The 222,432-nt window shown below is 40.0% G+C and overlaps 8 protein-coding genes and 1 long non-coding RNA gene across 20 annotated transcripts; 6 read left to right on the plus strand and 3 right to left on the minus strand.

Annotated features, from left to right (window-relative positions):
- The first annotated feature begins 9,913 nt into the window (after positions 1 to 9,913).
- On the plus strand, positions 9,914 to 17,734 carry y (L-dopachrome tautomerase yellow). Its single transcript, XM_018107614.3, has 2 exons — positions 9,914 to 10,478; positions 16,161 to 17,734. Exons 1-2 carry the CDS (start codon positions 10,226 to 10,228, stop codon positions 17,537 to 17,539), a joined length of 1,632 nt encoding a protein of 543 aa, XP_017963103.1. The 5' UTR covers positions 9,914 to 10,225; the 3' UTR covers positions 17,540 to 17,734.
- On the minus strand, positions 11,567 to 12,191 carry LOC108655824 (uncharacterized). Its single transcript, XR_001925822.3, has 3 exons — positions 12,131 to 12,191; positions 11,882 to 12,071; positions 11,567 to 11,749 (listed from the first exon to the last, which is right to left on the minus strand). It is a non-coding gene; the product is annotated as an uncharacterized LOC108655824 (long non-coding RNA).
- A 549-nt stretch (positions 17,735 to 18,283) lies between the features above and the next one.
- Positions 18,284 to 24,972, plus strand: Usp16-45 (ubiquitin specific protease 16/45). Of its 2 annotated transcripts, none has more exons than XM_018107573.3 (5): positions 18,284 to 18,440; positions 19,900 to 20,306; positions 20,387 to 20,934; positions 20,995 to 22,127; positions 22,219 to 24,972. In XM_018107573.3, exons 2-5 carry the CDS (start codon positions 19,971 to 19,973, stop codon positions 23,385 to 23,387), a joined length of 3,186 nt encoding a protein of 1,061 aa, XP_017963062.1. In that variant the 5' UTR covers positions 18,284 to 18,440; positions 19,900 to 19,970; the 3' UTR covers positions 23,388 to 24,972. The 2 variants fall into 2 exon arrangements, with proteins under 2 accessions (XP_017963062.1, XP_089119679.1); XM_089263553.1 differs by lacking the exon at positions 18,284 to 18,440 and adding an exon at positions 18,857 to 19,151.
- An 800-nt stretch (positions 24,973 to 25,772) lies between these two features.
- LOC108655807 (mitochondrial 2-oxodicarboxylate carrier) lies at positions 25,773 to 29,017 on the minus strand. 2 transcript variants are annotated; one of them, XM_018107630.3, is made up of 3 exons: positions 28,783 to 29,017; positions 28,326 to 28,561; positions 25,773 to 26,674 (listed from the first exon to the last, which is right to left on the minus strand). In XM_018107630.3, exons 2-3 carry the CDS (start codon positions 28,506 to 28,508, stop codon positions 25,925 to 25,927), a joined length of 933 nt encoding a protein of 310 aa, XP_017963119.1. In that variant the 5' UTR covers positions 28,509 to 28,561; positions 28,783 to 29,017; the 3' UTR covers positions 25,773 to 25,924. The 2 variants fall into 2 exon arrangements, with proteins under 2 accessions (XP_017963119.1, XP_089120270.1); XM_089264144.1 differs by lacking the exon at positions 28,783 to 29,017 and having other exon boundaries at positions 28,326 to 28,653.
- Positions 29,018 to 32,492: 3,475 nt separating this feature from the next.
- Positions 32,493 to 34,556, plus strand: LOC108655699 (uncharacterized). 2 transcript variants are annotated; one of them, XM_089264387.1, is made up of 2 exons: positions 32,493 to 34,337; positions 34,401 to 34,556. In XM_089264387.1, the coding sequence occupies exons 1-2, from the start codon at positions 32,743 to 32,745 to the stop codon at positions 34,483 to 34,485; spliced, it is 1,680 nt and encodes a 559-aa protein (XP_089120513.1). In that variant the 5' UTR covers positions 32,493 to 32,742; the 3' UTR covers positions 34,486 to 34,556. The 2 variants fall into 2 exon arrangements, with proteins under 2 accessions (XP_089120513.1, XP_089120514.1); XM_089264388.1 differs by lacking the exon at positions 34,401 to 34,556 and having other exon boundaries at positions 32,493 to 34,341.
- A 1,745-nt stretch (positions 34,557 to 36,301) lies between these two features.
- On the plus strand, positions 36,302 to 39,084 carry LOC108655700 (uncharacterized). Its single transcript, XM_018107479.3, has 3 exons — positions 36,302 to 36,514; positions 37,795 to 37,859; positions 37,931 to 39,084. Exons 1-3 carry the CDS (start codon positions 36,497 to 36,499, stop codon positions 38,916 to 38,918), a joined length of 1,071 nt encoding a protein of 356 aa, XP_017962968.1. The 5' UTR covers positions 36,302 to 36,496; the 3' UTR covers positions 38,919 to 39,084.
- Positions 39,085 to 40,229: 1,145 nt separating this feature from the next.
- Positions 40,230 to 161,571, minus strand: sdk (sidekick cell adhesion molecule). Of its 9 annotated transcripts, none has more exons than XM_089265078.1 (18): positions 161,408 to 161,571; positions 159,980 to 160,534; positions 88,263 to 88,427; positions 74,727 to 74,903; positions 70,871 to 71,624; positions 69,900 to 70,027; positions 69,335 to 69,571; positions 55,485 to 55,604; positions 55,046 to 55,201; positions 51,564 to 51,992; positions 49,664 to 49,861; positions 49,107 to 49,124; positions 45,728 to 48,961; positions 45,386 to 45,664; positions 45,192 to 45,215; positions 44,720 to 45,040; positions 44,313 to 44,647; positions 40,230 to 44,242 (listed from the first exon to the last, which is right to left on the minus strand). In XM_089265078.1, exons 2-18 carry the CDS (start codon positions 160,263 to 160,265, stop codon positions 44,000 to 44,002), a joined length of 7,104 nt encoding a protein of 2,367 aa, XP_089121204.1. In that variant the 5' UTR covers positions 160,266 to 160,534; positions 161,408 to 161,571; the 3' UTR covers positions 40,230 to 43,999. The 9 variants fall into 9 exon arrangements, with proteins under 9 accessions (XP_089121204.1, XP_089121202.1, XP_089121211.1 ...); XM_089265076.1 differs by having other exon boundaries at positions 44,720 to 45,055; positions 69,335 to 69,574; XM_089265085.1 differs by lacking the exon at positions 49,107 to 49,124 and having other exon boundaries at positions 69,335 to 69,574.
- Positions 161,572 to 184,395: 22,824 nt separating this feature from the next.
- Or92a (Odorant receptor 92a) lies at positions 184,396 to 186,743 on the plus strand. Its single transcript, XM_030389928.2, has 3 exons — positions 184,396 to 185,262; positions 186,111 to 186,309; positions 186,377 to 186,743. Exons 1-3 carry the CDS (start codon positions 184,457 to 184,459, stop codon positions 186,587 to 186,589), a joined length of 1,218 nt encoding a protein of 405 aa, XP_030245788.1. The 5' UTR covers positions 184,396 to 184,456; the 3' UTR covers positions 186,590 to 186,743.
- Positions 186,744 to 219,116: 32,373 nt separating this feature from the next.
- On the plus strand, positions 219,117 to 220,799 carry LOC149090591 (uncharacterized). Its single transcript, XM_089264995.1, has 3 exons — positions 219,117 to 219,774; positions 219,890 to 220,252; positions 220,376 to 220,799. Exons 1-2 carry the CDS (start codon positions 219,204 to 219,206, stop codon positions 220,219 to 220,221), a joined length of 903 nt encoding a protein of 300 aa, XP_089121121.1. The 5' UTR covers positions 219,117 to 219,203; the 3' UTR covers positions 220,222 to 220,252; positions 220,376 to 220,799.
- The last annotated feature ends 1,633 nt before the right edge of the window (positions 220,800 to 222,432 follow it).

Raw genomic sequence — 222,432 nt, forward strand, 5'->3', positions numbered from 1 at the left:
CTCGCCCTCTCTTGCTCACATACTCCCCCTGCCTCAATCTCCCACTGCCTTACTCCTCACTACCCCAGCCCCCTGCCGCTCTGTTTCCTGATTATCAAATTAAATTCACTTATCTATAATTTATTAATTTATTCAATATGCTACTACAACATGGCAAACGTAATTTCAGGCAGCATTGGCCGGTTCCGCCACCTGTTGAGTTTGTTCAATTTATTGAGTGTACACTGTGAGTATATGTTTACCACATGGTAGCCGTGTTTATTGTTATAAATCGTTTCCTTGTTTAATCCGTGGCGGGTGGCAGTCACACGACGAGAGGGGGAGTGATGGGGGGGACGAGGGCCGACAGGAGATGGCTTTACATGTGGGCAGGAAGCATGGCATCATTGGATAAACGAATAAATTGGGAGACGTTTAGTGGCACACAACTCGTTAGCAGCTGCTGATTTAAATAGTTTTTAATTGCCAGCAAATTGAGCTGAATAAGTGCCAAAACTGGACAAGTGCGTGGCAGCTGGCCGACACGTCTTGTCGTCTCTCACACAAGAGACTACAACTTTTCACCAGGAAATCGAGAAAACATTCAAAAACAAAAACATTACCACAAATGTCTGTAACACACAAAATGTAGAAAATTTCACACGCACTGTTTCATTGTGGACGGCCCAATTGAGCAAAGTGTCCAATTATTTTATTTCATTTTATTTCAATTTCCATTTCAATCTCAATCTCGTTTTCAGTTCGCCATTTAACATGAGATTTCCCAACATGCAGCCTCTGTCCGTCCATCCGTTTATCCGTCAATCCGTCCATCAAATCGACAGTGTTGTTGTTCTTGTTGTCAACGCAAACCTCATTTCATCTCATATTTTTTCCCACATGCAACTCGGGCAACTAAACTGGCCTAGAGTGCGATGTATAAGTACCCCATATATGATATTTGGGAATATTTCAAATGATATTCAGTTGTCTCATCATAAACTTGAGTTTGCTCTCCCTCAAGCTAAACAAATATTTTGGAACAAGTGGATGGGAGAGAGAGAGAGATAGAGAGATAAATAGAGATAATTTGCATTATCTAAGCAGGCGCTAGAAGTTTCTTACAACACGTATCATGAGCTTTATCATTTGGTATGGTTAGTTAGATAAGAGCTCAATATCTAGAAAGAACTGATTCAGACAAGTTTGCAGGGTCGTGATTTAGTCAAGTTCATAAAGTCAAAGTCCAAAGGTACGAACTCTCTTCTATGAGAGTGCTTGACTAGCAGATAAGATGGTCCAGCTCATAAACGATAGCCCAACGAGGAGAGAGAGAGGAGAGAGCAATAGAAACCGGGCAGATCTCTAGTTGTCATCTAATAATAGACACGTACGACTCAGTTTGGCGACTCTAACTGACGAGAACATCTGTAAGGCTATTGATTGGTTCAGCTTTTATGGCTAAAGCCAATTGAAAGTCTTTATATTGTCATCTCTAAAGCGGAGATTGTCGTGCGAAACAAGAGTGTGCCACGGCAGCCAGACATTATATCATTGCTCTCATTATACGGCAGGCCAGAGACTGAGGAGTGATGACTGATGACAGCTGACAGATAAGAGATGAATTGTAACAGAACTGGATCCATGTAAAGCTCAGCGTGAGGAGCCAGCAGATAATGGCAGTCGATTCCTATGCCTATTAGCTAACCAGATATAAGACAAATTATGCTCACTGGCTTGTCACTCGGAATCATCAAATGGTTGATCAAGCCAATTACCAGATCGCAGCAGCTTAATAGCCCCATTCTAGTAACCCAATTTCGAGAGAGTTTCATTCTCTCCCTCCCTCTTTTTACTGTAGCTTCAATTCTATCTGTATATCTAGTGTTTGCATGATAAGCGCAAACTAAGTAAACAGTTTGCAAAAAAGACAAAAAACAATACTAGAATAAATATAAATAAAAGTATGGGAATATATATATATATATATATATATATATATATATATATATGTATATGTATGTTATCCATATTAAATTACCTGCGTTTCGGTGCTCATATAAAAGCAGCTACTGTCATAGAAAGTCGAGCAGATAAGCGCTGAGAATCTCTGGCGGGCAGACAAGCAATCATGAAGTGTCACATTGTATTAGGCTTTGCTCTGGCTCTGGCACTAATCGCACCACTGGGTGGTGCCGCGCCCGTGGATCGCGCAGAAGTTGAGGATCTGGTCCAGGCTGTGGATGATGCCGATTCTGCAGAACCGGTTGTTGAGGCCGTCGAAGAGGCGGAGGCAGAGGACGCATCCGATGTGTCGGACGAGTCCGTTGATCCCAAGCCCGAAATCTCCAATGACTACTTTATCGATGTCAAGGATAAAACACGCCCACCCCCTCCATGGTGGTGGTAAAAATTGCCCATAATAAATTCCCTTTTTTTTCGAGTTATTTATTGAAACATTCAAGTGCTTTGCAATATATATAAATACATAATGTATGTAATCTAAATGGATAAGAAGCTAATTGAAAACGAATTGAAATATATTTGCTGATACACAAATCGAAGTTAGAGAATTGTGAGTGCAATGTGAATACCCTGTGGCAGGGCGACAAAAGACAACCGGAAAGCTGTAATGGAATACACAGGCAGATACATTATGCATATATAGATATACATATATAGATACGAAAAATGGTAAGGCGTGCATGCGAATCGAAAGGGTATTTACGGCAAAGCCTAACATGAGGGCTAAACAACTTTAATTTATACTTTTTGTAATAAATAAATACTTTATAGTAGAATAATTCTATAGATTGAATCAAAAATCTTTTTTTTTTTTTAAGAGTGCTTAGAATAGGGGGAAAAGCGACAAATTTTCTATCAAATTTATCGATAAATTGAAGTAGAAATCTCTTTTTATTAAAGAGTGATTCGAATAGAGTCAAGAGTTGGAAAATTCATCAATGCGAACCATCTTATTTTGTACTCTACTCCAATTACACCTCGCCTCTGCTTCAAGATGCATCACTGCTCAAAATAAGGGCTGTCTTTTAATGAATTAATTCCTATTGCATTACGATATTATACAGTCGAGTCCCGATAGTTCGAAATGGCAAGGCATCAATTATGTTTCGACCTTTTGAGAGTTATCGAGAACGACTTTTTGTCAAGGGTATGGCATTTTTTCGATTTATCGCGATTTTCGATTTGGTGGGTTAAAAATTACCGAGACTCGACTGTATCATGTTAATATATCATATCATGATAATATCCAAGGAAGCATTCAAGAGAACAAATCGAAGATGCACAGTTTGCAAGGTTTGCTCAAATCGATATTTATTGATCAGTTATCGATCAAGTAATCTATGATGAAGATACATGAAGAATTAAGAAAAACAGAAGAAACACGATGCGCACATCTAGCATACCCTGAATGAAGCAGATGAATTCCATGAGTATAGGGCCAGCTAGATAGCCAGCCAGCCAGACAACAACAACGACAACAACAATAACAGCAGCAGCAACAACAACAACAGCGAAATGTCTTTGGAATGACTTTGGCTCGTGGCACGAACAGTTGCAATGGTCTCTGCTAGCCTTATCGGGCCAGCTGCTAGATAGTCAAGAGTGTTATAATTTACCATGCGATTTAGCTAATTGAGTTGTCGGCTCTTGCAGTGTTGTGTCTGCCATATATACATATATGTATGTGTATATGTATGTGTGTGTGCATGTTATTGCATGCATATCTAGAGACAATGCGACGGTGGCTAATGCAATCAATTTCCACCAATTTGGCGACAAGTTTGTCACGACGACGATTGCCACAAGTGCTGATGTGGCCTATGAGTGAGTGAGTGTGTATGCGTGTGTGTGTGTGTGTGTGTGTGCATGTGATATATGGTGTATGGTACATGGTGCATATTGTATGGTTTATGGTGTATGTCGTTGGGTAATTCAACAGTTGGCCAAATCTCTGCTGATTTTTTTTGTTTTTATTTGGTTTTGACTCCTCATTGGCCTGGCCAACAGGCCGTCGTTCATTAGCATGCGGATCGGAGCAGGAAATCTCGGAACAAGACGTAACAATGTAGCCGTTGCATTGCTCAAAACAAAACAAAACAAAATAAAACAAATCACAACAGAAAAACTAACAAAGTAGCAACAACAACAACAACAACAGCATCGAGGAATGGGCAAACAAATAAATCAGAGACAAAGTGAAACAAGTCGAAATACACATAAGACACACTCAAGCACACCCATGCACAACTCATGTCACGGCCATTGACATTGAACTTGGCGTAACGGGCGATGGGAACCGTTGGCATCTGTGGAACTGGTTCCAGTTCCAGTTGTCCACGCCACCTCGACGCGGAAAATGTGCACGCATTGCCATTTACAGTCCAAGATAATGAGAGACGCCCCAAAAAGTCAACAGCAGCAACAACAACAACAACGGCGACCGCAAACAATCCATAGAAAAAACGTATGCGAAAAACCCGATTGCCTAACTGAAAGACATTCAGCTGCCATTAGCTGCGATTTGAGCCAGCTTGACGGCTCCCCACATTCAAATGAAGCCATTGGTAAATAAAATGAATAGCTCAAATGAGAGAAAAATAAAAACAAAATCGCCTAATGATCCCAGGACCAGCTCGAGCCGCGCAAATTAAATCAAAAATCGAGACGACATTGAACTCCTATTAGTTATGATCTTATTAAATTGTTTCACATCCAATTAAATTGACGTTTCCGTTTCGAATGCAGATGGGAGTTATGAGACCACAATTTTGTCACACATTATGTAATCCAGGATATAGACAGATGTGCATATATAGATATGTAAACACTATTGGCATTGCAAAAAGACTGTGATCTATCTACCTCTGAGGCTGTCCTCAAGTACTTTTGAGCGACCCAATGGGACTGAAGCCCTTATCGATAACCGTACTCCAGAAGCTGAATTAGTTATCGATATCGATCAAGCTGTTGAAGTAGTTCACAGAGTTAATCTATCTATGCCTGAAGCTACTCTCAAGTACTTTTGAGTGACCCAATAGGACTGACCCAATAGCCCTAATCGATAAATGCACTTCAGATGCTGCTTATGTTATCGATATCGATCAAGCTGTTGCATTAGTCCATGAGGTCGAAAGTCAGGCACAAAGAGTTGTTAGAATTTTCATCCCTGTGGTTCTCAGCGTGAGATCAGAGATCATTCGGCTTGAGCATTTCCTCACACAGCAAAGCGTTTTAGCTCGAGTCGACTCTTTTGGTGTTGGGTCTTAAGCCAGCATCCGGCTGATGATTGGCATAAAGTGATAAGCAGCCGTAGCAAGCACTCGTGATGGGGAGCCAGAGATGTGGACTTGCTCGAGGCACGTTGCACGTTGCAACCTGAACTGAGCTCCAATTGAATGACGCGCTCTTTCATACCTAATGGCATGGATCGTGCCTCAAACTGTAATCAATTGGAACGGAAGTCGTCTCGAATCGTTTTTATTTGAATGCAATTTTTATTGCCAATGCTCTTATTGGGTCGTCCTATTTGATATAGAAACCAGAATTAGATTAAGAGAAATCTTCAGCATTTAGCTCTGACTAAAGACTTGCGCTGATTAAATCTCCAACAAACTTGATTCTTATATGAACCAAACTTGGGCTGGTTTAATGTTGATGAAGTTTTGCTCTTAGGTAAACCAAAACGTTTACGCTTTATGAGTACTTGAGGTGAGTCTTTGCATCTTATCAAGCAATCTGCTTCTAAACATCAGCGATCTCTTCAAAGAGCCTCAATGCTTAGCCATGCCTAAGCCCAGCTTGCATTTCCATTTATATCTATATCAACATCTATGCAATTCCATCTTTAAATCTCATTAGAGGCTTTTGATTCGGATACATAATATTTCCTCATACCGCACTCATATCACTTAATCTGTCGCTACATCTATATATGTATATGCATATGTATGTATATAATGCATATTCGTGCGAAATTTCATCAATATCTCTATACACATAGTTTCGCTATTTCTATTTATAAATATATATGTATCTAGAGGCGTCGACAAAGTGTATTCAAGTGCCAGCAGCCTCTACTTAGTCTGTATATCAAATTTCAAAGACAGTCTTAATCCGACTTGACATTTTTCGGATGCAAATGAGACAATTTAAGGCCTACGAACTGCACAATTCAATATCTCAGCGGATATTTGGGCAATCGCTTTGATCAAAAGTTGTTTTAATTTCTGTCTCGGTATATTTATTTATATTTTTTGCGTATATTGAATTTCGTGCGGTCTTAGTTTTCCCAATAAATCTCGCCGTCACGGGCTGTCGCAATTATTATTAGCGGCGGGACGGTGCGTAGCAGGTGTAACAGGCCAACAGAGGTGCCGACAGCAGGAAAGCGGCCTACAACCATCGGAGCACAAATCATAAATTAAAACTAAATGAACACAAATAATAATATAAATAAATTTAATGCTATCGCTGGCGGGCATCGTCTGGCCGGTATATCCCAGACGCCAGCACCCCGTCCGCCCCACGGGGCACTTGTCGCACCACTCTTCAGTAATCCACAACAAGCCACATTCAACGGCAACATTCAACTTCGAGCTGACCCAACATCCATCGATGCTCCTTAGTTGTTGGCAGTTATTTCTCTAATATTACATTTCGTTGATATTCGTTGTTGTTGCTGCCTGACTGCCTGTCAATACATTTGTAATTAATTATGTTTACTGTTGTGTGCATTACGCGATGGGGGGAAAACAAACAAACACACACACAACCAGCCGAACAACAAGAAAATTGAAGCGAATTTTGCAATAAATCGCATTAAATTAATTAATGAGACGCAACACAAAAATGCGCAGCATGTTCTAAATTAACTAGCTCGTTAAATAAGGTGATGCCATTGAGATATATCTACCTTTCTATATATATATTTATATATACATATATAACTTTAATCGGCTCTAAGCCGCAGCTTATGCTTCACATGCATTCCTGAGGAATTCCTCTTTCAATCGAAAGACGTGCTCAGCATGAGAAGAGTAGCTCAATAATTCAAAACAACCTTTCAAGTTGGCGGCGCCATAATTAATTTCTTAGAGGATCTCATAGGCAGAGCTAGCTCAATATGTAATGATGAAGCTAATGCTGAAGATACTGTGAGAAATAATGGCGATAATAATTGTGTTGATGATAATGCTGATGATAGTACTGATGATAGTAATGATATTGATAATAACAGTAACAATTATAGAATCAATATAATAATGACAATGACAATGACAATGACAATGACAATGACAATGACAATGACAATGACAATGACAATGACAATGACAATGACAATGACAATGACAATGACAATGACAATGACAATGACAATGACAATGACAATGACAATGACAATGACAATGACAATGACAATGACAATGACAATGACAATGACAATGACAATGACAATGACAATGACAATGACAATGACAATGACAATGACAATGACAATGACAACGACAATGACAATGACAATGACAATGACAATGACAATGACAATGACAATGACAATGACAATGACAATGACAATGACAATGACAATGACATCATTATTTTATCCTCATAATGATATAGATGTAGAAACAAATTCATTTTAAATCATAGATCACTCAGAACACATATTTATGCACATTATGTATGTTGTGTTGTATTTGTCATTCCAATCCAGATTGACAAGAGTCTAGATTATGCTGGCTATGCAGACATTCATGTATGCAAAAACATGTTGCTTTCAATGTATTGGGCTGTATTCCAGTTTTTTCTAGATCTGCAGTATAAAGAGTCAAATGGCATTCTTGGGCATGTAAAGGCCCAAGAAATGAGCTCGTTATTTATGTGGCAATTTGCATGCACAATCGCACCACACTTGCCGCCGCCGCCGTTGCGGTGGTTGGCTAGCCAAGTAGTCACTCAGTTAGTTAGTCAGTCAACCAACCAACCAACCATCCAGCCAGCCAGCCAGCCACCTAACGAGCCACACGCACCACGCACCACGCACCATGCACCACGCATAGTGCACCACGCAATGCGGTGGCTGCTGCGGCTTAATTCATGTTGCTGCCGTTTTGGGGCATGCCACGCAAATGCGTATTGCGTATTGCGTATCGCCTTGTGGCTATTATTGCATTCGCCAATTGCATTTTGGCAGCTGCAAAAATATCAAAATAAAGAAATACAAAAATGCGATCGACAGTCGGCGACGTCCTTCGACAAACAGCTTGAAACAGATTCCGGTTAAGCTATGCCCGGACTTCGGATACAATGTATCCATTGCCAGACATCATGCAGCGGAAAAGCTGTCAAAATGGATGCCAATCGAATTGGTTTTTAACGTAGCTTTGTACGTAATACAACCAGCTAAATATAGTTTGTTCACTCACAACACGCATAAAGTGCTGACTAATGCCCCGAGACATTCGAACTTTAGCGGAGGCACCTGCATGCGACCATAGAAAACAATGGAATAGCACAGACCTGCCCTAAAAGCTGCCCAAAAGCAATTATAGACCATAGTAGTTGTGCCAAAAGTATTATGAAAATTGTGGATCGTAGAACACTGCATTTTAAATGCTCTTAAATAGAGATATCTAGAGTTGCAGATATCTATATTATAGAATAGAATATTGAATAGAATTTAAGGTCAATTATTTCAATCATTTATATGTAATATAATAATATATACTGCAAAGTGAACCAGACTAGAATCGCTACGTAAAACCGAGAACCGTTTGAACTTAGCCCCAATTACATTAAGCAATGATATAAATAAATTGAGTTGAAATGGGAAACATATCTCTCATTGCAGGTTAATATATTTGAACAGATTTTGATCGATAGTCTGTATTTTTGATGTGAGATTTCGAGGGATTTCAGAGCTTCAGATCATAGATCTGCAATTGGTATGTGGTCTGCTATTATAACCACTCTTTCACCATTTCGATAATTTTAACTTGTATTACTGAAGCATATATCTTTTATACCAAATATGTCAAATACCTTAAGCAATAAATGAATTTATGATATGATACAGGAAGGTAAGTCAGAAAGAGAGATAGGGAGAGAAAGATGGAGATAGAAGAAAATGAAGAGAATGGTATTAAAAGAGACAGAAGGAGTCAGAGATAACGAGAAATATAAGGAAAGAGACAGAGAGAGAGAAAGAGAGATGGAGAAAATCTACATAGAGAGTAGACACCGTAAAAGCGATAGAGCGAAAGAGATAGAAATAGAGAGGCAGAGTGCTTTATTATGTAATCTACGACTGTTGCAGGTAAGCGAAAAGTTTTGCTCTAGCTAATATACTTGCTTTCTAGGGTATTTGCATATTACGCACGCTTTAGGCGGAAACTCTGCGCATTTGACCCTCGGCGCTGAATCATCGAAATGAAAAACAAAATCCAAAAAATTGCGAGCAACTTTTTTTGAGGCCAATTAAATTACAAAAAAAATAATAATAATAAATATTAAAATACGCAGCGAAAGGCGTCGGCGAAGGCGAATTCGAATTCGAGTTTGAAGTCGAAATCGAATCTGAATTCGAAATCCGATTCGTCGCTGCTGCTCAGTTGGGTCACGGGTGGCTTTTTATATTCGTTGAGCCGATTTGATTAAAAGCAAATTAAACGGAACTACAGCAGTCTGCATGGGTAGGGGCAGGGGCAGGGGGGCAGGGGACAGGGGGTAAAGGAGGCGCGGCCTCTGAAAGGGTGGATGAACGGGTAGGGGGGGCTTTTATCTAAACATGCGTGAAAATCAATCATGGTAGCAAAAGACAATGGCACAGCGATAGCCAAGCCGCTCGAGCCGGCCGATTGCTGCCGAAGAGGAAGCCACGCGCTTGTGCCTTCGGCAACTGTTGCTGCCGCAGCGGCAACAGCAGCAACAGTTGCTGCTGCCATTGCGGCGGCTGCTGCTAGTGCTGCGACTGCAAAAATAAGTTTATATAAAACGTGAACGAAAAGTTATGGCCAACAGTCGTGAACGCGCCAGCCGCTCGAGCTGAGATTTGAGTCAAGCGAATACAATCATAATCCAAGCCACGCCCCCAACAAAGGACAAAGGACACCAGCGCCTTTAGCCTAGCCATATACAGTTGCATATATCACTATTTTTTTTTTTTGGTTCAGTGTACTTGTGTGTATTCCCAAGCGTCCATCAGCTGCATTGCGCATACGCCATGTACGCCCTTCGACTGCCCATCCGCCTGCTGGGCCTGCTCGGCCTGCTGCTCCTGCTGGCTGGCCACGCCCGCGCCGCCTACAAGCTGCAGGAGCGCTACAGCTGGAACCAACTGGACTTTGCCTTCCCCAGCGAAAGGCTCAAGGAGCAGGCCATCGCCAGCGGCGACTACATCCCTCAGAACGCCCTGCCCGTCGGCGTCGAGCACTTCGGCAATCGCCTGTTCGTCACAGTGCCGCGCTGGCGCGACGGTGAGTAGAGCTACCTACATACATGTGCATCGATTAATCAATCCGTCGATCAACCAATCAATCAGGCATTTTGGGCCTCATTAGCTTTGCCAAATAGGCAGAGATCTCCTTCGGCCCGCTTTGGTCGTGTTTCGCACTTGTTTTGCACTCAATTAACATGTTCGATTGATCAATAAATTGATTGCCCGATTGACGCAACGCGACTCTGCGCATGCCATTAAGGCAGCCAGCTCAGCTAATTGACACCTGTGCACCCAGCACTTGCCTCCTTCGCCACTCGCGATGCTATTGCCGTGTAATTAGCGATCTATCAGGCCATCTGCAATCTGTGATTGAACATGTGACTGAATCGCATTCAACATGAAATTGCCAGAGAAGTGAATCGGGTTGTGTTGAAATTACTTTCGAGTAGAATTTCGGAATGTGCTGCAGGAATTAGCTTAACAATTACGTTTCATATTATAACTAAATATCTAGTGAATTTTCTATTTTAAATACGCGACAAAGTGAAACATACTATAAGAAAAATATTACAAAAAAGTATTTATACATTACTATTCAAGTTTTGTAAATTGAAACGGAAGAGTTGAAACTTGAAGCGGCATAGTTGAAATTCGGGCTACAAATATGAGTGGTTTTTTAATATTCTATAAAAACTTTAAGTCTTTTGACAAGAATTTTAAAATATTCATAAATGTAAATAAATTGTAATACAATTTAAAATTCCCCTAAAACGGAATAGTAAAAGCTTGAAGTGGACTAGTTGAAATTCGAGCTTCAAATATTTATACTTTTGTTTTTGCCATTTAAAGTTTTTTTTAATTTTTAAAGAGAATTGAATTTCGAAATGTTTTTAATTGGATATCAAAATTGTATTCATGTTTATAAATATTTTAAAAGTCCTATTAATACATAAACATTTGCTTTGTTAATTTTTTTAAATATTATAATTTTAAAAGAGAATTTTATAATATTTTAAAATATAAATTTAAAAAAATAGAGAATTTTTTAATATTTTAAAATAGAAATCTAATTTCAAAACTTCAGCTAAATTTCAACAATTTTCAATATCTTAAGAATCGTATCTAAAATTTTTGTGGCTCCGCCAAGTTGAGTTCAGTGTTCAACGGAAAATCCAAGTCATTCGTACTTCAATTAAGCCAAACATAATTTAATTAGCAGCCAATTCTAACGGTTGTTGTATAACAATAAAGCGGCATTGCGCGGCTCACGAGAATTTACCACACGCAATTTATGAAAAGCCAATTTAACTAAAAAAACAAACAAATAAAACAATAATAATGAAAAACAAGAAAATTGTGAAGGCTTCATCACAGCCTTGAGGCCCGCTGCAAATGAAAAGAAAAACAAGAAAAACCAATAAAAACAAAAACTGAATATACCTAAATGGCAATAGTAAACAATTAGCTGCGTTTCGATTCCGAGTGAGAGTTGGAGCTGCATTCGAGTGCAACAAGTTTGAATAGTTGACTGCAATCATGTGCTGTGTGGAGTTGTTTGTGTGGCTCGTTTTTCCTTCTGGTTGGTTCTGCACGATATGACAATTGGCTTACCAAATGGTCAAGGAAATGTCTGCAAAACGAACTTGAATTATACAACCAAATATTCGACAGTTAAGTTAAGCAATTCACCAAGTGCTCGATTGCTTCCTGTACGCAAGAATATTGGAATAATGTAAACAAATTTCATTGAAGAACGAGATTTCACTTTGAAGTGAGGTATTTTTACGACATTTTAGGAAATTCCGTTGACCCCATTAGGTAAAGAGATCGCATTTTAGAAGAGAGTATATTTTTCGTGCTTTATCTTTCTCTCTTTTCATCTATCATCTAACGTAATCCGAATCTTCCGTCTTCTACCTTGGTATCTTCTATCATCCATTCCGTCTTCATTATTCCATATGGCATAATCCATAATTCATAATTCATAATACAACTTCCACCATCATTCATTATTCTTCATATTCCATATCTTCGTATTACATCTTCCATTTTCTATGGAATATAGATATATATTCCATATAGCATAATTCATAATCCATCTCTCATCATCCATTTTCCGTCTTGAATACTTTATCGTATTCCATACCCAGTCCATCATCTTCCATCTATATTATAATAATCCACCGATAAACTAATTCATCTTCCATCACTCAGTTTCCGAGTTCCTTTCTCAAATTCTGAATCAGACTTAGTCGAGTCTAATATATTCACAAACGCAACACATGAAAGAAACTTTACAAAGATATTGACGACTTTGTCTCTGGTCCTAATCATTATCGATTAGCAGATTTCTAGGTTTCACAAGTCTAGCGCAGCCTTGGGCCGCATTCGAGGAATGGCATTTGAATATGAATATTGGAATGGCACCGCTAGCAACGCCCCAAGAAGGTCGTCCGAATCAAAAGCCAAAAGCCAAGTGCCAAGTGCCAAGTGCCAAGTGGCAAGTGGCAAGTGGGCGCATAGGCTTCAGTCGAATTCAGTGCGGCAAAGTAATCGAAAGCGAAAGTAATCCGTTAAATGTGGCTTAAATCCAAATCAATTAGCTAGTCTTAAGTGGAGTTCACAACTTACAATGGCCACAACCGCAGCCAGTTGACAGTCAAAAGGTATTACCAGGTAGCCAAGTGCCCGGCCGCTTTATGACTATTCAATCCAAGTAATTTCAATTCAATTGCCATTCCCATTGAAAGGTTCATTGAAATATTAACAAATCAATCAACTTCAGGCCCTTTGAAAAGAAGAATGAAAGAATGAATCACAATGCAGAACAGCAGGTTCCCATTTAAAACCAGATATTACTTCTCTATTTTTACAACTAACTGCCTATTGATATATGCGAGTGTTGGTCAACAAATACAACTTTTACACAATACAACTTTTACGCGACAAACTTAATTATGTTGAATGGAAATATTTTCGGCTTGACAGGTTGAATGCAAATACTTTAAGCCTAATTCACATTCCATTCGAGTTTGACAGGCAAACAGTGCTGGAATACGAAAGCGGTTAGTCAGAGATGGAATTTGTCGCTAGTCTCTTTTCATATCTAGTTTTTGTAGGATTGTTAAGGATTTCGCTGGCTCAAGCAAGCGATTTCAAATTTTCAATTTTGCCATTGTCAGTGCCGGATAATGAAATATGTTTGACATTCACTGACATTAGTTGACTTTAGTATTCGATTTGATATCAATTTATTAGACTGCCTCAAATGAATATTGTAATGGGCCAGTGTTTGAAAACGTTGACAAATCTTTTGCTTAATTAGCATAAACAGAGCTAGAAAACGAAAATTCATATGAAGCCATATCAAATTGCTGTCATCGTTAAGTTTTAAATAAATTCATTAAATTATCTCCAGCTACTCTGGTAAAGCAAACCTGATCAGTGCTGATAAATGCATTTCGAATGTGCAATTATTCAGAACCGAATGCAAATTAAATTGGCGAATTGAAATTCGTTTACAAATCGCGCGTTTCCCACATAATTTAAAGCCTAATGAAAACGGATTTGGAAGTCGATTCGCAAGAGAAAAAACAAATTATAATTATTTTGTGGCATGTCGATTCAATTCGCTTTGCTTCGATTCGATTCGATTCGATTACCTTTTTTCATCTTTTTATTTTTGTTTGCGATTTCAATGAGCTTGGAGCCATTGAATTACAAATTGATATCAACAGCTACCGAATGTCTCAATGCGCCTCCTTTTGGCGCGCCAATGATCGCTCATTGCAATTGACATACTGGAAATGTAAGCACACACATGGTGGTAAGGAGAGAGAAAGAGAGAGGGGGGGAGGGAGAGAGGCAGGGAGATGGATCGGGATAGACAGAGAGAGAGAGAGGGAGAGAGGGAGACGGCGTTATCTGGCTAATGGTAAATTCATTGGTTTTTAACCACTTGCAAACGCGCTAAGCGACCAAAATTAATGTTTATTAAAATGCGCTCATTGCGCTACTGTTTATAATGCATGGGAACAGGTCCGCTGAGCGGAGAAATACATATAACCAGATCAGCGTTACAAACCGAAACACCGAAAGACAGACGGATGGACACAATTATGCATCGAGTCTGACAGGCAGCTGACACATGCATGCAGTGGCTACAAAATAAAGTTGTTTATGCTGTTAAGTGAACAGGGTATTCATTTGTCATCACACGAAGCAGATTACACAAACATCGGGCGAGACATTCCAGATTGAGCTTTGAGCTGGAGTCGGCCGTCGGCCGTCGGCCGTCGCACGTCGGAGTTGGAATTTTGAAGTGGCAAAGATTTGCTGAAAGCCAAACTAAACTCAGATTCCATGACAGGCCTAATGCATTTAAATAGATGATTAGATCGATAGCAAATACAAGTTTTTCATTCCAGAGTAAATGCTGCAATAGAACTAATTAAGCAATTGCCTTTGCCTGAAAGCCTTGCCAGACTTCAATTGCACTTCAACTGCATCTAAGCTCTACAGTCTAGGCAGAGCTACGGCTTATGGAGACCCCAACTAGGCATCGATAATTATCGATTTCTTTTCCCATATTCGTTACATTGCAAAAGTCATATATGTACATATACAAATCTTGCATTTCCTGTCTGCCCAAAATCGATATTTATCGATTTATGCAACCAATGCACAGATATGGACGAGGTCAATGCTTCTGCCGAGTATCAACAATATCATTTCCTCATTCTAAGAGTATCTATCTATTGCACACGCTAAACTAGCCCAACTAGCATATACCCTGCCCCTGTGAGCAAATGAAAAGCAACTTCAATCGGAAACGAAGACTTAAATCGAATTAGCTAACTGCATTTGGATTTGTGAAATGCTGCTTATTCAAGCTCGCGTTTTGTAAATGCATTTTGCTGATTGCCCGTGGGCAGAGAGAGGGGGGGGCTGCTTGTTAGCTGTTTGCTGTTAGCTGGTGCCTGCTGGCTGTGGCAATGCTTGTGGGGACAGCTGTAGGTCGATGCCACTCATAGAATTAGCCAAGACAAGTGCGAGCGATGTCGCGCACGCCCGCTACCAGCAGCAACTGGTTAAAGTTGCGCTTGTCAACTGGAGCGGAAACGCAGACGATATGAACGACGCTGACGCTGACGCTGACGATGACGATGACGATGAGGCTGATGATGGCGATGATGATGATATGATGCAGTGGCTAATGACAACGGAAATTGCTGGCATTTAATTTGAGCCAAGGAGTCGAAGAGTCAGCGCATTAGCCAAGAAAAAGTTGCCTCGACTCACTTGACAACGTCTCATATCAGACACAACAGTTGACTGACTCTCTCTCTCTCTCTCTCTCTCGCTCTCTGGCTGAGTGTCTGATTAACTGACTGACTAACTGATTGATGTCCAGCTCATAACACATCAATCGCCAGCCGACTAGAAAGTTGCATTTTCGACAGCCAAGATTGCAGCTTGTGGCACAGCTAAAAGAAATTGAAATCGTTGCAAATTGTTGCGTTTTTATCTTTGAGCTTCACTGATTATCTGTGTTCGCATTAATTGCCCAATGGCTTACCCCCAATGATCCTAGACTGCAGATATATATTTAGTGAAAGGACTGCTTTCAGTTCATCCATAGCTCCGACCATCAGCTCATTCTACTAAAGGCCTTCCTTTCAATTTCGGGCTAATGCTTGACTCTGCTCATATATTCTAGGTATTCCGGCCACATTAACCTACATCAATATGGATCGCAGTCTGTCGGGCTCGCCGGAACTCATACCGTATCCGGACTGGCGTAGCAATACGGCTGGAGATTGCGCAAACAGCATTACGACAGCGTATCGCATCAAGGTTGACGAATGCGCACGTCTCTGGGTGCTGGACACGGGCACCGTGGGCATTGGCAATACCACCACCAATCCCTGCCCGTACGCCGTGAACGTGTTCGATCTGACCACGAATACGAGAATCCGACGCTACGAACTGCGCCCCGAGGACACGAACCCGAACACGTTCATTGCCAACATAGCTGTGGACGTTGGCAAGACCTGCGATGATGCAATGGCGTATTTCTCCGATGAGCTGGGCTACGGCCTGATCACGTACTCCTGGGAGCAGAACAAGTCCTGGCGGTTCTCGGCCCACTCCTACTTCTTCCCAGATCCACTGCGAGGCGACTACAACATCGCCGGCCTGAACTTCCAGTGGGGCGAGGAGGGCATCTTTGGCATGGCACTCTCGCCCATTCGCTCCGATGGCTATCGCACGCTCTACTTCAGTCCCCTGGCCAGCCATCGTCAGTTTGCGGTATCCACGCGCATCTTGAGAGACGAGTCGCGCACCGAGGACAGCTATCACGATTTCATTGCCTTGGACGAGCGCGGGCCCAATTCCCACACCACAGCTCGCGTGATGAGCGACGATGGCATCGAGCTGTTCAATCTGATCGATCAGAATGCAGTCGGCTGCTGGCACTCCTCGATGCCCTACACGCCGCAGTTCCACGGCATTGTGGATCGCGACGACGTGGGCCTAGTCTTTCCCGCAGACGTCAAGATCGATGAGAACAAGAATGTCTGGGTGCTGTCCGATCGCATGCCCGTCTTTCTGCTCTCCGATCTCGACTATAACGATGTCAATTTCCGCATCTATACCGCTCCGCTGGGCGTTCTCATTGAGAACACCGTCTGCGACTTGAGGAATAATGTCTATGGTCCCTCAAATTCGGTCAATTCCCCCAATCAGCAGCAGCCGTCGCTGCCCATTGCCCCACCCAATATCTATAAGCCATATCGTCCCGCTGGACCGCCCAAGAAGCCCCAACTCTCAACCAGCTGGGCGCCAGCGCCACCCAGTCGCACCTATCTGCCCGCAGTGTCTCCATCCGTTGACCCGGGACAGAGCCTCTCCAGCGTTAGCGTTTCGACCGGAGTGGAGGTGCCCAAGGCATATGTCTTCAATCAGCACAACGGACTCAACTATGAGACGAGCGGACCCCATCTCTTCCCATCCCATCAGTCCATAGCGCAGCGCGAGGGTCTGAAGAGCTATGTGAACGCCCGCCAGGCCGGCTGGTGGCATCATCATCATTGAGGCGCCAATCACACTATCACACACCTCGGCTGTCTCAAACGCCAATATTTGTTCGCCTTTATGAAGTGTTTTCTAAGTATTTTGCGTTCATTATTTTGTACTCTTCTTGAATCACAATTTTTAGCATTTTAAGAGAAATTGTAAGCAAAATAAATATAAATATATATATATTTTTTTTTTTACTATTTAAAACTATAATTCCTGAAAAAGTTGTTTTCTTCGTTTAAAACGAGTTTCTGAACAAGTGCTGGCATTTGGCAACAGATGGCGCCAATTGACCGAACATACGGTAAAAGCTTAGTTTTCGATTGATTAAAGCTCAACTTTTTATGCAGGGTGCACATGGTTAGTGGATGGCCTAAACCTGGAACCAAGCGATTTGGCTTTCTCGCAATCCTCTAGGCGCCACAACTGGCCAGGCTTGGCAAGTGAATGCTGCATGCATAATCTATTACCACTATTAATGCTATTACGCAATTTCAATAGGCAAAGAGCAATAGCCACACAACCATAAACCGGAAAGCAAACAGAAAATAAAGTATTTAGATAGCCAACAATAAAATAAACAAACGCTGTCGTTACCATTGCACTGTGTTGATCAATTTTGAATTTGAATTTGAATTCGCGCTGCCATAGCTATCGATAGTATCTATTCGACCGACCGCCACATCGAATGACCTTATCGATGGCTCCGCCAACCACTTTGAAGTGCATGGTTGCACTTCAGCGAATTATCGATTTATTTCTTCGATGTTCTTTTTATACAAATTAGATGCGAATGCGAACGCAATTCAAGCTCACGTTTTTTTGTTTGCTTGGTGTTTACGCAGTGGTTAGGCGCAAATCTAAAGAATCGCTAGAACACTTCATGTGTATCGCATATCGCAGTAACTAAGTCAAGGTAAGCCAACAACGACGCAACGCACACTAGATGAATTTGCGAAAAAAGCAACAACTTTGCAATTAGACTAACAAGGGCCTAACCAAAGTTGCAATCATTCTAACTAGGACCCCCGTGTCAATGTACGTGTGTACATGTGTACGTGTGTGTGTGTGTATGCGCGCAACTTTGTGTGTGCTTTTGTATATATTGCCAAAAAAAAACAACAACAAATGAAAGAAAAATGGGTTTACTGTCCCCGAGATTCCAATGCGTGCTGCTTATGGCAGTTGCGTCGCGTCGAGTTGCGTGGCTCGCGCGACAGACAACACAAACACAAAAAACAAAAGAAGACACGAAGCACAACATTGCGAATGCGACTGCTGCGACTGCGACTGCGACTGCTGCGACCCAATATGGCAGCACCTGAACTTAAACTTAACCTCAAACAGCAGCGCTGCGGCTGTCGGAGAATCGCGACGCGTGCCAATGAACGTGCGCCAAAGATCCGACACCAAAACTAATTAAACAAAACCAAAGTAAACAAATAATGCCAATCACTGCGCCTCCCTACAAAGTGGCCAGAACTGGAGCAGCAACCGAACACCGCGACACGGGCCTAACAATAACAACAAGCGAAACTTTTGCCAGCTTGCCGAAGTTTCTACACTCTTTCAACTTGAATTTCTGAGCGAGCAAAGCTTGAATTGCAGTGCATTTCGATTGCCTAAGGTGACCCAAACAAACACTATATATACTAACGATAGTACTACTCAGCAGATAAGACCCAGTATATGCTTTAGTATGACCTCTGCGAACCCAGGCCGAACTGGTCCACACTATATATTCTATATATAAACGTATGCAGATAATTAGCCATTGATTGGCTCAGATTTAAAACCTGTTTCCGCAGTACTCTTGCCGTACTATTCCCATTCAATGCACCCAATACGCCGTATCAATCTGGCGTTACGAACTGAGTGATGTAGCTGATGCATACGACACGATTGCTACTGTGAATGTGTAGCAAAACAAAGAGGGCCAACGGCCAGGCACTGTCAAATCAGTTTAAAATCTCTATCAGAGCCCGTAATCAGTCATCAAAAACGAATAACGTAGACAAAGCAGTAACAGAATTTTCGAAAATTAGAATTTAGTGTGATTTAATAGTGCCCAATGGAGAACCGCGTATGCTATGTTCTCTGTTCACAAACAAACAAGAGCGACATTATAAACAATAACAAACACAAGAAGGAAAACAAGAGCAATAACAGCAACGGCGATAATATTTCTAATAACAACAACAACAACAACAACAATCAATACAAGCGGGACAACGAAAGTGATGCATTTGGCACGGCGATGAATAAGAGTACTAGAATTTCATATTCTATATACCAATTTCTAGAGCGGGCAATACGCGCCGCCGTTCTTCTAATTGGCCGGATCCTAGTTACAGTCTACTCTTATTCCTTTTCAGTGAGCGCGAGGGAGGCCAGACAGCCGCTGGGTCAGTTGAAGAACGTCAACGGGAACAGCTGCAGCGGCAGCATGGTTAAGAAGCGTCAGACAGACGCACAGCAGGACGGCAGCAGCTGGACCGACTCGGGCGAGGAGGAGATGGTGAATGGTCATGCCGCTGCCGGAAGCAATGCCACGAGTTGTCAGCACATCAAGAAGGCGGTAGATCCGACGCGCTTGCGGCGTCATCTCAAATCGACTGGATTGCTCTACGACTGCCAGATGTGTCTGAAACTGAAGCCGCCCAATGAGAGTGGCAATGAATCAGCTGCTTGTGAATACGACAACACACTCTGGCTGTGCCTCAAGTGCGGCTCGCAGCTGTGCAGCCGCGAGCGCAACAAGCACGCATTGCTGCACTATCAGGTAAAAGCAACTACACACGTTTCTGATCTGCATATACATATGTATATACTGTGGTTACTTCTTGTTGCATTCACTTGCAGACTCCGCATTCGGACTCGCATGCTTTGGCGTTGAACACGCGTTCCTTCAAGATCTGGTGCTACGATTGCGGCAGTGAGGTGTCCGCCAACTCTCGCAAGAACTTGCTCGACTGTGTGGAGCTGGTGAAGCGCCTGGCCCAGAAGCCGCTCGCCACCGTCGCCGACGTGTACAAAATATTGTCAACCCTCGACCAAGTCAATCCCATTGTGCCGATGACTGGTGGCAAAGAGATCAGCGCGACCGCTGGGGGCAATCCGGCCATACCGATGCCGCCTCCAACGCCGCCATCGCCGCCGCCGTCAGCGAGCTTGACCGGCTCAGTGCCCGGCATGGCCAAACGTGTGCTGGACAAGCGTGCCGTCTACCAGACGGCGACTGGCGTGCCGCCCACTCTATCTGTGGGCAACCCGGAACTGGATCGATTACCACGCGTGCGTGGTCTGACCAATTTGGGCAATACGTGCTTCTTCAATGCCGTTATGCAGTGTCTGGCTCAAACACCATTCTTACTGGACGTACTCAAGGAACTGGCTGAGCCCGGGGAGCAGTAAGTTCCAAATGACGAAACGGCAATGCTCTAGCTAATTTGTGCTTAATTTGTTCGCAGATTTGTGCTGCCTGGCGGCACATTTAACTTTAAGGACAAGGGCGATGTTGAGCTGCCCATGATAAAAGGCACGCTCTCCTCGTGGGGCAATCTCACCTCCGCCCTGGCCAATGCACTGGAGGAACTGCAGTCCGGAGGCAGCGTCTTTACGCCCAGCAAACTCTTTGACAAACTGTGCGCCAAATGTCCACAGTTCACTGGCGGAGATCAGCACGATGCGCACGAGCTGCTGCGCCAGTTGCTGGAGAGCGTACGCTCTGAGGACTTGAAGCGCTATCAGCGAGTCATATTGCAGAACTTGGGATACAAGGATCAGGATATTAGCAGTGTGTCGGAGGAGCTGCGCCAGAAGTGCAAGATCTATGGCAATCAGGCAGCCGATCGCATACTGCGGCCGGAGCAGGTGTTTCGCGGCTTTCTCGTCTCGACGCTGACGTGTCAGGACTGCTTTAACATCTCCTCGCGACACGAGTACTTCTTGGATATATCACTGCCCGTGGCAGTGGAGAAGCCGCAGCCGCCTCAGCGCCGCAGAACTAGTCCCGAGAACTCGCCCTCGTCCGCTAACCAGAGCAACAGCGTCAACCCGAAGCTCAGCAACGGCGAGTCGGAAGTGGGCGTGTCATCGCCTCCGTTTTACCTGCACACTGATGGGCCGGAAACGCTGGGGCCATCCAAAGCACAGGTGAAGAAAGAGAAGGAGCGCGAGCGCAAGGCCAAGCGCGCAGCCAAGCACCAGCGCACCAAACAGGCCCAAAGGCTCTCGCTTAAGCTGAACATCAGCAATGAGGCGAACGGCGGTGGCGGCGGCGGAGATGACGTCGATGGCGAGCAGCAGCCCGGCAGTGTTAATAGCCAGGGGCAGGGGCAGCCAACTTCTGCCGACACGGATAGTGAGAAGACACGCTCGGCTCCCTGGGGCGAGGGTTCTCGTGCCAAATCAACTTCCCAGAGCGCAACTTCATCGGAGCACTCTGACGCCGACGTTGAGGACAATCTGGTCGATGACGCGGCCGGCGGCAGCAACGCCAAGTTCTACACAGACAGCAACGGCAACTCGCAGCCGGCGGGCGAGAAGCGCGACGATACGCCCGAGCACATGGACAAGGATTCGCTGGAGGAGGACGAGAATGGTGAGCAAGCAATCTGAATGTGTTGACAATGTGAATGCATACGAAAGGGACGGCAAATGTTAATGCTATCTCGCTCTATTTATGTTTACAGACTCAGGCATAGCCACCAGCCCGGCACCCACTACATCAACCAACAGCGCGGCCAGCACCACCAGCACCGCCAGCAATGGCAACAACAATAACAATGAAGCCAACAGTGGGAACGATGCGAGCGCCCCAGCTGACGGCGTGGCTGCCTGCTTGGTGAACGCCAGCTTGAGCGAGAAGGGCGCCTCTCAAATACGTCAATTGTCATCGGGGCAGCTGCAGCTGAAGATGGAGCAGCTGAAGCTGCAGGAGCAGGCCAAGAATGCGGCGACCCTAAGGCGTGTGCGCACCCAGAGCTATTCGGACTGGAGCACTACGATTGCGCCGCGCTATCAGTGCGAGGTGGGTGAGTGCTCGGTGGCGTCGTGTCTCAACAATTTCACCGCCGTGGAGCTGATGACGGGCCAGAACAAAGTCGGCTGCGAGAGCTGCACCCGCCGCATCAACGGATCCGATCCCCAAGCCAAAACCGTAAATACAAATGCGACCAAGCAGCTGCTGGTGTCCAGTCCGCCGGCTGTGCTCATCCTACATCTGAAGAGATTCCAGTTGGGGCCGCGCTGCATTTTCCGAAAGCTGACGCGCCCGGTCAGCTACACTGTCATGCTGGACATAGCCGCCTTCTGCGGCTCCAAAGTGAAGAACTTGCCCAACATCGATCGCAAGCAGAAGAAGCTGCTCTATGCGCTTTACGGCGTCGTGGAGCACTCTGGCGGCCTATACGGCGGCCACTACACCGCCTATGTGAAGGTGCGACCGAAGGTGACTCCCGATGATAAGCGCTGGAAATTCTTGCCGCACGGCAGCAAAGCGGAGCTGGATCAGGGCGACGAGCTCAAGGAGCTGTTGGCCAAGGAGAAGGCCCGTGAGATGCGTATGAATGCCTTGGATGATAGCGACGATTTCACCAGCTCAAGCAGCAATGCATCCACCACAGATGATTCCACCTCTGAATCTGTTGATGATGCTGCTGCCGCTCCTGCTCCGGCTGCGGCCGCTGACGGCTCATCCGACCAGCCGGCGGGCATGGCCAACGGCGAGGAGGAAGCGGCCAATGTGAAGGCACCGCCCGGCAAATGGTATTACGTATCGGACTCGCGCGTCCAGGAAGTCAGCGAGGAGGCAGCCCTCAACGCGCAGGCGTATCTGCTGTTCTACGAGCGTATCTATTAGAAACTGGAGATCAGCTCCAGCGGTGCAAAATGGCCGCCCGCATCGTTCCACTAGCTTAGCATAGATATTTGGAAGTTATTTAATTCTTTTAATACTGTTCCTGAATTGTTTTCGTTACTATCCTTAAATAATTGCATTTGGAGCGCGCACCACATTTGGAGCGCGACCTACAACGACTGAAAAGACGAGCAGAAAAGGAAACGGGCTCATATCTAAAAGAAAAAGAAAAACAGAAAACACACGGCAGAGTAATGCATTTTAGATTGTTTTTGTTTTTGTTTTTTTTTTTTTTTGTTTTCATTAATTTTTTTTTTAATTTGTTGTCAAAAAGCTATGGATAGATCAGCAGGCGAGGTATATGCCATAGGCATGTATATTAGTTAAACCCAGAGACAGACGCGTGCGTGCACACAAAAGATTGACTGAAAAGACAGACACACAGAGAGAGGACTCTGGAACCGGGACTTGAATGCATTTTACAAACAATTTCATGGATAGGACGGCAGGCAGTCTATATATATATATATATATATATATATATAGACACACACTCATATAGACCAAAATTGATTAGTTCACGAATTGACTGAACAGATGTGTTTGATTATTCTCTTTCCGGATTTTGGCATACAAATAGGAAATGTCTGCAGCATTATTTTTTTGACTTGATGATATACCTTGAATACACACACAAGAAAAACAAATTCAGATAATTAAAATAAATCATATTTATTTTATTATTATGATAGTTATTACGTTAGCAATTGAATGTGTGTAATTTTTTTTTTTTCCTTTCTTTTCTTTTCTCTTTAATAAACATGTGCAAAAGCATAGCAAAAGAGGAGTTGAGCGAGAGAATTTGGAATAACCTAACATCTATATATAAATATAGAGATTTTTTTTACAATTTTATTAAATAGTCTTAAGTTAGCTGCATATATATATGTATGTATATCTATATATATATATTTAGTCTGTGGTCCAAACGAGATTAACATTGCCTCAAAAGACGATAGCAAAAGAGGGGAAAAACGAACACGAACCACTGAGTGACTGCAACAAAACAAGAACAAGAAATATGTAAAGAGAAGGAAACAGTTAATTAATGACACATGTTTGTAACGAATTACAATGAGAATGTTGATGGATCGTATCATAGGAAATGAATCAAATACAACCAATTGCTCGCTTCTGCCAACCTTATACTAATTGTAATCCAATTCAATTGTCTATATATAAGTAAAAAATTAAACAGAACAAAAATAGTAAACGAATTCTATATATATACACACACACACACACATATTACTATATATGTATGTAATTATATATACATGTATATTACCTTGATCTCTGTTGCAGCTACACAATGTTAAATGTTCCGACTAATTATATGGAAATCGCAACAAGATACATATATCCGACAAGCATCCAAATGTATACACACACCTATATACCAGAATCGAAAGAAAGTACATCCAAGTATGTGTTATATATGTACCCACATTTATCTTGAGACCTAGGCTATGCGAATCGATTTACTTATACATAAATACTACAAAAGATGTTCATAGACTAAATGTAATATTGATGGTTTTACTTGCCATGGATCTGTTTTGGTTGTAGGTATACCAAATGCATATTCAATATTTGCATTGTTGGAGAGTATACGGCTATAGGAATTACTAATTGATGGCCTTTTGTATGTATGTGCGTACGACTTATCAATTAATGGACCTACGAAGCACTTTTTAACATGGCTTTACTTACCTTTGATCTGTGCATGCTTATGGGTATACTGAGTACTTCCTCTGTATTTGTATGGTCGGAGAGTATATGTTATAGGCATACGATTTGGCAATGAGCTTATTGACACTGAGTAACTCATCTACATATATATCCGTAAGGTTTTAGGTAAAGATTTCACTAAGCACTTAAACTGTGTTTTAACTCTCGGAAAGTAGACTATTTCTGGAGTATTCTTTCAAATGCTGTAGCATATTTTTCGGTGTTGCTTGATCGAGTGGGAGCCTTCACGCGTGTCTGAATTTGATGTTAAGTTACCGAGAATCAGACTTTGTTGGATTGCTTACATTGACTCAAAAACTGATTCAATTGGAGAGCTAGGAGCTACGAAGATTTTTTAGGACATTTAGGAGTTTCGGTATGTAGAAGTATTCCAACCGTCATTAACTTTATTTGTTGTTAAGATATCGTATCTCAATTAGTCACGCACGCACTCTTCTCTTTCTTTCCTCTTATTCCATTGTTAGTCTTTCTCGCTCTAACTATTCCGCTTTTGTATATGGGAAATTTCTGCTCCTTATCTGAAAATCCCTCTAGGCTTTGGACTGAATTAAGAACTCAAGAATATAATGGAAACGCTTTCAAATATATATAATTATGTATTTACATCTGTTTGCCAAGCTGTGTCATTTGCGTACGTGTGTTAAATTATGAACTAGATTTTTAGGGGTTTTTCGGCATATCTAAAAAAATTCCAACAGTTTCTTAGTGCTAGGTGTAGAAGTGATGGACTATGAGTGATTCAACAACAGGTATTCGTATGTGTAGTCAAAGACGAGGAGCATTATGGCTCCGCCGGGACCCAGGCGCATGATCTTGGGCACCAGGCCCTTGTAGAGAGCGCGGAAGCCCTCCTCCCTGTAGACGGTGATAATGGAGCGAAGAGTGCCGCGGTATTTGATCTCCGTGGGCACCGGCTGGGGCCCTTGGATGCGCGACTTGGCCACGTCGAACGGTATGTTGACGAAGCAGGCCAGAGTGCCGGCCAGAAAGCCGATGGTCACCTTGCGCATGAACTCCCAGGTGTTGTCCTTGCTCTCCGGCACCAGGTTCTTGACGCTGTGATAGAAGCCGAAGTAGACCATGTTGAAGACGCCATTGCGGCCCATTGTGGCGGTCAGGCCCTTGTTGAGCCCTCGCAGTCCGATGCCCTCGTTCCGGACAATGTCCCGCGCCACATCGAAGGTGCCGATCAGCTTCTTCTGGCGGTTCGCCTGCTGCGACACCTTCACCACCTCGAACGGATTGACGGCAATCGCCTCCAAGGTGCCGGCCGTCAGACCCGCCAGGGCGAAGGTCAGCGGAGTCGGTGTTGGCGAGCCAAACTGGAAGAACGTCTTCGTCTGCTCGAATACCAGGAACTTAATGGCCCTCTTTGGCGTCTCGGCCAGTATCGGAGGCATCAGACCCTTCCAATACGACGCGATGCCCTCCTGGCGATACATCTTGGCGAAGCAGTCAAACACGCCAGAGTAGTGCACCTGCTTAGAGTAATTCATTCATTTATCGTCAGGCTCTCAATATTAATAGGTAGGGCTCAGCCCCTAGACAATTGTGGTTGAGTATTTATTGTTAAGCCTTAAGTAGTTCCCTCTTCTTTCTGTTAGTAAAGCTTACATTATACAGACTGGAGTAAGGACAATATCTGTCTCTATATATCCCCATCTCTCCCTTCTTTTCCATTGTGAAATTTATTTAACTTCATCAAAAATACATTTAAATTTAGCGCCATTTGGCTTCAAAACAGCCAAAATCTTGTTCCATTTTCCAGTGCTCACGGCACGCAAATATCATAATGAAACGGAAGAAAACAAACAAAAACACTCTAAGCTTTCGGAATTAGTTTATTAGCTGACTTAACTTTGCGTGCGTGTGTGTGTGTGTAGAAGAGAGGTGTGAGTGTGTATGTGCATGTCATTTGAATTACTTTTTTGCATCTATTTTAATAATGTGCTAACAAATTGTTTAAACACAGAAAATGTTCAAAAACTAGACATATGAATATAATACATAAATATATGTATATGTATGTATATTGATATGTGCGTATAACTGTGCATACTGTGGAGAAAAATAAAATATGTAGCGCCACGCACGAATTGCATAGTGATGCTATTAATTATTTCTCAGCTATGTATACATACATATATACAGTAATATTTATATACATATGTACTATGTGTATAAAGAAAAGAGTTTCCGTGTGCTAATTATACATACATATATACTTCTCTATATGCATATCTTGACATACATATGCACACATATATCTATAGATATAACTAGATCTCTCTTTGTTCTCATTTATTCTCCGCATTATTCAGTATATAGCCGGCAGTAGTATAGGCATTATAGCAGCAGAAGAGCGGACTATATACATATATGTATTAATATATGGCCAGTTATCCCTAGAGCAACGTCAAGTGCATTCTCAAAAGCTAAGACCAGTAATAAGATCTCAAGCATAGGCCGATAAGATATTGTTAACTGTATAGGTCAATTCGGGTTGTCTCATTTCAGTTGGAAACAAAGTGCGGCACGCGTTGCGATAGCGGAGAGAGAGAGAGCGCGAGTGAGAGAGAGAGAGAGGGATAAGTCGAAAATATTTGAAAACAGCGCCCAATCGATAAGCACTACATAAGCACATGTACATATGTATGTATGTATGTATGTGGGTGTGTGTGAGTGTGTTTGTGTGTGTGTATTTGTTAATATCGAAGCACTCGTCAGCTGTGCAAGCCCATTGCCCATTGGATAGCTACATATGTATGTATGTATATCTATGTATATTTGCTCGATTGTCACTTCTGATGACCTTGACACGACCTATCACACACATACGCACACACGCATACATACTTGCACATGTACCCTATCAGTTGGCCAGCGAGATTGGTGCGTGCTAAGTTCGCTTTTTTGGGCATGGTCATAAAAGCTGTCTGGTTCTTATCGGCGTTTTGCTTAAGCTACACATACAAACACTCACACTCACACACACACGCACACACACACTCACAGGCAAATACACACGCTGTCAACATAAGCCCCTTGAACTGTATTCACTTCGATTACCTTTGGCAAAAACACCTTTGTTTACATTGGAATGGCCAGCTGATGATTGCTTGAACTCACCTCGGCCGTGTGTGAGCCGGCGATGGCGGCGGGCCGTGCCTGAATCTGCATGCGAGTCTTGACCACGTCCAGAGGCTGCATGATGCACACTTCCAGAAAACCGGCCGAACCACCTGACAGCACTTGGAAGACGGCTTTGCGGCCCGGCGATATGGTGGGTATATGATCATTTTGACTGCTCATCTCGTTGCTTTCTTCCGGCGCTGTGCTGAGCTGCTTGGTTCTTGGAATGCGGACTGAGACCAGAGGTTTATTTGTTAGATACCCATATATAAATTAGCTCCGCACTTATATAGTTATGTTGTCTATGCTTATGCGCCAATTTTCAGCCTGATTTTTTATTTTTTAGCTATATTTTGTTCCTTCTTATTCTAAAAAAAAAGCAATTATGAGCAGAAAATTTGTAGAGTCTAAACAAAAACAATTTTGAAGTCGAAATATCTGAAGCTGTGCTCACTTTGTTGCTAGATGCCCGCTCCGATAGTCACAACAAGTTGGGCAATGAAAACAAAATAGTAAAAAAAACACACAGCAACAACAAGAATCGCAATACAAATACAGCAAGAGCGTCAGCGATTGACTGAGTAAGAGTGAGAGAGAGAGAGAGAGAGAGAGAGAGAGCAAGCAATGGACTCAACGTTTAGCCGCCGCGCGCCTCGACAACAGAATTCGCACTGAGCTCAGGCAGGCGAATGGAATGCTGAATGCTGCCAGGGCTGGAGTCGGACAATCGACGACGCAGCGTCGCGTCGGGCAACGAGGCGAGACGAGCCACCAGTGGCCGAGCTTTCAGTGACGCAGTCGTCGCCAGTCGCCACGACGCGTGCTGGAAGAGCTTCTCTTGTCGCTGCTCGCTTGTCGCTGCCCAATAACAATTAACGGATCGCACGAAGAGCTTTCGGTGATCAGCGACGACGCGACGTCATCTCGAGTGTCAACTCTTTGTGCTGTTATTGGTTTGTTTCTTCTGCCGTTTCCCTCTTCCACTGAGAGTGCACTTCCAGCTGATGGCCCGAGTTGTATAATGGATTGACTTGTAATTAATATACTGATTGATATGGCCACAGCCAGGCAGATAAGATTACACGTCGATGGTCGCTGGCCACAAGCTGAAGAGCCCAATAAATATAACAGATTGTATGCGGGACTAGGGTAATTATTTAGATGTGAGCAAAGCGATTACATGTTGACTGATAAGATACGCATCGTATGGATATATCTAGAAACAAGTGTATGTATGTACATACACATGTAGCAATATCTCTTTGTCTTTCCCCCATCCATATATACTCTTTCTTCTCCCTCTTTGTCTCTAGACTGTCTTTTACATTCTTGCATTTCTATTTCTCTCACTATATTACTCTATCTTTCACCCAATCTCTGTGTCTCTCTCTCTCTCTCTCTTCCTGTCTCTCTCTATGTCTCTGCTTCTTTCTCAATATATATCTCTCTAATCCTTAAACTCTCTGCGTTTCTTTCGTGTAAATGTGGATGTACTTCAGTATCTCTCTCTCTCATCATTCCGTCTTGTTCTCTCTTTCACTCTCTTGTCTTATTCGTTTGCTTCTCTCTTTCTCTTCTCTCTCTCTCTGCCTCTCTCTCTCTCTCTCTCTCTCTCTCTGTCTCTCTCTCTCCCTCTCTTTTTGTAACCAATATATGAAAACATTAGTTAAAGCCTTCGGAACACAAGATTCACGATTTTAAGTTCAAGGCTAAAACTCTCTAATATTAATAAGAGTATTCTTAATAATATCAGAATATCAAATTCCATTCAGATATGTATTTAACTCCTTACATACGATCCACAAAAGGAATTTTACTTCTTGTTAGCTTTCTAGAGATCAGCAACATCTAGAGATTTCACACCTGACCATTAGATAGCTTAGTTCTCTGGCAAATGTCATTAGGCGGCATTCCCAGTCATCCCACCGCCTACCCACGTCAAATGAGTGTTTATTCATGTATTTAACTCTTTACATACATTTGTGTCCACACTTACGATATAAGACTTAAGACAAACGAATCATTTGACATTTTGTCTCCGCGTATCTTTAGCTTAAGCTGTCGCTGCATCGGCATTTGTATCTGTATCTGTATCTGTATCTGTATCTGTATCTGTATCTGTATCTGTCAGGTCGCAAGTGTATCTGACAGATGCATCTGGTGATCTTCGCTTTGGCTCTTGATTAGTTTATTGTTTATTATTCATAGTGCGCTCTATGCGGCGCATCAATCAGTTGATGCCACGCAGCCCGGCCAGAAGGAGAAGAAGAAGAATGCCACAAAATATGATGCACAGGTAAACCCACACACACACACACACACACACACACAGACATGTCTCAGGTCGCTAAGTGAAGTTTCTGTGAGATAGATTGAGGACAGATTTCATTTGCATAAAATGCATTCTATAACAAATTGACGGAACAAATTGTTGGTGTCAAAAATGCGATGCGCTTGACTGGGCCCCCGCTACCCAAGATACCCCATGATTTACATGCCAGTCCAACATTCCTCAACCATTGTGTGCGTGTGTGTGTGTGTTGGCGTTTGTCTTAAGTCTGTCCAAATATTTCTAGCTGTTAATTATGGGCACGAGTTAGCGTGTGCGATAGCTCGAGAAGTTAGTGTGGAATTTCAGATAAGAAGAAGCTCCCCTGGATAATGGTATCAATGCGCTTAAGCGAATTTAAAATGCATTAGAGACCATTAAAAGCTCATAAAGCCCTGGCAAATGCCCTCCAATTCAATCTAATTATGCTGTAAAGTCACGCAATTGGATCAGACAGCCAGTCAGAGAGGGAGTGATAGACTGAGAGACAGATAGAGAGGGAGGGAGAGAGAGATCTCAAACGAAATGATATAATATCGCAGCCATAAATTACCACCTAAACATAGCACTTAATAATCGATATGAATGAATGGATATACTTGGAAATCCGTTCTCAATCCGTTCGTTTGTTCGTTCGTTCGTTCACACAGCCCTGGCTGGAGTCGGTCTTCAGAGCTGATCGTCGCTGTAGCCGAAGATCTCAGGCAATCGGGGAAAATGATTTTATTTTTGTAATTAGCTGACGGAACAGGCCTATAATGGAACGGAGAACAAGAGCAGGCACCAGCAGATAGCGCCGATTGATCGATCAAAGCCACAGATACAGGCTAATAAATCATTTTTCCATACTCATTTTCCATTTTCTTTGCCCCTGCCAAAAGTGAGAACTCACGATTGCCGCGCCGCATCGCTCTACACCGCACCGCACCGCCCGCGGTCCATCCGATTGTCTGTCAAAGGCTATTAACCCCATTTTGGCGGGGCCGTTCCACTTGTTCCACTCGGCTGTGGTCATGTTCAGTTTGTCAGTTTTCTCGGCCACCCTCTCTCGCTCTCGCTCTCGTTCATGCTCGCGTTCTCGTTCTAGCTTGGGAAATACTTGTAGGTCGCCCAAATTGTTTTTCCAAACACCGTGCACTAGAAACACATGTAGAGCCATAGAGCCACATGTGAAACAAAAGACCCAGAACTAAGCACACACACACAAACACACACACAGCCATACACACACAGACTTTGTTGGCCCTAAACATAGCTGGATTCCCATCAGAATCGGCTGCCATGTTTTGATCGACGAACGTCAAGCGATGCATCCAAAATATTGTTGCATGTCGAAGCATTCCGTAACGCAAGAAACCAAATCAGTTAGAGTGTTTTGATTAATGTCCGTTTTGACAGCTGTCCATATGCGAAGGAAGGCTTTCCCCAACCCCGTTCCAAACCCCCTGCCTGCCGCCTCCTGCTTGCCGCCTCCTGCCCGCTAACCCCCACGCCCTACGTTTGCTGCCCCCTATTTTGGTTCGACTGGACAACAGCTGCAGTCTGCGGCCAGTAGAGCCATCCATTAGCAGCCATCGGAATAGAACCTGGAAGATTAGCCAAGAAATTCGTATCCAATCCAATCTATTCGAAGCCGACCTTTAGTGGGCCGTGAAACGCGTTTAGGCCCAATTTCACGCACAATAGTGGAAAATGGGTGAAATTTTTGATTTAAGACTCGATTGCCATTAGACTTTCGGCTCTGGACTCATTATCCACTTAAGGCTGCACAGGGACGGGGGCAGGGGAATCGAAGGCCTAGCTCCCATGGCAGATTTGCAGTGAAACAAGTTCAACACTGCCATGCGACAATGTTGAGTGAGGCGTAAATATGGCCTAGAACCACTTGAGCCACTTGAGCCACTCGAGCGGACTTGATGTGGCACAACCCACTGAACTGCCCTGACCCGCCGAAAACAAGTCGGACGATTATTTGCAAGCCCTCGAGCGAAAGCACTCGGCGAGCTGTTGGCGAGCTGTTGGCGCTTATAAAGAGTGCAGCTGGGGCTGCCCTCTTGGCCATTTAATTGGAAGACGCACACCCAAATGGAGGCGCTGAGCAGTTGGACCTTGGCGCTGCTGCGCCTGCTGAGCGCCCTGCCCGGCAGCTGGGCGTGGACGCCGGCGCGCACGCCCTACTCGCTGGCCCACAGCTACTTGGACGCGGCGCAGCGGCCGCTCTGGATACTCGAGGACGAGCTGATGAGGCGCCAGGCCAGGCAGGACTCGGACTATGCCACCAGCACGCGCGCCACAATAATGCGACGCGCCCAGCGTGGCCAGCGTGTCCAGCGTCGGCAGCAGCGCCAGCATCTGCCCACAGCGATCACAATACGCGTCCGGCCCGACTCAGCCGAGGAGGTGGAGCGTCTGGTGGCGCCGCCGCTGGCCAGACCCTCGTTAGCCCAGCGCCACTATGTGCTGCCGCATCGCGTCCAGCTGCCGAGCCACTACGTCCAGCAGCTGGGACAGACCACCTCCCGGCCGCAGCCGCAGTCGAAGCCGAAGCCGGCGCAGCGACGCCGCCAGCCGCAGTCGCTGCCCATTTTCGACAGCGCGCCCGGCGACAATGCTCTGCCCACCGCCAGCTACCCGATCTTCGTCTACAATGGCACCCGCGGGGAGCTGCTGCTCAACACGATGCTGAGCGCTCAGCGCTACCCCATGCAGGAGCCGGTGCCCGGGCAGGTGCTCTACCCGCCCTCGACGCCCATGTTCCGGCCCAAGCCGATTGTGGAGCGGCTGCGCCTGCCTGGCCAGCGGGAGCTGCTCAATCTGACGCTGATTCCCTTCTATGCGCACGAGGCCATCACCATGCCACCGCAGACAATGGCCACAGCCGCAGTCACAGCCGCAGCCGCAGCCACCAGCACCACCTCCACCACTGCAGTCGCAGCAGGCACGGGAGCCGCAGTCAGCACCAGAGAAACGTACCCAACTGATCCGACGCCAGCATCCGCGCCAGCCACTGGCCCGGGCACTGCAACTGCCTCGGAGCCGCTCGCACCGACCACGCCCATGACGATGCCCTACGAGACGCAGCTGCCGCGCAGCAAGCACAAGCGGAAGGCCAAGAAGGCGAAGCAGTACAGCGCCTATCACTCGCCCCAGGAGGTGGTGCAGTGGCAGCCAAAGCTGCGCAGCTCGCGCCCACTGGAGCCACCAGACAATCATCGGCACTACATGGTGGCAACCACCGACAGCACGCTCACCGCGCCACCGGAGCAACAGCATCTCGAGCAGCTCGAGCAGCTGGAGGCTGAGATTGAAGATCCCGTCAGTCAGGAGCTGGAACTGGCAGCGCCCTCGGAGGCGGCACTGCTCGAGGAGACACACACGAGCACCGTCAGCGGCGCCGGGAGTTCTGCTTCTTCCTTCCAGATCGTCTACGTGGATGAGAGCATGGAGGCACCGTACGACTCGCTGGCCAGCACCACCGAGGCGCCGCCGCTGCAGCGGCAGAGCTCGCGCTACGCCCTGAAGCGGGAGTACTTTGCCTTTCCCGTCTACACGCTGGGCAAGCTGCTGCGCAGTCCCAAGCCCCAGAGATCGTCGAGTATTCAGCTCGACTGCTCCGGCTCCGGTTCCGGTTCCGACTGCCTGGACCACGAGGATAACACCTGGTTCATTCTGAACTCCCGGTGAGCGAGCCACCGGAACTACTCCAGCCTATTCATATGACTGTCCTTCGTATTTATTTGCAGATACAAAGGGCGCCATCGCAATGACCAGGGCAAGGATCAGGTCAAGTATTACACATCCAAGTACGTGCAGAATCCGCCCCGCTAGCTGGATGCCACCCACTTCTGCCAGTAATCTCTGATGTGATCTTCATTATTATTGTATAATACAGAAACTATTTTTTTGTCATCTTTAATATTTATTTTTAGCAATAAGTTTTTTTTTTTTTTTGTAATAGAAATAAATGATCGTAATTTGATCTTAAGTCCTGTTTCATTATTTATCCGGACTTTAGTTGATTCTTGACTGATTCTTAGCTGCATTTTTATGTTCACCTAATCTCTCCCTCTCTGTCTCTCTGCGATTTCGATATATCAACATTAGATCACACAGTATTTCGAGATGAAGTCATGGTCTTTTTAACTGATCTTGTCTTAATTTGCTTTCGTCTTTGGGTTTTGTTCGACATGACTTGATTCAGTTTTTGATATAGTTCTTGCAATACTTTCGACAGTCCTCAAGCTATTCTTGATCTTGAATGACAAAATAGGATGGACTATTTATTTTAATATTTAAATTGTTTATGTGGTAAATGATCGTTGCTTGATCTACTGATCATTATTTATTGCTTTGTAATCCTTGATCATTCGTTCTTTAAACATCTTGACAATTGGACCTCTCCTTCTCTCTCTCTCTCCCTCTCCCTCTCTCTTTTAGGCTTCATCGTTCATCTCCAGAAAAAGCTAATTACACGGCACTTTAACGTTCTTTCAAGCTCTTCTCAATCGATCGATCGGCTCATGATCACCTGATGGACTGACCTGGACATTTGACCCTAGAATTTCGCGTCTTAACGGCTCATGAGCTGCTCAGCGATGTCATTAAAACTGGGCTCCATTAACACCTCAATAACCTCCTGGACTCATCATCTACCTCTTCTGATTCATCTCTGTCTGTTCTTTTGGGCGGGTCGTATAAGACTCTGAAAGGGTCGAGCACCCATAAAAAATGGCAATAAATTCCAAGAGACACAAAGACGAGGCATTTGTGGGCAAAGTTTCGGCTAGAAAGTTGTCATAAAATGCAGATTTAATGATCGAGCCACTCAATTCCAATGCCTTGGGGCCAATTGTTCTGCTCGACCATTGCATAAGAAGAGCCCAATGGGGGACGAGAATTGGAGGAGCTGGAGGAGCTGAGACCTCTGGCGGAGCAGCGTGCAAAAACAATCACGAGTCTGCCAGCGGCAGATGGAAATGTTGTGTGACCCAAATTCCAGCATCAAAAGAAAATCAAATTTCGATGTGTGAAAAGCTGAAAAATAAAGAAATAAAAAGAAAGAAACAACAACAAAATGAACAGAAAATCGATATACAAATAAAACCGAGAAAATAGTCATCTACAAATATTTATGGCTAATCCAATGGCCTATGGCGGGGCAACAGTCCCGTCCCCACCTCCCGCCCCCTGCCACAGGGCCGACGTCATTCATTCAATCATTTTGTCAATGATGGGGCTTTCTATTCTTATGGCACGGCACGTTCATTATTATTATTGATTTCCCGACTTATTTTTCGCTCTCCTATACGACTTTTCAGTTCTCTCCAAGCCTGCAATTAATTTTCTCGCGCTCTGCAGCGCCGCAGCCGCCGCCACAGTGCAACGTGCAACGTGCCACAAAAACAAAAGGCAAACGGCAACAAGACGCGCGCCGTGTGACCGCCTCCTCCCCCCCGCCCGTCCAGCCAACCCATGTCTGACGCATGCAGCTCGAGGGCAGCTGGAAATGTGGGGAAATGTGGAAATGGAAATGAAAATGGAAATGGAAATGGATGCAGCCGCCAGTAACCCAAGCCGCAGCCTCGACTCTCGGCGTCCACGATATAAAAGCTCGGCCTCCAACTGTCTTTGGGTTTAGAGCAAACGCAGCTGCGCACGCGTACGAACCCTCTCGCGCTTCGCTTCGCTTCGATTCGATTCTATTCGTTCACTCTACCTCTGCCTTTTTTTTACGGTGTTTTGTGATATCGCTAGCCTGTGCAGGATTATCAGACAGGAGGCAAACAAAAAATATTCAACACAAATATTATCGCGCCTATTGAGTATAAATCTAACGAAAATGTGGCAATATCTTGTGGTATGTGAAGGAAAATTATTGAAAAGAAAAATCCATAAGAAATTCTAATTTTAAATGATAACAATAAAAATAATATTTGAAAAATAATAATTATAAACATTAAAAAGCCCTACACAAAATTTAAATGCAATTAAAATAATAACAAAAGTTTTGAAACTTAAAAAATGAATATATTAAATAAATAATTGAATTCGAATATTAAACAAAAAATGTATAAAGAAAACAATAAGAAAACTATAATCAAAATCAAAAAAATTATAATCAAAATCAAAAAAATTATTATCAAAATTCAAATTTAAAAAAAAAAAATAAATAAAACGAAAAAGAAACCAAAATGCAAATAATAAAAAATTTTACATAGCTAAAACATTCATAGAAAATTAAATAATTAACATTAATATATATAAATTAATAAATACAAATAAATAAACTTGAATACAAAATATTTATAACAATTAAAGCATTGCCTCAAAATAAGAATAATTATGCTAGCAAAAATTAGTTTTCCTTTTAATAATAATACAATAAAAATTTTAAAAAGGAATTTAAAACCCCTTTTGTGTATTAAATATTTAATTCAATAATTATCATAAAAAAGCTGTAATATAAAATTCAGTAAAAAGGAAATATTTTAAAAATAATAATTATTATAACAATTAAACTACACAAATTTATTATTAAAGAATTTATTTTATATTGGACAATTTTTTAACAATATACTATAAATATTAATAACATTATAGAATACAACTTGAATGACAAAATATAAAAAAATTTAAAACATGATAAATAATATAAAAAATATTTTTAGATATAAAGAAAAATATTTGTGTGGTCACATTTTCTTTTATATTTTTTTTTTCAACAATTTTTTTTATTGAAAAACAAAATTAACACCGGATTCAATTTTACAAATATAATTCGGTTAAAAATAAACCAAAAAAAAACGAAATATGAAGTTTTTTTAAATATTTTTTTTTATATATGAAATCTAAATACTAATCCCATCCTTAATTAAATATCGAATGTACAATCGAAACTCCTTCCTAGATACATAAACATAGTCCAACATCCTGACCAAAGAGCTTTGCAGTCAAAGCCCTTCAGAGCATGTAAATGCAGTCAATACATAATGATGAAGACAATTTCGATATGGTAGACTTGCCAACGATACGATAATAATAATTAACAGACAGCATTGCCATGACTCGTCATATTTACTAATGATGCCCAATAATTCATGAGACACTTAATAGCTATTCATTGCCATGTGATTGCAGCTCATCGTTGGCCTCTGTGCGCTGCCCTTACCCACGAGCGGCTTCTGGTGGCCCAAGCCGACAACGTAAGTCAGCCGGACGCTGGGGGGTGTGCAGCTGGCAGTTGATAATGATTGGCTTGCTTCTTTGTTCGCAGGGAGACGCCGCGGAGTCAGGTGCTGCAGCAGATACCACTCACCTACTTTCGCACCTACACCTACCAGCCGCTGACGGGCGGTGCGTTCGGGGTGCCGCTGTTCGGGTTTGGCGCGGCACAGACGCCGCTGCTCTCGGGGCGACACTATGACCCCTATGCCCAGGTGACCAGCTACGCGGCTGCTCGACGTCATGATGTTGCTGCTGGTGGCGCGGGTGGTGCTGGTGGTGCGGGTGCCTTCAAGACGGACATAACGCCGCCGGCTCTGGCCAGTGCTAGCAGCGCGGTGCCCAGCACAACGCCCGCGCCCACCACCACGACGACAACGACAACGACGCCGGCACCGACGACAACGACAACAACAACCACCACGACGACCAGCAGCACCACGAGCGCACCACCGCCCAGCAGCAGCACCGAGGGCTCCGCCTCATCGCTGCGCTACGCTGCCTACAATGCGGAGTATCCGACCTACAGCCGTCGCGTGAACAATTTGTATAATGCGCGTCCGCAATATCCGTATCCGGATTACTTCAACTACCAGCCGCCGAACGCGTTCCCGGAGAAGGGCGGCAACCGCATCCAGTTCGTGCCTTGCATGTGTCCAGTCAGCATGCCAAGCATGTCCAGCATGTCCAGCATGTCCGGTCTGTCGGGCCTGGGTCTGAATGGCGCCACCAGCTCCGATCGGGATCGGCCAACGGGCGTGTCCATTAGCAGCGGTCCTGTAGCGGCGGCGCCGCTTGGAGCCGCAGATGTAATGTCCGCGGAGCGCAATATTGTTGCCCTACAGGCGCGCCACATTGACAACGACGAGGCTGGCCTGGAGGACGACACGGAGGAGGAGGAGGAGGAGGACGAGGAGTCTGATGCGTCCGCCGAGGCGGAAGAGGCTGACGTCGCCGTTGGCGTAGCGCTTACCACAAAAGCGGCACTCGAGCCGCAGCACACCACGCCCAGCACCGTTGAGTCCAACAGTGTGGTCTAGCCCTGCCCCGTCCCGCCCACGTCCAGCATAGTATTAGCAACGCCTAGACTGATTTGTACAACGCTCTCGGTTGGCCAGTTCCAGCGACAGTTTGGCATTCTCTACCACTGAACTAAATCCTTTGCCTTGGTCCCATTTTTTTTTTGTCTCTAATAAAATATGACTAAATGAATTGCAGCTGGCATTGAATACTTACTTGAACTTGTGAGAATCGCAGAGAAGGGCGCAATGCTTGGGAACAGTTTGAAAGCATTTCTATATGCTAACACTAGGCCTAATAAAATACGAATGCATCCTTGTGTTACTCTCCCTCTCTCTCTCTCTCTCTGGCATCTACCAGCTCTATGCATATACTGGGTATCTGCCAGTCAGGCAGAATGCATTTTTCATTTAATTGTGTTCTCATTTGCTTGTTAGTTTTGCATAATTTAAAATGATAGCCAAGCAGCAGCAGCAGGAGCAGGAGCAGGAGCAGCAGCCGCAAATCTGATGACGTCAATGCCGCAGGAGTCGGGTGCGTTGACCTAGAGCACTAGACGACGAAATGAAAGCCTTAAGTGATTCGGAAAATTACGCATTAAATTCGTTATGCTTAAGGTGTGAAGCAGGCTAATTGTGTGGGAGCTTCCGACGTCTTTATTAGCCAAGGGCAACCAAATGGCACAAAGAGTTGCCGAAACGCGCTCGAATCGCTTTTACATATTACAAAGGCCAATACATATTCTATTTATATATTTATAAAGAAAGCTTAAAAAATATATATATTTATAGCAGACAAGACTGAGTCGGAGTGTGGCTGAAAAAAAAAGAAATGAAAAAACTTGAAGCGAATTTAAGGAATTCATTCAGGACAACTTTGCTTCATCTGAAATTTAGCAAAAGTATAAATGAAATAGAACTCATTTATATTGAATTGAGATAAATTAAAGATCAAAATTGATTTGACCAAGTTATTCAATCTGAAATTTCTATATGATAAATAAAAGTCATTGTATTTTGATTTTTATTTTTTTGTACACTTATGTTTTGCTTTTATTTGATCAAATGATTCGTCAATTACATTTACACATAAATATGGGCTAATACTTAGCGCTTGCTGCGCGATTTCAACTAACTTCCTCAGCTACTCGCCGCAGACTTCTTGCCACGTGCCACGTGCCACGCTTAACGCTTTCGCACTGCATGGACTCCGACTGCGACTGCGAGATGCGATCTCATTCCGATCGTTTTTTATGCCTTAGTTCATACACATCAATATATATGTGGTACATGAAGTACTCTTAGTTAATTGAATATTTGTTCATTTCATAATTTGTTTTTTGTTTTTGTTGATTTCGATTTTGTGTTTGTTTTGCTTCGCTTTGCTTTGCTGGCCAATTAACAATTAGAGTTACATACATATCTAGATGAAATTGTGCATCGAGTCTTAGGAGTACATATAAGTAAAGTTCTTAAAAACAAAATCGCATTACATAATCAATAAACATATTCGTAAGAAATTATGTCCACACACGGATCTAAAGTATACACATTATAAAAGTCCAAAATAATAATAATAATAATAGTAATAATAACTATAATAATATTACAATAATCATATTAATAATAGAATCGTTTTTGTTTTACATATATTAAATGTATATACATGCATGTATATATGCATATATGTGTAAGTAGTAGAATACAATCAAGAGAAAAATATATAATCAGTCATTTAAGTTGTAGATATATACACATACATATAGAGCATGCCTATGCATATGTGTGTATATGTTTTTTTTTTCTTTTTATATATATATATAAATTGTTGTTGCTTACGACATATACAAATTGAATTCTGCTTTCTCTGTTTATTTTAACAATTAAAATGTTACATTCTAGATTTCATTATCTATGCTTAGTTTTGCGCGCGCACATACTGGATATAATATGTATATACTGTCCCAGATTAGCCCCTCTCCCTAACTACCTCACTTCCCCCCCTCCCCCTTGTATACGAGCGTATACGATATATGCCAAACAGATACACAGATACATTCATATTATATGTATATGTATTTAAGCATATACTGTTGATCTCGTGCCTAGATCCAGACATTGACGTCGTTCGTGAATTGAGAAAATGTGTGTGTGTGTGTGTGTGTATGAATGTGTGTTGTTCCTTTTTTTTTGGGAAGTGTGTAAAGTTTAATGGGCTACTTCTCCCCTTTCTGCTTCTTCTTATTATACTTTCTTTGCTTCCTCCACTCCTCATTCTGATTTTCCTAAGTTCTCCTTTCTTCTTTTTTTTTTTATACCCTGAACCCATTGAAAATGGGAAATCAGGGTATAATGTTTTTGTGTAAAAGTATGTAACAGGCAGAAGGAATCATCGCAGACCCCACAAAGTATATATATTCTTGATCAGCACGATGAGCTGAGTCGATATAGCCCTGTCCGTCTGTCCGTCCGTCCGTCCGTCCGTCCGTCCGTCCGTATGAACGCCGAGATCTCAGAAGATATAAAAGCTAGAGAGCTGAAATTTTGTGTGCATACTCGTGTATACCATACGCAGTACGAGTTTGCTTTATTTTTTCGATAACTCATCCGATAACTTTTTTATCGAGAATAATCGAAAAATTGATTTTGTTTTTTGAGCCTCATCGGAGTACTATTAGATGTAGAGACTTCAGATTTACTGTGTATATATAGATGATGAATACAAACATTTTGTAATCAACAGATTTTGGATACCACGCCCCCTTCGCCCCCAATTTGTAAAAAACGTATTTCAAGTACTAGAGACTTGCGCTTTGGAATGTACACACATTTTGACCATATAATTACGCCCTGAAAGTTTCATTAAGATCGTATGTTTACAAGAGAAGTTATTCACCAAGTAAATTCTCATACTATTGCCCACATTGCAGCGCAGCCCAAGCGCAGTCGCTGCTTATTGCGCAGTTAGCAGAGCGCGGGCGCGTGAGGGTGGATGCATGTAAATGTATGTGTGCGTGCATAAAAGAAGTGCAGAATGATAAGAATATCAGCTTGGAGGGTTCAGGGTATCTCCTAGTCGAGCAGTCTCGACTAGAGTCTTCTTACTTGTTTTTTTTTTTATACCCTGAACCCATTGAAAATGGGAAATCAGGGTATAATGTTTTTGTGTAAAAGTATGTAACAGGCAGAAGGAATCATCGCAGACCCCACAAAGTATATATATTCTTGATCAGCACGATGAGCTGAGTCGATATAGCCCTGTCCGTCTGTCCGTCCGTCCGTCCGTCCGTCCGTCCGTCCGTCCGTCCGTCCGTCCGTCCGTCCGTCCGTCCGTCCGTCCGTATGAACGCCGAGATCTCAGAAGATATAAAAGCTAGAGAGCTGAAATTTTGTGTGCATACTCGTGTATACCATACGCAGTACGAGTTTGCTTTATTTTTTCGATAACTCATCCGATAACTTTTTTATCGAGAATAATCGAAAAATTGATTTTGTTTTTTGAGCCTCATCGGAGTACTATTAGATGTAGAGACTTCAGATTTACTGTGTATATATAGATGATGAATACAAACATTTTGTAATCAACAGATTTTGGATACCACGCCCCCTTCGCCCCCAATTTGTAAAAAACGTATTTCAAGTACTAGAGACTTGCGCTTTGGAATGTACACACATTTTGACCATATAATTACGCCCTGAAAGTTTCATTAAGATCGTATGTTTACAAGAGAAGTTATTCACCAAGTAAATTCTCATACTATTGCCCACATTGCAGCGCAGCCCAAGCGCAGTCGCTGCTTATTGCGCAGTTAGCAGAGCGCGGGCGCGTGAGGGTGGATGCATGTAAATGTATGTGTGCGTGCATAAAAGAAGTGCAGAATGATAAGAATATCAGCTTGGAGGGTTCAGGGTATCTCCTAGTCGAGCAGTCTCGACTAGAGTCTTCTTACTTGTTTTTGTTGCTTTTGCAACTTACGTGCTACAAACTGCATTAATATGGCCTATAAGTATTTCATAATTGTTGTCTCTGAACACACACACACACATATATACACATATTGATATTTCAAGTACTTCAAAAGCGTCTACACACTCACTAAAAAAAAAAAAAAAAAAACCGTAGACATTTTTATCATCTTGGATATGCTATAATTTTTCTTCCTCTTCTTTCCTTGTTATTCAATTTCTTTGCGTTTATTCTTGTTTTCCTTTTTTTTCTCAATTGTATTTCGTTTCTTCACCTCTAACTGATTGCATCAGTCGCAATTACCTTTGCGGAATACCCTCACTTTTCCACTTCCTGGCAAAGGCAATACCAAGAAAAAAAAAAATTGTGCCAATAAATATATATGTTTTTTTGTTCTCTCGATTTCGATTCTCGAGCTTGTCGGATTTTCTTTTTTTTTGTTTTGTTTTGTTTTTTTTTTTCGTAATTTGTAAAGTAGTTAAATATTAAAAATTAATGAGATTACGCAAGACTTACGGGACTCTTATCATTCACAATCATTCACACACCTCATGCATTGAACACATTGAAAATGTCGCCAGACAAACAAAAAAAAAAAAAAAAAAAGAACAGAAACCGAGCAAAAACATACGTATCACAAAAAGTTGTTGCTTTTCGTTCTGTAGGCGTGGCAGACAACGGACGCACAGCAAACAAATAAGTTAACTAACACATTAAAAACAAAAAAATAATCTATGTATACAAAAAAAAAGAGTTAATATTAAAATTAATTGGGTCTGGGTCAGTGGAACATTGTTGTAAAACTAAATGCTTGTATAAATCTCAGATCTCTCGTACTAGAAACTATAAATTATACGTATATAGTATATAGATGAAATATAACTACAACGAATTGTCCATGTGGCAGAAGCAACAGCTAAACACACGTCACACGCGTCACACGCCACACGCACACACTGACAGACACCACGCCCAAGCAGAATCCCTTGCGGTCTCCTTGCAGATAGATGGCTGCAGTCGGGGATTTACGATTTCCGATGTCCGATGTGCGCGTCCGGGGGCATGCTTACACAAAGGTCTCCCTGATGACGGTGTTGCTGCTGCTGTTGCTTAGATCTTAGAACTCAGTTGATTGTCAAACGAATGACGAGAAGCCGGGCAATGGAGCCCGCGATCGGGCCATGTTATTGACGATGATCTGGCCGCCATTGAGGCTCATTACGGCGCTGCCCTCGGGCTCGGAGTCAGTGTAGCTGGAATAGTTGCGCACCGGCTTGGTCTTCTTCCACGACTGTCGCAGCGAGTCATTCACATTGGCATAATGATTGACGAACGAATGCGGATCGCTGCGCACGCTCTCATTCTCGCTCTCCGAGTGCTGCAATGGAAAAGCTCGGATTAGTACGTCGTGCTCGAGGCCCGCTTGCCTGCACTCAATCAGCACTTACCTGCGAGGCCTCAGAGCTGCTCACTTCGGATGGCTTCTCGGTTACGCTGCTGTCATCGGGATTCTCGTCGTAGCACTTCAGGCTCTCCTCGTCACTATGATAGGCCACCGAGGCAGGCGAGGGCCTTGGTGGACTTTTGCCCAATTGAGCGCTAGTGGGTGGCCGATTGGTCGACTTGCGGCCGAGAGTGCCCAGGGTGCCGCTGCGGAGTGTGCCCACGCTGTTCAGGGTGCCAGTGCCGACGCCGTGACGCGAACGATACAGCTCCAGTGCCAGCTCCTGACGCTCATCAATCGACATGGCCATGGACTCTTCCAGTGTCTTCTGTGCCTCCTCTGCGCCGCATCAAACACAACCAGAATTAATTGAAATTGGACGAGATTCGAGATATAGTCCACTTCACTTACGCTTGTACTTGTAGCTCTTGCTCTTCACGCAGAGCACGGCAATGACCATCACGATGATGACTATCGATGTGGCCGCCAGCGAGACCATGAACCAAGTCTGCCTGTAGAAGGGCTTGTGCTGCAAGTAACCGTACTCCAGATGCAGCTTCGATGGGGTCAGTATCGAGTCCTTGCAGTACGCCGGAAACGAGATGCCGTAACGGTTGTAGGCGATCACACGGAATGTGTATGCGGTCGATGGCATTAGTATGTGGTAGCTAACGGTATAGTCTTGCATGGGCCCCTTCTTTGTCTGATCGATCTTTGTCCAGCGCGAGTCGTCTGTGAGTTGAGAAACTAATATTTAGACAAGTCCATCAATAGGTTGTTCTATCTAAGGCTCTTAATATTTGTAATTTTAGTAATTTTAGTAGGAATTCATGCAGTGGAGTAGAAGAGTGTAGGGGGGTTAGTAGTAACTAGAAATACTTACATATGAACGACGGCTCTCCTTTTTCTACGCAAGCATATTGGAAATTGGATTTAAAGATAGTTGTTTGTTTTTGTTTTTGGAAACAGTTCACCAAAGATGATTGCAAAATAGAAATCAAGAGAGTTAAAGTAAAGAGCGAGAGGGAACCAGAACCGTATGAATATTAGGCATTTTGGGTGGACACTACGACTTACCACGTTTCTTGGCCTCGATGAGGTAACCAAGTATGGGTCCACGACCGGACGGACCATTGATCCAGTGCATTTCGACGCTGGACAGCGTCTTGCTGAGTATGAGATCGCGTGGTGCTACGGGTGAGCCGTCCTGTGGACCGGTGGTCACATTCTCACTAACCGCCGGGCCGTAGTCAATCGTCTGGGCGCGCACAGTGAACGTATAGGTGACCTCCTCCTCCAGATTCTGAACTCGTAGCGTCGTGTTCGATACCTTCTGCTTCACCTGCTTGCTGAACTCTGTGAACGAGACGATGGATGAGGTGAGTGGATTGACCTAGTTTCACTTGACTTGTAGCTTACTCTCATTCTCCTCGGTGGTTTCGTAGGTGACCAGATAGCCAAGGATTTCGCCATTGAGGAACTTGGGCGGATCCCAGCTAACCTCCAGGCTCTGCATGGTGATGTCCGAGAAGCGTAAGTTCAGCGGGGCACTGGGAACACCCTGCAACGTTTTGACCGTAACGGGAGCGGAGCGTGGTCCGTCGCCAGCGGGATTGAAGGCCAGCAGCTGGATGCGGTACTCGGTGTATTTGTCGAGAAAGACGAGACTGTGCGATGTGGCCGTGGCCGAGACAACTTCGATCTCCTCCTCCCACTTGCGGCCGGGCTCGAGTGCCTGCGGTGAATATGTGACCAGGTAGAAGATCTTGTAGCCCAAAATGTCGCCATTCTGCATGCTCTGCTTCGGTGGCTTCCAGCGCAGGCGCACCTCAGTGCTGGATATGGCGGCTGCGTCCACGGCACGCGGCTCACCCGTGGGCACCGCCTCGCCAACGTAGACAGCAGCTGGCGGGGTAGCCGGACCCGGTCCCTGGGAGTTGAACGGCAAGACGACGATCTCATAATTGCGATCCTGGGTCAAGTCGGAGAGCACCACGCTGTTCACATTGATGCCCATGACATCCGTTTTCGGGGTCGACTGCAGGGCGGTGGGGAAGTCGGAGAGCTGTTGATACAATATGCGATAGCCGCCAGTGGCTGCATCTCCGTTCCACATGCCCGTCTCCAGTGCGCTCCAGTGCACGCGCACCGAGGTCGTCGTAATGGGCACCACCTTCAAGCCACCGACACCAACGGCGGGGGCGGCGGGCAGCGTGCGCACCACAATACTTTCGCGACTGAACGCCGAGGGGCCCAGATCGTTGGTGGCCTGAATCCGGAACTGGTAGGTGGTATAGGGCTTCAGTCCAACAGCCGTGTACGAGCTGACCAAGGGATCGACGCGCTCCGGCAGCGGCTGCCACGGACCCTCATTCTCGCGCATTTGCACCGTATAGTAGCGCAACGGCGCGAAGCCATCTCTGCCCGGCGTCCAGCTGAAGGTGATCTGATGAGCCTGAATCTGGCTGCGCGAAACCTGCGGCACTGACGGTGCCTGCGGACGGTCCCTGTTGTTGGTGGTGTACACCAGCACGGAGGCCGTCTTGCCCCAGCCGAGGCGCGTCTGGGCGGTCACACTGAAGGTGTAGTAGCGCTCGGGCAGCAACTGGGTGGCACGGAAAGTGCGATCCGAGGGCGGAAACTCGCGACTATAGTTCAGATTGGCGCTGCCGTTCAGAGTGTAGGTGACCTGGTAGGCGAGTATCTCGCCATTCGGATCATCGGGCACGTCCCAAATGATGCGCGCCATCGAGAATGTCACATCCGGGAAGCTGACATTCGACGGTGCTCCGGGCGTATCCTCAAACGTCTGGACACGTATCGGTGGCGTACTCAACGCACCGTCACCCAATCTGGTGTAGGCCAGCACTTGCACATGATAGACCACGTATTTCTTCAGCTCCGTCAGGGTGGTGGTGAACGAACTGTTGTTCGGTATGGTCTTGTGCAGCACCGGCACGACTCGATCTGTGGCCGCGTAGAACACTTTGTAGCCCTCGATTTGTCCGTTGCGATGTTGGCGCGGCACCTCACCCCAGCGCACCACCACGGTGGTTGAGGACGTCGCATTCGCCTCGACCTCTAGCGGACCGTAGCTGGGCGTCGCCTCGCGAGTACGCTCCTCCGCCGCGTTGCTGGCGCGCGAGCAGCCGACATCGTTGCAGGCATTGATTAGCACCTCGTAGAGAGTCCATTCCTCCAGGCCATCGAGCACATGCGAATTGGCCGTATGATCTTCGATGAGCGTGCTGCGCGGTGGGTGCTTGATCGTGCCCGCTTTGTGGTCCACTTGACGGTAGCTGATGTTGTAGCCGCGCGGATTGCCGAACCACTCGGTCTGCTGCAGCGGTATCCAGCGCACGCGCAGCTGCTGGGCGCTCATGGCCCGCACGGTGACGTTGTACGGTGCGTGCATGGGACGTGCCTGTATGGTCTGGAAGTCCTTGGTGGGCTCGGAGGGACGCGAGCTGCCCACCACATTGGTGGCGCTCAGACGCAAACGGTACTGGGTGAAGGGCATCAAGCCGGTGACCGTGAGAGTTTCCGCATCGGGATCACTGATCTCGCATATGGTGAACCAGGTCATGTTGCGTGCCGTCTGGGCTTCCACTTTCCATTTGGTGATGCTCGAGTTGCCATCGAAGCCGGGCGTAAACTGCAGCACCACAGAGAACGCCTCAATGTTGGACAGTGCCAGGTTGGTCGGTGCATGCGGCAGAACTGGCTCCACGCCCGACTGTATGGTCGCCGTCTTGGGCGTGCCCCGGCCAATTCGCGTCCAGGCACAGATCTCGAACCAGTAGTGCGTGGTCGCCTGCAGCTGATTGACCGTCAGCTGCGTATCCTCGGCAGTTAGATTGATCGACTTCATCGTCTCCGGACGATCGCGCATCTGGTAGCGCACCGTATAGCCCGTGAGCACACCATTGGCATGACGGGGCGGTGCCCAAAGGACGGTTACGGAACGATCGGAGATGTCGTCGAAGTGCAGGGCAGTTATCTCGTCGGGCACATCCTCTTTGGTCATGACGGACACCTTCTGGCTGATGACACCGTCGCCGGGATCGGTGAAGCAGAGCACGGTGATGTTGTACTTGGCGTACTTATCCAGGCCATTCAGCGTGGCCGTCTGCTCGGCCAGCGGATCAATCAAGCTGGGCGGCACGGTGATCATGCGCTTCTCCAAGTCCTGATACTCGCCCTCAATCAGATGCTGTTGCCACGCCTGGATCTTATAGCCCTGATTGATGCCGTTGATCTGCTGGGGATTCGGTGGGGTCCAGCTAATCTGCACAGCCGTTGAGTTCAGGGCGAGCACACGCAGATTGGTGGGCGGTGCCTCGGGTACGCCCTCCTTGGTCTTGATCTTGGCGCCCTCGGTGTAGACGCCCACGCCCATATTATTGTACGCAGCGATCTGAACTATATAATCCTTCCAGGTGATCAGCTCCTGTATGAGAAAATTGCGTTGCGCCTCGTTCGTTATGTTCTGATACGACCAAGGCACATTGTTGTAGCCATAGAGACGGTAGCGCAATATATAGCCCAGTATCTGGCCATTGCGATGCTCCTCGAGCGGCGGCTGCCATTGCGTTATGATTTCCGACATTGATCTGGCCGAGCCGACAAAGCCAACGGGCGGGCCCGATGGAGCTGAGAGAACATTTTGGGGAAATATACAAATATTAGTCAATGATCTATATGAGTGGATCCAATCAGGAGGTGGTGTTGTGCAGTCTGAGACATGTTTACGTGTTCAAGTGTTTGAGAGAGTTCTCTTTCTCTTTGATTTATATACCTCGATAAAGTGGAAACACTATTCGCGCATTTAATCATCAAAAGCGGGCGATCACGACGATGCAGTTTGACGACAACGACAGCAGTTAGAAGTACAATACATACATTGGGTTATACAGCATTAGTTCTAGCCACAATACAATACTGATACAAATAAATATATATATATAAAGGAGTGCTCTCGGGAGACTCATCAATAAACGAAACACAACTAAGTAAAGTCAAAGCAATAATGGAAACAAACCAAATAATCGGCTAAATGTGGAGTTTAGAGCTAAATAAATAAATCTTCATCTATTTGAAAAGTTTTTTAAGCTCAAAATACTTTGAAGTACGAGTAAGTAAAAACTCTAATTGAATAAAAATGAAATTGTTACTAAAGAAAGAGGAGATTTGAAGACCTTTGGAGTCGATGTCCAAGGATCAGGGATATATTACAACATAAGAATTGTCGAAAGCACAAAAAGTCAAAGCAATAAGAAACAAAATGAGACAAAGTTCAATACAAATAAAGCTAAAATGGGCATCCTGAATGGGGTCTTTTAGTGGCGTACTTACCTTCTTGGGGCAGCTCGACGATGTTGCTTGGCTCCGACGGTGAGCCCTCGCCGACACGATTGACGGCGCTCACCCGAAACTGATAGACGGTGGCGGCTTTCAGATTATCCAGCACGATCCAACGTTGATCGGCAGAAACGTTGGTCAGTTCGGTGATCCAATTGAGGAGCGGATCAGGTACTGGACCTACGAATTTTTCTGTGATGTTAATGTGTTGAAAAACGTCATTGTGAAAGGATAGAGGAAAAGAGAACAAAAGAAGTGAAGGAAACAGAGAGAGAGAGAGAGAGAGAGAGAGAGAGAGAAGGAAGAGGCCGAACGTGCGATCGTTAGTGTGTGAGATGTGAAAGAGGATAAGGGTGTAAGATGAGTGATGAGTGATGAATGATGAGTGATGAGTTATGAGTGATGAGTTATGGATGATAAGTAATAAATAGTGAATAATGTGTAAGTAAGTGTAGGTTCAAGTCATGGATTATCACCGAAGAGCAATGAGTGATGAGTAATGAGCGATGAGTGATGAGTGATGAGTGTGTGTTGGTGTTGATTAACGTATATTTAGTTTGGTGTTCGAGTGCGATTAGGTATTCGTGTGTGTGTGTTGTAATGTGCGAATTAATGTGCGAGATAAGTGAATAAAAATAAAAAATTAAAATTAGAAAAAAATGAACAAAAAAATATACAATAAATAGATCACATTTATAGTACAATATATTAATTACATATAGATATTTACAATATATTAGTCAGGTAGTTAAATATGTTGATCCGTCACACGCAGCATGTTTTTTTTTTTTTTTTTTTTTTCAAGTGGAAGAAAAGAGAGAACACAATAAGTATAAATTTAGTAATGTACCAAAAAGTCTAAAATCCAACTATCTATCTATCTATTTTAGCTAAGCTGACTTTGTTGTGAATAATGGGACGTATAACGTTCATAATCTAATATATACTAAAAACTTCATATTAATATTTAAGCTAGACCTTAAGGAATTTACGGAACCGAACCTGCGAGGTGGCTAAAACTAATCTCAACAGACTATATGCTGCAGCTTAAGGATCTAGATCTTAGCAACAACTCAGATACCATCATCCTCAGCTTCTACCCGACCGACGCTTAACTTCAAATCTATCAAATATCTTTGATGGTTCCACTTTACTAAACTTGTTTTCTAACCCAAATCTTTGTATTTTGTCGGCTCTAAAAATTTTATAACAATTTCATAACATTTAGTTTAATTCGCCCCAAGCAAGTTGGGACACTAAGCTGTAAATTGTTTAATCAAATAGCAATCGTATAAAATTGTTGCTGTACGATATTTTTCCTTTTGACTGCAATTCGATTTGGTTTTGCATTTAAAAATCTGTTGCATACATTGCGTATCAATTAAATCTGATAGACGAGCTTAAATTTGAAGACTTAACAACTACAGCAAATGGAAATTAAGAATAACATAAATAACATGAAATAATAAAGGAAACATCTCGCTAGTTGAGATAAACATATTTTGTATGGCAGTCGTAAATAGAATCGAAAAGTTAATTGAATTCAAGGTATTTTCTTTCGTGTTTTCTCTTATTGTTGTTATTAGTGTTCCATTTCTTGCTGTTGCTGTTGCTGTTGTTGTTGTTGTTGTTGATTTGCTGATGAGATTTACATGTTCTCTCTCTAATTACATACACGACCCCAGGGCCCAAATCAGCTGCTCAAACAGCATCCGTTGAGTCGGCGTGTGTGTGTGTGTTCGTCTGTCTCTGTATGCGTGTGTGTGTGTGTGTGCGTGTGTCTGATAAATCAAATACCAATACCACCAAAGATCCATAACCTTGGCAACAACTACGTACGTAACGCTAACCCAGACAGAAAAAGTATAGACTTAACGCTTAGGATTGGACTTACCCAGTTCGGAGACCTCGCGACGCTGTATAATAAATTTGTCTATTGGACTGTTGCCATCGAAGCCCGGCGTCCAGGACACATTGATGCTGCGCTGATGGGGCTCGGGCAGGCGCTCCACCCGCACATTGCTGGGCGGGAACGGCAGCTCGATGACACTGAGCATTGCCGAGCGCGTCTCGTTGCCGCCGGGCGATGTCACCACACACGCGTAGGTCCCCACATCGCTCGCTCGCACCGCCTGTATCTCCAGCTGGCCGTCCGCCTGGACGCCAACGCGCTGTGAATTGACAATGGGCGTCGATTGGCCCTCGCGATACCAGTCGATGTTGTACGGCACGCTCGGATCGCTCGACACCTTGCACTGCAGCGTTGCGGTTAGGCCGAGCAGCACGGTTGTGTTCACCGGCGGTTGGATGATTTGTGTGCGCACTAAAGTGTAAGAGAAACACACAGAGAGAGAGAGAGAGAGGATGAGAGGGAGTCCGTAAAATGTCATTTAACTGCGAAACAGATAATCATTCGACGTTGCCTACGGCTGAGCTACATACTAGAGACCAATGGCTGGCGCATAGGAATTAAAGCTTTAAGGCTTTGCATGTATATGTGTACAAATACATATACATACATACATATATAGCCATTCATGCGCATATCTATATATATGTATGTACGTTTTTTGTCTGCCTTTTCACTCACTTGGCCGCATCATGCATCAAAAGTTCAACGCGCTCGACCAGACTTTAGAGCCGAGTCCGTCGTTCTGGGCCGTCTTTTTTTTTCTAGCATATATATTTTTTATTTTTTGCTGCGCTTTCTTTCTGGCCCTGACGACCTTTTTGTTGTTGTAGTTGTTAGTGAATGCCGCTGCCTCGTTTGCATAGCCTACACTGCATTCGCACACATACACATGCATAAGCACATACTCTTTTTGGTTTTGATTACCGTCCTCATACATACGCCATGCGTTTCATGCAAAACTAAATGCCAAAACTAACAAGAGGCTAGCACTGAACGGCTATGCACGACTGTCGTCATACTCTATGGAGTCAAAGAGAGTATTTGATTATCTATTCATACGTATATCTATCGACGTATTTGTGTGTACTCATTTCTATGTCATATTTCATATTTTTACATTATATTATAATTATAATATATTTTAAATTTTATATTTTATATTTTAAATTTTATATTTTATACTTTATTTTTTATATTTTAAATGTTATATTTTATACTTTATTTTTTATATTTTATATTTAATATTTTAAATTTTATATTTCGTATTTTATATTTTATTTTTTATATTTTATATTTTAAATTATATAATTTATACTTTATTTTTTATATTTTATATTTTATGTTTAATATTTTATATGTTATATATCGTATATTATATTTTATATTTTAAACTTTATGATTTATACTTTATTTTTTTTATATTTTATGTTTAATTTTTTATATTTTGTATTTTATATTTTATAATTTATATTTTATATTTTATATTTTATATTTTATATTTTATATTTTATATTTTATATTTTATATTTTATATTTTATATTTTATATTTTATATTTTATATTTTATATTTTATATTTTATATTTTATATTTTATAGTTTATAGTTTATATTTTATATTTTATATTTTATATTTTATATTTTATATTTTATATTTTATATTTTATATTTTGTATTTTATATCTTATATTTTATAGTTTATATTTTATATTTTATATTTTATATTTTATATTTTATATTTTATATTTTATATTTTATAATTTATATTTTATATTTTATAATTCATAATTTATAATTTGTATTTTATATTTTATATCTTATATTTTATGTTTTATATTTGCTATTTCATATTGCACATATTATATATATTTTTTTAAGTTATCCCACACTCCACATTCACACATTCCATTTTCCTTATTTCACATTTCAAATCGTTTTAGGCTCACGCACGCATATACTCTGTTTGGCTTGATGTACGATGCAACTTAGCTGCACCGCTTTGCCAATTAGCCGACATTGATGTGGCCTTTTAGTGAGTCGTTCTAGCTGCAGCTAAAAGCCAGGCTTGCGGACTGCTTGCTTTATTGCATTCAAAATACAACAGTGCGCTAAAAAACTCAATTATTATTGTTGTCATAGCTGCCTGATATTGTCATCGCTATTGCTAATGCTATTGCCACTGTCATTGTCATTTTCATTGTCATTGTTGTTGTTGCTGCTGCTGTTACTATGGCTGTGGCTGTGGCTGTGGCTGCGGCTGCGGCTGCGGCTGCGGCTTTGATGGCAATATAATGCATTATGTTGGTGCCAATAGAGTTTTAGCTGATTTGACCCGCGACCCGCGACCTCCGCAGCTGCTTGTGCCGCAGTCTTGGTTGGTTTTTATGGTGCTGCCGTTGCTGCCACACTTTGCCGCATGCTGCTTCGCTGACAATTTGCAATTGCGGCAGCTCCTAGGCACTAATATTATTAACTCTTTCCATTGCTGTGGTCGCTGTGTGTCTGTGCGTGTGTGTAAGTGTGCGTGTGCGTGTACGTGTGCGTGTATGTGTGTGTTAAAAGCATCAAGCAAACTTGCATAAACAAGCTTAAATGCATTTCTACATACATTTAGTAGCAGCGTAATCTCAACTAATCAATTCTCTGATTAACAAATGAATTTATATATCGATATATCTTTAAGTATATAGAGATATGTACCAAATATATGATACATTTAGATCTTGTTCTATGTTTTCTTCTTCTATTCTATTAAGTTAAATATTGTATATGCTCTCTCACGATCATTAAGTTTTTCACGATCATTCGATCAATCCAACTGAAATTTCAAGATCTTTCCGTTTTACACATTTCCTAGTCTTTCATTTTGTAGTAATATCAGGCTTATCCTCATTTGTTTGTCATTTCTGTCTATCTCCTTTGGGAATATCCTCCTCAAAGTCTTCCTAATTTATTCTGCTTGTTATATTACTTTATGTAAGAATTTCTATACTTTTAACATGCTCATATAGTTCATGCTCTCTCCTACCTATTTCCCTATGATAGATAACTCTCTCTCGTGTCTGTGAAACTCATGCATTCCACATCAGTTGCACATTTTAATGCAATATACGATAGCTGCTGAAAATATCTCTGAAATATCCCTAGTCGGGAATAAAATACCCGATTCAACAGCTTTGCTCGCTCTCTAGCTTTAGTCAACTAAACTTGGTTCGATTAATGGGTGCAACAGAATATTTTTTTTAGGCTGTTAGCGCAGTTTAAGGTGGTTAGCTATGCAGTCGAATATATCTAAATGGGCATATCTAAATAATATTAGTTAACATTCCATTGGCCCAGCATTCGGTTGAGCAGGCACAAAAGATATTGATGTATACATATATGCAATTAGTTTTGATTGGGGGTTATACATATTGGGGAGAGTTAGCTCTGCAGCTCTATAGCCGACCGATATTCGATTACTTACCCAGTACGCTCAGGTATGCCTCGCCCTTGACGCTGCCTGCCTCGTTGGCCCGCACACAGATGTAGAGGCCCGCATCGGCGGCGCGTATGCTTGAGATGAGTAAATCGCCAGATTCGAGTATTTGGAAACGGCTCGATAGCTCGACCAATTGAGTTTCTAATGTTGTTAAAATTAACGAGCAGGGAAGGAGTCCGACGGTAAAGCAAGCGGGTTGCAGTTGCAGTTGCAGTTGTGGCACAGTTGCAGCAGTTTACAGTTAGCAGTTTAGTCAGTTGGGTTAGCATACAAAAATAATAAAATATGTAGAGAAAAAAAAAAAAACAACGAAATACACGAATAAACATCGAGATTAGATTAGCATTTCGACTACAATTCAAACGTGCATTCACATGGATTCATGGATTGATAGTCAAATATTCATGTGCTGCTCCTCACTCACCATTGTAGATCCAGGTGATGTTGGGATTTGGGGCGCCGACGGCCCGACAGGATATGGTTGCGTCCTTGCCATCCAGTGCGGTTACGTTCTGCGGCGGCTGCTCCATTATTGGGGCGGTGGCTGTGAATGGATGATGTGGATCGAATGTTTAGTATTCTGGCAAACTAAGACGCAAATCATGCATCAAGGTGTGGATAATTTCGTGGTGGCTGTGCGTGTGTGAGTGTGGCAATGGCAAATACGTGGCTAAGCATGCATGCATACTCAAGTCTGTGTGTGTGTGCGTAGGTGTTGGTGTGTCCGAGTGTGTGTGTGTGTGCGTGTGTGTGCCAATATTTGTTTATTGTGCGCTATACGCGCCCACAAACAATACTTCAATATTGACATACACAAAGTAGCCAAGGATAATATCAATATTAATGCAACCATCTGGCAACGCCATAATCTCATTGCCTACTTAGGTAAATACACAAAATTTCACAATTCACAATAATAATAAGTCACTTATGGGTATGTGCCTTCCGGAATTGTGGAATGACACACTTAATAGCTGTTTCAATTCCCATACGTTACATTTGGTTGTTAGCTTAGGTTTTCCGACTCGAATTTATAATGTCTATATATACATACATACATGTCTGGCTGTACAAATAGATATTATGGTAATTACTTTCGATTCATGTCTACAATTTAGCTATAATTTCGGGCGCACTATTTGATTGGAACAAATACTGAACATTATTTACGTGCAATTATAATTAATTACTTTTCTACATGCAATCTTGAAATGGAACACAATATTTATTAAATAATATATACATATGTTTATTGAACAATATAAGAGATATACAAATTACTAAAATTCTTAGTGGAATGTCGGATTGGTTCATGTTATTCTATATTAAATACCCATAACAAATCTAAACATATTCTGCAACTATTATTTGTTCTATTTTGTAGCGGAATGTTGGAATGGAACATGTTATTTCCATGGCTGCATAAAAATCTAAAAAAATTTCTGCGCCACTTAACTAGAATTATTCATACGTTGTAGTGGAATGTTGGAATGGAACATTAACTACACAAAACATTTGGAATGAAACATAATGCTTCTTTTTCACACGCCTGCAATTACAATTAGTGGAATGTTGGAATGAAACACAACAAGCTTGACATGCAACAGCACACGTGCAAAATGAATTAAGTTTACAAAAATGGAATTTTTGGAATGAAACAGAATATGCACACAAACATGCCGCAAATATGATTGCAATTACAAATTGTTGTACCCAAATACATCTTTCACTTCACGCAAGGTCAATTTATTTTATTTGTTGCTACTGCCACGCCTACTACGCTCACGTCCACGCCCACGCCCACGCCAATGCCAACGCCCTTGTCCACAATAACATTAAAAACTCCAGCAGTGGCAGCGGCAGCAGCTCTCAATTATTTATTGAGTCGCATACTTGGCAAATGTTTTCTCTCCATTTTATTTTTGTTTCGTTTTCATTTTCATTTTAATTTTCATGTTCATTTTTCATTGTTGCCATTTACTTTTTTTGTTTTCTTTTTGCATATATATATTTTGTAAAAATGGCGATTGTCAGGCTGCGAGCAACTGTTGCTGTTGTTGCTGTTGTTGCTGTTGTCGTCACTTACGCAATTCGAATCGCAGCAGAAGTAATAATGTAATTATTTCATATGATGCATTCATTTTAACTCCGCTTATGTAAATAAGTGCATAAAATTACAATAAAACCTTTTTTGCATGCTTTTTCCTTTTTCAATTTTACATTAAGATATTAAGTGCTCCACGACTGTGTGAGTATGTGTGTAGGTGTGTGTGTGTGTGTGTGTGTGTGCAAGGTATATTGTATGGCTTGCAGCGCAACTGTAGACAACTGCACAGGGCAACAAAAAAGACAATAAAGTGTGCTCTAGTCGGCAGTATCCGACTAGCAGATACCCTGAATTTTAGGAATAGCCATTCTGGTCATCTATTCTAAATGCATACACAGGCATATGTATATACATGTGCTGGGACATAGACGTAGTTGGATTTTACTATGGGAACTGAATTGATGAATAGGTTTTCATCTGGTTTACAATCATGTGGTTAAAGCATGACAATATTTAATACTCCAGGTCCAGGTGTAAGCAACACCGAAATCTACAAACTCAATTCAAAACCTCTAGCATTAGTGGTGAAGAGAGCTAAACGAATTATCGATATATATCGATAGTACAAAAAAACGCATAGATCTATTCACATCAAATGATAAAATTAAGGTAATGATTCTACGTATCGAATGCCCAAAAAATCAACTGAATATCTTCAGCTTTTGTAGTTTGACCAACTGATAATACAATCGATAAATATCGATTGCAAAATTTTCAATAAACAAAAATAAACAATTTATATATGTACAGATATATAAATAGTTGGTTAGGTCGACTCAGCACATCATCCTAATTAATCATTCTAGTCCGCCACGCCTTCTTGCGTTCTGTTACATACCTATGCAGAAAGCCAATAAACCTCGATTTTCTCAATGCTCAATGGGTTCCGGGCTTGAAAAGAAATCGTTAAATAATAAAGACGAGGAGAGGGGAGGGAGCTGCAGCGCACTGATAATGGTAGCAAATATTTATGATAAATATTTTAAGCACAAAAATGAAATTCATTCGCTTCAAAATATACACACATACATAGGTAAACATCGAACAACGTCATCGATAAATGCAGAATCCGATTTTATGCAAAACTGAAATCAGGAGCAAAAACTGCAACTCTATCCAGGTGAGCAAAAACAATAAAAAGAGTGAAAAAGAAGCAGCAAAGCCAACGCAAATTGAGTGGGTTTCAAAAGTTAAGCGTGAAGCTCGCTCTTTAAGTGGCCATTGAATAGCCGACAAGTTAATTAGCTTTAAGTGCTGCTTCTTCTTGCCGCCCACCCGCCCCAAGACTTTGACCAATTTAATAATTAAGACCAACGAAGACATTACGCACTCTGTGTGAACGAGCGCGTCGCGTGAGTCGAGTGGGCCTATGCATCGCGCTGGCCACATTCCTCGATTTTTATTGAGTAATTACAACAATTATGCCAGAGCATGAATAAATAAAAGAAGCAGCATAAGCCATTGAAGCAGTGGAATAAGTATAATTAACCGAACGACAGCTGAGGGAATTTACAATATCCCATTGAAATTTTTCACTTTATGCATAATTTAGTTGCCTCAACTCGCGTTTCATTGAGATTTGTTCGCAGTCAAGCGAACTTTGATTATTTTCACATTTAATTGTAGGGCGAGGACTGTTTGAAAAGTATTCCGAAATTATAATACTTAAAAAATTTTTTATTTTATTTTTTTATTTATTTCCTTATTTTTTTCTATTCATTGTTGGATCTATAAGCATCAAATTTGAAATATCATCTGAATTGAACCCTTTCATAAAAATCATCATTCGATTTTATAGAACACGTTGTCTATATAAATATCTAAATACCAATATATTTATATATTTTTCTGTGATCTTGATCTTGCTTTGATTCCAACTTTATATTCTCTATCCTTATCTTATCTTTTCATAGACCTTTTCCGTTGTAGGCACAAGTTTCCCAGGTTTGGGCCTCATTTATGTCTTCTTTTCGGCCCAAAATTTTATATCAATTATTTGTTTCATATATGTTTGATTGAAAAAAAAAAAAAATTAAAAATATCAGCTGATCAATTTCGGCACATTTTCAGCCTAGATATAACCCTAAACGAAAATATCAAATTGAATATGATAAGCCCAAAGAGATTAAATATTTGACATACTTTCTAAACAGACCTCGTGTGCATTTATACGTAAGTAGCCTGATTTTTGACCAATCTCAAGATTTGCCCAATCTCAAATGATTGTACAGAGCTCGACTGATGGGCGAAGCCCTCATTTGCCAACAGGTTTTCGTAATTTATTGAGCGCCATTCTGACGAATGGCCCAAGAACACGGTAATGTTGGCCAGACATGTTAATAATGTATATATATTATAATATATATATTTACATTATATTTTTTTTATTCAGTTCAAGTAAGTCTCAGCTGAAAATCGTTAGAGCTAATCGTGGGAACGAGCCCCACACATTTATTGATCCAAGCAATTCGTAGCGATTGCCTTAAAGTGTAATACGGGCTGTACGGTTATTCATTACGGCGGATGGAGGTCACGTTAACGTGTTAAAAGTGCTTAAGCGGCTGCATGTCAAAGGGCATTGCCCCAAACCCAAGGAAAACCACTTGCCCGCCTGCCCATCTGCCTGCCGCCTCACGCCTCCCGCCTTCCGCCTCCTGCCAGCTCCCCTTTAGCGCCCCTAGCTTGTTGCGGCTGTGCACGCAAAGGGCATATTAAAGAAACGTGTCCAATAAAACGAAAGAGGCAACATTTTCGTTTTTATTTCTTTTCCTTTTGAATATTTATACTCGTTGACTAAGCAAACAAGAGTATATTAGCTTCCGTTTATTTGCATTGCAATGTCTCGTCTGGCCCTGTGTTTGCTGTTGTGGCTAGCCGACTTGCAATCCCGAATAGATTTTTGCATGCTTTATCTAATTGGCTGAGTTACTGAATAGAGTGAATAGAGAATCTCAGCCGTAATCTCTCTTGACCTACCGTCTCAGCTGGCCGCAGGGAATGCAATCGAGTTAGAACGAGTATTGAGCAGTCGTTGACACCTGGACAGCAATTAGGCGAGAGCGAAAGGAGCATCCGATGCTAGTTTTAATCCAGTTGTTGCATTTGTTGCATCAACGACATATTGATCTGCATAGCGAACAATGGCGTGGCACGATTTATGCCACGTGCAGCGTGCCGCAACTTAAGCCGTGCTTGCCATTGTTGTTGTTGTTGTTGTTGTTGTTGCATGGCATTCGTAATTAATATCAAGTTGACCCACTAAAGCGACCGCCTCAAGTTAAAGCCGTTATAATAAAGCCCTCGCCAGGAATGACGTGCACCGGCGATAAGTGCCAGCGCCCGCCCGTAAAGTGCTTGCCCCAAGCGCTCCGGGCCACTGCTGGCTGGGTGGTGGCTGGGTGGTGCTAGCTGATGCCTGTTGGCTGTTGGCTCTTGGCTGATGGTTTGTTTGGCAGCGATGGTGGTGGCGATGGTCGCGTTGCTGGTTATGCATAATATTTGCATAGGAATTGCGGCGTATTTTGCATTAAGCTCTTTGTATAAACTGTGGGCAAATCTTTAGCCGCAGCTAAGCACACTTTTCACCTGCTTTAAGACGCATCGCAATGCCGAGCACTCTTAATTGACACACATACTCATTTTGATATCAGTCCCAGATCCAAGCAATCCAATTCATCGACTCGGATCACAGCAGGCGAATAGTTATGCTGGCTATTGGGAAACCCTACACTTCTCAGTCCTACTCTAGCATCAGTTGAATTCAGTTGTGATTTACAAATCTCGAAAGTTCACAAAAATATATAAAACCGTAAATTCATTTTTTTTTTCTTCTTTCTGGTACTGCATATTGTGATTCTATTGTGAGATCAGCATCAAAATGAGTCGCATTTTACGCGCATTTAGTAGAATATTTTCAAGACTCGTGACGCGCCTAATGAGTTCTTCATCAGCGTCGTCTAATACCAATAATGCTAATGCGAATGCAGCGGCTAATAGTATCACAGGCAGAGGCCGCGCGAATGTCACACCGATAAGTATAGCACCGGTCAGAAATGCGACTGTGGGCAATGCCGTGGGAACGAATTATATCCGGACGAACACTGTAACTAGAAGGCAGAATTACCGGGATAGTGATTCAGATGATTCCATGAGTGATATACCGGTCTGGCACAATGTGATGGAACCTGTGAACATGGCCCTTCATATGACCGTACGAAGTCGCAGGATTCGAGTTCTGGGTAACCGCGTCATGGCGGAGTCCGATGATTATGCTTATGATTATGTAGTGCAGTCGCGTTTTCTATTTTGTACGGGATATAACCGTGGACATATATCCCATCTAGTCATTGAAGATGACAATCCCTCAAGACCGAATGATACTGCCGATCTGACGGATATTTCCATGGAAGATACCACTGATAGTTCTTCGGATGCTTCCAACTCGGATAGTTCCGCTGTTCCCAACTCTGATAGTTCCACTGTTGCCAACTCTGATAGTTCCATTGTTGTTGACAGCTCTGATAGTTCCATTGCTGACAGGTCTGATGCTCCCCGTATTTCCAGGTCTAATATGACAACTGCTTCCAGTACTTCCAGTGTTTCTCTGGACATCATTGAGACAACCTCATTTGGCACACCCACCAACACTACGGGAACACCCACAGCCACTGCCTCAAATAACACTTCTAACACGTCTTGTATCGATCTAAATTCCGTGAAATTACAATTATTGCTTTCTAGGTTTCCATTTCAAAATTTTTTGGTAGAACTACGTACACATGCCCTAAAACAGACTGTTAAACAACGCCTTACACTACGTGAGTTTACCGATTTGCGCAGGATCGCCAGACGCCAATGGTTCCAGCTGCCAAATCATATCAAGATGAGGTATTATCAGACGGCATCTGTGGGGGAGCAGAAAGCCATAACTTATGGAACGTATCAAAGGGAAAAGTTGATGCAAGATGGGCAGGAGACTACAGAGAAGGCGGTGAATTCAGTTGAAGTTCAAACTGAAGAAGTCAACGAGGAACCTATGGCAGTTGATGATGAAACAAAACAAGAGGACGCATCCGCAGAAGGAGGATCTGAAAATCCAGATGACGAGCCTAAAGCCGAACGCAACCAGGAGGAAGATCAAGAAGAGAAAAAGACGAACAACGTGAATCATGAAACTGAAACTGAGACTGAAAACAACATTGACTTGCAAAAGGAAGATGAGCAGCAGGAAATGGAGGCTCCTGACGCCGAGAATAACGTCACCCCGATGAATGTCGATGAGCGCTTAGAGCCAGAACTTCCATCGACTAGCTCAAGCTGTGCGAATAGAAAACGTAAAGGATCACCGAATCGCGGGGGCGAGCCCGATGCAAAGAGACGCCGCATCGAAACTGTTCCCAATGAGACGAACGTGCCTCCTGTACCATCGCTGGACTCTGTGAATAGCTCAAGCACCGTTTCACCTTCGCCGAATCCAAATGAGTATCTGCCAGAAGATGCGGGCTATTACGCAGCTTGGCTAAGGTCGCCGCCAGAGAACTAATAGAATGTTTCGGATTTGCAATTTGAATTCAAGAATATTTTGTGTTAGAAGGATGTTTATATTTTGTACAACGAAAATATATATATATTTTATATATATGAAATAAAGGTCTAGATATTGACTATTGTCGATAGAAGCCATTGGAGGACCGAAATTATCTCGTCTTTATGAATTGATCGGCTCGCATAGGACTCTCTTCTACTTCTTTTTTTTTATTATTTTTTCAGCTTGATTGGGGAGTTAGCATGTAGTTAAAGTGTTTAACTGCCAATCAAACTTGATGTAACCTCAAAATCAACTGCAATTACGTGCTACGAACGCCAGGTGGCGCCACCTGTTGTTTGCCCCGGGCACAAGAAGAGGCTACCAAAGCACAAAGTAAGCAAACAACTTTCAAGTGTTGCGTGTATTGTGTTATTTCAGCTGTGCGCACGGATGTGTGCGGGTGTGTGAGAGAGAGAGAGGGAGAGGGAGGAGGAGAGGGAGAGGGAGAGAGGTAGACAAAGACAGAGAGAGAGAGAGAGTTGAATTTAAACTGATTGCATGACTGCATCTAAATTTCACAGTGTGTGTGTGTGTGGCGCCTTGGCCTGCCAAGTGCCGGAAAATGTTGCCACGCCCAATAGCGCCCAGTGCCCGCCTCTTCATTAATACGTTGTTGTTTGTGGAAACTTTGGTAGCTGCATAGACAAACAGTGAAGCGTCTGCAAACTGCCAGGAAGCAGCGATTAAAATCACTTTGCGTTTCGGGAAATTACAAAATTATGTTACTCGAGCAGCTCAAGCAGCCGGAAAATGCGCAACAACAGCAACAGCAACGTCAGAGGGCCAAAGGTAATGTGCTAAATTGTGCCAGGTGCAATCCAAAAGCCAAACTTATGCCAGCCAAGTTAACAACAGCAGAAGCAGCAGCAGCACCACCAGAAAAAAAGGAAAAGAAATATGCAAAACTTTTGCCAAGAGGCGGGCGCAATTAAAATGCAAACAACTTATGAACCCGACCGTTACCGCTCGGTACGCGCTATCCTGGAAAATAATTTCAAGCCAACTGCTCGCCCTCCCACGAACCAAACGTACCACTCCCCCCACTCCCTCCCGTCTTCGGCGCCACGTGACGCCACGACCATCAAATGTTTTGGAGCGTGCGGCAGCTTAGCTGGCCACTTGTTGCCCCTTGCTGTCAGTTGGCGGTGCCACAGCTAGAAGCATAACTCATTGCTAAATACGTAAATAGAAGCGGATAAAAATAAACATTGGATTGCACCTGTTGAACGACTATCAAATACCTTTTAAACGGCAGCTGGACAAACTCAAGCTTATTACGATATTTATCGAGTATACTCTGTCGATAATTATGATATTGAAAAAGAGAATCTTTAGTTGTATGATCTAATACATATTTGGTGCTAAAGATTTACATACTTATTTGTCGATATTTATCGATATGTCAAAAATAGCTACAATTAAGTCATTATCTAAGAGAATATTTGTGTGTTTTACAGCACAAGATCATCTTAAAATTGTTAGCTGTCTATTAAAGTTTCGATAAAACAATGCTGTAGCTTTACTGTTTATTTTCAATATCGATTTTTATCGATTTAAGATGACAAAGCTATCGAATGTTAAGATATGGTAAATGAAAATCTTTGCTTCTTCACTTCTTTAATTTGTGCAGTAATTTCATCTTTAGTTTACTTTTAACTTTTTCTAAATTGATCTTGAAGTTCTCAAGTTAAATTACGATATTGATCGACTTTTAATAGCTCCCTATTAAGATAAATAAGTGTGATATATTATTAGAGAATCCTTGGTCATTCAGTTCGAGAAGTTATTATCATTAATTTTCTAGACTTTTTCAGATACTCTTTCGGATATCAATCAACTCGTCTCGTACTGGAATGATACAAATCAAAGACATATTTATGCCATAAGATCAAAAATCCGGTGACCGATCTCTGCCCAAGTCCTATATACACCGCCTCAAACGACATTTCCACGATATACTCTAAGTACCAGCGTCATTTGCGTAGGTGACAAATTCTGAGAATGCCAGCCACAAAAACTGAAAAAAAAAAAAAACTGAAGCTCAGATGCTGAGACGTTGTTCGCTTCTGTCTGTCTGCTCTGCAGCGGATTTTCGTTTTACATTTATTTTGCTACACTTCAAGCTAAATTGCACAAATCATTTATTTCAGTTTTCGTTTCTTTGTTTCTTTTGTCCATAAACCGTAATATTATTTATTGCTTTAATAAGTCAAATGGCCTAATTTAGTTAAGCAAATAACATGAATAACTTTCCGCCTGCATTAATTGTATGAACTCAAATCAAATTTCGGGTTTTGGAAAACCTTTCAAGGCGACACGCCTAATTGTAATTTATACCCAAATGGATTACGAATGTGTGAATTCGAATACGAATAGAAAATTAGGCAAGACAAAGGCGAGCCGCAGTCGGTCCATTAGGAGTAGAAAAAGTAATGTGAATTTATGTGGAAAATGTTTTACGATTCAGCAATGACAGCTGAGAGCTGAATGATGAATGAAACTAATCCTTGCCTGGGACTAAAGGACTCAGGTACATTCGAATTACCTTCAGTTCGGGCATGGTCAATGCGCCATGCAGCAGCTGCAGCCATCTAAACAAATTAACTCGAATTGTGAGCCGCGCATTAAGCGAAATGAGAGCTTATTAGCCAGAGCGCCCGAGTTGGGGTAAAGTAACTGAGCCATAAAATAAAATCACTCAACTTAAGTTGACAAAAGTTTTTCAATAAAGCGCGACGCCGACGCCAACGCCAAAGCCAAAGTCGAAGTCGAAGTCGACATGGCTTGGCCCTGGCCGCAGCCAGGAATACAAAATCTTTTAACTAGTTGTAACTCAATGAAGTGCAGCGGGCAAGCGGTTCGCCAGCAAGGACAAATCAGTGGCATTGACTCAAGGCAGACGGTGAGAGAGACAGAAAGAGAGAGAGAGAGAGAGAGGGAGGTGAGTGAGAGCGAGCGAGATTTAATGCGAAAGCAAAGCTCGACACGAAATATGCATCGAAATTTTCAATTTACATGGCCAGCGGACGACGAGAGCTCGACGGGCATGTAAACGTTGCCGAGCTCCATTAAAATGTAACCAAAAATATATATTAGACAGACAGAGAGAGAGAGAGAGAGAGAGAGAGAGAGGGAGACGGGGAGAGGGGAAGAGAGCGAAAGCTGCTCGGATAAAGAAAATAACAGTTGTTCAAGTTCTTAAAGAGCCATCAAATTGAAACAACTTAAACAAGAACTCTGGCCATCTCGCTCTACGCCTGCTCTCCCTTTCACACTCAGACGCCCAGCTTGCCAGCCCAGGGATCTGCATATTTTTGCGCAAAAATGTTTTGGAGACAAGTTGAGCACAGACGTCTGACGCCGTCGCCGCAGTGTCTCTGTGACTTGAGAGCAGGCAAACAAGTTCGCTGCCGACTGCTGACGTCAGCGTCGACGTCGACAGCGACAACAGTTTGTCAAATATTTAAATGGCAGCAGAGAGCTGCTGCACTTTCTAATACATAATTGTTTAGTTGCTGTCAAACGGCCAAAACTTGAGCTGCATCAGCAGCCCAATTAAATAATGTAGCATGCTTTTTGGGGCAGCGAACCGGCTGCACCATGCGGGCTGAAAGGCTGAAAGAATAAGCGTGACATGCGGCAGGCATATATATATATACATACGTATAAATAAATATATATAAATATTTATATTGACTAGCTTCATGCTGCCTTTAGCCTTGGCATTTGGCTGCTGCTGGCCGTTTAAATATATATATATATAAAAAAAAAAAGCTTTAAATTAATTACTATGTTTGAATCTGGATAAATGCGCTATAGAGTTTACGACAAAAGCTGCAATAAAACTATATTAAAAAAAAATTGATTCAAAATAATAAAAAATATGTTTGAATCATTTCAAATTGAAATCCTCATATACTTGTTATGGGGTTTAGCTGCTTTAATAATTTTCTAGCCTTGTGTTGTTAGAGTACTTAATCTGACAGGCTCTGCACTTAATAATAATAATAAAAAAAATAAATAAAAAAATTGATTTTTTAGCTTTTTTTGATATTTTACATAAAAAGCTAAAAATAAGTCTTTTTTTATATTAATAAATTTTTCTTTTTATAATTTGATATAGAAACCTATCCATCTACATATTTATATTTAACATATTTTTTTATATATATTTTACACATAATTTATTAACATTTTTTTTATATATCAGTAAATCTTTTTTACTTTAAGCCACAACAATTTTTTTTTTTTTTTTTTTTTTTTCAAAAATTATTTGATCACTTTATTTTTTATTTTGTTCAAAAAACAAAACCAAATATGTTGCAAAATTCTTTTCAAGTTAAGCTTCGGTTTTAGTTGCGCAGCAAAATTCGTCGAATTAGTCGCATTTCTTATTTATGTATATGAAAAATGTTTGGAAAATTTAAAAATTCTGACCATTCAACAACAGAGTACTGTTAATCCTGCTTTAATTATTTAAAAGTAAATTTGAATTTGTCTGCTCTAAAATGATCAAAGTTCAGAAAGGAATTTGCCAAATAATAAAAGCTCGAAATCAATTCAAATATGCTGCTGGGCTTTTGTTGAGCTGCACAAGACCAAGAGTATATGGATATATATATATATGCATATATGCATACATATACGCATGCGTATGCGTGTGTGTGTGTGTGTGTGCCTGTTTATATGTATTTGCTGAGCATATGTCCTTTCGTCTGTCTTTATTTTGCGCTATATTAAATTCATAAATATGCAAAATTCTCCCATGGCAAATACAAACAATGTGCATGTGTGTGTGTGTGCGTGTATGTGTGTAGGTGTATGCATGTATTATTTAATACAAGCTACAAGCCTGTTGCAGACTAGGCCAGGCACTTAATGACACTTGGTTGCCGCAGCAGCAAGTTTCTCAAGAAAATCCATGAATATTATGAACAAGAACAACCTCGATGATAATAATAAGGCGCACACAATGAGAGCGCGTACAATATTAATGATAATCATAATGATAATTATTAATGTTATTGCTAGTAAACGATACGGCCATAACAATAGCAAAAAGTCATGCATATTCATGAAATGCCTTCAGCTTTTCCTCTTGAGCTTGAGCAAACAAACTAGAGTTTTGTCTCTATTCAGATTTCAATTGCAACCCATGCACAGTTAACAGTTAACAGGTAAATAAGTGATTATCATGTGGAATATGTGTAGCATATGGAAATGTATATGACCTCTCTATTGTTTGCTTGCACAGTCAGAATAACTGAGTTGAGTCCCTCTGTGCACATATTACGTGGATGGACAATGACTGAACTAAAGTCCATCAATGCCAATGAAGGATCCATGTACTAACAACTATAGATATACAGACATACGTAGTGCAGATATATACATACATAGATTAGTTACTGCTAAACAATATGGTTCAGTCTATGCGAAATTTCATATAATATAATATTTTATACGAGGTTGACTTCAGAAGTACAAGGCGATCTGGCATCTCTGTCAGAAGCTACAAGGCTGCCAGATGGATCAGTCGAATAAGGACAACCCTGTATATATATTTATATACACCTTTACCAGCTTAAGACTAAAGAAATGTTAGGCAAAAAATATATATACATATATATATATATATATATATATATATATAAATATATATACATATATATATATATGTATATATATTTTTTGCCTAACATTTCTTTAGTCTTAAGCTGGTAAAGGTGTTCTAGTCGGATGGACGGACAGTACTAAATCGCCTCAGTTTGTAGGCCTTATAGGATCTTACATACACGGCTCTTACATACATTTTTGATAAAACCAATTTATCCAGATTTTCCATTTTCAAGAATTTCTGAACTTATATGAATAACAACAAAAATTAAAAAAAAAAATATATAGTATATATTTAAAATATTTAAAATTTATATGGTTAATCCTTAAATCTATATACCAAATGTAGTATAATTTATTAGTTTGCTAAAAGAAGGAAATTGTGCAAAATCTATTTAAAGAGTTAATTCAGTAGAGCTCAAGTCAGTTCAGGCTCTACTGAGCCGACTTCAGCTCAATAAAAGTTTAGTTATTCAATTATTTAATTTTTGGTTAATAATTATGGTATTATTAATAATGACGAGAGTGTCACAGTTAACGCCAACTACAAACAATGGGAACGGCAACAGTTTGCGGCACGTTGATGATTTAATGCGGCATTTAAAATATGAGCATAAAAAGCTAACAAATTGCCACAATTATGTTGCACTTGAGCCAACCCCCAAGTGGGGCCACATGGGGCAACATTGTGTATGCCCGTGTGTGTGTGTGTGTGTGTGTGTGTGGGTGTTTCTGTGTGGCACTCGTGCTACGTCTGTTTGAGTGAGTGCAAACATGAATGAGTAAACTGAAAATGAGTGCGTTTTGAATGCCTTTCATGCAAGTGCAGAGTCTTATATATAGTACAGTTAATGTAAGAGCGATAATGATCTAAATGTGAGTGAGTTTGGTTCTCAATTCGAGGTGCAGTGGGTTGAGTAGTGAATGTGAGCTGTGAGCGGTTTTGCATTCTTGATGCCCATACCAAAGCGAAACTCCTTGCGTTTATTACCCTTGCCAGGGTGTTTAGCGTTCATGCCCATGCCCGATCCCGATCCCGTGCCCGAGCCCGAGCCCGAGCCAGAACCCAAGCTCGATCCCGATCCCGATCCCGATCTCGGACCCGATCCCATGCCAGCATGCGAAGCTCGCACCCGCAAGATGCGCGGCTGTGCCAGACGCTTCACGCGCGGCTGCGGCACAGCAGCTGCTTCGGTTGTGGCTGCTTAATGTGGTTGATTGACATGAATGGGTTTATATATAGAGTTATATATATATATATATTTGCATATGTTAGTGTTTTTTTTGTTTGATCATAACAGAGACAACAATGGGGAAGAAAAAGAGACAGAGACAGCACCGTTTTAGTAGATTGTTTTCATTAGGCGCAGCTCAAACTGTTTCTAGGAAGCGAATTTGGTTAGTAGAAATGCAGATATGATAAATATATATATATATATATATATATATATATGTATAAATGAAATGGTCTTTAAGTGGGGAATGCAATCAGTCGATTCGCATCAATCGATTAGCAGCACTTGACTCACTTTTCACACGCAGCCAGGTGTACGCGGACTTCTCGCCAGCCTCGTTGGTCGCCAGACATTGGAACATGCCCTCATCCTCCAGCGTCAGTTTTTTAATTATCAGCGTATTATCGGCTTTCACTGAGTACCTGCAATACGTTTAACATTCATGAGCTGTAATTATTCACAAACATATCGAGGCTCGCCCACCATACACCGCCCACTTTGGCATACCGACCACGCTACTAATTGAGCTTTACGCCTATTAATCGAAATCGCTATGCTGGCATATTTCTGAGCTCAGCTCGGTTGAGCCTCTCGATTGCCCCGAATACCGATTTAACATATTTAATGCGTATAGATGGCCGTTCTGCTGTAATCTACATATTTTGTAATTGTGCTCTATTGATTTTGTGGTAATTTTCAACACTGGCCGCAAAGTAGCCACAGTCCATGGCTAAAAGAATTCGTAATTCCAATCGCAATATATGAGTGTTGCAATATTTAACCTTTTGGTGTGTTGCAAAATGCAGTCAGAGTTGTACAACACTAAACTGCACATTTTACAGCACTGCACAGCTATTTCGATACAAAAGTGTTAAAAATACAGTCTAATAGGGTTTCATAAACATTAAATTTCTTTCAGCTCATTACTTCAGTCTTTACCCAACACTGTACTGCTCACTTAACAACACTGCTTAGCTATTCTAATATAAAAGTGTTGTAAAACACTGTCTGCCTAACAGTTAAGTGCCTTAAGTTCAGACTTTGCAGCACCGCTAAACTATTTTGATGTACAAGTGTTGGAAAACGCTGTCTGACCTAGACTATCAAACACTAAATATAATTCATTTGATATTCGAGCATCTAGCCAATATAAAACCAACTCTTTTACAAGAACACTCAACTATTCTAAGTATTTAGCCAACACTAAAACCTAAATTGTACAACACTACTTGGCTATTTTAATATAAAACTTTCTTCACACTTACCCGCCACTTAGTAGCTGCGCTTCGATGCGTTCCGCATTGCGGAACCATTGCACCTGGGGCGTCGGATCGCCCACCACATCGCAGGGCAACATCACCTGACCACCAAAGTCGCCAAAGGTCTCGGCGCGCATGGGCGTAAAGAACATGGGCGGCTCCAGGATGTAGACGTGGGCGTTGGCCGTGACCGTCTGAAAGCCGCCGCTGCGCAAACGCACCTGGCAGGTGTACTCGCCGGCATGGGAGCTGTTCGCCTGGAGCAGGGCCAAGGTGCGATTCCAGGGATTGTTGAGCGTATGCAGAATGCCGGCGTTTTCCACGGGCAGTCCGTCCTTCAGCCAAATGGTCTCCAGCTCGTGTAGGGGCCGTGCATTGGCGATGCACTGCAGTTCGGCCACGCCCTCGCCGCGCTTCAGTTTCAGATCCTGCGGCGGTACGATTATCTCGGGCGCCACCTCCACAAACGGATCGCCTGTGACATTCAGATAGATAAGGGCGCTCGCCTCCTCCCTGCCCAGTTGGGTGTTCATGGCGTGTGCCCGATACGCCTGAACGTCCTGCTTATCGGCGCTGAGCACGATCAGCTGATTGGCTTGGGTCAGGGCGTACTTGATGTCATAGTTGAGCGTTCGATTCTCCGCCTGCCAAGAGACCGAAGGCTTCGGCACCGAATCAATCGCTGGCATATCGAATATGGCCGGATGACCGCTGACCACGGTCAAGTGTCCCTCGTTCTGGTTCTCGAAGGTGCCCATATCTGTGTGTGGGAAATGAAAAGCAAACAAATAAAAACAAATGAAGTACACTGTAGTGAAAAATGTGTGCCAGCAGCACAGCCCTCTCCCCCCTTCCCCACTTCCCCACTTCCCTTCTCCATCCAGCAGAGAAGCTGACTGTGTCACGCGAGCTAATTGAATCAGGCAGCAATGGCCTCTGACCTGCGGGCTGGCAATTTTTGTTTAACCTCTTATCAAGTGGCACAGCGCACAGGCACAGCGCACAGACCCAGCATGCCCCACTTCACTTCAATTCAGTGTGCTGAAAAGGCAACCCTCTCCAGGGCCCAAACTATGAGCTCTAAAGGTTATTAGTTCAGTTTAAGCGCTCTCCTACAATTAATTAAGTGCTCAAGACGCTTCAGTTCAGCGCTGTCTTGGGTCACTCCTATGCAGCACGAGTCGTCATCGTCGTCGTCGTCATCATCATCGTCGTCGTCATCGTCATCGTCATCATCAACGTTATCAAGCAGCTCGTCAGCTTCATGGCTGGTGTGCCCGAAAAGAAGGTCACCAGCTTGTCAAGAGCTCGATTTATTAGGTTCAAGCAGTTGGGTAATGTGTGGTGCACACACACACGCACACACACACTCGCATACCCATAGCCCAAGTGTCGGCTCAGAGTCTTACACATTCGCACGGGCGCTCTCTCTCTCTCTCTTTCGCACTCTCTCGGCATGTGCATTACACTTACAGCTCTCTAATTGTATGTTACTCTGCTCGGCTGTGACCCTATTGCCACAAAACTGCTTGCTCTTCCTCTTGCTCTTGCTGTTGTTGTTGTTGTAATTAAGTTCGCATTTAAGAAAAATTAACAGCTATACCTATAGCTAGGCGAGCTGTGTGACAAGCGTTTGATTGGCAACCAGCCCTTAATTGCCAGCTTGATGGCCTTCCCAACTCTCTGCTCTCATGACACACACACACACACACACACACACACACCCCTCTCTCCCTCAAGCATCCTTGTCACTTATCAAGTTGTCAGTTGACACATAGCGTTGCACGTGACTCCCAGCTGAAGTCAGCTGCTGCTGCAACAACTCAGCAGGAGCCGCAACAGCTGACAACAAGAGTTGCCATTGTCTATGCTGGCAATCGGAGCGCCATCTCCTTGTGCTCCCTCTCAAGTGCTTCATCAATTATCTACTTACTGCTTATAGCTAATAATAACTAATTGAACTAACAGTAATAATATGTGTGCTCGGCATTATCAGAGTGCCCCTTGTTCTTTATATACAAAATAATAATCCCCAAGCACACTTCCAGGCGCGTCAAAGTTTTCATTTTCCTTCTCGATCTTTGGTCAAGTTTCTGAGAACTTAGATTGCCCTGGACTTTCTTTCGAGAAGGGGGTTAAGATAAGCCTCCTACAGAGTTATTTCATTTCAGACAATATTATTGAAACGGAAGACGAACGAAAAACTTTCAAATTCATTTCATAATCATTGCGGACTTGCTCTTTCTTTAACTAGATGAAGCGATCGCTGGTAAGTTGAAACATCTCTTAACTCTTATCATATGTACACCCATTAAATATGTAATATTTGGGGTATAGTACAAGTCTTTAAGCAAAAGTATATAAACTTTTGCTGAGCTGCAAAGTCCATTAGCCATTTCCCATTGATCGTCTCTCTAGACTCGTTCATCTCTAACTCTTTTTATGAAGACTTAACGCCTTGAAATCTTGTATTTTTCAACAGCTTCCTACTTTAATGAAGAATTGTAGCTCTAAATGATATCGCGGCTATCGAGCACCTCTACCTTTTCGATAAATATGACTTCTATCAGTTCTACCGTTTCGATAAATATTACCTCTTCCAAATCTACCGTTTTGATAAATATTAGCTCTTCCACATCTACCGTTTTGATGAATATTACCTCTACTAGCACTACCGTTTCGATGAATATTACCTCTACCAGCACTACCGTTTCCATAAATATTACCTCTTCCAAATCTACCGTTTTGATAAATATTACCTCTTCCACATCTACCGTTTCGATGAATATTACCTCTGCCAGCACTACCCTTTCGATAAATATTACCCCTTCCAGATCTACCGTTTCGATAAATATTATCTACCAGCTCTACCTTTTCGATAAATATTACCTCTACCAGCTCTACCGACTTTACCAAGAAACATTTCAAATTGATATTCAGCACTTGCCTAAGACCGAAATTGTCTAGCATTCAAGACTGGAGTCTCTCGTGTTTTACTATATTCACTCCTAGCTTATATTCATAATTCAGAATACATGATTCCTAATTCATAATACGAATATTCATAACATTCATTTTGTTAGTTTCTGAGCATAACCAAGTTTTCTTTACAACATTATTGATTTCTGTTCTGTTGTCTAAGCTCAACCTAATTCACATGTCAAATATTGTTAAATAATTGCTGTTCATAACGTCTAATTATAAATAATGAGCAGCTGTGCTACACTTGCCTAAGACTGTAAATCAAATGCAGCTGTTACCGTAACAAGAGCTGATTAGTCGCATATTTTTAGTTAGCTTTATATAGAGTTATACCTATATATGTATTTACTGTATATTTATACATATATCATTAAAATCAGCAGAGGGAATGCATCTGTTTCTGAGTCCTTTGAGCTATATTTTTCAATAAGGCATTTCATATGTTTGGTAGACCATAGCTCTTCAGACAGTCAAGCAATCAATCAGTCAGTCAGTCAGTCAACCATTTCAGCTAGTTCTATTTATTTATAAATATTTTTCCATATGTTTTATATATATTTTATTTATGCTATTTGTGATACAAACCACATTCGAGCCACTTCAGCTGAGACTGAGCCTTGTTGGACCAAGTGCTTAATGGTTATGGGTGTGTGTGCGTGTGTGTGTGCATCTGAGTTCAATACAAAACATGTCACATTGACATGCAGACAGGTAGTTAGAAATGTGTTCACACGTCATAAGCAGCAGGCTAATTACAATGGCTTGATGGAACACTTGAAGCTGAATTTGTCACAAAGGGACAGCCAGCAGCCGATACAACTATATATACATATACATATATATACGATATATATATATATGTGTGTGTGCTTGTACTTACAGGCAACAACAACTTCACTCTTCTCGCTGAAAATGGAGCCAGCCTCGTTTCTGGCTATGCACTGATAGCTGCCAGCATCCTCGCGCTTCGTGTTGTGAATGCGATAAAATTGACTGGATGAATAATCGGCAACGGGTATGCCATCCTTGAGCCAACGATATGTGGGCTGTGGTGAACCTGTGAATAAAGTGCAAGCATAATGCATAAGTAAAGGTTCAATTGGGTGTACGTAGATATGTATGCATGTGTACGTATGTATGTATGTGTGTGTGTGTGTGTGTGAGCGTAGATTTCTGGTAGGGGCACGCATTGTGGCAGCAGCAGGGGGAGTAGCAGCAGGAGGAGTAGCAGCAGGGGGAGTAGCAGCAGGGGGAGTAGCAGCAGGGGGAGTAGCAGCGGCAATTCGTATTTCGCATTTCGTATTGTTGCATAATGAACATGTTGTTAAAAACCATATCTCCTTTCTTATGCAGCATCTATTCTATATGTATATATATATCGCTCTCTCTTTCTCTTTCTATCTGTCTGTCTCACTCTCAGCTGATTGCGATTAAATCTTGTGCTAGCCACGCCCAATGCAAAAAAATAGAGGATATTACTTATAGTTCTTGCTGCGAGTGTGTGTGTGTGTGTTTGAGTTTCCGTTGCCTATCGAGGGACCCTCGGCAGCTACAGCAGCAGGAGCGGGAGCAGCAGCAGGAGCAATAATGGCAACACAATGATAGCAGCAGGATGCTGGGCTCTCTCTCCCTCTCCCTCTCTCTCTCTCTCGCCCAACGAGATCTGGCACACAATTTAGCCAAATGCTATCGCAACGGGCAGCTAAATAAACGACTTTGCCATTATTGTTACAGAGACATTTTTGATACCGATTTGCCGTCGAGCATTTAATTTAAAGTTGATTTATGTGCGGCCAAAAGTGTTGAGAGTTCCTGTTGCTGCTGCTGCTGCTGGAATTGCAATTGCAGTTGCAATTTCGAAACTAAAATTGGATATGGCCTTTGGCCAGTTCGACAGTTCGCCGGGCTAAATGAAGCATTGAATAAAATATGCGCTTTGGCCAACTATGTTCGAGAGTCTCTACTCCCTCTCTTTCTCTCTGTCTCTCTCTCTCACTTTCTCACTCCATCTCCCTCTATATACAATATATATTTATATATAAACTCATCGGCCTACCGTGAATGGCAATCTAATCGCATATTGTCGCTCGCCCACGGCATGCAACAGGATGCGTCCGACTCTGCAGCAAGTGCTGCCCCTTTTAGATAGCCAAAAAACAGAAGAACCGTTAGCCAAGGCAACTCGACAGCTGCATGTAGTTGGCAACACTTTAACAACCAATCAATAAACCATGCTCAACGACTAACTAATGCTCTGCCCTCTCCACTCTACTCCAAGGAAAAGCCCAATTCGCATATGCATATGCATATGTATTATCAAATTCCATAGCAGTGTATACCCCTCACTCCATGCTCCATACCAGGGTATTTATATGGCGCTGTAATGCCAAATTACATGCAAGTGCGATGGAGCCAGATAGAATGATAGTCAGCTGGTTGGATTGTTAGATGGATAGATAGATAGATAGATAGGCAGACGGGGGGGAAGATGTGGCCAATGGCAATGCAATTGCATTCAGTTGGCAGCACTTTGGCAGCAGATGAAATCGAATTGGGACAGACAGCCAAAGCCCAAGCCAAAGCCAAAGCTGAAGCTAAAGCTGAAATGCTAGAGGGGAGTCGAAACGAAATAAAAAGAACCAAAGCAACAGAATAGCCCGTAAGAGAGCCAGTGCCAACAAGAAAAAGAAGAAGAAGCAGCAAGAAGCAAGAAAGAAAACGTGAAGCAAAAGTAAATGCCAAAGGCAACAAAAAACGGCAAAAGATGCAGGCGAAGAAGAAGCAGAAAAGTTCCTTCAAGTGTTGGCCGGCATAAAAAGTTGGCCTGCAAGCGGGGCGCTGGGCTAAAGTCTATTTGAGCATTTGGGCAATGACGCAGCTATAAAATTACAATTTGGGGAATTCTAAGGCAAACACACACAAAGACACACACACACACACACAATTGCAGAGCCAAAAGCTCTCTTTAGTCAACAGCAGCAGCAATGCAAGGCAAATATAGCCAAAGCAAATGCACTGAAAGAAAGAGAGAAAAAAAAATAAAACAAGAAGCAGAGTTCTCTCCAGCGATATGTGTCAGCGTTAAATCGAAGCAAAGGCCCCAATAAGCAGAGGGCAACCAAGCCAGCCGACCAAGCACACACACACACACACGCACACACAACTGAATGGCCTCAGTGCTCGACTGGCCAGCGACCAGCGTCCAGTTCAAGCTGCTGCCTATAACATGCTCCCTCTCTTACTCACACACACTCTCTCCCTCTCTCTCTCTCTTTCTCTCTGATGTTTGCACAAGTGAGTTTTTAATAACTAAACTGACAAAATCCTTTAAGCCCAAGCCACAAAATCGAGCCAGCCAAGCGTCTGGCAGAGCCAACGATTGAAACGAATCGTAATTCGATTCATTTGCTAGCGCCATCTGGCTGTGAAGACTGGCAGACTGGAAGACTGGTGCATTAGCAGTATCTATACTACTCTTGGTACAATTCCAATGAATATAGCTTTGAATGTATATCTCTCGGTATAGGCCAGATCTATGTAAGCCTCTCCAATTCGTTGCTATCAGATTTTTATAAGATATATCTGTAGATAATTTACAATAGTTCCTTCTTCTAGCTGTGATAGCATATAGCTGGTGAGCTGATACTATTTTGATTGTATTAGATTTTTATAAGATAGCTCTTAAGCTCTGTATATTTTGATAAACATATTATAGGCAATCCTTCGTTCTGGACATGAATATCTTCACTACGATGTCAATGAACATCTTTTTCAAATCTCTCTATATCCTTTTATCTATAGTTAATAAGATCTATCCTCAGTTTATGAGATATTTTCATTCATATATCACCTGAGTTCTCTACCTATAGTTTATAATAATGAACATACTATTTAAGATCTCTCTATATCTCTCGATCGATAGTTAATAAAGTCTATCCTTAGTTTATGAGATCTTTCCGTTCATGTATCATCATAGTTCTCTATGTTCTCAATGAACATAACTTTTAAGATCTCTCCAGATCCGCCTCTCTATAGTTTATAAGGTCTATCCTCAGTTTATGAGATCTTTCCTTTCATATTTCACCTTAGTTTATCTATAGTTTATACTAATAAGAACTGAATAAACATAATACTTAAGATCTCTCCATATCTCTCGATTAACAGTTAATAAGTTCCATCTTTGGTTTCTCTCCTTTCTTTCATATTTCCACATATTGCTCTATTTATAATTTAATATAATATTAAAGTAGATTGTGCTTCATTTGCTGACTTCTTTTGCTACTATTTCAATTCAAATTTACCTTAAGCTTGCCTGGACTCGAACTTTGTTCAATATTTAATTATAATATTACAATATAACTTACTGCATATACCGACTAAATATATCTATTTGCCTGCTTCATTCACATTGTTGGAGCTTGGCTAGACAAACGTATCGATTGCCAGTTCAAGTCCCTCGAGCTAACTTAATGCATATTTCAACTCTTTTGGCTAGCAGAGGTCACACACACGGCTAGTAGTCCTCTCTCACTCTCTCTCTCTCTCTCTCTCTCTGTGTGTGTGTGTATGCGTGAGTGCTTTAAATGAAATTCGTTTTTGCACTCAGTGACTCAATCGCTCAATCAATCAATCGTTCAATCAGTCAATGTCTAAGCAAGCGACTGCATATAAATAAATTCAATAAACTGACGACTCCACGCAACAAATTGCATTTTCACGCTTCCATTCGCTGCATGTGTGCGTAGCTAATATATATATGTGTGTGTGTGCACATATGGGTGTATGCGTGTGTGCACCTCATCCTCTTCCGTTCGCTGGCTGGCTGTACGGCTTGGTGGTGCATGCCTCGCATAAACAGCGGAAATTGTTTGATTTGTGGCTGTCTCTTTGAAGCGCTCCACAGCTTGCCAACTTGTCGTCTTATGTCACATAACTCGAATCTCTCTCGACATCGTCTATCTCTCTCGCTCTCTCTCGCTCTCTCTCGCTCTCTCTTTCTCTCTCTCTCTCTCTCTCGCTTGCTGGATTCATAACCTCGGTAAATTGTCAAACGGCTGCCAGGGATTACGATATCTAACCAGAACCTGGACCTTTCTCAACTGCGTTCACATTTGCCGATTCCGATTCATTTGTGGTCATCGGCGGTTCTGTTCAAGAGAATACCCTGTACTTTTGCAGCTCTAATAACTCTGATTGCCATACAAAACTCAACTGAGAATCATAATTATGCTTATTACAGGGCATTGTCTAGTCGTGCAGGGCTTGTGGCTAGAATTTTTATTTATTCTTTTGTGGTATTAGGTCTTAGTCCTTCGTGTTGCACCTATTTATTTGCCCTCAGTGACGCAGAGGTCTCGTCGCTTAGTCACCTATGTGTGTGTGAGTGTGTGCCTGTCTGTATGTGAGTGTGTGTGTGTGTGCAACTCTGTGGCAAATGTTTGCTAAATTATGCACAGTGCAATGCGCCGACGCCGCCCTTTGAGTGCCGCAGCAGCAAAAGGCAAAACACTCGCCAAGAGGACATCTGCCAAGTGTTGCCACAGCAACTAAACACATAGGTATGTGTGTGTGAGTATGTGTGTGTGTGTGTGTGTAGTTGTCGCCGTTGCACTCAAATTTAAGTAAACTTAAAAAAACAGCAACAACAAGACAAACAACAACAAGTCGAATACCCAGCTTTAAATGCCTGACTAGCAAATACCCTACACGATTTGAGCTTTAGCTCATGTTATATTATATTATAGATAGGCTTGTCCTCAATTGATGTACTATATTATGGATACAGCTGTGAGCAGGCGCAAGTTTTATATTCCGACAATTTTTATGATTTCTCCTTTAATTTCCTTTTTAATTTCTTCTTAAATCTTTTTCAGTTTCTTAATGCATTATTATCATTATTATTATCATTATTTTCTCTTTCTTACTCTCTCTACCTCTCTCTCTCTCTCGCTCTTTATTACTTATTTAGTTTTTCCCTTTTCTTCTTATTATTTTACTTTTAATTCAATTCAAGATTTTTCATAAATATTTTTCTGGGTTCTTTTAATACTTTCTAACCTATCAGAATTCAATAATAATAATAACAATGATAAAATAAGAGTAATAATGACAGCTATGCAAGGAATTCATAGCTAAACATTGTTATAAAATAAAAATATATCGGATTGGTGATATTATTAAACTTATTTTTTGTTATTATTCAGGCTTATACTTATACTTATTTAAATCATCTTGAGGTGAGACAAGTTGAGACTCTATCAATCTCCTCTGAAATAAATAAATATCCAACTGATCGAGTTTTCCAAATATGCCGCAATGAACTATCGATAATTATCGATTTCTGCGATGCAATGGGCAGCGAGAGTCACATGCAACCCGTGCATACCCACTTCGCGCGCTGTACTGGGTATTTAAAGCGTCTAAAAGGCTTTTCGCAGCACGTTCGTCTATTCGTCTGGTGCAGCTTGCAACGCTTCGCTTCGCTTTACTTCACTCTCCACTGCTCTACTCTGCTCTACTCTACTTTACTTTACTTTGTTTTACTCATCATGCTGCAGTTGTTTTCTCACACTTTTGGCAACACTTTTCACTTTCCACTCTTTTGCATTTCCATTGTTTTTCCATTCGCGCATCTTCGCTTCAAGCTCTTTTTCTCTTATCTAGCTATCTGCCTGCGCTTTTTAACCACAACTGATGGTCAGCAGGCAGACAGAGAAAGAGACAGAGAGAGAGAGAGAGAGAGAGAGAGAGAGAGACAGATCTCTAGATGCACCCAAAGAACTGCAAGTGTGTCAGCTCCCTATGCGGTTGGCACCGCCTGCGGCGGGAGGTCTAAATTGTGGTTAGCCAAAATTGCCTTTTTGAATCAATCAAGAGTCTAGTTAAAGGCCTATGTGAGTTCTCTTAGGAATGCTTACTCAATTGGCCTAAATGAAAAATGCTATGAGAATTATTAAATATTGTTTTAGATCTTACAAAATTTTTGATTGACTGTAGGCATAGAATTCTCAACTGCTTACGGCTTGAAGAGTTGGCCTAAGGCATCTCTATTGATCTTCTAAAATAGCGATTCACTACAAGGAAACCCTCTCCTATATGTAGTCTCAAGTAAACTAATTAAAAAAACATTTTGCTCAGGCAAAACTCTTGCCACTACCTTGCAGTGATAATCAGTAGCCTAGGGCAAAAAATATCTAGAAATTTCTTCAACTAGCTAAACAGTCAACAGTCACCTGACCCAACAGTTTTTGTGCTGGCTAAAGCCTTCTTAATTGACTGCTTTGTAATGCTCCAAAAATACATGACCTCAAGCCGCTTTGTACAAAATTCAAATGAAGAAAGGTCGCCAAGCCCATTAGAAGTTTACCTATTTATGTAGGCAAATATAATTGTATTTTTCGACATGTACTCACATAATCAGATACACTCATATACTCACTGACTTGTTTTCTACACTTTTCACATTTAATATGCTGATGTCGCTTATCTAAAACTTGCAATCGAACAATCCATTAGGCAAAAAATACAAAAAAACTAAGACATAAATTCACATTAACCACATAAATAGTTTGCGGCCTTTTTCTAGTTTCATTTTCAACTGCGCGACTCTCGTCTTCCACCACTAAGCATTCCCATGAAAATACTTTACGTATTACTTTACATATTTTCGGCAGTGGAGCATATTGGTTTTTATATGAAATACGACGAGTCTGATTAAAAATCAGAAGCTTGTTAAATGGATTGATCTTCACACATAGCTTTATGTGGAGTGTGACTTAAATGAGCAAATAGAATTTTGCATGAGAAGCGAGCGAGGTTCCCTGCTTAGAGAGTGAGAGAAGAGAGAGAGGGAGAGTGAGAATGAGAGAGACAGTGAGAGTCAGAGAAGAGAGAGAGAGGGAGAGTGAGAGAAGAGAGAGAGAGGGAGAGTGAGAGAAGAGAGAGAGAGGGAGAGACAGAAAGAGAGAGAGAGAGAGAGTGAGAGAGGGAGAGAGGGAGAGAGAGAGAGAGAGAGAGTGAGAGAGAGGGAGAGTGAGAGTGAGAGAGACAGTGAGAGTCAGAGAAGAGAGAGAGAGGGAGAGTGAGAGAAGAGAGAGAGAGGGAGAGTGAGAGAAGAGAGAGAGAGGGAGAGACAGAAAGAGAGAGAAAGGGAGAGTGAGAGTGAGAAAGACAACAGATGATCATTATAGACAATCAAGCTCAAATCGACTTTTTGCTACTCTAAATTATATTCGACACTCAGCATTTTCGCCTTAAACCCAAGCGAAGATCATCCATCATTGATGATCAGGCCCAGTCCAGCCGAAAGCTCCTCCCCCAACTCGTGTGCTAGGGTATGCTGTAGTCGCTCGCAGCTTAAAGCTCTTTACAGTTTTGATTCTCTCTCACTCTCTTGCTGTCTCTCTCACACATGTCCTGTCGCCTGACAGTAACAATACAGGCCTTAAATAACAGCACGAAAACAACGGGAATAACGGCAAAAACAACAGGCAGCTGAAAAAAACGTGAAGCCGCATTGTTATAGCCAAAAAAAAAGAAAAAATGGGGGAGGGGGCAGAAAAAAAGAAGCAAATAAAGGAAGACTTAAAAACAATAACAAATAGCAGCAAAACACAAACACTAAAAAAAACAAAAACAACAACAATGCAATACAAATTTCTCGCTTTTTTCTCGTTTTGTTAATGCTCTGCGTTGTGTTCTCCTTTCTTCTTCTTCTGCTTCTTCTTTGCTTGTTGATGCTCAAGATGAGAAGCAGTAAGAGTGGAAGAAGTAGATGTAGAGGTACGAGTAGACGAGGTAGGTGCACTGCCACCCAGGCAAAAGGTGGGCGTATGCCACGCACGTTCTCAACACGTTCGCCTTTGGATGCAGCAACTGCCTCAACGTGGCATGCAACGCCCCACGTTGTGCCCATTTGCTGCTATATATGTATGTAGCTGCTGCTCGGCTCGGCTAAGGTACATACGTACATATATATAGTGGCACTCGGCAACGGCTTTGTAGCCATAAAAGTGTCTTTGTTGCAAGTGAGTGCGCCGCATTTAAGACGTGGCAAGGCAGCCACCCGGCCAACAGGCAACAGCGTGTTGCACATCGCGCTCAGTTCACACGCGCATTCACGTCTTCCAGCTTCATTTTGTTGGCTCGAAAACAATTCAACACACATTTCGCCAGCTTTATGCTTATGACACCCTAAAGTACGAGCACTGCCAACGGGAAGTACTTGCAGCACTTGCCACACATATTAGTTGCATTTGTACTATGGCTGCAGCAAGCCCCCAACCCCCTCCCTCCTCTCTGCAGCCATATTCCTCTACCGAAAAACTTGTCATTTATAATCGTGATTAACAGTTTCTTTCTTTCATTCTTACCTGTTTACGAAATCTGCTAAGCCACAGTTTATCGCCACATTTCGCCAGATGGCGCCACAAGGCAACAACAACAAACACAATAAGAAACACCCATTGTCTTCATGCCCCAGAAATCTCAGCACATTCATTTGGATAAAGTTTCACGCGCGACTCCTCAAAGTATGCAACGAAATTTTTACTCTTTGGATTATCTGTGCAGGCAGACAACCTCGGAGTGTCAAGCTCTAAAGCCTTTCAAATTTTGGATCAGTTTTACCTCGACTTGACTTGAGTCGGGCTGCAGATGGACAGTTAAATCCAGGCTGATCTTAAGAGGCCTTCGATTTCATTTGCTGCTTACATGAGAAATACTTTTCTATTTCCTTTGCTGCTCTTTAGCATTTTCATAGATCTCTTGATTTTCCACATTATTCGAAGCTCTTTGAGCATTGCTCTTGTTGCTTGAATCATATGAAATATGATTATCTACTTATTCTACTGAGTCTGCAATCAATTTGGATTGAGTTTGTATTATTGAAAGCAAGAATTTCGAAAAGTTCAGTAGAAGACCCAATCATATGCATCCGTATCCATATCGACATCCATATCGATATCCATATCATTATCGTCATCCTTATCCTTATAAATATTCTTATCCTAATCCAAAACGGGCCACAGAGCATAGCTTAATCTATTCGGAAAAGCGTTAAGCACTCAAGTGGGGACTAATCGACTAACTAATACCCTGTACTGACTGACTGGAGAATATGCTTAACATTTCGTAACCAGATCGACGCAGCTAGTCATCTCTATCAACATTATATATATAGATATATTGGTGCTGCCACACCCTATTTTGCCTTTCACATACAAAAAACAATATTTCCCTAATTTAAATTGTTGAAGAACTTAGGCTGTGTAAATTTTGTATTACTATTTCTATCTCTCGCTCTCTCTCTCTCTACAGTGAAGTCCCGATATGGGAAACGGCAAATGGATCATTTATTTCGATTTACACAGAAATCCAGGTTATTGAGAAGGAATTTTTTCAAAGGGATAGAATTTTTTGGCAATAAATCGAATAGCGATTTTCGATTTTGCAGTGTAAAAATGATCGAGACTCGCCTATGTACGGCACTCAGCAAAGCGCAAAGTACAGTAAAAAAAAAAATTTTATGCCTAATGGGTATTTCATAGTCTGGCATACCTAAACTCTGCCCTATATGCCCACTTGCGATGGCTTTAGGCATCAGCATTCAGTGTAATTCATTATACAAATGAAAATCGTGCTTTATAGCCAATGGGTATGTTATAGTCTAGCATACTCTACTCTCTACACTATAGATTTTAACTGCATTTTGATATTTTCCATTTGGCAAGCAACAAAACACGAACTTCCAGCAAATCAAAACGAATCGACATTGGTTTCGCACATCGCCTGAAGATGCTGGACACACACACACACACAAACACACACACACACACACTGATGGGCATGTCATCTGTGTGCGTTGACAATGGAAAGCGGCAAAGTGACTGCAGAGTGCGTGAAGCGCCACACAGAGCCTTTGGCAGTGCTTGTTGCAACATGCAGCGCCGACACTTGCCACACCAAGGACAACAGCGCAAAGAGCAGCTAAAAAGATTTGCATGTTTTGTTTATCTCTTTTTTTTTTTGTTCCGCCCATCTTCTGTTTTTTGTTTTTTTTTTTTGCCATTGTTTTTCTTTTATATTTTTTGTCTTTCCATTTTTGCATGTTTTTTGCCTCGTTCGCGTTAGCCACATTTCTGCTCTTGGCCATTTTGCAGCTTACGCAAAGTGCAGGCGCCTGCCTCACGGCATATAGCCGACATATATGTATATATATTTGTCCTGGCAAGTCTCTCGATGAGTTTACTATACTATAGTATGGACAACAACTGATTGAAATGGCCAAAAAGATGTAGAATTAACAGAGAGAAAACATCTCCTCCTCTTCTTCTTTCATTATATATATACTATATCTCCTCCTGTCGAATCTTCAACAACTTTGCAGCATTTGCTTTTGGCTTTCAAATGCTGCAACTGCGTCTGAGATACGCAAATATCTTACTCCCGACTCGTGTGGTTGCAGCAGCAGATACACACTCCACAGCCATAAGATACATCACATCAATGTTTTTGCTTTGTGCTGCAAGAAATTACTTAAATTACTCTTGAGTTACAAACGAATTGCTCAAATTTAATTGCACAAAAGCTGAAGGAAATTGTGAAATTAATTTCCAAGTCTGAGATACAAAAGTATCTGAAGGATGCATTGATTAATGTAGCCAAAAATGTCTTGATTAAAGATTCGGCAAATTGAAGTATTAAATGACTCATGCAAGGAGCACACACACCACACAAACACACACACACACACACACACACACAACACACAAAACACAACACACACACACAAACACAACACAACAACACACACACACACACACACACACACACACAACACACACACACACACACACACACACACACACACACACACACACACACACACACACACACACACACACACACACACACACACACACACACACACACACACACACACACACACACACACACACACACACACACACACACACACACACACACACACACACACACACACACACACACACACACACACACACACACACACACACACACACACACACACACACACACACACACACACACACACACACACACACACACACACACACACACACACACACACACACACACACACACACACACACACACACACACACACACACACACACACACACACACACACACACACACACACACACACACACACACACACACACACACACACACACACACACACACACACACACACACACACACACACACACACACACACACACACACACACACACACACACACACACACACACACACACACACACACACACACACACACACACACACACACACACACACACACACACACACACACACACACACACACACACACACACACACACACACACACACACACACACACACACACACACACACACACACACACACACACACACACACACACACACACACACACACACACACACACACACACACACACACACACACACACACACACACACACACACACACACACACACACACACACACACACACACACACACACACACACACACACACACACACACACACACACACACACACACACACACACACACACACACACACACACACACACACACACACACACACACACACACACACACACACACACACACACACACACACACACACACACACACACACACACACACACACACACACACACACACACACACACACACACACACACACACACACACACACACACACACACACACACACACACACACACACACACACACACACACACACACACACACACACACAACCACACAACACAACACCACACACACACACACACACACACACACACACACACACACACACACACACACACACACACACACACACACACACACACACACACACACACACACACACACACACACACACACACACACACACACACACACACACACACACACACACACACACACACACACACACACACACACACTGGCACACACACACACACACTGGCACACACACACACACACACTGGCACACACACACACACACACACACACACACACACACACCCACCTGGCACACACACACACACCTGGCACCACACACACACACATGGCAACACACACACACACCCTGGCCACACAACACACACACACCTGGCACCACACACACACACACCACCTGGCACAACACACACACACCTGGCACACACACACCACACCTGGACACACACACACACACACCTGGCACACACACACACACCTGGCACACACACACACACCTGGCACACACACACACACCTGGCACACACACACACACCTGTGCACACACACACACACCTGGCACACACACACACACCTGGCACACACACACACACCTGGCACACACACACACACCTGGCACACACACACACACCTGGCACACACACACACACCTGGCACACACACACACACCTGGCACACACACACACACCTGGCACACACACACACACCTGGCACACACACACACACCTGGCACACACATGACTAGATTCAATATGCGCAGAGCTTATATACAATATCCCTTTGACTTATCAATGAACCAATACGTATAAACTTTTAAATATTTCACGGCTAATTGTGCGTATCCTTAGGCTATAAGGAGCCAACTTGATGTGTCCCACACACACACACGCACACACACACACGCACACAGAGACAGGTCTGAACTTGTCTTGAGGACCCTTGCGCCTGGCATAAACGAACAAACAGCAACGGCTGCTGACAAGGACAAGAGGCTCGGCCCGTTTCGGCCAGTCCGGGCCGCAAGGAGTTGTCCCATACATAGTCCGAGAGACCATAACATTTTTGCCACCTAACAATACGTAACCGATACTTGGAAATGTCAGAAGCAGCAGGCTTAGCCCACAACACCTGTCTGTGCCTGGGCACACGCCCTAAACTGACCCAGCGTCCGTTATGGGGCTGGGCTAGTCCCACCGCCAGCAAAACGGCTCAAAGGATTAGGGCGCGCTCTCGCTCTCATTCTCGTTCTCGTGGGCTTCCCAAAACGCTGGAAACCTCATAAAAGTTATTGTTTTTCTACTTCATTATCTTTGAAAAGCAAAAGGCGAATAAGTGCTGGAAAAAAACAAAAAACAACAACAACAACGATGTATGCTTTCGTTTTCGTGTTCGTTTTCATTTTCAGCTTGTGCTTGCCGCTTAGGGTTTTATTTTACATGCCACTTGGCCACAATGCCCAGCGGGCCGAACGCTTTCAACTTCCTGCAGGTCCTTAAGCTGCGCTGCCCCAGACGCTTTGAAGGACAGGAGTGTAATGTTTAGACGCTCGCTTCGCACAAGTCAGCTTAAGTTGCGAACTAAACTAAACTAAACTAAACTTATTGTTGGCTTCGACTTACCCAGCGCATGACATTGTAGAATCTTGGTCCGTCCCTCGCTAACAATGGATCCCGATGACGATGGATGCGTTGTGAAACGCGGCGCCTGTTGCTGTTGCTGTTGTTGCGATTGCGATTGTCCTGTCGGTGGTCCTGCTTGTTGTTGTTGTTGTTGCGGGATGGCATCTGCAATAGAAGAGGAAAGAAAAATAAAATAGTTGTTGATGATGAGCATTTTGTTGGGAGCTGTCAATGCAAACAAATGCCCCCGGAGCGTGCTCGTTAAAAAGCAACGCTCGACCTTGACTATGCCACTGGTCATGTTCAAGGACTCGCCGGGCGTATTTCCGTTAGTCATTCGACTTATTTGTTGTCGCATTTCTCAGCGCGCTTACCATGGCACACTGGAAGAGCAAATAGCACGAAAGCAAACCGAAACAATGAGCCCAACCGAATAGCACGAAGTCACCAAGTGTTATTCCTGTCCAGCATTTCAGCTTCTTTTCAATTTGCTTTGGCATTTGTGGGGAGATTAAACAATCATTTAACTACGATTCAATCGAATCGAATGAGGAAAATCAACAAGTTTTAAGTGCTGTGAGGGCATCTATACTAAAATTTGAACTTCGGCCTATTATCGATAACAATCGATCTTTCTATTTCCTCAAAAATATATAAAACGACATGTTTTTCGTAAAATTGATATATTTTATATAAGTAAAATATTTTGTCTTGAAATAGATTGATAAACTTCTACTTATCATCGATAAAAATCGATATATTCACTTACTCAAAAATATATAAATCGACATACTTTTAGTAAAATTTATTTATTTGATTATGCAGTCGAGTCCGGATTATTTGTTTCCGAAATTCGTAAATCAAAATTCGCAATAAATCGAAAAAAAAAATTTATCCCCATGAAAAAAAGTTCGCTTTCGGTAACTGTCGATAATTTGAATTTCTGTGTAATTCTGATTCCCTTGCCATTTAGAATTATCGGGACTCGACTGTTTATGAATAAGATCGATAAATTATCGAAAAATAAATTATTCAAATGTTTGCTTAGTATCGTTAATATATGCATTTATAACATTTCATGTCTGCCCATCCAACTAACTGAGCTCAGTTTATCATTCAAATGCAGCATATGCTTGAAGGAATCTACCGCTCCTCCTGCCACAAGGGCTGAATTTAACTCTGCTGCTTTAATTTCCAATAAAAAAAAAAAAAAAACAAAGTTTAATTATTAATAGATTCATAAGGGCTCACAGTTCCAATATAGCTTAAACCTAAATCATTAAATTCCATTTAATGGCATTCGAACAACAAAAAAAAACTGCAATATATTGATTTAGCATAGCATTTCAAATTAAAAACATTTTTTTCGATGTCATCAATAGCAATTTTTATTCATAGCACTCAGAAGGAAAACAAAAAAAAACAATGTAAAAGGTTTTATAGAAAAAAAAATGTATTTACTAATTTAATATTGAATGACATAAATGCTTTACTTAACTGAATTTGTAATTATTTCACGAACAAAAAATGAACAGCACAGCGCAACAAAATAAAGTAGAAATATATAAATTTTTGCCACATTTTATTTACTTTATATTGTTTGTTGCTTTTGTTGAGGTATGAATTTTATGACAACTAAAACAGCCAAGAGCTACGATTTCAAACACGAATTTCTATTTGGTTTTGAGACCATCGAATATGTGAGCATAGAGTGTATATTGTTTTGGTGCCTTTGTGGAGGGCAGAAGGCTAGATCATGAGCCGAGAGTCTGTGTGTGAGACGCTTTATTGGAATTATATCTGAAATCTTCACACGACCCTACGGCTAATATTTACGATTTGTCTGTTGAATTGACCTTATACTCTTCCTCTGCTGCTAATGATACTCTAATTGAGTCTCTATGATACTATAGCCAAGTATCGATAACCTCGTGCTTAGATATCGATAGTTAACTATAGTGCTTTCGCCTATAATTCCTATTGCGTACTACATATGTTTTAGCATTTGAGATACAGTCGAGTCTCAATAAATTGTATCCCGCTACATAAAAAATCGCGATAAATCGAAAAATATCGATATATATGATAATTCTAGCTATTTTGAATTTCTGTGTAAATCGAAGAGAGCACGGATTCCCTTGCCATTTCGAATTATCGGGTCTTGACTCGATCATATACATTTATTTCTAGCTTAGTTTAGAACAAGTTCATTAATATATATCATATATATTCAATATATCTACCCTACCTTCCTCCATACCCATTAGGTAAATACGTCTTACCCACACTATGAAAACGCATACAAATCTAAAACAAGGCATCTCGCAGTCGTGCACACCCCACCCAACTTTTATGGAAAAGGCACAAGAAAACTTGTTCAAAATGCAATATGTCTATTGAAATACAAAATTGCTTTTCAATAAATGGAAAAAAAAAATGTAGCTCTCAAATTATTTTATTATTTCAACATGCAAAACGTATAAATATTTTAATTTTATTTATTCGCTGCAGAGAGGAATAGTTCTACGGTAATTCCTTATCAACAAACCGATAAAAGACAACCAAGAAAAACAATTTTTTTTTTAAAATGAGGAAAACACACACATACACACAAAACACAAATTGGGGGCTATAACTTGCGCCGTAGCGTAATAAATCCAATAAATCCAAGTGACAACGGGCAGCAGCAACAATAAACAGGAAAGTCTAACCGAAACGAAGAGCTCTGGTGCTCTGGCGCTCTGGTGCTCTTGCTGCGGCGGCTCTGGTTCTGCGTTCTGCTTTTGCAAATATTTTTGCTGGTTGGCCTGACCCATTTTTCAAGGGATTATAAATTCATTTTGAACGCAAAACATTCATACATACATATCTATACGTATATTTATACATATATACTGATATATTTTGGTTACGGCACCGTCACAAAGTAACAACGAGCGCCCTTTGCGACACGTTTATTGGAAACCACGTAAATAATTTGTTTATTTTTACCTCTGACAAATGCATGAATGGGTATCCTTTGAGCAGCTCAAAGCCAGAAGAGTTCAAAATTAAAATATCGAAAATGTTGTCAAACAAAATGCCAAAATACTCTGCCGAAAATTTGCTTAATTATTCAATATTGACAGCTCTTTCGCTGCTCATATTGATTCAAATCAACAATATTCATATTTAAGTAGATTAATATATATGTATATATGTATGTCGATATGTATCCTTTTACAAAATATATATATGTATAACTTTTCCTGATCTTATTATTTGTATAGAGCTTAAATTTGTTATTGTCATTTGCAACAGCTGCAAACCGAAGCAAAGTAGCTAAGTAACGGCACAATACAAAAGTATCTTCAAGTTGCAAGCGTATCTGAAAGATGCAAAAGTAGCAGTAAGAAACAAAAGTATATGTACAACAGTTGCTGCAGGCTGCACAAAGTATCTGCAAGATACAATACAGTTGCACGGGCATAAACAAGATACAAAAAGTATCTTTGCATCTGAAAATATATCTGAAAGATGCAAAAGTAACAGTAAGAAACAAAAGTATATGTACAACAGTTGCTGAGGGCTGCACAAAGTATCTGCAAGATACAATACAGTTGCACAGGCATAAACAAGATACAAAAAGTATCTTTGCATCTGAAAATATATCTGAAAGATGCAAAAGTAACAGTAAGAAACAAAAGTATATGTACAACACTTGCACAAAGTATCTGCAAGATACAATACAGTTGCACAGGCATAAACAAGATACAAAAAGTATCTGTACAACTGAAAAAAAGTATCTGTAAATGCATCTTTTACACATGCTGCAACTATTACTATATGTTCTTACACTGTATTCAATCGAGCAACAACATGGCATCATAGGCTCTGCACTTTGGCCAAATTTCACTTGAAACGCCTATAAAATTCCCTTCACGCACTTTTTGCCGTCTGCATAAATCGTGTCGATATTTTCATGCTATATAAATAGTTTAGCGCTTTGAAACGATTTCCGCCACATGAACATAGTTCAGCTGAAAGGAGAGCACTTGGCTATGCTCGACTAGCAGATACCTATGCTCGACTAGCAGATACCCGAGCAAGAATTGAAGTGATATGCAAATGTTTACAGTTGGCTATGATCGACTGGCAGATACCCAAGATTTGGTTGTGGCAAGGGAAATATCTTTTATGTGCATTATGAAATTTACTATCAGAGGTTCTATGGCTTCTCCTCTCTTTATCTGATATATATTTGAGAAATGGAATATTTCAGAAATATATAAATAATATATTGACTTCGATAAATGTAGTTGAAGCATCTTTATATATAAATCTGAGCTAGATAAACACATATATACATCTACTCATAGTCAACACCCATTCTCTAGTACATAGCGCCATCTGTTGAGCAATTTGTGCTACACAGAGCACAGGGCATAGCCATTTACATATTTTTATAGCCATGTTGCAAGCAATGGAAAACAACAACAACAACAAAACTAAATGCATTTGCTGGCAACACTGTGGCAATTAACAATTAGCAGCGCTGCAAATCGCATTTGGCCAAAACCGAATGTTGTAAAAGCGAAAAACATATGGCGAGCATATGTTTCTATTTTGGCCGATTGGGAAAGTTGACTGAGTGAGTGTGTGTGTGTTTGTGTGTGTGTGTGTGTAAGCAGCTTTACGCCTCGCTGATTAGCCGAGGCCTCGCTGTAACAGTTAACGTTTAGCTGTTCTCTGTTTGCGATTGTGATTGAGTATATAATTCTAGCCTGTGGTTTGGTTACGCCTGACAAGAGAGCAGCTGAAAGCCAGTCAATGTTGTTGCTGTTGTTGTGGAAGATGCCCTGCCACTCCACAGTTGGCCACCTGCCCACACATACGCAAAGACAAAAGGAGGAGGAGCAGGCGAATGGCGACTGACGGCTCTGTCAGCTCTAAGCCAAGCAGGCGTTAAATTGCCAATGTGTCCGGCACGCTCTTGACAAACGCTGACTGCGCTGCCGCTGCTGCTGCTGCTGCTGCTGCCTTGTGGTTCACAATTGTTGCAGTTGCAGCAGCCGCCCCAGCATGCCACAGTCCTTAACATAACCGTCTACTGCTATCTGCAAGGCCCCCTCCCTCCTCCACCCCTCCATCATTGGCATTCCCTTTGCCCTCTGCCTCTGCCAGCATATTCTATTCTAAGCTGCAGCGCTTCAGGTTTGCGGTTTGCGCATGCGCAGCGGCCACACACACGCTCAATGGCTTCCCGCTCGTCGTCGTCGTCTCTGTCAGACATTTGATATGCGCCTGCTGCAGGCACACATATATTCCTTGCTGTTGTTGTTGTTGTTGGCATGCCTCTTTATATGCAAAATATGTTGCTATTTTTGGTGATGCGCTCAATTTACAGCACTTTAGCAGGCAGGCAGGCAGACACACACACAAGGACTTGTTCACAGGAAACTATGTCGGGCATTTTGAAAACACCCGCACACACACACACGCACACACACACATGCACGATTGTCCCGTCCCGTTGAGCTTTTGTTGAAATTTGTTTGTTTAATGTAAACGACGCCTGTTTTATCTGCATTGCCACTTACAAGTGGCACAAAATTTCAAGCCGCAGGCTCAAGTGGGGCAAGACTGCAACTTCCTTGCGGCAGTTGTCGGCATTTGATGTTAATGATAAAATACATACACACACACACACACACACACACACATACCTACACATGTGTGGCAGCTGCACTGTAATGCGAGACGTATTTAATTTCTGATATCCTTCCACAGAATACCCAGAGTTTGTCAAGCAGCCTGCAACGCTTAGACCTGGAATACGCTAGAAAGTAAAACAGAACTCAGCTCTAAAGCAGACATATGTATACACACATACATATACATAGCTGATATTATAGAAACTATTTGCTCTTGAATCACATTCCATTTGCCAGCTCACTAGTCTTGAACAGTTCCGTCAGCTCTCAAAGTGTATTTAGTCTTCGTCATTTGGTTCACTTCTTTTTTTTTTCCTTTTTCCTCTCCTCTGTTTTTTTGGGTTACTTTAAAGTGGTTTTGGGCCATAGAAAAATGGGCAATGGGAACGTTTTGGGCATTAAATACACACACATTGTTGCAGTTGGTTGCAGTTTGTCACAGTTGGCCTAACTTCAAAGTCATCTCACACATGTGTTGAACATGAACAGAAAAGATGCAATATGAAATCTAAATGAAATGCTATTCTTACCATTACTCATACACATATGCTGAAGCTACATAGATATATAAATAAACTAGATATACATATATATGAGCATATGCTGTGTTAATATGATGTGACATAATATTGTCCGAGTAAGAGATTCTTTTTGTGGAGCAGAGGAGGAGAGCTTCTTGTTGGGTATATCGTTTGAGTCAGTTTAATCGGTCGACTCTGGTTTGTTTCCCCAAATATCTGACTCCTCCATGTGAGAGAGAGAAAGGTAGCTGTTATTAAAGGCATTTCCGATTGTCTCTAAGTGTGAGTGAGACGAATGTGGAGGATATTATATGGCTATAAGGCTGAGAGCTTGTACAGAGTTATTGTTGGGGATATTATCCAAGTCAGTCAACTCTGTCTTGTATATTCTCGAACTCAATCAGAGAGAGAGAGAGAGAGAGAGAGAGAGAGAGAGAGAGAGAGAGAGAGACAGAGAGAGAGAGAGAGAGAGAGAGACCGCGAAAGGAAGCTGTTATTAAAGGCTGACCCTGAGTGTAAATGAGAAGACTTTCGCACAGGGCTGCTGAGCTTGCACAGAGTTGTTCTTGTATACTAAACCTAGCCAATCTGGATCAGTCAACTCTATCTTGCATATCCTCAAAATTCGCGAGCGAAATGGCTGTTGGGGGCCCTGCGAACAGGCTCGTTATCGATGTCAGTGGTGGTGACAGGAAACTCGTTATTGGGCGTGAAGATATATAATCATTTAAGATCATATCATATAGAATTCGAATGGGAGTTGATCAAACCGGGCTCAAAACTCTATATACGTATTGTAATATAGATTTATTATTTCAATTGCATATCGATTGCGACTGTAATGTACATTTAGAAAATATCGACTCTATCTGTATATTTATCGAATAAAATAATCTTTCGATATTGAATATATGTATAATTTTATACTATGTATAATTTATTATAATTTATAGATTTTTAGAAGCCATTCGCAGTTTCTCGTTCTTCTTAGACTTTCTTCACTTTCTTAGGTAATTCTTCCCTTATCTTATTATCTAGCAAGGAAGTCTGTTTATATTAATTATTTTTATTATTTTATTATATGTATAATTTATTATATATGTATATAGATTTCTATAAACCATTCGGTTACTCACACCTCTTATGTAGTTCTTCCCAATTTTTCAGAAAATATCGATTATATCTGTAAGTTTCTTTTTATCAAGTAAAGAATTCTTCCAACATGGCATATATATATATATATAATTTAATATTATGTACAACTTATTATAGTATATAAATTTTCATATACCATTCGCTTAACATATAGCTGTTTTTCTAGCTACTTCTAGCTACTTCTCATACTTTCTTCAATCTCTTAGGTAAGTCTTTCCATAGCACTAAACTCCAGCTCAAGCTGCTTCTCCTGCTGGAGTAGTAGTTGCGTGAAGTAAAAAGTAATCCACTTATATATTCATTTAATAATCATCTTGTAGATTGGATTGGCTTGGTATGGGCCATGTTGGCCACGACTGTCAATCATTTTGACTCCTGGTGTCAGGGCAAAAGCAAACCGCAGCCGCCGCAACAACAACAGCAACAACACACCGCCAACAGCCGCACCATCCGCACCACCCGCACCACCCGCACCACTCTAGGCAGACTGTGGCCAACTAATTTTCAGTGTGTCTGCCAGCAGCTTTGCAGCGAACGCATCAATCAAATTTAACACTTTAACACACAGACAAATACAGCCAGAGCTATGCATATATACATATATATATATATGTGTATGTGTGTGTGTGTGTGTGTGTGGTCATTTGATTTGGTTTGCTTGCATTTTGATGCTTGCCCCAGCAGACACTGAAACCTTTAAGACTTTACTTTTTCCTCTTTCCGGGGCAACTTACAATGCGCATTTGATTAGCTTTTGTGTCTGAGAGTGTGCGTGTGCCTAAGTGTGTGTGTGTGTGTGTGTGTGATTGATTGTTTGAATTGCTGCTGCAGCTTTGCAGACACACACACACACACACACACTTATAAGAGAGGCACAGCCAGAGAGTGAGAGCGGAATGATTAGCGTGCTGCTCTGGCAGGAGATGGGGTCACGCCCCTATGCAGCCGGCATTTGCATATTAATGAGCTCATTAAACTCGCTTAAAAATAACATTGGAGCTAAGCAACCCCATTGGCAATCATATATAGTAGCTGGGCATGCTTGACTTTTTACTATTTTCCTGCTTTTCTCTCCTCCTAGTTTTTTTTTCGGGTAATTACAGTCCTGACTCGATAAGCGCATTATTTATACGTGCGACCCAACGACAGTAACCGCATGTGACGCCTTAAAATAACACAATTTGTGGTGCAACAATGCAGTGAAATACACTGACAGCAATATAGTCCACGACGAGAGAGAGAGAGAGAGAGGGAGAGGGAGGGAGAGAGTGTGTGCGGAGGGGACTAGGTAGGGAAAGAGAATGTAAAGCAGCGTCGACGTCAGCCTGTTGGCAACTTCCACTCAAGTAGCAATTGCATCCATCCATCCCCTTGGCCCGCTGCTCGCTCGCCCCGTATACCCAGAGCGCATACAACGATCCCATTTCCATTTCGAACGGCATTTTCCGAAAAACTGACTGAACGAACGTACGTCCGTCCGTCCGTCCGTCCATCCGCTCGTCCCGGCACAGCTGACGCTGTCACCATTGCCGTTTGTCACGGCGAACTGCACACGAACCACGTTTCATATGCACCGCTTTCCCTCTCTCTCGCTCTCTCTCTCGCTCTCTCCCTGCCAACCCAACCCCAAAAACTCATTTTCAATTCCGTTCTTTAGCTTCTGCTGCTGCTGCTGCTGCTCACGTCTCATAAATTTCTGGGCTGTCGCTCGTCCGTCGCTTAATCCTTGCGCTCTTTGGTGCCACGTGAGAAATTGCACTTATCACATCTCAAACCGTTCTCCCTGCCACGTTTATCTCCCCCTTCCCCTCTCTCTCTGTCTCCGCCATGCCGCACTCTTTCATAGCTTTTGTTTCGTCCCCCCCCCCTCAATCTGCCCGCCCGCCATCTCCGAAGGCTCTTAATATGGTTCGGCTTAGTCGCAGATTTTCACGTTTTCACATTTTCCAGATTTTCAGTTTCAGGCTGCACTTTACGCAGCTCTGTGGCTGCATCAATATATATAATTCAAGCTAATGACAATGCGATCTAAAAACATGAAAGACTTTTGCCAGCGGGCATTCCCGACTGCATAATACCCTCTCAGTCGTTCAATGTGAATGAAGAGCAGGAAATTATGTGCATTAATCTCACTTTTCTAGTTCTAAATTTGATAAGGATATATATATATATATATATAGTTTTACTTCTAATTTGCCACGCCCACAGTAAGCGTCGACAGAAGTCTAGAGTAAAGCAGGTGTCACATTTGGCGGACTGTGCAAGAATGACAGGGCATGCATATGTGATTATGCCACGCCCCCAAGAAGGTGTAAAGTTAATTTCTTGATCAGCAATAGAGAAAGTTAAGAGTAATTCAATTTCTGGATTCTCCAACTTCTTGCTGATAGCTCTAGACTCTATGCCACGCCCCACATGGGCATGATCTTGAGTGAAAATTCCAAGTCTCCCGCACCTTTTAATAATACAGTTCCTGATATACTGGAAATAACATTAGAATTGCCACGCCCTAGTGGACGCATCGAGAATATTCTATTAGAGTAACCAGAAATATCTATTCCAAGTCCAGTCTCTAGTCCAAATAGAAAATGCTTTGCTTATATACGAGCAATAGACAAACGGACGAAAGGACATTCATCTACATACATATATTCCTTTCGCTCTGTATTTACATATATCATACTGAGAACCCCATTGAAAAGTTGTTGACACAAATAGCCTCAAGTCATTATTCAATTATCATCAATTAGCCCGCACTTCAGTCATACCGAAACACACGGCAATTATATGAGTGCCTATATGGTTAACAAAAAAAAAGTCTATTTCCAGCTAGTTTCATTTCGTTGCAATCAAGCTTCTATAAACACGACGGCGAATCAACTTGAATGCGGCAAGCGAATGGCGTTTATCAAAGGAAAATGCTAATGGGAAAACTGCGAAAAGCAAAACAAATCGAAAAATCAAATCAAGCACAAATTGATGACTTTACAATATCCCAATAGATTTGCATTATAGCCGCAGAATTCCAATTTGTGCAGTTGATGATGAAGAAGAGGATGAGGATGAGGAAGAAGCAGAAGCAGAAGAAGCAGAGCAATATACATATATGTATATATATATATATATAAAGCAATGGCAGTCGGCAACTAGCTCAGTCAATGGGAAATCCCTGAGCAAGGCTATAAGACGGTTACTTAAATGGCAGCCAACACACACACACACACGCACGCACACATATAACTCCTCTGTATATATGTAAATATTTTGTGACAAATGAAGTGAAGTGGAACGGCAAGGACATGGCTAGAACCAACTGTGCCTGCACAGCTCACACAACTAGGCCGAAGTCCACAAGCACAGTTGGATATACAAAGCAACAACAACAACAACAACAACAACAACAACAATAGCTAACAACAACAACAACAACTGTTGGCGTAAGCGAAACTATTAAAATGCCATTTGAAATTTTTGCCACTTGGCCAAAAAGGACACACTCGCACACATACACACACTTACACACACACAGTCACACATCCGCAGGACGCAATGCAAGCTAAACGGCGTGCCACCCACGTCCGCCTTTGACAGAAGGCCCCAACGACTTTAACTCTCGCTTTGCTGCCAACTTTGGACGCAACGACAACAATTACTTGAGTTATGGCTGCAAATGCGCTTAAAAGTATAAAAGTTAAATGCAAATATATATATGGCAAAAAAAAAAAGTAAGCCAGTCTCAGTGTGGAGCTCAGTGAGAAGCGCATAGAAGAGCGCAGCAGGGCGCAACGGAAATTTAGCTGAATCAGGCATTTGAGCTAGGAGTATATCTTTCTATACTTATAGGGTATCTCGTATGGCATTCCATTGCATTCCCCAGTACCAATGTGTGCGTGTGTGTGAGTGACTCTCAATATATATTTCTATCTCTCTATCTCAATATCAATCTCAATCGTAATCGTAATCGTAATCGTAATCTCAATCTCAATCTCAATCTCAATCTCAATCTCAATCTCAATCTCAATCTCAATCTCAATCTCAATCTCAATCTCAATCTCAATCTCTATCTCTATCTCTATCTCTATCTCTATCTCTATCTCTATCTCTATCTCTATCTCTATCTCTATCTCTATCTCTATCTCTATCTCTATCTCTATCTCTATCTCTATCTCTATCTCTATCTCTATCTCTATCTCTATCTCTATCTCTATCTCTATCTCTATCTCTATCTCTATCTCTATCTCTATCTCTATCTCTATCTCTATCTCTATCTCTATCTATACATATTTATAGAGTATCTGCCAGTCGTATAGCACTATAAAGCTTCATAAGCAGTCCAAGTATTTCATTTGCATTCCACAGTATCAATGGGTGCGTGATTGACTATCTCTCTCTCTTTCTCTTTCTCTCTGTCTGTCTGCTTATATCTCCCTCTCTCTCTCTCTCTCCTTGTGTAGCTTAACTAAGACTAAATGAACGATTTGTGCTACTTCCACCGACGCGTCGTCGTCAGCTACTTCGCCCTGCTGGCCATTTCGCTGGCTTGACTCATGTTTTTATTGAATTAATAAAAAACAATTTAAAATCAAGACAGCGCCATGGAGGACATTCAGCTATGGCAACCAGTCATGGCCAGCAGGTAAATGTTTTCGCTTCTCTCATTCCATCTCATCTCATCTCTCCCATCTCATCTCTGCTTTGTCTTTTATTTACTTTTGATTTAAGCTGTTTTTGCTGGCCCTTCAAATGCAGCTGCAGCTGCAACCAAATCTGAATCATGTCAGCCTGAGCTTTCCTTTTGGCCAACAGCACCGTCATCCTCATCCTCATCGTCATCGTCATCATCTTCACCTTCATTTGCCTCTCCTTCTGCCTGCCTGTTCGTTCGTGTGTGTTTGTTTCTTTTGCACCTCAAATTCCGCATTTAGTCATAATATGCATATCGAGCCAGAGCTAATAACTGGTTTTCTTTTTAGCCAGCTTATGATGGGGTTCTCAGCTAACACAGCTGTTGCACTTGCTACTGCTGTTGTTGTTGTTGCTGTTGTTGTTGCTCCTGCTGCAGCCCCATGACACGCAATTGCATGCAATTCTCCTTTGATACTCTTTGGCCATGGCCAACAACGTCTTCATTATCATGCTCATCATCTGGCCCCGTAATGAGCATTTATTAGTCGGCTCTCACGCTTACCTTGATTACGAGCCGAGCTACAACAGCAATAACAACAACAAAAACACCAGCAGTAGCAACAACAACAACAACAACAAATAACATGCACCTGCATATGAGAACGCAAAGCTCTTAAATAAATCGCCAAGATTTATGAACCACCTACCGAACGCAACTCGATCCCGTGGTAATTCCACTATAAAATCTTTATGCACTCGCTTTAATGTTGGCCGAATGCCCGAATTAGCCGCGTCTTGCCTCCTGCCAGCCGGACAAATTGATAGCCCGGATTATGGCCAAAAATCCAGTTGAATCAGCTAATTTTTAAGACTTCCTCTCTTCCACTCTCTCACTCTCTCTCTCTCTCTCTAGCTCTTTATTTCTCCCCCTCTATCTCAAGCGTTGACAGCGCTGCTTAAACTTAGCTCGAATAGCTGAACGATGATGCTAATCGCGTCTTAAAAGTTTTCATCTCTCAGCTGCATGTCAAAATAGCGGCGCATCTTAGCGGGCTAATACAAATCTCTTAGCCTGAGAGATATATAGTGCCAGGAAATGCAGAGAATATTACTCGATTTTTTAGTTTTACAAAGATAAAGTAATGAAATTATAATATTGTATAATTTCTCTCATTATTCTTCCCATTGCTATTTCCTTATGTTGCGTCAATTCACACTCCGGCTGTTAAAAAGAAACCGGTCAATTATTGTACTATGCTCTATATTGCTCACTCTCCTCTCACTTTTCTATACTGCCTCTCTCTCTCTCTTTTCTCTGTAATGCCATACTCTCCCGTGCTCTCTGCATTCTCTCCTTCCCAGCTCTATATTTTTCATTCTCCCCATATTCGCTGTCTCAATCATTCTCTAACTATTCTCGCCCTCTCTTTTTGTGCACATTTCTTTCCCTTTAACTTTCTCTGCATCCTATTATTTCCTTCTGTATTTTTACTCTTTATATGATTACTCTCTATCTTTGCTTAATATTTTTCTTTTTCTCCATATATTCTCTGATTCTCTTTCCTTTCATAATCTGCCTCATTGGTTCATACTCTCTCTATCTTTCTGTAACTTCTCTAATTAAACTTTCTCTTGAGAGACTCACAACATATATTCTCTCTCTCTCTCTCTATCTCTATCTCTATCTCTATCTCTATCTCTATCTCTATCTCTATCTCTATCTCTATCTCTATCTCTATCTCTATCTCTATCTCTATCTCTATCTCTATCTCTATCTCTATCTCTATCTCTATCTCTATCTCTATCTCTATCTCTATCTCTATCTCTATCTCTATCTCTATCTCTATCTCTATCTCTATCTCTATCTCTATCTCTATCTCTATCTCTATCTCTATCTCTATCTCTATCTCTATCTCTCTATCTACCAATCTCTATCTCCATCTACCAATCTCTATCTCTATCTCTATCTCTATCTCTATCTCTATCTCTATCTCTATATATACATATTTATGGACTATCTGCCAGTCGTATAGCACTAAAAATCTTCATAAGCAGTCCAAGTATTTCATTTGCATTCCACAGTATCAATGGGTGCGTGATTGACTATCTCTCTCTCTTTCTCTTTCTCTCTGTCTGTCTGCTTATATCTCCCTCTCTCTCTCTCTCTCTCCTTGTGTAGCTTAACTAAGACTAAATGAACGATTTGTGCTACTTCCACCGACGCGTCGTCGTCAGCTACTTCGCCCTGCTGGCCATTTCGCTGCCCCTGACTCATGTTTTTATTGAATTAATAAAAAACAATTTAAAACAAGTAAGAAAGCTCTAGTCGAGACTGCTCGACTACGAGATCCCCTGAACCCTACAAGCAACTGATATTTCAAAAATAATTAGGAAACACACACGCACACACACACGCATACATACAAATACACGCACACACACACGCATACAAACAAACACACGCATACACACACTCGCATATACAGGAGATTGCGCTTGGGTTGCGCTGCAGTGTTGGCAATATAATGAAAACTTATTTGTTGAATAATTTAATTTCTAGACGTACGATCGTAATGAAACTTTCAGAACGTAATCATAATGTTAAAATGTATGTGTATACCGAAGCACAAGTCTCTAGTATTTGATATACGACTTTTACAAAGATGATCGGGTGGGGGGGTGGAGGTTGGTTTAGGGGGGGTGGGTGGGAAATTGAACAAAAAACCGAAATTGTATAAAATATTCTTTAGATACATTTTAAATTGGAGAGATGGTCATGAGGCATGTGAGCGGGAGAGGGAGGAAAGAGAATTAGGGTAAGTGTAGCGAGCCGAGATCGGGAGAAGAGATCTTATAGAGAGAGGAGCGAGAGAGAGCGAGAGAGAGAGAGAGAGGAGAGCGCGAGATCTAGCTATCTCGAGATAGAGAGTAGCTAGATCGCTCGCTGCCGAGAGGCTGAGGCTCTATCTTATCGCGATATAGAACTCTCTCGTCTCTCTCTCTCTAGCTCTATCTCTCTCTCTCTCGCTCTCTCTACTCTCTCTCTCTCTATCTATCTCTCTCTCTCTCTCTCTCTCTCTCTCTCTCTCTCTACTCACACTATCTGGTCTACCTCTAATAAATATCTCTTTAAATCTCCTTCTGCTATTCTTCTTTCTATGCAATCTTTAATAAAGTTTCTTTCTCTTAATCATTTCCCTCTTCTTAATGTATTTCACTCAAATTTTTAGCGAACTAATAAAGCTGAGAATCGCATAGAAAGGCGCTGTTATGTTCCTAACAGAAACAGTGTGTGTATGTATATCCACATGTATACAAATGCGTTTAACAGTTGATTTAGTGCTAGCTGCTGGGCATTCACTCAGATAGATCTCTGCTCTCTATTCTCTCTCAATATTTCCATTTTACGACAGGTTGGATGGACTTGAGAGGCAAACGATTTTGATGGTTTTTATTGTGTGTGCTCTGATTTTACAACGTTTTTCAACAATCGAGCGCAGCCTTCCCAAGCTGAGTGACTTGGATTGTGAATGGAACTGAGATTGGGGCTGGGATTGGGATTGGTTGGCTGCCTGGCTGCTTGCCCGTTGGCGATTCGATGCGTTTCGCTTTATATTTTCTCATGTTGTTTTTTTTTTTTGTTCTTTTTTTCTGCTTTGCCTGTAACATTTGCTTTATTTATGTAGTTCCTTCTCAGAAGTCTCTCAAAGTTGTTCTATGCGACACACCATATATGAACGACATGCAGTTACTCGAGTCGGGTGCGAGAGAACGAGCTACCCATTCGTCTGATTCTGTTGTCTCAACTCTTCTGTTGCTGCTGCTGCTTCTTCTTCTTCTTCTTCGTTTTCTGCTTTCGCATTTGTAGTTGAAGTTGTTTAGTTAAAGCCAAGTTCTTGTGTTAAATCTTCTCAGAATTTATATGCTACATATACATACGTATTATTACGCTTCTCTATTTCGCTTTACCCCCATCTTTAATGACCTTTTGTTGTTGTTGCAACCTCTGCCCCTGCCCCAGCCCCCCGCTCCCACCCATTGCCATTGTTTAGAAATCCAGCTTATAGGGCTTGACTTTTTATCGTTCATTTGATGTTAAGTCATTGTTGTTGTTGTAAGTAGTTGTAGTTGCTATTGTTGTAGTTGCTATTGTTGTTGTTGTTGTTGCTTTCCTTAGAACACACTAATTTCTGTTTGTTTTTTTTCTATTTTTCTTTTTCAAATTAATTTGTTTTGGGCTCAGTTCAGAGACTCAAATGAATTTGTAATTGAAAAGAATCTTTGGATTCTTTCGTCCCACTTCTTATTATGTTGCAGTTACTTTGGCCAGTTGGAATCTAGTTTATGGCACGCCTCCTTCTGCTACAAATTGTGACTTTTATCATTTGTTATCCTCGTGCTGTGCTGAAAAGCAGCTACTTATGAGTGTAGTTCTTCCTGTTTCATGCACTTCAGATTCAACAAATTGCTGCTGCTGCTGTTGTTGTTGTTGTTGTTGCTGCTGTTGTGACACACAAAACAAGGTCGCAACAATGAAAGCAGCAACAGCAGCAGCAGCAGCAACAGCAGCAGCAGTTGCCAGCAGCTGGCAACATAATTAGCGCATTTTCCCAGAGACAGCAGCATTCGTCGCCATCGTCGTCATCATCAACTTCATCGTCCGTGTCTGAGTAGCGTTGTGGAGCCATCGAGCGGCGAGAGACACCCACACACACCAAAGTGCCGGCACTTGAGAGCTCAAACTTGCAACATGCAACTTGCAACACAGCAACTGCATTTCCGGCTGCTGCTGTTGCTGCTGCTGCTGATGGCGGGTGATGCGACGTGACATTGAAACAATGCACAGCCAGGCAGACAGGCAGACAGACAGCCAGCCAGTCAGTCGGTCGGTCGGTCGGTCGGTCGGACAGACACAGACTTGCTCCCAGCTGTTGTTGCTATCAACTCTGCTGCTTGGCCCAATGTATCTACCTCTGCTGCTGCTCCTGCTCCTCCTCTCTCTCTCTCTCTCTCTCTCTCTCTCTAGCCCCTCCCCAGCGCCCGTTAGCTGCTGTTAAACTTATACGCTGTCATATTCTGCTTATGTTTTATAATTAAGTTCTGTTGCCGCCGCTGAAGCGGAACCACGCGCACTGTTGCAACAGCTGCACCTTTACCCAGACCCACAACCAGACCCAGACCCAGGCCATGTCATGGCAAGCAATCTGCTCAGCCACCTCTCTCCCCCTCCCCCTCTCTACATGCAATTTACAGCTCGATTAACTGTCACAATTGACGCGCTGCTCAGATTACCAAACATCAGCGGCATTAATTGCCACATGCCATATGCAAAATCGCGTGTGGCCAAGAGGCACGAGGATAACTTACTTGCGACAGCCGTGCAGTGCAGCAGCAGCATGCAACACATTCATCTTAGCCAGTCTAAGCCCAGGCCAAGACCGACCCGACCCGAGCCACCCACACGCTAGGCCAACTGAGAATTGGCTGTGGCCATGGCTAAAAGTGGCCGCTGGCAAAGTGAAATGCTGCATTGGCAAAACCGCTAATTGAGCAAAGCAATTTATTTTACTTGGCTAGGCTCTGCCATTGCCTTCATCCAAGCACCAACTGGCTGACCCAACCAAAAGCACCAGCAGCCCCAGCAGCACCAGCAGCCCCATTAAGCCAAAGCTGTTGGCTGAGTTGGTTGGCTAGAGCCCCAAACGCTGGCCAATATTGATTTACAAAATTCTTCCAAGAAATATATAAAATATATATATATATATATTTATATAAATGTTGAGCAAATAGATGAGTTTCAGGGCAAATTGTAATTGCAGCACAAAGAGACGCAAGTTAGGCGAGCTAATTTCCAGCTCAAGCAGCGAGCAAGGGAGCGAATCTAGGGGCCATTATAAGACTTCATTAGGTGTATATATTCTCGTGCCTGCTTCTAAGAAATATAAATATATATAATGTACATATGCATATGGCTTAAGAGAAAGACTTTCCAGAGATTTCGAATTTGTAAAACTCCAAAACCAATATGATATAGTAGATATATCTACCACCTACTAAGAGCATAAAGATTCCATGACGATTCCAGAGATTCCTTAAAACTAGAGCTTCAAGTAAAAGTATAGTAAAGTTACTTCAAAGCTTTCTCTTAGGGGGTTTACCTATGCTTCAAGTGCTTTCGGTTTACAAGTTCTAGGCGAGTATTATGCAGTCAGTTGCGCCCGACTGAAATATGCTTAATTCTTTTGCTGTTGTCCAACTTTAAGGCAGACCAAACAAATTTTAAAGCGAAAAGTTTTCGTCTAAAAAGTTGGTCGAGATTTCTTCAATGTTTTCCTTCTGGGTAAACAAACCCAAAACAGAAATAGCATCTGTTTAGAGTTGATGCTGTTAGTGTTGTTGTTGCTCTTGTTGTTGTTGTTGTTGCTCTTGTTGGTTCAAATGAATCAATTGAAAGAGCTACAAATGCCTTATGTACTAGACAGCCAGAGCTCTAAGCGTCTAGTTGTTGTCTGGCGTCTGTAGAAACTTGAAATTTTTGATTGGATTCGAGCTCACGTTTGGAAAGAAGTGCTGTGGGATGCAACACACTGCCAACACATTTGTGAGGGGTGCCTTCACATGGAATTATTCAAAAGAGAGAATATCGAGTACGGGCTCATCATAGACAGATCTGAGATATCATTTATCTCTCTTACCTACAATTCGTGTAATCTCTTAACTATCTTTATAAAATCTTGCCATTTCTACTCTCTCTCATCTAGTTTTATCATTTAAATATTGAAGGAAACTCCTCAACTGTATCCCACTTACCCTCATTCTTACCCATCCCCCTCCCCCTTTCCCCTTTTTCTATCTGTTCATTTCCCACATTTTGCCATCGGCCATAAACCAAAAATATTCCAAATGCAATTTATAAACAATTTGCGCAAAATTAATAATTAAAAGCCACTGATTGAAGGGCGGTGTAGAGAATACAGCAAAAACGAAAAGAAAAGAAACGAGTGGAGAGACAGTGCAGCATATGCACGACTATGAGATATCCTCTAACGGATATATGATTCCATTCAAGTGCTCAAATAAAACACTTCTATAAGCGCACTTATATGCCCTACTTGTGCACTTTTACAGGGTATGCTTATACAGAACAGAAAAAAAAACGAACCAGACACTGGCAAATGCCTAGAAAATCTTCTCCATGTTACAAGCCTGGCCAATGCAACGAGAGAGAGAGATTGCGAGCTGGTTTGTGTGTGCGAAAGAGACAGCGCATCAGATTGGGGCCGCATGTGCTTGGCTGGCTGGCTGGTTGGCTGGCTACTGTTTGTTCTTAGTGTTAATTATAACGAAATCGGCTAAAAATATTGATTGTTTATTCTGAGAGGAAGCTGGCAAAGTTTCTCTGAAGTCAATTGCATCGAACAGCGCGTTGAGTGCGCACCCACACACACACACACACGCATGTACACTTGACTTGTGCATGTGCGCAACATGTGGACAGCATAAAGGAGAAGACGACGGCAGGCAGCATAGAGAGCAGCAGCCAGCCAGTCAGGCTTAAATAAATGCTGAAATTTATGTTGCAGGTCAGGCAGGCAGCGAGGCAAGCTTAAACAAAGGCAATCAGAGCCGCCTGGGCAGAGCTAAAGGAGAGTGAGCGAGCGAGAGAGCGGGAGGGAGAGAGAGAGCGAGAGGGAGAGGGGGAGAATATGAGCCCAGCAGAACAAGTAAATCAGGTTTTGGCCAACGTCAACGTATTAACCTTTGTGTGAGCTAACTTCGTTGCTGCTGCTGCTGTTGTTGCTGTTGTTGTTGCTGCTGCTGCTGCTGCTGCTGCTGCTGCTGTTGCTGCTGCTGCTGCTGTTGTTGCTGCTGCTGCTGTTGTTGCTGTTGTTGTTGCTGCTGCTGCTGCTGTTGCTGCTGCTGCTGTTGCTGCTGCTGCTGCTGTTGTTGCTGCTGCTGCTGCTGTTGTTGCTGCTGCTCCTGCCGTTGCTGCTGCTGCTACTGTTGCTGCTCCTGTTGCTGCTGCTGCTGCTGTTGTTGCTGCTGCTGCTGCTGCTGCTGTTGTTGCTGCTGCTGCTGTTGCTGTTGCTGTTGCTGCTGCTGCTGCTGCTGCTGCTGTTGCTGCTGCTCCTGCTATTGCTGTTGCTGCTGCTGCTGCTGCTGCTGAATTATTTCAAACATTTCATTTTATATAATAAAAGTGCAGGCAAGTAGAATCAGGCGTTTGCTTGTACCTGAGCTGAGAGAGCGAACACACACACACGCACACACACGCACACTGACCGCAGTGGCAGCTGTAAGTTACAGCTAGCTTTTGCCTGCTAAAGTCGCCGACTTTTGTGGCCGCTTGTGGCAAGTGGCGCGCACGATTACTCACACACACACACATACACGCACACACATAGTGCCCGCCCCTTTTTTTTTGAGGTCGCCTCAAGTGGCTTATTTCCGCTTTATGCATGCAAAAACGCAGCTTGCCTCGGCTGTCTCCTCGCAGCCCCCTCCCCCCCTCAGTCATCGACCACCACTGGCCAGGGTCAGTTTCCCCACATATGCAGCAAAGCTGAAAAGTGGCACAAAATCAAAGCCACAATGAACGATCACTGGACGCTTACCATGGCCCGCGCCAGCGCCACCGCCAGCGCCGGCTGCTGCCACAAAGCGCCAAGTGTCGATAGCGAAAAGCACAAAAAGGCAAACACACAAAATGAAAAGACTAACAATAAAATATAAAGTGAGCCATGTTGCAGGCAGCAAGGCACAACAACTGCATTTTGTTGAGTTCCTCTTTTTGTTTTGCTCTTGTTCTTTTGTTGCCACACACAGCTCCCCCTCCCCTCTAACTCTCACTCCATTGAGTTTTCTTTTGTGGTGCTGTTGGTGCTGCTTGCCTCCAGTGGCTGCCACGCTGCTGTCGCTTTCTGTTCCACAATCATTTTAACCCAAATTGTTATTGTTGCTACATTTTGCATTGCAATTTTCAGTTAGCTAACGAAATATGTGTCGCTTGGCAGCTGCGACGTTGCGGCGCTGCTGCGACGGGTGCAACAGCTCAGTTAGACAAGCGAAGCTGTTGCTGGCAACGCTTGACATTTCGCTTCTAGCTGCTACCAGAAAATCTCGAGACAGTTTCAGTCTCTTTCTCTCCCTCTCTCTATCATTTACTTCGTTGTTTCTCTCCTTTTTTTTAATTTCTAAAAGCTAAAAATTCCGGCCAAAAAATGCAAGTTTGGTGCAGCTTAAATTGAAAGCCATCTTATCCTCTGGCAGGCTACAGCAGAAGAAGAAGAAGAAGCATAATAAAAGTCTGGCAAAGGATAGCAACAGTTCGTTATACCGGAAGTGCATCAGCGATGCATAGATGTCAGATATAAAAGGGAGCAGCTCGCAAGCCTCTGACTGCGTCTGCCTTGTGGCATGGAAAAAGCTATCGATAATATATCGATGACATAAGGATGTGTGTACATATACGCATATATTTCTGTTTATATCGACAATACTTTTACATATGCATTTCGATTGCATACTGAAAACATTTCGATAATAATTTAAATTCCATTATAGCTCGAATTATTGAATATCGATATATATATAGACAATAAAAAATATATTTTAATAATACAACAAGATAGAACGATAAATACACCGTAGAAATAAGCCCATAACAACATCATAATATCATATCGATAACACATCGCTAATTCTAAAACATATATATCAATAGATATAATCTCTCAACACATACAAACATCGATGACATAATGTATACCACATGTATCGATAATCAATCGCCTACTCATACAATAAATAATATACAAGAAAGAGAAAAAAGATCAAAGTAATTCCGTTCAACACCTGCTGACAAGTGCAACCCAATGATATCGAGCAACAACGATTTATGACAAAATGCAGACATTTTATCGAGTTGCTATCGAAAAAATTCTAAAAGCACTCTGCATACGTTTTATTTTATATGTATATATAGATAGATAAATACATATGCACGTGCTGTGAAAATTCCATTTATCGTTGGCAATGCGGCGCTGATAAGACCCGGGAAACTGGGGCAACTAACGCAACCAGAACAACAACAACAACAACAACAGCAACGTTTAATATTGAAAGTGTGTAATCAAGTACAACAAAGTGCTGAACATGTTGCCCCTGCGGCACGTAATGGCCTTATCTACATTAGCATCAAGTGTAAATACATTTATAGAGACAATAAACTATTCCGCGCAATGGGAGACTCAAGGGTTTACAGACATATGGGGATATACATACATATGTAGGAGATTATCTTCTAGTAAAAATACATATTTCTATCGATCAGTTTTATGTATGAAAACCTTTATTGCACAGCAGTTAACATAAAGCAAGCTGAAACGATTTGTGCTGCTATGATATTATCGGCTATCGATAAAGCGACAATCGATAATTTTACTGATGCAATATCAATATCTGGTCTAATTGGAAGTTCGACAACTATTGGTGACTATACAATTCGTATAAGAAATTATCGATATATCAATCGATATTTTATTATTATTATTACTTTATTATTTATCGATATATTAATCGTTGTATATAGATGGTTATTCCACTCCAAATTTCTGTCAGTCAATCCGTACTCAATTCACACTAACATTAATGTTAACTGGTGTTTGTCGATATATTCATCGATATATATATATCGATATATATATATATATATATATATATATATATCGATAACCAGTCAACGCCTTCTCTACGGTCAATAAATGCCCATGACTGTCTTATAAGTCAATCCATATGCGAAAATATTTATCGATATAATAATCGATATATATCGATAGTGATTCTACTCAACTTTGCGGTCAATCAATTAGTACTCAATTCACACTAGTTAATTAATGTTCACTGGCATTTATATACACATTAATCGATATATATATCGATACCAATAAATGGCCATCTCTACTATCAATCAATTTCCATTCAAGTCACACCAAGAAACATGATATAAATTCCAATGTGAACAACACTTAATGCCATAAGCAACCACTTACAGCCGTTAATCGATAAAATATCGAAAGCATATGTACACACAAATATATGTATGTACATCATGTAATTGAAGGACTCATCGCAGCCATTTGGCATGGAAGCCCCAGCGAGCGAGCGAGCGCTACCTGCATAGGCATGCGGGCGGGCGGCCAATTTGAAGTGTCTTAATTTAATTTCAACGATGATGTTGATGATGAGGCAGATAGACGCGGACGTCTGGCGGCGGCAATCAGAGCAATCAGGCAATTCAATCAACCAACCAACAACGGAGACGACGACTGGAGAGCAGCTACTACCCTCTCAGCTCTCAGCTCTCAACCCCTAGCCGTTGCCTCCAGACATTCGGCCTTTGGTTCGAATGCCGCCCGCCGGCGTCTGTTTGGCGCTGTCGGTGGCATAATGTAGACGCATCTGCAAGTGGGGATTGCATGCACACACACACAGACAGAAATCCACACACATACATACATATATATATTTATATATACATATAAATATCTCGTTTATCTTGAATAGCAGACATCGCACATATCTTCGCATGCACATGTGTGTCTCTCTCTCTCTCTCTCTCTCTCGCTCTCACTCTCACTGTGTCACTGTGTGTGTGCGTAGAAGGATTTACTTGTCGTTGGACGACGTGCAGCGCAGGCTGCTCCAAAACTTTGCCAAAGCTACAGGAACAAGTTGTTGACAACAACGACAAAAATTTGCAGACAGACTCTCGCACGAGTTGCACACACGCACACACATTGCACGATGATGATGATGATGATTGTTGTTGTAGAAAAGTTCTGTCGTCCTGGCGCATAATTCCGAAATAAGTTGCCCCAATCCTCCCCTCTCCAGCCTCCACCATCCTTCGCACGTCTCGACACAAAGCGAAAAGCGAGTGCAGTCAACTTTTGTTGTTATCGCTGCCAGCCAAAAAGTTATGCACTTTCTTCCCACTCCCCTCCCGCTCACTGTCCCCCTCTCTCACACACACACACACACACTCGCTCACTGGCAAGATTTGCCCTCTCTCTCTCACTTCAACAACTCGAACTGGCTGACGTCGGCTGACTCAACTCCTCTAGGTCTAGGCGATAAGCAGCTGTGTTTTTATTTTAATTAACGCATCCAACTGCAGCAGCATCCAGCAGAGCCATCTAGCTCACCACAGGCCGGAGGAGATAGCGTTGTCAGTGCTGGGGCAGGGGAGAGTGGGGTCACATTTATGGAGCATGTTATCTAATTATAAAAACAAAGCCAGACAAAGTCACAGGGAAACATGCATCACGTGTTTCATTTTGCCCCAACAACAACAACGACAACAACTACAGCAACTACATCAAATCGTCTAGCTATTTTCTCACATGAGTTCACAATTATTTCTTCGCTTCTCATCTTTTTTTTATGTTTTTTTGGGTCTTAGGCACAGCTGCAGCAAATATTTGACTAGCAGCAATGGCTGTGGTCCGCAGCTGATAAAAAGGTTAAGTAATTCTATCAATATCAACAACAACAACAACAATGATAATCTTGAAGTGCCCAACTGGCAGATACTCTGTCTCAATTGCTTTGCTTTATTCTCTCAGAGCAAGCCCATGAGAACATGTGAAAAAATATTAATCAACGCTAATTGACAAATACTTTCGCATAAATATCGATATTTATCGATATGCAACAAGTTATTGACTCTACTTGAGTGAAATTAAATTCACATTCGCTTGCTCTGTTGGCCTCTACTCAATTTAGCTATTGATTTGTTTTATTCGCCTGTTGCACAAAGCCCTTTTAGCCCATTAATAATGTGCACACTGTACAGGACAACAACAACAGAACAAAGCATTACTACAAAAAAACATAAGAGTGCTTTTTGAACACAACCACAACAAATACAACAAACATTTTTATTCATGAATGATTCATTATGGCACACCGAAAAGCAAACAAAACGAAATAGGAATAAAAAGGTTACAATAGATTTACTGTTATTTGAATGCGCGTCAAGTTCACGTTGAGAAAGAGAGCATATTGGCTTTGCTTGATGTTTCGATATATAAATCTATCAAAATTATTTAAACATTCACTGATAATACAACATTTTTAATCAAAATCTAAAAATGAATATTCATCATCATATTGATGCAAATTATGAAAAAATTTGTAATTTTTTTTTTAAATATTTTATTTTTATTATATTTTTTTAATATTTTTTTTATTATTATTTTTTCGTTTATTTTTTATTTTATTTTTTATATTTATTTTTATATTATTTTATACTATTTTATTTTTTGTGTATTATTTTTTTATATTATTTTATTTTTTATATTATATTATTTTTTATATTATTTTATTTTTTATATTTTTTTATTTTTTATATTTTTTTATTTTTTATATTTTTTTATTTTTTATATTTTTTTATTTTTTATATTTTTTTATTTTTTATATTATTTTATTTTTTATATTATTTTATTTTTTGTTTTATTAATTTTTTTATTTTCTTCTCATTTATTAATTTTTTTATTTATATATTTTTTATATTTATTTTGTTTTTGTTTATTAATTATTTTTAATATTTTGATAAATTATTTATAACATTTTATTATTTAAATTATTTTTTCATTTTTATACATATTTTTGTTTTATATTTATATATTAAACAAAGTGATGATTGAATTGTAATTTAATGCTTTACTAATTTTTATTTAATAATTTTTTTTGAAGATTTTGAATTTTAAAAGCTTTTAATTTAATTTTTATTGATTTTATAGATTTCATCATTTTATAATATTTAATATTTTAATTTTTGTATTTATTCTTTTTATTAAAAGTTTTAAAATTATTATTTTGTAACTTCTTTTATTTTAAATAATTTTTTGGTTGCCTTTGACAATTGTTATAAAATTTTCCATATTATGATATTCAATATTCTGTTTTCCTTAGAGATGCGAAACTCAATTTACATATGAATATTTGAGTGCATATATAAGCTTTTCCGACAAACTTCAAGGTCACAAGGTCGCACAACTTTGTGCTAACTCTTCTAAGCGCCCAAAAAGAAACTTTTAGCGCAGTTTGCAGCGAGCTCGTAATAGTTGCCTTCGCATAAATGGCATATTCCATAATATTTAAATCTATTTATGGCTCAATATCTACGCTGAGCGAGCATTATGCAGTCAGTTGAGCTCGAATGTGCTTCATATTTTATATTGTTGCAATGATTAAAGCAAGAAAAAACCTAAACAAAACACACAAAGCCGATTCAGCTGTTGTTTTCCGACACGCCAAACGTGAACTTTTAATTGTTAATGAATAGTGCTGGAAATTTATATATATATACATAGATATCTATAAATACATATACATATGTATATATCTGTATACATTTACTAAATATCTTTGCCTCTCACAAGAAATTCATTGAAGAGATTCGGGTGATTCTGTCAATGCTGGCAAGTAAATTAGCTGGCCACGCCCATCGATGAATCGATGTTACGTTGAGCGTGTAACGAACTTGTAATGCTCTGGAGCAGAAGCATGGGGGTGCTCTGCTCTTATAGCCAGTCAAAGCACATTCGCAGCGCTCAGGCATGTGCCCCTATATTGAGAGCTATTACCTTTTCACAGTTATCACAAGTATGCACATTGTTGTTGTAGTAGTTGTTGTTGTTGTTGTTGCTAGCATTGTCAGAGTCCGTTAAGATTGTGGAGCAACACAGTTGGGCAAATAAAAAAAATCTCCTTAAATTGCATTTCAGCATTCAATTTAAATACAACAACTTTAAGCTCAGGGGCACTACGGCCACGCCCACGCCCGCTGAGTTTTAGCTCTTAGCTATTGAAATGATTCACCACTTATACAATTACTAAAATAAAAAAATTGCATTTAAAAATATTTTTCATTAAGGCTGCAGGCATTTTAGAATGTATTTAATTTGTAGCTAAAAGTTGACTACACGAAATGCTGAACGACTGCTAGATACCGTGTAAGGTAGTTCTCTAAGAGTCTTTAAAATAATATATATACATATGTGTATATGGGAAATATAAATAATATTTATATTTGCAAAAAAAAAATCTAAAATAAATTAAATTAAATTAAATTAAATTAAAAATAAATTCACCTTCTATTGCATTTCATTTCTTATTTAATGCCAACTGTAGGGTATATAATGGGAGTTTAACACAAAATAAAATTGAAATAATAAAAATAAAATAATTAACGCAAGCCAAGCTGAAGAGGGCTTTCAAAAGTGGATTCTGTATAAGCCCGGCTAATTCATTTACATTCAAATGGACTGATGAATAGTTGGCCAAAATGGATTGATGGATAAATAAAATAAGAGCCGCGTGAGGCTGGCGGTGTGGCCAGGAGAGAGAGAGACAGAGAGAGAGAGAGAGAGAGAGAGAGAGAGAGAGAGAGAGAGAGAGGGAAGAGGGTCGGTAGTTTGCACAGTTTTGTATTAATGATTGCAATGTGCAAACTTTTTAATGACCATTGCTGCAAATTAAATGCAATGACAACAACAACAACAACAACAACTACCACAGCAACAACAACTGAAAAGAGCAATGGCAATAATGGCAAGCCGCTTGTCAATATCAAATAAGATGAATGCATATCAATTATACACACAGAGACAGACAGCCAGACACACACACACACACTCAGACACACACACACGCATGCATATTAAGAACTTAGCAATGGAAATTTCATTCATCAATTTTTTTTTTTGCATTTTTTGCCCAGCATTGGGAAATGAAAATGATTTTCATACTAGAAAAAACAAACAGAGTAAAAAACACACACACACACACACACACACTCACACTTAAACAAACATACACACAGTCAAATCAACACGTTTGGTGTATGTATGTGTGTGTGTAGCCACATGCCAGCTTAGTCAATATGTATATGAGTGTGTGCATGTGTGTGTGTGTGTCGATGTGTTGCAGATTGTTGTTGTTGTTGTTGTTGCTGATTGAATTGTGCACACGGAAAAGTCGAAAAGTTTTCCAACGAGCTTCTAACACCAAATTCCCAACACACACTTTCACTCTCTCTTTCATTCACTTGCTCGCTCTATCTCCCCTCTCCATCTCCCTCTCTCTCTCTCTGTGTGTGTGGGCATGTAAATCGGGTTTTATGCTTAGATGTGTGCCTGTGCTTTGCCCTGAATATATAATGAAAACTTTACACACTCAACAACAACAACAACAGCAGCCACAACAGCAACAACTACAACAACAACAACAACAACAAATTTTCAAACACTTCCCGCGACGCCTGCTAAATGCCAGCATTCGCGACATTGACTTTGAAAATTAGTTTTTCCGCTGTCTCAAGCAGCGACGCGCCGCACCACACCGTGCCACACCCACCGCGCAACGCCCATCGCCCATCGACCGCCTGAAAGCCAACTCGACGCATAACCACCTAGGTCGCGGCACACAAATTGGTTTTGCTAATTAGACAACGAGCGCATGCCTAATCCGAAATCCTGTGATTAACATTCCAGCCGGCGAGCCGCAAGTGATTGATCAGCCAGTAGAGAGAGAGAGAGGGAGAGAGAGAGAGAGAGAGAGAGAGAGAGACAGATAGAGAGAGAGCTTATAGAAGGCTTAAGGACCATCTTTTCCACACATATTTATTAAGCAAGTTCAGAATCATTCTTACTCTATACTATATCATATTTGAGACGAAGTCGAAGCGAATTCAATGGGGCTCAATTCGAGCTATTAGAAAGTGAGAGAGCTCATAGAAAGCTAAAGGATCAATCCAACAAGTTCTAGATATATCATATCTCTCAGTATTATATCTGACAGGAATTCCATTATTCGACTTTAGATTTCGCATCAGCCTGAAGCGAATTCAATTTGTATAAGCTGGAGTCATTTGAGAGCGAGCTTATAGAGAACTAAAGGATCAGGCGTTATCAAGCAAGCTCTAGATAATCATGCTTAAACTCTCTCAGTATCATATTTGATAAAAATTCCAGCATTCGACTTTCGATTTGTCATCGTTCTATTGACTGGCTAAAATCATTTGATTTAATTCGAGCCATTTGGGGGAGAGCTAATAGAGAACTAAGGGATCAGGTACTATTATATATAGTCAAGCAAGTTCTAGATAATCATGCTTAAACTCTCTCAGTATCATATTTGATAAGAATTCCAGAGTTCGACTTCGACAGGCGATATCAATCGACTGCTTAAAATCTTCTGGAAGAAAACTTATAAGGAACTAAGAGATCAGGTACAATCAGGCATACTCAAGCATGGTCTAGCTTATTATGCTAGCACTCTCTCAGTATGATATTTGATAAGAAGCGAATTCAATTTGTGTAAGTTGGAGCCATTTGGGAGATAGCTCATAGAGAACTTAAAGATCAGGTACAATCATGCATAATCAAACAAGTTCTAGCCTGAAGATCTCTGTCAGTATCATATTTGCCTGAGTTCGACTCTCGAATTGTATTATCTGGCTTTCAATTATCTGGCTAAAAACCTTTTGGGAACCTTTTAGAGCCGTGCCTATGCAGTGAACATAATTCAAAATAATATTTGGGGAATTATTCTATATAAATCTCTAGGCTGTTGCTGCCACGCCACGTTTTCATGGCAGGACGTGATTTCTTTTGGCCATGTGATTTATCGTGCTGCCCTGTTGCCAATTAGCGTGCCTTAAATTTAACTGTGCATTGACATTGAAAAACGGTTGCCAGCAACGCTGGCTACACACACACACACGTACAGGGAGTTTGTGTATGTATGTGAGTATGCGTGCGTCTGTTAGATGTTTGATTATTAAACGGCGCACAAAGACAGTGAAGGAAAAGGGCCAGCGAGGTCCTCGTGGGAAGTTCTTAGGCCCCAAGACCCAAGGCTGACATTTTGACATTGACTTGGGGCTTAGCTCGCTCAGACATATACATATATAGTATATATACACACACACATATATATATATACATATATACATATACATTATACATACACAATATCATATTCGTTTTTGTGGCGCTTGTCGAAGGTGTAACAAGGGACTTGGCACAGTTTATGCTGCTCGTTTCTAAATACATAAAATTTGATGGGTTCTTCGAGCCGTTCGAAAACTCTAACTCAAATTAATTAACTCTCATCGATTGGCTGTATTCTGCCTCACTTTGTTCTCTTCTACGCATTTAAAGCACAATCAATTACCTAATTGAAAAAAAAAAGAAGAGAGACAGAAACCTACGATAGGTCCTTGACATAAGGTTCGAGGTGGACGAGTTTGTCATAAGAAAAATGATGTTTCGCTTAGTGTTAAATGACAAATATTAAAAAGAACTTACACTGATTTGTGGTCATATGCATATGGGGAATATATGTATAGAGCAAGGGGACAAAAATACTGCCAAATGGGAAGCGTGATTGACGAGAAGATACCCTAACCTTTATTGCTTTGTTTTTTTAGACAATTCGGAAAATTATTTATATAGATTATATAATACTAATAATAATAATAAGTCAAAAGGCATTTTCAAATAATAAAAAAAAAATGTCTAGGCAGTGACTGACTAGAATATACCCTAAGTTTTAATGGAGCTTTCTACAGTTTTTCGCAAAAAAGACTCCAGGCAATTATAATTAGAAAACCCTTCGAGAGTGAACGTTTAGGAAATACCCTATGCTCTAAAAGATGTTCTTTAGGAGTTGGAAAAGTTTTCTGTACATATATTTGAAAACTTTGAAGAGCACCTTAAGACAAGTCAGAATACCTTATACAGTTTGACCGACTAGCACATACCCTAACTTACAAAAGATTCTGGGAGCCTTAGATATACATACATGGAATAGTTCGTAAGTAAATTTCACTTAATGTAAGCCAGAGATTTTGTAAATCTTTCTCCAAAGAGTGATCAACTAGCAGATGCCCTTAAATGCATATATACATAAACACATAAACATATATTATATAGATGATAATGAGCTCAATGTGAATCAAAACATAAATACTTCTCACTCATAGAAGCAATTGGGAAATCCATGCGGCTAGAGACATTAACTAACGTTAGACGAGAGGCTGTACATGGCTCAATCAACTCAGCTGCTGCTGCTGCCCGATAATCTATATGCTTTATGGCAATATATTTCGTTTGCTTTTTAACTTTCATTTTTAATTAACTGACTCAATAAAAACTCTTTGCGCTGCTCTGCATTTCAAACGCTTTGTCAACGATTCAGCCAAAGGACCAGAGTCTCCCTCCCTCCCTCTCTCTCTCTCTCTCTCTCTCTCTCCCTCTCTTTCTCAGTCTTCCTCTCTGTTATCGAACTGCATTTATTTGTTGAAATAAGAGTTGTTCGCACTTTTAATTAAATACAATTTCTCAGTTAATACAAACGCATGTAATATATATAAAATGCTCGTATTTATTTATGAAAACGACGTTGCCCGGGAGCGAAACAGATAAATAAATGCGCTTATTATATGAGCAGCAATCGAATTTAATAAACTAAAGCCAATATTTGTGGAATTCGCTTCTGCTGACAAAGGTATTTGGCTTTGTCCCGCGAGCTAATAATAAAGCAATTTGTACACTTTGCAGCGATGAAATGAGCAGCAGAAGCGCCATAGAATCCAGAAAACAGAATCCAAAAAAAAAAAAAAAAAAAAAAACGGAAATAATAATTCATATAGACATTGCTTTAAAATACATTTAACTTTTGATAAATAGCACAACAGAGTCATGGGATATGTTCTATAGTTTAACTCCCTTTATCATTAGCTGAAACTGAGGCACCAAAATTCCCGAAATCGCCCACTAACCCCATCAGAGATATTGATTATCACAAATAAAATATTTCCCCATTGCCTAATATTCCCTGAATTCCCTAATTTTTAATGGATTCAGAATTTTATTATAATAATTATATTATATATTATAATAATCATTATTATATTGATTATCACAAATAATATATTTCCCTATTGCCTAATATTCCCTGAATTCCCTAATCTTGAATGGATTCAGGGATTATATTGAAATAATTATATTATATACAAGAATAATAAACATTATATGTTGATTATCAAAAATAATATATTTCCCTATTGCCTAATATTCCCTAATTCTTATGGATTCAGGATTATATTGTAATAATTATATTATGTATAAAAATAATAATAATTAATTATTTAATTTCTATCTATCTAAAATCATTTTAATTTTTGTACAATTTTTTCAATACATTTTTATATACTTTAAAAATATAATCTTTAAAAATGCAGCACGAAAATGCAATATTTTTCGTTTCTCATATAAGTTGAATAAATTGAAAATGTTACCAATAAAATCAGCATTAAGCATTCCATTAGATAGACTGTAGAACTTACCTAAAAATAGAGAAAAAGAAATACAAAATATGATTTAATAAAATTTAAAATAGCAGCAAATAATATATTATTGATATATAAATGTAAATAGATGTAAGCTTAATAGATTAAGTTTATTAAAGTGGTTTATCCATTGGGAAACGAAGTTAAAGACTTTTCACATGCATTTTATTTATAGCTACAATTCATATTTCTAATTTCTTGTTGTTTCCTTTCTTTGTTTTCCGTTTTTCTGTTTTCCTTTTTTTTCTGTTTTTTTTTTTTTTTTGTCATGTCATCATAAACAATAACAATTCCCTTGTTGTTTATGTTGATGATGAACTGCCGCAAACGATATTGTTGTTGTCGCGTGCTATCTGGCTAATTAAATGCGACAAAATGTGCGTCTACAAGCGGCGGCAGCAATAAAACACGCATGCTGATGTGTGCCTGTGTGTGTGTGTGTGTGTGTCTATGGGGGCGTATGAGTATGTGTGGGTGTGTGTCTAATGTCTTTGAAGGGAAGCTGTCAAACATTTAGCGCCTGGAATTGGCCATCAACTGCCTCAGTGGAAAAAAAAAAAAAAAGAAAAAAAAGAGGAGACTTTTTGGCTGACAAATAAACAATGAAATGTTGCGCATTTGAGAGGAGAGAGGGCGGGAGAGAGAGAGAAAGGAAGAGCGAAAAAAGGCAGCTGACAGCCAGGGCGTGTGTTGGGCAGTGGGCGGTGGGCGGTGTTTGGCTCCTATAGGAGCATGTGCTTGAGAAATCTTTGAGCAGTAAATTGTTTAGTTGTTTGCCATGTTGCTTGTCTCCTGTTGTTATTGTTTATTCAGCACGAGTGTCAAAAGCCAACACACACACACGCACACACACGCACACACAGAGAAAGAAGCGATGCTGCGTGAATTATGTAGCAGCGCATTGTATCTGAATCAGAGGGAATCGCCCCTGTTGTGAGAGTCGAGGCACCGTTGCCCGAGATAAAAATACAAAATCAAATAAAATGTGACAGGCGCGCGGCACACGCGACTGCGCCAATGTCTAGCGAAGTGGATTGCGATTTGATGGCGGGACAAAGCTGGGGCGGGGAGCTGTCTGTCTGACATGCCATGTAGAAGGGGTTATCATCAGAGAGAGACTGTGTGTGTGTGTGTGTGTTTGTGTACATGACATATCGCATAAAACTTTTAGCTGTTTGTCGATCAATGTTCAAAGTAAATAAAGCATTTTTGTTCTGCTTCAGTTTCTTCTTCTGCTTGTTCTCTCTCTCTCTCTCACACACTCTCTCCACATTGACACACAAGTCAGCAGCGCCCTTCTGTTGAAAACTCTGAAGATAAAAAAAAAACAGCTAAAGCTATGCGAAATGTAATCAAAATCCATTTGCAACGCGACATATTCAAAACGAACCAAATGCGAAATTTAATGAAATTCTTTACCTTTTCGCTGATATCAAAAGCAAAAAAAAATAATAAGAATAATAAGAATAATAATGATAAAAAATCAAATGGATAACAATTTCCATGAAAATGCTATTCAGTAGAAATAGAAACTTGGAATATTTCTCAACATTAAACACACAAGATTTTAATGAAAATAAATTTGTATTAAGATTCACATATTTTGTTCCTAATTTAGATGTTCTTATAAACAAGTGCACTTTAGGGCCTGAGATTATATTCCCGACTGAAGGCGGAAATTTGTGTGTTTATTATTGTTTTTATAGCGCAGCTCAACTATTTTTATGAGCACAACTGAATTTATATGAATATTCTCCCAGCTTCCATGCCCAAAAGTGTTCTATACATAGATATTAAGCCCTATGGAATCCAACCCTTTTATGGTAGAACTATGAAACAAAATTGAAAGATTAAATTATTCAATGCTTGAGAGGCTTTTTAAAGAGCAAGATATCTATCGAAGAATTGAGAAATCCAAATTCCATGAAATTGAACTTATTGATAAAACAATTTTAGTTAGGAGGTATTCACAGTTGGACCTTAATGAATTATAAGATCTGTGTTTACATTCATCTATGCAGGACTATTCATATTCGACAAACCTATGAGGCAACCCCATATCTTTTGACAGAGGCTATAGATCGCTTAATGACATAACGAGTTGGAAGCGTCAATCCAAGCTGATTATACTCTGAACCCATTGAAAATGGGAAATCAGGGCATAATGATTTTGTTGAAATGTATGTAATAGGCAGAAGAAGGCGTGGCAGACCCCACAAAGTATATATATTCTTGATCAGGGCGACGAGCTGATTCGATATAGCACTCTTCGTCTGTCTGTCTGTCCGTCCGTTCGCCTGTCTGTCTGTATGTTTGAGCGCGTCGATCTCAGAAGATATAAGAGCTACAGACTTGACTTTTACCATGGAAGAGTATATATATGTACATATATATCAATATCAATATCAATATCTATATATATGCATATATCCAAGTATTTATATATATCTATATATGTTATCATTATATCTTATAACTAAATATCTTTATATCCATGTATCCAAATATCCATTTATCGTTATATCCACATATCTATAGATCTGTATATCTTTACATACATATGTCTATATTCTTTTATATCGTCATATCCAGATATCTATATATCTGTATATCTTCATGTTCATATATCTATCCCTATCAAAATCCCTATATCTCTTTGCCTATATATCTATGTGTCTAAATCACAAAGTCTCTAATTCTCTGTCTCTCTGTCCCAAGTCTCTGTATTTCAATTTACTCCATTGCCTCTCACCTAATCCTAATGCAGCCCACAATTTCGAATCTAAGCTCCATCTACTTTCAAACACTTGCAAGCCAATATTTATAATTTAAGAAATTCAAGTGTTAAGGGACGTCTTCGCTGCTTTCAAGTGGCTCAGCGTCCTCAGCCCAGTGAATCCAGCACCCTTTGCTTTCAGCCAGCTGCTGTTGGGCATTTTGATTGAAGTCCGAAGGCCGATGCTGCTCTGCCTCTGCCTCTGCCTCTGCCTCTGCCTCTGTGGCTGTGGCTGGGGGTATTGCGTGTTAAGTGCTCTAGCGACACGCCCACCCACCTATTGACAGAGGGGCGGCATGGCGGCCGGGGCAGGGGGCATTGGGCTTTCATTGCCCAGACGCACGACTCGGCTATATAAATAGGCCGCAGCCAGGGTAAAATATGCAAAAATTTGCAAACTGTTTATGGCAAATGAAATTATGTGCATATGTTTGCTTGATTTCTCATCCGTTGCTCGTCGACGACGTCGTCCATAAGGAATGTTGTGCGCTGTTTATGTTCATTTCAACAATATATTTTGTTGCCTTTATTGATTGCTTACATGTACCGCTGTGTGTGTGTAGGTGTGTGTGTGTGTATGTGTGTGTGTATGTGTGTGTGTATGTGTGTGTGTAGATTGCGTGCAGCTAACCTATTTATTTGTGAAGTTGTGCCAAAGACGTGTTAAGACAATTCAAGCAAATAGCCAACAACTGCCGAGCAGCGGCTCCGAGCTACGCTAATGGATATAATTATGCACAAGGAGCAGCTGAAGCGATGCACAACAAAAGCAATGCAAGAAGAAGAAGAAGAATGAAAAATACAACAACAACAATAACAATCAGCAATTGCAAGTGGTCGTAACCGACTGTTTAATACCCGTTCAAAGTGTCAAAGGCAAAGAAGAAGAAGAAGGCTTAAGTACATATTTGTATAGCTCTAACTATAGATCATATGAAACCAAGTCTATGCAGAGTGAGCGATGTCTTAGCAGAAAAAAGCATATCAAGTATATATGTACATACATATATATCGAATATATATATACATACATATATATGTATACTCTTCTTGTTCATATTCTGAACGAGCAGAAGAACAATAAACAAAAGGCTCTCACGTTCATATATAATATATAGTATATAGTATGTATGTATATGTGTGTCTGTGTGTCTGTGTGTGTCTCTGTGTGTGTACTCGAACTGAACGACAATTAACGACAGTCCATGCCGGTCCAATGGGCGTGTTTGATCGCAAGAAGCTGCAGCGGCTACACCCAAAGGCCTGCGTCTAATGACTTTTAAATGCATTTAAGCAACAACAACAACAATAACAAGAACAAGAACAACAACGACAGCAAGCAGTAGCAATAGCAGCAGTTGGCAATGGGAAAAAGAATATATTGAGAAAAAGAAATAAGACAACAAAAGATGTAGAGCAAAGAATATAGACAAAGAACCAAAGAATGCATAGAGGAAAAGTACAGGGTATAGATGGCAATCGATTTCTCAAGATGCCGCCTAGCTAAAATTCTTTTGAAAATATTCTCTAAAGGAAACCAAAGCGAGATATGCGCTAGTACAGGGTATATAAACAAGCTATTCCAAAAGCCACAAAATGTTACACTAGAACTCTGTCTTTAGTTGCCTGCTAAAAAAGCCAGCACAAGATCTGCAAAAGTACAGGGTATATGACACAAATGCAAGTCATACGAAAAATATAATAATAAATCTTAAAAATCTATGTCTAAAAACATTCCAAAGTTAAGATCATAGCAAAACCGAGTAAAGTACAGGGTATACAAAATCAATCAACAACAAAGCCAAAGCCAATGAACCCACACGCTTCACTCAATTTATACAGGGTATGCGATGCAATGCTTGGGCAATAAAGCATAGAAATGCGCAATAAAAAGAGAAGAGAGAGAAAAAAAAAAAAACAACAATCAATTACCAGACAGTAGCTGGCCGCCCCTCTTTGCCATGGGCGTGGCAGCGGGGCCACTGATGAGTAGCTGAGGCCGACGACGTCATCGTCAATGCTGTCGGCCGAAAGTCAAAGGGCTTTATGCTAATTGGTTGTAAACTCTGTCGCACACGTCGCCCCCTCACTCTCTACCTCTATCTCTCTCTCTCTCTCTCTCTCTCTATGTCTCTGTGTGTGTGTGTGGGCTTCGCATTTTGGTGTGTGCGTGCCTCAGTTTGTTCTTATTTTAAATATGAACTTCCTGTTTGCCTTTCAACTGAAGTTGCCCAGCAAACAGAAGAAATCGTTTGTTTATTTCTTTCTCTTTTACTCTACACTGTTCTCGCGTTTTTTTTTTGTTTTGTACATATTTTGTTGCTCTTTGTGCTGTATTTAATTGAGGTTCTCTGCAGGGGCAACGCTTATTTTCCAGCGAATTTTTAATCAGACTCCATCATATCAATTAAAATGGCCCACAGTTCAGGAACTTTCGTTTGCCCACAACAGAGGAAATATTGCTCAAAACGTGCAGGCAGCTACACTGCACGAAAAACTATTGCAAACGCATGCAATCAATCAAAACTCATATCCATCAGCCTGAGCAAAGGTGAAACTATCGATTGATTTTGAATATATCAATTGCAACTAAGCTCGAGTTGGAAGCGTCGATAAATACCATGAATTGTTAGCTAGTTATGAATTTCTCTACTGATTTTTGTATTAAAAATAATATCAGAAAAATTACAAATTCAATAAATTAAAAGAAATAATTCACATTTTTTAAATTTTTATTTTTTTTTTTTAATTTGATATGGTTTATTGTTTTTCTTTTTAACTATTTATTTATTTTGTTTCAAACTATTATTTTTGTTGCTCTTTAGAGCATTTATTTGTTTAAATACAAATTTTTTTTTAAATTTTATTGAGCACATACTTCTTAAAATATGTTGTTTTTTATACCCTGAACCCATTGAAAATGGGAAATCAGGGTATAATGGTTTTGTTAAAATGTATGTAACAGGCAGAAGGAGGCGTGGCAGACCCCACAAAGTATATATATTCTTGATCAGGGCGACGAGCTGAGTCGATTTAGCCCTGTCCGTCTGTCTGTCCGTCCGTCCGTCCGTCCGTCCGTCCGTCCGTCCGTCCGTCCGTCCGTCTGTCCGTATGTTTGAACGCGTCGATTTCAGAAGATATAAGAGCTAGAGACTTCAACTTTTTTTTAAAATCCGTATATATCACGCGGATATCGAGTTTATCACTAAAAAACGATAACTCATTCCGATACTTTTTTATCGATAAAAAACCTTATCGAAGATCAGTTTAAAAATTATATCTCCTACATCTTTCAAGCTACAGTCTCCAAATTTAAAATGTATATTAAGACGCATGTCATACAATTTCGGTTTTTGTTAAAATTTACCCCCCACCCCTAAATCCACCCCTTCACCCTCATCTTTGTAAAAGTCGTATATCAAATACTAGAGACTTGTGATTCGGTATACACATACATTTTAACATTATGATTACGTTTTGAAAGTTTCATTACGATCGTACGTCTAGAAATTAAATTATTCAACAAATAAGTTCTCCTAATATTGCCAACACTGCAGCGCAACCCAAGCGAAATCGCCTGTATATGTGAGTGTGTGTGTGCGTGTATTTGTTTGCATGAGTGCGTGTGTGGGTGCTAATTATTATTGAAATATCAGTTGCTTGTAGGGTTCAGGGGATCTCGTAGTCGAGCAGTCTCGACTAGAGCTTTCTTACTTGTTTTTATTTATTTTTTATGTTTTCTTATTATTTATTTCTTTAATTGTTTTTATATATTTTGTTTTTAATGTTTTTTTTTTAACTATTTTTATATATATTAATTTACATATTGTTTTAATTTTAATTTATTTTATTTTTATTTTTAATTTATTTTATTTTTATTTTTAATTTATTTTATTTTTATTTTTAACTTATTTTGTTTTTAGTTTTAATTTTTTAATTTTTTAATTTTCTTTAATGTTTTTAAATTTTTTTAAGAGATTTTTTTTTTTATGAATTTATCTTAAAAAAGAGGATTTTTTATTTATTAATTTAATTTTTTTAATTTTTAATTTCTTTAATGTTTTTAAATTTTTTTTTAGAGATTTTTTAATGATTTCATCCTAAAAAAAAGGATTTTTTATTTATTAATTCAATTTTTTTTTATTTATTTATTCGTCTATTTTTTATTATTCATTATTCTTTTTTTTTTTAAGATCTCGCTTAAAACATATTTCTACAACCATATATACGTATATGCTTATAATCGATTGCATTAAATTGGAAAAATTTATTGATTGGCTTAGATGCATTTGACCTGCTTGTGCTATATATAGAGAATGGATCTGGAGCTGAGATGATCTACCTCTGTGTCCGTGTCAATAAATATGAGCCCATCGTTCTCAGAGTCTGTAAGAGCTCCTCTTCTCATATCTTCACTCATCGCATTTCAGTTCGACGCTTCAGATTCTAATTCAGATTGACTCAACCCATCAGCCTAATCAAGATGACGTATGCTCCATGTTGTTTTGTCTGTCGCTTGCACAGACTTTCTCAAGGCTGTCTCTCTCTCTCTCTCTCGCTCACTCTCCCTTCTTACTCCACTCTTTCGTTCAGTGTATGTCACGCACTCTTGTACCGCCTGTTCATATTAATTACAACTGCTTGGACACAATTCATATATGTATTTAATATGTCTACAGCTGCAGCTTCGGCCTGTTCGGTTCTGCTTCGACTAAGAGCAACATTTGCTGCAATCAAAGTGCGGCTCATGCGTGGTCAGACAACACGGTTGTTGTTGTTGCTGCTGTTGCTGTTGTCCAACTCAGCTCAGTTCAGTTCAGTTCAGTTCAGTTCGGTTGGCAAGTTCTGGATGCCATCTATGGGCCAGCTGCAGCTTTGTTTATTTGTTGTCAGCTATGGTCATGTGGCATTATTCGCGCAACGACGCGCTACGTAACTGCTTGCCACAAATGGTGCAAACACGTTTCGATGCGCGTTGCCAATATAATTTCGACAAGCAGCGCAAAAATGTAGCAAATAGTTGTGCGTTCCACGGCAACATGCAGTGGAGTCGACGAGGAGCAGCAGTGGGAGGAGCTGTGGGAGGGGGAGTGGCAGCAGCAGCTCGTCTACTCGTCTGCTCGACCCGTCATCAAGCAACCATCTAAGCAAACAAACAGTTTCAATGTTGACGCTGGGAACGAACGATGGTCGCTGCTTCCGTGTTCTGTGCTGCGTTTTATTATTATTATTATTATTTTTTTTTTTGCCAACTTCTACTACTTCTTAACCAAGCAGCCCCCCACCTCACACACACACACACACTCACACACTCCTTCTGCCTTTCTGTTTTCATAAATGTACATGTATTACATACACATACACATGCACATATACATATGTGCTGGTATATGTATATGCCTCTGTAAATATGTATATTTCTCCTTTTCGCTTCTCTTTTTTTTTGTTTTTTCATTAACAAACAGGAGCACGTCACTGACTTCCCCGTGCCATACAACCAGGAAGTACGCTACAATGCACACGCTCACACACACACACACTCACGCACACACTCTAAGCAAAGTTAAGGGCGCAGCGCCAAAGAAGTCAGGCAGCCTCGAGTCAAACAGCGGCCAACCATTTGAGGTTAGCTGCGCTTTCACAGATGATATAAAATATAACAGCAACACACATACATATATGTATACACACACACACACACACAAGCATATTATAGCTGAAGGCGTGCCCTAAGCTAAATTTGGTTGACCTACGCTTCTCTCTTCATTCTCTCTTTCTTTTTTTTTTTGCCTTTTCGATGCCCTGCCCAAAGGTTTTATTATTTTATAAGCAAGTAAATTGCAGAAAGAAGCATTTCAGATAAGTTGTCATACATCAGCTATCAACTAGATCGAATAATATGAAGATATAAGTGATATACAGTCAATAATATTAGCGAGAAACATAAATCGAATTTTTCGATAAGCTCACACAGAGCGCTTATCATTAATTTGCCTCATATATCATACAGAATTTATATAGATAGAGTGTAACTCCTTTAATATTTATCAATTTCATTAAAAACTTTAAGCGAAAAGTTAAAGAATTGCAGAAGGAACCATAAATGCTTGGAATTTGTAGATAAATTGAAATATTATTGAACTGATATGTGGAAGATAGCATACAGATTAACTATTATTTATATAGTCATACGTCATGCTATATATTTTTAGAAGCAACTCTTAAGTATGGTAAGAATTTCAGAATTCCTGACAAGTTCAAATATATATATCCATATATACTATCTACAAAAACATATTAACAATTCCAGAACTCTTGATAAGAGATCGAATATATATCCCATATATACTAAATACTCCTCACTATATAACTATTCCATCTGCTTCTTCTTCTTATCTGCTTAGAGAAGTCTTAAACGCTGCTCTTTCCAGTTCCCTCAACTTAAGAGCATTCGAAATTTTAATTTGATATCTTAAATGCTTCTGCTTCTTCTTGCTCGTTCACAATTTTCCCTTTTTGCTGCGTAGAGCTCATGCAGTTGTATACCTCGTTTGGCAGTTGCTTCACTTCAGTTCAGTTTGCTCACTTCATTATTTAGCTCAAAACGCCATAAATAAATGTGAGGTTTTTTTTTCGCTGTGTTTATGCGCCTTTTGGCTGAATATCTTTTGGCCAACTACAAGTGCACGATTTCCTTTTGATGTTAGAACCAAACTGAGCCAGAGAGAAAGACATAAAGAGTGAGGGAGATGGCGAGTGTGACACATGTTTGGTTTTTACAGCAAAATTTCTTAATTCTTGCGGCCAGACCTTTTGATATATACACATATACATATACATATACATATATAATACTTATACATACATATATATATATATATATATATATCTGTATTTCATAATGTTTTATGCTCTTCAGCTCACATTTTATGTGTCAAACACATGTGCGAACGCCGACGAATTCAACTAATGCTCAGGCCAGTGCAGGGCAGGAGCAGGAGGAGGAGGAGGAGGAGGCGGATGTAGAATAGAAAAAGTTCGTCCCATTGCCCTTTCAACTCAACTATCTGTTCTATATGCACTCTTAATTATGACCCAAGCTTGACTTTATATTTAAAAAAATGTTTTCAAGTGGGCGCAGGGGGCGTGGAGCATTGCATCGTAATCTGATTTATGTGCGCCGCTTGGCATTTACATATATTATGTCTCTTGTAATTACTCGTATTTTCATTTGGACTTGGGCCTCGCACACACACACATGCACACATGCACACATGCACAGGCATGCACTTATACATGTGCATAGCCCTGCATTCCTTATGTCTGGCGACGCATTATGCATGTAAGTGGGTTGGGTTAAAGATCAGCCCACTGCGATCGATGTGGTGTCCACTGTGCAAACAAAAGTGAAATTGATTAAGCACAAGACGCAGAGAGATAGAGAGAGGGAGAGAGACAGAGGGAGATGCCAAAGTTGGTTGCTGTCAGAATTTAACCAGCACTTTAACATGGTGTCAAAGCCAATCGAGTTGTGTGTGCCCCTAATTAGAGTCAATTACGGAATTTCTGCTATGCAGCCCATCAAATATAGTCTGCTAGCCAAACTAAATACATATGTATATATGTATGTATGTGCATGCATATATGAATATATATCTCTCTCTGTCTCTCTCTCTCTCTCTCTCCCTGTAGATCGCATTTGCTGCATTCATTATTCACATTTTATTTGCAGTCTTGTTAATGTAGGGTTTACCCTTGATATTCGGTTGCTTGGCAGCAGCAACCATCAATCACGCATACATCAAGCAACCGCCCAACCACCCAACCACCCAATCACACGCCGTACAAATGACTCATCACAGTGGCTCAATTAAAGAACAACAATATGGTATCTTTGGATTGGCAAACTGGTAAACTGATACCGTGGATGGGTCTTATGCGTCAAGCCATGGAAATGCAAAAAAAAAAAAAAAAAAAAAGTAGTAGAAGAAGAAGAACAACAATAAATACAGCTATAGATGGGTGTACGCCAGCGGGGCAAAGGCTGAAGGCGCGACCCACAAATGCGCATATGGGCAAGCAGCAGTGCAATAAAATGAAAACAAAAGAGAGGGAGAGCGAAAGAGAGAGGGAGAAGAAGAGAAGGAGATAAATTGAAAGAACTTTTGCTTCACTGACTGACTGATTGTGATTTTGATTGGCTCTCAATAAGTAATTGACTAACTGACTCGCTGATGGCTGTTTGGCTCTGATTGACTGATGTACTGACTGATTGCTGGCCTTACTGACTACTGACTCTATGACTGATTGATATACTGACAGAGTGATTGATTGACATACTAACTGCTGGAGTTTGAATGACATTTGATGACTGATTGAACGACTAGTTGACTGATTGACCAATAACGTGATTTACGAACTGATTGACTGATACTCTGACTGACTCACTTGATTGATTGATTGATTTAGTGGAAGACTCATTGACTTCCTCATTGAATTTGATTGAAGTTGAGAGCTGATTAACTGAGTGACAAGTTGACTGACTGACAGAATGATGTGTGGTCTGGGACTGACTGATAGAATGATGTATGGACTCTGATTGACTGACTGATTGAAATAAATAAAGACTGACTGACTTACAGACTCCACTGATTGAGTGACTTATTCGACTGTTTGATAGACTTAAACTGACTATGATATACTCTCAATCTGATTGATGAATGAGCTCACTAATTGATTAACTGACTGACTTACAGACTCGACTGATTGATCAATTGATAGCTTGCTTGATGAGCTGATTGACAGACTCAAACTGAGTTATTGATTTGAATAAAGCCTCAATCTGATTGATGAATGAGCTCACTGATCAACTGACTGACTCAACTGATTGATTGACTGCTTGCCTGATGTGCTGATTGACAGCCTCAAACTGAGTTATTGGCTTATTGAGGCATTGATATGATATACTGTCAATCTGATTGATGAATGAAATGATTGATGGACTGAATTTGAAACCAATTGACTTTGGCTAATTGATTGACCATTTGATGGATGTATGGATTGACTGACTGATAGATGGAAGCACTGATTGACCGAGCTTGGCATATTTACTCCCTGATTGACTCACTAACTGTTTGACTGACTAACCTCAACACTGATTGATCGCCTCTCGAATTGACTGATTGCCTCACCAATTGACCAACTTTTTGGCTAACTCATTGACTGACTTAATTGGTGACAGAGACTCCGATTCTTTGATGGACAGCTTGACCGACTGACTCCCTGACTCCCTCTCCGAAGCCCTGACTCACTGACTGACTGACTGACTGCCAGTGTAAGCAACTGATGAATATGTGCATCAGTTCAGTTTTCATAACGAGCAAACATATTGCTGTTTCTCTTGCTGTTGCTGCTGCTGCTGCTGCTGCTCTTTCAGTTTCTGTTCAGTTTTTCCTTCTTTCTTTTAAGCGCACATTAAATGAGGCGAGACATTTTTAATTGATGCTCAATTAAGCAGCACACAGCAGCAGCAGCAGCAGCAGCGGCAGCCAAAGAGCAAGCGACGGCAACGTCAACTTTGCTGCTGGGCTGTTCATATTTTTATCAATCAAAATAAAAATATTTCACGTCAATGCCCAGGCAGACGGACATGGGAGGCGTTGGGCCATTTAAGAAAATGCCAGGCGAAAACTGTCTATGCATACAGTGTTGCAAAATGCCAACAAGATGAAAATAAACGAGGCTGAAATAATATTTTTTTCTTTTTAGAAAATAATAGAAATAATTTAAACTTGGTTCAATTTAATTTTAGATTTTAATGTAAATTTCATGCTTAGAAAATCTTCGTGTCTTTTATGCAACTTTTATAGCTGATATAACTCTAAGCTCGACTCGACTTGACTCGTCTTGCCTCACTTCACTCATTTTATTTACATTTAATTTCACTTTTTACTTTTCATTTTCTATTTACGGTTTTTTTCTTTAACTACCCAATGATCTATGCTCTGCGCAAGGCAAACGAAAGTTCAATGCAAACTATCGAGTGACTAAATGGAAAATATATAGCAAGTAAATGTTCGTCTCTTATGCAGAGGAAACAAGGTCAAAGCACTGGGAATTAGCAGTAAGCCTTCGACTTTTAAGCTGGATTTAAGCATGTAAATTATTTATATATTTTTTTTACATAGATATATATCACTTAGATAGATGTATATTTAACTCTGATATGCAGTGCTACAACAAGCAGCAGGAAATAAAATTAAATTTATTTAGCCTTAATTGAAAAGGTCATTGAGATGCTCCGCAGGGGCAGCAGGGGATGGAGAGAGGTGAGGCGGCTGCGGCGCGAAGTAGAAGAGAACTTTTGAGCACGCAAACGAAAACAAGTCGCAGTCTATGTATGTGTGTGTGTGTGTGTGTGTGTGTGTGTGAGTGCGCTGTAAAAGGCAACCGTTATGCGAAGTAAATATTTGCGCAATGGCGCAAAAACACAAATGCACATAAAATGCGTTGAGCAAGAGGAAAGCCAAGAAAATAAAAGTTTCTGTGGAATGGGAAAAATGGCAAAAATAACAAACAAAAATTATAATAATAATATAAAAAAAATATTAAAAAAATATATAAAATATATATTAAAAATTATAATTAAACGCAATCAAAATTTGAATAAATACTAAAAAGATACAACAACAAAAATGAAGCAGAAATGCTCTAGTTAGGCGCCTGCCTGACTAGAAGATATCCAGCATCAATTGCTGATAGTTTTTAACACAAATTTAAAGTTCTTAAATTATTCAAGATTTTTGTTGAATGGAAATTAGTTGTATGTTAGCCTGACTAGAAGATACTCTACTAAAGAAGCTCTTCAACTATTCCAATTTTTTTTAGATGTAACTAACTACAATATTTAATAGGCTTGCTCCCTCAGGCTTATATGGCATATTCTTGTTAAGGACCAAGAGCTGAGTCCTTTTAGTATTCTGCGTCTACAACACTAATCCCTCGCCCAAACTCGTATACAAGGGCATATGACACTCGACACGCTGGCGTACGTGCAGGGTATCTGAACTAAAAGTAGCATAAATTGAAATTAAATATATAAAGTAAGTTGATGAGCAAATTGCAAAACACCGTGGGCAAACAAAGCAGCAACAACAAGAACAACAACAACAGCAACAGCAACAGAGAAAAAAAGAAGTGAAAACACAAACACACACAATTAGAATTGACACCCCGAGGCGCCCATTTAGTTAACACACATTTCTGCCCCAATGGGCGTGGCAGCTGGCAACTGCAAAACTACCCAAGTGTATTTCAGCTACAGGTGCTCAGGCGTCCAGGTGCCCAGGTGCCCAGCTGTTCAGATGCCCATGGGCCATCTATGCAAACCAACTTGAAACAGCCCGAAGTAGTTTGGAACAAATCGTAAGCTAAACTTGGCCAAAACCACGACTTGTAATGAAATTAATGTAGCTCGCGAAATGCCCAACACAAACAGTTGTCAAGCATATGGAAAATAAACATTTAAAAAAATTGGGAATAGGAAAAAGGAAAAGAAAAAAAAAGAAAAAGGGAAAAAAGAGAAAAAAAAAAAAAAGGAAAAAAGAGAGGGAAAAAACAGAGAGAGAAAAGAAAAGATAAAAAAAAGAGAGAGAAAAAAATAGAGAAAAAAGAAAAAGAAAAAGAGAAGAAAAAAAGAATATAGAAAAAAAAGAAAATAAAAACAATAAAAAAATAAAAAATCTAAAAACAGAAAAAGAAAAAAAAAATAAAAAAAAAAAAAAAAAATCAAAAAAAACAGGGGAAAAATAAAAAAACATTTTTAAAAATCTAAGAACATTTTAAAAATCTAAAAACATTTTTAAAAATCTAAAAACATTTTTAAAAATCTAAAAACATTTTTTAAAATCTAAAAACATTTTTAAAAATCTAAAAACATTTTTTAAAATCTAAAAACATTTTTAAAAATCTAAAAACATTTTTAAAAATCTAAAAACATTTTTTGTAAATCTAAAAACATTTTTAAAAATCTAAAAATATTTTTAAAAATAAAATAAAATAAATAAAATGTAGTTTTAAATTTTAGTTAGAGTTTTTGCTTGATTGAATTGGAAATGTAGCTAGAGGCAAAAGAAATTTCTGTAACATTTCCAACTTGCCGCAGTACATTGGCATGTGCCTCGCTCCCTCCATCTCCCCCCCTCTCCCTCTCCCAGCTGAAACGGTGGAATGAAACACGCACTATAATTAAACGCAGCGGCATTAAAACTTAAATAGGCTTTCGCATAAAAAGAAAACGCCTTTTTTAATTGCCCGCTAAATGCTTATATAACATTGTAATTTTCATCCAACCCCCGCTGCCCCTCGCCCAACGTCCACCACCCACCACCAACCGATCTCCCCCAGGTTTTATTAGGCCCTTGTTATGCACGCACCTATTGTAAGTCGTTAGTTACATTTCATTAACTGCCGTTGCGCTGCATGCCACACGTGGGACGGGGGCGGGGGGCGAACATACTTATATACGAGGCAATATAAAGCAATTTTCAATTGAGTTTAATGGGCAAATGTTTACAATTGCGCTTATCAGCGATGATGTTGTAGCGCCTCGCTGCCGTTCAATAAACGGTGAAAAGCGAGAGCGAGACACACAGAGAGAGAGCGAGATGAAATGAAAACAGAAATTAAGTAATATTTAGCAAAGAAACGGGCTTACCGTTGCGTTGCGCCTATTAGAAAGCAAACCAAACAACAACAAAAAAAAGCCAAAAATTTTGCAAAAAGAAACTAACAAAGAAAATTAAGAGAGAAAGAAGAAAGACACGATGAAACGCAGCCAGTTGATGAGAGAGCTTTCACACAAAATACAACAATGACTATGATAATGATGATGTTGATGATGACGACGAGTTGGCACGCCCACACGCAAAAGGGCTGCCGCTTCAGTGCACTAAACAATGACAGTCCAAAGTTCAGACCAACTTTTGACCAAAAGGCCAAAAATTAAGAAGATCCGAATGGAGTTAACAAAAACAAAGCAAAAGAAAGTCGAAGCCGAAATGCACTAACAATGCTGTGAGGGCCGAGGAAGATAGAGAAGTCGAATATGATTAAGTTGGGATCTTGGAAGAGAACTTCATGACAGACAGATACTTAAGTACATCTATATCATATCAAATTCATAGTCACATCGAAATATCTGATATATTGATATTGAAATATTTAGATGAAGTATAAGAGAAAATATAGAAGTCGGATCTATCTCAATCTCAATCTCAATCTCAATCTCAATCTCAATCTCTTTCTCTATCTCTATCTCTATCTCTATCTCTATCTCTATCTCTATCTCTATCTCTATCTCTATCTCTATCTCTATCTCTATCTCTATCTCTCTATCTACCAATCTCTATCTCTATCTCTCGCTCTCTCTCCATATCATGCTCTCTCCCTTTCTCCCCCTCTCTCTCTCTCTCTCTCTCGCTGCTCATCTCATTATCTTAACCAACCCAAAGGGCACTCGAATTGATGACACTGCCAAGCTGAGAGTGAAATAGACAAATGTCCGCACACCCAATTGCAGACGGGTCACATAATTAATAAACCAGCAGCAGTGGCAGCAACAACAGCAGAGAGTGTCGACTGTGCGGTGGCCAAAAAAAACACTGGCCAAAGGTAACGAACGCAAATTGTCCAACGTTTCGGTTCGGTTCGGTTCGGTTTGGTTCGGATTCGGTTCGTTTGATTCACGGCAGCTGCCACAAATTCCCACAGTGGGGCCGAGCCCTAACGCAGAATAAGCCCTCTCCATTCTAGGCAGATGATAATTATTGGCCCACAACTCCCACTCCAACACTGACACACTTGGATATATTACAAATTCTTTATTGTTGGACATTCTCGACTTTCTGAAAGAAACTTTGCTTAAATCGAAATGAAATGCATTTCTTATTGGAAAAGAAAAACCTAAGCAACTCCAATAAGAATCATACACTGATTGAAACTTGTATTTATTTGGAGTACCCTTCAAAAATTATTGCAAAAATAAGAACAAAGAAAAACATTAAGGATTTGCCAAGCGCTTAATTGGCTAATTGGACGTTAGATGGCGCCACAGTTGCCTCATATCCTTTTAGACATTGTGCTGCTATCGTTGCAATTGAAAGTTGAAGCAATTGCCTGGCAGCTAACTTGAAAGTTTACTATGCACACACACGCACACGCACACGCACACATGCAGAGAGAATGCAGCAAATGTGAGAATGCAAACTTTTCGCATAGACTGTGTCAGCATGCCAGACAGCAATTGGCAAAAGTCTTTGGCCGAAGCAGACAAAAGTCAAAAGAATGCCAATGTTTGTGTGCGTGTGTGTGTGTGTGTGCGTGTGTGTGTGTGCACAGTAGTTGGTTGGGTGTACGTGTGTGTGTGCAATTTATGTCAAATTAATTAAAAAGATGTGCAGACAGACAAAACGACAAAAGTTGAACACAATGCACAGCGGAATAGAACTTTTTTTCGTATATGTATGTATATAGTTTGTAGTGAATGATGGCGGGACAGTAGAGGGGGGGGGGGGGGGAATGGGGGGTGGGGGGTCACAAGTTGAGTTGGCAAAACAATGGTAACGCGGGCACTTAAACTTCGATTTACCAGTTGACTGTCTGCGGAACAAAGCATGAAAGCCAATTGTCATATGGAGCTGTGCTCCACTTGTTCTTATTGTTGTTGTTGTTGTTGTTATTGTTGTTGTTGTTGTTGTTGTTGTTGTTTTAACGGTGAGTAAACAAAATGGCACAAACAATTTGAACAGCATAATAATTATGTCACACACACACCAAGTTAACAACATAATTATGTAAGAGAAAGGGAGAGAGATGGGGACAGAGAGCGAGAGCGAGCGAGAGGGGGGACAGCCGCTTAGCAGAAAACAAAAGATAAAAGCCGCAGCATGAAACGAAAGTTTATAATAAACGTGGACAAGTGCGCTGAGGGCTTTTGGGGCGCCACAAAGTTGCGTCTACCGAAATTCAACCATAATCTCAGCCAGACAATGAACAACAATAACAACAGCAACAATTGACATAAGACGCATACATACGTGTGCAGCAGTCCAACGAGGCATGCAACGAAACAGAGACTGAAATAAAGCCAAAGAAGCCAAACGCAAGAATTGAATGGAATTACACGAAATTTTGAATACACTCTATGAGTGTAACTCTATGTTACCTTAGCATACACTCTATGAGTGTAACTCTATGTTAACCTAGCATAGGCCATGTACGTACATACAACGAGGCAAGGCTAAATGAATAGCTGAATTACCTATATACCAACCCGATGTCAATCAACATCAATAATGAGAATTAAAATATGGAATATATTATAGTTTGACTTGAGAATTATCATATCTATAACCAGATATCTGTATTATTAGCATAATCTTATTGATAAACATCTTTATATAGAGATTCATATTTACATTCACATTCACATTCACATTTTCATTCATAATCATAATCGTATTCATATCTCTAATGATAATCACATTGATATTCATATTCAATTCGACATTTCACATTCACATTCATGCTTGTGATCTTGCAGGTTCTTACACCTCTTTATCATCATCTTTGTCTTCTACTCATCATCTTCTTTCTCTTGCGCATCGTCTTCGCTTCGTTACATATTAGATAATCAATTTGTAATGCCCTCTGGCAACAAATGTGGCAGATTACAGAGAGAGAGAGAGAGAGAGAGAGCGAGAAAAAAAAGCAGAGAAAAATATGTGGAACATGCCGGAGCGTTGATGCGGCGTAAGCGTAACCCACGTGCATTCCACAACAAATGCCAAACGTTCCGGCGGCGCACGCAAACTACAAATAACTCAAATAGTTGAACAATAAATGGGGTCGCAGAACAGCATAGCTTGAAGAGAGAGAGAGAGAGAGAGGGAGACAGATGGAGGCAAGCTTGAAGGAGTGTGCGACAGGATCTGAGAGATAGCGAACCACTGTGGATGTGTTTCAATCTGTGCAACATACAGATGTTAGATAAGGTCAATTAAACGAAGACAGGAGTTAAAGAGAGAGAGAGAGAGAGCGCGAGAGAGAGGGAGGATAGAAAAGTGCAACTAGAGCAGAGCAACACTGTAAGGCAGAACGGCAGCTGAAATTAGGCAGAGTTCCAATATATATATAGGGAATATCATATAGACAATATATAGAGCGAGCGAGAAAGGGAGCGATATAGAAGAATAGAAAGAGTCAAATATATCTGCAACAAGGCGCAATGTCAACCAAATGTCAGTGAATGGAATTTTCTCGCAGGTTTTCAAGTGTCTCGTCGTTTCATAGCTGTCAGCTTTGGTCTGTCAAGCAAGGGCTGAGTGGGTGCGACAGAGAGAGAGCGCCAGAGAGAGAGACAAATTGAGTACTAAGTGCTGTAAGCTGTCGAAAGCAAACCAATGCCACAAAAGCCACATCATAGAAGGCAGACACACACACACAGACACACACACACACACACACACACATACGCATGCAGCACTGCAGCTGCAACAATTTGCATGCCACATTAAATATCAAAAATGAGTAAAATTGCAAATTTTCTGAGGCAGCGCCGTAATGAGTGCGACAAATGTAATTGTTTTTTAATGTTGCCAGCGGGCAAAGAACAATATGAACTAAACACACACACACACACACAATTACATAGCGGCATATCGAATATGAATTATATTAGAATTTACAATTTGACATTATGCATAATGATTTAGAACAGATGCGCACAGAGTGCAGGGGGGGAACGGGTGGAGCGGGGGGTACTAGTGCATTAATTGTGCGCATTCAGTAAATAAAATCACAGCTGCAATTATTTTTATGCCACAAGCCATAAATGCAGCCGAAATTAGAATAATTGCATTAGCAAAAATAAAAAATAAAATAAAATTTAAAAAAAATCCATTGCATTTCCACTTTATTTAATTAATGTCCAATCTAATGCAATGCAATTTAATTATATGATTTGCCCACAGCGTTCCAAGTATTTCCGTTTCGCGTTCGATCACAAACAACGCGTTTGCCTTTCATTCAAGCCCCTGGCATATAAAAAGCTGCTTAACAATCTACGCAAATAATATGCAAAATTCTGTAGAAATTCGCTGAAAGCTGTGCTAAAAGTTTACTAGGAAAAGAAACCAGTTTAATATAATGGGAACCGCATATGTTTAGAAATCAATCAGGCTCGAGATAAAAAAATAAATAATCGAGAACAAAATATTTTAGCATATGGAAAAAATATTAGTATATATTGTAATAAATATTAGTATATATTGTAAATAATAAATAAGAAAAAACAAATAATGAAACGAAATAAATTAAAACGAATCAATCAAGAAAATCATTCGAATATGTAATAACATTTTAAAATATAAAAAAAAAAAATTATTTATTTAAAAATTGTTATTACAAATGTCTCAAAAATATCTTTAAAAAAAATTCATAATAAATAGATAAATAAAAATAAAAATGTAATATTAACATATTGTATTTTCTCATTATCCAAATACGGTAAAATATTTTGTTTAATCAATAAATAAATAAAAATTAATTATTTGGTATTATGTCATTATTAATAATAATTAATTATAATATATTGTAATTATAATAATTATAATAAAAAAAAATTTTTTTTTAATATTTATTTTACTTTATTATAAACAGAAAAAATTCAAAAAAAAAATTTGTTTTAAGTCAATAAATAAATTAAAATTAATTATCATATTTTATATTTTATATATTATTTTATTAATATCAGAACAAAATTAAAACAAAAAAATTATATAAATTAAAATATATAAAAATTAATTATTTTAGTTTATTTTATACCATTATCAGGAAAAGTCTACGACTGCAAATATTTCAGAAAACACACTGAATTAAATAATTTAATGTGAATCAATAAACAAGTACACGACATAAATAAACAAATAATGATGATTTAATGAAATGCTCACACAAATCTAGTCTTAATTGATTGCTCTTGCGCTACGGCAGACAGCACAGTTGGCCAGAGCAAAGTTTGGCTGCCATAATAATTGCCCTGCCCAGACCTGCGCCACACCAGGTAACTAATTAAGGTATCTAGCACGCAACGTGTCAATCGCAGCAAATGCCTTGACAGAGGTTTAGTACAGGAGATTCGTTATTTGAATAAGCAAATGCATATGAAATAGCTGTGATTAATATGCCAACTATGGACAATAGGTGTCGCTTTGCATAATAAAATGGAATAGAGAATAGAGAGAGAGAGAGAGAGAGAGAACTCTTTGACAACGAACTCTTAAAACAAATCATTAATAATTCCAAGCCAATCGAATGGGCTTTTTGTCTTCTTCTCATTAATTTTGTTGCCTTTTTTTATTTTTTAATTTTTATTTTATATTTTTCTTCTGCTGTTCGTTTACATTTCCGTTTCTTGTTTACGGCCAACGAAGCGCAAAGCGCAAAGCACAAAGCTGGCTTAAAGCAACGACGCTTGCACTTGGCAACAGACTCGACCGTCGACAGAGACCAACTGCGTGACTCAGATGGAGGCCAGAGATCAATATGCATGATTCATGCCAATGGCATGGCCCAACCAGCCAGAGACCACAAAAAAAGCAAGACACACACAAGCGCAGAGAGAGAGACACGAAAGCAAAGCGACAAACGTTCACAATTTTGGTCTACAAAAGCGCAATAGCAACAATTTCATTAACTAATCAACAGCCAACATCCATCATCGATACCACACATTGGACACCTGACCGCGTGTCGTTCGATACAACTGTTAATGGGGCCGAACAGGCGCAACAATGCGCGCCCATTGATTGCCGATGAACGATAAGTAAGCAGCAGGCAAAAGCAGAGCGCTGCACATGACGCTCATTAGATTGGTCAAAACAGAATTGATTTAAAAAAATAAATATACGAATAAACACAAAAAAAAAATTGTTGCAAAATGAACCAATGAAATATGAACAAGAGTGCTCCAGTCGAGACTGCTCGACTAGGAGATCCTCTGAGCCTAGCAAATAGCAATCATTCTATATATAATCTATATATAACAGACATTTCATATTTAACAAACATTCTCTACATATAGTCCTTATATTCATACAAGTCTTCAGCTCCAAAAGTATGCAAATTACACTACACTCTAAATCAAATTATCGATTATTATCGATAAAAAGGCAGTTCGATGAGTTATAAAAATAGCTCACTCTTTTGATGGCTTACGCGAGTATCGATAGCAAATTTCAAGTCTATAGCTTTTGTGGTTTACGAGATCTGAGCATTCAAACCGACAGACTCAACTCGTCGTCCTGATGGACTCCTTCTGAGACTGTCACTTACGTTCTCACAAAAGCATTATACTCTGATTTCGCATTTTCAATGGGTGCAGAGTATACACATTATATTCTTGGTAAGCTTTTCGTAATGAGCATTTTTATAGAATGCATTCCTCATTCTCGATTCATTGAAAAACAAATTTAATAAGTATTGTGTTTACTTAAGAATGTTGCAATGCGCTTGAGCGATAAAAAATATATATATAAATGTATTTGTTTTGATAAATTTATATATACAGATATGCCACAGGCGTGCCTTGAATATAAATAAAAGGTTTTCTATAGAGAGTTTTTTTTCTTATGATTTTATTTTAGAAAATTTGTAACTTGAAAATTCCCATAATAGAATAATTTCAGAAAGAACAACGAACTTTATATGCAACTGATCTCTCTGTAGTATCTTAATTTTGAATGGGCCTAGGGTATACAGTCCTCCCCCCACTCACACACACACACATCAACACACGCACAACATTGTCATGCCAAGTCGCTGGTCGCAGCGATAAGCTGCAATTGTTTTTGTTATTCTTTTCGGTTTTGGGCCATTATGATTATGCATGTGCCTGTGCTATTATTATTGTGTGTGTGCGTGTGTGTGCATGTGTGTGTGTTGGCTGGCTAAACAGGTTGCTGGCCCACTGATAAAACGCACCACTCGCCGACTACAAATCGTAATAATAATAATGCCAGAGACAACAAACCCCAAGCACCAAGGCAACAAATGACATACCACACACACACACACACACACAATCCACACACACAACAATTGCTCGTAATCACAAGATTTCATATATCTATATATATACATATATGTACATATATACCCCAACCAGTGCTTATAGCGTGTTAACATAGCCTCACATACCAAAGCGCTGACATTATACAAGAAGAAGACTCTCAGCTATAAGAGAAGAACTTCAATTCTCGAGTGGAATCTCTGCTAAAGTCTGCTAATATACCTATATAGAAATATTTTTTATGCATTTCTCTATAACATATTCCATCAATGAGTCACATTTTGTATTTCGAAAAATTTTTCAAGTTATATATATAAAATTATATATATTATATCATATCAAATGTATATAAAACTATATATAAAGAGCACATAAACCAATTCATCATAATGCAGATCCCCCACTTAAGCCATTTGGCCTTTAAGGGCATTCAATCTTCGGTGTTTCGATGATAACGAATTCTTCGCTATTTACTTTGAGCTTTCAAAAAGTGGAACGCAGCGCACCGGAATGGGGGCTTAACATGAATGCATTTCACACTCATTTATTATAAAGTTTTCAAAGACTTTTCAGCACATGTAACAACTTCTAGGTATACGTATGTACATATATATTCCATGTGGACACAATATCATGTTGAGGGCAATGAGTTGACTCTGCCCGAGGTGAGAATGCAAAACAAACTCTATACAGATAGAAAAACAAATAAAAATGGTCTAATCGGGAGACGTGGACTTGGGAATACTTGAACCAGAGTGGAGAGCTCTTGTAGGGACTATAAGAAATCTAAACTATGTGAGCGATTTATATCGATTGTTAGTTATCGGAAAAACGATAAACTCTTACTGCAGACAGAGAGATAGCTGGATATTTCGAGTCAGCCTGACTGTATATAAATGTATATACATTTATTTTTACTTAAATGGGATTTTTGTAACCTGAACCTAGGTCTTAGTTAACCAATTTCAACTCTATTCGTGTAGCTTTATTCAGAACAATTCCTAGCAATATAAACCCTTTGTTCTCTTTTGTGTACGAATTCCTGCACATATTATTTCCATTCATGCAAAGCTGAAAACTTTAGTTAGACCTTTTAAGCCAATCTATTGGGAATGCCAGGCAAAGGTAAAACGCAATTAGATTCTAGCAAAATATTTCTGAATGGGCCAACTCGAAATGTCTATCAAATTGCTTTAGAAAATAGGGAATTTGAGTACAACTAACTGTTGGCCATGGCCAAGTGCGGCTGAAAAGCGTTAGCAGGTTTTCTCTCTAACGGCTATTTGCGGGGCTAGAGAACTTCGCACACCCATTTTTCCATTGGCACGCTCAATAATTTGTTAGTTGTTTGGCTGCCGTTGCGCCCCCCCCCCCCCCCCCCCCCCTGCTAACGCCTCTGGCTCTGCCTCTCCTCTGGTTGTGTTTCGAATTGTTTTTGTTTTTCCACTTGGGCCGCATTTCAATTAGCATTGTGCCACTTGCAACAAAATAAAAGAAAATACCGAAATAAAAACAAACAACAATATTTGGATGCGGAGGGGGAGGAAAAAAACGAAAAACAATTAAATAAAAACTCACGAATGAAAATGCAATCAACTCAATTTTTATAGACAACAGCCAAAGATTTTGCTATAAGCCATAAATTCGTATATTTGTAGATATTTATTTATTTTTCTCTCTCTCTCTCTCTCTATATATATACATATATATTTCTCCATAGATTGGCTAGACTCAAGTATTGCTCGTGTTGCAAGTCTTTACCACTTATTAAGCAGCTAATGAGCTTACAGTGCACGCCAATGGGGCACGTACAGCGGCAACAACTTGGCCACTTTGCTTTGGCCTTTCAATTTAAGGCCAAAGAAAACATTGTCGAAATCTGTGCACAGTCGATGGAAGGCGGAGTTGAGGAGCTCAATAATTTAAACAGAGCGAAATCAGGCGTATACTCTACATTGTAGACGCTACACTGGCTTTTATAGCTTATACCCTGCAATGATCTTTAATGGACATTATGACTATACCGGGCAAAGGGTAATTATCACTGGAGTATACTCTCCATTCCACACTCTTATGAACTCTACACTGTCTACTCCTGCTACATCTGCACTCTAGACTTGGTAATCTCTACTCTGTACTCTCCACTTCTCACTCTCCACTCTACAATCTCCACTCTCAACTCTCCACTCTCTAATCTCCATTCGCGACTCTCCACTTTTTTCCCTCCAGTTCTCACTCTCCACTCTACAATCTCCACTCTCTAATCTCCATTCGCTACTCTCCACTTTTTTCATCCACTTCTCACTCTCCACTCTACAATCTCCACTCTACAATCTCCACTCTCAACTCTCCACTCTCTTTTCATCCACTTCTCACTCTCCACTCTACAATCTCCACTCTCAACTCTCCACTCTCAACTCTCCACTCTCTTCTCTCCATTCACTACTCTCCACTTCTCACTCTCCACTCTCTACTCCCCATTCTCACTCTCTACTCCTCACCCGCTGCTTCAATTTTTCTCTCCACTTCTACTCTACAAATTTACTCTCCGCTTCCCACTTTCTGTTTTCCTCTCTCCACTTCTCACTCTACACTCTACACCTCTAGTTCTCTACTTTCTCCACACTCTTTTCAGTTCACCTTCTCTACTCTCCTAAGCTCTACTTCTCCATTCTCGATTCGATAATCTCTACTCTCTGTTTATCATTGTTTAGTCTCCAATCTTTATGCACTCTCAACTCCCCACCCCATACAATCTACGCCATGCTCTATACAACAATTTCTTGTTAATACTTTATCATAAACCAAGCGAATTTATGTGCCACGCCTCGCCTTTGTCTTTGCTTTCGGGGTTGGGGCTGTGTGGCAAGAGTTCTGGCTCTGCTGGAATTAATATGCCAGGCCAGGCAGCTCACTCAGCCAGCGAACGCGACACCAAAAGCAAACAGATAAAACTGCGTGATTGACTGATTGACTAGCTGACGGAGTGACTGGCTGCGATCAAGGCCAAATGAGAATGCAACAAAGGCCGGGCTGGGCCGGGGCATGCCACTCACTTCATCTGGCCATACAGCGCGCACCTGAGCTTTTGCGTTTACCCTTGCCTTTATTATTTTCGTTCATTTCTTGCTTTTTTTTTATTATTATTTATAGTTATTGTGTGCTCTCATGACATTTGCATAAACTGCATAAGAACTTCATTGAAATGCGCAGACAACGATGGGCCGAAGCATTAAAAAGAAAACAGCCAAACACGTAGAGTCAAATGGAGTGACATAGAGAGAAAGACGGGGGCAGAGGGAAAGAAAGACAGAGAGAGAGAGAGAGAGGGAGAAACAAGGAGAAAGAGTGGGAGAGGAAGAGCAAGAAGGAGAAAAAGAAGAAGAAGATACATGAAGATGAGCAAGAACCTGAGAGAAAGGCTGAAGGAGACAGGGAAAGAGAGAGAGACAGAGTCAGATATACTGAGAGAGAGATACACTGAGAGAAAGAGAGAGAGAGAGAGATAGGCACAGACTGTGATGGCCCAGGAACTGGGAGAAAGAGATACAGAGAAAGAGGTGGACAGAAAGCGATAGAGATGGTGACCGAGAGAGAAAGGCCGGGAGAGACGGAGATCAAGAAAGAGGAGCTGTTATCGAGAGAAAGAGAGAGAGAGAGAGAGAGAAAGTGAGAGACAGACAGCCACATAGAGAGAGGAAGAGAAACTTGGAGACAGATAGCCACAGAGAGAGAGAGAGAAAATGAGAAATAGGTAGCCACAGAGAGTGAGAAAGTGAGAGACAGGCAGCCACAGAAAGAGAGGGAGAGAAAGTGAGAAATAGGCAGCCACAGAGAGACAGAGAAAGTGAGAGACAGACAGCCATAGAAAGAGAGGGAGAGAAAGAGGGAGACAGACAGCCGCAGAGAGAGAGAGAGAGCGAGAGAGACTGAGATACTGAGACAGGGTGGTACAGACAGAACCAGAGAGATTGAAAACAGAGATCGACAGAGACACCTAGACATAGAGAGAGTGGGAAGAGTGGGTGAGAGAGAGAAGGAGAGAGAGAGATGGCGAAATAGTTTAATTGATTGATTAATCTGAAAAATGTGCAGGGTACACAAATTAATACATATCTATATGTAAATAGCTATAGCTATACACATACATATAGATGTATTTGTATATATTTGCATGCTCTTTCGTTTGTGTGTGTGTGTGTGTGTTGCTTACTCCAGGTGCAAATTGACGCAGTCACAGTCAAAGCCAAACTCCAATGCGTGTGTGTGTGTGCTGATATATGTACTCATATACATATGTATGTATGTGTGTGTGTGTGCATTTTCATCTGTGCATTTGTGCATTGGCTGTTTCGCAATGGCGACATTTCCACGGCCTCTGCTACAACAAAACGCCGCGACGCGTCGCCTCTATCATTAGACATTTCCGGCCAATGGGCTGCCCAGTGGCAACAAGTCAACAGACAAGCCCACATCGAATAGAATAGAATAGAATAGAATGGAATAGAATGCAATAGACGTACGTTTTTTGCCCAAAAATCACGTTTCAACTTTGCATAATCATTAAATGCTAAAGGAAAACGCATATCAATTACTTAACTGTTTGAACGGAAATGCAAATGGTTATCAAATATTTCAATGCGAGCTCAATTTCAGTTTCAGTTTGTGAAGTTGGCTTGAATGGCTCTGGCTAGCTCTAGCTAGTTATAGCCTTTTTTTGTTATGGCATATATACATACATATGTGAAAAAGGGCATGCCGCGGGCAGTGCAGCTGGCATGCACTGTGCTGTGAGTGGGCTACACACACACACACACACACGAACACACACACACACACACCAGTGCATGCCGCAGGGCCAGAGCAGCCCCTGTCGGCATTTACCTTGCTAACTGAAGGAGGCCTCCAGCTGCTGCTGCTGCTACCTGACTCCCTCTCTCTCTATCTCGCTCTGTCTCTCTCAGTCTATCTCTATCTCTATCTGTGCATCTGTTGGCCAGTTTGGTTTACAAACTCTGCTGTTAGCAGGTAGCTGCGTATCTGCTATCTATGCCCGGCCTCGTTACCTCTGACCGCTGACAACTGACCGCCGTTCGTTCGGTCACTCACATTGCAGTTGTCTCTCTCTCTCCCCCCTCTCTCTCTCTCTCTCTCTCTCGCTGTTTGCTGCTGCGTTATGGCCATATTCGTTAGATAAACGAGCATGCAATGCGCCAAGTTTGCTAACTGTTTGGCACTCGCATTCGCGCAATTAGGTTTAAGGCAACGAATGCTTTATGTTGTTTCCGCTGTTGAATTGTTGTTGTTATTGTTGTTGTTGCTGTTTTAGTTACTTTTTTTTTAACTGCCTGTCAAAGTGCTTGTCAAGCCTACCATGAATTCAATTCAAAAATTGTACACGGTATAAACAAATATTTTGAATTGAAACTTCTCAAAATGAAGCTACCGCATTTTAGCTATATATATATATCACCCTCTCTATCTCTCTCTCTCTCCCTCTTTCACTCTCTTTATCACCCTCTCCCACAGTTCCCTTGCATTTAGCAAACAGCTTAGCTAGCTGGTTGGCTCATTTGGCATGCATACTGCACTTTATTATGGCCAGGACTCGGATTTTATTTATGGACTATATGACACGCCCTCGGGCCCCGAGCAGGCTTTTGGTGGACAATTCGTAGCGCCTTCAAGGCGGTGTCCAATGTAGCCACCGCCATAGGCTGTCGTAGGGGGCGTGCCGGCAAAGACTCTCCACAATCATTTGCAGCGCTCAGCTAATTTTATTATGCGCATATTTTATGCTCTTTTACACACGCCTTATCAACTTTACATGGACTGAAATCTGAGCACACCTTCCATTACCTGAAGGTACACACACACATTCACACACGCACACGCTTCTGCTTCTTCTTCTTCTGCTTGTTATTGCTGCACATTTTGTTGCATTTCACCCGCAGCTACTTGGCCAGCGTCTTGCATATTTTAGTTGATGCTTTTAAATATTAAATAAATCCCGACAAGAAAACAACAACAACAGCAACAACAATGACAAAAGCAGCGCCATTTTCACTGCTTGTGCACGTTGCCAACTCACACACACACACACACACACACATGCATATCTGCAGCTTGGGGCAGCCAGTTAGCATTTGAAGTTGCTCACTTTGTCGTTTTGTGTGACCCTTGTCTAGCCATAGCACTCTCTCTCTCTCTCACACACACACACTCTCTCTCTCTCTCTCTCTCTGTTTGCACTCTTTTTTCACGTTGCTTGTAGCTTAGCATTTGCCACACCTGAAGTCCGCCGCATTTGCCAGACGTCGCAAGTCTTGCGGCTTTCTGACAACGTGCCATCGCCGCCTTCTGCTCAGCGCCCATCACTAGAGGCTTCAGCTGCAACAACAACAACAACAACAGACATCGGCGCAATGTTGACGGCATTGTCTCATCTCGTCTTTTGCTGCTCTGACGCTGCACTAGCCCCATGCGGCATGCGGCATGCAGCAGCATTGTGGCCAGTCGCTTTTTTGTTTTTTTTTTTTTTTGTCCAGGCAAACATTTTAACTGCCGCCTCGTGCAGCCCGCCACGCCCCCCTGGTTGCATTTCTTTGTCGCATTCCCCTGCTTGGGTTTGTTATTGTGCTTTATGACGCCTGGACACATGCTACAATTTATTTTCATTCAGTTTCCATTGCCATTGTTGAAATACCCTTTCTATTCTAGTTAGCGCGGGGCTTTCGCGCAAATTAGCTATCCACGCACACACTCACGCACACACATACACACACACACATACGCACACCCGCACACAGGCGGAGCTGGCTTTTAATGTTAGACCTGTCTCGCGCTGGCTAAATGGAAAGATTTGTGGAAGGTTTTAACCAGAGCTTAATTTAATTGTGCGGAACGACTGGCATGAAACAACAACAACAACAATAATGCAATGGAACACGCTGTGCGTCGCTGTTCAAATATGGCACAGGAATTTCAGCCCTAAACACAGAGAAATTGCAATGAAATGGAATGAAACACACGTTGACAGGATGGGAAACAAATGGAATTATGCAAATTATGTTAACAGAGTCTAAAAGCAAACGGCATGAATGGGATTTTAACAGCTATATATGTGAAACAAAGAACAGGGAACGAATGGAATGAAACATTGTGCAAGAGCCAATGATATGCAGCATGCTTTGCGCGTGCAAATGACTTAGCGATTTCGCGATCGAAATGCAATAGAACACCTATTTGGAACGAATGGAATGAAACATATTCTAGAAGCGAATACTATGCAACATGCTTTGAGCGTGCAAAGCGCCTAACGATCTCGCGATAGAAATGCAAGAGGACCCCTATTTGGAACGAATGGAATGAAACACATTTGTCAGGCAGCATGTAAAGTAGACGTCAAACAAATAGGCTTAAAAATATTCGGCACGCAACTTAATTGCAAATAGCTGACAATGTGCGACAAATGGAATGGAACGCAGTTTATGCACACATCAATTAAATGCCAACCGCAATTGCAATATGCGAGACAAATGGAATTAAAATCAAAATTGCATTGAGTGTTGACCACTTACTACGCTTGAGTAACGTGAAACTAATGGAATGAAACACATGTGCAAACATATATTCTAAATCAAATTAATTTTGATTTATGATTCAATTAAAATGCATTTTAATTAAATGTGTTTTTTAATTAAATTACGTTCGTTCATTTTTCACAATTCACTGAGCCAGCAAAATAAAATGCCATAATTGAATTGAAATATGTATATTTATATATATTGTATATATATATATATGTATAAATAATAAACTTCCGACTAATATGATTATCTAGTCAATTGAATGTTTTATTTTCAAAACGCACAAAAAAAAAAAAAAAAAAAAAAAAATGGGTTTGCATTTGAATGTTGTAATTTTTTTATTTTTCTATTTTTTTTTTTTTTCTCTTTTTTCTATTTTTTTTTTAATTAGCTGAGTGAAGCTGCTGCACAGCTCATTAACTTGCAACATGCAGTCGCTGGCCATCGATGTGGAAAATTTGCGAGACATTTGGCAATGAAACGGAAAAACTTTTGCCAAAAAATATATAAAAAAAATTAAATTTAAAAAAAAAAAAAAAAAAAAAACAATATATGGAAACAATAAGAAAAATAAACAGAGTTTGTTGCGGGCATCTATCAATGGGCTGGCCCTTTGGATGAGCAATGGCTAGCCAAGCAAATTGCATGCCACACACCACATGCTGCTTGCCACATGCCACATGCCACATGCTGCATGCTGCATGCTGCATGGGCCGCTCTGTAATTCACATTGTTGAATGAGCTCCTCGGCTGCCTGATTTTTAGGCTATTGCCGCATTGGCCCATTGTTGTGCGAAAGCACTTTGCATATTTCGAGCCCAGCCACACTGCCCAACTGGGTATCAAATCGAATAATTGTTAGTGTTATTGTTATAGTTGTTATTTATGCTGCCGCTGCTGCTGCTGCTGCTGCTGCTGCTGCTGCTGCCGCTGCTGCTGCTGCTGCTGATGATGATGCTGATGATGATGATGCTGTTGCTGTTGCTGCTGATGAGGCTACTGATGCTGCATGAAATGTGCACCGCGATTATATTGTCAATAGAAACGCATTAGAATAATGCAACGGAATTTTTATGGCCTCGCACAGTGGGACGCACAGCCAGTTAAATGGGGCAGAAAATCATATGTAGTATGTATTTATAGCACATTAGAAAGATTTATTGATAAACTGCATATGAGCATAGCTGAATCGTAAATAAAAATAAGCCAAGAGAATAATCGATAACAATGACGGAGTTATATTACATCAGTGTAGACAATCGATAAATTGCAATGTACACGCTCATAAATTGCTCAAGTTGACTGAAAGTTTAATCGATTACAATCTGAATCATAAATTAATTCAGTCAATTAAAAGCATATCGATAACATTAATATATATCGATATGCTGTGAACAGCAATCGCTGGAAATTTAAATGAAATAATCAATCAGTTCCTATGCAAATCTAGTGAATATATAAGACTATTTAAATTGCTAAATGGATTGAATAAAGCATTTATCGATAACTATATAAGTGGGCTCACTTGAAATTGAATATGAGCAGCAGTAGAATTCATGTTAGCAAATAATCGATAAGTTGTTGTCGCCAAGCTTTAACTAAACAACAATAGAAATCAAGGCATCTAAGGCGATAACTTATCGATAACAGACAACTGACTCTATGAGAAATAATCATGAGCAGCAATCGCTGGGAACTACTTAGATTTCATAAAATTTATCGATTTTCCACCTCATGTTTGCTTGAGTTTGATGCATTTATTTTTTATTTTATTTTATTTATTTTGTTTTTTTTTTACATATTGTGCCCACTGTGCCTTTGTTACGTTTGCATTTTAGTGGGTCAATCAATTTGGTGCGCAATAAAACAATGCTCCCAAACAATGGATAAAACCGAAATTTGATTTATCTAATGAGCCAAATAAGCAAACAACAAGACGAGCGTTAAAAACGCACAAAAACGCGGCTGGCCAACATTTTGGTCGCAGCGTTAAATATGCATTTCAAATATGCCCAAAGCGCTGGCTATATAGAAAGTGGGGGGGCAGTGAGTTAGAGAGAGAGAGAGAGGGAGAGCAAACAAATAGAATATTTGCACAATACGTTGAGCTTTTGGAATCCACAACAAATGCGATTATGGGCTTAAAAACCAATGCATTTCCAACTAGCAAATGCTGCACAGTTTGAATGCAACTGGAATACAGATATTGTTGTGGCACGCACCAGATGGAGCAGGATAGGCTCTCGACATTTATGGGTGTCGGTGTGTGTGTGTGTGTGTGTGTGTGTGTGTGAGGCAGAATCTTCATTTTGTGGTTTTCCGTCAGTCGAAAATGGCAAAAGACCAGGAAAACTTTGGCAAAAGTTTTGCTCTTGACACAGTTAACCCCATAAGCCCCCGCACACACATACACACACACATACACACAAAGGGTAATGCAAAAATCTGTTCAAAAATGATGCACAGACATAGTCGAAGATATAGATACACTGAACAAGCCTTAATGCAAGCAAGAGTAGTGTAAGATACCCATTAAAAGCGCGAACTACAGGGTATACAGACTGCGAGTGCGGGTATGTAACAGCAGTTGTCAAAAGAGGCGGGGCATACATAATACTAATCACTTCATCAAACTGACTCACAGTTATAGTTAATCGATATCCTTCGATAACTCGTCTTAATATCTGACTATCGATAAGAATCGCTCAGTTTATTTGGTGTAGGTTGTTGTGGTATGGATACAGGCCTAGCATAGTTTGAATTTTTTATATATTATATATCTGTTATGGGTAGATATTTCCTAGTAGAGCACTCCTTACTATTTCATTCTCTTTTCAATATTTTTTTTTTGCAATTTTTTAACCTGTATAACCTATTTTTCCATAGCAAATTGAGTCTGTTTTTTAGCTGCTGCCAAGTAAAAAACTCTATCCGAATCACATCATTTTACAATCGATATTACCAGGCGAAAAACTATAGCGTATTTCGCTTTTAACATATCAGATTAATTTTACTTCGATGAAAACTTCAGCAAAACGTATTACAAAATCAGCATAGAGTTCATGTTAGGGCATGACAAGCAATACATTGTTAACACTAACTAGAACCAATAATCAACTTTATAGAGTGTCGGTCGAACGGCATTTTGGTGCTTGCAAAATTCTTCATACAAATTGGATAAATATATGAGCTTGACAGATTTTCTGGATGATTTATTAAAAAATGTCAAATATATCATCTATCGATTGAATGTGGATTACAAAATTTGTTTGATTTGCCAAAGAGTCTAAAAATTTAAATAATTAAACCAAATCTAAAGCCCATATACCCATTTAGAAGTCAAGAATTGCGCACATATTGAGACAGAGACTCAGAGACTCTTGAACAATATCGAAAGTTGAGCACATCAAATTAAATAATGCAATTTTATATTCAAATATATTTCGGAAATCTAAGATATTTTTATTTGATTTATTTTTAGATGCTTCTTACAGTTTTTATTGATTTTATACATATATTTTTTAATTGATATTTGAATAATGATTCTCGTATATATTTTTACTTTCAATAAAGGATTGTAACTGTGACCCTTAACTCTCTCTCTCTAAAAAATATCTCTTTTTTTTATTTAAAATATTTTTTTCTTGGTTTTGTGTGCCATGTAATTCGAGTAGTTGCTTTGGCTGTCTGTGAGCAGGGAAAATTATAAAAGAAAACAACAAGCAACTGAAATACAAATGAAGAAAATATAAACTGAAAGCAGAAATCAGAAAATATGACAAAGAGAGTGCGAGGAAAACAGCTGCACAAACAAATTCGCGCTGCCTTTTGTGCCGGGTCAGTTACGAAAGCAAAGAAAGAGCTGCAATTGGAACTGGAACTGGAACTGGAACTGGAACTGCTGGAGCCAGCGAAACAAAGAAGCCGGCCAAGAAGGGAAACAACAATGGTAAAAGAGTAAAAGAGGTTCCCAAACAGGTGGCTCGACTTTGGCTTGACTTTTTGCAAATCGCCAACTAGAATTACAGACTAGACGGGAAATGGGAAACCTCTGCCCGACTCGACTCGACTCGACTTAGCTCGACCCGATTCAGCAGTTTTCATCGACCAAGAACAAACAGCGGCGTCATTTGCGACTCTGTAAATAATTATTGTGAAATTCCTAAAGAAATCACAGCCAGACAGCCCACCAAGCTGATACCATAATCGACTGCATAATACCCGTCCAAAGCTCATATACTATATCATTTATATGTGAATCCATCTCTCGACTGATTCTCAAGTTTTCTGCTGTTTATATTCATGTTGAAAGTCGAAAACGTATATACCCTTCTTAATCTATGCTGAGCATGTATTGAATTTATAAAGCGCGTTTAACAATATACGTAATATAAATATAAACAGACATGCATTTAAGTGTCGACGCTGCATATTTCGAATTCCCAAGGTTCTTGGGTAAATGATAAAAGAGAATTAAGATGCAAAATAAATAGAGCGATTCGCGTGAAAACATTGTGAATATGAGGAGCAAGATTTAAAATACCAATCAAGGCAATCTTATAATCATTTTTCTCAAATATTTAATGTTTAAATGTTTCCAATCCTGAAAATGATCGACAGTATCATAGGATTTTGTATTGATAAATGTACATATATTGATAGTTAACCATAGTATTGTTCTCTCTAGTCTCCTAATATTGGCCTTCAACAGTAAGATATAAAATTTTCTGTATATATATAATTTTAGAGTTAACAATATGACGACAAATAATATGAAAATATTTGTATAATATCATTAATATTTATTTTGAATATTATGGAATTTTAATTTTATATTATAGAATTTTAAACATTAATATTTATTTTAAATATTATATAATAAATATATAATATTATATAATAAAAATATAATATAATAATAAATATATATTTTAAACAAATATATGGTTATATAGCTTTAAAGCTGTTCTCTAGTTCTATAGCTATAAAGTTATTTATTTTTATATAGTTTCAATAGTTTCTCAGCTATATAGATACCACTTTATACATATATAATATATACATTATTTCACCTTTTATCTTTTGCTCATTTTCTAGCATATCTTCTAGTCGAGCATATGGGGCTTACGTCAAAGTTCTGTTGATAGTTGCGAGTGTGAACAGCATATTCAAATTATGTACACACTTACCATGTTAATTAACTTGTTTGCAGTATTCGATGCTTTGGTTATTTGCTATTTGGCTACAAATTCTGCAAACAACAACGACAACAACAACAACAACAAGATACACACACACACACATACATATATCTAGATTGCTCTGTGTATGCCATTGCTAATGTATAAATTTGGATATTTAATTGCGTTAATTATTTGATACTTAGATTTTGACGAAGCAATTACGAGCATTAATAAATAATTATTTGTTATTGGAAGCGCTTTCACACAAATTGGAAATGGTTTTTATTTATTATGGCATGGACAAGTTGAAAGCAAATACTTTCAGAAATGATCAGCAATGGAATGACAACATAATGGCATTCAGTTTAATGGAAAATGATGTGTGGAACATTGTGGAATGAAAAACATGGAGCACATGATTACAAAATCATAACAAATCGTACCTACCTCGGCCACAAAATGAGGTTCATGAATTGTGGTGCCGCACAATGTGGAACATTGTGGAATGGAACGCATTTAGCGTAAAATTAGTTGTATTTAGTACATATGTCATGTATATACGTTATATGCACATAGATAGTGTTGAAAAAATACGGTGGAACAGTGTGGAATGGAACACATATAATATACAGATTAAGTAGAAGTATAATATGTCAACGACTTGCATTGCAGAATGAAAAATATTAAAATAAAATATTTGAAACAAAGTGGAATGGAACACAAGTAATAACTTAAATGGAGAATCATAAAATACAAATTGCATGATATATAATATGGAATATTGTGAATTGGAACACATATTAAGTTCAAAACAAAGTGAAATGGAACAAAATTTGCAGTGGCATAAAGCACTTGACATAAGTGAGATACGATATAAAATGAAAGCAAATCTAAAATCGGATTTAAGGCTAAAGAAAACCCTATCTACGATGGGTTTAAGGCAATGCAACAAAACGAAATGAAACGCTCATCACAATACAGAGACAATATAACTGTTAATGAGGGTTAACAACTTTATGCCCATTTTTGTTTTTGTTTTTTTCTTATAAAAAAGAAACAGAACTCTAAAGTGTAACAAATAATTAAATGAAAGAAATTACATTAAAAGCAATGATATGTCAATTAAATACGAAATGAACAACAACAACAACAACTACAACAACAAGCGTATATCTCATGTACTTTGATTAATACAGATAAATTATTTACACGCAACGTTAGCATATCAGATATAGCAGAATATTTAATAATTTTCAATCAGCAGAAAAAAAAAGAAGAAAAAAACAAAAAAAAATATCATATACACTTTTCGAATTGAAATTAATGACAATAATGATAGCGAATCGAATAATTTATTGTATTATAATTAATAAGTAAATGTTACGGTTAATTTCTGCATTAATCCAAAATGACGGATAAAAGAAGAAAAAAAAAACAAAAAACAAGAATAACAACAGCAAGCTCTGTGGGTAAACAAATTATTTCAATTTACAGTTGACATCGCTTAATTAGTCAGGTAACAGGTACAGTGAGGCCTGCACTAATTGAACAGCTGCCACAGGCCAACTTCGCCTCCTCCTCTTATACTCATCCTTGGCAAGTGGATGGAGTCTATTGGTTTTTGGGCATACGAATGTAAGTCTATATAGACTTGAAATTTGGATCATATACTCGGGTATGCGAATATAAATTCTCAAGTTTGGATTGGGATTGGATTGAGAAATACATTTACCGTTATCTCATAAGTAGAGAGTTGAGTTGAGTGGGAATATCGACTCGGATGAACAGCCCAAAGTCAATGGGATACGGCGTATATATCTACGCCCATTGTGGGCGTAAATGAGTATTCTGCAGCCGGTAGTGCCCGTCTGCAACGTTCTTACTTGTTTTGTTTTTGTTTTTTTTTTTTTTTATCTCACTTGATAGCAACAAAAAAGTTCTCACGCATTGGCAACAACTTTTACAATTGATTTCGACATTTGTTTTCGAAAAAATAAAAAAAAAATGTAAACGCATTAGCCAATGGCTGACAAAAAGCTCGCTGACATAAAGGAATTCAATTATCATCTCAATGGATTTACGTTCGATTGACTGAGATCGAATTATATAATTGAATTATTATAGCATATATAAAACAAATATACGTATATTCCATTGTTCAGTCTATGCTTCAGTTATACGAATAGTCAGGTTTTCGTCAAATGAAAATATTTTAATTATTAATATTATTTTATTTTTAATTTTTTTTATTTCTATTTTTTAATTTAGTTTTCAGTTTATTATTATTTATTTGTTATGTTTTATTTTATTTTATTTTTTTTTTTTGCATTTAATAATTTTATAATCTTGTTATTTATTCTTTTTTTTTTAATTCATGGCATTAGCTGTGATTTCATTTGTTTTTATTCCATATTTTTTTTTTATATACCTCTATCAATTTTCTTCAAGCCATTTTTTCCCCCATCAAAAAAACATTCCTTTTGTCTATAATTAAAAAAAAAAACAATAAAGAAGACACCAAAAAATGCACTTGAAGAAGTTTTCTATTTCTTCTTCATTCAATATTTGGTTTACTCATTTTTCTTAAACCTTAGACATGAGTAATCTAAGTTGAATTGAATCAAAGCTAAACTTTTATTTATTCTTTTTTCTTATCGGACACTGTCATCTCTCCCTCCTCCCTCTCTCTCTCTCTCTCTCTCTCTCTCTTTCTCTTTCATGTGAACTGGTCTAACTTTTGTGCTGTCATGCAACTACTATTTACACACACACACACGCACACACAGACAGACAGACAGACAGAGAGGAGAGATACTTGAAACGGTCGTTTTTTTTTGTTTCTGGATTCTGTGAAAATATCAGCGAAAAGGTGTTACATTTCCTTTTTATCACTAAAAGCCTTTGCAAATATAACTACAGTCAATGCTCGATAGCATGAACCATCCACATTGACAGAAAAAGATGCAAATTTATATTTTAGCTAATTTCCTAGAAATTCTTTCACTCTGCAACAAATACTTTGACAACCGATATGATTCATCGCATCTCTTGATTATTTACTGTAGTACAGCATTACCGTAGTAGTAGTTCATTTGGTCATGTGTAAATTGAAAGTGTGTCGTCCGACGCTTGCGGTTTTGAGATTTTTGGGTCAATTTATTTGTTTTACTTTGAAAACAAAAACAAAAACAGAAATAGAAACAGAAACAACGACAAGAAAGTTAAACAGAACAACAATCAACACTGCAGATCGAATGCGTTGAGCTATTCTGCTACTAAACTGTAAATGCTCGCTCACTGCTACTAATATTGCTACTGCTACTTCTACGTCTGTCTGCTACTCTTTCTGCTGTGTCGCCCTGTTTTGCCTAATTTCCTGCTACGCTTTGAATTACCCACAAATTCCCACGGGCTGTTTGTTTTGTACTTGTTTTCGAGCAACATAAAATACCGAAAAACAGACGAAACCGAAAAAAACAACCGAATCAAGTAAAAACAACATAAAGCGAAGCAGAATAAGTGGAAGACAAAATATATATGTATGTACATATACATATATGCATGCCAAGAGGGCTTGGGTGCTTGAGAAGGGGAGGGGGAGAACATGCAGAAGACAGAACTTACCCGCGTAACATGAGCAGCTGTCCAAGCTAAATGCAGCAATGCTGAGCAGTAGCAGCGACATTAACAGAGGCGGCGGCGTCGACAGCGGCAGCATTTTGAGCCAAGCTACTGCGGCTCTGGCTCCGACTCCGTCTCTTCTAGCTCTTGCCGTTGCTGTTGTTGTTGTTGTTGTTGTTGTTGTTGATGATGATTTTTTCATTCTTCGTTTTGGTGGTGGCGATGGTGCTGCTGCTGCTGTGTTTTTGTTGACGCGCCGCAGCGACGACGCCAACGATCGCTGCTGCATTTGCGGCAGTTGTTGTTGGTCTTCCTCTTGCTTTTCTTTTTCTGGCTTTTGTTGTTGTGGCCTGTCGTCTGTCACGTTAAGCCTCGACGTTGCGCTTGAGCTTGTTTTAATTTTCAGTTTTACTTTTAATATCAATGTTTTTGTTGCTATTATTATGTTTTGTTATTTATTTCGTATATTCCGCAAGAGTTTTGCTTCGCTATTTATTTTCCATTACTAAATTGTCAATTTTTATTTGTTGAACATTTTCTCAAACATTTTGTTGGTGCCTGCAATGGACAACATCAAATGGGGCGTGTGAGCTAAAGAGGCGGGTAGAAACAAACACACATACACTCACTCGTACACACACATTCATGCATTCATACATTAAGAAGATGATGAGCAACAGAACACAAAGTAAAACAAATGCTAACGTCACTTTGATCTGCCACTGCGCTTTGTGCTGTCGTTCGCATAAAATACCACTCACTCACTCGCTCGCTCTCTCACGCTCACGCTCACGCACACCTGCCGCAGGTAGAAACGCGACCAAAAGAGAGCGAGAGCGCAAACGGAGAGCGTCGTGTGAGCGAGGCCCATAAACGATCAGCGCGCCAAGCCAAAGCCAAAGCCAGCGGCGGCAGCGCAGTCAGCGTTTGTTTAATGGGAATTCTTCTTCTTCTCTATATGCTGCTGCTGCTGCTGTTGTTGTTTCTGCTGTTGCTGTGGCTTTTTGTGAACCCTTTTCTTTTGGCTCTGTTTGTGGACTGGTTGGTTGCAAGAACTCGTTTTTACATGCAATTCTTTCGTTTTAAGCTTTGCTCGCTCCCACACACACATCAGCAGACAAACACCCATATCCACACACTCGCACACACTTATTTAAAATTCATATAGGAATGTAAATAAATTGATATCCATTGTTAATAATTATAAGCAATATTTATTTTCTTATCGACGCGGCGGCATTGCGTTTATTGCACATGCGTTTTCATTTCATTTCATACAAATATTCATGCATGCACGCTCACACACACAAGCACTCGAAACAGAAAAAAAAGAACAACAAAAATATTGAAAGATCATTGCGCGCTCTGCCCGCTTAACGCTGCCGATCGACGCGCCAGCAGCAAAGATATACAGCACACCATAAGACATACAACGTTTTTACCAGCTACGCTTTGGCTGTGTTTTCGCACGAACTCTACGACTATGCCAACGACGACGGCGGCGACGGCAATAACGACGGCGACGACGACGACGATGACATACGGCAATCACTACCGTCCGGAACGCGCGCACAAAACAAACTGAAACCACTGCTCGCAGCAAAACACAACCAGCAGCAAACCAGCAGCGAAGCAGCAGCGCGGCAGCAGCAACAGCAGCACCAAAAGTTGTTGAGTGGGTTTTTGCTTAACATAAAACTGTTATTGCACTGTGCCATGTGAACTTCACTTGCGCAATGTTTACACTCAACTTAACTGTTATGTCTCTGTCAGAGGACACTCAATGTTAATGTTAGCTCAAAATGGCACTGTTAGCATACGAATGCACAGTGGCTCACAGCTCGATGGCGCTGGCATGAATATCAAATGTTCTCAACTCGCAAACCAACATTGCTTGTATTATACTTGAATTTTACTGCTAGTCTCTTGGCATATATCTCTCTTGTAAATCTAAATGATATTTAGTGTCAATTTATAGACTCTGTGTGTAGTTTTTGCTTTTAACAGCTGACCATTGAGCTCGCACCACTGTCGCGCAACAGATGCTGTTCGAATATCGCACTCAAATGAGGTACGCAAAGCGCTCAACTCAAACACGCTTACAAAATTGAGCGCAAAATGACAGTTAACTTCAAAAAATATATGCAAACTGCAAATGCAAAATGTATGTAAAAAGACATGTAATAATAAAATTAAATTTCATTAAATGCAACAATTTCAAAGTTTTTGGCAAGTTTTCACGAAATTGCGAGTATGCTCCTAATTAATTAAATTTACAATGATTCCACTCAAACAATGGCGAATGCGAAGTACAAATGTCTTCTAATCTGATAAGTTTGTTAAAAACAGCTCATAATTAAGTTGATCATAATTACGTTTCTATTAAATTGCATTTTGCATGGGTATTATATGCGATTATACATAAAGTGATTATAATTTTTTTTTTTAGACTTTTGATATTTCTTTCAACGAATTCTATATGGAAATACAAATAATTTATGAGTTCTTTGTGCGGCTGCATGTGTGTGCGTGCGTGTATGTGTGTGTGTGCATGCATTCATTTCAAAATGCACTTAAAAATTGCTGTCACGCGTGTGTGTGTGTGTGTGCATGTGTGTGTGAGTTTGCGTATGTGTGTGTATGTCGCGGCTTTTGCTAGAGGTCAGGTCAACTTCGTCGCCTGCCAATTAAAACTTTTTATGCGCTGCGGCTATACACAGACGCCGCACACATACATGCATATAAGCATGCACATAAATTATTTGTATATGTAAGTGTGTGTGTGTGTGGCTGAGTATTGTAGCGCGCTTCAAGTAACTTTATTAATGCGATTTCAGTTAATTAACAACAACAATTACTCGCGCAACACACACATACACACACACACACACTGGCACGCACACAGACAGTGCTTAAAAATAATTTGCAAATAAGATAGAATATATGTATGTATGTATGCATGTAGAAATAAAACTGAAATAGAGACAGTGCGTGCGGGGAAGAGTTGTTTTTTTTTTTTCAGTATGCTGATCAGAGTATGTAAAATAAAACGAAGATTAACATTTGCTGTAACTATGCACACACGCACACGCACACGCACGCCCACATTGCTATAATTAGCATTGGCATCTGCATTCAGCGTGCGACTTGAGTTTACACTCAATGCGAGCGACGTTCGCTGTTAACAAAGCACAGCAGAGCAGAGCAGAGCAGAGCAGAGCAACGAGCACGACGAGCAATGCTGAGCATGTTAAACAAGCACTCGGGCTACCTAACGGTACCCACGCATCGCTTTGTTTTGAGTTCGTTTTGGACGTCGCGCAACAAGTTGGCAAACGACTGCGCCTGCCTGTCTATCTCTGTGCATGTGTGTGTGTGGGTGTGTGTTGGTGAGTTTGTGTGTGCTTCGCCGAGCAAATCAAAAATACCAGCATAAAAGCTGGCGGAAAAAAGCGTTGCCTACCTTTGGGAGCACCGTAAATAAACGAATTTCGCTCAAAGAGCCCAAATGAAACGACGTTATCTGCATACAAAATGTTGTGCTATAAGAAAAAAAGAATTTCTAAAACCAATGCTGCTACCTTTACTCACCATTCGTAGCTTGAATGAGTCTATTTGCCATTATCAAATTGATTAACTCCTTGTTGACTCGACCAGGTTCGCTTCGCTTTTGATCTAGGCAAGAGAGATAGAAATGGGAGAAAGAGAGAGAGAGAGAGACAGAGAGAGAGAGAGAGAGAGAGAGAGAGAGAGAGAGAGAGAGAGAGAGAGAGTCAGCTAAGTTCTTAAATGTAAAGTGAATTCTTTGATACGCAATTTAAATAAATTGTTTATTTTTAGTATTTAGTTTTTTCTTAACATTTTGAGGACTGAAAATATTGAAAATGTTTTTTTTGTTAGTATCCTACAATTTTGTCGGACTATGTTTAATAACTTTGAATAACCTTCAGTAGTTTTCAGCTATGTGGTGGAAAGAGGGGTTGGGGGATGGATTGGGGCTATACTCTGTTAGCCTGCTCTGTTTTTGGCAGTAGTGGTAAAAAAAATGCTTTGACATTGCAGTTTGATACTGAACCTTTTGAATTCACACACACACGCACACATACATATATATCAGTGCTCCGAAATACCTTGAATGATTTCAATGGCTTAAGCCAACGGAATACCTGTGCACGGGATCAGCAGCTGCAATCAGAGAGCGGTGAGCAATGGGTCTCTTCATTAATGAAACTGTCCCCGGGCTAATGAGTGTGAAAGGAGTCACACACACACACACACACACACACACATACAAGTAAGGACATGCACACACAGAGGTGCACCTTTCATGCAAATGCATTGCATTAAGGTGTCTCTTTGGCTGCTCCGTTATAACTGTGATTGTTTGCTCAATTCGCACCTAAACCGAATCGAGCATTGATTGAATTGATTTCGAAACGGACTTTGTAAATTATGCTCGAGCACAGACCAGATATGTATTTCTTTTGTTTGCTCCTTTTGTTGTACTCATTCATGAAAATGAAAGGGGTATATTGGTTTTGTTTGATTGAAGCTAGAAACTTGAAATTTGTAACGTATTCTAATTTATATTCTCCCTGCCACTCAATAGGGGCGTGGCAAATCGGAAAACATTTGTTAAATTTACAATCTAGAATATTGGCAAATATATTCACGCCCATTGGGGGTGTGGCAGCTTTAGAACTAGAGAGTTAATTGCTGTTGACATTTGCTATTGACTTGCTTGTGGGCGTGGCAAGTTGGAAAATTGATCTGGCAGAATTTTCGGCCCACAATGAGTATTCTGCAGTCGGTAGCACCCGTCCGCAGTGTTCTTCTCTGCTTTCTATTGTCTATTGATACGGCATAGTGTGCGTATACGTAATGCGTTATCATGTCGCATCGGAGCATTATCTATTTGAGGCCGTACGTGACCATGGTTATGCGGCAGAGCTGAAGGTGTTATCCAACACTCGCTGCAGCTCTGCACCTCTCGCCAGTGCACACAAATCAACGGCAACTGAAACGGCTAAGAGCCAAGCAACAACAACAACAACAACAACAAACCCTCTCAAGAGAACAACTCTAAGCAAAAAAGCATTGAGACATTTAGCAAATCGCCAATAATCCATTATGTGTCAGTCGAACAGCATCGAACACAAATCTGCAACAATTCATGGCATAGCATAATTCCGGATTCTGTATTCTGTATTATCGAAATTTGTTCTGTTTTCTAGAAGCTCTTAGGTATGCCGGCGATACTTTTTGTCGATTTGCTTTTGGTTTCTTCATATAACTTGTATACGCCTATAGTAATATTTAAACTATATTATTTATAATTATAAAATATTGTTTTCTATAAATTTAGTTTACATTGGGGAGCTCGATTCCATCTGAATTTCACTTACATTTTTAACAAACAACGTTTCGCTTAAGTTATCGATAAAAAAAAATATTTTTTTGTTTTGCGTATCCGTATTATCCGACTTTCATTTTCTTTTTTCTTGGAATTTTTTATAGAAAAAAATTTTACTTATATAAAATATATATTTTATAATTATTTTGTATTATTTATTTATTTATTTATATTTATTTTGTATTATTCTTTCATTTCAATTCATTTTATTTCATTTTATTTTTCTACTACTTGACTTTCATAATTTTATTTGTGAATTTTTTATTTTTTTATATTTTACTATTATATATATGCAATATCTTATTTATATATTTTTTTATTCGATACCTTTTAAGGGTTTCAATTTTTTGCTACAGTTTTTTTTTTTTTATTTTTTAAATAATTAACAGATTTTTGAATATTTTTGAAATTTTTATTATTTATTTTGATTTTTTTTTATTCTACTTTATTTTCATATTTTTATTCTATGTTTATATTATATTATTGTTTATTTTATATATTTTCATTATCTATTTTGTTTTGTTTTTGTTTTGTTTTGTTTTTGTTTTTTTTTTTTGCATTTTTTAGATATATATTAAAATATATATAATGTAATAATACATATATTTAAAATATGTATATATATTTATATTTTGTTATATTTTGTTTTTATTAATATTTTTTTAATAGATATCTAATTTTATTATAAATTTAAATATGCGTATTTTTTTAATATTAATTTATTTTTTTTTAATATTTATTTTTTTTTTTAATTTTTGTTTTATATTTCTTCAAATTTTTAATGAAACACTTTTTTATGTATTTGTTGTGATACATTTTTTATTTGCTATGTGATTTTTTTTCCTTCAACTTATGATTTATAATCAGTAGATTAACCACATTGCTATAAAAGTTTTTTTTTTGTAATATATTTATATGTATTTACATAAGGGATATTTTTCAATTGAAATCCCGTTAAGTTTCTGGTCTTCACTGCTTTTTCAAGCAGAGCTTGAACGGATAGTTTTTTGCTTGTATTTTTTTTTATGTTCGCTTCCTGTCGCTGCGTTGACAATTGGTTTATGGCCAGTGAAGCGAGCAGCAGGATGGGGCAATGGCTGCCTCAGCAAACAGTTCAAATAACAGCAAACGGAGAGAAGGCAAATCGGCAGCTGTCAAATTTATTTGCGTATGAAAATCCAATTTCAGCTCGTGCAGCGTTCAGCTAGTCAACTGTGCCAGAGCAATACACTGCACCACAGCACCACAGCACCGCTGCACCGCTGCACCACTCCTCCACTTAGTCCACTCTCCAGACAGCTTTAGCTGTACCTTGGCCACTTTTGTGGAGCAGCAACAAGTGTGGAGACAGCTTGATGTGTCCTCTAGATGCACATGCCATCGCTTGCGCCACTCCCCCACTCTGCCTCTGCCACCCTCTATTGCCTTTGGCTGCCGGCTGACCAAGGAACGCCATCTGTTGATGGAAACCAGCATCAGGCAACAGAACACATTTGGCTAATCGAATCTAAACTGCAGCCAAATGAAGCGCAACGAACAACAGAAATGCAATTGCCCCATCCGGTGGCACCACCACCACCACCTCCACCACCTCCTGCAGCAACAACAACTGCAGCACACTCGATCAAGTCCATTCCTGAACGATTCGTGGTTGGGCAGATAACAGAAGCTGCTTGGCATTAGTAACATCATTAATTTTACACACTCATTGCGAAAGAGACAGATAGAGACAGAGAGAGAGAGAAAGAGAGAGAGAGAGAGAGAAAGAGAGAGAGAGAGAGAGAGAGAGAGATGGAGTTAGGGAATTTGTCGTGATTAACTATTGGATAACCTCAAATTTCAACCAGAAATGCGGTCGTGGCTTTGATATGGGTATATTAGCTCAATTGACAGGCTGACGATATTCATTTTCAATTAACTTAAATGACTTTTCACTCTTTCACCTGTCAATTAAACAATTTGCATTATTTAGCGATAAAACGAGGCGAAGGAGTCAGTGGACAGCGCTTGATATTTAAGTTAGTTTTAATTGAATATTAACTTTACTGTGCAATAAATAAGTAAATTTATCAATAAGCGAACATATATAAATGTGTATGCATATGTGCACATATTCATATATGTATGTATTTGTAAATACGTACTTATGTAAGCAGAGTCATTCGATGCACATACATTAATATTAGGTTTCATTATTTGGTTGTCAGAATAATACCGTTTTATGCTTCTTGTAAGCACATTTCAAGGGAAATCCAACATCTGAATCTTTTATCTTTAAAAACTAAATTTGCACAAATATTTGCCTTGATTTCCTAAAACTGTCAGAAATTTGCTTTCATCTAAAGCAAGATATATTCTTTCATTTTCTTCTTCTTCCTCTTGACTATCAATGGTGTAAGTTGGCATGTTATATGTCAATTGGATTTGGTTTTATAACAGATATGCGCTGATAGCTCTACCTCGACCTTTGTTTCCACCTCACCTCTAACTCACCTCTACCTCACCTCTACCTCACCTTTGTCTCCACCTTTGTTTCCACCTCTACCTCTACCTCCACCTTTGTTTCCACCTCTACCTCCACTTTTGTCTCCACCTCACCTCTACCTCACCTCTACCTCACCTCTACCTCACCTCTACCTCACCTCTACCTCACCTCTCTCCGCCTCTACCTCACCGCTACCTCACCTCTACCTCTACCTCACCTCACCCTCACCGCTACCTCACCTCTACCTCATCTCTACCTCACCTCTACCTCACCTCTACCTCCAACTTCGTCTCCACCTCTACCTCATCTCTACCTCACCTCTACCTCACCTCTACCTCCACCTTTGTCTCCACCTCTACCTCTACCTCTACCTCTACCTCTACCTCTACCTCTACCTCTACCTCTACCTCTACCTCTACCTCTCTACCTCTACCTCTACCTCTACCTCTACCTCTACCTCTACCTCTACCTCTACCTCTACCTCTACCTCACCTCTACCTCTACCTCTACCTCTACCTCTACCTCTACCTCTACCTCTACCTCTACCTCTACCTCTACCTCTACCTCTACCTCTACCTCTACCTCTACCTCTACCTCTACCTCTACCTCTACCTCTACCTCTACCTCATCTCCACCTCTACCTCTACGTCTGGCTCTTCCTCTTATAACAGTCATATCTGTTGATTGCTGATAGCACTACCTCTCTCTCACTCTCTTTCTCTCTTTCCCTCTCTGTCTCTCCCCTCCTCATTCATCTCTGTTGTCCTCTCCCCTATATCCTCTCTTAGCTGCTGACCACAACAGTTGCTGTGCGGTGTCTTAGGATGGGGCTGTCCGGCAGACAGGGGCTCAAGCAGCAGCAGCTGCATTGCGACAAGTTGCCTGCCGCACGCTCCATCAACTGGTGTCCAATTTGTTATGGACAGGTAAAAATGGCGATGCATGCCAACATAAATCACAGCCAGCACCAGCTCCAGCTCCAGCCCTTAGCCCTTTTGACCATGGGGAAAGTACAGCAGGACTCTGCCTCTACCCTTACCATTCCCACTTACTGTCTCTCTCTCTCTCTCATCCTCTCTCTCTGTGTGTCTGCTTCGTGTCATTGTAACCGTTTGTCAATTATGTTTCGCATGTTGCATTTCCGCGCCCCAAAGAACAAAGGCGGTGCAAAACAAAAGCTGTCCCTTCCCCCTCTCGGTAGGGCCCGACGGGGAATGCAACTTGCTGTTGTTGTTGCTGTTGCCGGTGTTGGCTGGCTAGCTGGCAGACATTTTGCTTGGCCGGAAGTTTGCGCTGACATTCATTACCATAATTCACAACAGCTTAAAACATTTATGTGGCTGCTGCTTACGGCCACGCCCACTGCGACTATGGCTACAACACCGCACCCTCCACTTGGATTATGTGTATGTACACAGTAAAGGCAAAGTATGTGTGTGTGTGTGTGTGTGGAAAGGCAAGTTGAAAATTTGTTGCAATTATTTTAACTGCTTGGGAATTGCTCGACTTGCACTACAACACCGACCCCTGCCCCGCCAACGCCTCTACCGACGCCTCTGTCTCGGCTCTGCGATAAAACTTGGCTCGAATTGGCCAGTCCGGCTGCACTTTTGCACTTTACAACTTGTTTTTGGCCAAAACTCTTCGTGTTCCACGTGGCCTACAACGCGCTAAGCCGGCGCCAGTCAACAGCTCCGCAAGCTCGCACTTTCCCTCCCACCTCCACCGCCACCTCACCCTCAGGGGTAGCCCCAGTTGTCATCTAAGAAAACAAAATCTAGAAAATAAGTCAAATTATTAACTCCACTTTGGAAATAAAGAACTCGAAGCGACTTTTGTCCAGTTGTTGTGGAAGTTCAAATTGATATGAATGGGAAATGGGAGAGAATGAAAGTGGGAGGGAGTGAGAAGTATGCATAGAGTTAGTGAACTAGAAAGGGACAAAGCATGGGACAGAGTGAAGGAAAGATTTCGGGTGTGAAATACAGATGAAATGAGAGTGAAAACGAGTGAGAGAGAGAGAGAGAGAGAGAGAGAGAGAGAGAGAGAGAAAGAGAGAGAGTTATATTCCATTTGCCAAGAGTTATAGAAAGAGAGAGAGAGATCCAGGAAATGAGAGAGAAAGCGAATGATAGAGAGAGAGAGAAATAAAGGAAATGAGAGAGATAGGCAATGATAGAGAGAAATATAGATGCAGACATAGAGGAAATGAGAGAGAAACAGAGAGAAAAATGAGAGAGATAGAGGAAATATAGGAGAAAGCGAGTAATAGAGATAGGTAGGGGAATCGAGCGGGAAAGCGAATGATAAAGAGAGAGAGAAAGAGAGAGGAAATGAGAGAGAACGCGAGTGATGGAGAGAGATACAGAAAATGAGAGAGAAAACGAATGATAGAGAGATTGTTTGGGCATATGGCATGGAGAGAGAAAATGAGAGACATTGATACAGATAATAAGAAACACTGAGAGAAAGAAAAAAAGTGAGATAGCGGCAGAGAGACAGACAGAGAGAGAGCCAGTGAGAGAGGCAGAGATAGAGATAGATAGACAGAGAGAGGGACAGAGATATCGACAGAGATAGAGGGATTAAAACAACTTAAACTTGGCAATATCTGACTAGAAAATACCATAAGTTATATATATAGCATGATCTACCCAGCTGGTTGACTAGTTCTTCTTATATAATATATTATGCCCTGCTGACCCAAAAAGTCTCTTTAGAAACAATCTATCATTCAATCGAACGGCAGTTCAAACAGACTATTCTCATTTAAAGTGGACCATCCTCTAGAGATTTATAGATGAAGACATTCTATGTGTATGTTCATTAAACTTTCCACATATATGCACATGTATACCTATAGTGGCTTGCAGTTCTCCTTTGTTTCCGATAGCTCTCTGATCTGCAATGCAAATGAAGGCGGAAGATGCGAGAGCCGACGTCGTCTACGATTCTGAGGCCAAAGCAATCAAATGATGGAAATGGAATTTCGTGTAGAACGCATTGACAGATGGGGCAAGTGGGAACGGTAGCAGCTGAGCAGGGGTTGGGGTTGGGGTGTTCCTTTGTTCCATTTGCCAGTCTGATCCGTTTCGCTGTCATCTGAGTCTCTCTCTCTCTCTCTCTCTCTCTCTCTCTCTCTCTCTCTCTCTCTCTCTCTCTCAAGCAAGTGTGGGCGGCTTTTAATGGCTTCAGATTTATGAGCAGCTAATTTACAAAATCCTAATTTGTTGGCTTGTTAAATAAGTTTTCGGCTGTCGCTGCTGCCACCTGTCAACTGGCATGCGACATGTGGCATGTGCCATGCGACATGTGTGTGTGTGTGTGGTTAACGTGGCTGCTATGACAACTTGATGAGCGCGTTGCAGCTAGTTTTGTGATATTTTTAAGGGCAATGCGAATGTGGCAAGTCGTTCTCTCTCTCTCTCTCACTCTCACTCTCCTTCTCTCTCTCTCTGTCTAAAGCTAGCCTCTGCTGCCTGTTCGCTGGGCTATTTCACACGCATGTAATTCCATATGCAAATGAAGCTCTGCAGCCACACGCAGCAACAACTACAACTACAACAACAACAACAACAACAGCCAGCAGGTGTGTGGCAGCTGCAATGAAAATGAAAATGAAAATGTTTGCAAATCAAAAGGCAAGCCGTTCAGTCTTGCGCTGCAGCGGCTGGAGATAACGACGATAGGCATACCGAACTAAACCAGGGCAGAGGACGCGGGGATTTGGTGGCATGATGCTGTTACCTCTTGCAGCATAGAAGAGATGCACACACACACACACACACACAATAGTTGCACGTATTCATTTCAAGCGTTTTATGCGTTGCTCGCTTTTGTTTTTACTAGCGTCCGCCATGTCCGCACGGATCTCTGACACAGTTTTTGTTGGCCATTCCCCCGTCTGGCTGCCTATAGAGCGCACACACACACACACATGCACTTGCTGGTTATTTGTATGTGTTACAGTCACTTCGTGGCTATCTCGACGACATGCTCCCGCTGGCCCCTGGCACGGCCAACTGGGAACTCGAGGAACTCCTGCCAGCTAGAGACTGTGAGAGAGAGAGAGAGAGGGGGGATGGGGATGGAGGTGGTGCAGCTCGTGAAACTGCCTTGGCGTGCCAGCGCGCTGACAGTAAATGCTGAAAATTGAGTGCAACTTGTCGTAACTTTATTTCAAATATATATGCGGAAAGGACTAACCAGACAATGCACAATACCAACACAGAGAGGGGGGTGGGGGAAGAGGGGGGGAGAGAAAGAGAAAGAGGAAGAGAGGAACACACACACAGTTAGTAACACTTTTTCCTGCTGATATGCCAGTCACTGTGCGTGTGTGTGTGTGTGCATCGTTGTGGCGCGCAGTCAACATTCACAGTCAAAGCAGGCGACAAAAATGTCAACATCGTTTTATGCAAATCAAATTTTATTCAATCCAAAATCAACGAACAAATCACAAAGCTTTGAAAATATTTCAACTGCGAACTTTTGATGAATGACAAATGCAACAGCAATTTCAATAAGCAATAAATATAAAAAAAAAATAAAAAAATATATATATATATAAATATATATATAATATATAAAAAAATAATATATAAAAAAATAATAATAAAAAAATATGTATATATATATATATATATATATCAGAAATCAATTACATTTAATATATATTCATATATATATATATATATATATATATATATATATATATATATATATATATATATATATATATATATAGATATATATATATATATATATATATATATATATATATATATATATATATATTGATTGAAATAGACAAATTTTAAATAGGCAAAAAAAATAATAATATATATATATATATATCAGAAATCAATTACATTCATTATATATTCATATATATGTATATATATATTGATTGAAATGGACGAATTCTAATTAGGCAAACTGTGCTCATAGTTCATTAATCTCGTTATTATCTAGCTGAAATACTTGAACTTAACTTGGATTGTTCAAAAACTACAAATAACTGAAAGATATAGCATACTATATGTTATCTACACAACTACAGAAATACTATAAATACTATACCAACAATATAATACCATGAATGCAATGAATAACAGTTCAGAATGCGGCTGGGTAGTAGAGGCTAGTAGATGCCCTGAACTCTATGTGGAGCTACTGTTTGTCCTAGAAATCCAATTCTATATGTAAAATTATTAAATTTTTTAAATTTAATTTATATCCACATTTTAAAGGCAACTATAACTATAGATACTAAACACCTTTCTCCAGCCAATATTTTATTTCATATACTTATGTACATATATAGTGAACTATAGCTATAAATTCAGCTAGAAGTACACGAGTAAATTGCAAAATTTAAATTCATCTATCTCTTGAGAGAACTTTTCCAGCATATCCATGAAAATGCATATCTCTTTAAAAATATAAACAAAAAACCGATATGCCCGTTTTAAATTTTGTGAACGAGTAACAATTAGGTAACATAGATGGACAAAAAGGGATTTAAAATAATTTTCAAATATATATAGCCCAATGACAATTACATATATTTGGAGGCTTCTTCAATTTTGAAAGTTTTTTTTTTGCTTGTCGCCTGTACTGGATCACTTCTTTTTTACTACGTAAATATACATATGTACATGTATATACATACAAATATATATACGTCTCTGTCTATGTGTTGGATTTTAAGTGTTTTGCAACAAAGTTTTTCAGTGCCTTTTGTCGGAGGAGCAGTGCCTGGTGCTGGTGGCGTCAACCGTACTCAATCCCCGATCCGTAAGCCCAGTGACAGACATCCAGGCGCACACCCAAACAAGCTCTTCAGCCATTGCTGTGGCCATTTGATGGGCTCGCCCGCCGCCTGACTGCCAACTGTCGCCCCAACACAAGGCCAGTCAATGGCGCAGACAACACGCGGCCCAAGACGATTGCAGTCGATGGCAGTTCCCTCCCTTCGTTTATACTCGTATGAGCATAAGTTAACGGTAAAATTGCTTAAATTGTTTGCCAGGGCTGCTTAGCCGGGCTCAACCCGCTTTAAGTTGGGCATTGGGCCAGGGACTGCAGCCGCATCCGAAACTGGGCAAACACTCGCCAATCAATTGCCAATCAATGGCATTAGAATCAATGGACTATGGACACCTATCCTAGGGATAGGCATGGGCATGGGGATAGGGAATGGGGATGGCGATAGGGAATGGGCGTGAGTGCGATATTTGTGACATGTTTCGAGGTATGAAAAGCGCAGATAGCGGGGGAGGATCATGACGAAGGATGCTACTTCTACTACTATTGCTATTACTATTACTATAACTGTTGTTACTAGTTCTAAAACTATTAATAACTACTGTAACTTTTACTACTAATACTATTACTATTACTACTACTATTACTACTATTACGACTACTGTTACTAATAAAGCTATCGTTACTATTACTACTACTACTACTATCACTACTACTATTACTACTAGTACAAATACTATTAATAACAACAATAACTTTTACTACTAGTACTATTACTATTACTACTACTATTACTACTAGTACTAATACTATTAATAACTACAATAACTTTTACTACTAGTACTATTACTATTACTACTACTATTACTACTACCATTACTACTACTATTATGATTACTTTTTACTACTATCATAGCTACTACTACTACTACTAGTATTATAGCTACTACTACTACTACTACTATCATAACTACTACTACTATTACTACTTTTACTTCTACTACTACTATCATAGCTACTACTACTACTACTAGTATTATCGCTACTACAACTACTACTACTATCATAGCTACTACTACTACTACTACTATTACTACTTTTACTACTACTACTACTATCATAACTACTACTACTACTACTACTTTTATAGCTACTACTACTATCATAACTACTACTACTACTACTACTTTTATAGCTACTACTACAACTACTACTATTATAGCTACTACTACTATTATAGCTACTACTATTAGTACTACTAAAATTATATTATTAGTATTACTATTCCTACTATTACTACTACTCCTATATTACAGGACATGAGCCATCTCACTAAAGTTTCAGCATGCATTGGCTTACAAGGAATGCAGAAAGTGCTCGAACACATTCCATAGATTTTAAGCAAGACCTAGATGAGAATCACATAGAAGGGCGGTGTGTAACAGCCATGATTGGCTGTCAGGCAACATGTAAATACGATGCCCAGATGGTCAACGTGACACCGGCACTTGGCACCAGCTTAAAACCCTTAAAGCTCCCAGCATGCCCAGCTAGCTAATACCCTACGTTTCTGTTCTGTTTTGGTTAGCTTCTTAAGGAGCATCGATGACTGTGTGCGTTCAGCTTAAAGTCGTGTTGGGCATTCGATGGAGATGACAACAATTGCTACATATGCCAACGCCAGGGCCAACTGTCAAGACATTGCTCGCGCTCTCTCTCTCTCTTACTCTCTCTCTTTCTCGCTCTGCTTTGCCATTGTGCAGTAACAATAAATTGCAAACATTTCCACTTTGGCCAGCTAAGAAAGAAGGGCGAAAAGAGAAATGCAGCCGAGTTGATTGGCCGATTGGCTGATGGCCGGGCCAAGTAGTTCAAGTCGCCAGCTGTAGCTAAGTATCAAAAACCAGCCAGCCAGCTACAGCTATTGCCGAGTATTAACTGACGATGGATATGGCCAGTTAGCCATTTGATTTCATTTGCAATTTACTTTTACTTTGCTCGGCGTTAGTTATACATTTTCCATTTTCCTATTTTCGCATTTCCCATTTGCCCGTTAGCCCTGCGTGCATTGTTGTCTTTGCGTAGCTGGCAATTAAAGCGCGTGTCCTGCACAGTATATCCGGAAGACAACGCCTGTTGCCTGTTGCCTTTGCTGCCTCTGCTGCCAAATTGTGCATTAAACGATTTTTCTTACGCTTTATTGGCAGCATAGAGACTGCTTCTTCTTCTTCTTCTTCTTCCTCGTCTTCATCTTCTACTTCGTTTTGTTTTATGCATAGCAAAGTGAACTAATATTTGTTTTCGACCCACATTCTTTATCGTGTTTTACGTTTTCTTCTTCTTCTTCTTCATTCTTGCGTCTGCTTCACGTCTTCACTTTGTGCAAGCATTCTGGTACGGTAGTACGGGGGGGGGCCAATCAAAGGGCTACAGTCGAGCACGCCCATTTAGGTTCCGTATGCCAAAGCCCAGTCTCGAACGAAAATTGAGCACATCAAGTGCGGCGGGCGAACTTCTTTGAGTTTGCATATCTTTGCTTGCCAGCCAATTTGAATATAGTTACAGCAACAACAACAACAGCACACACACACACACACACACACACATTGACATGTATGTATATATGATATTCAAAATTCATCGATTGAGCAATGCCCTTTCATTAGAAAGTGACTAATCCCTTGTGTTTCAGTGTGATTCGAGCGTGGGTCTGTTACAGTATATCTGAGCAGCCAGTAAAACGTTTACGAATACCCCAAAAATCAACAATAGGCCCACAAGAGTGTAGTTCTGGACAATTCAGGTAACTCTGATGGTCTCCTTTATTTCAACGAATGTTATACAAAAGAAAAAAAAAAGATTTTTCACAATCAACCAGAGATCTACACATATCGAGATGATATCATATAATATGATTGCACATACAAAGCAGAATGTGTAATACATAGTAGAGATAGTCTATGAGCTATAGATAGTTCATACAAAATTTAGCAGCCAGTAAAACGTTTAAATTCTTACAAAGGAGCAAAGTACATGTAGACCTAGATCAATGGAATATTACAACACTGAGCTGTAGATAATGCACGCAATGCTACGCAGCCAGTAAAACGTTTACGATTGTACACATAAAGCAGAAAGTTATTTTATGTCAGATATAGTTTTCGTAAAAGTAAAGAGTAAACACATAAAAGTCATAGAACTCTATGCTGGAAGCCAGTAAAACGTTTACGTATTGACAAGCATAGCATAATTTTTAAATGAAGAAAGAACTGTAAAACTAAAGGGTAAATGTACATATATAAGGTAGACTAGGCTATACATGACGTGGAAGCCAGTAAAACCTTTACGAATATGCATACAAAGCAGAAATTTCAAATGAATACAATTTTCAGTTATTATAGAAGGTAAGCACAAACAGAGTTTCGACTTATTTAAAAGGTAAGGAAAGAAAAAAAATATATATATATATCTATACATATCTACATATATATTATAAGAATTGTCTACGTAACATAAAATAGAACAAGACAATTTCAAAGCTTTCAAAGCATATACATGAGCACAGCTCTCTGTAGATGTATGAAATATAAAATAAGAAATCCGGAAAGTAAAACGTGTGAATAATGATAACCACCTGACTGACTCAGACGTACGGACAATGGGTTCTGGCATCGCATGAAATGAAGCACAGCGCTGGTGCATGCTTTTTGACCAAATCATAAATCCCCAGATTTAGGTAAGCGTATATCCCTTGAAAAGAAGACAAAAAAAAAAAGAATCCCCAATTGTTTGCATAGGCAAAGCGCTTGGCAAGACTGCCCACAGCTGGGCGGCAACATTTTGTCCAGAGGGCAACAAAGGTGTGAGTGTGTGTGTGTGTGTGTGTGCGTATGTTTGGAGGGGTTTGTGCAGGTGAAAGTGTGGATCCTTTGAAACTTAACACCAGGTGAACAGCGCCTTTGATACCTCAAAATCTAAAACCAGAAAAAGTATATAAAAAAAACAAGGAATTTTTGTGATTGGCTTCCATAGGAAAAATATCTACATTGAATGGCATCGTTTGGGCCAAGACACACACACACACACACACACACACACAGACGGCCACACAAATTGTATGGCTTAAGGGCTTGTAGTTACTTTGTGGTAAGCAAGAAAAATATTTCTCAAATATGATTAGATGGCCAAGACAAGCCCTGGCTGACAATTTCGATGGTCTTGTATTCGAAGAAAAAGGCAAAATATTTCAAATTCTCCATGAGACAGGTGGGCTTTTATATTGACCTATTGCTTGAGACTCGCTTAAAGTCATGAGATATCGCTTAATTTATTAAAATTTTGAAAGGATTACCAGGCAATCGTAAGATAGATATAAATATGAAATTTACACCAATTCGTAGATTCTATAAGACTGATAATTTTATAATATATATGTATGTATATATATATATGTATGTAGTCCCCACACAAAACCAATATACTCCCTTTTAACATTGTAAATAAGTATTAAGCACTTAAATTGCCAAATAAATGGAATTAAGAAGTAGGCAAAAATATTTTGTGAGAATTTTGTGCAGCCAAACAAATAACAGGATAATCTTTTAATCTAATACAAATACTAAATTCAAGGAAAAAGAAAATAGAACAGATTCATCATGATTTATTGATGAGCTAAATGAATTTTGCAAATATTTACTTACCCATATAAAAAATAATAAAGAGTAGAAGACGAAAGAGCACAAATACTTGATTGGTATTTAAGGACGATGATATTTGGTGTAGGCGGGAAGAAAGAGATAAAGAGAGCGAGGCAAATGGTGAGAGAGAGAGAGAGAGAGAGAGAAAGAGAGGAGAGAGAGTAGCAGTGAAAGAGAGAGGGAGGAAGTGTGAGTGAGGTGAGAGTAAGAGTGAGAGTGAAGAGAGGGAGAGAGAGAGATAGAGAGGGAGTTGGAGCAGGATAGAGAGAGTGAGAGACAGAGAGAGAGAGGGAGTAGAAGTAGGAGAGAGAGAGAGAGAGAGAGAGAGGGAAGTATTAGAAGGGAGAGAGAGATAGAGAGGGAGTTGGAGCAGTATAGAGAGAGTGAGAGACAGAGAGAGAGGGAGTAGAAGTAGGAGAGAGAGAGAGAGAGAGGGATTAGAAGGGGGAGAGAGACAAATAGTGCATGATGGAAAGTGTATGAGATAGAGGTGCGTGAGAGAGAGATAGAGAGAGAGAGAGAGTGATAGAGAGGTTATATATAGTTAGAATGCAGTAAAACGTTAGCACATTTGCTGCTTATATGCTCAGCTCTACTTCTTCTTCTTCTTTCCCATGTTATTTAATCAATGACTACGCATACATGAGCAAAAGTGCGAAATACAAGCTAATTTAATTTGAGTTTACATACAAATTCGTTTCCACTACACTTACAACGCGCATCCCCAGCCCCTCGGGGCTACGATCCCTTATACCCGTATACCCACAATCGATAAATCAGACTTTCGCTGACATTAATGAAAATGTCAACATATATGCTATTGGCTAATTATCTGATTGAAAACGAAGCTGAAACGTTAGTAATTGCATTCTGGAAAAGAAGTGCTCGACTAGGAGATACCCTTGATTTCCAATGTGGCAGCTATAACTTAATGAAATTCATCTATGAAATTCAAACTATCGATAAATTAAAGGAAACAGCCTAAATCGACTCAACTGCCAATAGATGTCGTCGATCACGCCCCCTGCTGCCCATTACACGCCGTACACTTTAGCAATTACATATATTACGGTCTTGTTTTGGTTTCGTGCTTAACATATTTCAAACAATGTGTAACCTGACTTAATTTGACTAAATTTCTATTGGAAACCTTCCTATTACACATTTAGCCAATCAGTCAATGAGCATACTTACATACATACACACATATGTACATTGCTACATTACATACATACATACACACATATGTACATTGCTACATTACATACATACATACATACATACAATGGAAAAGGCTTAACAATGCCGCTGCTTCGTGCTATCGGCAAGCAAATTAATCTTCAACTTAGCCATTGTGTGTAGCTGTACAACTGTAAATTTTTAGTTGCTATTTAGTTGGTCGACTCACGTTGGCTTTTCGCATGTTGCTCAAAGATAATGCTTGAAATTCTGCAACATCTTACATTGATAAATTAATTGCTATTTGCTTATAGCACATATCTATATTCATACATACATATAAACATGTGTATTTACACATTTCTTTGCTTCACACACACACACACACAAACGCACAAGCATTGACTCATACATTCTTATTGCTTTTAACACTCCACAAACGCTGCTCGCTGCTCGCTTTTGCACTCTGCCATGCACTCACTTCCCAGTCCACATGCACTGTCTATCTCTCTCTCTCGCTCACGTTCATTCGCAACGTTTTTGCTCAAACGCTGGCCGCTCTGCTTACGGTAAATCCATGTAACTGTTGTTCAGCGTATTTATTTGCTGCTTCTGCTGCTGCTGCTTTTGTTGTTTTTTACATGTTCAACTGCAAGGGAAAAAATAAATAAAATATAATAAAAACAATGCAAAGTATAACGAGACGAGAAAACAAATACGTGCTGTAAACTTGTGAATTGATGCGTAATATGGAATATGCACTATTTATGAAGAACCGTATGGACTGCGCTTTAAGCACACAAACAAAGTAAATAACGAATTAAGCAAATTAAATCGGGGAAATGCGATCGGCAGAAGTAAAGTCAACGACGGGACGTTTGTCAAAGGCAAAAGCTAAACTGCACAAGGCTGCCACCCCGTTGAATGATTGCTAATTTGTGTGAATGGCAGATCGCTGCACTGTGAACCTATCGATAGTTGAGCACAATGAAAGGAATTCAATTGAATTACAATATAAAGCAACATCAAAGCTTTAATTAGTTTCAATCAGCTTTGCATGTGGCTTACAAGCAACTTGTATCGGTGTGTGTGTGTGTGTGTGTGTGTGTGTGTGTGTGTGTGTGGTTGTCGTTGTTAGTGTGCGTGTGCGTGTGCGCGGTTGCCAGTGTATGTGCGCGCGTGTGCTCATTATTATTTTTAGATTCGTTATGTCTGCGTAAAGCTTATTAACAATTTTATTCGTTCGCCATTTACTTAGACATTTTTGCAATTTTGCAACGGGAAATTAAATTCCATATTGAACACAATTATTTAGTTATTCTCTCTCAATTGGAATTCGAAAGTAAGCCAACATATTTTTCCCTAAGCTTTAACCAAGTGAAGCTAATGGGGTATTTAACGTTTATTATGGTACATCTGCATACACAGAAATTAAAATCGAGATATATACATATATGAGCATAATCGATAAATATTCATCGAACGATGCTAGGTGTTTGATTATAAAATATACATATGTACATACATGAAAGAAAAAAGCTAAGATCGATATATAAATTTCGATACATTTTATATATGGCTGTTGTATGAACAATTTTAAAATATATTCCTTTAATTTATTTTCATTTTTGTTTAATTTATATCACATTAAATTAAAGGAATTGTCAGAAATATATTTTTATTGGATGAGCGGAAGAGTATTCACTGTTCGATATTTCATTACTCTACTTTTCAGAGTGCTTTCTCTGCCAGCCGTTGGTATATTTGTATTATTTATTCTTTTTTATTCCATGGTTAGCCTAGCGAGAGAGATTTTCACTTAGAAATAAGTAAATTTACACTACTACAAAGCGCTTGACTAGCAGATACCCTAACAATGACTTTACTATGTGATGGAAATATGTCAATATCAATTTTAGATGTGATTTATCGATAACATGAATATATCGATATCAATTATGTGTTGATGAGCCAGCGTATAGATTAGTGCATATATCGATGGAACGGAGATGATGATACAAAACGATGGTATATGGTTTCATAAACACATACTAAACCTATATACTCTCTCTGTTGATATGTTGAAAGAGTTCAGTATATAAAAAGTGTGTGATGGATAGATAGTCCACTTAAACTAAATTACTTTTCCAGCCTGCACGCACATATACACCTGAATGTGTGTGTGTGTGTGTGTGTGTGTGTGTGTGCATGTTAGTATTTTCCATTAGCAAAGTCTTGTATAGATGTACAGGTAACAGAGCCCACAAGACTTCTAATCAGACATCCTCTGTGCCTTTTAGTGGCAAATTTTTCGTACAAATGGAGCATAGAATAATGAAGCAAAAAATATGAATACGGAATTGCTAACACAACGACTGGAATATAGAAGCCTTTCATGAGCAACGCAGCATGGAGAGAAAAATGAAGAAATTTGCTTTAACTGCATTTTCTATTGGCATATTTTGCCATTGTTTCGGCTCCATTTGCTACATTGAGTGTTGAACAATTTCGAAGTTTTTGCCCCTTTGATTGGATTTGATGAAACGACTTCAAAAGAAACTTTTACAATGCTCGGCTTGACTAACTAACACATTCCCCATTGTTGATTTATGAAAGTGGTTTGCCTTCGATATGTAATGCACAAATTGGTGAATTTTATCAAAATATTATTTTTTTGTTGCCTACTTTTTGGGGCATTCAACAATTGACCTTACGAGGATTTGTAATGAATATAAAATAAGCAAAAAGTTGTATAAATATATTTAAAACTATCATAATCGATATGTTGAGGAAATATATCGTTGGGCAGCAAATCGTAATTTCTGGGTTATCAAAGAAGCTAAGCCCCTACTCTAGTCTATAGATGCATTTTATGTTCGAGTGCATATTTTGTATATCGATAAGCATTTGACCGTTTCTGCAGCATAATTAGTATATCGATAAATAGTTCATTTGCAGCAATAATCGATTATTATGCATTAGTAATGTATCGATATCCGTTTCGGTTCATATGATATCGATAATCGTTAAAACTTGTAACTATAATCAATAAATTAAACTAAAGCAGTTCATTATTATTATCGATTAGAACTTCTTCTCATCTGCCATCAATCATAACCAATTCACAGTTATATTAAGTCTACTCTAAAATACTGATTAAGCTTTAATCTGACAGTAATACCAAAAGAAATGAAAACAAAAATGATTGAACATTGTTCTTAGATTACTTCCATTGGAATCTGTCCTAACAATGGTGAGCAACGGCTGGCTTCTGGCTTCTGTCTTTTGGCTTGGCTCAATCGAAAGTTGGCTCAAAGGGCTCAACGCGTTCCTCATGAAATATCCGAATTGTTCTAATTTCTGATTTCGGCCTGTTTGCTTTTGTTCTTCTGCATGACAATAATCAAAGGCAAAATGTTGAATTAAAATCATGCTCTATCTTGTCAGCCAAGCAGACCAGGTGGACCAGATGGACCAGGTGAACCAGCCGGGTGCTGAGTCAATCAACAACTCAGTTGGCCTAGCTCTCATTTGCCTAGCACTTTGTTTGCTTCGGAGCTGAGTCGCATTCCGTGCTGAATAATTTAAGCTGAAAACTTTCATCAAAGCTGACGGCCCACGGCCTGCTCTCCCCAAATCCCCCCTCCACCCAACGGCCTCTTGCCAGCACCATGGACAGGATTTATGGCGTACTGAAACTCGGACCTAGCTCATGAGCCCAACAATGGCATTCACACTTGATTTGGCCAAAAAGTACTTTGAAGTCACTCACAGCCGTCATTCAATTGTGTCACAGATATTCTGAAGTACTTTAAACTCGATTTGTTTTTACTGTTAGAACTTTTAGCTATTAGCTAAAACGTTGTTTAGTCTGACGGCTAATCGAGAGTCAAACTGATGGCAGTTTGTTGTGTTTTCAATTGCACTTCAGACAGACGTCTGTCTGGCCAAACAGGGGAGTGGAGGTGCCGCAAAACCAATATGCTCTTTTATTTCATGAGAGGGTATATCAGTTTCTTGAATATTTACACTGTGTTACATTACCTCGGTTGGTTTTCTGAAATACTCTTCTTGCTAACGGGCCTAAATGTATTCTCTTTTTGTATTTCTTGGCTAATCGGGAATTACTATAAATTGTTGGAAAAGATTTTAACCTTATCATAGTTACGCTCTTAAAAAAATAAATAAATAAATAAATAAATAAATAAAACTTAATTAATTAAATTAAAAAAATTCATATATCTAAATATAAAGCAATATGATAATAAAATTCATTAAAAATAAAATTGCGAACCAAAAAAAAAAAAATATATATATATATATATATATTTTTCTTTGTTTATAGAAATTTTTTTTTATAAAATTTTTTTTGTTAATTTATTTTTTATTATTGTAATATTTTTTTTTATATAGAAAAATGCAAAGCTTGAACACTTAAATCAAGTTTTTGTTTAAATTATATAACACTTCATCCATATATATTTATCTTAAATACTTAAGATCTTCAGTTATATAAATTTTTAAAGGCAATTCAATTTAAGATTTTAGTATAATTATTTCTAATAAAATGACTTAAAAATGACAAAAAAAATAATATATATGTATGTATATTCAACATTTTCCAATTGTTAACAAAAAATTAGATCCCATCGAAGCTCAGCCAAAACAAAGACTGTGTGCAAATGAATTGGGCTGTACGTAGTTCAGTTAGTCGTATGAAGTATTTAGAAGGCGAGCTAATAGCAGCATTAATGTTTAAGCATCGAGTGCTTTGACTTGGAGCAGGTGTCCATAATTATTATAAATAATATTAGGCAACGGGTCGACCCAACTGTCTGGCTTCCCTCATGTGAATTTCATGGGGCGCTGAGCAGTATAAAAGCCAAGCACGGTCTGGCGCTATTAAGCAATTGAGTTGTTAGCTGAAATTCGTCGAGATGTTCGGGCGCAAGAAGGAGAAAAAGGAGCTGTATAGCTTTGAGGATCTGACACGCTTCCCGATGGTCTTCTACAAGACGATCGGCGAGGATCTGTATTCGGAACGTGACAAGAATCTGGTGCGTCGCTATCTGCTGCGTTTCTACTTGGTGTTGGGCTTTCTCAACTTCAATGCGTATGTGGTCGGCGAGATAGCGTACTTCATTGTCCACATATCGTCGACGACAACTCTGCTGGAGGCGACTGCTGTGGCGCCCTGCATTGGCTTCAGTTTCATGTCCGACTTCAAGCAGTTCGGGCTGACGGTGAATCGAAAGATCTTGGTCAAGCTGCTGGACGATCTAAGTGAAATCTTTCCGCTGACCAAGCAGCAGCAGGAGGCGTACAATGTGGCCTACTACGACAAGCACATGAATCGCGTCATGTGGCTATTCACGATACTCTGCATGACGTACACCTCCTCGTTCAGCTTCTATCCGGCAATCAAATCGACCATCAAATACTATTTCATGGGCTCCGAAATATTTGAGCGCAACTACGGCTTTCACATACTCTTTCCCTACGACGCTGAAACGGACATTACCATCTATTGGATCTCCTACTGGGGCCTGGCCCATTGCGCCTACGTTGCCGGCGTCTCCTACGTATGCGTCGATCTATTGCTCATCACCACGATCACCCAGCTGACAATGCACTTCAACTACATGGCCGACACGTTGCTGGCCTACAACGGCGACGATCACACCCACGAGGAGAACCTGAAGTTTGCCCAAAATCTTGTGGTTTATCACTCGCGTGCCTTGGAGTAAGATAATCGATTTTGATCTATAGATAATCTAAAGAGACGAGAAAGCTCTAAGAGTCTTAGAGATCATCTAAATACATAGTCGAGTATTAATAGAATTCTCCATAGCTCTGGGAAATGGAAGCAGTAGTCGTATAAATATTATTATTTTATTATTAGAAGTTATCTTAACTTCTATCTATCGATCTATCAATCTATCGATCAATCTATCTATCTATCTATCTGTCTATCTATCTATCGATCGATCTATCTATCTATCTATCTATCTATCTATCATCTATCTATCTATCTATCTATCTATCGATCTAGCTATATATCGATCTATCTATCTATCTGTCTATCTATCTATCTATCTGTCTATCAATCAATCTATCTATCAATCTATCTATCTATCTATCTATCTATCGATCTATCTATCTGTCTATCAATCTATCTATCTATCTATATATCTATATATCTATCTATCTGTCTATCAAACTATCTATCTATGTATCTATCCACCTATTTAACTTATCTTAAAACTGGAAATGTCTTCTTGTTTAGCCAAGCTCTTATTTTTTAAGGGCCTACTTGATTCTGCGTTGAAGAACAAATAGGCTATACCAGAGAAAATATGTTCTCCTGCTGTGATTTTAATCTTCCCCAAAGATTCTCTTCTAAAGTTTCCTTAGATCTTTTATCCTTTGGATTCCAGCTTGATATTTAAAATCAAACTAAAATAGAGAAAAAATTCTAATTTTATATTATCTTATCATCACATACCAAATCAATATATGATACAATATAATCATTTTAATAAATCCTATTTGAAGCTAATCAAATTCTGATCTCTCTATATTTCGCTGCAGTCTCAGTGAGGAGGTGAACAACATCTTTAGCTTTACGATTCTGTGGAACTTTATAGCCGCCTCTCTGGTCATCTGCTTTGCTGGCTTTCAAATAACGGCCTCGAATGTGGAGGATATTGTGCTGTATTTCATTTTCTTCTCGGCATCGCTGGTTCAGGTGTTTGTGGTGTGCTACTACGGAGACGAGATGATCTCATCGGTGAGTGCTATATATGTATGTGTATATGGTGGCCAATTATTCTGATTCTACGTCCGATTATTCGCAGAGCTCACGCATTGGGCACTCGGCCTTCAACCATAACTGGCTGTCCTGCGACTCCAAGTACAAGCAGATTATGCGCTATATCATAATGCGCAGCCAGAAGCCAGCCTCGATACGGCCGCCCACCTTTCCGCCCATCTCGTTCAACACGTTCATGAAGGTAATCAGTATGTCGTATCAGTTCTTCGCATTGCTGCGCACCACATACTACGGCTGAATGAGCTCTGATGCCTCAACTGTAGTCAATTTCACGGATTGCCATTGCCCGATGACGAATTGTGCAGCTGCTTAAGCACACGCTAATTAATTAGTCTAATTGAGTTCAAGTTGCTTGAGTAAGCAAACTTTTTTCATCTATTAAATCACTGCAAATAGAAACTTTGACTTTTTCTTTCACTTTGAATTTGGCTTCGTCTTTGTCTTTGTCTTTGACTATTCTGAATGCTTAAATCTGTTCTCTTCATTGTTTTCCATGGTTTTTAGTTAACTCCTTTTCTCTCTCTCTCTCTGGCAGCACCTGTTTGTTTTCTCAACCCAATGAAGATCCCATATATATTGTGTATACAGTAGAATCCGGTTTCTTGAGGCGTCGTTATACCAGGAAAATGCTTTAACTGTATAAGTTTTCTCACATAAGTTTGTTTGGGAATCAGAATCTTCGTCGCAGTAACCGTTCGGACGCTATAATTGCAGTCGTTATAGTCGGATTTTACTGTATATTTGAGCACAACTATTTATTTGAATAGCATGTGTATATCTCTCTCTTTCTCCCTCTATATCGAATTATGTATGTTTTGTATTCTCTCACTTTCTCTCTTGACTTTATATGTTCTTCTTTCTCATGTTATTTCTTTCGCTCTCGCTCTCACACACGCTGTCTCTCTCTTTCCCTCTCTCTCTCTCTCCCCCTCTCACTCTCCTTCTGTCCCTCTCTGTCTATATATATATCTCTCATTCTCACTCCCTGTGTTCCTCTCTGTCTATCTCTCTCTCTTTCTCTCTCTCTCATTATCTCCCTGCATCTTCTGTCCTTTCTTCCCTCTTCTCTCTCTCTCTCTCTCTCTCTCTCTCTCTCTCTCTCTTACTATCTCGATTTCCCTCACTATCTTTCTCCTTCCCTCTCACTTTCCATGCCAATAGCTCAGCTGTCGTCCCCTTTGAGTAAATTAAATTTGATTACACACGCAATTAGCTATTTAACTATTTGATAACAATTAATATGTTAATCATCTGTTAATCAATTTATTTAATTGTTCGGCAAATTAAATTTGCAGCAGTTTGCTAATGGAATGGAAGTGTTTCTCGGCATCCCTTTCATAACCTACTTTGATTCTATTGTCGTGTGCCAAGTGTCTTGCCCCTATATATATACACATATACATATGTGTGTGTGTGTTTAAGTGCCCGCGTGAGATGTGTGCGAAATGTAGCTCCCCCAATTATTCAACTCATTTGAAGAGGAGGACAATTTGAAGTATGCATACTTCAATGAGTTTACTTCATTTATTGTTGTAACTTTTAATTATTGTAATTTTTAATTTCATTATATTGGTATGCGTAGCGTGCTTGACTTGCCTACAAGCATAACTGTTTATGCACACATACACCTTGGCTGTAGGCATTCGTAGAAATCGATAAATATCCAAGACTCTTGTGTCACTCTTACTCTTATTCTCACTCTATCTCTGATACTCTTGTCATCTCTCGTTCTGTATCTCATTCTCTGTTTTTCCCTCTCTCTCTCTCTCTCTCTCTCTCTATTTATCTCTTACACTCTTGTCATCTCTACCTCTTTCTCCTGGTTCCTTCCTTTACTTCCCATGCTTTCTAAGTCTCCATCTTCTCTCTCTCTCTCTCTATCTCTTGTCTCTGTTGTTTTTCTGTCTTTCTCCCTCTACTTATTGGGTCAGTTTTAATCAAAATCTTATCTAAAGTACCATTTGTCTCATGCTGTAACACGCTTAGGCAAATTTGCAGCAAATAATGCCTTCATCAAAGCTCCAAGCGTGGCACGACTAGAAAAATACCCTGTAGCTATTGATTATTTATAGTATTATTATTAAAAAAAGATATTATCAATTCATGAAGACTTGCATTGCTCTACAAGTGGGAAGCGAAGAGCGCCGTCAGTTGTCAAGAGGTAAAGTTGGTCATATTAGTCTAAGCTAATTCTAGATTTTTGAGAAATAAATCCCAATCCATTTCCAAAATAAACTACTGAATATTTTATGATTCCAATACGATTGCTCAACTGTACTGCAAAAGAGAATCGCAAAGAGAGGCACAAAATGACCCAATCAAAGATTATATAAACTGCAAAAAACATGCTTTGAAGAGCTCGAGCTCTAACAGTATTTGAACCCAATGTGATGAGAGTAATTTAGCTCGTGCAAATATCAAGGCTGAGTCTGTGATTTGGCCCAGATAATTGTGGGCGAATGAGGGGGGGCAGGGGGAGGCAATGGCTTTGGCATTCATTACACGACTCATAGAGCAACTCATCATCAAATTTGAAATTCAAAATGTAACCTATTCGGGGACACGTTAACAGGGCTCATTTAAAATTTGAAATTATTGCTGGGCTGGTACGGTGTTACGAAACCAAAATGTCTAACCGAAAATGTTGTCAGCTAAGTAGTTTGTCGTTATTGTTGTTTTTGTGTGTCCTTTGGCGTTTTCAAGTTTGTTGCATGACAGCCACACAATGTACCCACATCTCAGCCCACACACACACACACACACACACACACACATTCACACTCACATATATAGTTAGAGTCCCAAATGCCGCACTAATTTGTGGGCATGTTTAATGCTCGCTCGCCCAGCTTTTTATGGGCATCTTGTGAGGAATCCGTTAGGGCTGGCATCTTAGGCATACGCCGACATTACACGTGCCAGCTGCCAGTTATTATCAATTCAGGTACAGTTGTTGCCTGCTCAGCTAACTACTCAACATCATGTTAGTTAACTCACCCGCTCACCCGTTCACCCGCTCACCTGCTTGACTTAGCCTGAACTCGACTACCTCTTGCCTTGACACACTTTCTGCGGCTTTTCTCGCTCACTTTCAAAACATTGCTCGACTGTAATAATCCTTGAAGTTATTCACAGGATCAACGTACCTTATATTGAAATGTATGCCAGTTCTTTGACTTTTCTGCTAGTCTTAATTCTTCGTAGTACTCTTAAGCTTAAGTTTAGCATACTCTATTGTGTTAGCTAACAGCATGAGCTAAGTTTGGCAACAATCTCTTGGTAGATCTGTCAGGTATTTGGTTTACCTTCTCTTTTCAGCTTGTTCTAGTATTCTATTCTACTGTATAGAAGTGTAATATATTTTCCTATATATCGAACTAGCTCATTCATGAAATATATGTGAAACTTAGCTTAGCTCAGAAATATGCCCTAAGCTAATGAGAAGGAGAATTCAAGATCACGCTGATGAGCTGAGTCGATCTAGCTTGGTATGTTCATCTATCCGTCCGTGTACTTGTCCGTCCGTCTACTTGCCCGTCTGTCTACTTGTCCGTCCGTCTACTTGTCCATCCGTCTACTTGTCCGTCCGTCTATTTGTCCGTCTGTCTACTTTTCCGCCTGTCTACTTGTCCGTCCGTCTACTTGTCCGTCTGTCTACTTGTCCATCCGTCCCCTTGTCCGTTAGTTTATCTATGCATTTATCTGTCCGTCCATTCATGTTTCGTTGTTTCGATTCATCTATCCGTCCGTCCATTTCTCCGTTTGTCCGTCCGGCCATTCGACCGTCTCTCCTTGCATTCATCCCTTCGTCCATTTGTTAATTCGTCTGCTTGTCTGTCCATTCCTTCGTCCGTATGTCTATTCATCCGCCCGTCTGTTCGTTCTTCCGTCAGTCCATCTGTTCATCCATTCATCCATTCATCCATTCAGTGATCTCGAAGGCCACTAAAGCTCTCTAGCTCTATTTGAAATCTTAAATATATGTATATTCGATATATATTACATATATCTTTATTAAAATAATAGATTGATCATGGGATAATCTCTGGGGATTGCTTATCGCAACTCTGAGCACTGAGTTCAGGGTATCTTTTGGTCTGGCACTGTCAACTGGAGCAGCCCAACTTGTTTGATTGCTTACTCACTTACTTAACTTGACTAATTGAGTTAAGTTCACACTTGTGTGCCCATATTGAATGAGTGTTAAGTGGTCTCTATCAACCTCAGACTGCACTCCGCTACGATATATTTGCCCTAGCTGTTTATCTCTATCTAGCTCTTAATGTTTGCTCAAGTCACTTGGGCAGCACATGCATAATGAAGCTAAAGTATATGTATGTATATATATGTACATATACAGCTAGAGCTCTATATGTCTATCTGTTTATCTGTGTGGTGTCCTGGCCACATTTCACTCGTATAGTTTTTCCATGGCTAATGAGGCGCGTAGCAATTGAACTTTGATATGCCTTGTTTTATGATGTGGCATACGCAGTGGCAGCCACAGAGTTCCCCGAGTTGTCGGAGCATAAATCATGGCGGTTTGCCAAGTGTAACCCGAATGCACACAGGGAGACAAAGAGAGTGAGAGAGAGAGAGAGAGAGAGAGGGGGGAAAATCGTATTACACGTTTTTAACAGTGAAATTCTGTAAAAGAAGGTAAATGTAATATGTGGGCGATACTCTCACACACTCAGTCTGCCTCTCCCTCTCTCTCACACTCTCAATGTCTCTCCCTCCCTCTCTCTCTCTTCTGCTATTTCTGTGCATGTTAGTTGCTTTAATAACTTCACTTCACTTACACTATTCTCGTATTCATATTCATATTCATATTTAGGGAAGCACGTGCACCATTCTAGACTTGACTTCCTTGCCTCATTGCCTGTAACTGCATATATGTATGTGTGTGGGTGTGTGGGTGTGTGTGTGTGTGCCCCTTTGGCCTAGCTATAATTGGAACTGTGGCTCTGGCTCTAACAGCATGCTTATGCGAGTGCCTGTTGGGTATTTGCACATTTTAACGGATTTAATATGAAAATTAACAGTCACCCACACACACACACACACACACACACACACACCCCTACACATGCATGCGTTGAGCGTGTGTAATGAGCGCTAGTCCAAAAACAACTTAGACCTGGTAATGCCATGCCGTCTTGTCAGCAGCTGCACTTAGTTGAAAAACTTCTTACAATATCAAGAGAGAGCAGAGCTTGTTGTTAGCTCAGACCCAGCCCAGCCCCCATTAGCCCTGCTATTCAATTTAATAACCAAGCCACCCCAACTCACGCCCACTCGGCCACGTTTGCCTCCATTAACCCGTTGGCTTCCAGCATTCGTAAGTTAAACAATTATTCAAGACGTGACTTTTTGGCATTTAAATATTTATGCGCACACGTTTTGGCAAAAGCTACACACACACACACCAACACACACACACACATACAGAGCTACTGTCACATTGTTACATTTGTATGTGAAATTGACATTGCCTTGAGGGCAGCTATTTTGTTCGCCTGTTTGGCTTCTGTTTGCTTAATATTTATTTCCCAAATGCGGTTTGTAGTTAAATTATGAACACATTTTAATAACATTTACGAAAATAAATAATACGAAATTCCACACATGCCGTGTTGACAGACAGCAAACATATTATGTTGCAATATGCAAACACGATTCGCAACAATTCGCTTTGATCAGAGCGAGACTCAATAATAAAAAAAAAAAAAAACAAGTAAGAACTACGACTACGAGATCCCCTGAAACCTTCAAGTAACACACACACACACACACACTGCACAAGTCTCTAGTATTTGAAATACATCTTTTATACATATGAGGGTGAGGGGGTGGATTTAGGGGTAGGGGGTAAATCTTAACAAAAATCGAAATTGTATAAAATGCATCTTGATATACATTTTAAATTTGGAGACTCTAGCTTTAAAGATGTGGGAGATATAATATTATAACTGATTTTTGATAGGGTTTTTTATTAATAAAAAAATATCGGAATGAGTTATCGGTTTTTAGTGATAAACTCGATATGCGCGCGATAAATACGAACATTTAAAAAACTATTTGAAGTCTCTAGCTCTTATAACTTCTGAGATCGACGCGTTCATACATATGGACGGACGGACGGACAGACAAACAGACGGACAGAGCCATATCGACTCAGCTCGTCGCCCCGAACAAAAATATATATACTTTGTGGGGTGTGCCACGCCTCCTTCTGCCTGTTACATACATTTAACAAAACCATTATACCCTGATTTCCCATTTTCAATGGGTTTAGGGTATACAAAATGCAACAACAACAGCAGCAGCAGCAAAAAAAAAAAACAAAATGAAATTTCTTTGTCACCCAAATGCAATTAAAAGGCAAAAACTTCATATCGCATCTCCGCAAATATTTGCTTGCAACACAATATTTATTAATGTAATAATGCATATTCATATTCGATACATGGCTTAAACCGAACTGACAACTATTGACACTCATTGGCATTTGTGGCTGGAGCCACAACAGCCATGATGCCATTTAATTGGCCTACTTATCGAATTATCGATAACATTACACTGTTGACATATCACTTAAGTCGGTCCGATTGCCAGTGCATTGTGAGTCTTTAATACAGTATTTTAACTTTAATTCGAAGTCAAGTTATGCCGGAAAATCAATGGCATATTGGACTGCTAAATACACCCTAAGGAGAGTCTGGTCTACCAAATGATATGACATGTATTTGCTCCACCCACCAAGGCTTCAATAGGGTGCGAGATCAGAAATCTGAGAGTAGCAAGCTCTAAATGCTTTGGACTTTTTTAATGCTATTTTTAATTTTTTATTATTATTTTTAATAGAAGATTTTTTTTATATGTATTTGTTTAATTAATTAGTTAAAATTTTTATTTATTGGATTTGATATCTCTTAAGTTGTTGGTTTCTGGGTTGTTTTTTCTTCATTTCATTTCATTTCATTTTTATGATTCATGAAATTTTTATTATTCGATTTTGTATTTTTTTATTAATTAATTAATTTTTGCTAGTATTTTTTTAGTATTTTTAAAATTAATTAATTATTTTATTTGATTTTATTTTTGTTTTGTTTTGTTTTTTTTTATTATATTTATTAATGGTTTGTTTTTAACTGGTATTTATTTTTAAATTTTTTATTTCATTAAATAACTAATTAAATTTGTATTTACTGTGCGTTTTATGTATCTTAAGTGCTCTTGGTTTTTTGTATGCTTCTTAATTTTTATAATTTTTTTTTTTTAATTTTTTAATATTTAGCTTTGTACTTTTCAAACATTATCATTGCTCAATATTTTATTTATTATAATTTATTTTCCTTAAGTGCTCCTGGATTTTTATTTTTTGATGCTTAAATAATTTGTATTAATTTCTTAATATATCATTTTTCTTTCATTTTTTGTATTATTTAATAATTTCATTTTAATTTACTTTCATTTTACTATTGCATATTTATGTTCTTTTTTTTTAGTAATTTGTTTATTAAGCTCCATTTACTATATTTATTTATTTTGTTTCAATTATTTTGTTTTCCCTTAAATTTAAAAGTTTGTATTTATCCGTATTACTTTTGTTTAATTAATTTATTTTTGTTCACTTTAATTTGCTTGAAATCTGAGTTACTTTCACTTAAATCGTTTAAGCATTTCAAGGAAAATATATTTATATATATATATGTACATAGTTCCTTTTCCCAATCAAAATCTACTTCCACTAACATACGCAGAGAACACAGAAATTCTCGTAAAATCACAGGATACCCTGCAGGAATAGCTCAAATTACTCGAAAACTACTCAACAAACGTAGCTTCACTCCACACATATGTAAATGGAGAGCTTCTGCGCCCAACTGCGCAGCTCCACTCCACTCGAATATTGCGGTTTTATACTCGACCGACGGCTAACCTGCGTAGAGTACGTTTTGGTTACTCAAGCCAAGCAACAAACTTTCAACGAGAAACAAACTAATCATATACAAAACTAAAGTGGTTCCCCCTTCGATATGGAATATGGAATTGAAGTCTACGGAACAGCAACAAAATTCAAGCCAAACAAAATACGCGCCACACGGGCGTAGAGCTCAACAGTGCTGAGTGCTGCGTTCGCATCACTGAGCTGGCAAACTAATTTCAAAGTAACCTCGCTCGGAGACATAATAAACAAGCAATAAGCAACGTATAACAGCAGACGGGCATACAGTCCGCCCACAACACACGCAGAGGAAGACTTGGCCACAGCAGAAGACGCAAGATATACGAAGATGTAAATATTAAGTAGAAAATGTGGAATTTCAAAATGTAAAATAAAATAAAAATATAAGATATAAAATACAAATTATAATATATAAAATATAATATATGAAATATAAATTATAAAATATAAAATATAAAATATGAAATATGAAATATGAAATATAAAATATAAAATATAAAATATAAAATGTAAAATATAAAATAAATATCCAAAATAATATAAATAAAATACCCTCTAAAATATAAAGAAAATCTAAAAGAGAAATCTCCCCTTAAAATATACCCCTCTAAAATCTAAATCTAAATCCCCTCTAAAATCTCCCCTCTCCCAAATCCCCTCTCCAAATCTAAATATAAACCCTAAAATCCCCTCTCCCTATAAAAATCCAAAATCCCTTCTCCCCTCTCCCCTCTAAAATCCCCTCTCCCCTCTAAACCCTCTCCCAATCTCCCCTCTCCCCTCTCCCTCTCCCCTCTAAAATCTCCAAATCTCCCCTCTCCCCTCTCCCCTATCCCCTCTAAATCTAAAATCTCCCTTCTCCCCTATCCCTCTCCCTTCTCCCTTGTCCCCTCTCCCCTCTCCCCTCTCCCCTTTCCCCTATCCCCTCCCCTGTGCCCTCTGCCCCTCCCCCTTTCCCCTATGCCCCTTCCCCTAAAAAATATCCCCTCTCCCCTCCCCCCTCTCCCCTATCCAAATATAAATATAAAACATTTAATAATATATAATAATATTGAATTTTGCTGCAAACCATTATACTCATTTCGCTTTCGTGAATGAGTATTAAAATATATATTTATAAAATATATGGCTCCACTTAACCCTGGGTCCACGCATAGAGAGCGCCCGCAGCGCACAGTCTAGCATCTTGTCTCGCATCTGTCTCGCATTGCACCAAGCATTAGAGGAGCTGACAGCAAAGCTGAGGTGTATATTTGATGGATGTGGCTTTTTATCAGAAATGGCATTTATTTACCTTCAATTTGATATTACAAAGAATTTGAATTTGATTAGAGTTTCTCTAGCGATTGCTCATATTAAATTTTTCTTTTGATATGATTTTTGTTTTTATATATATAATATAATATTTACAATTATAATAATATAATTTATATATGTATGTGTATGCACATTTATATATTTAATTTATTTTGCTTGACAACATGTTGGGCCTTTGTCATAGGGACCTACATATCTTCCACGTTCTAGACCTCTTCAATTCTCCTACCTTCTCACTCATTGTACTCGCTCTAACTGAAATCGTTTTTAGCCTCACATATTTTTGTTGACTTTCTCAGCTTTCGGCAGGCATAAACAAATGTTAATTCATTCAAATGACGGCGGGCAAAGTAAACAATTTCATGTAAGTGAATGTTATTTCAAGTGTTAAACTACGTAAATTGCATTGCTTCCCATTTACCAGAGACACATTTCGATTCCCAGGCTCGGGGCTAGGCCCAGCACTCTCTGCCCATGCCTGAGGCCGGCAACAATAACAGCAACAACAACAACAACAACAACAATGACGGCTTACTCCATCAACAAGCATAATTTAAGTATTCCCCGAAACGAAAGAAAACTACGATTTTATCAGAGCTTCCGGCCAATGGGCTGGCAAAAGTCGCACGCGTTGCACCTTCCAACTTGGCGAATTTATGGGAGCGAGCAATGCAAAGAGGAAAACCTGGCAACAAGCAAAGAAGGGCGGGGAAGAACTGGGCACTGAACGACTGCACGATGCACGCTCAGAGGATGATGAGAGCTTGAAGCGAGCCATTGGACAAATTTAGCTATCGATATATTGGATATATATCAGATATATATCAGATATATATCGGATATTACACATGTCATTCGCTCAGAGGCCGACAAGTGACTAATTAGATTAACTAATCAATCACAATTTCGATATATATCGCTCATCTATCTTTAAATACTCTCTCGACTACACAATCACCCCCAGAGAGCCATAAGAACTCACAAACAGCCAGCCATATGCATGCACTTATCCATCTATCAATATATATCGCAAATCGAACTTAATATATCGACCATCTTACTTAACGATAGATCTAACTAGCGATATATATCAACTAAGATTAGCTCACAGCGCGATGACAGCTCGATAACAGCCAACTAGAAGCATTGAGACATCGATCTATTGATTTATATCGATAATTATATGTAAACTATCAGCTGTGCGACTGTTAAAGATAGAGATTAGCCTCATTGATTACTAATTTAATTTAATTTCATTTACAATTCACACTAAACTAATATACCCTTCCCCTTTCGCATTCTAAGCGAGCAGAGCGAAACGAACTGTTGCCAGCCAAAGCCACATTGTCTCTGTAGAATGCAGCAATGTTTGTAAAAAGTTCCCATTCGCGTGCTCTAACGGGAATTGCTACAATAATTGCGGCAAATCGAATTCGAATAACTGTAACAGCATATTCCAGCAATCAAATCGGGGATGGAAAAAAATGAAAGAATAAACGTTGGCACATGTTGATGTAATATTTGAATAATGATTATTTTAAAAGAGCAATAAAATAAATATGTCTAAATATCTACGTTGCTCCCATGAATATTTACAGCCAATAATCTATGAATTTCAAAGAAAAAAACAGAAAGTTTGCGTTATTTTTTGAACAGACCTCGCATACCATATATAGAATGCTTACTCTCTCATTGTCAATGGTTTTTAGAAGTTTGTAAATTGTTAAAAAAAAAAATAATAATAATAATAATAATATATCATATATATATCATATAGCTCTCAAGATTAAAAAATTATCTCTTCTAAGTTTGTTCAGCTATCATAAATTATGTATATATGATGATCAAAAACTTGCCTTTGCCATCTCGTTTGCCAATCGAACGCAGGGAGCACCCCTAATTTAAAGCATTTGTCAATCGAACAGAGGGAATACCCCCAATTCGTGTGATTCCAACTCTATGCAAATTTTCGGAATTCGAGCAAATGTTGGGAGCATGCATTATTAAGTTGAGTTCTGTGAATTTAGCGGCGCCAAGTTGAATGCACTTGGCCAATGCAAAACATTTGGCTAGTTCTCTGTGGCCGAGTGGGCGTTGCACTGCTGAGGGACGGGGTGTGGCGTGCCGTGCCGTGCCGTGCCATGCCATGCCGTGGCTCCTACTATGTGGGCCAGAGTGCACTTGTTGGCCGCGCATTCACGCGAAATGCGCGTTAAATGCTTTTGGGTTTGCCGATCCACACGCTGAGCAATTAATGTGAAAGTAAAAGCACCGCTGGGCAACAGCACCGCCGCACCACCGCGCTGCCGGCTAATGGATAGCAACGAGGCCGGAGTTGCGCCAGCACGGTACGGCAGCAAAAAGCGTAGACAACATGTCGCTTAACATGATGTCCAGCATGGATATGCACATGGATCGGGGTGGCATGGCTCCAACAACAGGTGGCAATGGCATCCGTATCCGCATCCGCATCCGCATCCATGTCCATATCCGGGTCAGGCGTTGCTGTTACAGGTCAATGGCCAAACAAAAACAACTCGAAATGCTCCCAAATGTGCTGCGTGTGTCTGCATATTATCCACATGAGGCGACAGCCAATTGTCCCAGCACCACCCAGCGAACCGCCCGCAACCACTCAGCGACGCTTTGGCCCACGTCAATCCGTGCTGCGGCTCAAAGCCTTTCCACTGAGGTGTGCATAATTAAATTGGACGACAAGCGGATAAGCGGCACTCGACAGAGTAGAGACAGAGAGAGAGAGAGAGAGAGGGCGAGAGGGAAAAAGACTAAAAATCACAGGTGGACGTCCTAAATGATATGAGCCACTAGGCGTAACAACAATAACAATAATAGCAATGGCAACACCAACAACAACAGCTCGACAAAATAATGCAAAAATAATATTGTTACAAGTACGAGCATGAGCAGTGAACGACTAAGAGATACGCTGTATATGCTGTGTGTGGGGCATAGACTCTGGAAATTATATGTATGTATATATAGGGGTGAGGGTATCACACATATGTATAAATATAATACCTATTCCTTTTAGGGATACATTACTTTATATCATACTCTACAACGTACACCCATATAATCGATATTTATCGATAGTGGGATTGGAGTACCATACACCCATGTAATCGATATTTCTCGATAGTGGGTTTGGAGTAGCATAAAAATCTCAGACAGACGTAAGCAGCGCGAATCCAGCTAGGGTATATAAGGCACATATCTGAGCTCTATGAGCTGTATACAGTAAAGCCCGGCTATAACGACTGCTCCCCAGGCAAACTTATATGAGCAAACTTTTACGTGTATAGCGTAAGCGTACTCCGGATTCTACTGTATATATATTATATATATTTTATATTGTCATACTTTTATCAAAGCTGCCCAAGCTGTTGCATATGCCTTTCAGCCCACTTCTACAGGGTACAAAAGTGCAGCAGTTGAAAAAAATAAATAAAATAAAATAAATAAATAAAATTGGATTAATAATGTATGCACGTGTGTCATATCACGACACGGATATTAACCTCGCACCCGCCGCCCTCACCTAAAAAAAAACATAAATACTACCCTCATATAAATATAACAAACACAAATACATATATCTCATCGCATTAGCTCTATATTTGATTCAGCGCAGGACAAATTCATTTAATATGTCAAAACATTCAATTGGAGATTTGGCAAACAAAATGTGTGAAAGCTGAGTGAGCTTACATGGGTTTATTTCAGATTGATTCTGTGTTTGAACATGTTTATAAAGTAGTTGTATGCATAGAGATAAACATATGTACACATGTATGTGTGTAGGTCTATATTGAATAGTTTAAGATATAAATACTCCACAAATCTAAATGAACTGGAAAAGTGTTTAGCCTCTTAGCTATAGCAGGGGCTATATGGTGTGTTCTCCTTTACTTGAATCTAAGCTTAAGAGCATCATTATTACATTTTGAAAGTTTGATTACGAAAGTCCATCTGCAAGGAAGGCTCTTCAACAAAGAAGTTCAAGCTCAAATTTCTGCCCAAGCACAGTCGCTGCGTCGACTGCGCAGTTGGCAGAGCGTGTGCCTAGGCGTATGTGCGTCTATGTGTGTATGTGTGTGTGTGTGTGTGGGTGTATGCAGATGAGAAGCGAAGAATTATTGGAATAATATCCGACATATCGTACTCGAGCGTTTTCGTCTAGAGCACGCCTAGTTGATTTATATGGTTTATTTATAAAATTTATATGTAATCGAATATTCAGAATGATCCTAAAGTCTATGGGAAAAATATGCATATTTTTCTTCAAATTATTTATTTAATAGCATTCTTAAGTAATGTTAAAGAGATTAATATTTTGTTCACCCAAAAACTCAAAAAAAAGCTAAAAATAAACAAAAAATAAAATGATAATAATAATAATAACAATAATAAATGAATAAATAAAAATTATACGGAATTTCTAATTTATCAAAGAGGTTAAAAGCCCAAAATCTTAAAAAAAGCTAAAAATAAAACAAAAAATAAAATAACAATAATAACAATAATAATATTAACAAATTAATAAATCAAAATTATAATGAAATTTCTTATTTATTTAAAGACTTGTACATTGCTATTAAAAGCTAACTTAATTTTTTTACTTTCAAAATAAATAAATAAAACATATTTTATAAAAAAAATGCAAAAACCATTTTTTTTTTTTAATTTTTTATAACCATACAAAAAACTCTAAAAAAAAACAAAACAAAAACAATAAGAAATGAAATAAACATACATACAAAACAAAATTTATAAAAGTTTTATAAGTCTTATGTAAATATATAATATACATATATAGATATATATAAAAACTACTAAAAGTCATAAAAAAAATATTTAATTTATATATGTAAATGGATTACTTAAACAAATAACAATAAAAATATTTGATGAATTTTATATTCGCCTTAAATAAATACTCTAAAAAGTAGATAAAACTTTCATGAGTTTTATTTATTGAACTAACAAAAAAAAAAAAGTGCGTTCGTGTCATTAATGAACAATTTATACGCACATATTTTCCAGTACTATATTTAAAGTTTTAAATTGCCGTCTATGCAAATTGAGAGATTAAAAAATGCAAGAATTTCAATCAATTTTAGCAATCTGTTTTTTTTTCCTTCTCTTTTTTTGTGCACTTATATTTCTGTTTGAATTTGTTGTTGTTGCTGTTGTTTATGTGCTTTGCATTTTATACGCTCGCAGTGCTGTCTATAATTTATTTTAATTGATTTTCACGTCATTTATCAGGTGTGCGTGCCAACAACAATGATCGCAATCAATTTGAGAATTTTTATTGCGACGCACTCTTAATCAATGCGAACAATTAAAATGCGCATTGATGTGCATAAATGCAACATTTAATTTATGCAAACAGCAAACAAACAAACTCATCTGCAGAATTTGTTTGTTTGTTAGTTTGGTTATTTTTTTTTTCTTTTTTTTTCTTTTTTGAAACAAGCATTGCCATTTCAGTTCAGTTCATAAATCATGCCCCACCACACAACATTTTGGATCATAATGAATTCAGTTCGAATGCACAATTTGATTAGAACAAAAATCATAAAGCGGCAAGAATTGCCTCGCCTATGGAGATCGAGTTCAGGTGAGTTGAGAGGCGGGCTTTACTGTTGGGGTACCGTTACACTCCGAACGAGTTGGAAAATTTAAAATCAGTGTATAAGGGTTTTGCTAAAATAAAAAAAAATATATATAGTTACAGACTATATATATTCTTGATATATATGAGGTCGACGAGCTGAGTCGTTTTAGCTGTCCGTCCGTCTACATGTATGTCTGTCTGTTCATCCTATATTGTCGTATATCTGTCCGTTTCTCTGACTATCTATCCTTCTACCTGTTGGCCTGTCCGTCTGTCTATCTGCCCGTCCGTCTGTCTGTCTGTCCGTCCGTCCACATGTACGTCTGTCTGTCCGTCCGTCCATATGTACGTCTGTCTGTCCGTGTGTCTGTCTGTCTGTATTATCGTATATCTGCCCGTCTCTCTGTCCGTCTATCTGTCTGTCCTTCTATCTGTTAGCCTGTCCGTCTATCTATCTGTCCGTCCGTCCATATGTATATATTATGTGCGTCTGTCTGCATGTTCGTCCGTCTGTCTGTATTATCGTATATCTGTCCGTCTCTCTGTCCGTCTATCTGTCTGTCCTTCTATCTGTTGGTCTGTCCGTCTGTCTATCTGTCCGTCCGTCCATATGTATATTATGTACGTCTGTCTGTTTGTTCGTCCGTCTGTCTGTATTATCGTATATCTGTCCGTCTCTCTATCCTTCCATCTGTCTGTCCGTTGGTTTATCTGTCTGTCTGTCTGTCTCCGCCTCCCCGTCTCTCCGTCTTTCTGTCCATCTATCTGTTGGTCTGTCCGTCTGTTTCTCCGTTTGTCTGTCCGTCCGTCCGTCTGTCTGCCCGTCCGCCCATATGTATATCTGTCTGTATGTCTGTCTATATTGTCGTATGTCTGTCTCTCTCTCTCTCTCTCTCTCTTTCTCTCTCTCTCTCAGTCTCTCTCTCTCTCTGTCTGTCTGTCTGTCCTTCTCTTTGTCCGTCTATTTGTCCGTCTATCTGTCCATCTACCTGTTGATCTGTACTTCTGTTTGTCCATCTGTTTGTCTGTCTGTTCATCCGTCTGTCTGTTTGTCCATCTTTCTATCTGTCCGTATATTTGTCTGTCTGTTCTTCTCTGCTTGTCCGCCTTTCCGTAGGTGTAAACACATCGATCTCAGAAACTACAAAAGCTAGAAATCTGAATAGTCCACGTATAATCGAGTCTAAGAATCGATAACTTTCTTTTGGTTTTATTGTTATCGATGTTGACTACATTTTGCATACCGTCCCCGTCACGACTCACCTCCAATCACCGCTCATTTGCGTTAAAGTTATGCCAAAGTAACGTAGCCAGGACTGAATATAGAAACTCTGACAAACTGTGACAGCGACAGCGACAGAGCCACTAAGCCGCCAGCACCACCACCACCACCACATGGAGATGTGCATCAATCTAGGGCTGCAATGGCTACATCGTCTAGGTCCTGATGCTCGCCACGCTGCTAGCTTGACATGGCGCTCGCTTGACAGGCAGTTGGAGCAGTTTTAAAGCAGGCTTAAAGGTCGCAGCAGATTAGCCGAGGCATAGGACAGGAAGTGAGAGCTTAAATCCAAATCCAGATAGTGTTGGCTAGCAAAACAAAAATTGAGACTGAAGCAGTGCAAAATTGTGGTTACAATGCGTTTGACCGCCAAACCACGTGATTGTCAAGCTGAACCACAAACACGCACACACACATGCACACACGCACACATACACACACGCTGCCCAGCACATTGCATCCAAATATTGTCGCATGAGCAACTTCTGGAGTCCATTTTGGTATGGGTCACTGATGGGTCGTTGGCGGGTCGTTGGGTTTTGTGGTTGCCATTGCTGCTAAGCCGCAATAGCCAAAAAATTTGTTTGCAGTTAGTTGTGAGCGTCATGCAAATGCATTTGACCACGTCAAAATTGTGTGCTCGCCACGTGGAGCAGCGCATTAAAAGGGAGCTAAGCGGAGCCGACTAGAGTGCAAATCCGGCTCCGGACTGCCGGCCACTGCCGCCACCTGCCGCTCCTCCCGCCGGCAGCACACATACATATGTATGTACGTGAAGTTTACTGCATTTGCTTGGCGGTTAAGGCTTTGCATCTAAATGAAGAGTTTTATTTATGCAGCGGAGCGATGAAACACTCGCTGCCCCACACCCCTTGGCCCCTAACTATCGCCTCGTCATACGCTGACCGTTTCGCATGGGCCAAATCGAAAACTTTTGCTTCAAAAACTAATTTACGGACTAATAGTGTGTGAATGGGAGTGAATTGTTGGCTCTCTATGCGATTCTCATAAATGGGAGTAGGTATTCTTTCATTCCCTCTTTGTCTCTTGCAAACAACTGGCGACTCTCTCTCTCTCTCTCTCTCCCTTTAGCTCTCTCCTAACCATTGATGCTCATTTTCTCCTCGTCCTGTAGTCTATTCTGTTCCCCTCTTCTTTCTGGTCATATCTCCCATTCTTTCAGTCACTAAATCCCCTTTTACTTATTCCCTACTCTATTATTTTTCGCCACTCTTTCTCGCTCTCTCTTCTTCTGATGCTATCTCTCTTTCTAACTCTATCTCTCTCCCTATTTTTCTCTCCCTCTCCCTATATCTCTCTCTCTTTATATGTATCTCTCTATCACGCTCCATCTCTCTCTCTCTCTCTCTCTCTGTCTATCTCCCTCTCGTTCTATCTCTATGTCTTTCTATCTCTCTCTTTCTATCTCTCGCTCTTACACTTTTATTTTCTTCCACTTTGCCATCTCCCTCTTTTTCTCTCCCTCTCTGCCTCTCTTGCTTGCTCTTCCCCTCTTCCTGTCTGCCTCCTTTTCTCTCCTTCTCCCTACCTGTCTTTCGCCCTTTTCTTATTCACTCCTTCTCAATTATTTTATCCTTTCTCTCTCTCTCTCATCTTTCTGCCTTTCACTCTCCCCCTATTCTCTTCCTCTTTTTGTACCCACTTGGTACAATTTTATTACAGTATTTTAGCCAAACCTTTTGCGTCTCTTGCCCATGGTCGTTTCATGTGCAGTTTTTTGACTACGATTTTGACCTTCTACAGACGTTGGCGTCGCGTCATAAAATTTTAGTAAAAAATCTATTGCATAAATTAAGGCGCCTTTAAAACTGTGTCATGTGTGTGTGTGTGTGTGTGAAAGTACTTGTATTTTATTACCCATCATTAAGCAACAGGACTGCAGTTTAATTTGCTCTAATTGAGCTGATTTTCTTTGAAATAGGAACACAAACAAACAATTCAAATTATCTTAAATAAATACAATTGCGAAATAGTTTGATTTGAGGTAAACTTTTCCTAATTCTAAAGCAAATATTCAAGTGAAAATATATCAATTTACATATGTACTATGTGTACAAAATATATGTATGTACATATATGTGAATTGATATCTTTTAACTTGAATATTTGCTTTACCTCAATTTAAAGTATTTCCAAATTTTATTTAAATTCATTTCTATATATATATATATATATATATATATGTATATGTGTATATACTACTTTTAATTTTAAATAACAAATTCTAAATTGCATTTAAATTTTACAGTGATAAAGAATTTATTGAAATATTTATAAAATAGTAATATTTTTTCTTAAATTAAATGAAATATATGTAAATATATTTTGGACAACTGTTTTGTGATGATATGTATAAATATGTATGCAACTATTATTACTATTAGTGTCTACTGCTACTACTACTATTCTAAAAATAATGTTTTTTAATTGTAATTAATAATTAAGTCTAAACAGCGATTAAATTTCATACATAAACGAAAACATAAGGAAATGAAATGCCAATGATATATAATTAATGTTTTAATATTCAATGAATAATAAAAATAATAATTAATTATTTTAATAATTATTTTATTTTAGCATAGTATATCATTTTATTTTTTAAGAATTCTTCTTATCTTAGACTCTATAGCGCAGTCATCAGAAAATTCTAACACAAATTATGAAAGCTGCGAAAATTAAAATAGCACCACTTCCAAATGTAAAGTCTATGAAGTTCTATAACTATTTATCAATGTATTGATCAAATTGTTATTATTATTATTTTTATTTATTTATTTATTAATTTTTTAATTTTTTAATTTATTTATTATTATTATTTTTTTTTTTTTTTATAAAAGCAGAAAACAATCATTTATTGCGAAAAATAAAAACTGGCACAAAAATATTTAAAAAAATTAAATAAAAAATATTAAAAAAAAAAAGTCAAAAAAAGGCAAGTGGTATTATTTTATTTTTCGCAGCTGTCGATTATGTACATATACTTGAATATTTTTTAAGAATAAGAATATTCATAAATATATATATATATTTTAAATTTTTGTTGAAAGGAAGAGAGAAGAATAAAATCCTTTTTCTTTTAGAAATTTCAATAATTAAAAGTTTCAAGTTTTTCCTTCTGCTGCTTTCTTCCTGCAATTCCTACAAATTAATATCCAAATGGGCTTTAATTGCGTTCAATCAGTGGACGGGTGCTGAGCACCTTTTGGGTCCGAGTGCGAGTTATGGTCAAGCATTGCTGCCTATCGGCTCACGAGCTGGGCTAACATTTGCTAACAACTCCATTAGCTGGCGAATCGCTGGCGTTGCTGATGCTGTTGCTGTTGCTGCTGTGTGCTCTTCCGCTCTGCTTAAGGTGTCCATGTGCGAGTGTGCGAGTGTGTGTGTGTGTGTGTGTGTGTGTGTGCGACTGATCAACCCAGTTTTGGAGTCACTTTATCACGCCAGCCGCATAATGCAGCACTCCACAGTTACTCAGTTTCTATTGGCAGGAGGCGGCAGGCAGGAGGCAGGAGCCGGGAGGCCGAAGGCAGCTGGTGCCGCTGTCGTTTCCCTTTTGAAGTTTTTTGTCGACCCATTTAGCAGCAGTTCATGAATTGCATGGGCATGGCACACATTGGTGTTGCGCCTTGGCACACCCTCGCACTTCCGCAGCTGCAACGGGTTGACTTGCAGCCACTCCCCCTCCTTTACTCAGCTGCCTGCCTGCCAGGCGTTTCCTTTAAACATTTTTGGTCGCACATTGTAGCTGCCTAATGAACACATGAATAAAATATGCGATTTGCTTAACTTTGCACACGCCATGGCACGGCAAAGCACTCGGAGTGTTGGCCAGAGTGAAAGAGAGCACGAGCGTGGCATAGAGAATGTCAGTCGAGAATGGGACCAGGAGCTGGCAATAGCAAAACTTTTACCCAGAGACACACACACACACACACACACACACACACATAGTCATCTCAAAGCTGCTTCTCAGATTTAGCAAGCAATGCAGCGACAGAGATAGAGCTAGACTTGAAGTGAGCAGGAGAGGGCGAGGCAGAGAGAGCGGGAGAGGGCGAAGCGGACAGTCATGCACCTGCACATCACAGCAGGCATAGAAAGTGGAAGTGTGGCACTGGGTTTCGGGCTGCGTTGAATAGTTTAGCTGATTTATCTTGGTGACGCAGCCGGATGCTTTTGTTACTGCTCTCTCCCTCTCTCTCTCTCTCACACACTCTCTCGCCAGTGACAGCTCCAAAAATCGTTGCAGTTCACACAACACTTTTGCAGCACTCCTCCCAGCCATCATTATAATGGTGATTACAATGATGATGATGATGCTAATGAAGGCAGTAGAAGGAGCAGCTGTAGCAGGAGTGGCAGCTAAAGCAGGAGCGGCATTGACATGCATTGCCATGGAATAACATTTCTGATTACTCATATTATATTGTCGAGCTGCGCTGGGTCAGACAATCAAATATGACAGCCAAAGCGGATAATTTTCCTAATGCCGTTGCACTTGGCAGGAAGCGCATTAGTCTCCCATAGAAATGCAACTAGTGAAGCATTCTCCATTTCAGCTTCGATTTGTTTCATTCGCTCTCATTGGCGACGCAACGAATTTAGCCATTTTAATTAACAACAATATCTCGGGCTAAGACAGAGCTGCAGTCGCCATGACTACCTCTCTCTCTGTCTGTCTAACTATCTCTCTCTCTCTCTCTCTCTCTCTCTCTCTCTCTCTCTCTCCTCTCTCTCTCTCTCTCTCTCTCTCTCTCTCTCTCTCTCTCTCTCTCTCTCTCTTTGTCAATTATTCAGTATAGAAAATAATTTTCACTTAGAAATGTAATCAAGTTATGTCAGTTTAACTAAATCAAATTCCAATTAATGCATTTGCCTTTACACTTTGTGTGAATTGTAGAAATACATACGTATGTATATATGTATGTATTAAGCATCATGTATGAAAAAAAAGAAATATACATACGTATTTATTTGTTTACTTCACTTTAACATATCTTAACTTAATTTTGAATGAAAGCTGACGGAAAATGTTGATTGCTGCTTCATACATACATACATATGTACATACATATACATATGTATATTCATATACATACATATGTACATACATACATATATATATATTAATAAAAGCGAAGAAGGAGAAAATTGATGAGCCGATACAGTTTCGAAGCTCAAGTCTCTAGTATTTGATATACGACTTTTACAAAGATAAGGGTGAGGGGGTGGATTTAGGGGTGGAGGCAAATTTCAACAAAAACCGAAATTGTATAAAATGCATCTTAATATACATATTAAATTTGGAAACTCTAGCTTTAAAGATGTGGGAGATATAATTTTATAGCTGATCTTCGGTAAGGTTTTTTATCGATAAAAAAAATATCTGAATGAGTTGTCGTTTTTTAGTGATAAACTCGATATGCGCGCGATACATACGGACATATAAAAAAAAAAAAGTTGAAGACTCTAGCTCTTATATCTTCTGAGATCGACGCGGACAGACGGACGGACGGACGGACGGACAGGGCCAAATCGACTCAGCTTGTCGCCCTGATCAAGAATATACATACATTTCAACAAAACCATTATACCCTGATTTCCCATTTTCAATGGGTTCAGGGTATAAAAAAGAAAAACAACAATAATAATAAGCGAAAAGTCTTTTGTGATTGTATTGGTATGTATGTATGTATGTATGCGTTTGTTGTCGCATTGTGCAAACGTTAATCGTCTCTCTCCATCTCCCTCTCTATCTCTACTCCGCTCTCTTTCTCACTCACTCCGTCAGTCCCTCTCTAAACAAGGTTTGTTAAAAGCTTCTCACACGACGCAGCGCAGGCTGAACAGATAACGAAAACGAATAGATCCGAAGTCCCAGGATCAGAGCGAGATGGATAGAGTAAGATTTCGTCGGTTGATTTCGCGCTCAACTGTAATATGATATTCACATTTTTATATGTATCTTTTGAAGATCTTAACTATTTATAACTGACTTAGACTTTCGTAATAGGCTATTAAATTTCTCTCTCTACTCAAGGCACTTAGCATAGAGTCACATAATATAGAAGCTTGCTTCCTTTTGGAAAGCCTACCACACATAAATACTATATATACACATTTATTTATATATTATATCACAGATATATCGTTAATGTTTATTGGATCTTCTTATCTTTAAAAATAAGTCAACTATATTTAGTCAGATTTTGAGTGCCAAATGATTTTCCACCATGCTAAGCCTATTCGTTAACCGAGGGTCCACTGTATATCTATAATATACCTTGTCGGCTCTGGACTTGTATCATGTGGGTTAACGTTTATCGGAACCTCCTTCCATGCTTGAGTAAATGTAAAAATAAGTCAACTATATATAGCATAGGATTTTCCATATTCCTAAGCCTATTCCGCCTTAACTTTAACCAAATATTAGCACTGATGTTGCCTATGGTATTCAAAAACTCAGGATACCAGACTAAGTCAGCCCAAGGACTTATCAAAGACTTATTTCTGCCCAAAAGGAAGTCGGACGCGTTTCTCCTCTGAGCTCTGCTCCGTTTAGAGCTTTAACAAAAACATTTCTAACTCTGATCTTTCAGCTGTAAACAGATGCATTCATATACTCAACGTTCGTTCTTCCCCTCCCTCTCTCCCTCTCCCTCTCTCTCTCTTTCAGTCTCTTTTTGTTTTTCGCTGCTCGAGCATGGCTGGCTGAATGGCCTTTAAGAGGTTTCTTGTGGCAGCCAATAGCTGCAACGGCAAATGGTAGGGGCAGCGGCAAAGCTATGGCGCCAAGTGGCTGACGCCCAGAGGCAATAAGAAATAGGAAAAATAAAAAATAAAAGGAGAAAAAAGCCAGACGGAGGCGCTTCAATGGGACACGCTTAGAGTAGTAACGGATTTCTTATAGAATTAATATCAAACGACGACACAGTGCACGGCATGCAGGACTGATGGAAGGAAGGAAGGAAGGAAGTACGAAGCCAAAATGGAAGCACAAAAAAAAAAATACCAGAATACAACAAAACCAAACCGAATCTCTTGCTAACCATTTTGTTTTTGCCTCTGCAATTGAATTGGCAAGTGAAAATCTTAGCGCGACGCGCTGGGACCACGTCCTGGCGAGGCGAAGAAACAGACGACGACGACGACAACGACGACGACAGCGCTGACGACATGGCAAAGCCAAAAGGAAGCCGTGGCCTTAACCAAACAGAAAAGGTTAAGTGGAAAGCTGAGCTGAGCTAAGCTAAGTCGAGCTGAGCTGAGCTGAGCTGAGCGGAACTGAACTGAACTGAACTGAGCTGCAGGCGAGACGAAGCGGGGCGTGGCGCATGCCTTGCCGGGATTGACACAGGATATTTAAGGATTTGCCACATAGCAGCGCCTTCAATTACAACTATTTGAAATGAGATCTGCCCATCGAAATGTGCCCAAATGGCGCTGTCATTGACTTTCCGGCTTATGTGAGAGAGTGTTAACTTTCCATTCACACCCCACTCCCCCTTGCCTCTGCTCTGGTGTAACGGATCGTATGAGTGATTTATTTTATGGCTCATTTTGTTGCAGGCTGGCGTGACGCGTGACACACGCAAAGCACCTGCAAAAGTGGGTTAAAAGCCCAAACGAACTGCAACACGGCTATTGCATGCATGCAACCCCCCCCCCTCCCACGCCCACCTTCCTTGTTCGCCCCTCCCCCCTTTTTGGCCATAAATTCTATTGCAACAATTGATGCGGCCACCTAATGACCGCCATTAAACCCTCAATTAGTCGGCTCTCTCTCCCTCTCCCTCTCTCTCTCTTTCTCTCTCTCTCTCTGTGCGTGTGTGTGTGTGTGTGTATGCTTGGCCTAATCAGCTCATTGCCATAAAGAAATCGGGTTGTTCTTGCCTCGAAGAAAGAGAAAACTAAACTAGAGAAAGATAGACAGAGAGAGAGAGAGAGAGAGGACGAGGACAGCGAGACAGCGACAAAGAAAGAAAGAAGAAAAAGGAGACTAAGAGAAAGAGATGGGAATCAGGCTGCACTTATGAGAGAGCGAGCTACAGTATAGAAAATGTTGGGGGAAGGGAAGTATGAAGAGGAAGAGAAAAATGAAGAAAACTAGAGAGAGAAGGAAGAAAGAGGAATAAGAAAAGCCTTCTTTTCCGAGGAGAAGTCTGAAGAGAAGGGCAGAGTAATAGGTAATGGAAGAGAAGCCTGACGAGAAGAAATCGGACGAAAAACATGAAGAGGATGCAAAAGAGAAAGAACAGTTACAGCCGGCTGGAAAAGCAAGAAGAAAGGAAAGAGAATGAGAATGAGAACAAGATGCAGAGAAATGGGAAGAGGAAGAGGACTTGGATAAGGGGCACAAGTAGGAACAAATAAACGACGAAGAAGAAGAAGAAGAAGAAAATGGGGAAAAAGAAGAAAAGGGAGAAAAAAAGAACACTAAGAACACTAAGAACATAAAAATATGATGACTAAGTAAGAAGAAGAAGTTTATATGAATGAGGCAATGGAGAGGAAGAGAAGGCGAAAGAAGAGGTTGATGAAAACTATGAAGAGAATGATAAAGTAAAAGAGGAAGAGGAGAGAGATCGAAAACAAAGTGAGAGCGAACTCCGAGCTGGGCCCCAGTGAGCCTCAGTTGAATCCCATAGAGCATTTGTTGCTTGTCAATTAATAGAGTCCAAATAGAAGCGCCCATTCAGAGTATACCTCATCCCAGCAAGGGTATACTGGCCTGCAATTGCCTGCAATATGAGCGTGGGCAGTGGATGTTTTTGAATTTTGAAAACTTTTTAATTGGCTGACTCGGATGGAGGTGGTGCTGGTGGTGCTGGTGTCGGTGGTGTCGGTGGTCTATGGTCTCTGGCCTCTGGTCTATGGCTCTTTATGTGACTTTGATGGCTTGAATGGAAACGCTTTGGGTCGCCTGAACTGTGCCACAGCGACAGCTGTCACACGGTCTGTGTTGCTGCCACACGACGATGCGGGCATAAAAAGGCCAAAGCATTGGGAACTATTTGCAAATAAAATGCAAGTGAAATGTGCCGCATTCATCTACAACAAAAGAGCAGCAAACAAATGCTAAACTATTGCAGTTTGCTCTTGCTGCTGCTGCTGCTGCTGCTGCTTCAGCTGGCTTTTGCTTTTCCTCTCACTTGATGCTGTCCTTTTACTTTTTAGCCAGCAGGAAATTCTTGCCACCAGCAGAAGCAGCTAACAGAAAAATAAAAAAAAAAGAAACGATGTAAAATAAATTGTTCAATTTAACAAACAAGCAAAAGAGCTTCAGCTACAGCAGCTGACTGCTCGGACAGGTGGGCAGCAGCCAATGGCTGTCGAGCTGGCTGGGCGTGGCCCATGAAATTTGTGCCCGAGTTTATGAAGCGAGCGAGTAAAGAACAAGCTCTTTACTGCCATTGCGCGACAACAATTGCCTCCAGTGGCACAGCTCAGTTGGCATTGTTGCCTCCGGCATCCTGCTGTTGCCCTTTGTGCCTCATCTGGCCCGTTGCCCGTTGGCCCGTTGGCCCGTTGGCCTTGCCAGTCTTCCTTCGAGCCGTTGCCGACACATGGCCATCTCGCCTTTGGCTTAACGCTTGCTATTTCGTTTATATTTCTAGTAGCTTCGAATTGATTCGCTTGACCCACGGCTCAGACAAGATTAGAGCGGACAACAAACGCTGATGCCCCACCACATGGACGCGAACGCCATGCGAGGCTATTTCATGGAACAACAAACCCAAAGATGCATTCCCTGTGAATGAAAATTGATTGATAGTTATTATGACTATATTGTATATAAATATGCAATAAATGCGGCTTGTGAATAGGAAAAGTTGTTATACCCTAAACTTATAGAAAATGTGAAGGGTATAAACAGTTTGCCATAATGTACATACATACATACATACATACATACAGTAACGAATGCGAAGGACGCGTAGCAGAGTACATAAGCTGCATATGTATATACATGTATTTATGTATGTATGTATGTATGTACGTATGTATGTATGTATGTATGTATGTATGTATGTATGTATGTATGTATGTATGTATGTATGTATGTATGTATGTATGTATGTATGTATGTATGTATGTATGTATGTATGTATATGTGTGCATATGCTATGATCAACCCATATCGTCCACACCTTCGTCCATGCGATCGTCTTTTCTTCCAACCTTTCATTCGTCTCTTCCTCCAACCGTTTGTCGGCCTGTCAATTTCTTCGCTCCTTCTTCAGTCCCTTCAACTGCTCGTTCGTCTGTTTATCGCCTCGTCCACACATACGTTTGGTATACTCGTCCGTCCTTGGCTCTATCCGTTCGTCTACTCATTCGTCAATTATGCCAATTGCGTATGTATTTATCGACTCGTTCGTCTTTGCATTCGTCTGTTTGCATGCTTGTCCGTTGGTCCATTCATCCGTTTGCTCGTTCGTGACTTGTAGTGATGGGACGATTAATCATATGATGCACAATCATCGATTATTTTGCTTCCATTTGCAATTTAAATGCCCAACGACTAATCGATGATTTTACGTCGAATAATTGTAATAATTAATCGCATAGCTTAAATTATGATGCAATCATCGATATATGTATGTAAATAGTAATAAATTTAAAAATAATTAATTTTGAATAAGCATTTTTCCTGCATTATGTAAACATAACGAAAAGGTGGATAATACGAATTGACTGTATGTATTACTGTGTATGTATGTATGTATATATGTATATGTAGTTCTGTAATTAATAAATTTCTTGTGAAATAGATTTTCAATAGCTGCCAGCTCTCTGCAATTGCTGTGCTTTGTTCCAGATCCGATTTGATTGCCATTTGGAAGACATAGCTAGTTCTCATCTCTCCTCCACATCCGCATAAGACGTGCTAAGCGCCTTCTCCCGGTCCTCTTTCACACCAGGCACATAAAGCGCCTCAGCTGCCGCAACCAGAGCTTCAGCAAGCTGCGAGTTCCGGAGCTGAGGGTATTCCCCAGCCGGGCTTAGCTCGAACTGCAGTTTATGGAGATGGAGCGAAACAAAGTGGTTCATAGAGAATAATACGGCGCCGTGTATGAATTCATATTCGGTTGGAAATTTACAAAAACGTTTTCGCTGCTCACAAAGTTAATTAAATTTCGCATATGTATGTATGTATGTACGTATGTGTAGGTATGTATGCACATGTAACAGAATTTGCACGCTCATGGAGAGCAAATTGATTTCAGCCAGAGTCGAAACAATACTGACAATTGAATGTGGGCAGCAAACGTGGCCCAGAACAATGGCCGGGCGAGTGGCCCATGTGCCAGGCGAGTGCGTGATAATTTACAAGAATTTTCTATTATGTGCTTTTCCGATATTCAATTGTTGCATGCAGCATAAATAAATGGCCATGGCAGAAAGTCATGTGGCACGCATTGCAATTAGCTCGAAATGCGAAAATCCCAGCAAATTGTCGGAGAAATGCACAAGCGAATGCTCCGAGAGCAATTCTCACATTCCCATTAACTGCGAAATATGCAAAGGAAAACTTCACAGCGCTTCGCTTCCATATCGACATATGCAAACAGAAATAGCAAGAAAATAGAAAATAGAAAATAGAAAATGCAAAATAGAAAATGAATGCCCAAAGTATGTAAATGGGCGACTTCCCAGCATTTCTCAGGATCCCTTTGAATCCCGGGATTCCCCGGGACTCCTGACAAAGCCAAGCAGCAACAGTTCCCTGCTATTTCAGATTCAATCGTCGTCGACTCAATAGCCGAGTGAGGGAGGATATTATTAGCCCATACTATTTGTGATTCCTGATGTGGGTTATTCATGAACGCTTCCTATTAAATAGCTGCTGCTGGTGAATATCGTATGTAATATAATTATAGGTGATGTTTAAGGCTCTTAGTACTTCTTTGTAGAGGATCTCAAATACTTTCCTCTTATATAATATAAAAGTGTACCCACCTTTATCTCGCTAGCTCTCTCCCTATTCCCCTATTTCTGTTTTACTCTCTTCCTCGATTGTTTCTCCTTCTCCTTGCTCCCACCTACCTCTCTCTCACTCTAGATCCATTCTTTATCTATTTCTCTATCTACCTACCTATCTCCATCTTTTATTCTTCATTCGCACTTTCTCTCTTCCTTGTCTCTCCATCCCTCACTCTTCTTTCACTTTCTCCAGTCTGCTCTCTCTAACTCGGTTTCACTCTCTATCTGCATGGTCTCTCTCGCTATCTTTCTCGCTCTCTCTCGCCATGTCGCCATAGAGAGGGACTATCTCTTTCTTTCTCCCTTCTATATATTGCTCTTTCTTACTAACTTTCCGTCCTTCTCATTTTCTTTCTCCATCTCTATCCCTCTCTCTCTATCTCTATCCCTCTCTCTCTCTCTATCTCGCTATCTTTCTATTCCTCCCCCTCCCCCTCTCACGCTCTTCCTCTATACATACTTTCTCTCTATCTATCTCGAGCTAAAAATTCTCTCCCCCCCCTCGCCTTCTCCCCCGCCCCCTGTAACTATTTCACGTGTCAAACGTAGCGCCGACAGCCAACGCTAAAGGCAAAGGGGGGCGGCGAGACGTTTATTGCTATGGAGTGTGTGTGGTGAGATTTGAAAAGGAATCGAAATACGTGCTCGCTCATGCAGCCACACACTTTGCATAGACGCAAATTAGCTTTTGGAACATGGGGGAAACTAACTAAATACGATTGTGATCGGTAGCCCTGGCAACGAGCAGCAGTAATAAGCTGCTTAGCCTGCCCTTCCCTTCCCTTTATTTCCCTTGCCGCCCCTAGCCCAACCGCATCCGCTGTCAGAGCTACGCATGTCGTATTTCCCATCATTAGACTGAGAAAAGTCAAACCCAGCAGCGCCCATGCTTGAGGTGGCAATCGCTCCTTCAGCCCGGCCGTGTGGATGCGTGTGTGCGCTGCGAACAATCCCCAGATATAACAATTTCCAGCCAACCGACGAGCACTGTCTGACACAGAGGCCACAAGAACTTGAACAAACCATAAATCTCCCAATGCGAATGGACGTGCGTGGCTGCGGCCGAGCGGGCTGGCTTAGCCGCCTCCCGGTTATCCAGCTAGACTTTAGCTCTGTCGCGATTATGACACACGGCACCACCAGCAGCAATGGCCGCTTATTAATGAGTTGCGCTGTCAATCAGCAGGCAACGTGCAACGTGCAACGTGCCACATGCAACATGCAAGCTGCACCTCTTCATAGCCAAGTCTAGCACTAATAGGATCGCGCCTTCGGCCAGTTCCTTTACCAAATCAACTCATCGCTAATGAAGCAGACGAAATAGATATCGGCTCCTGCTCCTGCTCCGGTAGAAAGCAAACATTCTCGTTCGTAGCCTCGTTCGCCGTGTGCAAGCGAGTATATTGGCTTTGTGCAGCCCTCGCTCTGCTCACCTAGGAATACCTAGTAATCCCGTTCTCTAAGCTGCTCCAATTTACTGAGAACATGACAGGAGTTTTACACAGACAACAGGACGGACAGACGCACGGAAGGATAGACAAAAAATTGTACGGCCTGACGATCGAGAGATATGAGAGACGAGCAGCCTGACAATACTAGACAAATTTACATGCCATCCTCATCAAAAATCTATAAATACTTCATAAACCCAACCAATATGCCCAAATTTTCCATTCTCAATATGCTCAAGATCTAAAAAAAAATCTGCACTAAAACAAAGTAATATCACTTGATTTAACTTTTAACATAAATCGCAAACTCTCTTATTCTCTATGTAGATCTGCTCATTCATCAGAGGTGCCCTGAGACCCGAGGAGCATTGCTTTGCTTTCGCTGGATGCATTCTGGCTGCACATGACTTGATGCTACGCATTTCCAGCGAGTTTCTGCTTTTGCATTCGTTTATGGATAATTTCAGTTGCTATGGGTACACGGGTTTATGGCTCGCCAGATGCCAGGCGAAACGCTGGCCAGTGCGTAAGCCAGGCAGCTCCAACAGCATTCCGTGTCAATGGCCCTCAAAGGCGCAGACACATTGCTGGCAATAACCACAGCAGCAGCACCACCACCACCACCACCAGCACCACCAAGAGTAACTGCAATGGCTACAGCTACAGCTACGGCAACAAGAAAAGCCACAAAATTAACGACAACAACTATGAGAACACAGCTAAAACTTGCTTAATCTGCAGATACCCTGTAAATCTTAATGAATAATTTCTTTAATTTAATGTGTACAAAATTTAAATATAAATTGTATACAAGAGAAGAAAATATAAATGTTATAAATACTTCATTTATTCAAATTTGTAAAAAAAAAAAATTATTATTGTTAGTTTTCTGATAAGAAAATCTTAACTTAAGCTCAACTACTATAAAAATCAACAGGGATCGATGCCTTCAATATGATTTATAAAATATTAAATATGATAATTTTATATAACTTGCTCAACTTTTAGATGATTTGTATGGAACATTCAGACCTAGCAATAAAAAGAAAAACTAATAAATTCAAAAATGGTTTTCTTAATATTAAAGATAAAGAATATTACTTCTTTGTCTAGATATTGTAAAATAATTTGATCATTTTTGTATTTATTTTTATGCATTATATATTTTCTTATTTTTTTTTTTATTATTATTTTTACGTTTATTTTTATTTATTTTATTTATTATTCAATATTTATTTATATGTCTTAGTCTAGAAATCGTAAATTAATTTGATAATTTTTGTATTTATTTTTTTGTATTATATATTTTCTTATTTTATATTTTTTTAAAATTATTTTTACATTTATTTTTATTTATTTTATTTTATTTTATTTATTATTCATTATTTATTTATATGTCTTAGTCTAGAAATCGTAAATTAATTTGATAACTTTTGTATCTATTTTTATGTATTATATATTTTCTTATTTTGTATGTTTTTTATTATTATTTTTACGTTTATTTTATTTTATTTATTATTCATTATTTATTTATATGTCTTAGTCTAGATATCGTAAATTAATTTGATAACTTTGTTATTTATTTTTATGTATTATATATTTTTTTATTTTGTATTTTTGTTATTATTATTTTACGCTTATTGTTATTTATTTTATTTATTATTCATTATTTATTTATATGTCTTAGTCTAACTATCGTAAAATAATTTGATAATTTTGTTATTTATTTTTATGTTTTACATATATTCTTATTTTGTATTATATTTTAGTTTTTATTTTTACGTTTTTTATTTTTACTTATTTTATTTTATTTATTCATTATTTACGATATATAAACTAATATGCTCATTTAACATTCTAAGCGAATATGCAAAAAAAAAAAAAAAATTAAGTTTTGATAAAGGAATCCCTCAATCCTTCGCCTTTACTTTGTGCGTAATATCTGTGATAATGTCTCTTGATTATAACTGTAACACACCCGGCATAGCTTCGATGTTGCTGCAGAGGAGGTCAGGTACAGGGTATCCGAATAACAAGCCGGAACAGCATCGAGTACATCATGCCAGTCTCTGCTTAAGTTGAGCAGCGCGCGCGCACGCTCTCAAGTGCTAATGAAGATTCCAAGCGGCAGCATTAAGTACCCCGATTCGGTTGTAGTTGCAGTTGCAGTTGCAGTTGCATTTACAGTTGGACAGATGTACTTATAAATAGCTAAGATGCTGGCTGGCTGGCTGGCTGGCTGGCTGGTACTACCTCAAGTAGAGTGCCGCCAGGGCGGTGCCAGGCGAGGCAGTTTATTGCATCAGTTGGGCAAAGAGTTGGACGATGCCGACTTCGACAGCGATAAAACAAAAGTGCCTTTTGTTTCGACTGCTGCAAAGCCATAAGAAGACTTTGATGAATGTAATAGCCACTCTAACAAACTTTGGATATATAAATACACACACACACACAGAGAGAGAGAGATAGAGAAACATAGAGAGCGAGTGAGGGGGCGGTAGCAGGCTACACGCATTTAAATGCATATAAATTTAAAAACAAGTTGAAAATTTATGCACACAGCCCACACAGTTCCCAAGGCGAGCTAAATGGGATTTTTGAGGCGAGCAAATGCATAAATAAAACACACACACACACACACACACACACCCACATGCATACATAAGAGTTTGATTACAATATAGCATATAGTACGTATTAATAGAGTGGTAAGAACTTAATGCGATCGCAACAAATCTAAATAAAATTGATGGCAGAACGCACGCAAGCGCTTTGCGCTCTATTCCCAATTGGTGTCCAATTGGAAAGCGTCGCGCGCATCAATCAGTCTTTGATTGTGCTGGCAATATTGAAGGCGAAGACAAAGCAAAATGAAATTAGAAAAAAAGCATGGCGGCCGAGCGAGCCAAGGATTGCCAGACGTAATGTGCTAGAGCTGCCACTAAGCTTAGCAGCTTTTCGTGTCGCAGCCAATAAATATGTAGCTGGCAATTATTTTCGATAATTTGTAATTTCAACATCAACTCTGGCCTGGCCTCATTTTGACGTGAGTCGATAAATCAAATTTAGATCATTCGGTTCGTGGTCTCGGCGTGTGCGAAACGTACATTTTCAATTGAAAAAAAAAAAAAAAACTTTTTTTTTTTTGTTTCGAAAATTTTATTCATAGAAGTACAAATGGCGGACGATTCAAGTTTGTACTTTTATGGTTTAACTATCCGGCCGAAGCGGAAGTATACCCAGCAGGTAACCAGCTCGCTGCATATATCACAGGTTGCCTTGGCCTCCGGCGTCTGTAGCATACTCTACTTGAAAATTAACCATCGAAAGTTTGCCGTTGCGACTCTGAGCAGTGCGATTCCTCAAGCGCCATTAGATCTTAACTTTAACGATGGCGATCGCCTGCACTTCTATGCGGTCGGCAATGGCCGTCTGAGCATCTTGGGCTATGCGCTGGCCGTGCAGTCACCGGCCAGCCATGTGCGCCATACACAAAGAATGTTCCTTAACGACGAGGATAGCGGCGATAGCGTTGATTCGGATAGAGGCCTGACCGACAGCTACATTGATATTTCCGAGGACAATGGGGACAGCCGAAACACTCAAAATGCACTGGAAGTTGATAGATCCACTATGACCGGCGGGAACAAAGCGAGTACGGCGGTGGATACCGTCTATGAGCTGAGTAGCGACACTGAGCGTCCAGGCGGCAGCTCTGTACATACTGAAGAATTGCCTTCAACGCCAGGTAAGTGGGGATATGATGATAAAAGGGGTTGCGGGTGAACACGTTGTGGCATGGGTATGGATGGGAATAACGAATGATAACGAGAGAAATGGAAACTTACATTGGTATCCCACAGCTACGGAGGATAGCGATCCCCATACATCACCCGGGCTACATATAGTGCATGACAGAATTGAGTGCTACAATACAAATATCCGTGTAGTTCATGAATATCTTTGTGTAAATGTCCACGGTATTGGCAATCGAAATATACATGAAACCTATAATAATGCCGATGAGAGTGCTGACGAGATTGCTATTGATAATGCTATTGAGAATGTAGCTAATGCGGAACAGAAGGACAATGATGACAATAATGCTGACGAATTGTCCGCTGCATCGGATGCAAATCAATCTCCGTCGGCCAAGCGAGCCCGACTCTCGAATGCTAGCGATGGCGAAGAATAAGCTCTTATGAATAACAGAAATAAATGAGACGGTAAGAAAATGCATAAATATTTATTTATTATATTATTATTATTATTATTATTATTATGCATACATCAATTATAGTTTGCATTATTATTACATCATTTATTGTTGTTGATATTTTTCGTTTCAGAGCTTGTTCATGCATGATATATCTATGAATGTATATGCATGTGTGTAATGAAAAATAATCACGAAGAAGAAGCTCTTTTTTTTTAATATTTAACAGAACAGAATTTGAAATTAAAACCTATAACAAGGACTGTAAAACTACTACCTTAAAACAAACAAAAAAAATACTATTTTGAAGAAGTATTCCTCGATGTGGAGTTTATTGCTTGAAATTTTCTGTGGTAGAAATTTTTTTTTTTTTTTAATTAATAATCAAAACTATATAACTAAAAACTTGAAACCTGAAAACTTGAACTAAGGGACGAACTGAATATGAATGTAAACCTAGACGGTATATAGTTTGAGTAAACTTTTTTTGGAAATACTTTTTATGTACTTTAATCTAATTCATGTATATTTTTTGCATTAAAATAACTTGAAAAGACACGTATGTTAAAAAATATAGTGAAAATATGCATTGAAATATATATACATTCACTTTTATGTTTATTTTGCTTGTTTTTTTTTAAATTAAAAGATCGTGCCTGAACTTTATTTGCCTACTGCATATTTCTACACCTTAGACACCTTATCCTACATCCGAGCTCTTAATATTTACTATTGAGCTGAAGGAATTGGTGAAAGCGCAAATTAGCGCTGGCCCGCCGCCCATCTCGTTGATAGAGAGGCATTGACCGTGAGCCGGTTGGGAGCACAAGCACCTGCAAATTAAAGCCATTTCGTATTGACACTTTGGGCCGTACCCATCGCGTCCCATAAGAGTGGCGTGGAGTGGCTGGACTGAGTGACAGTCTTAATTACAGAGAGATTAGCATGGTTGGGCGCAGAGGACGTTTGAGCCTCGCCCACAATCTCAGTGGCAGTGCTGAGTGCCTGCCTGCCTGCCTGCCTTGACGTATTGTATTCAATGTCACGTTTCATGACGATGACGCTGCAAACTGAAATGCCAAAAGAGTGACAGATGGAGACAGACTCAGAAAGAGAGAGAGAGAGGGAGATGGTGTGGGTACGTCTGTCAGAGCGAGATGCTGCACAGGTGCAACGGTAGACGTTTCCTGTGCTGCCTACTCCTTCTGCTCCAGGCCGTTGCAGTTACTTATTTTTGCTTTTGTTACATTTGATTGTCGCAAACGAAGTGGAAAAGTAAATGTTGAGCACACACACACACACACATGCAAAGGCACGCACCATTCCAAGCACTGGAATGCACACTAATTACTTACTCTTTGGCCGCCTAAGGGGCTGGGGTTGGTGTAAGGAAACTGGTTTTACTTTAACGCTTCTATGCCTGAGCCATTTACACTCTCTATTTGCCTTTCGTTCTGTTTTATTTCTTTTGCATTCTTTTCTTTCATTTTTTTTTTCTTTTTGCAAGTGATAATTGAAAAGCAGCAGCAGAAATTATTGGCCTTTGTTTGTGCGCACGCAGCAAACGGACTGCGGGCGATCCCTTGGTTGATGGCGCGTGCTGTGTGGGCGGCTGGGTTGCTTGGCTGGTTGGCTGGTTGGCTGGATGGCTGCCATGGCTGGCAGACGTATTGTAAAAGTCATTCAGATAAGTAAAGTACAATAGAGAACGAATGCGCTTAAGCTACAGATAATATCGTTTTAATGGAAATGGGCAAAATTAATAACCCACCACATTGGGTGCCATGAGCAACGAGCGCAGAAGTCAATTAATCCTGGAATATACATACATACATATGTATGTGTGTGCGTGTATGTATGTATGTAAGTAGTTTAAAGAAACATATTCATTATCAATAAAATGCTATAGCTTCAGGTTAATTCTTTCTCTTCTTTGTGGATTCATGCTTGCTTTCCCAATCAAGTAAAGCGATATTTTTCCATTTTAATAGCCAATGTCGATTTGCATATCGTTACTGTGTAATCATAACTTTAATGTTTTAGCTGCGCACGCAAAGTTTTAGCCAAAGCATGCGACAACAGCAAAAGTAGCATAAAAAACATTAGCTAATTGCTATGTGATTCCAATTCGTGTCGCATTCACGCGCACACGCACACGCATGTATGCATGCAAAACTATGTAACCTCAAA

Source organism: Drosophila navojoa, chromosome X, assembly GCF_054131105.1.
Source record: "Drosophila navojoa isolate 15081-1374.11 chromosome X, UAZ_NAV_1.0, whole genome shotgun sequence".
Lineage (NCBI taxonomy): Eukaryota > Metazoa > Arthropoda > Insecta > Diptera > Drosophilidae > Drosophila > Drosophila navojoa.

What these genes read in the sequence shown, in the direction of transcription:
- y (XM_018107614.3), top strand. Translation starts at nt 10,226, where the DNA reads ATGTACGCCCTTCGACTGCCCATCCGCCTGCTGGGCCTGCTCGGCCTG. An exon ending in AGTGCCGCGCTGGCGCGACG is followed by an intron (nt 10,479 to 16,160) that starts GTGAGTAGAGCT and finishes CATATATTCTAG; the next exon opens with GTATTCCGGCCACATTAACC.
- Usp16-45 (XM_018107573.3), top strand. Translation starts at nt 19,971, where the DNA reads ATGGTTAAGAAGCGTCAGACAGACGCACAGCAGGACGGCAGCAGCTGG. An exon ending in ACGCATTGCTGCACTATCAG is followed by an intron (nt 20,307 to 20,386) that starts GTAAAAGCAACT and finishes ATTCACTTGCAG; the next exon opens with ACTCCGCATTCGGACTCGCA. An exon ending in CTGGCTGAGCCCGGGGAGCA is followed by an intron (nt 20,935 to 20,994) that starts GTAAGTTCCAAA and finishes ATTTGTTCGCAG; the next exon opens with ATTTGTGCTGCCTGGCGGCA.
- LOC108655807 (XM_018107630.3), bottom strand. Translation starts at nt 28,508, where the DNA reads ATGAGCAGTCAAAATGATCATATACCCACCATATCGCCGGGCCGCAAA. An exon ending in CCGGCTCACACACGGCCGAG is followed by an intron (nt 26,675 to 28,325) that starts GTGAGTTCAAGC and finishes TACTCTAAGCAG; the next exon opens with GTGCACTACTCTGGCGTGTT.
- LOC108655699 (XM_089264387.1), top strand. Translation starts at nt 32,743, where the DNA reads ATGGAGGCGCTGAGCAGTTGGACCTTGGCGCTGCTGCGCCTGCTGAGC. An exon ending in TGGTTCATTCTGAACTCCCG is followed by an intron (nt 34,338 to 34,400) that starts GTGAGCGAGCCA and finishes ATTTATTTGCAG; the next exon opens with ATACAAAGGGCGCCATCGCA.
- LOC108655700 (XM_018107479.3), top strand. An exon ending in TGGTGGCCCAAGCCGACAAC is followed by an intron (nt 37,860 to 37,930) that starts GTAAGTCAGCCG and finishes CTTTGTTCGCAG; the next exon opens with GGAGACGCCGCGGAGTCAGG.
- sdk (XM_089265076.1), bottom strand. Translation starts at nt 160,265, where the DNA reads ATGCAGCAGCGATCGTTGGCGTCGTCGCTGCGGCGCGTCAACAAAAAC. An exon ending in GGCATACCTGAGCGTACTGG is followed by an intron (nt 51,993 to 55,045) that starts GTAAGTAATCGA and finishes CTTACACTTTAG; the next exon opens with TGCGCACACAAATCATCCAA. An exon ending in TCGCGAGGTCTCCGAACTGG is followed by an intron (nt 49,862 to 51,563) that starts GTAAGTCCAATC and finishes TTAACATCACAG; the next exon opens with AAAAATTCGTAGGTCCAGTA.
- Or92a (XM_030389928.2), top strand. Translation starts at nt 184,457, where the DNA reads ATGTTCGGGCGCAAGAAGGAGAAAAAGGAGCTGTATAGCTTTGAGGAT. An exon ending in TATCACTCGCGTGCCTTGGA is followed by an intron (nt 185,263 to 186,110) that starts GTAAGATAATCG and finishes ATTTCGCTGCAG; the next exon opens with TCTCAGTGAGGAGGTGAACA. An exon ending in GAGACGAGATGATCTCATCG is followed by an intron (nt 186,310 to 186,376) that starts GTGAGTGCTATA and finishes GATTATTCGCAG; the next exon opens with AGCTCACGCATTGGGCACTC.
- LOC149090591 (XM_089264995.1), top strand. Translation starts at nt 219,204, where the DNA reads ATGGCGGACGATTCAAGTTTGTACTTTTATGGTTTAACTATCCGGCCG. An exon ending in AGAATTGCCTTCAACGCCAG is followed by an intron (nt 219,775 to 219,889) that starts GTAAGTGGGGAT and finishes GGTATCCCACAG; the next exon opens with CTACGGAGGATAGCGATCCC.